Source organism: Bradysia coprophila, unplaced genomic scaffold (assembly GCF_014529535.1).
Source record: "Bradysia coprophila strain Holo2 unplaced genomic scaffold, BU_Bcop_v1 contig_324, whole genome shotgun sequence".
Classification (NCBI taxonomy): Eukaryota; Metazoa; Arthropoda; class Insecta; order Diptera; family Sciaridae; genus Bradysia; species Bradysia coprophila.
This window is the reverse complement of record NW_023503584.1, coordinates 3,455,983-3,718,938: the sequence shown is the minus strand read 5'-3', so window position 1 is coordinate 3,718,938 and position 262,956 is coordinate 3,455,983. Positions and strand designations below refer to the sequence as shown.

General features: G+C 35.1%; 11 protein-coding genes and 2 long non-coding RNA genes across 28 annotated transcripts; 8 read left to right on the top strand and 5 right to left on the bottom strand.

Moving 5' to 3' along the window:
• Positions 1–4,380: 4,380 nt before the first annotated feature.
• LOC119079480 (sialin) lies at positions 4,381–53,919 on the bottom strand. 6 transcript variants are annotated; one of them, XM_037187418.1, is made up of 10 exons: positions 53,780–53,919; positions 53,611–53,715; positions 6,906–6,985; positions 6,694–6,845; positions 6,535–6,630; positions 6,295–6,479; positions 6,174–6,228; positions 5,485–6,111; positions 5,299–5,418; positions 4,381–5,111 (listed from the first exon to the last, which is right to left on the bottom strand). In XM_037187418.1, the coding sequence occupies exons 2-10, from the start codon at positions 53,682–53,684 to the stop codon at positions 4,905–4,907; spliced, it is 1,596 nt and encodes a 531-aa protein (XP_037043313.1). In that variant the 5' UTR covers positions 53,685–53,715; positions 53,780–53,919; the 3' UTR covers positions 4,381–4,904. The 6 variants fall into 6 exon arrangements, with proteins under 6 accessions (XP_037043313.1, XP_037043319.1, XP_037043318.1 ...); XM_037187424.1 differs by lacking the exons at positions 53,611–53,715; positions 53,780–53,919 and adding an exon at positions 17,502–17,685; XM_037187423.1 differs by lacking the exons at positions 53,611–53,715; positions 53,780–53,919 and adding an exon at positions 17,390–17,412.
• LOC119079469 (type II inositol 1,4,5-trisphosphate 5-phosphatase-like) lies at positions 23,484–27,095 on the top strand. The gene is made up of 9 exons (XM_037187399.1): positions 23,484–23,719; positions 24,079–24,575; positions 24,657–24,830; positions 24,918–25,080; positions 25,144–25,322; positions 25,393–25,741; positions 25,802–26,332; positions 26,395–26,590; positions 26,654–27,095. The coding sequence occupies exons 1-9, from the start codon at positions 23,651–23,653 to the stop codon at positions 27,064–27,066; spliced, it is 2,571 nt and encodes an 856-aa protein (XP_037043294.1). The 5' UTR covers positions 23,484–23,650; the 3' UTR covers positions 27,067–27,095.
• LOC119079556 lies at positions 29,068–30,611 on the top strand. Its single transcript, XR_005088182.1, has 2 exons — positions 29,068–29,212; positions 30,041–30,611. It is a non-coding gene; the product is annotated as an uncharacterized LOC119079556 (long non-coding RNA).
• On the top strand, positions 36,024–39,145 carry LOC119079470 (type II inositol 1,4,5-trisphosphate 5-phosphatase-like). The gene is made up of 8 exons (XM_037187400.1): positions 36,024–36,625; positions 36,707–36,880; positions 36,968–37,130; positions 37,194–37,372; positions 37,443–37,791; positions 37,852–38,382; positions 38,445–38,640; positions 38,704–39,145. Exons 1-8 carry the CDS (start codon positions 36,063–36,065, stop codon positions 39,114–39,116), a joined length of 2,568 nt encoding a protein of 855 aa, XP_037043295.1. The 5' UTR covers positions 36,024–36,062; the 3' UTR covers positions 39,117–39,145.
• Positions 40,097–42,844, top strand: LOC119079544. Its single transcript, XM_037187532.1, has 2 exons — positions 40,097–40,214; positions 42,274–42,844. The coding sequence occupies exons 1-2, from the start codon at positions 40,174–40,176 to the stop codon at positions 42,734–42,736; spliced, it is 504 nt and encodes a 167-aa protein (XP_037043427.1). The 5' UTR covers positions 40,097–40,173; the 3' UTR covers positions 42,737–42,844.
• A 9,300-nt stretch (positions 53,920–63,219) lies between the features above and the next one.
• On the bottom strand, positions 63,220–85,490 carry LOC119079562. Its single transcript, XR_005088188.1, has 3 exons — positions 84,868–85,490; positions 63,831–63,837; positions 63,220–63,230 (listed from the first exon to the last, which is right to left on the bottom strand). It is a non-coding gene; the product is annotated as an uncharacterized LOC119079562 (long non-coding RNA).
• LOC119079461 (mediator of RNA polymerase II transcription subunit 26) lies at positions 69,812–82,875 on the top strand. Its single transcript, XM_037187388.1, has 4 exons — positions 69,812–70,264; positions 70,363–70,663; positions 77,844–79,764; positions 79,873–82,875. The coding sequence occupies exons 2-4, from the start codon at positions 70,604–70,606 to the stop codon at positions 82,074–82,076; spliced, it is 4,185 nt and encodes a 1,394-aa protein (XP_037043283.1). The 5' UTR covers positions 69,812–70,264; positions 70,363–70,603; the 3' UTR covers positions 82,077–82,875.
• A 4,183-nt stretch (positions 85,491–89,673) lies between the features above and the next one.
• On the bottom strand, positions 89,674–114,630 carry LOC119079467 (calsyntenin-1). The gene is made up of 13 exons (XM_037187397.1): positions 113,927–114,630; positions 97,413–97,552; positions 96,365–96,483; positions 96,229–96,304; positions 95,861–96,166; positions 95,697–95,804; positions 95,334–95,628; positions 94,028–95,266; positions 93,884–93,967; positions 93,687–93,820; positions 93,564–93,629; positions 92,708–92,768; positions 89,674–92,626 (listed from the first exon to the last, which is right to left on the bottom strand). The coding sequence occupies exons 1-13, from the start codon at positions 114,036–114,038 to the stop codon at positions 92,568–92,570; spliced, it is 2,799 nt and encodes a 932-aa protein (XP_037043292.1). The 5' UTR covers positions 114,039–114,630; the 3' UTR covers positions 89,674–92,567.
• Positions 114,631–117,639: 3,009 nt separating this feature from the next.
• LOC119079484 (UBX domain-containing protein 7) lies at positions 117,640–121,524 on the top strand. Its single transcript, XM_037187428.1, has 5 exons — positions 117,640–117,843; positions 117,918–118,648; positions 118,718–118,939; positions 120,780–121,098; positions 121,165–121,524. The coding sequence occupies exons 1-5, from the start codon at positions 117,780–117,782 to the stop codon at positions 121,410–121,412; spliced, it is 1,584 nt and encodes a 527-aa protein (XP_037043323.1). The 5' UTR covers positions 117,640–117,779; the 3' UTR covers positions 121,413–121,524.
• A 1,967-nt stretch (positions 121,525–123,491) lies between these two features.
• Positions 123,492–157,675, top strand: LOC119079457 (rap guanine nucleotide exchange factor 2). Of its 10 annotated transcripts, XM_037187380.1 has the most exons (14): positions 123,492–123,880; positions 125,730–126,010; positions 128,221–128,348; positions 128,410–128,493; positions 145,157–145,232; positions 146,951–147,259; positions 147,331–147,528; positions 147,600–150,033; positions 150,101–150,916; positions 151,368–151,535; positions 152,902–153,057; positions 153,771–154,109; positions 154,636–154,806; positions 155,215–157,675. In XM_037187380.1, the coding sequence occupies exons 2-14, from the start codon at positions 125,942–125,944 to the stop codon at positions 155,244–155,246; spliced, it is 4,980 nt and encodes a 1,659-aa protein (XP_037043275.1). In that variant the 5' UTR covers positions 123,492–123,880; positions 125,730–125,941; the 3' UTR covers positions 155,247–157,675. The 10 variants fall into 10 exon arrangements, with proteins under 10 accessions (XP_037043275.1, XP_037043280.1, XP_037043279.1 ...); XM_037187385.1 differs by lacking the exons at positions 123,492–123,880; positions 125,730–126,010; positions 128,221–128,348; positions 128,410–128,493 and adding exons at positions 132,872–133,367; positions 133,929–134,126; XM_037187384.1 differs by lacking the exons at positions 123,492–123,880; positions 125,730–126,010; positions 128,221–128,348; positions 128,410–128,493 and adding exons at positions 132,872–133,367; positions 133,611–134,126.
• Positions 157,676–164,464: 6,789 nt separating this feature from the next.
• Positions 164,465–166,139, bottom strand: LOC119079495. Its single transcript, XM_037187444.1, has 2 exons — positions 165,712–166,139; positions 164,465–165,647 (listed from the first exon to the last, which is right to left on the bottom strand). The coding sequence occupies exons 1-2, from the start codon at positions 165,954–165,956 to the stop codon at positions 164,489–164,491; spliced, it is 1,404 nt and encodes a 467-aa protein (XP_037043339.1). The 5' UTR covers positions 165,957–166,139; the 3' UTR covers positions 164,465–164,488.
• Positions 166,140–169,491: 3,352 nt separating this feature from the next.
• On the top strand, positions 169,492–170,480 carry LOC119079542. Its single transcript, XM_037187529.1, has 2 exons — positions 169,492–169,919; positions 169,995–170,480. Exons 1-2 carry the CDS (start codon positions 169,856–169,858, stop codon positions 170,471–170,473), a joined length of 543 nt encoding a protein of 180 aa, XP_037043424.1. The 5' UTR covers positions 169,492–169,855; the 3' UTR covers positions 170,474–170,480.
• A 5,878-nt stretch (positions 170,481–176,358) lies between these two features.
• On the bottom strand, positions 176,359–246,616 carry LOC119079488 (paired box protein Pax-6). Of its 2 annotated transcripts, none has more exons than XM_037187431.1 (10): positions 246,036–246,616; positions 222,914–223,128; positions 210,112–210,343; positions 209,720–209,900; positions 199,601–199,823; positions 182,622–182,798; positions 181,814–181,896; positions 178,193–178,503; positions 177,924–178,132; positions 176,359–177,854 (listed from the first exon to the last, which is right to left on the bottom strand). In XM_037187431.1, the coding sequence occupies exons 2-10, from the start codon at positions 222,924–222,926 to the stop codon at positions 177,766–177,768; spliced, it is 1,518 nt and encodes a 505-aa protein (XP_037043326.1). In that variant the 5' UTR covers positions 222,927–223,128; positions 246,036–246,616; the 3' UTR covers positions 176,359–177,765. The 2 variants fall into 2 exon arrangements, with proteins under 2 accessions (XP_037043326.1, XP_037043327.1); XM_037187432.1 differs by having other exon boundaries at positions 177,924–178,123.
• Positions 246,617–262,956: the final 16,340 nt, after the last annotated feature.

Genomic DNA, 262,956 nt, shown 5'->3' with positions numbered 1-262,956 from the left:
TCAGTGGTTTTAAACACCTAACGAAACTTTGAATGCTGTTGCAGCAACAGTGTTGCTGCATATTCCACCAATTTCAACGATTCTTACCAAATACACTCACCTCTCGATTAGCAAATTAATATCTACAACAACCTCATCATTATGGCTTTTGATCCCAGTTTTTCCTTTATTGGCATCATTCAATTTCTAGTCTGGACCTGAGCTAAGATTGACGTGCATTTAAGGGTTCTAGATTTCAGAGTAAACGTTTTCGTGCAATTTTTCAGTTTCAATTTTTCCGAAAACGTCCGATTGGCTCTGGGAAGCAATTTAGATCGAAAAAGACAGCAGACCTCCCTCTTCTCCTTATTTTCCTTATTCTCCTTATTTTTGATGAACCCTCCTTAATCCTCCATATTTTTAATAAATTATCCTATTTTCCTACTTTTTCGACAAAAAAACGAATGAACAATGAACATTACCTCATTATCGACACAAGCTTATGTACATTTATTGGCTGGACCTAGAACTTCAGTGAATACAACCGTTTTAAATGAAAAAATTTCGCTCGTTTCGCTCACATATTGCTTTAAATCCACTCACTTGTACCAATATATCCGATCTAACACTATATGTAAGTCTGTATTACCCGAGAGAATGGCATATCAATCTCATATTTTACAAAGATTCGCAGATTAAATCAGATTCTGTTTTTTTTTCACGTTTCGATTTGGCAACGGGCTGTGGATACATACATGAAGCTTGGACGAAGACAACTACGAATAAAGTGAACACAAGTCATTCGATTTTTTCACAATTGAGCCTTAAATATTTTGTGCATTTTTTTAGCATAAGTAGCTCTAATGATGGTTTCGGAAACGAGCATAAAAATTTTACGACTCAAGCTGAATATGAGTAAACTTTCTAAAAATGTCGTCTAATGAAACAGATTATAGGTCGCACGTCGCCAAGCTAGAACCTTTGACAAACGAATTAGATTGTTGTTTTAGTCCTTCTTCTTTACGACTCCACAAAAAAATTTACTTTAGCATATTAATGCGTAACTGCTGTATTGCTAGTCATTCGAAAAGTCTTTATTTGTAAAAGTTTTGTTTCATAAATTTTTAAATAATTGTGACGTTCATTTTTTTGATAACAGTCACGAATCTCCTTATTTTATGACTATGAAACCCTCCTGAATCCTCCTGATTTAAAAAAAAATGCCTCCTTATTTCTGAATTAAGGAGCTCATGTTTGGCGTGGGAGGTCTGAGACAATGATTTTCAAAAATAAGTTTGGCTCAACTAAACATATCATTTGACTTGAAAAGTTTTCGCGAACGAACTGGATAAAAGTCGGCATTCTGGCCACGTTAGGACTACAGACGCTAATTTTCGTTCTTCAAGAATTCATCAAGTATACTCAGAATTTTTGTTCGATCTATCACCGAATTTCTAACCGTCACATCCGCATAGATATCCGATTTCTACTTCTTAATCAAAATCTTAATTTTTTCTACGGCAACCAGAAGAAAAGACGAACCTTTTTTGTCCTTGTCATATATAATTTGTATTTTTGTTTTTAATTCGTAACAATTAGAATGGTTCCCATTAAAGTAAATTGTGTTGTTTAAAAAATATATAACTTTTTGTCTTCGTATAAACTATGCTTAAACGTCTAAGCTAAACTAATCTCATATTTACATCATTCATAGTAAAAGTAAGGTTTAAGTCTTACGGCATGCTTCACGCGTATATATCATAAATCACTGAGGAAAGACTTCAGTCGATCTTCGAGAGGATTTTAATGGAAATTCAAAGCCATCGTTGGTAAGATTTCGTTGGTAACACTGCAGTCACACTGCACTCAAAATCGTTTTCTCATACTCGGATTAAGAAGGAAGAAGAAATTAGAAATCAATAAGTACTTAGCCAGTTTTCTTTGGGAGGGATTGTTTTGAAAAACAGCCTGCCGATATCGGACGCATTTTCTAGAGGAATCTTTTAGATTTGCCTAGAAAGGACTGCGACCCTAGAATCCGAAACCACTTTCAAAAAAATTCTTCGAAACTTGTGTGGCTGGTAAAAGGTGATCTAAAACCGAAAACTTGCACTTTACTTACAAAAGTTTCTCCAGCTACACGGGTCACATGGGGTGTCATTATAAAGGTAATCACATGTACTATTGAGCCGAATAGGGACTTATTGGTTTTAAAATTCATCTACATTGAAATATGTGCAGTTAAAGTTTTCTTACAGAAATTTCTCGATGTACACTAAACATACATGGTCGTGTAGGGTTTCATTTGAAAGGTAATTTCATGTACTTTTGGGCCAATTAGGGACTTATGCGGCTTTGATGAATCTACGATGAAATATGGGAACTTAAACATTTCAACTTCTATTTCATCGTAGATGCATCCAAACCACATAAGTCCCTATTTGGCCCAAAAGTACATAAAATTACCTTTTTAATGACACGACCATGTACGTTTTGTGTACTTCAAGAAATTTCTGTAAGAACAGTGTAAGTCCTCGGTTGAAAACTTCAACTGCACATATTTCAGTGATGAGAAATTTTTCACCAGCCACACAAGCTTTCAATTTTTTTGAAAGTGGTTTTGGCCTCTAGGGTATAATACCTTTCTAAGCACATATAAAAAAAGTCCACTGGAAAATGCGTCCGATTTCGGTAGGCTGTCTTTCAAAAGAATCCCTCTGGGTCGTCGCTTTGCAAAGAAATAAAATTGAAAATAAACTGGACTTTTCAAATCTTCGTCCCAAATGGTGTAAACCATTTTCCAGAAAATATTTTTTTACATTTCCTAAGGTGTTCTGAAGCTTAGTTTCTTCGAATACAATTTCCAGAAATTCAAAAAAAAAAATTAAACGTAACATTTCTCGACTCTTCTGAGTGTATATTCCATAAAGCTTCCCGTCGTGGACTGTTTATAATCGCAAGGTTGGAACTTTTCAAACAATGGGTTGATTATAACAATGGCTTTCACTTCTCACGGCGTTGTGCTTCTGCCAAATCATTACCTATCTAAAGCATGGGTCACCGTTGATATTACAAAGTTTTAAGACCGCGGTAAGTACACCAGTCCGTAAACAAATGGGTTCCGGAATTGATAATCTTAATTACAGATTGTTGATTATAGACGACGTTATAGATATTAGCTAGACAGAATAGTGGTATCAAGTACGTACGTACGTACGTACACACACCGCAAGACTTGTAGATTAGAAATATTTTTACAATTTAATTTTAAAATATCAAAAAAATTAACATTTTCTATTCGTATAAATGAGAGATCACTTTTATTGCTATTATCAATCTATTTTTGATTAACATTCGATAATACTATACATATATGGTTGGTTTTGTCACGTTCCTACAGTATTGTATAAGTACACCTAAATTATAGTCAACCTTCCGACAGGCATACAATAATTTTCTTTTAAAGAAATTTGTAACAAAACTCAAATTCAAACCGAATAGATCACATAAAATTAGTGCAGTAGGCAACATGTCATTATTCCAATAAGCTTATCCGGTCATGGTATTTGGCTCAGAAGCGGCTAGCGTTAATCAGTAACTCTGTTACTTCATCTGTTGTTAAAAGTGTCGTCTAGTGCTTGATACAAAATCTGTTACTTCATTAGCTTTAACATTACATTCTCTATATAGATTAACCGGAGGTCATCACATATTTTTGCCGTTGCCGTTGCTGTCGATAACATAAATGATCAGCCTATCTCCACACTTAAAAATAATTGCTCTGAATTGGTTTACATTATTGACATTCCATCAGATAAAATTAAGTGCAATGACTGATAATGTAAGAATGTAGATGAAGAGCTATCGTAAGCTGTTGTAAAGTTACGGATTGCAGATATGTACAGAATTAGCGTGACGAGAATCTATAGAAAATTGTTGACTTCATAAGTGACTTCATCAGAAATGATAAGGCTGTGCAAATATCTCGATTTTCACTGCGAATTTCGAGTGAATGAGACATAACTAATTTTCCAATGGATGGAACAGTAATCGGTAAAAATCAGAATTGGAATTTATACAACCTTGATAAAAGTAAGTGTCATTAAATCGACTGCTACTGATGCAGGGCCTGTTTTTAGGAATTGAATTCCTAAAAATTCAAAAAAAGTTAAGAAAATCCCTAAAATTTCTAAATTTACAGATTAAGGAATTTTTAGGAATTCTTTTCCTAAGAGTAGACCCTGATTGAAATGATATTTATTACACAAACGGTTTAACCTGTCACCGACTGATATCATCTGTTATCGATAACGACTTAACGAAGTAACGATAATCTCAAATAATTGAAGTAAAAGATTGGAAATCAATCTCTTTGAAATACTTAGATCAAATGAAGTAATAGATCTGTGATTGAAACTACTGGCATTTGTCAACAATTCTTCACATTTTTTAAGACTGAACTTTTCAATGTGAGAGATACACTTCCGAAATGGTTTTAATGGTTTAAGAAAATAGCGGTTACGTGTCCAAGAGTTAAACGCCATTCATGATTCGCTGCAAATAGCAATATTATGAGAATCAGGATAAAAGGGATGTTGAATGTCTTAAGATACTTAATTGCAATAGCTCTTCATTTTTATAGCCATTCATGATACGCTTTTAATACAGCGAAACAAAATCGCCGGAATACATTCGAAGCCTTTCATTTTCAATTTAAATCGAAAAAATAAGCACAATTTGATCGCAACATAAATTTCACTTACAAAACTAAAACTATTTTAAACGATATAAGAACTCGGATCGCGGACAACAACAATTAACGATAAATTAAATCTAGAAAATGGAATTTTGGTGCAGAAAAATAAATTAATTAATTTAGTATACCGTAGACTATATCTCCTCTTGTCTCAACTATAGTTGGTCGTCTAATCTTCAGTATCCGGGGTACCCGTTGTTCCAGTCGGTGTTGATACAGCTGGTAACATTTTGCTAGCCTCTTCATCGGTGGTTTTGGTCTTAGGATAATTCCAATGTTGAATTTCGGCTGTCCCGTATATTTGGAATATTATGTAAGTACTGATTGCAATCACAGCCGTCGACCCAAAAACGGTCTGCCACTGATCGAGAGCGGTCTACGAAGAAAAAAACAAAAACAAAAATTAGAAACCACTTCTAGGGTGCTTCGGCAACGAAAGTTGGCAAAATAATTTGAATTACAGCGGATGCCATGACGGATGTGATAACATCCACTACCTCTGATCCAATTTTCATTGATCCAAAAATTCGCAACCTTTCTCATTAAAAGCCGAATTTGTTTACCTTGTCCGTTAGGATGAAACCGGCTACAACAGGTGACAAAAATGATGCAGTCATGTGTATCGTTTGACAAAATGCTAATACCGGTCCGGCCAAATTGGGTGCAATATCGACAATACTTGCCTAATTCAATTCACAGCCACATTAGTAGGAGAAAACGAATTTTCTGTTTCGAATAGATCAACTCACCATAGCACCTGCATACGATGCTGTAATTAAAGTCACAGCCAAAAACCATATCACCAACACAGGAACTGTGTTGAAATCAAAGAAACCAATGAAAAGGCACAGCACACCAGGCACAACCTGTGACATTGCGGTGAACATTTTCCGAATGTTCGTCAATGTCATCAACTCCTTTGTCATCAGATAGTCGGCAATCCAACAGAAAAGTACCGACGAAATGTATGAGCACAGGAATGGAGTTCCAGACAATAGGCCATTTTCTTGGATACTGAACTTCAGAATGTCTTTCATGTACATCGGTCCGTACATAATAAATGTATAATGCACCCAAATACGCCCGAATGTGGTGATACCTATCGCCCAGGCCGGTAACGATTTGAAAATTTCTTTCCACGGCACTGTCATACCCCGACCGTCTTTGATTTCTTTGTCAATGTTCAGCTCGATGTACTCCAACTCGGATGCGGTTATTCGCGGATGCAACGACGGTGTATCGAATGCAAGGAAATACCACATTACGCACCATGTCATACCGATGGTTCCGGTTGTGTAAAATACCGCTCGCCAGCCCCAATGTGAAATGATAAAGCCGCAAAGAGGATAAGTGAGGCCGATGCCAATGCTGAATCCCTATTTGATAATTATTGTTGATCAGTTTGTGCATTGGTGGGTAGAAGATAGCAAAATTATACCTGAAAACTCGACATAAAGCGACTGCGCTCAATTGGTGGTATCCAGTACACAACGCTAAAATGAAAATTGAGGGAAAATTGAATGTGATATTCCAATCAAATGGGGCCTTAAGTGACTTACATCGCATACATGGCTGGCCAAGTCAGTCCAGATGCAAATCCCTGTACTAAGCGTAAGGCAATCAACGCACCATAGTGAAAAGAAGATGCAAACGGAATGCATAAACTACATAAGGCCGTGGCAAATTGAGACCAACCGAACACATTTTTTGTACCAAAGTATTGAGTGGCTACTCCGCCGACAACCTAAATCACCTCTCTTTGAATCACAGCGTAAAATTCGAATCACTTGAAATTTTACCTGAGATAAGACATAGCACCAATAAAATGATCCGAGAATAACAGATGTTACTGTCGACGACCAGTCAAATTCACCGAGTTCTTCTTGTTTAATGGTCTGAAAGCACAATGTAACTGTAACGGATGTCCAATGGTACACTATGAAGTCATATTAACATACCTCCGTTGTGTGATTTCCATTTAATATGGTTGATGTGGTTGGAGATCGTACCATTGCAACCAGAGCAAAATTAATGTCATTTCGCATCATAAACGATACAAGGAATCCTGACCATGACAGGAAGTACAGAACTAATCTGGCTGGAATACGATCTGCGGATAAAGGTTCGATGTTATTGGGCCGACGATCGGATACTATTCATGTTACCATACCTGTGACATTCGAAAAACATTGTGGTCTATTCGGGCGATAAGGTTTGGCGCCACCATTTTGGTTTATTTCCTTAGTCATTCTGGAAAAGAGGAATATTAAATTTAGAATGACGTTTACTCGTTCCACATTTTTGCTATGACTTCCTTGGTATACATACATTCCTGAATATACAAAATCACAGAAAAAAGGAGCTAACTAGTGCCTTGATAAATTGATTGTTGATGGGTCCACTTATTGGAGCAACGCACTCCAATAACAGGCACAAGAACACATTTTTTAACGGTGATTTGGCCACTTATTCTGTATGGAACGTCCGTAACACGGTGGGCTATACCAACATAAAAAACTGAATTTATAAGAGAATTTTGGACTACTTCATCGTGGAGGCCTCTTATTTAATTCTGTTCTCGTGCCTGTTCTTGGAGTGCGTTGATTGGAGGGACAGTCAAAACTAATTTATTTTAGATTCGAAAACATTTTTAAATTTTGCTTCAATCATCGTGCAGTTGTGCATTAATTGAGTTTTGATTGTCTCTCCAGCAATACCGACTACCGATACCTTTCTCAGAGGAGTCTTTCGGCAGTATTTTCAAAAGATTGGTTGATTACTTCCGCAAAGCTCACACTTGCCCAAACAACAAACTTACAAGCAAGGGCACAATATTACTTCATTTTAGTTGAACTATATAAGACCAAGTTAGTCAGAGCTTCTCCCTTATTTCTGAACTCGTTATCGCTAACAGATGGCAGTTGTCCGTAACACCAGCACACAGGGATTTTATAGTTTTTATGGCGAAGCTAAGTCGTACAGAATTTTGAATCAGTTTGATGCAACATTATGCAAAGTTTGTGATAAGAAAAAGTTTTTGTAAAATTAAAATCAATATAAAATATTAAATTTTTTTTTTTTACCTTTAGAAATCAAAATGAAAATAAGATATTTATTTTAAATGCGACAAAAAAGACTGCTCACAATTATGGCGCAGCCGGTAAAACATCGATCTTTTCTCCAAAATTAAAAACTACAGTAAATAAATATCATCGATCTTCTTCTTCCCTAATGTTCCCAAAATACAAGCAGCGTTACCACGTTGAATTGCGATGGAAATTCTTTGCAGAAGGTATTCTTTTGATTTTACCTCACCCGTTGCCTTTTTCATTAAAGAGCCCAATTTATCAATAAATTTCTTCGTTTCCGGACCCATGCAACCTAAAGTCTCGAAAGCAAGTGGGGTTAGCAAATAGTTTTGTTTCAAAGAAACGTAATGGTTATGCTTATGTCTCTCTGCTTTTTCAGCAATGGACCGTGCTTTCTTTGATGAATCATTAATATATGATGCAGCCATGGTATCCCGGACGGTAACATCCCACAAGAGTGATCTCCCATGACTCCATGGTATCAAAGTCATACCGTCAGGTCTTTCACCATCATCTCTTGAAATACCTGGAGGCTGGACTATATTTGGAACACCTGCACTAGAGAAAGCATAAGCGAATATGTTATTCATAATATCATGTCTAACGTATTTTCCTTCTTAAGAGGTCACCATTTAATTCAAAGCTCATTTTTCAAACTGTTTAAAATAGGAAGAAACTGAAGTGTCTCTACATTATTTATGAAACAATAAACATTCTTGCTTACATTCAGTCCATTTAGAATCACCATATTCCACACAACAGTTAAATAGATTTTAGTATTTCGCATTTAAATAAAAGTTGAATTTTATCTGTTGTGTCATCTCGAGAAAAACGCGATAAATGCAAACAAGGAAATGCAAATAATTTTAAAATTTAAATAGAAGATGTGGAAAGGAAACACTTTTCCACTTTAACCTGAAGGTTAGCAAGGTACAAAGAGACATTTATTTCAGTATTTTCACATTGACACGTTCCGGAATTATTCGAACTATATTATGATGAACGTATTGATTACTGTATGACAATGAGCCGAGCCATGCAACAGAAAAAAAGTAACAGCTCGTGGTGGTCTATAGATTTGAAATATTTCACTCGCAACGCCTCACAGAAATGAGTCATTATCTGATATGACATTACCGGTATATTTTCCACAAGAAACTTACTAGCAGGATTCTTGTCTTTTTTCCTTCGGCGCGGACTACAGAACCGTATCTACTAACGGGAAATCTGGGCATTGAGATGAAGAGTTGCAGATCACTAATTTCACCATATAAAAAATCCGTATTTATTCCCACCCTGAGAAAACCGGCTAGCTAACGGCACTGGCAAACTAAAAATTTCTCACTCTTCAAAATGAAAATGTCCAATCAAGGACATAATCTACTATTATTTACCAAACAATTGACCTGTCAGAGAATGGACGACTTCATACCATCAATAAAAAAGCAATTGCGATAATAGACACAATTTAAGTTCAATTGTCAATTGCAATTGTGCGCTCTTTGATATTTACTAGTTTATTGATGGAATTATTTATTAGAACATTTTCACCTACACTGACACAGATAATCCATTTCACGCTGTGTGTGTTAGTTATTGTTTATCGCTGATACTTATATCGTATTTAGTTGATCAAAACGCCGGTCTATTGTGTTCGCCAGCAATTGAAATACTAATATATACGTATACGAAAGTAGCACACAAACATTTCTTAAAGGAATCATTTGAATACAAAAAAAGTATTGAAATACGAACGCACGAGTTTCCAGTTAAAGCGCTCGATATTTAGTTATAATTCACTGAGCAATACGGGAATATCGACTATTTTGTGTTGTTTCAGCGTGTTATTAATTAAATATTTGCAAGACTAATATTATGATAAATGCCAACGGCAGCGAATAAATAATCAATCAATGAAATTCAATGTTACATTCGTATTACATTGTTGTTTATGACACAACAGAAAAATGTGTTTTGATTCTATCGCAGTAATATTTTAATAAACTGTACAGTGTACATACCCATTATGCCCATTATGGATTCGTTCCATCGTAAATAATTGAGTAACATTGACTACTATGGCCCTAATTAATATTGAAAATGCTTAACACTGAATTAATTGCACTTGTATGTTCACAATATTTATTGTTATAGAAGTGGAAGACATAGTCCTGCAGAAAAATAAAATAATGTCGTACCGGTCATTGATCCTTTCATGTTTACTGCATTGCAATCTATACCTAATACCATGAAACAAATCAAAGTAATTTTTATAATTGAATCTCATTGATTCCATAAATGAGTTTTCGTGGAACTGTGGAATGAAGTAATACCAGGCGTGACTTCTATATTGCGTGATTTCAGCTCGATGCAAGTGCCTATTTCGATACATACCTAGTTGAATCAGTTATCGACTTACAGTCGACGTAAGTGAAAGTTACACATGAAATTGCTTCAGCTGTTTTTCAGCTGATCTGCTCATACAAACAACAGTGATTGTACTTGTTTATACGCATGGGCGTGGTAGTAGTAAAACCGTATAAAGACGTATAAACAATTTTGTTTGTATGAGTAGACCAGCTGAAAAATAGCTGAAGCAAATTCATGTCTAAATTTCACTGACGTTAACTGTAGATAAAACATAGCTAACGCCGACCCGTACGAAACACCTATTCGTATCAAAAGCCTTTAATTTTCTTCTCTACTGAAAAGCTATTCGCCCGTTAAAATCACTTACATAATCCACTCTTTGCTTTGTTACCCCGTACGAAGTCAACTTTCATAAATTCCTATTTAAACAGGTATATTGCTACATTTACCTATATTTACCTATAAATAAACATTTCACAGATGAATTTGTTATAATATACCTCTATATGCCTGTATATAGCTCAATATAGCTATATATAGTTGAATATAGATGTCCATATATGAAATGCCTGAAACACCCCACACACATAACCAATTACTTCTACGTTAACAGAAACTATCTACAATTTTTCCAAAGATCACTTTTACTAAAATCCAATATGGCCGCCGACAGCCATTTTGTTAGGAGACAGGAAGTAGTACTGACGCTTTACATTCATCAATACCTTTCAAACAAAAAAAAATTCATGAAATTTGGTCAAAATTTACTCGAGATATTGACAAAATACTCCACGTTCACGGTACGGCCGAGTAGCCGGATAAGAGCTCACTCCAAGATAAAGAGACCTAACTCACGCTACGGTGAACCTAATTTCATAAACTTTTTTTTCCCTGATTGGTACAATCAATACCTATCTAATAAAGTGAAAGTGGACGAAATCCGTTCAAATTTGGCCGACCTACAAGCAAAAACTGCTTCCCGCCCTGTGCCTGGTTCACACCAAGGGGTTTAACTCACGAGTCGGTCATCCGATTTCCATAAACTTTTTTTTTTATCGATCGGTATTGTAAATACCTTTCATTTAACGTAACACTTACTAATGTAGCGTTTTAATGTCTAATGTTTTTGCTTTATTAGATAGGTATTGATCGTACCAATCAGGGAAAAAAAAGTTTATGAAATTCGATTCACCAGAGCGTGAGCTAGGTCTCTTGGAGTGAGATCTTATCCGGCTACTCGGCCGTACAGTGAACGTGGAGTATTTTGTCAATATCTCGAGTAAATTTTGACCGAATTTCATGATTTTTTTTTTGTTTGAAAGGTATTAACGAATGTAAACTATTTCCTAACAAAATGGCTGCCGGCGGCCATATTGGATTTTAGTAAAAGTGATAAAAAGTGGAAAAAATTGTACTTAGAGAGTTTCTGTTAACATAGAAGTAATTGGTTATGTGTGTGGGGTGATTTAGGCATCCCATATATGGACATCTATATTCAACTGTATTCACCTATATTGAGCTATATACAGGAATAGGAATTTATGAAAGTTAACTTCGTATGGGGCTGTCTATATTGCCTCCGGCAATTTATTTGTATATGATAACAAGGCAAAGAGTGGATAATGTACGTGATTTTAAAGGACGAATAGCTTTTCAGTAGAATATGAAGAGTATGAAGTAAGAGAAATAAAGAGTTTCACACTGAAGGCTTTTGATACAAATGGGTGTTTCGTACGGGTCGGCGTTAGCTATGTTTTTTTTTGCTGATTTGGCATCTATGTACAACCACTTACTCAGGGAGTCCAATTCGACGTGTTACAAATGTATGCGTAAACCTTTAAGACCACAGTACTTCGTACTAAATAGCCTCAATACAAACAACACACACTCTACGGATAATAGCGGCCGAGTCAAAATGACCCAAAATTATATCGGCTAAATTCGAAGTTTTTGGACAAAATGATGTATGGACGACTTGTTCATTATCAAAAATAAGGGGCACCTTCTATACATCACTTTTCGATTGGACCACGGGAACCACCCGGAACCACCTGGAACCACTTGCAAAAATCAAGCAAAATTTCGACTCTGCCGCTATTATCCGTAGAGTGTGTGTTGTTTGTATTGAGGCTATTTACTTCGTACGGGTCTAAGGACTCATTTGAAATCTATTGAAAACGTCGTACAAAAAATGTTGGTCCTGGCTACTTGGATAACAACTCAGCTCTGATTTTCTGATTCAATAAGAACCTTTCCACAATGTGTGTTTCCGCTCAAGCACAGAAAAGACAGAGATGTGTCTTTTAAAGTGGAAAACCTTAAAACAAACCATTTTAGTACTTTATAATTGTCTTATCGTTGCTGAATATATTGTGTACAATCACATTGTCTCCGTCACAACATAATTGCATTTCCATTGCATGCCATTAATCCCTTTAATCAGCAATTTAGGACACGCCCAGCTTGGAACAGTAATTGTAATTTAAAATTGACTCACGATAAATATAAAAATAAATAAATATAATTTTCAATTAAACTCATTTGCAAAACCCATTAGTCATTTAGCCACACGATTACATTTCCGTGAGTTTTCCCCAGTATATGGCAGAGATACCATCTTGATTTGATTGAATAATTCCGATGGTGTCAAGCAATTTTATTCCAACTCAGATAGCTATCGAACTACTAAACATACATTCAATATAATGGGCTTGTTGTCCGTTTATATCCAACGCATCGTTGACTCAATGAACTATTTACTTTTTCAAGGTATTGTGGCTTTCAGCGGTCGGGCAATAAAATTGAGTTGTATAAAATTAATAGTCCGATGGGAAACAGAACATTTTTTTTCTATTTTATGTATAATAAGGTTGTTCTGTCTGTTTGTGTCTATTATGAATTTCATAAACACTGTATGCAATTGTCGAATGTACTACGTATATAATCTAATTCGAAATATCATTATTCCTACGCGCGACATGAATCGACGCCAATGTGTCGATGTAAAACCTAGTGAAAAGAATTTCATCCTTCCCTCATACATGTTCTTCATCTATGGAATGTCCTCTTATTCCATTTAATCGGAGTGTTGGGTGAATTTTTTTTTTCATTAATTGAAATTCCAAGGCGTTCGACTGTACGTGTAGAAATTTTATGTGACGCTGTGTACATTCGTTCAACGACGTCATAGAAACATTTATCGAACAGTTCTTGTACAGAAATCAAAGTTCTATAGTTTTACCGAGAAAAACTTTGTTATCGTGGTATCGGGGTTACACCAAAATTAGATTATATGTGGAGTTCCAACTAGAGCACTACGGAATTAAGATTACATTGAAAATATTAATCATCCGCTTGTTATCGAACACAGCTTTTGTGGGTTGTGGCAGACGGAAATGCAGTCATACTGCAATAGTTTCATGATAATTTTATTTGCAATGAGTACTCATGCAATGTACTTTTGAAGGAGGTACATCTAAAGTAATACATAATGGGTATATTGACAGAGATTTCGTTTTCGTATGACTTATTTTTTGAGTATAATTTCAATCTGACATTTTAATCTTTCAGAGAGGTCGTACAAAATATTCCATTGAAACGGGTTTACGAATAAATATTGTCAGTTATTACACATGATTGCTTTTGTAATTAATATTTTGAAGGAACGGTCTCAAATCGGGCTGTAGATATTTACGAAGAATATTCGGAGATAAGCTTTGCAAGCAATATTCATCTCGTACACTCCTAGTTCCTAGTTTTCGCAGAAATACTACACGGACTGCGACAAATCGTTTACACTGCTACAACCTTTATACTCACGTAGTGCCCTTGTGATCCAAAAATATTGTTTGGTTTAGTCAACATCTTCGATTAACCATACCGACGACGTAGAAACCATACATGGTAGCCATACGGTTCTGACCACCAGGCATAGAAATTCAAGTTTGTTTCATTTTTGCATTTGTACATTTGTACACACACACGCAATTAGTCGCAGACAAGACGAAGGGTCGTACAAAATCCTTTTTTTGCATATTCTCCTATGGCAATTGAAATCCAACGCAACCCATCACTAGATAATTCTTTTTGAAACAATAAGAGAAATCGGAATGATTACCCTTCGATGTCTCTATGCTATTGCTATACGACCAAACCAGTCGCCTCGCATTCGGTACATCAAGAATCAGTAACTATCTAGACATTGGTGAAGTATTTACAGCTGTTGCTATGGCCTGATGCCTGATAAGGTTGCCCAAAATTTTGTCCCTACCCCTAAATGACAACTTCTGTTCTACGAAAAGCTTAGAATTTATGATAACGAATCGAAATCAGTCGATGCCCTTAGATAGATAGATAGAATAAGTGGGTGGAATATAACCTGCACCTAAGCCTCAGATGGGCCTGTTGTGCTTCCCCACAGTTACTTAAATTCTTTTGGTTTTATTTATGAATTTAAGGATGTCTGCTGGAGCAATACTCCATATTGAGTTGTAATTGATTGTATAGGAGCCTAGATGTGTTGCTCTTGACTTGATATACGCTGGACAATGGCAAAGGAAGTGTTCTGTAGTTTCAATATCGCCGCACATGTCGCAATATGGGTCAGTTGATAGGTATTATCGTGTGAAGATGTTTTTTCAAGGTGTTATGACCTGTTAGAACGCTTGTGAGCCTTTTAATATTGGATCTACTGAGCGACAAGAGATACTTAGTATTTTTGTTGTTTATTTTAATTGAGTTTCTGGCTTGTCGCGCGGTGTTCAATGAATTCCAGTGATTTTTGAACTTTTGGGCTTTCCAGTCCGATATTATTCGTTGGAGGGTAGAAAATGATACTGCGGTTGCTGGTTCGGGGCCAGTGAAACGAGTACTAGAAGCTAGTCTTGCTAGTTCGTCCGCTTTTTCATTACCGGCTATTTTTGAGTGACCTGGGACCCAGATAAGTGAAATTTGATGCCCTCATATTGCAATTATTTTTTTTATGGGAAAATATGTTCTAGCGACGGAATCATTGACGAAAATATTGGTAAATCGAGCTATTTATAACAAACCTACATTATTTGACATTTTCTTTTACGAACATGTTAATTATATTCAAAGCTTGAGATAGAATTAACTTTGGAGTATGACGTTAGATGGCAGTGACCGTCATTTCAGTTAGAATTCACTAGCCCCAGTTTTACCGAAGATTGTTCATATAGAACTTACAACTTTCGGTTCAGTGCCCATATCAACATATCAAGTTGAATGACTTGACTGACGATTGGCACGATATGCCGAAATGTTGATGCTTCAATAATATGTTCAAGAACACAACTGTTCTAGTTGAGTTCATACTGAGCGTCATTCAATGACAAAATTAATTCCATTAAAATTTCTCTCAAGCTATGTTTGCCTGTTACTCCTCATTGATCGCTAAATCTAGTAAAATCCAATTTCTTCAGTTAATTATGTTGGAAATTATGAGATCGCCGTATCGAATTTATCTAATTTAGTGGCATTTTCCAAAATTTCCCGGTAAATTCGATAAATTTTCGGTTACTTTTAGTAAATCTCGGTAAATTTCAGTAAATTCGGTAAACAGCCTTACCAATAAGGGGCCCTGATTTGAGGGACATCGCTTGATTTCAATTTGTTATTATAAGTAATTTTGAGCTTTTCGCAGAACAAAACTTGTCGCGTAAGTTAAAATGTTTGAAAGGTTGCATTTAAAAAAAATCGTTGCTTTTCTCTATCAGAACGAAACAGTGGCAGAAATCATTCGCTTATCAAGCTTTAATTAATTGATTGGTAGTGCGAGACTTAGACTTGGAAAATACAGTCTGCTATTTTTTAGGCAACTAAACTTTTCTATCCGCAAGATAACTCGCAATTTCTGTGATCACACTTTCGTCTCTAATCACTCAACCACTGAGTTGGTTTTCATTTATATCACAACACATTTCATATTCTCCCTTGTCCAGTTACAACTTTGAAATCATTTTCGCTTAGCTTATTTTTCACCTAACAATCGGGGAATCATCAGGGACTAATAAAATTGAGGAAAACAAACTTTCGTTGAAAATGACATCAACAAATCTTACCCTCTAATCCTCTTGGGAATCTCAATTCCGAATGTTTTAAATTTAAAATGGAAATCCACTAGCCCCGACACTTCGTGTAGGTCTAAATAAACTAATTATTTCCACGCTTAAGTTCTCAGAAGGTGTAAAAATGTTCTCTTATCGAATTCAGCTAAACGAGAATTTTTAGTGGCAACATGTGACAAATACATGTGGTTCGTCGTATTTTATTTATTTTTAAATATTATTCTGACAAACAATAAAAATTACTGCGTCTCCTATTTGAAAAGAATTTCTTTGTTTCACTTATAAGGTCTCACATAATGAAGTAGCAATAAATTGGATGCCGATAAAAAATATCTTACGAGTCGAAGAAATAATAAAAGAATTCTCAATCACCAAACTATTCATTAGCACAGAATCACTATTGGTAACGTCGAGTAATTGCCATGAACAAAAAAAATCCCTTGACTACACCAAATCAAAAAAAAACTTAATTACTTCGCATAACTAGATTCAAAGTATCAAAACACATTATAATCGATGGTCAATTTGGCATTTAAATCGTAATGACCCTGACTTCGTGGCTTGGTCTCAATAACATAGATCTGATATCTGATCTGAGTACTGAACAATCGAAACATTATTGAGAAACTGTTTCGTTCCAAAGTCCTATACTGAAAAACGACATCGTTGAGATTACAGCTAACCACAGCTGTACAGTTCACGTTTTCTTTCAAAAACAGTTTATCACTGACGTGCTGTTCATCACTTTTCGGCGATAACATTAACTTAATACACATGGCTTGAGCTATCAGCCACACAAAAATTACCTCGAAATGTTAACAAACAAACAAAAAAAATTGTTAGCGGCAGAGTATTAACGTGAACACCCGACCGAATAGTATAAAAATCAGTTGCGTTCACCAACGGACACTTTTATAGACTGATTTAACAAATATTACAATACTAATAACAATATTAATAAAACTGTGCCTTTCCTTCAGTGACTGTGTTTTATGTGTATAACTACATATGTAATCATAAATAAAAATGGTTTTCAACGAAATTTTATTGCCAAATCATTAAAACGCACATTCAAACAATTCCAATAAGTATCGAACTATACATACAACTAGAAGTGGCCGATAACATCACTAAATTATTTACTCTGTGTACTTCTATCCAATGGTACACAGTGGTGAGCCTGGACAATAAACGTAGCACTACTAACTGAATACTCACATCTGCTAATGTGATTCACATTCAACGATTCGTTGTTTTGATATATCATTAGCAAAATCGTGCTCAATTTGGTTATGTTCTTTCAGGCTATATAATTCTCTCAGTCAGTGTGAAGAATGTTATATTTCAACAAAATCGACAGAAAGAAAACCGTCGTCGTCGTGCCTTTTTTTAAAGTTTACATCACCGTATCGTTTGCTTACTCGACGTTATGAAATTCAAAATCGAACTGGATTTTAACGCTCGATAAAGTTGATAAGACCGCAATTTTCTTCATTTTCTTGCAGTGTCATCGGTAAAATTACGGCGCACGATTTGCAAATTCCGTCTGGCGAACACTATCGCTGTTCGATTGTTGAGTTTCCCGTATACATAGGGAATGAGTGGCAATGAAGGTCAAGGTTTTCGTATTTATTCATTTTTTTTAGCTTGGAATTGTGTAATATGCGAAACTTATCGCGGTAATTCAGGAAAATCGAATTTTTAGTAGGTCGAATTTTTAATAGGCAATCAAGTCGATCGAATGTTAGATTTGAATGACTAAGGGACGCTAATTTAGCGATGGTCAAATCAGAGACTGGAGAATTTTGTTTAGTAAAAGGTAAGAGCATTTTGATAACGAGGTTCGTATGATTCGTCTGTAATGTTCTTCATGAAAGACAAGCGTCTTGAATTGGATTAATATGGTGAAAACCTAAATTTTTGAAATGCTCACAGTTAAGAGCTTTAAAGTCCAAATTAAGTTCAAGTACTTACCCCTTGACATCCTACAATACAACATCACAGCAAATAGTAGACGGTAGACGCCAGAGATGTCGAGTATATACAACACCGATTATTACAGTTATATCATTCTATTATTCTGGGCTGTTTGAGTTAAACATTTTTTTTTTCATTAATCACATTTCTCTACTATACACCTCTGTAAGCTTCATAATCAAAAGTCTAAATTATTCCTACGCACAACCGAAGCAAAAAAAAACGCTTTATCGGCAAAATAATATTTTAAAACAATAAAAGTTTCTCTCCGCGATATAAATATCATGAATCAGCTAGACGATAACAAATTCACTTCTCATTCATTGAACGCGAAAATTTTATTATAGCTGCTCGCGGTAGAATGAAAATTGCACGATATGATCAATGACATGATGAAACACCAATGCAATTATCAACACTTTTCGCTATTGCAAACCATAATATTTGGCATTTTGAAGCACTTATTACAATTTAGCATTCTTGTGAAGGTTTTCATTAAAAAATCACTGCTGCATTCACATATGGATACGAACTTTAATATTACAACCGAGAGAGTCGTGGTTAAAAAACTAACTTTAGCTTTTTATTTATTCAGTTGACATTGGTTGTGTGAATGTAGTACTAGCGGTAATCATATGTTTGTATGAGTTTGTGTGTGTGTAACAACACCGTTGATACTTTTTGAAACAATCTAGGACAACTGCTGGATTTAAGAATTAATTTAGGAAAACCATCTCTGCACTGGGGAGATTGTCATAACAGAATCCACAGCACTGGTCTTAGCACTCTTAACATGAACACTGAATTGACAAGTGTCAAATTTGGAGTCTGTAGTTCAAGCATGAGAGCCGTGCAGTTTTTGAAAACGGCTTGAGTGTCGGCTCGGGGTGTAGAGCTTTAGTGTTTTCGGCAAACTATAAGATATTGATTAGAGTAAACATCTTTTAAAGGTTTCACTGATCGGCTTCATACAAAATCAAAGGGTATGAGCACGGCTTGTACCATTTTTCGCTTTTTTCGTTGAAGCCGAACGAGCCGAGCTGTTTTCGAGCCACAACGTTTTATTTTGTACTGAGCCGGTCAGTGAAACCTTTAAACTAGGGCCCACCTTTTGGGAGGGTCAGTTCCCTTGACTGACAGTTTTTTCAATATCTTTTTGATTAATTTCATTGCAGAACTTCCGAAGCATCACTGATACAAATGCCTACATTTGATCCCAATTTATTTTTACATATGTTGTATTCCTAAGAAATTGTCAAATTTAGAACATTAATACATCGATTACTCTATACATGACAACAAAATTTGACAGAAGAAGTTCTTCAAGTAAGACCTAATGATCTTTGAGTTCTCATTTTTCTTATAAATTTGAAGCAAGATTTTCAATCAACCATAAATCGTAAATAAAATGCAACTCGTGTGAATTACGGCCCACGCTCCGCTCTGGCCGCAAACTTCCCACTCGTATGAGGTATCTATTATTCTGTTTGATTGCCATTTTGTCAAATTTGAGAGTAGATGCGAAGTTTTGCGAATGTGGAACGATGAAAAAAGTGAAGAATAGACAAAACGTCTTTAAGTTACATTTCGTAGAAGGATGAATTCCCTAGGAAAGAACAAAACGCCATCTCGTTACATTTTGTAAAAGGATGAATTCCCTAGGAACGGACAAAACGCCTTCACCATACATTTTGTAAAAGGATGAATTCCATACGAACGGACAGAACGCCTTCTCATTACATTTCATAGAAGGATGAATTCTAGGAACGAACAAGACGCCTTCACTATACATTTCGTTAAAGGATTAATTGAATTCATTGAATTCACTAGGAACGAACCGCCTTTGCTTTATATTTCCAAAATCGACAAAGTGTGAAGGAAAGACAAATTTTTTTTTACTTTTTACTGATTTAGTGGAGAATATAATATCCCGTAAAAAAACACGACTCGTGAGAATTACGGCCCTCGCTTCGCTCTGGCCGCAAACTACACACTCGTATCGGAGTTGTAAAATATTTTGTTTGATTGTTGGAATAATGAATTTAAAGAAAATATTCAGAAATTAATTGAGAATGACTTATTATATATTGCCTACAAAGAATGATGGTTTAACGTTTTTCATAAAATTTCCTACACTTTTCAATCATAGTGTGCTCATTTGATAGCAGGCATTTTTCTGCCGTAAGACATTGAGTAAAAAACATCTTTCTATGTTAGTCAACTATCGAATTTGTTAGTCAATTATCAAGTTGTTAGTCCAACTATCAGATTTGTTAGCAGTTCACTAACAAGAGTTGTTTACCGGTTAGAGGCTGCGCGCGCATTTACTGACGAAATTTTTCTTCCTACATGTTTCATGCACATTATTGAAAACAAACTTAAGATGATTTGCTCATACTACGCAACAAAATCAAATTTCATCAAAGTAATCTTTTTCGATTGAGGCTATAATCAACAGTGTAAAATGCTGTTTTTCTGGGATAGCTTCCGGATCCTTCGTCCCACATAGCCCATCTTCGAACTTAGCCTCGGGATTTTAGTTCCACACATTTAAAAAAAAGATTCATCTAAATTGGTTCAAAATTACTCAAGTTATCGTGCCTTCAACGAAGAATTGTTACCCACATTTAACGTTTTTCATACCATTTCATACATTTTCAATCACAGTAAACTTTTTTGTCACCCACATATTTCGGTATTTTCTGGTGTAAGACCCTGACTTTCAGTCAAGGGAATAATCTTTCCTCTCATCAATATCTAAAAGAAGTTACTACAGCTCTACATCAACATCTACACCCTAAGCCGAGCCTCAAGCTGCTGTAGTGATAAGAGCTACCCGCGCTACCACTTAGGATTGTTTGTATTGTTATTTTAACTCATATAACGAAGCCGAAGTGAAGTAGCAGAGAAGTGTGAAACACAAGTAAATCATAGATATATAAATACTTCGGTCTCTATGTAGAACCAAACACCTCACCTGGACACTGGTTACGTGTGAGCATTTCAAGTTTTCATACTTCATTTGTTCTTGCACTGTGACTAGTTTCTTTGCTGGTTAAAATCGGAACGCCTGCAGACAATCACAGTTTTCATGGTTGATGTAATAAAAAAAATTAGGTCTGCAACCCAGGTCCTATTTTGGAAAATTGAAATTCTTGACAATTGTCTAAAATTCTCAAAAGTTCATAAATTCTCAAAAGTTCATAAATTCTCAAAAGTTCATAAATTCTCAAAAAGAAAATTAGAGAACTTTAGAGCATTTCAAAAATTTTAACTTCAGTTAACTGGTGATGACACAATCGAAAATGATAATCCAGTTCATCACTGTATATAAATATTGAACCTGTTGAATCCAAAAATACTGCCCCCAGTTAAGAGCTCGTTCAGCAACTCTTCGTTAAGTTGCACTGGTGAGGATTTTGACACTTCTTTCATATAAAATATGTCAAAATCTTCACTTTGGGTATCGAATTTTTAGTTCGTGAACGAGTTCTAACGTAACTCATACAAATATATAATTCTTCAGATAAAAAACTGGTTGAAAAATGTAGGAGAAAATCAAATGAGATGGCAGATTTATTGTTTCTCGCGCCGGCGTGACTCACAATGACTCAATAAGTGTGTCATTTTCCTTAGACAAAATGTGTCATTTTGTCTGTTAATCAGGCCTCTCACTCTAATTCCGGAGTCCTTATTAAGGAATTAATGAGGTTTCAGCTCAAAAATAAGGAGAAATAAGGAAATTGTTAATTGAAATTAAGGAAAAATAAGGAGAAAAATACAAATTTTTCAACTTAAAAGTTTCGCTATTTTACAAATTTAATGAATTTGTCATGAACTGTAACAATACTGTTTGAAAAGTACAAAATCGGTTTTTCATGTTTTTTGAAGTGTACCGAGTTTACTCGACTTCGGGCAACGAAAATTGATATTTATCGAACCAAATAGGGTGTGTATGGTATCGTTCGAAAGTTTAGTAGTCTATAGACTAAAGATTGCAATCAATATTTGCACATACCAATTTGATTAGCAGAGGCTTTAGGTTCGAACTGTTTCACGGTGGTGCACATTTTTTTTTTATATTTTGTCCGACACCTTCTGATGGGATCTTTACTGAATACGTTCAGCGGATTTTTATCTAAGAAATCCTGCTGAAAGCTTACTTGAGTCACTTATTGTAATGGAAAACTCAGTAGGCACTATGCTACTAAGCTTGCAATAGAACAAACAGTCATGGGGTTTTATTTCCATATGATGCAATTGTCCACTTTTTTTTTGTTATGGGTAAGTTTCGCAGAACTCTTTTATTGCAAGCCTCCAAATTCGATTGAAGATCGACCTTATTTTCGAATTTTAGTTCCTAAGGTTAATCGGTACTAACCGGTGATTATAACCAACATTTGTGTCTCTTGCTTCAATTATATCGAAAAAAAAAAAATTTTGCAACCCCTTTTTGAGGGAATGCCATTTACTTTGGCTTGGCCTCTAAAAGTCCGAAAATAAGAAATTTTAAAAAAATGTGAAACAGTGTCTTTTAGAATTGAAAGGCGCATAAATGAGTCATTCCATTCCATTTCAAAAACCTTTGTCTTATAAGTGATACTCGAGAAGGAAACCACAGAAAAACATGGTAAGTCCAGTAAATCAATCATATTGGAATGACAATGCGCCACCACTTCACTTTTCTATTAGAGTTCTTTGTGTTAAATAATGAAAGTAATTTTAAAATCAATATTTGCCGCGCAGCGAATTTTTTTAAATTAATCTTTGATTTTCTGTCAGTAAAATTTGCGAAAAATAAGGAATATAAGAATTTTTTTTATCAAAATAAGGAAGAATAAGGAGGTTTTCATAAAAATAAGGAAAATCAAGGAAATAAGGAGGTCTGCTGTTAATGTGAATCGCGCGATTCCTAAGCCCTTTATCACGTTATAGGTTGTGGATTTGAGCACTATTTCACAATGATTGACGCTGTAGGCAAGTCGGTCACTTCTGTCACTTCATCAAACAATATTTTCATGATAAAAAATTTAATTTCCTAACAAAAGGATTTTGGATTTTTATTTTTAAATTTCGCAAATGAGATTAAAACAGCGACAAAAAGCCAAACAAAAAATTACCCAGTCATTTTGGTTCAAAATCCCGCCACATCATTCGAACAAATGAAACACTCATAGATGTGTTGCATCTCTAGTACAACTTCATGACGTCAGAATTAATTTTGACATTTCTGCGGCTTCTCCACTGAAACTGGGAGTGATTCTGTGTTCTGTGATTGTTATTGTTTTTAAGAAAAAACTTCGACTTCGCTGTTCTCAGTGCATTTAATTGATCAAGTATTACCGAAAAGAATGTTCTGGTCAATCTACTAACAGAATTTTACGAACGACATGGATAAACACGTTCGCGTTCTCAGTATTACACAAGAAAAATTTCGCCAAGGAGAGAACGTTGTTTCGGTTGGTTAATTTTGATGTTGATATTCTGATTGTTTAAAATGATGTTTGTGTAGTTAGACACTGCGTGTCGTTTGAGATGGTATTCATAATGCTAATGACAATAATCCATTGTTATCATTATACGCACATGATGTCTTTCAAGTAATTAAGATAAGAAGATTAGACTGGAGCGTCACAGTCATTTTTTCTCTTGATATTCCCACGGTTATCAGTGTTTGGTCTGCTACAACACAAGTATCGGTACTTAGTGTTTTTGTACATTTTTCATTTATTTACATTGTGAAGTGGCAGCTATGAATGACACCCTGCCCTGTCCATCATCTCTACAAATAATTTTTTTTCGTCCCATTTTATCACAGATCTGCGAAAGTTACCAAATAATCGGCAGCGAATACAAAAATCATCTCTTGGCCCTAGTCACTTCCGGTGGCACACAAGCGATCTTTTCATTTGCCGCATCTAAATGGATACCGGAATCATTTTCCGATTTGACGATAGAGTCCATTTATCCGATAAATGACGATTTTCGATTGGAAACGTCGACCGTTGGCACCGTATCACAATGTCAATTTAAATTGAGCTCAACGTATGGACAGGCCGTGTATTACTATTATCCATGCAGCAGCTCGCCGTCGTTCAAAGAATTTGCTCATTTCGAAAGAGACATTTCGCTTGCCAAATCGGTTAAACTGTCGCAGCCGAATTTTCAGTGGCTGGAAGCTTATCAACGCGAAGATTTGTTGGCTATTGACCGGAGCATAGCTGATGGGAGTGTGACATTGAAGAAACGAGAGTCTAAGTTTCGCGAGGAATTGGAGAAGCGAGAGCATGAGTACATAATATTCAAGAAATTTCGGTGAGACTGTCGTTACTGTGAGATGTATTCTGTACCATCAGTCAATTAATGAAATTTCATTTTCTTTTGCATCGAATTTAGAATTTACACAGCAACGTGGAATGTCAACGGTCAGTTACCAAGTGATGTTTGCTTGAAGAGCTGGTTATCTGTGACCGATGAACCACCAGACATTTATGCCGTAGCTTTTCAGGAACTTGATCTGTCCCCGAAAGCAATCACATTCAGTGAGTCACGACCTGATCCAGTATGGATGTGAGTATTACGTCACCGACAAATCATGTCGTCGACTACGTCCCCGCTCATATCAAAGCTGATTATATTTTCTCTTCCAACGAAAAGCCAAAAAGTAAAGGATGGTCTTCATCCGGGTGCTGATTACGAGGAGCTCATTTCCGTTCGGTTGGTGGGCATGATGCTGGTGATTGCTGTACGTCAAGAGCTCAGAAAAAATATTATTCGATATTCAACCGAAACTGTGGGTACTGGCGCATTGAATTTTATGGTAAGGCGCTCTGTTTTGCTTCTACCACAGATGACCGTGATGTGATTGGAATCAAACTTTTAGGGTAACAAGGGCGGTGTTGGTGTTAGTTTGCAACTGAACGAAGCGTTTATCTGTTTCGTGAATTCACATTTAGCGGCTCATACACATGAAGTTGATAGACGGAAAGAAGACCACGATGAAATTATTCGCCGCATGCAGTTTAAATATGGAATTGTGCAGAGATCAATCGATGAGCATAAGTAAGACTGATTCTTATACAAGACCTGAGACTCAATGCTATTCATTCACGTTGTGCGTTACTTTTTGCAGTCACATTTTCTGGATTGGTGACCTCAACTATAGAATCATTGAAACGCAAGGCAGAAATCAATTTGACGAGGAAAACTATTTGGAATTGCTGAAAATGGATCAACTCTATCATGAAATGCATTGCAAGCGTGTCTTCAATCATTACAACGAGGGAATCATCCGTTTTCGTCCGACGTATAAATACGATCCGGGCACTGATAATTGGGACAGCAGCGAAAAGAATCGAGCGCCGGCCTGGTGTGATCGGGTACTGTGGAAAGGAGAACGAATCGAACAATTGACTTATGAAAGTGTGATGCGATTGCAATTGAGTGACCATAAGCCGGTGTATGCGATATTCTTGTGCGGGGTAAGTTAAAACGACCGATCAATTTCTGCCACTTTCTGACCGTTCAATTTTGTTCAACAGGTCAAAACGAAGGACGAGCAAAAGTACAAACGGGTTCATGAGGATGTGCTCAAAAGAGTGGATAAGTACGAGAACGATAACCAACCCCAGATAACTGTCGAACAAACGGACATCGACTTCGACATAATCCGCTTCAACGAGACTTATACTCGTGATTTTACGGTGGCCAATAACTGCCATTTGCCCGTGCACTTTACGTTCCGCGGCAAAGAGGGTAAAGGCAGTAAGATATGCGAGTCGTGGCTGCAAGTGGAACCGACACAAGGCGAGCTTATTACCGGGGACAGTCTCAGTGTACGGCTAAAATTATTCATCGATCAGCACACGGCATGGCGAATGCATCGCAAGCAAAAGGAATCGGGAAGCAAAGTACCGTTGGACATATTGGTGTTGCATGTCGACAATGGTCGAGACATTTTCATAACGATGATCGGTGAATACAAACCGAGTTGTTTCGGGTTTTCGGTGGAAACGCTGATCCGATTGAACAATCCCGTTCACGAGTTGGATTTGAAGGAATTGCTGAAAATTGTAAGTGTTGGGCTGGTGCAGTCCGGATAATTTTTTGTTACTAAAAAAATTATTCATTACAGGAAAACAGCACCGACACAGGTCCGTCCCAACCGAATCGTATTGAAATTCCACGAGAAGTTTTTTTACTGGTTGACTATCTGTTCAAAAATGGACTCAAAACTCCGAATTTGTTCACTGTCGATCGACGATATGCGAAAAATCCCAACATCAACGATATCCGAGACTGGCTGGATGTGTGGCAGACGACCAATTTTGGTAAGACAAGCAGACTAGCAATGAAAAATGTACACACTCTTAACTGATGAGTCTTAATTTTAGTGGGAACTCCTCAGACCGCTGGCGAGGCGTTATTAATGCTGCTGGAATCTTCGCCGGAACCACTTGTCAGTCCACTGGAGGACGAATGCTTGTATGCTGACACATTCGATAAATGCCGAGAGATAATCAAAATTCTGTCAATTCCAAAGAAAAACGTTTTCTTGTACATTTGCTTCTTCTTGCAAGAGGTGCTGAAACACAGTACTTACAATCGATCGGATGCGGGCAAATTGGCTATGATATTCGGTCGGGTATTTTTACGGGGACACAGTACTTCACGGAATCATCATCGATCGCTACCGGAAAAGGAACGTGAAGATCGTCGAACGGCATTCATGTATAAATTTTTGGTCGGCGATATAAGGGAATTTGTGCGGAACGAGATTCCGATTGCAATGGCTATTAGTCAATAAAAGAAATTATTTAACACAATTCAACCATAGAAATTGGATTTTTGTTTTAAATTTAGTCACAAAATACATTGTGTTTGAACGGCTTATCTAAACAACGAGTCACCGAAATGGAAACATGAAACGAGTCACCGAAATGACGTCCGATGATACTGGTCAAGCCGACAAACGAAAAAGTGAACGAAATACGATAAGCCGTTGATACGCACTTCAGTTATGAATACGAATCAAATGAAGCTGTTGATTTCCGGATAAATATTACTCGTCGAAGACTTTCGAGTCTTCTAGCTTCTAGAGTAACTCTTCGAAACTTATGACCCCTCGAGATTGACAAACTATTCTTAAAGTGGGAATAAGGAACACTTATGAATGCTTCCGATATATTATTCCTCGGTAATTATGTCCAGAGAGACATACCGGACACTCTGGATGGACATGGACAAATGATGGTTTATTCCAATATGATTAGTCTATTTAGAACGATTAGTCCAAGAAATACGTCAACCCTCGCTTGGCATTCTAATTATTTTGTTGAAAATTCCATCCCTCTGCTTTCTATCATTCTATGCCCTAAAGAACCGTCCATGCGTATACATCTGCTCGATCAGCGATCTGCATATAAAAACATAGCTAACGCCGACCCGTACGAAACACCTATTCGTATCAAAAGCCTTTAATGTGAAACTCTTCATTTCTCTTACTTCATTTTCTTCTCTGCTGAAAAACTATTCTTCCTTTTAAATCACTTACATTATCCACTCTTTGCCTTGTTATCATATACAATTAAATTGCCGGACGCAATATAGACAGCCCCGTACGAAGTCAAATTTCATAAATTCCTATTTAAACAGCTATATACCGCTATATTTACCTATATTTCACTGTAAATAAACATTTCACAAAGGAATATGCTATTATATAGCTCTATATGCCTGTATATAGCTCAATATAGCTGTATATAGGTATATATAGATGTCCATATATGGAATCCCTGAAACCCCTCACACTTAACACATTATTTCCATGTTAACAGAAACTCTCTAAGCATCATTTTTCCCACTTTATATCGTTTTACTAAAATCCAATATGGCCGCCGGCAGCCATTTTGTTAGGAGACCGGAAATAGTACCGACGCTTTACATTCGTTAATACCTTTCAAACAAAAAAAAAATTCATGAAATTCGGTCAAAATTTACTCGAGATATTGTCAAAATACACCACGTTCACTGTACTTCCGAGTAGCCAGATAAGAGCTCACTCCAAGAGACCTAGCTCACGCTCCGGAGAACATAATTTCATAAAAAAACTTTTCCCTGATTGGTACGGTCAATACCTATCTAATAAAGCTAAAACAGACGAAATATGTTCAAATGTGGCCGGCCTACAAGCAAAAACTGCTTGCCGCCCTGTGCCTGTTCCACACCAAGGGGTCTAACTCACAAGTCGGTCATCCGATTTCCATAAAAAAATTTTTTGTCGATCGGTATTGTAAATACCTTTTATTTGACGTATCACTTACAAGTTTAACGTTTAAATGTCCGGAGATATCTTCGAAAAACCGTAAAGCACTTATTGGGCCACAGCTCGGGAGGGGTCGATCCAAAATCACTCATCTTCGAACGTAGCCTGTCTTTTGACATTACCAAACGGGAAAAAAAAGAATTTTCAAAATCGGATGCGTTTTACTCAAGTTATCGTGCAGACAGACAGACGGACAGACGGACAGACAGACAGACATTTTTACTTCGTACGGGTCTAACTACCATTTTATTTAGTATCGAACCATTTTATTATAACTTGCCTTGGGGTACTTGTCAAAGTATTTGCTTCTCTTTCATCGTATGTAGAGTTTTCTCCTTCTGTCAAATTGACAGTTGCCCCCACTTCGCATTATTTGAATAATTTATAAGAGTGTAGTAGGGTGGTTTCCAAAGAAAATCTGTGCATTGCTAACAGACAGTGAGAGCGAGATAAAAAAATCATCATTCGACAGATAACACAAAAAGTGGAACTAAATATTGAACAAGAGTCAAATTCTATTGGCCGAAAATATCATCATCCCGTGCAATAGACAGTTGAGATTACACATATATATTGAGTGTCTGATGCAAGTCTTCCAGTTATAATTAATTTATCGCAAGCGTAACAAGTAAGTTAAGTGTTTGAATAAACCTAAATCCTTTAAAGTACATATAGCAAGTGTCTGAATGAATTCCAAAATGCAGGAAAAATTAAGTTTAGAAAAGTGTATCGGAAATAAATTGTCGATTTACCTGATTAGTGTGAAATTCATTCATTTCTTACAAAAATCTTTTTGCCTTTCCTTTATGTGTGCCTTACGCTGCTCTTATGTCTACGTTTTGTTGAGGAAAATTATCGGTGATTCATTCATCATTCTCTTGTTTGTTATCATCTCGTATGTTTTCGAGGAAAAAATATTTGGACTTGGAACAGGCGAACAAATGTTTCGAATGTTGGTGGAACGATGACAAATTAATTACAATATTGGAATAGTACACCTTCATCACTAGTGGTTTCCACCAGTGACGTCGTAACTCAGTTATGAATTTAGTTACATTAAAAACAAAATGTTTCAGTCATTACAGTCGAAGAAAGATAGATTTCGGGATTTTAAGAGACATCATTGTTTTTCTGTATTCTCTCATTTCGCATGTTATTTCAAATGGCAATTGAGAGAAATGATGACATCTCTAAAAAACCCGAAATCTATATTTCTCCGACTGTAACAGCGCCGTCACCAGGTTTTTGACGCCATTGTCAGATAGCTGTGGGTGTAATACAAACTGTATTTTAAAACAATACAGGAAATTTTTAGCACCTTAATTAGGTGTCGTGAGGATAGAGCGGCACTGGTCATTAATTTTGTTGAAAAAATCCTTATCTGAAAACAGCCTGCAACAAAGCAGCAATACCATTACTTCGTCATGAATAATTTAAATTATTTCTTCCGATTCAGCTACATCACAACCATGCCATCCGATAGATTTTATACAAAATTGGCTCAACGCGAATCCGGAAGTGACCCGACATGTGTGAATGAATACGGTTTCATGGGTCTATATCAAATGGGTCAGCCAGCGTTACAAGACGTTGGCTACATAAATATTCGTGGCGAATGGACTGGAAAGGATGGTATTTGGTCTCTTGACGATTTTCTCAATAAACCAAATATCCAAACTCGTGCTATTCGTGCGTATCACGATATTGTTTGGAATCGTTATCTACCAGAGTATGTGAGGCAGAGTGTAGGGAGAGTTATAAACGGCGTCAAATTGACTATGAGTGGATTAATTGCTGGCGCACATCTGGTTGGTCATAAACGATTAGCTGAGTATGTTAGAACTAATGGCCAAGAGGATGCCTGTGATGAGATCGGTACACGATGTAGTGAATATGTTCTTCAGTTCGGAGGATATTAGTTGCAATGCATCACTACAGTAACATTAAGAGGATTCATTTGTTTTCCATTAACCATACATTTACCAATATTGTTGTGTCGATGAATAAATAAACTCTCGAATACTATGCGTTGCACACTTATTAATGCAAGCAGTGTCTCTGACAGCTGGTTCATCTAGGACCTGATTAGACTCTAAATCAATTTTCAAATTATCGCCATTACCATTATAACATTACCATTATCTGAATGACGTGTTATCCGAAGTAAGCTGAATATGGAATCTCAATTCCGATTTCTTGGAATTTCTTGGAGGTTATCTTAATCTCTACGGCAATTCAGCAATTTATGACCCTTCATTACAAAAAGATGACATCTGCGGCTATTGTAAATATTGAAGCTCTTATCGAGTGGTCACTGCTTACAGTCAATCAGCACATGTTATTGGGAGTTTTATTTGCTAAAATTACTGACGATTGGAAGAAATTTACCAGAACTTTTCGAAAAAGTGAATTATACAGGAAAATTTTGAAAAGTTGCAACTCGTCTTTATAAAGTTCAGACCTCAAGAGGAAGCATCTATGACCTTGCAAAAAGAAGAATGCTCAAATATACCACTTTGCGCTGTACTTTTAGAACTACGAAAGGGCATAACTCAACTCAAACAATTCAAAAGAAACATTTACATCTAAAATAGATTTTTATTAAAAAGTAAATGAAAATAAATTACACAAAATAAAAGTTTTATGAATTTTGATAAAGAAAATTTATTAGTTTATCGTCAAGACGTATGTAATTGACCGTTTTGTCTATGTTGCTCAATTTGCAAGTATTCTGTAATTAAAAACAAAACAATAAATTCACAAAAAAACAATAAACAAGAATAATGAAATGATGACCGTTTAGAATAAAACTAAAACCATTGAACGTAACCCGTGACGCAGGTCCAATAGACCGAGTGCTATTTTGACAAAAAAGTTTCGAACGTCAATAAAAATCAGATTTAGCATGATTACCACAAGAACAAACGTTTATATTTATTTTTATTAAATTATTTAAGAAATACATTGCCATCCCGGTGCCATCCCGATGGTCAATTTGTTTCATAGCAGAAACTCTAAAAAATGTAAAATTGGATATTATTCCACAGCTGATAGGGATATTTTGTTTGTTATTATTTTTGGCAGCCATGTTCGTTTTGAAGCAAATTTTGGAGACTCACTTTGACGTCAATTTTCTATTATTTCGCAACATTTTAATCGGTGCAGATGTATATTAAATGATTAATTGAACTGTTGTGGTCACTTTAGACGCAAAATATAAACATATCACTCAATAATTAATTATAGAAACAAACATCAACTACACACATACACCGGCACAAATTTCGTTTTGATTTTTTATAATTTCACTGAACAAATGTTATACATCGTTCGTTAATAAACATTTCGAACTTCATTTTTGACCACTTTCTTCTGGATAAAAAGTTTTATCGTTTACGTCCGCTATCGCTCATATTAAACTGTTTTTTCCGAAAATTTTCATGTGTTCACCATTTTAAACGATCAACATCACCAAACTGTCAACGATCAAAATATCCCATTCGGCGCCATTTTGGCTTTTCGTTTTAACTCTGGTAATTCAGAATGTGGTCTTTCTTTTTAAGCGCTTAAATTTTCAAAATTTTTCTGAATCTTTCATACTCAAATTAAAAATACTAACTAATACTTTTTCAACTATTTATACACGTTCCGAGCGTTTTTTCTATGTGTTCATTTGGTAAAAAATAAATTACATCATATGAACACGGTCTATTACAAGAAAGAATCATGTCCGGAGCGTTAGCGGAGGACTTGACGCAGTCTAACTTCCAAAAAAAGAACGAAGAAAATTTTTTGAGACGCGGCAGCTATATATAGGCGAGAATTTAAGTTTCTTTCCTTTGGCCTGTATCACCACAAATCCTATTCTATCTTATTCGCGCTTCAAATACGAGCAAAACGAGCTATCACTCGACTATGTAACTTTAAAATTGCCGGAGATACATCGTTTTGAAGTTGGTCATTTTGATAGAAAATGCACCAAATTAACGTTTTCCAAACAATCAAAATCTTTCAACTTACTCTGTATGTTTCTATCTGTCTATCTGTCTATCTGTCTATCTGTCTATCTGTCTATCTGTCTATCTGTCTATCTGTCTATCTGCCTATCTGTCTATCTGTCTATCTATCGACGGTCGATCTCGGAAACTAGTCAGCCAATCTCCATGAAATTTTGCAGGAACCTCAGGGTGGGCATAAAAATGAAAATGTGATACGCCACTACCCCAGGAAAAACCAGAATTTTGTTTTATTGGCCTCGAAGTGGTTTCTGAGTGTGGTTTTCGAGGGTCGGGAACGCGTTTTCAGCTGTAGCTCAGCTGTATTGAAACCTGCAGGGGCGTGTGACCCATCAAATGAAAGGTATTCGCCACACGAATCGAACAAAAAAATAATTAGAAAAATTGGTGCAGATTTGGTTGAGCTAGAGTGGTCAGAGTGACCAAATTTTGAGCTACTCGAGCGTAGGATGAAAGGACTAATATTTTTTGGCTTATGAGAGATAGAGATCTACTTTCTTCGGCAAAGTCTCAGAGTTTTACGAGTAGAACACATTGGCATATGTGAAAAATGTCGAAAGTTGGAAATGGGTGGGTCAATTATGTTTTTAGAGGTATTTCTTGAATGGTGGCAGATAGAGAGTTACTTTCTTCGGCAAAGTCTCAGAGTTTTACGAGTAGAAAAGAAGGGCATTTGCGAAAAATGTCGAAAGTTGGAAATGGGTGGGTCAATTGGGGTTTTGGAGATATTTCTTGAATGGTGGCAGATAGAGAATTACTTTCTTCGTCATATTTTCGAATTTCGTCAAATTTTCGATTTTCGTTAATTTTCGAATTTCGTCAAATTTTCAAATTTCGTAAAATTTTTAAATTTCGTCAAATTTTCGATTTTCGTCAAATTTTCAATTTTCGTCAAATTTTCGAATTTAGTCAAATTTTCAAATTTCGTCAAATTTTCGATTTTCGTCAAATTTTCGATTTTCGTCAAATTTTCGATTTTCGTCAAATTTTCAATTTTCGTCAAATTTTCGAATTTCGTCAAATTTTCGAATTTCGTCAAATTTCGTCAAATTTTCGAATTTCGTCAAATTTCGTCAAATTTTCGAATTTCGTCAAATTTCGTCAAATTTTCGATTTTCGTCAAATTTTCGATTTTCTTCAAATTTTCGATTTTCGTTAAATTTTAAAATTTCGTCAAATTTTCAGGGAATAGTCAACATAGCGGTCACTACACAGCTTACATTACAATTCGGAATCAATGACACCTTCTCAATGATACAAACTTAACGACAAAACGTTGGCCACGTTTGGCTAAAAATGTATATGTTCTCTTCTATGAAAGCGTTTCTACACGTTAAGTTATATAGAATTTAGGTTTTCATATTATTTGCATTTGTAATGTGTGCAACATTTACAACGATTTTAATAAAAATTTGGAATACGACTTCAAATGTTACTCTTACAATGTTCATAAACATATTTCAAGGTTTCATATGAAGTAATGAATAAATTTATAGATGAAACGATATTTATTGATATCTTTTATTTTTGCATAATTAGTATAAACATTTTTATGCTCAAAATAGCGGCAGAATAAAATCATTTGCATACATAGTCCATAACTTAAAAAATTAACAGTGTCACATCTTCACAAGAAGACGTAATATTGCACCAACTTTTTTACTTCAAAGTAAAATATGGTTTCATTGAGCGGCGTCTTACAACTAATATTGGTATCCTACGGATATAGATCGTAAGTGCGCTAGGTTAGAATGGTCCGGAGCACTGAGTATGAGTATACTAGATGCGGCACTGCACATTACGCATTTTATGCAAAGATTACTGTGTAGAGGTAGACTTTACTATTGCGAATTTTGACAACATGCACGCACATACTTGAAACATTTCAAATCAAAGATGTGCAAAATTAGCGTAACAAAAAGACTTTTGAAATTTTTGCATATCCTAAAGTGTATAAAAAGAGACAAAATGTGGAGCCTTGATTATCAACACTATTTTTGTTCACAATTATGGACCATTTCATCATTGGTACGTATTAGCGTGTTACTAAAACAACTTTATGCAACTCAGCATCACAATGTTATCAACTGAGTTCTTTCGAAGTTTGACACTAAGTCAATGTGCCGTTCTGAAATAATTTAGCCGCCGCCGATCCCTTACCAGTCGGCGCACCGCCGCCGACTATTTTAAAACCGGCACACACCTCTAATTTTCGTCAACTTCCGACTTAACTTCTAAAACGACTGATATCCCGGCAAAAACTCGTTCAGAGCAAAGTTGGACGCAGTCTACAGTCTATATGTGTGATAACTTCTAAAACAAGTGATATCGCTAGAGGTGACGCTGTCAGCGTCGTTACGCAAAATTGATTTTCACAGCCAATTAATTGAAATTAGCTGATCTAGTTTTCCAAACCATTCGCCAATTTTTTTTTTCAGAAAAAATTTTAACAAACAGAATTTTGACTGAAAAATTTTCAACAAAAAATTCTGCGTCGCAAAGTGGCAGATGCTCACGGACAAACCTACGAGAACATTTAATCTGCCACATGCGACGCAGAATTTTTTGTTGAAAATTTTTCAGTCAAAATTCTGTTTGTTAAAATTTTTTCTGAAAAAAAAAATTGGCGAATGGTTTGGAAAACTAGATCAGCTAATTTCAATTAATTGGCTGTGAAATTCAATTTTGCGTAACGACGCTGACAGCGTCACCTCTAGCGATATCACTTGTTTTAGAAGTTATCACACATATAGACTGTAGACTGCGTCCAACTTTGCTCTGAAAGAGTTTTTGCCGGGATTAATAGTATATTACTTCCGAGGTTCCAAGTTATGTATTTGATAAGTGGGGTGTTACAGCCCGACCCGAAGGGGAGGGCTGTATTCCCCACTTGTCAAATAACAACTTGGAAACTCCTAAGAACAATACTTTACGTGATTAGGCAATGGAAATGAAAATGAAACATGCCGTAACACGTAAAATTGTTTGCCGTAGACTGCGAAATCATGCGCTCGTTAGCATAACGCAAGTCCAATTTATAAGATTTTTTTTTTGTAGACTGCGGAATCATGCGTAACACATAGCTTTTGAAGTTCGCCCATTTATCTCCACTAATTAGCATTAGAAAGAAAATTTTACCAAAAAAAAGTTTGTGTCACAAAAGGCAGATGTGGAGGGAAATACTGTTAAGAAAATTGTTTATGAATCTGCTGCATTTGTGAAGCAAACGTTTTTTTGGTAAAATATTCTTTCTAGAATTTTTGTGTCAAATTTTTGTTGTCACAATTTTTGCGTACAAGTGCAGAATGCGTCATATAATATTATGATATCAGTTGGTTTGGATCACTTTTTAGTCTTTAAGGGTTTTTATGTATATTAAATGTGAATATTTTAAAACTAAATTCCCACGGTTATCAGTGTTTTTGTACATTTTTCATTTATTTACATTGTGAAGTGGCAGCTATGAATGACACCCTGCCCTGTCCATCATCTCTACAAATAATTTTTTTTCGTCCCATTTTATCACAGATCTGCGAAAGTTACCAAATAATCGGCAGCGAATACAAAAATCATCTCTTGGCCCTAGTCACTTCCGGTGGCACACAAGCGATCTTTTCGTTTGCCGCATCTAAATGGATACCGGAATCATTTTCCGATTTGACGATAGAGTCCATTTATCCGATAAATGACGATTTTCGATTGGAAACGTCGACCGTTGGCACCGTATCACAATGCCAATTTAAATTGAGCTCAACGTATGGACAGGCCGTGTATTACTATTATCCATGCAGCAGCTCGCCGTCGTTCAAAGAATTTGCTCATTTCGAAAGAGACATTTCGCTTGCCAAATCGGTTAAACTGTCGCAGCCGAATTTTCAGTGGCTGGAAGCTTATCAACGCGAAGATTTGTTGGCTATTGACCGGAGCATAGCTGATGGGAGTGTGACATTGAAGAAACGAGAGTCTAAGTTTCGCGAGGAATTGGAGAAGCGAGAGCATGAGTACATAATATTCAAGAAATTTCGGTGAGACTGTCGTTACTGTGAGATGTATTCTGTACCATCAGTCAATTAATGAAATTTCATTTTCTTTTGCATCGAATTTAGAATTTACACAGCAACGTGGAATGTCAACGGTCAGTTACCAAGTGATGTTTGCTTGAAGAGCTGGTTATCTGTGACCGATGAACCACCAGACATTTATGCCGTAGCTTTTCAGGAACTTGATCTGTCCCCGAAAGCAATCACATTCAGTGAGTCACGACCTGATCCAGTATGGATGTGAGTATTACGTCACCGACAAATCATGTCGTCGACTACGTCCCCGCTCATATCAAAGCTGATTATACTTTCTCTTCCAACGAAAAGCCAAAAAGTAAAGGATGGTCTTCATCCGGGTGCTGATTACGAGGAGCTCATTTCCGTTCGTTTGGTGGGCATGATGCTGGTGATTGCTGTACGTCAAGAGCTCAGAAAAAATATTATTCGATATTCAACCGAAACTGTGGGTACTGGCGCATTGAATTTTATGGTAAGGCGCTCTGTTTTGCTTCTACCACAGATGACCGTGATGTGATTGGAATCAAACTTTTAGGGTAACAAGGGCGGTGTTGGTGTTAGTTTGCAACTGAACGAAGCGTTTATCTGTTTCGTGAATTCACATTTAGCGGCTCATACACATGAAGTTGATAGACGGAAAGAAGACCACGATGAAATTATTCGCCGCATGCAGTTTAAATATGGAATTGTGCAGAGATCAATCGATGAGCATAAGTAAGACTGATTCTTATACAAGACCTGAGACTCAATGCTATTCATTCACGTTGTGCGTTACTTTTTGCAGTCACATTTTCTGGATTGGTGACCTCAACTATAGAATCATTGAAACGCAAGGCAGAAATCAATTTGACGAGGAAAACTATTTGGAATTGCTGAAAATGGATCAACTCTATCATGAAATGCATTGCAAGCGTGTCTTCAATCATTACAACGAGGGAATCATCCGTTTTCGTCCGACGTATAAATACGATCCGGGCACTGATAATTGGGACAGCAGCGAAAAGAATCGAGCGCCGGCCTGGTGTGATCGGGTACTGTGGAAAGGAGAACGAATCGAACAATTGACTTATGAAAGTGTGATGCGATTGCAATTGAGTGACCATAAGCCGGTGTATGCGATATTCTTGTGCGGGGTAAGTTAAAACGACCGATCAATTTCTGCCACTTTCTGACCGTTCAATTTTGTTCAACAGGTCAAAACGAAGGACGAGCAAAAGTACAAACGGGTTCATGAGGATGTGCTCAAAAGAGTGGATAAGTACGAGAACGATAACCAACCCCAGATAACTGTCGAACAAACGGACATCGACTTCGACATAATCCGCTTCAACGAGACTTATACTCGTGATTTTACGGTGGCCAATAACTGCCATTTGCCCGTGCACTTTACGTTCCGCGGCAAAGAGGGTAAAGGCAGTAAGATATGCGAGTCGTGGCTGCAAGTGGAACCGACACAAGGCGAGCTTATTACCGGGGACAGTCTCAGTGTACGGCTAAAATTATTCATCGATCAGCACACGGCATGGCGAATGCATCGCAAGCAAAAGGAATCGGGAAGCAAAGTACCGTTGGACATATTGGTGTTGCATGTCGACAATGGTCGAGACATTTTCATAACGATGATCGGTGAATACAAACCGAGTTGTTTCGGGTTTTCGGTGGAAACGCTGATCCGATTGAACAATCCCGTTCACGAGTTGGATTTGAAGGAATTGCTGAAAATTGTAAGTGTTGGGCTGGTGCAGTCCGGATAATTTTTTGTTACTAAAAAAATTATTCATTACAGGAAAACAGCACCGACACAGGTCCGTCCCAACCGAATCGTATTGAAATTCCACGAGAAGTTTTTTTACTGGTTGACTATCTGTTCAAAAATGGACTCAAAACTCCGAATTTGTTCACTGTCGATCGACGATATGCGAAAAATCCCAACATCAACGATATCCGAGACTGGCTGGATGTGTGGCAGACGACCAATTTTGGTAAGACAAACAGACTAGCAATGAAAAATGTACACACTCTTAACTGATGAGTCTTAATTTTAGTGGGAACTCCTCAGACCGCTGGCGAGGCGTTATTAATGCTGCTGGAATCTTCGCCGGAACCACTTGTCAGTCCACTGGAGGACGAATGCTTGTATGCTGACACATTCGATAAATGCCGAGAGATAATCAAAATTCTGTCAATTCCAAAGAAAAACGTTTTCTTGTACATTTGCTTCTTCTTGCAAGAGGTGCTGAAACACAGTACTTACAATCGATCGGATGCGGGCAAATTGGCTATGATATTCGGTCGGGTATTTTTACGGGGACACAGTACTTCACGGAATCATCATCGATCGCTACCGGAAAAGGAACGTGAAGATCGTCGAACGGCATTCATGTATAAATTTTTGGTCGGCGATATAAGGGAATTTGTACGGAACGAGATTCCGATTGCAATGGCTATTAGTCAATAAAAGAAATTATTTAACACAATTCAACCATAGAAATTGGATTTTTGTTTTAAATTTAGTCACAAAATACATTGCGCGTGACCGGCTTATCTAAACAACGAGTCAACGAAATGGAAACATGAAACGAGTCACCGAAATGACGTCCGATGATACTGGTCAAGCCGACAAACGAAAAAGTGAACGAAATACGATAAGCCGTTGATACGCACTTCAGTTATGAATACGAATCAAATGAAGCTGTTGATTTCCGGATAAATATTACTCGTCGAAGACTTTCGAGTCTTCTAGCTTCTAGAGTAACTCTTCGAAACTTATGACCCCTCGAGATTGACAAACTATTCTTAAAGTGGGAATCAGGAACACTTATGAATGCTTGCGATATATTATTCCTCGGTAATTATGTCCAGAGAGACATACCGGACACTCTGGATGGACATGGACAAATGATGGTTTATTCCAATATGATTAGTCTATTTAGAACGATTAGTCCAAGAAATACGTCAACCCTCGCTTGGCATTCTAATTATTTTGTTGAAAATTCCATCCCTCTGCTTTCTATCATTCTATGCCCTAAAGAACCGTCCATGCGTATACATCTGCTCGATCAGCGATCTGCGTATAAAACTACCATTTCATTTAGTATCGATAGTATAGAGTGTTATGATTAGAGCGACAAGACCGAAGACCATTTTATTATAACTTGCCTTGGGGTACTTGTCAAAGTATTTGCTTCTCTTTCATCATAATATGTACTCTATTTGTAGAGTTTACTCCTTCTGTTAAATTGACAGTTGCCCCTACTTCGCATTATTTGAATAATTTATAAAAGTGTAGTAGGGTGGTTTCCAAAGAAAATCTGTGCATTGCTAACAGACAGTGAGAGCGAGATAAAAAAATAAAAAATCATCATTCGACAGATAACACAATGTCGTGAATTTCTTGATTTGAATGAAACAAAAAGTGGAACTAAATATTGAACAAGAGTCAAATTCTATTGGCCGAAAATATCATTATCCCGTGCAATAGACAGTTGATATTACACATATATATTGAGTGTCTGATGCAAGTGTTCCAGTATCCAATTATCTGCAAGCGTAACAAGTAAGTTAAGTGTTTGAATAAACCTAAATCCTTTAAAGTACATATAGAAAGTGTCTGAATGAATTCCAAAATGCAGGAAAAATTAAGTTTAGAAAAGTGTATCGGAAATAAATTGTCGATTTACCTGATTAGTGTGAAATTCATTCATTTCTTACAAAAATCTTTTCGCCTATCCTTCACGGAAAGTCCGGGTATTTCGATAAAGACTGTGTAACTTATAATATAGCTGCAATTTTCATAATATAGCTGCATGACTTTTAAAAATATAGTTACCAAACGCATATTCTGTTATAATGTTGGTTATTTACGTGCAATATAAGTTACACAACTATATTATGGATTACAGAGCTAGATTATGCACACATTTTATAGCTAGGATCTACATATTGTGGCTGTGTACTCTATATCATAGCTGTGTAACGCACATTTGACGTATGAAAAATATAGCTGTGTGCTGCATATCAGAAAATGTATGGGACCATGAATTCAAATTATGATTCGTACCGACGCTTGGTCGGACTCAATGCTAATATATAAACAAAAACTGTTCTAAAATATCTTGGCTGATTGTAATGAAGCTTGATCATCAGGTTATAGTAATACCTCTTCAATAGTCAGAATCCGTAGAAACACAGACGAATGAAAATATCAGAAATTTTACTGCGTTAGAAACTGATTAATTAGCCAAGTCGTAAAAATCAAACTCGTCATTTCAAAAAAAAAATTGAATTTGCGATTCTTCGCGTGGTTTCAATTCACTTTCTTTCAGAACCTAAAACAATCCATGTAGTGACTAAAGTAAAATATGAAAACTACAGACTTGAATAAGGCTGTGTGCCACATTATATAGCTGTAGAATTTATATTGCCGTACCAACGCTTCGAAATAAGAACGTGTTAAAGCACAAGCAAAGTTAGTACATCAGTAGCATAGGTGACGGTCGGATTCTCAGGTTAAACATCAATGGGCGCGGTTAGTACTTGGATGGGTGACCGCAAAATCCATGAAAGTTTATGAAAAAAAATTATTTCTCGTGATAGATTTGAAATGCGTCTCAAAGCTATAATATAAATTACACAGCTATTTTAACTACAGTCTTCGCAATATGCATTACACAGCCATATGCCAAAAAATGGGGGTGCTAAGTCCACTTATTGCTCTCACACGTATATTGTGATTTTCCGTGTTTATGTGTGCCTTACGCTGCTCTTAAGTCTACGTTTTGTTGAGGAAGATTATCGGTGATTCATTCATCATTCTCTTGTTTGTTATCATCTCGTATGTTTTCGAGGAAAAAATATTTGGACTTGGAACAGGCGAACAAATGTTTCGAATGTTGGTGGAACGATGACAAATTAATTACAGAATTGAAATAGTACACCTTCATCACTAGTGGTTTCCACCAGTGACGTCGTAGCTCAGTTACGAATTTAGTTGCATTAAAAACAAAATGTTTCAGCCATTACAATCGAAGAAAGATAAATTTGGGGATTTTAAGAGACATCATCTTTTTTCTGTATTCTTTCATTTCGCATGTTATTTCAAATGGCAATTGAGAAATCTTTATCTGAAAACAACCTGCAACCGAGGGATGACGCACTTCCATTTAATCCATTTAATACATTTAATCCAAAAAAAAAAATTACTTTTACCGAAATAATTAGGCTACCCACCTGAAAAATCTGTAAAGTAATTGCTAAAAATAGATTTGCACGATCCACAGCTCGTTTAAAAATTTTTTTTTGTTAAAAATGGTATTAAATTTATTTAATCCATTTAATCCACTTTACACCAAAAACTCCTAAAAGTGGATTTTTTCGCTTTTTAACATTGTAGTATGAGTTGTAGTACGTGGTTCGATCAAAATCAACAATTTTTAAGACTTTTACAGTATTTGGTAAAATGAACTTTTTTCCTATTTAATCCAATTTTTATTCCATTAAATCCATTTAATACCATTTAATCCATTTAATCTAGAAGTGAGTCACCCCTCGCCTGCAACAAAGCAGCAATACCATTACTTCATCATGAATAATTTAAATTATTTCTTTCGATTCAGATACATCACAACCATGCCATCCGATAGATTTTATACAAAATTGGCTCAACGCGAATCCGGAGGTGACCCGACATGTGTGAATGAATACGGTTTCATGGGTCTATATCAAATGGGTCAGCCAGCGTTACAAGACGTTGGCTACATAAATAATCGTGGCGGATGGACTGGAAAGGATGGTATTTGGTCTCGTGACGATTTTCTCAATAAACCAAATATCCAAACTCGTGCTATTCGTGCGTATCACAATATTGTTTGGAATCGTTATCTACCAGAGTATGTGAGGGAGAGTGTATGGAGGGTTATAAACGGCGTCACATTGACTATGAGTGGATTAATTGCTGGTGCACATCTGGTTGGTCATAAACGATTAGCTGAGTATGTTAGAACTAAAGGCAAAAAGGATGCCTGTGATGAGATCGGTACACGATGTAGTGAATACGTTCTTCAGTTCGGAGGATATTAGTTGCAATGCATCACTACAGTAACATTAAGAGGATTCATTTGTTTTCCATTAACCATACATTTACCAATATTGTTGTGTCGATGAATAAATAAACTCTCGAATACTATGCGTTGAACACTTATTAATGCAAGCAGTGTCTCTGACAGCTGGTTCATCTAGGACCTGATTAGACTCTAAATCAATTTTCAAATTATCGCCATTACCATTATAACATTACCATTATCTGAATGACGTGTTATCCGAAGTAAGCTGAATATGGTATCTCAATTCCGATTTCTTGGAATTTCTTGGAGGTTATCTTAATCTCTACGGCAATTCAGCAATTTATGACCCTTCATTACAAAAAGATGACATCTGCGGCTATTGTAAATATTGAAGCTCTTATCGAGTGGTCACTGCTTACAGTCAATCAGGACATGTTATTGGGAGTTAAAAGTACAGGAAAATTATACATGAAAATTTTGAAAAGTTGCAACTCGTCTTTATAATGTTCAGACCTCAAGAGGAAGCATCTATGACCTTACAAAAAGAAGAATGCTCAAATATACCACTTTGCACTGTACTTTTAGAACTACGAAAGGGCATAACTCAACTCAAACAATTCAAAAGAAACATTTACATCTAAAATAGATTTTTATTAAAAAGTAAATGAAAATAAATTACACAAAATAAAAGTTTTATGAATTTTGATAAAGAAAATTTATTAGTTTATCGTCAAGACGTATGTAATTGACCGTTTTGTCTATGTTGCTCAATTTGCAAGTATTCTGTAATTAAAAACAAAACAATAAATTCACAAAAAAACAATAAACAAGAATAATGAAATGATGACCGTTTAGAATAAAACTAAAACCATTGAACGTGACCCGTGACGCAGGTCCAATTACAAGAAAGTATTAATAGTATATTACTTCCGAGGTTCCAAGTTATGTATTTGATAAGTGGGGTGTTACAGCCCGACCCGAAGGGGAGGGCTGTATTCCCCACTTGTCAAATAACAACTTGGAACCTCGTAAGAACAATACTTTACGTGATTAGGCAATGTAAATGAAAATGAAACATGCCGTAACACGTAAAATTGTTTGCCGTAGACTGCGAAATCATGCGCTCGTTAGCATAACGCAAGTGACGCAAGTCCAATTTATAAGATTTTTTTTTTGGTAGACTGCGGAATCATGCGTAACACATAGCTTTTGAAGTTCGCCAATTCATCTCCACACATGACTCCAAACTAGCATTAGAAAGAAAATGTTACCAAAAAAAAGTTTGTGTCACAAATAGGGATGGGAGACGTTCAAAATTATCGATAATATCAATCGAAAGAAATTATCGAGAATCGATTAATCATATCGTTATCGATAATTATTAAATCTGAAAATTCATAATAATATACCGATATATCGGAATATATCGGATTTTCGGACCGAAATATCGATATCTTGATAATTATCAAAGTATCAATAATTATCGTTTATCGATTTTTTTTTGATAATTATCGATAATCATTATCATTATCACCCATGCCTAGTCATAGTCACAAAAGGCAGATGTGGAGGGAAGGCAGATGTGGAGGGAAGGCAGATGTGGAGGGAAATACTGTTAAGAAAATTGTTTATGAATCTGCTACATTTGTGAAGCAAACGTTTTTTTGGTAAAATATTCTTTCTAGAATTTTTGTGTCAAATTTTTGTGTCAAATTTTTGTTGTCACAATTTTTGCGTACAAGTGCTGCAGAATGCGTCATATAATATGATATCAGTTGGTTTGGATCACTTTTTAGTCTTTAAGGGTTTTTGACTGATAAGTAATGGATATTATGTATATTAAATGAGAATATTTTAAAACTAAATTTGTCGTGATATTTCTATTATAAAGAAACTAGAACATACGTAGTGGCTCGCCGCAAAGCACTACTCGTTTGATTTTTTTGTTTTTTGTGAAAAACAGAAATAGTTATTTTGCAAGTAATTAAAGGTTCTGTTGAAATAGATCAATCGAACATGACGGGACGGGGGATGTATTATCATAACTTTCATTCGCAGCGCGGGAAACAGTTCACGGGAAGTTTTTACAGTTCTGTACAATCTGATGTAAAATTTAGAAATCAAAAAAGTGTGCATTCAAGATGTGAAATTTTTCTTGTTCCTACTCCCGGGAAAAAATACTCTTTTTCCAGCAGCGCTTTCATTTGAATAAATACATAGTAATAAACGTTGGATCACTTCTGGTAACAATTATTTGAATTGCAAAATATTCAAAAGAGCTTAAGTAAAGCCACTATGAGTCAAATACGGAAATATTTTGCAAGCAATAAAAGGCTCAGAGTTTCGTGAAGAGCGTCTAGTTGGTGTAGATAGTCAGTATCGAGTGAAGATAACTCGAAGAATTCGTTTTGTAGATTGGCATTTGGTATAAATAAAGGAGTGAAATATTTTCGTCTATTGCTAAGTTCTAAAACTTAATTCAATTTAATATGGTCTTGAACTGTGTGCTCTCAGTCTGCATTTTAGCCATCATTGGTCTATCGCTGGTGTCCGTGGTTGAAGCTCAATGCAAATGGACAAATTGCGACTCACTTCTTAACTACTCAGGAGATTTGTGTGAAAAGCTAGGAAAGGGATGGAAAATGAAAAATTTCAGATACTGTGGTTTCTTGGGAAAACAAGAATATTGTTGCCAATGAAGCGACGACAAATGAATTGGAATTCTATATAAAATCAAGGTAAGATCAGAATTTGTATTTGTGTAATGTTTCAAATATGTTTTATTCAAATTGTAACAAAAATGTTTCATTAAAATAAAAAAACAAAACACAACACGTTTACAATCATTACAATCTTTGCGGAAGTGAAAAAAATTGATCAAAATTGATTTAAGAATTATTAAGTTTCATTTTAGAAAGATGATTTTTAATACAACTGAAAGAAGTTTTGATTTGACCAGTGTGAAGTAAGGTAAAAGTCTTCTCATGAAAATTATTGTTTTTCTCACACTGTTTATCACAATTCCGACATAATGTTTTGTCTGAATACCAAAATGTGTTAAAAGCTCGCAGAGATGTTAATGAGACCAGTTAATGGTTGTAAATAATGAATGCCAACTGAGAGAGTTTTCGTTGGCGGGTTGGGCGTACCCGATAAGTTGAAAATTCGAAAATTTGATTTGTCAGACACGACCGCAAACACAACTTTGGAATAGTTTTTAAACCTATGAGGGAGTCAAACTGACGTGCGGCACTGGTTTCGAATGTATACTTCCAAAAGCATAAAAAGAAAATAAGGGCAGTTATATGTCTGAGTAAGCGTTTTAGAAACCTTCGTTTTTCGTATTCTACCCACTAAGCTATTGACAATTTACCTCTTGAATTAAGCTCTAATCTGGATAATCTGGATTTGCTTCTACAAAAAGAGCAAACAATTGAAAAAAAACTAGAAACCTTCCCAATTTCTGACTTTTTTATTAGAACTGCTAGAAGTATGACGCTCAGTTTACGGAAACTGGAAACGCAAACGCATCGAAATTAAAGATATTTTTCAAATTGGTTTAAAGTAGAAGAAGTAAATTGAATCAAAATAATTCATTAACCAAACCAGGCCTCATATAAAAAGAAACGAAAAAAAAGACTAACCAAATTCGTCACCATTCCAAAAATGAACATTTTCATGCGGACTGTAGTTGTCATTCGAAGACGGTATACGTCGTTGTTTCTGGTCACGGTTGACGATTGCATACAGCGGTTCGCCTGGACGGTAATCATTGCCATATGAACTATCCACCTTTAAGGAAATTTAAATCGAATGAAATCAAATAAAAATGAAAAGAAAATTATTGTCAATCTGTGGTTGAATGCTCTTAATAAAGGATTTTGATTAAAAATTCTTTGGGAAACAAAACAAATAATTTTTAATGAAAAATATAATAAAATAAAATAAAATCTCATCTTCAAACAAAATTATAAAATAAATTCAAATTCAAAAGAAAGGAATGCGAAACAAAATAAAATTCGCAATTTTCATTACTCCACACAATTCACGTTTATTTTTTCTGTTCTTTCTAAATGCAATGTCTGCAATTTTAAAAAGTGAAGTCTTAGCAATGCCAAACTTAGTCAGTTTAACTGCTATTTCATTTCAGGTTATGAAGCAATTTTGTTACGATAATTCTATTGCATTTTGTATGACGTTCTAACTACAGGGATCCACTAAAACGAAATGTGTACGCCAATACATCAAAAATTAATTTTAAAAAAATCCAAGAGAACGTTAATCGTTATGGGAAGAAAATTGTTAATTTTGTTAGAAGGAACGTATAGATGCGATAGCAATGAACATACAATTTTTAATCAAATCCAATATTAAAGAGCTCTAATCAAAAGGTTAACGGTAACAATTTCGTAATGCTTACCTGGTCGGTTAATTGTACATAATCAAGTCTATTAAACATGCATTTTTATCTTCGATGTTTTATGTTTTGACAATTCACCGCGAGTCAGCAATTCAAACAATTTCGATACTTCTACATGTCGGCGAATACACCATAGCTAGCACATAATACAAACAATACAAAAGCGAATACGATACGAATGCAAAAAAAGGTACTCGTGGAAGCTCTGCTCGGATCGGATTAACCACATCCAATTTATTATTAGCTACACTTTTGAATATATTTAATATTGTTGTGGATATACTAATGACTAATGTACAATGGTATAATGGGTAAAGGGTAGTTGTCTCCCGCTCTCTGTTTCTGCCTCATAAGTCGACTTAAATAATAAAAATTTTGTTGCAGCGAAACCAAGCATTTTCGTGTCCAATCTTCAAAATTGTACCATTTGAGTTTGAGTTGAAAACTTTTAGAAAACTTTTCCACTTGCTTTCATACCCAAAACTGTTTCATTTTATGGATCTTTTCAGACAATGTAACGTAATTTGAAAACGGAGTGACATGGAACCATAATGTCTTTAAGGATTGTAACAATGATGTTTTGGAAACAAATGTTCTGTAGAAAAAGGGATTGAACATCAATTTTTGTAACAACAATTCTACGAAATTATGCCTGAGTCTCTAGGTAATTTAATAAAAAATTTGCGAAACGTTTGTCGTGTTGATTTTCTGAATTTTGTCGCAAATTTTTGAATGAAATTGACAGTGGAAGACAGTCAAACTAAGGCATGAATGCATCAACAGATTTTTAGCTGATAAAGGCATACAAACAAAACTAACAGTTAGGCTTGTATAAAGACGCATAAACAATTCAGTTTATATGAGTGGATCAGCTGAAGCAAATGAATGCATAAATTTCACTGCCTTCCACTGTATGAAAGTTTTCGTGATTTTTCGTCCATTTTTATCAAGGAAAATGTCTCGAAATTAGTCGACTACAACTTCTACCGCTTGTTAATAGTTTTAGAAAAAAACATGTGGAAACTTAGAGAGCAAACATCAAATACTTTGAAGACATAACACTTAATATATTGAAAGATATTGCCAGGGACTATTTTTGGGAAAACATTTATCAATATTTTCCTAAATTTTCCACAAATATTCTACATTTTTCCAAATTTTACCAGAATTTTTTTCCACCTAGGAAAATGTGGAAAAATTAGAGAAAATGTTTTACCAAAAAAGTCCTTGGATATAGGGAAATGTTCTAGCGTAGAGATGGGATTTCTTTTCTATCCCGATTATCACACAGCTATTTGTTATATTATTCTCGTGTTGGTATTTATTATAGAATGAAGACGATCATTCTGTTATGAGATTGACATGAGACATTCGTCTCTTTCTATGTTGTAAACTTTAAATAGCCTCAATACAAACAACACACACTCTACGGATAATAGCGGCAGAGTCGAAATTTTGCTTGATTTTTGCAGGTGGTTCCAGGTGGTTCCGTGTGGTTCCCGTGGTCCAATCGAAAAGTGATGTATGGAAGGTGCCCTTTATTTTTGATAATCAACAAGTCGTCAATACATCATTTTGTTCAGAAACTTCAAATTTAGCCGATATAATTTTGGGTTATTTTGACTCTGCCGCTATTATCCGTAGAGTGTGTGTTGTTCGTATTGAGACTATTTAGTAAACTTTGGAAAGTAAGATAGTTTTTTCACGATTTTTTTTTTAGATCGAACGTTCAACGACATTGTCGGATTTATTGCAAAATGTTTGGTTGTTTTGTATTAAATTGAGATTTATTTTATTTAATATATTATTTCATTATATAATTATGCTTGTAATAGAATTAATTAATATTTATAATAATATAAATTTAATTGTGTAAACTTTTACTTTTTTTTATCTTGTTGCAAGTTCTATTCATTTTTCCATTTTTACTTTTTAATTTTTCCATTTTCATTATTCCATTTTTTTTAAATTAATTTTTCTGCTTTTTAATTTTAATTCTTTTTTGTCTTCAATTTATCTTTTTTTAATTTAATTTTTTTACCTTCGTTATAATTATTTTAAATTGTAAATTATAATTAATTGTAATAACTATTTATAAATTTAAAATTATCTTTAAATGTCCCAATTTTTGTGTATATTTTAAAAATTTAAAAATTAAAAAATAAATTAAAAACTAACTGAGTCACTTCAATCATTTTTTCTCGTCAACCAATTCAGTTTCTTTTTTTTTTATTTCAATTATTTTATCCTTTTTTTGCTTTTTAATTTAAATTTACTTTTTGTCTGAGTAATTCTATATTTATATTCAAATATTTGTCTGTGTGTTTTAAGTAAAAAAATTCTTTGTGTACCAAGTTTTAAAACTTTCTTCTTCTTCAACTCCACTTCTTTAAACTTTTATTTTCCAATAGGCCAATATAAAAGATGGCTTATACAGTTCAATACACCTCTACATTTATATTTATATGTACCGAGTAAATGGTTTGTTTTCTTCTTCTTCTTCTTCTTTCTGATGTAATGTTTTATATGCAATGCAATTCATGTCTTTTATTTACACATAATTTATGTCTTTAATTGTTATAGTATATTTAAATGCTATGTTACCAAAAAGTAAAAAAAAAGACCGGGGAAATAAATTGATCCAAGAGTAGAAATAAGTAAAATATATTTTGTTATACGAAGGTTATTAGTTTAAGATTCAATTTATATTATTGTTTACATCCTCTTATCGATTCAATTTTTTGTTTGTTTATTTCATATAAAAACACAATTTTACTGTATATCCAACAAAAAGTCTGTTTGGTATAAGTAGTTTACGTATAAAACTTGGAAAAAAATCGTTTTTCATTGTGGTCATCGTTTTACAATCAACAAAACTAATTTGATGTCATTACAAAAACTGTCAAAATCAAATTCATAAGCTCGAATTCGTAGACGACTCTGTGTCAATGTGCATCACTTTACATGCATTAAAAAGTCGTACTCTCTAATCAATTAATTCAGTTAGAAAAAACAATTGTTTCGTGATGGAGTTTATTTGAGGTAAATTATGTTGGTAAATTTGTCCTAAATCAAAGTCAACTATCAGAATAGCTATGTAGTTTTGAAGCATAGTCACCGCCACAAGCCCGCCACTGACATTTAGAAGTGTACAGATTTTAGTCTAAATTTTTGTGACATTGTAACAGGCTCGTTCCGTCACTATGGTGATATAATGATGTGTGGACATAACTCTTTTTTACTGTTAGTGTTCGTATCTCTCATAGCTCTCCGTTACATTGCTAGTGTTGAAAATATCAATTTTTAAGTTTGATGTTCGGAAGGAATGACAGGATTGCTTATAAAAACTTTCAATTTCGTGAGCTTTGATTTCAGACTCATTTTCGTGTGTTGTTGTCTTTTTTTGGCTTTGTTTAAAAATTTAAACTTTTTGTTGTTGTTGTGTGTGTACAATGTTTAGAATACTAATCTTCTGATCCAACACATTTAAATAGTTCATCTTACATCGGTTTCTTTTTGTTAAATATTTCGTTAATTAAAATCTCAATAAGTTTTTCGTTTTTATTAAATTTTCTTTTTAAATTTAGTTTTTTGTTGCTATTTTTCTTTCTAAGGTTTATTTTTGCTTGGTATGTTTCAATTTGTTTCTCTTTTTTAAATTTCATCGAGATCGTTTTAAGATTTTCATTTAATTTTATACTGATTAGATCTACACACTTTAATTTGCCCATTTCTATTTTAAAAAATTGTGGTTTTTGTTGTTTTGTTGTTGTTTTGTTAGTTTGTTTGTTTATTTAGTGAAAACAATTTCTTCATTTTATTAAATTTTTCTCGTTAGTTGACTACATCATATCGTGTGAATGTGGGTGTGTGTATACATTGTTTAGTATATGCAAATATTATATAAAATAATTGATCAGACATTTTGATAATTTACCTTGTTCTTCTCATTAATGTTTTCGTTTAATTGCTTTAAAATGTTGCTAATTTACATTTTTTTTTCGATTTTTATTTCCATTTTCCTTTAATTATTAACCACATTTTTCTCCTGTTTTTAGTTTGTCTTTTAAAGCAATAGTTTTCATGTCGCCACTTGGATAAATCAATAATTACATCAACAAACAAAACGATCAATCTATTATACGCCTAACCGAACAAAATATAAAATTTATAAAATATTTTCTTTAAAATAAAATGGAAGAAACGTTTGATAAATTCCAAGCAAAACATTCAGCCAGACACCTGTATAGACAGAATTGATAAGGGAAATGCACAGACCAAAATACATTGTGAACTGATAAATTTTTTTCATAGAACTTCATGACTAACGTCATGCTTGACGTTCTCTTTAGTCAATAGAAACAATGGCCGATCATTCCCGAACTGTACCAAAGTTATTAAAAAATCGTCATAAAGAGCGTAAGTTCAAGCATAAACAGAGACACTGTGGTGGGCCATCTGGCCTGGGAAGATTTTCACTCGAACTTTTGCCAGTCCCGAATGGAATGTGCTAATGAAGGTAATAGGATTGCTTACTACTACCACTCTTTGTGTTAAGTCTTGACGATTGGGGATTTAATGATAAAGTCAGCTCTACGAATACGTAAAAAGTGTAATTGGATATTCGTTGATCTGTAGTTTCCTTATGATGTAGAAATCGAGGTTTTAATCAGCCTGTTCACCAGTTAAGGATCGTATCGGGAGAAGTTCCTTTTCTAAAAGACCTCATCTTTCGTTCATCTTTATTAGAAAATTAGAACGCTAACATGGACGATATAGAAGCCAAGTCAACAGTTTTTTGACTAAAATTTTGCTTGAAACATCGAATAAAATTTTTTTTTTTAAATATTTTCTCTTTGCTGTGTCACAAAATGGAATGACGCTTTTTACACACCAAATACAGGGATTCATTATTGACGAATAACATAAAAGACAAAATTAATATCACATTTCTCTAAGAACAAAAGGAAAAAAAAAATAAAATGTGTTGACACGACGTTCAACAGTTAAGTCCCAAAACATCGGATTTCTGAAGCTCCGACCGGTTACATCATCTTTCGTTTAATTTTTCATTTATCAAAAACACCACTAAAGTATTACTTAACATTTCCGATAGAGGAATTTCTGTTTAAATACATAGAGGTTTGTGAGTATTCTCGTTATAATAATATTTGAATCAAGGCAATGTCAACATTAATTTTACAATTAATATTTCTCTCTTTTGATGATAGTTTTGCTTTTGTTGCCTTAGATATTTCGCTAAACTCACATTCATAACATTTCTCCTTTTTTTGTTTGATTGCACACATTACTTTCCCACCTTGCAGTAATTTCTAATTTCATTCATTTGACCATAAAATTAGCTCTGAATAATTAACAGACTGATGCTGACGCTTTTTTCTCTTATTATTAAGTAGTAGTGCCAAAGGAAGGGACGGTTTTCTAGATTTAATCAACGAAATTACAGTCAAAAGTTTAATATCATTAAACTTTAGGACAAAAGACAAATAAGTAGTGTGAACATGGCAGCTTTGAACCATTACGATGGGCGTCCTACTTCACCTGTCACAGACGGTTATCGTTAACGACGACAAAAATTATGACAAACTCTGGGTAATACAAGATTGTAAATATTTTGATCGATTGAAGTAATAGAATATTGAAAAATAGAACGATAAACGTACCGACAGATTGAAATAAATTAAAATGTGAAATAGTTCTTTTTATGACTCAATTGGAACGAAAGCAAGTTCCTAAATATTTCTGCTCGGTTTTCTGCCAAAAAATCGCAGTTTATCCCGAACATGCAGATATTTAAGCATAGCCATTGCACTGAATCATTGAATGACAAAAGAAATTATTCCAGTGTGGATGCTGTAAGCACGAAAGAGGTTAAGGTTTTTCGGTTATTTTAAATTTCGATTGTTGTTGGAACCACTTGCGAATCGTTGGAAGTAAATATCTCCTCACTGACGGTCGTCAGTTCAAATATTTTGTGTGAATTTTTACGACGCCTCTTTCAATTTAGGCAACATCTGACTAATATTTTCGACGTTAAGGAAGTATTAACGGAAAAAATAGTGAGGGAAGGTGTTTGATATTGCCCAGCTGCTGTATGTCAACACCATTTCATAGTCTTTCGAATGTAGTTAACTATAACCCCTTCAGATAATATTATTTACAGTCACAGCTAATTTTAATGGAAAATTCAATTTTAAATAACGAAACAAGATAGAAAATTCGAATAAAATTCTTCCATAAAGTTCACAATTTACATTTTTATCGTTTCGTAAATCGATTTCCCAACTTTTGTGATTGGAAATCGTTTTTTTTTTCTTCAAATTTCTTCGTTTAAACTGTCACTCAAAATGCACCGCCTGATAGCGCAACATTGTTTGTAAAATTCAGCTCATTTAAGCGAAAATGGCGACTGAAATAATAAACCGACAAATGAAATATTAATGACTTACTGTGGATGGTGGCTGAATTGGTCCGTTTCCGGTGGATATTGGTTGATAAATACGCTGTTGACCGGCATCTGCATAATTCATATCAGCCATTGGTATCTCGTCGTTCTGATGAAAACGAATTATGGTTTCAAAATGAATTTTCACCACGAAAATCGTAGTCTCGACTTACCCTCTGATATATGGGCCCTGATCCACTGGCGGGAATCATATTCACTTGACCGCTAACCGCATTATTTGCGCCTCGATTCGTCGAGTTGGAATTGCCAGCAGCTGCATTGCCTGTCGGTCGTTTCATTGTTCGATCTTCATATCGAGTTCCACCCTGTGACGCCATCGGACGGTTTAATGTGCTATTTGCATTGTTGGGTGAATTCGGTGCTGCATTTCTAGCTGCCACTGTTTTCGTTACAAAATCTTGCTCCTTCCAGCCGTGCTTTTTGTAGACGTCACGCAGTTCCTGATGCTGCCATGCCGTGAAGAGTACTTGCCCAGCAAATTTCAATACTCTTGGAGTGTACTTTTGCCGCTGTCGTGTAATATTCATTAATCGTTCGACACCACCGGCGTCGAGCAGCGATCGCGAGAATTCGGCATTCTTTTTGATCACTTCATTCAGAGTGGCAAGAACGGCGGCTATTGTATCGTCCGATGTACCCTGATCGTGTTGAGGATTTCCCGAAGGCAATTTTTGGACTAAATCACGCATCGCATATTTACCAATCAGTTCCTTGTTACGCTGATCGATGGCCAAGTTCCGCAGAGCTGTGGCAACAGCACAAACCACTCGATCCACTTCCATGCGCAACAATTCCACTAGAATGGGTAAGCCTTTCTCTTTCCTCACAGCTGCTCTAATTTCGATACTTGGTTGCCAGTAGCAAGCGGCTAAATTCTGTAGTGCTCCTGCGGCCGCTTCAAGTGTTTCGGGATTCGAACAACTTTGTAGCAATGCCAAATACGATTGAACCACTTCCGGTTGCCACAATAATTCATAACCCTTAGCCGGTTCTTGTCGTTGTATGGAACTACGTGACGTCGTACCACTTCCGCCGCTCGCACCAGATGCATCGTTTCCACTTCTACCTGCTCCCGATAAACCGTCCTTTTGTTCGGACGATTGTGATGAGTCCTTCTTCTTTTTACTTGCACCGAAACAACCCAAATTTTCACCTAAAATACAAAATTTTGTCGCATGAAATTTACGATTCTGTTGACGGTACACAAACCAAAATATTTACCTTTCGATGACGATGACGATGATGAGGGTCGACTCTGTGTTGGTAGTGGATGTTTGTCATAGTTGGGATCTTCCACTTCCTGGCATCGATAGGAAAGATTTCTCAGAATGCACACACAATTCTCCACGATCTTATTTCCAATGTTCGATTTTTCAATCGCTGATCGTACAACGTATAGCAGTGCATCGACTAAACCATCACAATCACGTAATTTGGTTCGAGCATACTCTCCAGCTGAACTAACGTTCCGTAACACACCAGACGCATTTCGGAACACTGTCGACCAGCACGTCTCACCCGGACTGTTCACATCCCATCCGGAATGTGGGATTATAATATAGGTCACAATGCAATGTACACCATCGTCAATTATCGATCGCTTTAAGTCCTCGCAAGAAGACATGTTCCAGATGACGCCGGTCACCAATTCTTTTACCTCGGATTCGGTAGTTCGTCGGAGCAAATTGATTAAAGCTATGATTCCTCCGGCATTTTTTATTGCTCGTTTGTTTTCGTCATTTTGTCGTCCATATGACAGATTACGTAGTGCACCGCATGCATTTCGATACACTTCGGGTGACTCGTGCGCTAATAATTTGACTAATGGTGGCAATCCACCCAATGTACGTGTTCGCTGTTTATTGGGATCGTCCATGTAGCACAAATGCTGTAGATAAGCAGCAGCATTCGCTTTGATTACATTGTTTGGATTATTGAGAAAAGAGATAACTTCAGTTAGATTTGGATCACGCCATCGCATGGCTCGTTGATCATCATCTGTCATTCCAACACCAACACTTCCCGGCGATGTTGTCATTCCAGTATGGCCCAAAATTCCATGTCCATGCATCGACAGATTCGACATGTGTTTCTGCAATTCTTCCTCGTTTTCGAACAATAATCGGCCTGGAATGTGAGATCCAACCGTTGGACCTGCTCCGTTCATACTGTCTTCATAAACAATAGGTCGGGTTCCGTATGTGGAATTTGCTCCAGCCACAACTGGACCATGCATACTTGTATTACCGTACGGCGATGTGGACACATATCCATATACCATTTGTGTGGGATCATCTTGATGGAATCCATCCACTCCGCCTGGTGACGGCGTTATTCGATAGTCAGGCATTTCGTCATATGGAGCTTGTAGGTATGCACCTGGCGGTATCACTGAATGGGCTTGATTCGCATTCACGGCAGCACCAACTGGTAATGGTGATGAATCGCTGTGATCATCACTCGGACTCGGCGATGTACCCGATCGATCGTTTACAGCATATTCAGCTAGATACGATCCGCCAGTGTTCGGTCCACCATACGGTCCAGAATTCGCGTATTGTCCAGCAGATGGATAATGTTCGTAGTCTTGATAATGTGGATGTGGATGACCGTGATATTGAGGATCTATCATGCCGCCATGAACATACATGTGTTGTTGGGGATGATGCTGGCCAAGATGTGGCTGCTCCATGTGATTATAATTTATGTACTGTGATCTGAAACGGAAAAAGTGGTTCCATGAGCGAGACATTCGAAGGCATAGCACGAAAAGAAAATTTGTCGGGAAATCATACGTAAAAACGGTTAACATAAAGCAACAAAAGAAACTAACCGAGGATACATCCCCAATGGCATAGCTACATAATCGACGGGTTGGCCGTCGGCACCTAAATGTGGCACATCTAAAGGCATTGCAACATAGTCGACCTGTTGGCCATCCGGACCCAAATGTTTTACTTCGCGTACTACTTTCGTTACGGTTGTCACTTGTTGTGTGGTTTGCTGTTTGTGCGTGCGTGAAACGAGTGCTGCATCTTCGCTGTGCACCGATAAATGTGAGGAATTTGGTGAATGTTCCGAGTGACCGTTACTGTGATTGTTATGGTAATTATTTGGTGTATTTTCGGTGGAATTGATAGTTCTGAAAGGACAGACATTGATTGCGTGTAAGTTTCGGAAGTGACTGACAAATATGGCTTGAATGTAATTGAGTTTATTGCACATTTTGTGTTGTACGTTTTAACAAATGAATGACTGAACATGGTGAACTGCAGTACGTTGGTTCAAGATGATTATGTTTAAGGTCTAAATTCTGGTTGATATATATTTTGAGGATATTATAAAGCTCATCAGGAATCAAAAGAACGGTCAGCAATCGTCGATGAAACCTGAATCAACCATATGATGAAGTTATCTACGACAGTAGCGATTATGAGTGTTAATGTAACATCTCTTACATGGAGAAACAAAGGATCATTTGTTCTGTGTTTCATGGAATAGAATCATCCCAACCATCCCTTTACGGGGAAATTTTCCGGTTCAAGCAAGGGTATGCACCCTTAAATGGTGCCGTTCTAAAGCTACGTAAGCGAAATTAAATTGACACCTTGATCCAGGCAGAGCAGTTGCTGGGGGTGTGATGCTTTCAACCAGTACAGCAAAACATTCTGAATGTGATACATGAAAACTTAAAATAAATCTGAGATGAACAGCTTTCGTTGCCTGTGCTGCGAAAAATGTAGGGTTGTCTCTTGACATTATTTCTTGACATTATTTCTTGAAAAACTTTCGAAGCTGCAGAAAAATCGTTGGCATTGAACAGAACATTGTTAAAAAAGAGACTCGGAAAAAACATTTCCATAATTTTCTGAAGAGTCCAAGACGTGTGTTCATTTCAAAGTCATTTATCGTGCTCTTGTCGCTATGATCTCTTATTCCTATTGAATAAGTTAGCGTTGTACAGTGTATATATGTATAGTGTGTGTCGTGAATTACTTTCAGAAAGCTTTTCTAAATACGACGATTGGTAAACTACTCACTTGTAATGTTGCATTTCTGTCCCTTTCTCTTGGAGTATTCTTCTGTAATTAGAAAAAAAAAACATTTTTCTGACGACATCTTAGATAGTTTGAGTATCTGATACTATGATCCCAAATCTATTGTGCTAAACCGATAAACTATGTGTTCTAAAATTTTGGTCGGCAAAAGGAAACAAAACGAAAACTAACGTCTAATCGGTGGTTTAATTGTCGGTATTTACCAGCAAATCCTACTATATATAGTCGCAATAATAGATTGATTGTGCCTAAACTACTAACTTTACATTTCAAAGGCAACGTTTTTGTCACGCCTAATTTTATGGAAATGAAAAACATTTAAAATAAAATGAACGAAACCAAAAAAAAACGAAACGGTAAGGTTATAATGGCTCTGACCTACCTTTGTGTGATTTCTGTATGCGTTATGCTGTGTTCCTGTCGTTGCTCCACTCGGCGATTAACGAGTCTGTCATGAAAAGTGGTCAGAAATTTACAGAATTAATAAGATTCATTGACCAATGAAATACGTTTCTTCTTCATTTTACTAAATTTATCAGAAGACTCATCTAAGAAAGACGAAATTGAATCGAAACTGTTTCCGATGGAAATTAAAATAATAATTTTTTTTTTATCGAAACGAAACACAAACAACACTCAGAAAGAACTTGCCCATTTGAATATGGCAATAAAAATTGATTTGAAATAAAAATTCAGTTGATAACATTCAAAAGTGACATGCTTAACGGAGTACGAAAAAAAAAGAACGAACGAACGATAACAATCTCACAGAGCAAACTAGATACCACTAATATGTAAGGGAAAAATTTTATCAATCACCAGGCAAGCACATCAAATAAACCAGAACCTATATTTGTATTGCATGCAATGTATTCAGCTGACAAATTTCGGTATAGTGCAAATATCGAAGCAAATAAATATATATTACGCTTCACAGATAAGAGCAATGAGTAAAATGTAAACGTTAGCGCAATAAATAGAAAAACGTTTTTTGCTTTTCCATTCCGAGTCTATATTTCACAAACACAAAAAAAAACACCACCACCACCACCAACAGATCTAAATTCTTTGCGGTGAAAGAGGTGAAATTTTAACTCTAATTGGTTTTCTGAATGTAAAATACACTAAGACGTGGCTGGCGCATTCAATATGAACAATAAATTCAAACAAGTTGTTGAAGACGAGATAACTTCACACTCCCGGTATAACTTACACAGCGAGCACAATGAAGTCATTCATATAACAAAATTCATTAAAGATTTTATGGGAAGACAGACTCGATTCGAAAGCACATAAAGCCTTACATAAAATTCAAATTGCATGGATCGAGTATTTTGTGTAAATTGATATGGACTCGTCGTGTTGTTGTAAACTTTAAGTCAATCGAAAAATTATGTGTCGTCAGATTTCTAATTAAAAGTTATTTAATTGAGAGTGTTCTCTCTGCACACAAAAGCGCACCTGATATTCACACAGATCTGACATGCACATTTATATGATTTGTTTCGTCGGGAGGTTGGTTTTTTTTTGCTAATTTTATTTTCATTAAAATCTAAAAATTAGCAACACCAGCCCTGAACCGCATTTTCTGTCATTGTGTTCCGACATTTGAAATTGTTTCAAATTTCGGTTTTGAATGCAAAGTATTGTGGTTTTCACATAACATTCTGTTTTATTGTCAAATAGCTGCGATATGGAACAACTTTTGCTAAATTATTTTCATACAATTCAACGAAACCTATAGAAATGTCATGTTTATTTGAACAGAGGTGTCCCTACAATGGAAAGATTATACTAGGTTTTCGTATTATTCATAATTAAATTATTCTGAAAGTTTACCAAGATTAAGATATGAGCATTTGTGCAGCAAAAACTCTTCGAATACATCACATATATGACTAGGTCTACACACACAGCATTTATAGTCGAGGTGATGACAAGAATTAATTGGCTGAACTGTAAATATCTGTTAAAGACAGTTGAAATGGGACAGTTGGGAGTGACGATATTAATAATCGTCATTAGGAAAATCCACTTTTTCAAATCTAAAATTTTTGAAGATTTTCTGATTTATCGTCACTATCTTAAGGATTAATTATACTTTGACTGGTAGTTCGTATGTAAAAATGAGTCCGCAGCATTTGCAATGTGTAATGTCGCTGAATCGTTACCAACAACATTTTAATCATAATTGTTTTCGACAACTTAATGATCGTCAGTGACATTTCTATCAATACCCATAAAATAGTTTCGAACGTGACCAATGATCAATTAGAAAATAATAATGAGAAACTGCGTGCACAGTGCCTATTTTTAGGAATTCAATACTTAAAAATTCATTTGAAATTTAGGAATTTTTAGAGTTTTTTTTTAAAGAATTTTATGGATTTTTGAAGAATGAAATTCCTAAAAATAGGCTCTGGTACTGCTACGATACACGTTTTTCAATCTGCACTTGACTTTCTACCACGTCGACATTGAAGTCTTTTTACAAAAACTGTCTGTTTGAGATGGAGAAATTCTCGAAATTCTAAAATAAAATCCAGAAAACCGTAAACGAAACGCAAACCATCAAATAATTCACACAGACAGAGCCTCTGACCTAAGTGGTTTTTTTTTAAACACAAAAAGCCCACTTAGGTCCAGAGATGTCACACCTTTCTCTATGTTTTATGTCATAGGCACACTCGACGACTCAGGCTTGGATTCAGGTGAATGGACCTGAACCGTACCTGCCGATACGCCAATCGCTGTGCAAAAGTGCACTGACTGGGGTTAAGCATAAATACACACAACGCTGAGCAGTATATGATGGAGGTATTCACATGAAATGCTTCTTCCCATACAGCCTGCGACGAAAAATGGTGGTAGGAGCGATTACAGGACATTGTGGGCTGTGAAATGTTCCTGCGATCTAGAAGAAGAAACGGGCACACATTTAATATGCGATTGTCCCAAATTTCTTCAATTAAGTCGCAGGATTCTGGGAGACTATAAAGTGGTTCGTTCAGAAATTGTTGCAATAGAACCTGACGTTCTAGCGGCATGTTTCGTGATCTTTACTGATCGTCCCAGCCTGATGTACCTATCATATCATATGATCAGCGATCGCTGTGCTGAGATCTCTAAGATTAAAACGCTTTTATTAATAAATCCTTGTCATACCAAGGTTTCCTAATTGGCAGAAGAACATTTTTGTTGTTTGCTATGTTTCAATCCCAATAACAGAGACACAAATTCATTTTACTGTTATTCTGTCGTTCCTATTCGGTCTTCGTTTCCCCTCTAAAAAAATTATTGAAATACGCGAGGCCTTAGCACTGAGCCGATTTTAAGAATATTGCACTCTGATTACATTTTCACTCTTATTGAATTAATACTAGGTCTGGGTTCTTTCGTTAAAAAAAACTCACTACCAAACACACCATACTTCATGCTGCGGACACATTTTCATTAAAATGTGACTTAGACATTTCCAGTTCCAGTCCACCTATAATATTTAATCTCACACTTTCTATCAGCTATTCTAAATATGTGACAAAAAAAGGAACAAGCGTTGACAACTCTAATGAAATGAAATCATAATCGAAAGACAAGCCCATTTTTCTACGTTCTACTAACTTGATAAGTTTCAAAAATTAAATAAAAAAATTTTATGATTAAATGGTGATTGTGTGTTTCATCATTACTTACAGGCATGAATCTACAAGTTGACTGTTTGACATCTCAACTTTGGATGACCTGAGGATTAATATTTTTTGTTCGGAAATTGGAGTCGTTCTTATTTTCAATTTTATTATTACAAACGAAAGGAATTGAAATCATAAATTTAAAAAAGTGATCGGAATACGCAACTTTAAATACATGTGACAGTCGGGGACAAATACAGTCAGAGGCAGTGAATTTTCCTCATGAATTTGCTTCAGCTGTTTTTCAGCTGATCCACACATACAGTCTGCTACACACTCGCGCGCGGTAGTGGTGAAACCGTATAAAGATGTATAAAGAGTTTGGATTGTTTGTGTGGGTCAGCTGAAGCAAATTCATGATGAAAATTCAATGACTCTGACTGTATTTACAACGGTCAACTTCTTTCAGCGGTGTTCATTCATACAAATTCGTATTTAGTCAGGAATCATCAGTCTCTTTCGATCAATGTAGAATAAATACAGCTGTGACATACAGTAGCTTACCCGGAGACAAAGCTACCCGGTACAGGTGAGATTTTCAACCCGTTTTTGTCAGTGACTAACAAAGCATTTGCACATGTTTGACATGTATATACGATTGTACTGATCAAATTAGCGTTTATTAGCACTTTAAAGTGAATTCACACAGACACGATTTTCTATAGCCTGAATGAAACAAGTCAATCGTTTTCATTAGTTGTCCCCAACTGTAATTTTAAAAGAATTAAGGAAAAAAAACTTTTAACAGTTCAGCGTGATCTAAATGGAATGTTTTACAAATAAAACGGTGGTGAGTAATTATACTTTGGAGTCAATTGTTTACTGTTTATCATAATAATGGAATGAATGAATGGTATCATAAAATGACGTAACATTGAGGCAATGAATACACTAAATAAAGAACTCAATAAAAATGCAACTTCAAATTATACAAAACAAATAAATAGAAAGCTGAGTAATTGAGGTCTGAGCATCATCAATAGAGACAGGACGTCAAAACTGCTTGTTTTATTCGATGACAACCTGCGTCACTGTATATCTACTTCGAGTATGGAGAAAAAAATTCATTTCTTAGACACCACATTCTGTAGAATCAGACACACAGTCCCATTAGGAAGAAATCTAGCCGATCCGTTGTCTCACACAGCACGGGTGAGGTCGGTGAAACATTCTCCGATTCTCTATCAATTGTACGGATTAACATGGTGAACACGGTGAGTAGAAAAAAGTGAATTGTAAGCTGGGACCCGTAGATCACGGAATCACAATAATCTGTTGAAAGAACATACAAGATGCGAACAAACCACACCCTCTTGTATTGTAGTTAAGGGACGGCTGAATGTTAACAATGACCTGACGTTGTGGATGTAGAGATTATATAATATATATGCAAGTATGCAGGACATGGACAACAGACAACATGGAGATCAAATTTGTAACATAATTTATCCTGAAGGAGGACCCTCAAAACTCAAATATTTAAACGTAAATATAAATGAAAAGAAATTGTCATAAAACTCTTACCTTGAAGCACACTGTCACACCTGTTTATGTTTAATGTTCTCGCACCGATTGAATTAATTCGACTTTCCGTCTTACTGGTTTGCCAAATGTTTTCTTTTTGTTACTGCATTAGTTTAATTAATCCGTAACGGTTCATTAATTTACCGCCATAATTATTACGGTGCATAAAAGTTCTGTAAATAAACGGAAGGTAAGTTGGAGTTAGTGACAGGATTAGCACTTTAAACATGGCAAAAAATAGTCATTAGACGGTGTCAATTCCCTATTTTCCACTAATTTCTCTCACTATTTATTCTCATGTATCAATTAGAGAACACGCTGCTTCTTCAACTCTTCTAGAAATAGCTATCCATCTGTTATTGACAACGATGGTAAATGCAGACCCCTACGTAATGTTCTACTATATATAGCGGAATCTGTGTCACAACAATCGAAACAAAAGATTTTAAACCGAACATTAGGCGATACTTTTAACAAAGGAAGTAACAGATTTCATGATTACATGTCTCGAAAACCGAAATTCTCATGTTTAAGAGTCACTTTGAGAAAACATCGACCAATTGAAATCCAATGAGTCTCCGAATAAAGCTTTTTTGGTATGGATGGATTCGTTGGACTATGCTGAGTCATTTGTAAAAGTTTTTTTTTCAAAGCCTTTCACCTTAGGTGTAGATCTTAGTGAAAAATTCACTACACCGGATGGGGAAAAAGTATATTTAGGCAATATTTTCCTTACAACTTTTCGGATAAATGAGAAATTATGATCAAATACTAGCCTAAACGAGGTACAAAAGCAGTATCGATATGTTCGACAAAGTTCTGTTGCGTGCCTCCAGCACCACTTTTACCTCGAAAAATTGATGATTTTCGAAGAGGTCCAAAGGACGTCGCGATCCGGATACCTGCAACCTATTGATATAGGATGTCATCACTGGGCACCTAGATTATTAGAACCGAATATAAATCGCTCAGGTTAAGTGGTCGTGCGGGCAACAGTATCACTTTTTTTAAAAAGAAAACACAAAAATGACACCCCCGTGAAACTTGAGTCACTATAGCTCATCCGTATGAGCTATAAAGGTGTAAAGCTACGAGGTAAAAGTGGTGCTGCAGCCACGCAGCAGAATTTTTTCGAACATATCGATGCTGAATTTGTACCTTGTTGAGGCTAGTATTTGACCATAATTTCACATTTATCCGATTAGTTGTAAGGAGAATATTATAAAATTCTTTTACAAATTTCTAAGTCTGGAGAAAGCTTTCGGACCAGATATAACTCATAAAGTTCGGTGACCCCTTCGTTTCAAATTTCATTATAAACTGGTCGAAGTTTTCGCACTTCTTTGACGTCCTCAGCATGTGAAATTTATGACATAACTCGGAGTAAAAATGAAAAGTCTAGTTTTTGTGTGTGTATGTGTATTTGACCTCGACCACGCCTCGGATAAACAATATTCACACGAAAACCCTAATTTTGATCTTTATTCGCTAGTCATATAAAATAAATAATGGCAAGGTTTCCGACTCTGCCGATTTCTTATTAATTGTGACTAGCGTATACAAAAACGAATATATCGAGCCGAGTCAATATGTGTTGCGATTTATATAAATCTAAGAATTTGCACGAAATGATCGAAAATATGAATGGTTGCTGTCTGGACTGTTCGGTTTTACTGCTGAGTTTCTATTATCGGTTGCCTAATATAACATTTCCATGTACGCAAGTTTTCATTTGTTGAAATGCTGCAAGCCGGCTAAGAATCAAGGGTAGTTACTACGTTAATTGAAAAGTAAACGATCCATTAAGGTGAATTAGCCAAGCCATAAATATGTTTTAGTGGCAAGTATACAAAACCGGAACCATTAGACGAGCTACATTTCTGAAGAATAGTATCGAGTCTAACTTAAAACAATTTTCACTTCATGATGCTAAAAAATAATTAACAAACAGAGACGTATACTTAGTACCAGCCGATCTTATATAGTGCAATCCGACACCATTTCATTGCATCGCTAAAAAAATCATTACCTAGCGCAACCTTGGTAAATAATTTTATTCCAAGCTTAGAGCAATAGAAACATCATTTCAATTTAATTGAGTTTGACAATGCACTGCACACCCAAAGTTTTCCTATGCCTTTAGCATATAAATCCATAAATCTACAAGAAAATATTCCGTGCCGATACAGTAAGCTTTCTGTACATTATATAAGACAACGTTTATATGCATTGGGATGCACTATTTCAAACAATTGACGAACTATATAAACGTGACTTTGCCTGCGGCAAGAACTCTTCACTGATGTAATTCAACGTTCCGTCCCGGAGAACTTAATTGTCTAATGCCAGCCATCGATTAGTTTTGTTGGTAGTCAATTAAAACAGAATTGACGTTTAGATTCATCCGATGAAAATTATAATTAATGAATCATCAGCGATTGATGAATTGATTATGAGTGTACTACACTTTACGAGACGTACTTATCAATATGTCAATACAAAACTCGTCTGAATAGTCTTCCATGAATGAATGTAATGGTACCGTCAAAATATAGTTATTTATCCAACCCGAAATATTTTTGACACTAATAGATGTGTGTATAATTTTCACACGAGGATGAGTGCAACAATCGTGTGCCTATAAAAACCATTTATCAATCGGATTGCATACAACGTTTTTCACACTAACGCAACGAAAGATTTTCTTTCCGTCACTGAATTGTCAAAATGATTATAATAAAATACTGTGAGGGGTGATTGAAGCGAACGAGTAATAGTCGAACTAAAATATTGATAAAATGTAGACAAATGTAATACGGTCGTACGTACACTACTATTCCGAAAACTATGAGAACCGAGAACTATAACATACATTGCCAAAGATTCAACTTATATATAATCGGAATTAAAAGAATGTCACACAAATGATTGCGCACATTCTGGTTAAATTGGATAGGAATTTGTGTTTTGTTTACTTTGAACGGAAAATATGTTTTTTTTTTCTTTTTTAGAAATCGCATCGTACGAATTGTTTTCCCATATACTGGGTACCATAGTTGTGGATACGCAGAATGGTAATTGAAAATAGAAATAGAAAACGCACACCGGATGTGTTTGTATGTTAGAATTAGATTCCTCGGTATATAACTGGCCATAAAATTGTATGCACTTTTATGTACATACATAACGTTGGAACCGATTTTTTTTTTTTCTTCTGTCAACTCGATTCGCACGCCCAAAAATTGTTTATTTTGTCAAATTTGATTTTAACACTGGCCCCGATTAGTCTTTGTTTATTTTGTCAGTCAGTTGATTTGTTACGGGAGAATTGGAATAAACACGAAACGATTTTATTCGTAAATCTTTTTGAACAGGGAAAAAAACACCGCCCTAATCTATGAATATCGACTGTACTAATCACTGAATGAATTTGCAGCAAACAAAATGCACTAGAGAACGAATTTTCGTTTTATTATCATTCGTTTACTTGTACCAAACAAAGTCACAACTTTACGTTGCTATTTATCTATTTACTTAAACATTCCTCGACGTTATCGCATCGACTACACAAAATTATACTGGTTTTATCGAGACCGACCCACCCCCATTATATTTCGCTAACACCGAAAACACGCATTTTATCTAGATTCCAATTACATTTTTATGTTTAATGAAATGAACAAAATATTCACCTTTTTTAGCCAAGACCACATATTTAGAACACTTCTGTGAAATCGTAGTTTCACTTTGTTTGCTGTGAAATTGCTTTTCACAAAGATTTGTATTTTTTTCTTCTTCTTTCCCAATGGTGTGTCACTTCACTTTTACGATTATTTATTCCACTTGAAATCAATTGTTTCTCGACCACCGACTATCAATTAAAATGGGCCGATGTCTGTCACACAAATTGCAATCACTTTAAAATGTTAATTTTGATGAAATTGTCGTAAAATTTTCAAAAACACGGTAAAATTTATTATCGGCAGTAGCCATACCAATCAAACCAAGCAAAATTTCGAATCCATTTTGAAATTTTTTTACAAGAGCGAAAGGTTAATTCGTCACCAATTTTTCGGATTCATTTCTGGAGAGAATGAAGAGGGCTCTTGAAAGAGAGAAATTGAATTAAAATAATGAGAGTTCATTGATACTGGACTTTCTCTCAAATGTTTACAATTGTACTTTGCTCAACTGGAGCTGTTTTGTTAAGTGTCGAGGGGGTGAAAATTGAATATTACAGATAAGAACATTTTAAAATTCGATAAAAATTCTTGTATTTGCGAAGACACGAATTTTCGAAGCCCAAAAGTCTGATGTTAGGAATACAAATTGATTAGAATGTTTTATTACTTACGTCCAGTAACAAGGTGTATTAAATATAGGTGTTGCGGAATTTCGAGCCGCGTCATTCACAATAACCCACAAAGTGACATCTTCCTTATACGAAATGTGTCATTTTGTCAATTATTGTGAATGCGTAGTGGACAAAAAATGCATACTAAGAGGTAACAGTCACGTAGAAAAAAGCGACATCTTTTGAGCGTTTCATACATTGAACACACAATTTTGTTGTTTACGTTACAATGTCAAAGTGAATTCTCCTGTAAAAACACTGATTTTCCAGTGTACAATTAAAGTAGAGAAATTGTACATGTTTGAGGGCAGTCTTTATCAATGAAAGTACAAACCAGGTATGGTCTGTCCATACACACCGGAGGAAATAGCGATTTCATGTAAAAAAAACTCATTTTTCAATGATTTTCAGTGAAAGGTGAGTTGGTTTGGTGTTGAGGAATTTCGCGCCGTGTCATTCACAATAAGCCATAAAGTGACAACTTCCTTATAGAAAATGTGTCATTTTGTCAATTATTGTGAATGACCCGGCGCGAAAGTCCTAGCAGCCGTTTGTTTGTATAAAATCGCTATTTCCTCCACTCCATACAAATTTTGACATTAGACTATACCTATAGAGCAGAGTAATACTTTAATTGGTCTTGATGTTCTACTTTATTTAGTTTTATTTTTAAAAAAATTCAAATTCACAACCACGAAAGAGGTTTATCCAATATCTACCCTGGGTCATTTTTGAATTTTTTGAATTGACAATTCATCGGCAAGTGGCAACACTTATTCTTAGTTCATCCGTTCATTGATTCATTGGATCCTTTCATTTACGATATTGAAATACGCATAGACTTGCGTTTCAATATATTTCCATATAAAGTGGCGGTTCACAGCTGAAGGTGCATGAATACATTTTAAGATACCAAATTATCCTGAAACCATAAGAACACAAACCTTCCATACATTTTGTAAGACTATCACGACCTTATTAACGAAATTCCGATATTATACATTATTATGGAGAGAAAATGTACACTGTCTTCAATGAGAGATCATCAATATGTTGTCGCTAACTGAGGAGAAATTTTTTCAAAATAAATCTCTCTTGAGTTTTGCATAGCCAACGTATGGAAGCCAGTGGACTGAAAAATTTTCGCTCACTTTTAATGGTTCATCCGTTTGCTTAACATTATTAAATGCGTATCTAAATCATCAAGTGAAGGCACAGACAAAATAATAAAATTTATGCTTTGATGGCGAAATACTCTAAAGAATTTTTGAAGTACTAAGTTTGATGTTTTCAAAATCCCTGTAAATATACAAAAAAAAAAATCATATTTCAAATTCGATGTATGGTTTCCCACCATCACCATTCAAAACATCCATACTAAAATAGAACACTCATTTGGCGTCAAACATCATGAAACTCAACTCTATTCATTTTGACAGAAGCCGCCGACGCTCTAATGTTGTGCATTAGATTAAATTGCGAAAATTTTCAAACGCCGAAACAAATTAAAATATATTTTGGGATTTGTTCAATACTGGGCCGCAATTCAGCAAGGTTGTAAACTTTGGGGAGGTCACGCAGATACAGATACGCGGGTGACACACCACACTTGATGATAACATGACGGATTTCATACAAAAATTCACCTACTGTGATGATTGTCAGAAAATTCAAAATAGAAAGTGAGTACCAGGTATGGTCTAATGTCACGGCAGAGGACATAACAATTTTGAAAACGGACTCATACTATTGTGACATATTAAATGAATGCGTTCAAAAGAAATCGACCGATTTTGGAGAATCGGTCATACCTGATTATTTACATTCATTGCCATCAAATCAATCACCCCAATTCCAAGGTTCTGAAAGAACAGGTTAAGACACTTACGAAGGCGGGTGAAACAGAAATCTTGATAATTTAGACATGTATATTAATTGAAAAGTCAAGTTGAAAACAATTTTATTTTTTGTTAAGTTGAAATCGTCATATAAAATTTTCTAAAATAGCTACAGGAAAATTTTGATTCTACCGCCTTTGTGATCAACTCGAAAGAGTCTTAACCTGTTCTTTCAGAACCACCAACCTTCGAACCACCAAGCTTGTATACATATAATATTAAACAGACTAAAATTATTACTCCGATGGCCGATGAATCAACAACATTTATTGTGATGGCTAGAAATAAGGAAAGGCTCTGTAAATAAACACTGAGCGCTGTTCTCTCTCCCCTTCCATCAAAAATATGTTGAAATCATCTGATATTAAAATGTCAGACTCAAAACAAAATATAAATGCTCTCTCGGAATTCATTTGCTGCTGTCAACACACTTTACTATACATTCATCCGATTCATCCACACGAAATTAGAATTTGAAACTCAATGTGTCTGCGTCACATGACCACACACTTAATACGCGATTGGCTCGTTGTCGAAACAAAATGTCATTTTTCGTAGTGTTGCCTGATTGAAATCCACTTGGTGTGGCAGTTGACTGTGAAAACGGAATGAATAAAAGAATTTGCATCGGGTCATCCGAAATTTATCCTATATGAGATTTAGTTGTATTTTAGTCATGGCATAGTTCGAGAGAATGAAACATATACGACTCAAAAAGCTGGTTGGCAATGTTCATGTTCCGCCATTACGATCTGCACGCGTTATCCGTCGTGACATTTTCTCGCAAAAATTGGAAGAAAAACCTGAAATATTCCACTAATTTCCACTAATTAATTACTGTCTAGTTTGCTTTTGATTTTTCTTCGTTGAATTTAATGTAAAATTAACGATTTTCCGTTCGTTGTGTGCCAATTTCGTCAGTGAAAAAAATTTAGATTTTTTTTTGTTCGACTGAACGATTTTGACGGGACTGTTCGGACGAAATTTTGAAGAATAATTTTTTTTTTGATTGCTAAAAAAATCATTTCGAATTTGATGCAGCGACTCAAGTCCGAACAAAATCATTTATTTCATCACGTTTGCACAGTCTTCACGGATCCCAGTTAGAGCTCAGGTGACTTGAAAATTCCCTAACACTGAATATAAGAACAACTCAATGGAACAAACTAATTTTTCATAATTTTTTTTTTCCTTCAACCAAAATACAATTAGATTTGCGGAGCACTCGAGTGAAGGAAGTGTTATCGGCAGAATAGTTCTACATTGCAATTGGATCCAGTCGTCCGTCAACAATTAAACAGTGGAAGAAGAAAAATATTAATTTTTTTTTCATTTTCTTGAAGCTAAAATAGTGAAATTTGTGTGAATGTGTGAGGCGTGTACATGCAACATTTTTTTATGTGACACGCTAATCAGTGAATTCGGACATTCAACATTTTGGGTGTTTTGTTAAATGAATTGTTTAGCAGACGTATCACAACGACTTCAGAACGCATTGGACAGCAATTACAATGTAAGTGATGTTATACTATATTGCCCAGCAATTTTATTTTGATTATACGTAATTGTCATATTTAGCTGAACGGTTCAGGTATTTCAAAACCCTTTCATCTCCGATTGTCCGACATATCAATCAGTTCAATCGTCAAAATTTGATAAAAACATTGGCACTGACTTTCCAATTATTTATTTTTTTCTGCTTAATTTATAAGCACAAGGTTGTTCGTACCAGATCAACTCAGTAGCAAAATTACTAGCATGATACAAAAAATGGCAGCTCGTCCATAGTCAATGGAAAATTTGAAATTTAATTGTTCGGTAGATTGACATGATGTGACATTATGAATTATTGAATTACGATCTCGGTACAGGGATATTAGATCATGTTCATCCTCATTCGAGTTCATCGAAAAAATGTTTTTAATGACAATCATCCATTCAATGATGATCGGATTGTTGACCTCGGTTTTAGACTTTACAATTATTCACAAAAGCAAGTTCTCAAGCGATTGACTTTAGTCTCAGGTATATTTTCCGTGCGGTTCCGTCACATTTCAACAGGTCGAGGACCGAAGTGTTAACATGATTCTGTCACATGACCATATGTTATTGCACCGAAAAATCATTAAAATAAAGGACGCCCATGAACGCCATCACATTGTCGAATTGAAATACGCTTTCAACAAGTGGTTGAGGATTTGAATCAATGTTCGGAGATCAATTCCCTAAAAATTCTATAAATTCCATTCGGGTAAACTATTGAGCGAATTTAAGGAAACGGGGAAATCATTCCCCAAGAATGGGACCCTGATTGACGTGTTTGCTACTGTTGCTTATTCCCTTGACTGAAAGTCAGGGTCTTACACCAGAAAATACCGAAATATGTGGGTGACAAAAAAGTTCACTATGATTGAAAATGTATGAAATGGTATGAAAAACGTTAAATGTGGGTGACAAAAAATCGTTGAAGGCACGATAACTTGAGTAATTCTCAAGCAATTTGGATGAATCTTTTTTTTAAATATGTGGAATTAAAATCTCGAGGCTAAGTTCGAAGATGGGCAATGTGGGACGAAGGATCTGGAAGCTATCCAGGAAAAACAGTATTTTACACTGTTGATTATAGCCTCAATCGAAAAAGATTACTTTGATGAAATTTGATTTGGTTGCGTAGTGTGTGTAAATCGTATAAGTATGTTCTCGATAGAGTTTATTTAATAAGTGGAAAGAACAATTCCATCAGTCGATGTCCAGCTTTGAACCGGTAAACATCTCCTGCTAGCCAATTATCAAATTTGATAGTCAACTATCAAGTTGATAGTCAACTATCAAGTTGATAGTCAACTATCAAGTTGATAGTCAACTATCAAGTTGATAGTCAACTATCAAGTTGATAGTCAACTATCAAATTTGATAGTTGACTATCAACTTGATAGTTGACTATCAAATTTGATAGTTGACTATCAAATTTGATAGTTGACTAGCAACTTGATAGTTGACTATCAAATTTGATAGTTGACTATCAAATTTGATAGTTGACTAACAACTTGATAGTTGACTATCAAATTTGATAGTTGACTAACAACTTGATAGTTGACTAACAAATTTAATGCGTCTACTACCAAAGAAAGATGTTTTTTTTACTCAAGGTCTTACGGCAGAAAAATGTCATGAGCACACTATGATTGAAAAGTGTAGGAAATTTTATGAAAAACGTTAAATGTAACCATCATTCTTTGTAGGCAATATAAGATATAAGTCATTCTCAACAAATTTCTGAATATTTTTTTAAAATTCATTATTCCAACAATCAAACAAAATATGTTACAACTCCCATACGAGTGTGAAGTTTGCGGCCAGAGCGAAGCGAGGGCCGTAATTTTCACGAGTCGTAATAATTTTATGGGATATTATATTCGACCAATAGAAAAATTCAATTTTACCGATAAAAATAATAAAATACCGATAGAAATGTGGTACATGTCGCTGGCACCTCTTCAGTAAATCAGTAAAAAGTAAAAAAAATTGTCTTTCGTTCACTCTTTGTCGATTTTGGAAATATAAAGCAAAGGCGGGCCGTTCCTAGCGAATTCATCCTTTTACAAAATGTAACGAGAAGGCGTTTTGTTCGTTCCAAGGGAATTCATCCTTCTACAAAATGTAATGAGAAGGCGTTCTGTTCGTTCCTAGGGAATTCATCCTTTTACAAAACGTAACTTAAAGACGTTTTGTCGTTTTCTGAATCGACAAAAGTGAAGAAACGAAAAAAAATAAAAAATTTATCGGTCGTTTATTACCATCCACATTTTATTCACGAGTGACGGTTTTGTAAAATACCGGGGACTTCCTTTTTGTACAAAACTGTAAGAGAAGAACATCTATCGGTTTTTTTTTTTTAATTTTTACCAAAGTGAAAGAGTCCTCTCATCGTTCCACATTTGTAAAACTTCGCATCTACTCTGATTAAATATGACAAAATGGCAATCAAACAGAATAATAGATAGCTCATACGAGTGGGAAGTTTGCGGCCAGAGCGAAGCGAGGGCCGTAATTCACACGAGTCGCATTTTATTTACGATTTGTGGTTGATTGAAAATCTTGCTGCAAATTTACAAGAAAAATGAGAACTCTAAGATCATTCGATCTTCGAAGGTTTATTTGAAAAACTTTTTCTGCCAAATTTCGTTGTAATGTTTACAGTAATCGATATATTAAATGTAGGCATTTGTATCAGTGATGCTTCGGAAGTTCAACAATGAAATTGGTCAAAAATATATTGAAAAAAATTGTCAGTCAAGGGACTTGACCCGCCCAAAAGGTGGGACCTAGTTTTACGTCGGTTATTTTCACTGTATCGATGCACGTTTTCTCATCCTTGAGGTATATATTCAACAATGACGTATACACAGATGGAGGGGATTCAATATGTATAGTGAGATAGGTTTTGTTCTGGGAATATGGAACGGCGAGGGAGAGGATGTTTTAAAATCCAGAAATATATGTGGACGTCAATGTCAAAACACCTTACTACGTAGTTGCGTAGTTTCACGTAATTTCATCAAAACAATTTTTTCTGAGAGATTTCTGCGATGAATAATTAAGGCAATCATTTTGACCCTATGTGCTTCAATTTTGTGTTCATAGTTCATCGCATTCAATAAGAATAACGAATAAAAAAATTCCCGTCCGTCTATCCGAACCAAAACAAACAAAAAAGAAATTCATTTTTATCTGCAGATTTTTAATCAGAGAATCTCATTACCGATTAGATTATTTATCACGAAAAGAACACGATTTACATTTTTCGATTTCTTGATTTGACAGAAAAGAAAGAAACACAACACAACAAGCGAGATTGTTTTTCCGTTGTCCATTTGTTGTTAAATGAATTAATTTTGATTTTCGATTAAAATCGGATGTTGTCGGTTCATAGCAATTATTTTTGTGTATACGCTGCATTCTTGTACAATTCATTTTTTTGCATGGATCAGTACAATTTTGCGGCTAGGAATATTGAATCGGATTCTCGTATTCAGAAATAATTTTGATTTAAAAAGAAAATTAACATTTTATCGCACCGAACGACAATTAAATCTCTGATGCACCACAACTAATGGAAATTGTATCTTGACCTACAAAAGTGTAGATGTGCAATTCAACTTAACGTTTTGACGCGACATAACGATTTCCTCTGGGAAGGGAAAAGATTAAAGGCATTAGCACAGCGTCTAATGTTCGATCATTTTAAATTATGTAATGGAACGAATGGAACTTTTGAGTTTGCATTCTGACAATACATTAGAGCGAGTTTGAATAAGTGCCGGTACATACAACAGTGAATAGGGCAATAGGACATACAACATATTTTGTTGCAATTTTTTTTTCTTTTCTTTTTCACTGGAAACTCCAAGGGAAACTTCCAAACCTTAATGAGTTTATTGGGTTGCAAGTTTTTTTTTTGTAGTCATTAAAAAGTCATTATAAATGTTTTGAGAATCAATGCGGCGTTATACCTTTCTGGATGTCAGGTCAAGGAATTTGTAGTCCGCTTTTTTCACTTTTATTTTGTAAATGTTGCCAATTTTATCAAGTTTATTACAGATTGAGAATCGTAGGAACCGACAATTTTAATTTAATTTTTGTTATCTATCCACATGTCGCTATTTATGTTACTTATGTATTAGACATGCATAATAATGTAGATATTGCATGTAGAATAGGTTGGATTAATAATGTTGAGAGTGTTACTTCGCGATTCTCTCACACTGTAAAATTTGAAAAGATTTTTCGAATGACAATAATTCACGCCATTAGTCGTATAAATTTATACGTCAGAGAGAGCTTTTTTCTCCTTTGTTACGATCTGTCAGTTTTTCTATTTTGCGATTTAGTATGGAAATGAAAACTAAAATTGAGATATCTTTGCTGTTTTAAGTGGTTTTTCATATTTTTTTGGACCAAAATGTTTTAAAATGTGTTTAATAAACAAATTATAAAATAGAAAAAAATATTTTCACACAATCTGGTAATGCCAATCGATTACAAACACATTTTCAAACATTTTGGTCCAAAAAAAATATGAAAAACCACTTAAAACAGCAAAGATATCTCAATTTTAGTTTTCATTTCCATACTAAATCGCAAAATAGAAAAACTGACAGATCGTAACAAAGGAGAAAAAAGCTCTCTCTGACGTATAAATTTATACGACTAATGGCGTGAATTAGCGAAGTTCACATTATCCCCAACAATGACGCAGCCCGTAAAGAAACGATCTTTTCAAAAATCAAAGGTCACAACCTATAAAAATCATCTACTCTATCCAGTCCCAAAGTCCACAGAATACACGCAGCATTGCCTCTTTGTATCGGAATTGAAATTTTCTGCAATAAATAATCCATTGAACGCGGTTCCCCTGAAGCGGCCTTCATAATTTTTCCTAATTTCTCAATGAATTTCTTTGTTAACAGCCTACAGCCCGAAGTCTCGAAAGCTAGAGGAGTAAACAAATAATTTTCTTTTAAACGCTTATAATGATTGTTCCGCGTTATCCGCAATCGACCGCTGTTTCTTGCTAGATTTATTAATGTATGAGGGCGCCAATGTATCTCTTACTGTTACATCCCAAATAAGAAATTTCCCATTACTCCATGGAATCAGCGTCATTCCATCAGGTCTTTTACTATCATCTTTAGACATACCTGGCGGTTGTAACATGGTTGGAAATCCTGCTGAAGAGAATGCATGAGAAAAAACGTTGTTAACTTCATCATGCGCAGCAATTTTTTTAATTTTCATTTTGCATGATAAACCGTGTAAGCCATCTTTTTGAACCATTCCACCACAAACACACTTATGTTCCTCGCATAAATCAGAACCTAAACGAAGACCAACCGTAATTCTAGCAGAATCTCCAACTTGCTAGTTTGAACGTCTTATATATGAATTTAGGGATTTGTTAATTTGTCAACTATTTTATCCCAACGCGACATTTTGTGACGTCATCGTTATATCCCTAATGGTCTAAATCATACTTTGGAATTTCATTATCCCATTTTGTTGTCTCGTTTTCGCTCATGCGATAAAGCAGTATATTATCAATGATGATCAATGATGGCTCGGCAAGCCTCCACTATTCCCCTTATATGATCATAATCTACAATTACTGCCTTCCCCACGCAAAAGTTGAACATTACCTAGCAATTGTCGTCTGGAAAACTTTAGCAATTTTCGCCTTGCGAAAATCATTCATTTGGAATATTTTCGTAAACTTTAGTGTGGAATTCAACTTTCGCATGTGGTAGGCAGTAAAACAGAATACATTAGATGCTGCTACGTTATTCATTGAGCAACAAGCTTCTGTAACTGTCTCTTCGATGAGTGAAAAATTTGTATATCCGAGCCAAAGGCGAGCACACTTCGGAATTTTCGTTTATCACAAAATTGTTACCTCATTTAATGAATTACTTTCACAGATTGGATGCTGTGAACCTAGTAGTATGCCCAGTTTACGCATCATTTATGAATGACCAGTAAAAAGATTTTTTTCTGATTCTGGAGTTATAGGATGATTCTGTGACCGTCGTTCATTCTAAATGTTAAGATAACGCCAATGCGATTGCTTTTTGTTCTCGATAACTCACTCGTTCAATTAAGTTGTGAAACAGAAACGTTGGAACATTATCACAATGTTCTCAAAGTCAATGATAAATAAATTAATTGAAAATACAAATTTTGCGGTTCCGGTTTGAGTCTGAGATAGAATGGAAAACACAAAATTTCCTGGTAGTTAATTTGCTTTTTAAATTTTGCAAAGATTAATAACTTTCGAAGAAGAAACTAAAAGACAATGATAGCAGAACAAATTCGAGGACTATTTGACCTACATATTGACTTTGAATACTTAATAAATAATCAAATTTTTGTCCGTTCTTTCAACTTTACATACTGTAGCTCGAGTATATTTTGCATTTAAACCCAAAACTCATATTTCTCCAAATTATCAACGTAAAACGGTTATTGATTTATCTGTATTTCGATATCCCTAAAGATTTAAAACCACTTCGCAAATATGATACGAGAAAATTGCTAGCGTGTAATTTCTCTGCAGTTTTTGTCTTCGCAATACTTACATGAAATTGCATCCAATGCGCAGATGTATTTCGCCATATAACGAAAATATGCTCATCATTAAAAAATGTTCAAAAAAGGGCTACCTGACATCGTAAAAGGTATATATGAGTCACAAAATACAATAGATTCTCAGAGATTTTATCGATTGTACGTGAACGATAAATATGGTCTTTTGGATGACTAAGAAATATAAACCGACTCGAGTATCACAGGAGATAGTTTTTCTGCTACTGCAATGTATCCCCACACAAGTGACAATCGAAAAGCATGTAATATTAAGTTCTCAACAGACTTACGCACATTTGTTACTCGTTTGTTATCAATGGCGAAGTCATGGTAAAGATCGAACTACCTACCCTAACATTCAAAAGGAAGATTTGTGGCTCTCCAACTCTTCTTGACTTTACTTTTCCGTGCTGAGAAATCCTCATCTTATTGACGAGCCTATCTTTAAATCCACTTTGTCTAAGTCAGAGCCCACGAAAACGTTCCTTCAGTTTTTTTCATTTTCCAGTTAAAAAAAAAATTCGTTTTATTCTAACGTTACACAAATCTTTCAGGTCATCGACATGCCAACGGTATTGGAGGTTATCACAGTGTTGGAGGGAACGACGATCACAAAAGAGCAACTGGAAACCACCCGACTAGCCAAATACATCAATCAACTACGTCGCAAGACATCAAATGATCAACTAGCCCGTCGCTCAAAAAATTTATTAAAAAAATGGCGTGAAATGGTAATACCAAATCAAAATACTGTGCAACCACAATCGACTGCAAATGCACCGCTATCCCATCCATCTTCTGCAATATCACCGAGATCAGTTTCCAATCAAGCTTCAAATCGTTTGGCTGGCAACACATCATTGTCGAATGGCGGCACTCCGACCGCTCAACATCTGTCCACATGGTCACCGCTCTCACAAAATGTGAAAGGTGCCGTCTTATCAAAAGAGAATATGATTCGTCGACCGATGCCAACAACGCCACAATCATCGGTTCAACATAAATCGTCGTCTATGCCCATGACTAGCACTACAACTCCCAAATTTCCGCCACCCATTCTCAACACAAACAATGGCAGCAATAGCAGTCTAGTAACATCTCACGCATCTCCAGCCAACCCAGCGGCAATCAACTCCACTAAAGTCACTAGTCGTTTGTCATCAGCCCAACCGATTAGCTTTGCGAATCTAATTAGTCAGGCTGAAGTAAACCAACATATCGATGGACCCAAAAAAGTCAACCCCAACACAAATTCGTCCAATCGCAACATCAACACAATTGACATTAGCAATCTATCGCAAAGTCCGAAAATGCCAAAAATTCCTCGTAAAAATAATGTTTCTGGTGCTACGGCTGAGAACCATCGGTCGGCGAGTCCACAGTTTCTAATGGGAAACCGAACTTCGAACTTTCGTTTACCACCGCATAATGATGTCGATGATGCCAACAGTCGTCCATCATTCACCAACATAGAACATCAAACCAAACTTGAACAACCGAACAACAATTCACGCAAGACGTTCAACGGTTTCGGCAATATGTTCCTGTCCAATGCAAAGCCATCAGTTCCAATCACTTCGTCCGACATACACGATTCTCATTCCGGTTCGTCATCGATGATTTTGGCACCGGTGTCGCAAGCGTCGCTTTCGATAGCTGCAACAACAGTACCAGCTTCATCGATTGAAATTACAGACAGTCAAAAGCACAAAAAGCGTAAACGAGAAGAGAAAAGTAAAGAACGGAACAGCAACCGAAGGAAAGATGCAACTAGTTTGGGTACAGCATCATTCGACAATAGCATATCGAATAGCAGTTCATTGGGCATGTTCAATAGTGCTACCAATACGACCAATACCACTAACTTGGGCAGCATCGTACCGTCAACACATAAACTATCTGAGCTGACCTTTACCGGCAAATTTTCAAAATCCGATGACGCAATCATCAACATTGATACTACAAGTGGTAGTAGCAGTCCCAAGCAAATGATTGGAGGCCGCACCGATAGTCTAATGCAAGAAAGTCCGTGTGACAGTCCCATGTTATCGGTTGAAAATTCCAATGAAAGTGAGATCGGCGACTCGATACTAAAATCCTCGAATCTGTTAGCGACTACCGCAGCGCCGACTACAGCAGTGCCATTAGATACGTTAGATTCATCCCGATTGGAGTCTTCAAATATGCCAACGCCGAAAAAACGAGGACGAAAAAAGGGTTCGACTGGCGTGGATAGAAATATGTCGCTAGCGGGCCCGTCATCCAGTCAGCCAATATTTGGATCGGTTTCGGTGCTTAAGTCGAAAATGGATTCGATGAGAAGTGTCAAGAAGGTGAAAACAACGAAAGAGTTGCTAGCTGAACTACAAAATCGGAAACCGCCATTGACTGGCAATGGCAGTGGTTCAACGAATTCTTCACCAATGTTGGAATTGCCTATACAATCTCTGGTATCACCTTCATCGCTGTGTTCAGGTTAGTATTCAGAATAGAACTATATTTCCTGTACAAGAGAAACTGTCTAACGACAATACTAATGTGATGCGCCTTCTAACGTGGATACTAAAACCATTTTTTTTACAGACAATTCTCAAACGAATTCAACCGACATGCGTTCCACAACGGCTACCCCCGTCTCTCTGCAAACAGCACCAACGCCTGAACCGCACACCGATTCACTTCCGAACAATGATCAACCAAAGAAACAGACAGCCGATTCGAAAACGATCGATCAACAAAAAGGCATCGATGACGAGATTATGGAGCTAAGACGTCAATTGCCGCCAGTAGACTTCGATGCTGTGAACAATTGGTCCGATCATGACGCGGATGTAGCTTGTACGTGTAAATTAATCGAATTGGATCAACCTCTACCGAACGCCGACATGAACTCGTTTGACGAAACAACTGCGATGGAGGGAGGCGAAAAAGTATTACAAATCGAAGTCAAGCTAACCAAAATAGATGAACAATTACCAAAGGTACCACCCGATTTAGCCGATGCCACACAAATTGGTAAATCGATAAAACCGCCAATTCAAGTCCAGCTGCAACAGAAACCCCCTCGAATTAAATCGATATTCGATTTGGATTTCGACGATGACGACGATCCAATCCATCGATTCACAACCAATACGGACGACATTAAGGTTGAGCCCGTTGAAAGTGCTGCTAAGCTCAGCGATCCTAATAATTCCAATTCGATGCCATCATCATTGAAAGAAACAGAAGAGTGCAATGCTGAGAAATCAACGACCAATGCATTATCTGTACCATGTCTTCCTCCACCACCGATACCTGTGAATGAGCCAACAATATGCCAACGCTTCGAAGTTGTAGAAGATGCACTGTGTCCGGCAAAGGCGCATTTTATAACCAGTAAAAATTGTGTCACACGATACCATGTGGATACATTGCACAATTGCTTCATACCGAATGTGAATGGCAACTGGAGTGTGATCGAATCTGACGGAATCAAATCCGAATCGACCGACAGCAAAGAGTTTGAAGAGTTGAAATTTGTCCCGAAGTACGATCACATGCGGCTGGATAAGATTCCAAAAAATATGAGAGACTTTGACATGGGTTGGTACAGACAGAGAAAGCTGCGGAAAAAAGTCGTGAAAACAGAAGCTGTAGATATCCAGCCACCGGATTGTGGTAATGTGGACCAAGATGAAACGGAAGTTATTAGTAGTCGTTTAAGCAATAGTAGCCAAACAAATGTTATAGATGTAACGCATAGTGATGGACGGGATGAGCTAAATTGTGATTTGAAGACTAGTTGTATGGATGATGGAAACGTCGAAGATGTTTCACGGGTAAATGAACTGGAAGCAATGGATGGACAATCAGAAGAATGTGTCGCCTCAACGGACAGTCGAAAGCGGAAGGCAAGCAAACGGAAAAGTGTCAAATACAAAATTCGGAAAAGTTCCAGCGATTTCAGTCGTGATTTGGATGGTGCTGGTGGACCATATGATGGAATCGGCGATGGCAGCGATCCAAAGATTGAAGCGCCCACTCGCATTATTCTGAAATTCAGTCGGCAAGTGACAACCGATGCGGATGTGGAAGACGGCGAAGATGATGATGATGACGATGATTATGATGAATCAGATGAAGACGAAGACGACGGTGAGGAAACGTTTGATGAGTGCGAAGAAGAAGATGAAATCATGGATGACGTCGAAGACGGCAGTTTCGTTCATGATAAAGATGATCTGCTAGAGTATAATGATCAGAGCAATTGCCATTCCAATGACAATATCAGAGAAATCAATATCGTTGAGAACAACAACGATGATAACGAGAAATTTGTTCGAAATGTTGATTTAAGCGCAGATGTAATGGATGTTGATCATTTCAAATTACGTAGATTCGATGCCGACGACCACGAATGCCGACCGCCATCAATCAAATTCGATGATCATTTATCATCATCATCTCACCGAACTTCACCACCACTACCGCTTCCAGTCAGTCAACTTCCAGCACATTCGGAACTGGAACTGAATCATACCGATTCGAATCGAATGGATGTTGTCACGACTCCACAATCAATGGACTGCGATGACAATGAGGATGATGATGATGATAAGACTGGTGAACAGCTGCCGTTGGACAACAATGAACAGCTGGCGAGTTTTAATAATGTTTCCAATGAAAATGAAAGCGGTATACGACCAACTCTGAGCCAAGAATTCAAAGAATGGCACGAAGTTGTTCGAGTTAGATCATACAATGATGAACTATTAACCATTTTGCCTTACGTAGTTATCGATTAAAGAAATAAAAATTTAAAAAGAAAAATGGGAAATGAAATGAATTTAAAAGGAAAGAAGAAAAAGTTTAATTTAATTTGAAAGGAAGAAAGATTTTTTTTTGTACTCTCATAGTTGATGAGCAAGCCCAATCTGGCATCTGAAATTAAGAATAAAATTGAAATTTCTTGGATGCGTAGCACTCCATTGTTTTTGTTGTAAAAATTTTCTTTTCTATTTTTTTTTTCTTTGTTACATTGCCCTAATTCAAGATTAAATCCAAAAAAAAAAATAAACAATGAACTAGAAAAAGACAAAACTCTTGACTTCATCACTGGAAACGAATACATTTTGCAAAGTATTTATTACTAAATGGAGAAATTGATCGTACACGAGACAAACGGTACGCGTCTCTTTGAGTTTTATGTCAAGTTAATATATATTTTTGATCATTTTGTTAATTTTGTTGGACGAAATTCGAAAAAGAAAAAAATTTGTTTTTGTTTAATTTAGTAAAAAAAAGAAGAAAAATTCATTTTTCCAAAAAAAAAAAAAGAACTGAAATGTGTAGATCGCGTGTGTTATGCACGTTGGACAGATTTAACAAACAAAAAGTGATGTAATTTGATAAAAAAAGGAAAATTTAAGAATTGCAACTGCAAGACACACACACACACTTAATGAAGAAACAAAATCACACATTATGTAATTCTCGCCTAGTAAAACGACTAGAATAGAATTTGTGTATATAAAGTCTAGGTTAAGTCATAAATTATTGAACTCCGAAATACGGAAATACAACCTTACATACAAGCATTAACAATTTTGTTGTTTTTTCATTTGAAATGTGTACTGATAGCCCGAATGTAACCATCTTTTCGGAAAGCTTCAAATTTCCATAATTTCTCGTAAATTTCATTCAAACAATTTTCACCAATTCACTTTGAATTTAATTTGATGTTAAGAAAATTTGTGATAATTGGAGAAACTTTAGGAAATTTGAAGAAAAAATTTACTCAAAAATACATCACCATCTGCAGAGGCGCTGGATTTGGTTTTAAATGTACAATCAACAGAATAACAGACTTCCACGCACGGCGACGAAAGCACCACAGATTCTGCGACTCCAACCAATTAATAGAAGCCATATTTCCAAAGGTAGGTACCGACCGATCATCAGCTAAAGCAAGCAAAACACTATTTTACTAAAGGAAAATAGTTTTCTGAAGGAAAATTTCGAAATATTCCTTAAAATTAGTAAAAATAAATCCTCAAAATTCCTGAATTCGTAAAATTCCTAAATTTGCACAGCCAGTAAAAAATCGATCTTTTCAAAAAACAGAAATTACAATAAATAAAAATCGTCCACTCTATTCCTTCCCAACGTTCCAAGAATACATGCTGCGTTTCCTATTTGAATAGCAATTGAAATTCTTTGCAATAAGTAATCTGTTGAACGCTTTTCCCCTGATGCTTTTTTCATCAAAGATCCTAATTTCGTGACAAATTTCTTTGTTTCTGGGCCCATGCAACCTAAAGATTCAAAAGCAAGCGGGGTGAATATATAATTTTCTTTAAGTTTTCTATAATGATTATGCTTTAATCTCTCCGCTTTCTCTGCAACTGAGCGTGCTTTTTTAGACGTTTCACCAATGTATGAAGGAGCCAACGTATCACGCACTGTCACATCCCATAAAAGAGATTTACCATGACTCCACGGAATTAGAGTCATACCATCAGGTCTTTTACCGTCATCTCTAGAAATTCCTGGTGGCTGTAACAAAGTTGGAAAATCTGCAGCAGAAAAAGCATGAGAAAACTCTCTGTTTACAGAATCATGTCGCGGCGTTATCCCTGTCTTAAGCTTGCATGATAAGCCATGCAAACTAGAGATGTGCGGGCCGACCTATTTTCAAAACCCGACCCAGCCCGGCCCAGACTAATTTTTGGTGCCCGAGCCCGGCCCGACCCGAGAATTTTGTAGTAAGGCCCGGTCCGGCCCGACTCGGCCCGTATTTTTTTTTTCCTGAGGGAAAAAACCTAAAATTGGCGCGCCTAACAAATGGAAATCGTTCGGTTACCTATACGTTATAATAATGTAGTCTCACAAATCTGTCAAACGCTTGAAAGTAAGCTTACGCTCGGACTGTATTGCAATTTTTCTTTAAATTTTAGTTTAATTTTTCACATTTTTTAAAAAGACGAACAAAGTCGGGCCAGCCCGAATCTTTGTTTTCGAAACCCGAGCCCGCCCGAACCCGACTAATTTTTGAAACCCGGACCCAAGCCCGGTCGGGCCGGGCTGGGCCGGGTCGGGTAGGTGAATTTCGGGCGGCCCGCACATCTCTAATGCAAACCGTCCTTTTTAACTAACTCACCACAGACACACTATACTCCTCGCATAATTGGGATCCTAAATGCAGACCAACAGCAATTCTCGCAGCATTGTTATCTAATAACAACCCTAGCTGACTCGACGGGACAACTTGCAGCCACTTTGAAGATTCTTTAGTAGATGACGCAAGCAGTCTCGCACGATCAACAGATTCACCAGATTCAAACATCCCACTAAACTTGCTAAATTTAAGATTTTCAATTTCAATTTCAATTTATTCGGTAATTTGGAACAAAAAGGAAGATCTTTATATACTAATGTTCTGCGCGAAAATCAAAATAAAGCAAATTTACAAATTAAGTAAACAGACGATATATCGAAAAACTCGAACTATAGAGATGGAAAATAAGACGTTAACGTTAGAGTTTGGTTACAGTAGGAAAAAAAAAACAAAATTAAATAAAAACTAAATTGACTCACCACGGTGTGCTTGAACGATGGCTAATTAAAATTGTAATGTAACTCAAATTTTATTGTAGATTAATGTTAGTCGATGTCCACTGATCATAAATCAGGGCAAGTAGTCGGAAAGTGGACGGCAACTTTTTGAAATAATTTTGAAAAACCATATTTTAATGGGTAAAGCGTTTTTCCTGCACAACAGTTTCAACATGTAGGTCGTATTATACAGTTTAAATTAAATGCTGTTCAATTACCTTTCGAACGATACCACACTTTCTATATTTGTGTTTATGGGGGTGATGTTAGAAGAATATTTTCATATGAGTAGGTACTTTAGTTCATTTATTCAATGTTGAAAGCTAAGATAGATATAAGTCGTGACTCTTTGATGTTAATTTCGTATTCTAGGACCTATTCTTCACTAAAAATGGCAACAAGGAAACGTAAAAGATACGAAAGACTCTGATCACATGGGTGGCAGCACGCCCAAGCAACACCCAATCGAAATCTACAACGAGTTGACATTTCAAACAATCTGTGATGAGTCTGTTCAATAAAAGCATCTATTTGTCAAAATTTGTGTGTGATCAACTCATAAGTGTCTTGACCTGTTCTTTCAGAACCTTGCACTGAGCGACGTTCTCTCTCCTCTTCCAACAAAAATATGTTGAAATCATCTGATATATTAAAATATCAGACTCAAAGTGTTGACGCTCATTGAATTTTAATTTTAAATGAACGATTCGATAAAAAAGTGAACCGAAAAATACATTTTCATGTGTTGGGGCCGAAAATGAGGGAGTTTCGAGATTTTTCTCTGGTTTTCGACCGCTTACATGAAATTTTTTTGAGTATCTGTTTTGGACGATTGATTTTAGGCACTTGTGCACTCGCGAAATTGCCTAAAAACAATAGTACAAAACAGATACACAAATAACTAATTCAACGCTTCCTTATATGAAAATGGCGCTACGTAAAAAGACCTTCGCACTTTCCATTTTGAATTTCGACCGCACTTACGGCCCTTACGGCGTGAATAGTGTAGTTGCACCAATGCTCGGACAATTAACTTTTTTTTCGACTTTGATCAGGGATTATACAAATATTAGCAGCTATTTCGGATTGATTGTATTTTTCTTTACTCAAAAATATCATTGAGTGTGGTATCGTTGTAAAGCTTAGACTGCAGGCTGATCAGGCATTATTGTTTTGTTGCAGACAGGGTCAACCTGTGTATTGCAGATGAGTCCTAGTTTCGCCGAGGATGGTGAAAATAAAATTTTTCAAATATTGTACAATTCAGACAAATTTTGTAAAATCCATTCTTGGCGTTTAATAGAGCATGGAATCCTCTACCAATATCGCCATGCAAAGAGTTTCAAACTTTCTTCGTCTTGCATATATCACCATTCAAAAATGTCGAATTTTCGACTTTAGCTGGCTGTAGCTACGTGGTCAAGTTGTCGAGGGGAGCCATTTCAATACGAATTAGCTTAGAATTAGTCCCTCTATCCATTGCGATAACAATCTGTATTCAAATTGACTCGTCGGTCCCGCACGGCCATGAGTGCCGGTTCTCCGAAACAACTGGAAAATTTTGTAAACTGAATGTGGTTCCTTATAGTACTCGAGTCCCTCAATAAGAATATAAAAAAAATCAGAGGTGGTGTCGCGACTCTATTTAAGTTTTGTTCAACCCCACCGTGGGACGTGTAACCAAGAATTGGTCAAGGTTCGGTATTAGCAGCATCGAATTTTTTGGTATACTTCAATGACACTTCGGAAATTACAAGAGATGCAAACTTCGCTGACGATAAGAAGATAGTCCGCAACAGCATCTCTTCCGCCAACGATACACATTTTCTAAACGAATCAGTAAATGGTTTTACATTGAATGCCGACAGGTCATTATAATATCTCATAGGAAGTCACCAATTTTATCCGAGTATTATATGGATGGTAAGCTAGTCGAACGAGTATTCAGTACCAAAGATGTTGGTGTAACGTACGATAATAAGTTTTCTCCCGACGATCATGCCGAGATTGCCTCGAACAAATGCTTTCATTTGTTAAAAGACAAACGTTTAACGTTGATACTGCCAAGATGCTTTACTCAGCTGTTGTTCGATCACATCTAGAATTTGCTAGTATCATCTGGGCTCCCCATCACATTCAATCTCCGGAAAGTATCCAACGGCAATTCGTCCTATACGCAAATCTGGTGCGTTATATTGATGACAACATAGACCTGAAACACGTACCGTCTGCGCCCATTCCGACTCAATTACTCAAAGTTACTACGTATACAAATTTATTATGGGCCATGCATCGTGCCTCCCTTACTGTGTGGATGTTATTGACCAGGAATCCTCAGTCAGGATAATACCAATTTATGAGAGTAGTTTTAGTTGGAATCTCTACAGAGCCGACCGATAATAGCGCCGATAATAAAACATTTTTATTTTAGTTTAAATTGTGAACCATCTCTTTATATCATTCTCATTGCAAGTACATAATATATATATATATTAAACAAGCCAATTTTTAGTGTTTGAAGTATAGTTTTTTGTTTTGTTTGTTTTAAATCAAATTTTAATTTTTAAATGTTTTTGAAATGTAGAGTTAGTTTTCTTAAAGATTTTTGTTTGTTTTTCTAAATGACAATCCGAATCTTTACAATTTGCTCCAATTTGCTACTATCAATTCTTTACGGCAAAAATTTCTTCATCATCAGATCGATTGGTTGGTTAATTCATCTCATTTTGTTTTCAGTTTTTTTTTTTATCTTGCTTAATCAAAGAGAAGATGCGCTTTAATATGTTTGGAACAATTTACTTGTAGAGAAACGTTTACTTAAGTACATAGTAAAATCCGTGATGTCAATCAACGTTAACGTTCATTGAAAGTAAAAAATGATTTGGTGTCTGATATTTTTAGGGATCGCAATTGCATTTCATATTAAAAACAACGTAGAGTTAAACGGAAACATCCAAGCAAAAAATTGATTCCAATGTTTTGTGCCCAACATCAATTCTGAAATTTTTTGTTTTCAAGATTTAAATTACTCGGTTTTAGTTTAGGGCAGGAGATCACAGCCTACTTTCGGGAAAACATTTTCTTCAATTTTCATGAACTTTCTCGATTTTTTTGAAACTTTTCTCGAAATTTTCAAAAAATGTTTTTAAGACATTTCGATAAAATCGATAAAATCACGAAATATTAAGAAAATATTTAATCGAAAATTGACGCTGCAAGAGATAACGTTTGTGATATTTCTTTCAATTTTCATGACAATTTTGATCCTTTCAAATGATAAAATTTGTGTTCTCACTTCTCTTCTTGATTTTAAAAGTTGATTACATACTTCCACTGCTTGACTTATCGTTTAATGAGTTAACTAATGATAATAATATTCTTACGTGTACTTGTTATTCTCATAATTAAATCTAAATTTTCTTTTAAACACTAAATTTGATACTTTTTTATGTTTTTCTTTCTTTCATTTTTTTTAATTAAGTTATACACACATATAAAGCATTTTCAACTGTTGTTGTTTAATGGTTTCTGTTTTCTTATTTCTTTTTTTTTGTGTTTAATAAATTTTACATGTACACAAATATCTATTAGAGTGTGTGTCTTTTCTTTCATTTTGTATATATAGTTTCTCATCACCTCTAAAAAACAAAAATGTTAAATTAATAACAAAAAAAAAACTTAAAAAGAAAACTATTTTTATGGCAAGAAGAAAACATTTAAAAGTTAAAAAATTGTAATGCAGACCATACGGTTAGAGCATTGTTTGGGTGACCAAACAAAAAAAAACCGGTCAACCGTATCATATAATTCTGCATTTTGATCTAATAACCTATGGCAAGTCGAAGGTAAAATAGAACAAACTAACATCAAAACATCAATAAAAATGGTTCAATCGACACTTCAAATGCTATTTTGTTTCTATAATATAAATGTTGGACATGTAACACCTCTTTTTCATATAAATGTGAACAGCTTCAGGGACGGGAAAGTAATACATGATAACAGTTCACAGACGGCCAGCATATTTCCAGCGTTAATGTTGAATGTAAAGCCGTTGATACGAAATCTTTTACTTCAGTTGTTTTAACATAACACTTGTCAGAGATAGAAGTTTGTCGCTCATATTTATCATTACTGTGTATAGAGCGGATATCTAGACGGTCCGCTTGTTTCAATCAATGTCGTGAAATCTAACAAATTCAATGTCCATTCCCAGTGCACCAGCAAGGGAAAGTGGAAAAGTGACTCTCAAGTTGATAATTATACGAATTCTGCGACTTGTGTCTCTAGAAAATTCAATAATCCAAACGTTTGATTGGATTGGATTAAGTACAAGGTGAATCCTAAGTCCAAGGACTGAATTCACATGTTAGAACTATCTAAATAAACAGTTAGTTTTTCTGTACCAAGTCATACCAATCCTAGCTATCGTTCACGGAAATAACAGAATGTATAACTAAACCTGTGTCAAGTTCTAGGTTTAATTTCTTTAAAAAACCGAACCCTCTTTGCAAAAGGTTGGAACATAGTTTTGCAAAAAATGTAAAGGATGAGCTTTATACATTGAGTTTTGAAACGTATACCTTTCTGAGCTTTAAGACTGGTTGGTATTCCACATCAAGTTTATGCATCAATTTCTCCAAAACATTTACGTCAAAAGAAGTAAAGAAATCGCCTATTACGCTGAGCATATCACAAGTATAATGTCGTCTGCGAAACGTTGAAAGCATAGAAAGGAAACTTGAAATTAGTGACCAATACATTCTCTCATTGATAAATTTGCAAGAAATCACCAGAGTTTTATATGAAATCTGTAAAGTTTATTTTATATGTTTTAATGGGTCTGCTTGCATTTATGGACTTAAATGATTTTTTTTACTTTTTCTTTTTTATTTAGATTTTTTTTTAACATATATGGACGCAAATTTACACATTTAATATTTTTTGTTTTTTTAATTATTTTTTTCTTATTTTTTTTTTCATTTTTTATTTATTTTCTTCTTTAAATTGCCGTTACTATTTTTTGTTTCTCTGTTTTATTTTTACATATAACAAATTTGTGCAGAATTTTGATGTTTAAGTAGTTAATCCAAAAGAGTTGTATTTTTTTCATACGTAAAGAAAAACGGTTAAATTATCAGAACAAAATCAAAATCGAAACGATAAAAAATTCTCCAGCCTAATCAGTGTGTCTGTGTCTCTGTATATATGTTGTGTGATCTGTGTGTGGCACAGTAATTTTAAACACAAATTCGGTTCTATTTAACCAGCATGAAACAACTAAAATAGTCATTTGTGTCAAAGAAGAAAATTTTAACTTTTCCATTTCTGGCGTTCAATTCTTGATAAAAATCTTTTTTGTTTTTGTTTTCTATACAAAAAGAAAATTTGAAATTTCGCACGCCTTTTAGTGTCTTCGATTTTATCTCCGTTATTTACGTTTATTATTCTATTGATATCTTACTTGACTATATAATGATTACTGGTTTTTTTCAATAGCAATTTTTTGTTGTTGTTGATTTTTCTTGTTTTATTCCATTTAATTTTAGTGTCGAATTAGTGTTCCAGGGTTCACACACATTCAGATATATAAACTTTTTGTTGTTGGATTGTTTGTTTTTTGTTTTTAATAAATTTTTTTCTTTTCTCACACAGAAGAATTTCTAATGTATTGATTGATTGATTGAAACTAATTTCTCTCACATTTCTAAAGTGTTAATACAATTTGTTTTTTGTTTTTATTTTTATAACGAAACAAAGACATTGTTTTGCCTATACTCTATCGTTACATTATAATTACAACTTCAATAATATTCATCTTTCTAAAAGTTTTTTTTTATTTTTAAATTTTGTTTTCCCAATTGAAGTAACAATTTTCTTTTGTAATAATTTCCAGAAAAAAAAAAGAAAATTCAAAATAAAAACGAATGTGCCGTCATTTCCTATGCCTAAATATATTTTCTCATCACTTTCAACGGATTTAAATCAATCTTTTCGTCATTTTGCGTTCGTTTTTTATAATCATGCACAAATTTTCCTATCATTTTTATTGCACAAGCTGAACATTTTCCATCTGTTTTTTTTTTTTAATTTTAAAATATTTTAATATATTCCTGTGTGTTGGTTGGTTAGTGTTATGTTTTTAAAAAAATAATTCTCCATTCCTTGCCTATGCCTTTGCTTTTTAATTATTGTTGCTAAATTATCGTTTGTCCTGTTTTTTCTCATTTATTTGCTCATTAGAATTATTTATGGTCTACATGGTTTCGGTTTGTATGTGCTGAAAGCCCAGAAAATGTTGTAAAAATATTTATTGCAATCGAAAGTTTTGAAGAAAGAAAATCATTCGAAAACAAAGTTTTGTTGAAAATTGTTTCGTTTCCAATTTTCTCAGTTTTGAATATCACCCACTTTTTGATATTGTCTCTCGTGCTCGAACTTCAACCAGATATAAGACTCAAGAGTCTTGAAACACAGTTTTGCTTTAACACAGTAAAAAAGCAAAGAAAAACGTTTCTAAAAATTAATAACCACCAAAGAAGTCGTGAAAAGACGAATGGATGACGAAAGAATCCGACTTGGTGGTAAAACCGCAGAGGTCCAGTTTTCCGATTTTTGTCATCTTTTTTTCATAATTTTTATAGAGAGGAAGTTCTCGCAATTTGGATATGACGGTTGCATTGCCTATTTATTTTTTAGAAATTAATTCCACAGAATTCTTAAGAATTCCGGAAAATTTTTGAAATTACTCTTTATTAAATTAAGGAATTTTTGAGATTTTAAAGAATTTTCAAAAATTATTTCTCAAAAATCCTTAAAATTCATAAAAGTTCTCATTTACCTTGATCATTCACTAAAATATCGGTGTTTGGTGTTGAAATTATAGATTTATAGAATTATAGAATGTGATTGAAGAAGCCAGTTTCAAATGGTTAGATTAATACGTATGTTCGGGGTGAAGTCTTCACAAAATAAATTGTTGCTTAGCTGCCTGTTTGTGAATTGAACTTTTGTTTCCTAACGTAAACTCTCAGTTAAATCGGAGAAATTTTCAACTGAAAAAATGGAATCGAAATGAGCAATTTTCGAATTCGATCAACAGATCAACTTTATTCAAAGAAAATTAACTTCTTCACGCAAAACAGAATGCACATAAAGGTGGAATGACTGAAATTTGCAGTTGAGTTTTGTTTATGTTTCTGCCACAATCTTTCAAATCCGTTTTTCCTTTCGTTAACATAATCAAACATAAAACAAAAAATCAAAATAAAAAATTTTCTTTTTGGAAACAGAACACATCGTGCAAGTAAAAAGTGTTATAAACATTCACATCACAAATCAATGGATTTTCTTTTTTAAAAAAATATTTTCTCTTCTCCAAGTTATTTTCCGGGGGAAAAAAACAATCTTTTAAATATAAATGCGCGCTGAAGCGAATATAATAATTTTCTTGTTTGTTTTATTGATTTTCTTATCTGACTGATGACTCTCTCTATATCAAAAAATGCATTTTTTTGTTCTTCCATTTATACGCTATTATTGAGTATGTGTACGGGGGATGTAAATTATTTATTTCACTTAAATTTTTGTGTGTGCTTTTTCCGTTTTAATTGTATCGTCACTGTATGTGTGGATGTGTGTGTATTTTTGTGTGGTCTTTGTGTAAAATTTTACCCTCGAATTTACATCGTCGAATTATCCCATTCCAGTTGGCTGACATTTCGATATCTTCCGTTTGTAGCTACAATCGAAGGAAAGAAAATGTTAGACGATTTGCGACTATTGAAACGATACAACAGCTCGCTTAGAATTTTTTTCTTACCTTCTTCATCTTCCGAATCTGAATTTTCTGAATCGGAGCTTTCGTCTGATACGACGCCATTCTGAAATTGAAAATTTTTGATATTAATTAGGGTCATAGGCAGGGAAAATGAAAGAAAACGTTCTGCCAAAAATAGTATCTGGTCATAGATCACAGGTTGAAGACTGAAGTCACCCAACATTACTATCTAAAAGCAGCTACTTAAAGATCAATGACAAGAGATCCACCGAAATATTTTGAAAAACTGTTCTGTTCGACTTATTGTCCCGTATTCTTATTAGATGGCCATGGCTATGGCTGGCCATGTCGGATAGTCCTGACTCATCATCATGTAGTTATAAGGCACTTTGCTACTTCTTGAATAGCACAGTACCTTCCGTCATTTACAAAATTGTCCAAAAATCTGGCGTGGGGTAATCTGGCACACCATACAAATTGATGGTGTTTTTGATTCACCTCCAAGGGGCGAATCTGGTACTGTCATGACTTTTCGTTACATGTAGTAAAAGGACGCATACTATGATCGCGTGTGCCAGATTCCCCGATGTCAAAAATCTACATAACAGAGCCGGACACACTTCCTACTAATCGTGCATGAATTGCATACACATACCCAATGAAAGCAAATATAAAGTGTTTCTTACAAGGCTTTTATCGGCAACTCTTTGTCACGACGTACTTTCGTAGCTACTAACAGACGTCGAAAGTCCGTTGTGTGTCCTTCAACTTTCATAAACGACAATCATTCAATCTACTACTTCTTTCGCTTAAACATTCACTTCCTCCAACTAATATTTTGCAACACTAATCACAACTCCCTCCCTGTCAATAACAGATTATCAAAACGTTAATTTACCTCTAACGGATTAATTGTAATTGTTAAGGCTGAATCGTCCCAGTCCAGCTGTTGTTCCGGTGCAACCTGAAAATTTCCATTTTCAATTACATTCCCATTGTGAATAGAGGCAATAAATCTTACCTTAGGACACGGTTGATGTTTCTCCGCGTTTCGGTTCGAATTATTTCTTAATCTCGCAATACCAACGCCGCTGATCAAGAGCACAAACGCTGCGCATATGATAACAATCAGCATTGTGGAGTGAGATGTTTGGGCTGAAAGAAATGGAAAAAATCGGTGAGATTGGGACTCTAAGCGAACAATTGGCTTTGCCATACTCTTTTGCAGAATGTTGTGCACCTTGGAGGACGGCTCCTGAATATCATGGGAATGTATCATAGCGTGAGCGAACATGTTTGGTTCTGAAATGAATCAAACGGTTAACCGATTTCACATAACAAATTACACCACAGAAGTGTTACCATGTTGCTGTTGGGCGGCATTTGGTGCGTATGTTGGTGTTTGTTTCGGATGCAATACAGTCAATGTCAAAGCGTACTCATCGCTGGTGAAATGAGCGTTTACTTGGGTGCAGGACAGTTTGAAAACTCTGTTCAAGTAGTATGCCGGTTTCTTGTTGGTGTAAACCAAACTCTTCAGCACCGACAAGTAGTTGTCTGTAGTATCATAGCCCATCATTTCAGCTCCGTCCTTGTTAATATTGGTTTTAATGTCTAATGTTGACGACAATTCCTTGTCACTGTCTACAGTAATGGCTTCATGATCTGGATTCAAACTTGGCCAAACAGTGACACTGCAAGCGTCTAACTTCTGCAGATTGTCTCGAATACGACCGCCGCTGTACACATTGAGTGAAATATTTGCCAAAATGCGAACTCCTTTCTTGATGTCCGGATAAGTAACCAAATGATTTTTATTGCCAGTAATGACTATCTGCGGTTTCTGTTCTTCTGTGATTGGTTTGTCATGGACTTGGTTGGTTGGTTCCTTGGTGGACTGTAATTGAGATGTTGATGGATTCACCATGATGTAGGTTTCCATTGTTGGCAAACGGATCGCAATTTTATTCGGGCAGCTGACGGTAGCCTTTACTTCGATGTTTCGGCGTCCAATAGTCGGCATCTGCTTAATGTTGATGTATTGGATCTTTTGCAGGAGAGTTTCCACATTGCTCTTGTTGCTACCTTCGATTGATACCTCATTCAACTGGCTATTCGATTGAACTTGTTGTGCTGGCTCTAAGAAGTGTTCAGATGGAGGAACCAAATGTTCGGCGCAGTCAGTTCCACACTTGATTTGTTCAGGGGTCAACACTTTTTGCATCGACACTTTAATTTCCGATATGTCTCCGCTGAATCCATGTTTCATACGGTTTTCGGCACCTTGGTAGCATGCACCGACGGTTAGTGTTGTGTTGACACCGTGAGCGGCATGTAGAGGCCAGTCATCGATAACTTCCGGATTACTGTGGCGATCTTCCATGTTCGGTTCGAATTTGACGCCGTCAATGTATAGTTCAACTTTCGGTACGTCAACGTTCAAGGTATAGTGATGCCATTCATTGTCGCACACTTGTGGAATCTTCCAGCGCCATTCAGCTGGACTGAAGATATTCAAATCACCTTCATTGAAATTCTTGCGAAGCAACAGAATCAATCTGCAGTTACGGACGAACAGCGCCATGTGATGACGATTCATTTCTGTTACACGCAAAAAGGAAAGGATTTTAGAGAGGGGGAACCTATTTTGCTAAATTGATTGACTCACTGTGATCGTCAGCGCTACAAACGATATGCTCCTTGGTATGTTTATCGTTGGATAGCATGGAATGATGACGGAACATTGTCATGATGCTAAATGGATGCAGAGCGAAATCGTGGTGTGAAATCAATGTCGATGGAACGCTGGCTCCACTTGTTCCGTCGAAATGGAAAACCGATTCGACACCCTCGTCATAGACCAAATCTTTCGTCCAATCAGCATTCTTCGGAAGCAAATCAACCAAATCACTTCGCATGCAACGGGATGAGTCACGATCACAACCGAAACTGATGTGCTTAGTCTGAACATGCGAAAGAATAATTTGATGAATTTTCGACCATCGGAATGCAATGCAACAAGCAAATTTACCTTCAAAGTAACAGATGATTCAATCACTAAGTCATCGTCCTTGCATTGCATGTCACACAATTCTAAATGAATTTTCGGGAACAGTGAAACACTTTCCATGGAATTAGCCTGAGAGAAAATTTATTTTAAAATCGGAAATCTTTCAATCAATTCATCGATCTTACGGTGTAATCAATCCTCTCGGGTATTCCCATCAATCGAGCCTCGCAAACTCGACGAACTCGAATGTTGACCATAACCGGTGCCGATTGTTTCATCGCACAGTCGTAAGCAACGACTGATAGGATATGGTTGTGCGAAACTTTGTGCGACAGTGGTTCAGTGTTACGAATCGAACCCTCATTGTCAATAGTGAATGGTTGGTCGTTGGTTAAAATTTCGTATTTGCAAACATCACCGTTGATTGGTGTACAGTCACGATCAGTTGCTTCGACACGAATTATCTCCTGATACAAGCGTCCCTCGTCCACCTGCAGCGCAAAAAAAATGTTTTCATCTTCTGTTCAGAATTGTAAATGTCTATGAACCATACCTCAGTCACGTATGATGGCTGCAAGAAGGTCGGTGAATACTCATTGATGTCAATCACTGATATGTGCACATTGGCGCTGAATTACGAATGGAAAACTGTTACATGAAGTACTAGATTTTCAACAAATTTGGCTTACCTCTTTGATTCCGAACCGTCGCAGAATCTAGCAGCAATGTCGAATTTGTAGGTTTTGTGTTTCTCACAGTTGAGAGTCTTTTTCGCTTTTAAAATGCCCAAATTGTCGACTAGTTCAATCTATAGTTCGGATAGGTGGAGAAGATACTGTGAGTAGAGTATATCGTTTACAAATGCGATTGCGGGAAATGTTTAAGTATCCCAGTTTCTCTCAGTCAAAATTAGGATGAGCGATGTTTTTTATCTATTAGTAATTCTGAGGTAGGATAGTTACATCTTTGAATGAGTTAACCTCATTCCTAGATATTAACATACCCAACATCATCTACATTCAACAATGTAATATGCTTTGGGTTAAAAGTAAAGAAATGCATTTTGTTGTTTAACTAATGCTTGGACAAATTACAGATACATCGAGCTAAATTCTCATCACATAGTTTACCATATAAACTACGAGATCGTAGTCTTAAGTGTCGTTGAGATGCCACTAAAAGATGTATGTATGCGTTCCAACTTTGCATTGCAACGACGAAATAAAAACCATCATTGACTTTTATTTGAGAAAACTCTCCGTAGAGTTTATCGAATGAAGTTTACTCAACAATGCACTTTAAAATCTGCAGTGCATGTAAGTCATATCAACATTGCAAATGTAAAATATGATTTTTTTTGCGATGGATGATATAGCAACATAAGCTGCTGCAATACAGCTTCATGAAATTATGTAACTTGGATCGAACGACGCAATGAAAAATCATGGAAAACATTTCGTGCGAATGAAGACAAAGTTTATCTAAAAAAAACAAGAAGTGGAAAATGAAACTGCTATTGAAAGCACACTTGACCTAAAACCATTGTCAGATTTGTGTCAACAGTGAACATGAATATTCATCTGGCAAAGATACAAGGATTCTTTTGCTTCGTGTACTTAAAGAAAAATATCATCGCAACGTAAAAGATTCTTTTTCTCCACACATTTTTCTGTTTCGAAAACTTTTAAGTCTTTAGTTGTTGAACAAAAAATTATTTAGAGAAAAGAAAATTCTTACCTGAAATGGCACTTCATGATTGCCCTTTTTTATTATGTGAAAACCGCATATTTTCTCGTCCACCTTTATCACAGGCTTGATCTCAACGAAAGTTTCGTTTTCTTTTATTAATCCATGGTATGACTTCTCGAGAATGACTTCTGTAATTTAAAAAATCAACAACAAATTAGAACTATTTAAAACTTAGTCACTTAGAAACAGGGCAAACAAACTTTAGTTGACAATAATGTCAGTAAGTGATATTTATACGATACACGACAAACTTTCTTGCAAGAGGGACCAAAAGATACTCGTCACTTCGTCATCATTATTCATTGTGAGAATTTCGTCGCACAGAGGCAACGCTTTAATGTATAACTAAGTAAATGTTGAGTGGTCGTCACATACAATCATTTAATTGAAGCAATTTGCCTAATTTGTCTTTGTACAGAAACTTTCGGGTTTTTTACTGTGAACATTTGCAGAAGAATGTTTTACGGAATTTTACTGAAAAAGGAAATGAAAATGGTTCAGTAGAATGAAGAAATTTCATTATCTACTATGTCACTCAATATTACCATAAAATTCGCTTTCATACATCATGAATAATCGCATTTGTTGCATCTTGTACTTCTTTTGCGAATGACTTTCCATGATGATTCCCAATTAATGTCGCATATTTGTGTACAGTGTACAATACCCACAATAATAGAAAAAATTTATTATTTATGAGCCTGACTTTATATCGACGTTCAAAACTTTGTTTGTCAAGAGAAGTGAGTGCATTGACTTCCATCAGGAAAATTAATTGGTGTTTTTTAGACTAACTAATATTAACCAATGGTCATTTTGTACCGCAATTCTATGGGATTCTATAAATACCCCAAACTATATTATACAGGGGACGTCAGTGAAATTTAGACTTAAATTTGCTATTTTCCATCATCCCACGAGCGTATGTGTAACTTTTTCACCCATATAAACAAGATAACTTTGTTTGAATAAGTGTCTAAATTTCACTGACGTTCCCTGTCGTTTCCATTTAATAATTATCATAAAAGAATAATACACCAAATACTTGAGAAAGCTTTGTCAATTCTTATTTCAAACATTCCTCAACGCCCTAGAATCCTAGAAGTTTGTAGAATGTAGAAAGAAGTTTTGTCAAGTTATTTTTAATCGACGCAAAACATTATGCTATCCAAACAATTGTTCTTCTTATATAAACGTAGAAAAGCTCCTAATTTTACGGAAGAAAAAGGTATTACCAACAAACATCAAGGCTGTTTGGTTTAAGACAACAAACGAAATAACGACAGGTATATTGCAAGATAATAACTTGACAGAGCAATTTATTACATCGGTCATAAACTGCAGTTTTCTGACCGCCACTGTTTTAATATTTCGTTTTTAGCGGCATTACAGACAGCGTACGTTTTGGGTAAATTCAATTTTTTCAATATGTCTGGCTAAAAAATCGGTGCATTTTAGATGCGTACCGAAGAACAGTTTCATGTTTAGAATAATGTTTAACGTCGATTAAAAAACCTTGTGAAAATGTCCATTCATATTTTTACCCCAAGTACTGTATTGTTATTCATACAATACGAGTAGGTGTAGTAATCGATGGGCTAACGACTTTTTATGTTTTAAGTTTTGATGGGATTTTCTTGTTTGACCTATCTAATTACTTAATCCACTTATCCCAAAAGTAATTTATCGCTCGTTAGAAATCCTAAGCGTTCGTCTAACCATATATATATATATACACTTCCTTTGGACATGTTAAAAGGATTCACTCACCATCTTAAGGTGTGCAAACCTTTCAAGAAAGCGTTAAAAAATTTCTTAATTAAATTGCTTCATGTGCTTATTTTAAGTCATTTTAACCATCTGTTAATCTGCGTTGTACATAACCGAGACGGAACCCTTTTTGTATGTTTTAAATGCAAATAATCTAAAGTTTTGATGGCATAACCATTCCATAATTTATAATTTTAATCGGAAACAAACAAAATTGCAAAACCCTCAAAATTAAATGGGAAAGAAAATAGAAAATTGGGTTATCTAATGGTATAGACGACGAATTCATCAAGGAATGCAAATGAGAGGGGCGTTGTAACTTATCTATTTATAATATCTAAAACGAAGACGAGTCTACCTTTTTTTCATAAATCTAAATATTCAATCATAACATCTAGTCTGAGTTAGCTTTTAGAATCGGTCGTTCACTCATAATACCAATGCAAATTCATAAAATCCTACTAAGCTATACATAACGTCGAAAAAAGCAGATGATTCAAGCCAGTATAATGAATATGCAATATTGAGAAGAGTTGACGATAAAACGTATCACAGCAGGCAAATCACAATTTTTTTTTGCTGTAAGGAACTAATAGAAATGGAATAGAGGGAAAGAGGACGGAAAGGTTTTTTTTTTAATATGAAAACATGAAAATCAATCGAGCGCAGTATAGATAAATTTTCATTTTTAATAAATGTTTGCCGAAGAGTACCAGCAAAACAATGTTGGTAATTTTGAAAGAAAAAAAATATGGAAAAAGCAAATGATGTTACATGTTATAGGTAGGTGCAACATCGCCGGGTTGAACGAATTTGTTTTTTTTCTCGATATTTCGATATTTGATGGAAAAAAGATAATCATTTGTGATGATTTTGTTGTTTGTTACAATTACATAGCTCGTCGCCTGTAGCCATTTTTGTAAATGGGAAAAAATGTTGGAAGTTCGATTGAAAAATGTTTTTTTTTCTGCGAAAAACATGCGGCCTATATGATACACAGTAACATACATATTTAACGAGAAAATTATTGAATCAAACCATTATAATTAGCGTAAATATTTTAAGGTTAAATAAATGAATTTCATGCGATGCGTTTTATACATCGCCAGCGGATCGAAAATCGTTTGGGTGTAGCTCTTTGATAACATTTACATCATATATATATCTGAATTAAACACGGAGTGGTAAAATTTTAACGAATTTGTAATTAAAAATAACATTCCAATCCGTGGAATATGAAGTGTGAATATAAAATTTCATTTTATACTTTCATGTAAACACACAAAATTATTCGAGTTACAATCTCACTTTCGTCTCAAAACGAGTCGGCTACGTGAAGCCCACTACGAAGGTCGCTCTAACGAACATAAGGGGACCGAAAACATTTTCGTCTTACTGTTACAGTTTCCATGGAAAACGTAGAGTAATTTATTAATGTACGGAGGTCCAACCTAATTTATGGTCATTTCTTAAAAGTCGCTTTTAGCTTTTGGGCGCCATCGGGCAATTGGAAAAATAGGCGCCAATTTAGTAAAGCTAAATTTTTTAAGGACCTCGGGCGCCATTTTCTTCTGCTCCACTTCGGGCGCCACGGGCATTTGCCCATTTGGCCCATATGGAAAAGGCGGTACTGAGTTTTCTTAATATCGTTTTGATCCATTTCTACTCAGGGCTTACTTTAGAGAATTTTAATTCTGAAAATTCCCAAAATTCTGAAAAAATTACGAAAAAGTTCCTAAAAATTCTAAAAAAAAATCGGAATTTTTCAGAACTTTTTCGGAATTTTTTCAAAATTTTCGGAATTTTCAGAATTAAAATTCTCTAAAGTCAGCCCTGTTTCTACTACAGATCAACAGCAAAAGTTGTTTTATATTCGAGTGGGTATACCACGATTTCGACTGTCGATGTAAATTTAGCAAAATCGGCTATGAACCAATTAATTTTGGAATTAAATCCTCTGAAATCTAAAGAAGCTCGCTAAACAATTAACTGGATGAGTTGGCACACTATTAAGAAACGGTCAGACATTTATTTGTTACCGACAACAACGAAAAAAGTTAACGATGAGCTCTCCCCAGTGTGTTCTTCTATGGAAAAGGGTTTGTTGAATCTAGTGAAGTAAAAGATTTTTTATCAAAATCTTTGTGACACCTCAAACAAAAGAAGTAGAAGAATGTAGACAATTTGAGAAATGAATTCGCAATTATTTTATCTTGTCAGTTATTCTGTAGATAGAAAAAACATTTTTAACAGATTCAGTAGATCCCTTACTACTTCAGTAAAAAGTTCGTCTCAAACCACATTACGAAGCTAACAGACTGATGTACTTTGTACGGGCATAACAAAAAACATATCTCGACAACAAGCTTGACAATATTATATCGACACAGTGTGTGTGGTATGATACAATCTTTATTCTTAAATTGAAGATTTACATTTTTCTTTATGGTGCGTAGCTCTTAATATTGGGCCATTACTCATAGAATTTTGAAGAGATTATGAAAAAGGACAGTCAGATATAAAATGTAGTAATTCGGTGTCGACCGGCTACAAAAGAAAAGAAAAATTTCCTCACACAAAGAAACTACCGTCATTTATCTAGATGAGTGTTAAATAAATAAATTAGGAAAGCATCATCTGCGGTATACACAATTGTATCATTGCGAATAAGGAAAGGAAAAAAAAAGTAAAATACAAATCCGTAAGTTCAATTCGATTTAATACTTGATTGTGAAAATAACTCAATCGCACATTAATCAATCCCTAAATCCAATGCAGTGTTTGCAAATAATTCAATCAAACTTTTCCAACATTCATTACACATCTACGATGAGTTCATTTTTCTTATATCTATTTCATCTGTACACAGCACAGTCTTCTTACACTATTACGTCATATGAAAGATATTTTTGTTGTCTCTGATTAAATATTTGATTTTGTGCTAAGTGTGAAGGATGGTATTATCGTTTATACGTAATGCACACCAATAATGTCTATGTATCTTCGGAGAAGCTATTGAACGAGTACTATACCCTAATAAATGTTTATCCGAGAAATATCTTTCGTATAACGACTGTATACTTTACAAGTTAAAGTTTCGTATCTCTGTAAAATTGTAAGACGAGTAAAATGAAATTTTAAAAACTCGAATCAGATTTTTTTGGTACATAAAGTTTAAAATGTGCGAAAACTTTATGCAAACACCAACAATTTTTAATTCAGATAGAGACGATACGAAGCATAATAAAAAAGGGAATATTACTTAGAGCTTATAGCAGTTTTGAGTTTGTTAATAATTGATAAAAGGTCGTTGTAGTGCAAAGAATCTGGAGTAAAAATGATAATAATGATTCGGTCCGACTGAATTCGCACTTAAGTTCGTAAGACTTACAAAATGTTGAAAACTAAGATAAACCGAGATTTTTGGCTGTCGAGAGGCCCCAATCCTCGAAAGCTCGTGTGGGCACGTATTCCCTACATGCAACAATCAAAGGTATAGAGTAATTAATTAGGTAAGAACTATGAATCCTCGAAAGTGTAACACCAATAAAAGTCGTCATCATTTAAAGCGTACCGTGTGGGACCGTACCAACTGTTCAATAAACTTTAAACTTCTACACTGCGACGTACAACTGTTTAGGTAAGGCCGTAGGCAATATACATATCACTGTACATAAAGCATCACATGGTCTCCCACGCTACAGTGTATGTATGCTGTACACTATGTAAATTGAATAGTTCTGGTGTAGTTAATTGACGATTCTGATGGAGACAAGTTCTGTCCCCATGTACTGCTAAACAATCTTTTTTTTGTGCACATTTCATCTTTGTTAGGTTAAAGGGAAGGGCAGCAGCGCATGAATTGCTTATTAAGTAGAGTTGAACGAAATAGAGAACCCATTTTTTGATGTTCCATATTCATGGATAATGAAAGTGAAATGAGCAACGAGTTCCTCGAGAACCATTTGAGGTTTTTTGGGATAGTAGAATACCAAATGTTTACCAAAAAGTTTGAAGGGTTCGAGGTCACTAGTAGAAATAAATGAATTCACAGCTAATGCTATAGCTAACGCCGAGACGAAACAAGACATTTTTTGGGAAAACGTTTTCCAATATTTTCTTAGATTTCCTCATGTTTCCTTAATATTTTCAAAAGATTTTTTTGGGAAAATTAGTGGAAATATTAAGAAAATATGGACAAATGTTATCTCACAAATAGCCCCTGCGTTTGGTAAACTCAATTTCTTTCTTCACCCATTCAATACATACTCGGGTAATGTCTTCAGGGGACGTAAAACATAAAAGGTCGTCAAAAAATGTAATGTTACCAAAACTTATTTCGTCAATTAAAACAGGTCACCTAAAAATACCGGACCGCATTTCATTCGGTAGAACAAAATCGATCAGAAAAAAACTTCCATTGGAACTTCATTCGAAACCGCCGAGCCATTACCCAACATCGACGATACAAAATTCCATGGTAAATCTTTTAGTGTTTGTTAAAAATAAATCCTTCCAGTAAAACTGACGATGATAAGTTCGTTCACCACAAACCACATTCCATATATGTTTCTACAAAATGGACTAGCACGAAAATCCATTTCGATGCATTAATGTGTCTAACATGATATAGATGTCCAGACATACGAAAAAAAAGAGAAACGAAAATCAAACAATTTTTTTTGTGATTTTAACGATGTCCCACTACCCATTCAATATTTCCACAAAAACAGAACCTTTATCGAAAATGTTGAAAAGGAAAATCTCACATAATTGCGGCCGATAAAGTTAAATATAAAGGCAAATAATGACTTTCGCATTTTATCGTTCGAATAACCCCCCCGTAATCAGTTAGAAAATTGACTTGACTTGCCCCGTGTAAATCATCCCAAGCGTACATTTTATTTCGAAAAACAAATGTTAACAGCATAATGCTGCTCTAGCAGCGCTACACTCAATTTTACCATAAAATCGACACGCTTTTTAATGCCGCAGATCTGCAGTGCACGGAATTAAAATAATTTAAAATACTCATTGATGCCTGTTACAATAATTAAATTTAATATCAAACGGGTTTTACCGGGGAATTATAATTCCCCGAATAAATTTGTAATTATACCTCGTTTGGGGATTGAAATTATTCAGTAACATGAACATTCATCAACCTTTTAAAATTTGCTTTATAACCCAGAGTTAATAACACTCGGATTATAAAATTGCTTAAACCAACACGCATGAGGGTATACTCTCATCATTGATTTTTACCACCAAAATAGAAAGGAAATGCTGAGAGTAAAGGCGATTAAATCTTTGAGTGGAGAAAAGAAATTCGTATATAAATCTCATTACACACGTGACAATGCCTGTTATCCGAATTCCTCTTTAAAATAATTTTACATCAAAAATTCCAACTCCCTAAATAATCCATTCGAATATACGCCAATTCACCACCTTCCCGTAACATTTAAATTCCTCTGTTACCGCTATAAAAACGCCCGCTCCATACTTCATTTTCATCTTATACCGCACACCCCCATCACACAATTACCCAGCCATTCACCATCTTTCAGAAAATGTTTTTAATAATTTCCCTCAGCCCGTAGCTTCACTAAAATTTGTTTGTTTAGCAATGTTGAACAAGAAAATTTTCAATTCTGTGATGTATTTATATGAGAATTTGTACGTTTATCGCGGAGAACCTGTATAATAATTCATGTGTTTAAAAATGGTAGCGAGGTGTGTGAGTGGTTGTGTTTATTTTATTTCATTTAAAAACATCTTCGTTTTTTTTATCTCATCTGCTTCTAAACTATGCTGTGGTACTATGACAACCATAAAGTCTATGACACGATAAATTTGTTTATTTTTAACAAAAAAAGAAAGAAAGAAAGAAAGAAAATAAATCTCAGATTCATTGAATATATGGGAACATTTACAGGAAACACTGCCACTGGTGTTATATAGATTTCAAAATATCTTCTGAATGACAAATATAATTAAATAAAGAAGGAGGAAAAAAATGTTGAAAAGTTTAAGAAACTTTATCAACTTTTTACTACACCAATTCAAGTGTTTACTGGTACATATTGATAGTACGAACTTAGTAAGTAAGTTTTTTAAAGCTGCGTTAAGTGACGCAAAAGTTTATAATTAATAACAAAAGAAAAGTTTGTCAATATATTTAGAAAAACTTAGTGCTGATTGACGGTTCAGTTCATTAATAAGTAATAATCGAACGAATTTATTGACCCGGCTTAATTTAAAAGTATAAAATAGTAAATAGAGTCAGGTGGAGGTCCGCATAATTATATTCTTCTTCTTCTTAGAAAAATCCGACCAGCGATACGTACATGCATCATAAGATAAAAATAGTTTTGATTCAGACAACATTTTCTTTTAATATTTTTTTTTCTTTCTATTTTATGCATTGGACATTAAAATCAACATAAAAACTCAAATATATTGCATACATTATTGTGATTCATATTCAAAAGGTATCAGGTCTCTCATAGTTTTATAATTAGCCTTTAATCCGAGTATGTCAAACAACATAAACAACGAATAAATCTAAAAGTGAGCTAATTGGGTCAAATTCATTTAAAATTCATATCTGCGACTATCAATGAAACAGGGTAGGTTAACACCCAAAGCTTTGTATTTCTGGTAAGATAGGGTTACCAACGCTAATTCAGTGATCAGAGATTAGGTGACAGCTTCATGAGACAAGCAAGGGATGGAGGATAAACTAGAAAATCCTCTGTCAACCAAAATACAAATCCTTTCAACAGAAAATTTAAAAAAAAATCTTTAGAAATCCAAGAATATCTTTACGACTTAAAAATACCTTAAAAATCCTTAAAAATCCGTACATTGACTACAAGTAAAATCCTACCGATTAACCCCCTAAAATCGGCTAGCAACGACAAAAATAAGATTAGTTTGGTAACTAAATCGCGATACATCTGAGTTCCTCAAAGGTTATAATAAAACTCAAACGTCATGTCGACATTATGCGTAAGGTTAGTAAGAGCGTACGCTCACTTCGCTCTTAATTAAAATTGTTTAGACGTTTCATTGTCTGTAGTTTTTGTCAACGTTGGAACAATTAAACAAAGACTTGACATTTTCTTCACGGTGTTCACAGTAAGAGCGTGGTGAGACATAACTGAAATTTGATTAGGTATCAGTGAACTATCCGTTAAAAATAACGTCAGGGGACACTCTTCTTTTTCGGATAAATTCAAGATGAAAAAAGATACTCGACATCTTCTATTGGAGAGTTTCCATTCATTTGATCGGCTACATTATAGTGTTGACATAGTAAGTGTCTTTCAAAGTTCTAAGTTGACTTTAAGTTGTGATGAATCGACACTCTCTGATTTCATCCGGCTGGTAAACAACAAATTCAATTTCCTTTTGCGACTTTAAAAAAAGACAAAGTCACGAGTATCAAATTACAACTTTTCCAACGAAAAACAGTTTCGTTCTTTAAGAAGAATGAATCCCAGTTTCTCTTTTAATTTATCCCCATTCAGCAGTTCAACAATAAAATATTGCTAATGTATTTTCCGTCACGTACTTCTCTAAATAAAAAATCAATCATTTGTTACGTATACCTTACTTCCATAGAGATCGCGTTTGAACAATAGCGAAGTCGTGCGCTTTTGAAACCAAAATTTCGAATTGTTCTCTTTACATATCAAGTCGTTTTATTGTTGTGACCTTGCAGTACTCATTTTATTAAGATTTCCAACAAGAAACAAAGTTTAAAATTTCAGAAACGTTGTGATCAAATTCATAAACAATTTTGGATTTAGTATAAACATAATCTAACATTTGATTCCTTACAAAAATTGTGGCAAACGCCATTCATCTTGCTTACTAACAACAGAACAGAATGTGTCATATCACGCGATATACATCTCTTGAAACCGAATAAGAAAGCATATTACGTGACGTACTTTTTATAGTTTGATATTGGAGGAATGAGGCGTTAGAAGTGGACTACATATATGATGTCCTTGTAGCAGAGCAACGGTTTCAGTGTGTCGGAGTATGTTGTGGGTATGTTTATCTTGGCATTGTAAAAAGAAACTATTGAAAAGTAGAAGTCTTATTGGAGGCACGAAACTTTCTTTGAGCAACATTTTAAGGTCGACAAAATTCAATTTTCTTCAATTGAATTTTTTCTTCTTCTTTTTTTCCTTTGTTAACAAGTGCAAAGTGTTTCATTAAACATTCAGGCAACCATCTCCTCCGCTCTGTGCTTTTGTAAATTTATGGAAATTAGGATCACAACATGAGTATTCAAATTTCAGATACACAGAGCGAGTGATTCTACATTCAAATTAATATGATGATGATGATTCAACTTCTCTATATATAAATTTCCATTCAGGTTGGGTTGTCGCAAGTGACCCTGAATTCCATCATCATAATGGAAACGCGTCAGATAGAACATTAAATATTCGTCTCCCTTTATTTGTTTAACCCAACCGAAGTCTAATTTCAAATGAAAACATTTTTTTTCTGCTCATTGTTATGTAAAGTGTTATTAATGTTTGTTACCTCGCTCACCGGCAAATTAAACCGTTCTACGACTAAATTTAATTGATTGTATCCTTTGAATGTTATTTGTACCATTTGGTTGAACCGACAGTAATGGCTGTACGTTATACAATCGTAAAATGGTTGGCTTGATTCGCTCCGAAAGGTCAACCATCCTTTTTATCTTTTACTTTTTCTGCTTGTATAGTTTTCGTTGTAGTGTGACCGCATTCACTTTTCTAATTTAGCTTAATCAAGAGGTGTATTTACTCAGAATAATTGATATTCGGACATGCTAGCCGACCGAAAAAGGGTCGATGATGGCGTCTAGCTCGTTTCAAAAATCAAGTGGCAGCGGCGCGGCGTTGAAGACTTGTCGTGTCAGACATAAATATTTGAGTTGTGTGACACGACAGCCCTATCAAAAAACATTGTTTATCAATTTCGTTCTTCATTTGACAACAATACCTTACACTGACAGAAAAGAGTTGAAAATCTCACCTGTTTTGGGTAACTTTGTGTTCAGGTATACTACAATGGACTTGAAGACGAAGATATCCAAAACAGGTGATATTTTCAACTGTTTTTTGTAGCCTACAAATTGCAGGTGTAATCTGGACAACAATTTGGATTTTCTACCATGTGTGATGACTATACACACTAGTCCTCGTTGGTGCCCTTGAAGGGATCAAAAATAAGAGTCGTAATAGGTAAAGCTTTCATTCAGGGACGCAGGTAGAGGTTTTATAATCCATTCTCCACCCATCTCATAATTTATTACGAATTTCGTAATTTTCTGTATAAAATTTCCGTAATCGTAATTAGGACTCCGATTCCAAAAAAGAAAACTACGAAACCCTTAATATATTATAGATGGGTAGAGATTCGATTAAAAAACCTCTCTTTGGGTGCGAAAGATTGATATGCATGTGGGATCTCGGTTTTTAAATCTTTAAAGCAAATTATGCAATTCATTTACCACATGCACCGACAAGCTCCGCGATAAACTAATTTCTATACATTTTGCATGTGAGATCGGACCACTGCCAGTAAAATGTTTCTTTATCGAATTTATATAGAATTAGGATTTGTAATTGGCTTTCTCCATATACACGAAATGGAATTTTCAATTGCAAATTATGAGTTGTCGTGAAACTTCGAAATTGCAGTCAGTTACCCATACAGTCGAAGTTAGTGAAGTTTAGATCTGAATTCGCGTCAACCTGTCCACTCATAAAAACAAAAGTTCTACTATCACGCGCGTGTGTGTGGCTTTTTTGGCCGCATAAAATGTACAACTTCTTTTATTTGTAGGAGTTGACCAGCTCAAAAACAGCTGAGGCAATGCATGTCTAAATTTCACTGACGTCGACTGTAACGTTTTCATGCGTAGGTTGAGTCGACTAATCATGAGTTTAACGTCGACTTATAATTATAAGTGGAAATACCTATCTCCATAATACACAAAAGCAACAGTACTTACGAACCAAACATTGGTTTTGAAAATATGGGAACCAGACCAACGTCTAACGTATCTGTTTCCATTCTCACCAATCTTTTCTCCTTCTTGAGTGTCAAATTTAAATTTTCTATTAAGTTTAAAGAGCAACGGATTTTGTTACATTAAATTCGCAGTTTGTTTTCCATTATCTCAAAGCCGTTCCAATTTTTTTCATAATTCTTTTCACTCGCAAAATATAGCTATACCAATATTTCACTATTATACGTTTGAAATTGGTTTTTATCTGCGCTACAAAGAAATATAAAAAAAGGATATGCCATTATCATGTGAATAGCATACGTGAAAGGAAATTCCCAATAAAATACTTTTTAGACACAATCGTCCATCTCGCCCAGGTATAAAATATAATGAAAAAAAATAACTCTCACAACATATGTGTGGAAATACACGAAACTATGGCCATAAATAACATCTTCCACGTTTTCGAATGCAAACCCATAAATTACTTAAAATATCAAAGATTTTTAGACACACGAACAAACACCAAGTATGTTTGACTTGTCCAATTATGGAATACCACAATCGAAATGACCAATTGGAAAAAAAAAATTACTTCAAAGTCTATAAACGGATGGTAAATATTTAATGAAACAAGGCCGACCAGAATACAATACAAATTATGCAAATTTACCTTTACCAAATTTAGATGGATGGAAATGTAAAGTGGCAGAAAATCGGACAAAAACGAAGTCGCAGTTTTGATATCCTCTACTGGGATTTGACAAGTACATACACAAGCAGTAAGCACACTCTTGTACGAAAAAAGAGAAATTCTTTTTTGTACGGCTCGTTTTTGGGGAACTGATATGCGTTTAAACGCCGCCGCTCATTATTATACACGTAAACTTATACATTATTGCTCACTTGAGTGTGCTTGAAAAGTTTTTAAGGTTTTTTTTAAGGAACGCATTGATTTAACAACGCCAGTTGAAGAAGGGACAGTAACGTCTTGTTGTTTGGTGAAAATACACATTTCATCGTTGCATTATGTATATTACTGAGAACGTAAATTTTATTTCGGGCTTTATACAGTATGTTGTATAGGTAGATAGCGAAACATATGGCTGAATGTCCGTTTAATGCGAATCGATATAGTAATAAAATTCGTGATGAAGACATTTAGACTACAAGAGGCGTATAGTTCAGTTTTAAACGTTGCTCGCAACCTTTAATAAAACTCGATTGATCTACTTCAGTCTTTCCTCTTTTTGCACTCAAAGACTGGCATAATCACAACAAACAAATGAAAAGTAAATCTCATTTGAATTTCATTTAAAACAAATTCATTTCACCTAGTCCCCATTGCTGTTCAGAGAGTGACGTTACGGGTGTGGTCGACTTACTTATTTTAGGGGCAGTAAACACGAAACTTTCCTCGAAATGTATTACATTTATTACATTAGAATAAGAGTATTGGTAGTTGTCGTTCCAGTTAAATACTTTAGCATAGGTCAAGCGCACGTTTATGTTTATGTTTATGTGCACAATGAATTCTAATTAAAATGAAACTTTGAAGTGAAGTGGATCTTGTTCGTAACACACTCGTTTTGTGGAGAGTTTTTTGAAACAATACATATAGTCATGAGGGCTATTGGATAGCGAGTACAACGTCACACTTTCTTTAATTTTAACTACAAAACCACAAAAATTATTAAGTCGCTTTTTCTGACCCTAGCCGCAATGTCTCACTTTCGAAAATGAAAATGGACTAATAGTGAGACTCACCTTGTCTGTTCTTAAACATTATTTTCAATATTTTTTGGATGAATTCCACAGTAATCTGTGATCACAAATAACCGTTCAGAAAGGCCAATCATCTGTTACTGTTATCGACAGCAATGACACTACTGATTCATGTGCTTTTAATAGTGGATATCATTAAAACAAATGAAGTAAAAGATTTCGTGTCAAACACTTACCGATACACATATCTGTCGTTTCTAAGATGGTAACATTTGAAAAGATAACGAAAACGGGTTGGGTGCTTGAGTTAATGTGTGAGTGTGAGTGCACCAAAGACCTTAAAAAGTCTGTTTTTTTTTATTTTTTATTTATGTGTATCATCATCATGTATGTACACTCATTTTAGGAGAAAAGACCTAAAGTGATATGAAGTTAAAATATTTGAAGCAAAACATTTTACCTGTTAAGTTCACTAGAATGTAAAATGAAAAGGTAGACCACAGAATTTCAATTTCAGTGATGAGAATAAACTTCTGCTTTGATTATTGTAATAAAATTTGCAGAACATGGAAATGAGACTCAACAAGACATTCTTTTCTTCTACATCTTGAATTAATATTTCCAGCAAAGTGGACAAAATCAACATAAAAAGGGAAAATGTATTCAAAGTTTATAAATATACACCGAGAAACTAGTCGATTCTGTAAAGAAAACACAAAGTTATCGTATTGCCGTTTTCCCCACTTTGTCTTTGTGAGTTCAAGACTTTCCATGTTGGTGTATCCAGCAAGAACTTTTCCTTTAGATGTCATGTCTTGTGTCGCATTAATTGTGTGATGCTATTCACTTTATTATGGAAGCGAGGGTTCAAGTAACGTAAATTTTATCATTGAAACGAATAAGCGAGCAAGCATTGTATTACTTGAACAAACTGGTGATTTCAATGAAATGTTCACCCCAGGTTGTCAATTACTTTTTTTTCCTGGAGGATATGCCTAAAAAAAGTTTGCTTTTGATAATGCTGTGTTTATATGCTGTGGTGACATTCATGAAGAAAAATATTCGATGCGTAGTTAGATGAAATGGTGAGAGGGAACGGCATAAATTGGAACATCTACATCTGATGCCTTAAAGTAGACATTAAAGTAGATTGTCGAAAATAACCCATAAATTCAAAGCACTTCCAATATTTATCGGAAGGTCAACAACGATCTCATGGCACGGTAAAAATTAACCAGTTTTTATACTCGGGTTGATTAAGAAAAACTCCTCTTTCGGAAAAATATTTAGATCCGCTAATCCTTAACACATCTGACCCGTATAATTCGCTGCACGAAGTCACGGAAACATTTTCGCAACTTTATGCATTGCAAACAATAAACTGTCGCTTACATCAAAGACAACTGAACGAAACAAACTGTAAGATGATGATTCAACGATAAATTGAATCATTGCAATGGTACGTATCATCACAAATCCAGTTTTCTGTGAATGTTGTTGTTGCATGTGGAGAATATTAATATTTACCGCGTATGTATATAAACATATATTGAGTTAATATAGTTTAGTGAAGGACTGACTGTCGATCGCTATAATAAAGCATATAGGCTGGATTTGTATAATGATTAGCTTTGTCACTACAATTGCTTCATCAATATCTTGTATTCCAATGTGTATTGAAAAGCAAATATCAACGGAAAAAAAATCGATTGACTATTGCTGGCACACCTCCTTCACATGATAATGTTAAAAAAAAGATTATTTCTTCTCTCTATTACAAATTTCGTTTTATGTGACCCGTAGTCAATTTCCTGAATTGCTAAAGTTTGCTGAACAGTTTAAAGGAAAAACTTTACGGCAAAGACGTTTCAAAACTTCACTCCTTCCATCGTCTTTTACCGACACAACAACAACAACAACCACCACCATATATATCCAATTTCCCACGACACATTGTCTGTGCTCCAACAACCTTTTGTAAAACCCCATTTTCTGTCTGAAAAATTGAAGTCATAAAGTAAACGCAATTTGAGAGAGAGACGAGGTAAATGAACAATAAAGTTAAATTTTGTACTGATTGTAAGTATACCCAGAACAAAAATTTATCCATCATTCGGAAAACCCATCGGAATTCTTGGTACGCTCGCACACATAGTGTATGGTGCTATATCTAGAGACTGCCTGGCGAACGATATGAATATGCACTTGGGAATATTGTTTTTCCAAAGCAAAGTTCTAACATCGGGAGAATGTTCACCGATAAAATTACGTTAACTTGCTCATCAAAATACCATTAGAAAACCGAACATAAACACGTTATTATAATAAATATACTGGCAATAAAAGCTTCGAAATATCGCGCTACATAATTGTTTTTGCTATAATAAATGGATGCTATACCGAATATAGTATAATACAATTGTGTACTATGTTTGTGTGCATTATATGTATACACAATAGAACTCTATTGAAATAATTTCCTAAAGAAATTGATTTTTCAAAACTCCTTTCCGTGGTACGGCGTTCTAATTTATTGAACAATGTGGCATTCAACTAGTACAAGATGGAAATGGAGAAGACAATAGGAAAATACCTAATAGAAAATCGCAGGAATGTACAGAAATAGATTTCTGATTTGTTCATAAAAATTCGGCAAATTGTATGGGTTACGCGGGTCTTATCATTCAATTGTTCCATTATAACTACACAATCAATTCTTATCATTTGGTCGCCAAAGAATTCAGGTGTGACGACGTAGATAAAACTGGTTAGCTATTTCAAGTATCCTCTCAAAAAACTAAATCGGATGTGAACTTCCTGCTTTTCCTTTTCTGAACAGGTTACATTACCATTTTAACCTTGGAATTAAAAATCGAAGGGAAAACTAACCCCTTTGCGTTTGTGTGAAGTGTATAGTGTGTACCTGTGCCATATACATAAAAAAAGACGAATTTGAATTACGATACAACTAAGAACTCACCCCTTGATTCATAGTAGTCATCATTGAATTTTTCGCATTTATATTCCACCACACAAAGCAGCAAAATCGAAGCGAACACTGCACTTGCTTTCACAATTGAAACAGACATCATTTTGAACCGAAAAGATTTATTTATTTTTTTATCCGACGAATTGTTTTTTCAAACTTTTTTTTTCCGCTCTCTGTGTATTTTCCTTTCGTTATTCACTGCAACAAAAATTGTATAGTTCCGAAATGCGATTGGACAGGTCTTTCGGAATCACTTTTAGCTGCACGAAATTAATTTAGTTGCTAAGTGTTTTGGTAATTCTTTCACGTGCTTGCAATGTTGGGTAATAATACGTGTTTTCATTTACCACAAAGACGATTGTGGAAAATCGCTCTTGCACATAACATACGTCGTCCACAAAGGAGGTTCGTCTCCCTTTCACAATAAAAAAAAATATTCAATTTTATTCCAAACGCATACTTCAGTGTTTCGCTTGTTTTACATTGATTAAATCCCAATCACGACCTTTATTACTCAATTAACGTAAACGGAACAATAGCAATTGTTCATTGGAACACTTTACAGATCAAAATTTTTCCAATTCAATTTACAAATTTTGAAATGGTTCGTCTCCGTGCGACATTAAATCAAACAACAAATCTCTGCTAGTGTATGACAGCGACTTGAAAAACGAGACTGGGAACGAATGAGGATTGCGCAGGTGCGATTTTTAAAATCAAAATGGATGGCTTTTCCGATAGTGTTTGTGTGTGTGTAAAAGGTGTAAAAGTAAAAATGAACAACGTTGTGAGTCGCCGTCGTCGCCGTATTATTATGCAATGAACAACTATGGCGCCAAATTATTTCAAATTAAAATTGTTGACACTGACAAGAATGAATATGGGTATTTTATTGCGCGTTCATAGAAAATCTGTCCGCCAAAAAATCATTAGAAAATCCTCCCAAATTTTACGAAAGAAAATCCTCAAATGCGTAGAAAATCTATAGAAAATCCCAAGACGTGGAGAGTGGAGGCAATGTCATTCAGACGAGCGGCATAACACATAAGTTAGATGCTAATGGTGCTAATGACATTTTTTTTTAAATGGTTGACTATGATTTTTACTTGCGTTTCGCAAAATATTTTCTCAGAACAGGTGGCCGGAGTTTCTATTCCATTTTTTGCTTTCAACGAAGGGAGGAGATGACGTTTGTATCGGACTTTCGTGCCACCGCACATCTGATTCGCTTATATATGACGTTACCACAATATATCTATTTTGGAAAATCCTTTTAAAGTCTGAAAATTCCAAGGTTCTGAAAGAACAGGTTAAGACAGGTTGATCACGAAGGCGGTGACACACAAATTTTGACAAATAGATGCTTTTTATTGAACTTGATAAAAACTTTTTTTTTTCTTCAAGTTGACATTTCAAACAATCTGTAATGAGTCTGTTCAACAAAATGTGTCTATTTGTCAAAATGTGTCTTAACCTGTTCTTTCAGAACCTTGGAAAATCAAACAAAAGAAAACGATAGGAGAGCCTCTTTTTGAAAATCCTTTGTCAACGAAGTTTAAAAATATCAGCCACTCGATTTCAACATAGACACGCCGTTCTGATCTGTTTTGGAAGTTATTTAACTGAAGAAAGAGAGTGTTTTTCTAAACTATTGAGGTGTCTTCTGTTCCTATCCTATCTGTTCTTGTGTTATCTTAAGTAAGACTGGTGAAAACACCGTTTTGTGGTCTTTCCTAAGACTGGTGTACACATCCTTAGAGATTTTCCTCTATACCCCGGCCTCAGGTTCACTACTTCGAACTTAACGATGGATGTTGCATGGAAGAGACCTCCCTACACTTCGAATCTAATCTTATCCATTCATCGGTTGCCTTATTATGTCGAAAATAACTGTTTCTAAAACCGGTAATTCGGAACTTCACCCAAACTTCGATTTTCCTAATTCCCTTGACTGGAAGTCAGGGTCTTACACCAGAAAATACCGAAAAATGTGGGTAACAAAAGGGTTCACTGTGATTGAAAATGTATGAAATGCTATGAAAAACGTTAAATGTGGGTAACAAAAAATCGTTGAGGGCACGATAACTTGAGTAATTCTCAACCAATTTGGATGATTCTTTTTTTAAATGTGTGGAATTAAAATCCCGAGGCTAAGTTCGAAGATGGGCTATGTAGGACTAAGGATCTGGAAGCTATCCGAGAAAAACGGGATTTTATACTGTTGATCATAGTCTCAATTAAAAAAGATTACTTTGATGAGATTTGATTTGCTTTGGTAGTGTGGGTAAATCATATAAGTTTGTTTTCCACGTGCATGAAACTAGTAGGAAGAATAATTTCATCATTCTATGCCCATCTTTCAACGTGTAAACATCTCTTGCTAGTGAACTACTAACATCTTGATAGTTGACTTCAAATTGGATAGTGGACTAACAACTTGATAGTTGACTATCAAATTTGATAGTTGACTAACAACTTGATAGTTGACTAACAACTTGATAGTTGACTAACAACTTGATAGTTAACTAACAACTTGATAGCAGACTAAATTTGAAAGTTGACTAACAACTTGATAGTTAACTAACAACTTGATACAGACTAACAAATTTGCTAGTTGACTATCAAGTTGTTTGTCATTTATCAAGTAGGTAGTTTTTTACTCCCTTTACAACCACATCTTACGCCAGCAAAATACCTGTTATCAAATTAGCACACTTTGATTAAGAAGTGTAAGAAATGTTAATAAAAAAGTTAAATTTTTGCAGGCAATATAAGATGAATTATCTCAACTAATTTCTGAAGATCTTTTTTTAATATGGAATTAAATGAATCAAAGAGAATATTGTAAAAATTTTACGAGTGTGAAGTTTGCGGCCAGAGCGAAGCGAGGGCCGTAATTCACACGAGTCGTGACATTTTATTGAAGGTTTTGTGAATAGGAAATTGAGGGATTATTTTTCCACGGCCTACCAATAAATCTCTCCTTTTACAAATATTTTTAATTCCTTTACCATTATAAAGTCGAAATTGATACCAATTTACCGAAAATATTGGTAAACTGAGTTATTTTTAACGATGAACCAAAAACTAATAAACTTCATTTATTACCATGTCACCATGTGAAGGTACATTAAGTACTGGGGCACTTCCTTTTTTTACGCAAAAGTATAAGAGAAGAACATCTATCGCACTTTTTTATTTTGTGAAAAAGTCCTCGTTCCACATTCACAAAACAAACTTCGCATCTACTCTGATGTAACAAAAAGGCAATCAAACAGAATAATTGAATTGAAAATCTTGAAAATTGAAAATTTATAAGAAAATTGAGAGCTCAAAAAGTGGTCAAAAATCATTCCACCTTACGCTCGATGGTTTCCAAGAAATTTTTTTTTGTCAAATTTTACTGTCATTTGCGTGGAGTCATTAATATAGTAAATAGTATTAAATGTGACAAGTTTTTATGAATACGTCAAAAATACATTTAGAAAAGCATCAGTCAAGGGACCTGACCCGCCCAAAAGGTGGGAAAAGGTGAACACTCTTAATGTAACAGAAGTGTAGGACTCAACTTATTCCTTAACTCTAAATATAAGTCCAAAATATATCGTTAAAATCATTGAACTGATCAAAACGGCATGCTGGCTCACATTTCATTAATTCATTTGAAAATGGTCATTCTGGTTCATTCTGTCTGACGGCACCGTACCGGGGGCCATGTTTACTGAGACATTTAAATAGATGTTCATTTACATTATGTGTGTTGTGTGGATAACAGAAATTTGTTAGATTTTATTGAATATTTCTTGTTAAAATATTTTGTGTTTGCTCAACGTTTCCACATAAAATGGCTGAACCCATCGACGTAGATAGGCTAGACGATAACTTAAAATTATTAATGGAAATATCAGGTACGGAACATTTGCTAGTTTGTGTTAGATGCCGATGAGGATACTCATTTGTTATTGACATATTTGATTGCTAGGTCTGGACCGATTGGAAGCCGAACAAATACTCACAATAAACGATAATAACTTGGAGCGTGCTATCAATTATCATTTAGAAGGATCCAATGATCCCACTCCAACTCTACCAGGTCCATCGAACCATTTCTATCCATCACTTCCAAACATGCCATCGCTAGGGGGCTATGATGAAACAAACGAACGTTTGCCGTTGGCTGGCACATCAACGGCAACAGCAACGCTACCGGATGAAGATGGTGTTCGTGCTCCCATACCGCCAAAACGAGAACAGATGATTCTGCCGGAAGAGGACAATTTTCGTTACAGAAAGCGGCGTAACATCACCCATAATGTTTGTCCGTTGAGAAATTTTCAAGAGGAAACCGAACAACAGGAAGCTCGTATAGCGGCATTAGCCGATGGAAATCCATATCCCTATGATGCGAATACCGGTTGGCGTCGAAATGGCGGTGATCATGCGAGCAGTAGCAGTGAACGAAGTAGTAGTGTGCCAATTTCTTCCAATAATCCAGCCAAGCGTTCACGTTTGGGTGATTTATTTCGGCCACCGACTGATCTCAGTGTATCAGGGAGTCTTCAAACAGCTCGTGAATTTGCCAAATCTCAAAACAGATGGCTGATCGTCAATCTACAGGACTATGGACAGTTTCAATCACAGACACTGAATAGAGATGTTTGGTCTGATCAGGAGCTGCGTTCAATTATTAAACAATACTTTGTGTTATGGCAGGTAGAGATAACGTTGCCATTTTCTTCATAATCATTCGATTCATTTGATTCGTTGCAATTTGAATTTTAGGTTGCCGTCGATAATCCGGAGGGAATGCGTTTTCAGGTGTTTTATAGTGCTCAGGTGTTGCCATATGTTTGCATTCTTGATCCACGAACGGGTGAACAAAAAGTCGGTTACAATGGATTTAATAAGACGAGCAAGGAGTTTCAACGAGATCTGCTAAAGTTTATAAGTAAAACACCGTTTCCAAATGCAGAAGAAGGAGACGTGCAGTCAGTTGATTTGAACGTAAGTCCATTCACTTGTTTGTAGCGTAAAAACGTAAACGTTTTGGGCTATAATGGTTAGTTATAGTCTGCTTAATAAGCAGGAGCCATTACAGAGATCGCTTCAATTGATTATCAAAAGGTTGCATCAAATCATCATCAAATTCGCTCTGTTTTAAGATAAACAAAATTAAAAATCTGAATTAAATTACCGATGATTCCATTCTCCTTGCCCTGTCTGTCGTTTGAGATTGCAAATGACGTCGAAAGAAAGAATATTCAAAATCAATGAAGAACTTACTTACTTACTTAGGCGGCCACCACAACCTACTATTGGTTTTGGCTTCTTCCAGCAATCTTCTCCAAGGTAAATAATGCTGTCGTCAGTCTCGAAGTGTTTTCCATTCACCTCCAGCGTATGGTCCGTTGGTCTGCCATCAGACAATGAAGTTGTCATGTACTTAGTTTTTCTCTTACTGACCTTGAGACCGAACTCAGCACCCCTATCCCTATCTTCAATTTTCGTGAAATTCTCTTTAACGATGTCAATGTTCCGTCCAATTAAGTGTAGGTCCTCAGCATATCCTAACAACTGACTCAACTTTCTGAAGATTGTACCGCTGGTTTCCACGTCGCTCTCTCTTATCACCTTCTCAAGAACAATGTTGAAGAATAGAGCTGCCAGTCCATCGCCTTGTCTAAGTCCTTCTAAGGCTTCAAATGTATCAGATAGATTGTTCCGAATTGTGACCTTGGCTTTCACATGTGACAGAGTCATTCTAGCCAAATGAATAAGTTTTTTGGGTCACCAAGTTCCACCATCGCATTCCATAGTTTCCTCCGAAAAACCCTGTCATATGCCGTTTCAAAATCAACAAACAAATGGTGTAGAGCAACATTGAACTCTCTGCATTTCTCCATGATCTGCCTGATGCTGAACAACTGCTCTGTTGTTGAGCGATCGTTGCGGAATCCACCCTGGTATTCACAGTTGTTGGTTCCGAATACGCCATGAGACGCTGCCGTAAAAGATCCGCAAATATTTTGTACGCTGTGTTCAATAGATTAATTCCTCTGTAGTTGCTACAATCCAATTTGTCACAATTTTCATCCCATTCTTCTGGCATTTCTTCACGTTCCCAAATCTTCACAATCAGCTCATGTAACCGTGCACACAGCGCATCACCTCCATATTGAAAAAGTTCTCCGGGTAGATTGTCTGATCAAGGAAGAACGCTCAAAGCCTATTATTAACATTTTCCGGTAAATTTTCCATCAATTTAGTAAATTTCAGTCAATAAAATTCCTGATAATCTACCCTTTAACTACCAGTCTATAAGTGACGTCAAAACTCTTAATTTTTCACCAACATTCACATCTGTGGTAATTATATAAGCCAAACCCAAAGGTAATTTGAAATCAAAATTAGGTTACCTTACCATTAAATCTGTTTCTTCTTTCGTTTTCCGTACAGCGTAATGTTTGACAACTAATAATCTTTTACTTCTTTACGTTTACCATACGTTCTGCTATATAGGATAACCTAGAGGTCAATCATTGCTGACTTCGTTGTCAATAACAGATGATAAATTCAGCGACATGGGATTTTTCGTCGTATTTTGAAGAAGGGTTTTATGTAAATTTTTGGGTAGAATTTTCCAATTTTAATGATTTTATCAGTAACAATGGATTTCATCCTCTCGTCAACCCAATCTGACCTTTGCATGGATAAATTAAGTTAAAACATTCCCAGCTTCTTTTCCTTCACTTAGTAACGATAACAAAGCTTAAAAATTTAAATAATTTGAACGAATGAAATCATTCAAATAATCACGGTTCCATCTCTAAAATTTTTTTCGCAGGATCTAATGATATCCGACACGTCTCCAGCGGCAAGTAGTTCAGGTAATGCGAAACCAGTGAAATCAAGCAGCAAAAAATTTGAGGCGTCCGTTTTGAGTGAAGAGGACCAGTTACTGCTGGCAATTCAAAATTCGTTGCGAGAAATCAGTAGCGATTCCACGGAGAACAGCCCGACTAACGACATGAACGGAGATAGTAATGGAACGGATGACGGTGATGACGGAGTCATCGAAATCGGCTTTGAATCTGATTCTGATGTTGTTGAAGTGAAAACTAGTACGCCGGAGTCGTGGAGTGATTTCTTAGGCGACGAAAATGGTAAGTCCGGTGGCAGCTTCCTGTTTGCAGCCTTTTTTTTCTTCTTCAATATTTTCGATCTTGCAGATCCTAAAGCGAAATTAATACTACGCTTACCCGATGGTAATAAGGAAATGTTGGAATGGCCTTGTTCGACGAAACTGAAAGCGCTGAAACTCTATGTCACCAGCAAGTATCCCGATATCACCAAAGATTCCTTCAAAATAATCTGTCCATTTCCTCGACAAGACGTGTTGGAACTAAATCCGGAATTAACGTTAAAAACTGCTCAGCTATATCCAACTGTCACTCTTCATTTGCATCAAGACGAGTAAGATGGTGGTCCAGCTATGTTTGTTATATTGTAAAGTGACGTGCTGTAAATACAATTTTAAATTTGTCAAAATGCCAATGAATTCCCAATTAGAGTTACTGCAAAAACAGAAATTGTGTTTTTGAACAACCTTTTCATAGTGTAATGCACATGCGAAGTTAAATTTCTCAGACTTAGACAAAGAAACCGTTACCACCGTTGGTTACCTATGATTTTTGAATAGAAAAATGGGATAGTCAGAATAACTGATTCTGAGAGTTACGCACCTTCAAGAGTGAAAAGGCAGATACGACCTTGGACCGTTTGTTAATTGTTACAATAAATTTATAAGCAAGGACAATCTGCCATTCTATCAATCTGTTGACCGTACTTAGATTAGAAAATAAACAGAATCGACAATTGTACTGCTGACACATGCTTGTCGTGTACAGAAGGTCAAATGTAAGACCAGATATTAATTTGTCATGGGTTCCATCTTTTCACACTCATAAGTGAAAATTCCAAATTTGATGTGAATCGAAAACAGATTAAGCTATGTAAATCAGTTAATTTTCAGGTTTGTCGCACTAAACAATTCCTGAATCCTTGTCGTCATCTGTAAGTGTATTTTGGTAAAGTAGTTATCTAACGTGAAGTCCTTGTCAAAGACCAATCCAAGTTTCTCGAAGTTTTAGCGCTCTCACTCTTCTGCAGTATTTCCAGTATTTCTTAGGTAAGTTACCTAGCAACGGTCTTGTACAACCGAATGTCCAAAATATTCTGAATCCTTGGTGCTTACTCTCACTAGCTCTCCTTTATTCTACGTACCATTACGATCGTGACAACCCTCAAGTACAACTCTTTACATTGCAATTGAATTAAGTCGTACAGGTACCGTACTGCACCACGACCTATTTTTAGGAAAATATTTTTTTTTAAGTTCTAAAAACCATTTTTAGAAACATTCAAGAAAATATTTTAGGACCCGGAACAGGTCAGGTATCGCTTGATCTGAACCTAAATTTCAGGTCGGCCTTTGAATTTTTGAGTCTGATTTGACCTGACAACGTTTTACGTTCAAAATATTTGTTTGGTCCACATATTTAACACTTATAAATGCATATGGAACGTGTGGAACGAAAGAATAAAGCGAAACGAATGAGAACGTAAAAACTTAAAATGCGGTACGTTTAGGTAAGGCTCAGACAAATCAGGACAGCTTTCAGGTTACGTGATTAGAACTGGATCTGAACTGAAAACTTATCAGGCTACCAGGTATACCTGAAAAATCCCAGATATACTGGAAGGATGTCCTGGTTTGCCTGAATTTTCAGATATGGGACTCAGGTCAGTAAAAAGTTTTCAATTCTGGCTCAGTTCTAATCTGATTCAAATAATCTGAGCTTCAGGTTTCGGGATCCCTGACCTGTTCCGAGCGTTACTGATTCCACAAGCAGCATTAGTGAGTGTAATTGTAAAAGGTCTTATTAAGAATTAAGTTAATCGAACATTGGTGTGTCTTTCGGTAGTGCAGTTGGAGTAGAAAATTGCGATCATCGAATTGCAAAAGAGTAAAAAATTCTTTAAAAAAAAAGTACAGAAACAGGTCGTTAAAATTTGAAAACAAAATTTCATTGCAAACTATATTTCTGACCGTTCATTCAAAATAACCGCAAATTGAATAGTCCGATCTTCAATCGCTTACTTTGTAACGGACAAGCTTCAACAATCATGCTCATCATGTTATAGTCTGTTGGTATACCTTCGGTTGTTCCATTCACCTGGTATATTTTTCCATTACACTTCTTTGTCTCACACACAACAACTGGTTTGAATTGCATCGCACACATATACCTATTACCTCTAACTCATTCATTTCGCTGTTAAATGAAAAAAGAAGAAGCAACACAGAAGAAAAAAAACATATTTTCATACAATTTTACAGTCAGTTGCTTATAGCAACAAATATTCGTGTATTTTACCAATGCTATTAACATAATAAACCTGCCTTTTGCTTAGGTGTGTGGTGTTTTCAATTTTTTTTTTCCACGACGGACGGTTGTTTGTGTACTTTTTTGTTGATTTCGTTAGCAAAATTTATACCACTCACTCGCACTATACCGTGGGGTGTGCTGTATCTGTTGGATTATCAAATTAATAATTCTCTGTGATTGTGGATTTGTACGAAATTTGTTTGATTATTTTCATTTTGAATTTGTGCGAATTAATCGGTTTGTGGAGATTACTCAATCGGTGTTCGAAGATTTTTAATCAATGACGTGATATTGCGGAAATTGTTTAAGCGTTTTTTTTTACTGTCTGTGAAAGAGATGGGACTAAAATTCGAAAAAAGCGGAAAACTTGTTCGATAAATCTTTTGCTTTGTATTAAGTTAAATTCGGTATGCGCGAACTGTTTAAAGTGAGAGCTGCTTTGCAGGAATTGTTTTAAAAATTAAATTGAACTGGAAAAAGACAAGAAAAATCGAAGGTAAAATCGGTCTTTCGAAACCAAAACAAAGTGGCAAATTGCGAGGAATATGAAAAGTGTTTCATCAAAATACAATTCTTCTAGAACTTCCGGTCCAAGTGTAGTCATCTAAAAATAGCCTTCAAGAAATAACCTCCCACATTGTTGTTTTTTCTCTACGTTTTCTTACGATGACCATAATAATAACAAACTAATTAAACAAAATGTAACCTCCTTTTAACACACATTTCATCACACATTTAACATAAAAAAAGAAGAATTTACTATCATCCATACCATCTTCAACAATAATTGCTGAAAAAACATCATTTCTTTTACACAATTGTGTTACACATTTTTCACATCGTCAACACTATATAGAGGAGACGTTATAATTCTTCTTCGCTTTAAATTTTATCAGCAAGCAATATCTCGTTCATCTCGACGATATGGTGTAATCGCACAATTATTTATATGAAATAGAGTTGAAGAATGGCTCTACGGGAATAAATGACAATAACGCTATATTTCGAATGGTTATAATCGTCTCGAAAAGATCTTTTCAGCCTAAAGTTACGAGGGCATAAATATAATTCGTTTTGTGTCTGCTCACAGTTCACCTGAATCATTCAAAGTTCAGCATAATGTAAATTCATAATTGACTTACGGTCTCGTGGTATTCATTAACATAGTGATGAAAGCTTCTTATATTGACAGTCGCAATTGTATTAGATTCTTTACAGTTGGACCACTAAAGTTTGTTACGTCATGACTCTAAATTAAAAATGAATAAAAAAAGCATTTGAGTTGAATTGACAAGAATTAACATGGACAAAAACGTCCAAACAACCTGACCAAAAACTAAATGAATTAATATTCATAGTGATTTACATGAATGGCAAGACAACCATGCTTCTTTTATGATGAATGGTAGTTGTTACGCTATTTATAAATTGTTGTCGCTTATATGTTCGATTCAGCTTAATTGAAACTCAACGATTTTTTGCCTCGATTAAATTTCATGTGCTAAAGAGTTAACCTTTTACGGAAGGAGACAACAAAAATAAGAGACGAGCTTTCTGACAATTGTCAAATATATGGTATGAGTATCCAGTATGTTAAAAGAAAATGAAGTAAAAGATTCGCAAAAAATTTCGGTCTTTAGAAGTAAAAGATTCGCCAATACCACGAGTGATATGTCTACCGTCCGTGAAAGGTTAACATTTTTGCTATATTTTCTTCTGAAGAAAATCGCTTGGAATGATTTTATGCGCGGGTAACCAAATAAAATACCATCCGCAACGGCATACAAAACAATGGATTTTATATATACATTAAAGCGATGATGGTTTTGTATGACACACTTTTCTTGTGGCTGGTTTTTCTTCATTTTGTTTGGAATTAAATGTGCAATTTAAACATAAAAATAAAAAACGAAGAAAAAAACAAAACGTTCAAACTATGGTACTACATACAAAAGCGTGTGTAAAAGAAGAAGAAATACAACATATTACCGCTCGATTATTAAAGAAAACAAAGTTCCAGTTTTTTCCTCTTCGTTTGTCGATTTGCTTTTATAATTAGTTACCATTAATGAAAAACATACATGATACACATACAGTGTTTTGACGAGAGCTGTAAGAATTATAACAATAATGGTAATGGGAGGTATATTCGATACGATTGGAAAATTATAACGTTAAAGAAGAAATGTTTTTTTTTTTTTGATCTCGTATTCCCTGGAACGTTTGTTTTAACACAACATTTAGAACGTATGATGGCTATATCATAGCCATATTATGCAAAGCAGCTAAACTAGAACAGCCAGCTAATAATATTAAATTATTATATTTGAAATAACCCACTTTAGATGCAATAAAAATTCTTTGTTTACCACAACATTGTGATGAAACACATTGGTATCGTTTATTGAAGAGAAAAAATTTATGAAGATCAGTTCAAACGTGATGAGTGCGAAGCGTTAACTCTATCAATTGGTGTAAACTACAAATTATAATCAAAATGTTACCAAGAAGAACAGATTCGAGTGATAAGATTTATTTGTGGCAATGTGAATAAAGTATGACGGATTTTATAGATCAACAATTCATCCGTGCCCTTTGCTGTCATCCGGATAAAAGAACGTTACAGGTAAGGAATTCGATTATAATCTATATTATGAATTTCTGCAATTGAAATTCATTATAATTTGGGTAAATATTCGGAACATTTTGAAGAATGGAATTTCTTATGACCCCCAAGCCGGGCTCATGAATCGATGCCCTGCATCCATTTTCCTTGCTATTTTTTTTTTCTTACGGTTTTACATTCCCGTCAAATACGACATTAGTAGAGCAAAAACAAGCTGGAGCGTCAATTTGACAAGCGAACTAAATTGATAGGCTTTCGATTTTGGTGCAAAACACATACATAATGCATAAAATGAATACGTAAACGGGATAGCTAGATGAAGCTCGGTTTAAAGCTATTACCTTTATCTTGATACTAGCAAGGCAGAGCTGCCTTGTAGATATAATAAAATTTGTGATTCGTCGGGAAAAAATTGACTGAAGCCGAGGTGTGAAGGTTTTCAGACAATTTTTGTAAGAGTCCGATAGTCCTATCTATTCCTAATACAACAAAAACAAAAACAAAAATAGGTTGACTTGGCTCCCCAAGTTTCCGTTTTTTCGAATAAATGTGTATTTAGGTAACTCCTTTGTACGTACTTTCCTCAACTACTCCTGCCTGGCTTACTTTACTTTGTTTTAATTTTAAATAGAAGGCATAAGGACCAGTTAAGTTTGTTGTAGCTATTTCCAATCGACTTAAAACCTTCGAACCACTAAGATCGCTTTCATAGTATGATGAAATCTGTATATTCTTTTCTTCTGACAAAATCTTTTACTTCATTTGTTTCAATGTAAATTTTCCTATATAATAGAGTGCTAGCATGAATTTACTGCTTATTTCTGTCACTGTTGTCGATAACAGATGTCCAAGGGTTTATGAAAGATTCAGCTTGATCCCCTGTAGAAAGGCATGGAAAAAAACGTGCTTTTGTTCTTAGTAACGGAAACCATTTAAAATTACATGAAGGTCCTGTGTTTCTAGCATAGAGTTACACTCGAGAGATGGTATGGTGGCGCTGTCATTTTTAAACATGTCTGGGTGCCCGTGTACTTTTTAGGTGCCGATTAGCATCAGCGCCACCATGCAATGCATCAGCAGATGGCAATGTCTCAATGCAAACTATCTTACACTTGTTCATGGAAAGTTTTGCTGCTGTCTTGTGTAAGAGGCTAGCGGAAGCAACTGAAGGTGGTCAGTCCATTCTGACCTGTGACCGCCGCTAGTTCGCGAGGTCGAAACAGCTTTTCTTTTTTGCCACTTTACGCGATGTGCGGGAAAGGGAAGAGCTATAGCTCTGTTTGTCGTTCTAAATGATGTTTCCCCGCAGGATGTTTCCTTGAAGTTCAATAAATGTGAAAAGGAGTCTGGTTTTGGTTTTCTTTGTACGGAAATTCTGTTTTTGCAATTTGCGCCCCTGACCTTTTCGTCTCAGGTTAAGCAAAATTGGTATGTACGAAGCGCTACCATGCTACCTCTCGAGTGTAACTCTATGGTTTCTAGGTTTTGAAAGAAAAATATTCTCGATCGACGCAGAAGAGAATGTTTTGTATACTAAAAATTTCTTATAGAAAAAATCTACAAATTTTGGTGCTAGACGCACTTAGAACCATCTCCTTATGTTCTTTTAGAAGTATTCCGTTTATAATTTACACTTTTCTAACATTTTTTTTTGTTAATGTACAGTGTAAGCTGTCATAGAACATGTTACTCTTTTAAAATAAAGGAAATTTTGTTACGGTGAGAAGATATAAGGCCCACCACTGTGTGATGGTTGCAACTATACCACAACGACATATTTTAGAGGTTGGCACAAGGGTTCCATTTTTGGCACACGAATTATATTTTTTCCAATTCCCAGACCCTCCAAATACTCTGAAAAATACTTTCTACAACTTGACACACACGTTTTAGTGGTTGGCACACGCATTCCATTTTTGGCACACGAATTATACTTTTGGCACACAAACACCAAATGTAGCAAACCCTCTAAAAGTTGGCACACAAATTCCGTTTTCACTGAAAAGAGCGAATTTTGCCCGTGTGCCAAATTTACCCGTAGGAGAATTGTTTAACACATGTTGGCCCGTGTGCGAGATTATGCGATGCCATGTATGTACGATGCATACAATGAACGTTCCATATCAGTTTTGCCAAACTACTTATCTCTAATAAATATAAGCCTGGGAAGAATCTAACATGTTTGTCTAATACCACTTAACTATTTTTAGGAGTTGCAGATTATCTACTATGGACTGCATAGTTTGGAACCGCTGTCAACTTACCGGGACTCAATATTACGTGCATTGTGTAAAATTGTGCGATACGAAAAATACTCAGCAAATGCCGTCCTATTCTGGTAATTATCCATTTACCTAACGAAATTATTTCGAAATTTTAGCAATCAATTTTTATTACAGCACCGGTGAACTATCATCATGTTGGTACATTCTGTTATCAGGAGCAGTATTCATCAACGGATCAATGTTCCTACCGGGATCAAGGTAATTTATTTTTAGATTTTTGTTTAATTTTCTCGTAAAACGTAAAAATCTGACTCGCAATTGATTTTGTATCAATTTATTAACAATCGACCTGGTTGGCACAACACATTCCTATATATAACTGCTGCTGTACACATAACTCTCCCATATATTCTTTTCATGAATTTTTCTGATTATATTTGGACCTATCCCAGATTGTATTGATTACATGTATATCTGTTGTGCCTGTATATTATGGAAATTAACAGTTGACACGCATATGCCTTTTCTCTGGTTTTATGCGACTGAATTTGAAGAATATAATTCGTAATGTGACTAAAGGGATTGGCTAGATTTAGCAAGAACATTTTCTATTTTCACGTTACTTTGTAACCATATTATCGTTTCGAGCGACTTTACCATTGTAGTACGTTTATGTTTTGCTTCCGACCGCATTTTCCAGTTTTGACTTGATTTTATCGGTTCAAGTAAATGTTTCGTCAAGATAATAACGCTAAATTTCGTATAATTTGATAACATGTCGCTAATTAAGGAACGTAAAGTTAATTAATTTATGGTTTATTCGTTGCGTTTACGACGCTGTAAAGCTTGGTGGAAAGCGTCGATATTTTTTTTAAGGAAGGTCCATAAAATATGTATTTGGTGTAAGGGGACATTCAAAAACAACGTCAACGGTTTTCGATACCATTGAGATAATTCTTCCTTACTCTGTATTTTTCAATATATTAAGTGTAAGTTTTCCCTAAGAAGACATTTGTAAATATTTCCAGTCAAAGAAAGCCAACGTAACTACGAGGTGACCTCTGCGGAGTTATTTCTTTTAAATTTGTTGAAACAAAAAAAAATTGTACTAAGGGCAGATCGTTCATTTTTTGTGTTATTTTATACAATAAATATAAACTAACAGGTATGGTATAATGTCACCGCAGAGGACATAACGATTTTAAAAAGGGATTCAAACGCACTCATTTTCATATTATTTTGACATAGACAAATCGATCAGATAAATCAGATAAAAAAGTGTTCGCATCTCTTGTCAAAATTGTAATCTTGATTACGGTTCTCGTCGTCGGCTCGACCAGCAATGCTCAAACGTCTCGATAACAATTTTGGCAAGAGATGCATAATCTTATATTATTGATTGTACACTATTTTGCTTGAGACTTACTTACAGTTGTTTGTTCAACAGATAATCCACAAACTGTTTGTTTTGATTGTTAACTACGCAAGGAGTATGTGTTTCATGAGTCATCAGCAGAAAGCTCCCAAATTATTCTTAGATTTTCAATTTTATACATTTTTGGAACATTTTTGTACTTGCGTTTAAGCTTAAAGCAATGGAACTGAGTAAATCAGCTGAAAACCACACTTCAATAAAATAAAGTTTGTCGACGCAATCCTTCTACTATTAGCCCAATTTAATTTTCTCATACTCCATAATATGTATTTGTTGGATTGACATCATTCGTATAAATAAATAGTATCTTCGAGGGGTATGTGGAGCCGAAATTGAAGGTCTCTTCATCCTAAAACTTTATGGAACAATATTTTTTCAAACACACTTTCTTCAGTGGCCCATGGGCCAGTATGACTTGATCAATTACTGGCAAACTCTAAACCAGTTCCATAAAAGATGAAAATATACAACGTCACATCAAGGTTCTGAAAGAACAGGTTAAGAAACTTTCGAGTTGATCACGAAGTCGACTAGTCAGTGGAATCAAAATTTTCCTGAAGCGCCAACTAGGCTTGGAAAATTTTATATGACGATTTCAACTCATCAAGAAAATTTGGTTTTCAAGTTGACTTTTCAAACAATATACATGTCTAAATTGTCAAGATTTGTGTTCGAAAGTGTCTAAACCTGTTCTTTCAGAACCTTGCGTCTTGCGTTACATAACCTGATCCGTATTTTATAAATCTAAAATTGTTTTAACCAGTTACAGAGGACAATCATATAACAGGATCTATTACTTCCATAGATCAAAGCATTTTTAATTAATTGATTTCAAATCTTGTACTTCAATTTTTTTTACATGTATTTTACTGCATAAAAGACTATTACCAAGAGCATGTCATTATTTTTGTAGTCGTTATCGATAACAGATGAATAGCCGTATGTGACAGTTTAACTCAGTTGTTTTGAGAGCTGTGCGCCGAACGGTAGCTCATTATTATGGCGAATGCCATTCTAAGTTTTGTGAGATTGTCATATTTTCATTCCCTTGACTGAAAGTCCATCGTTTTACAGCAGAAATTCACTCTATAAATGGTTACGGATGAATTTTTCTTTTTTTTTTTCACTCGGACATAAACCAAAAAACAAGTGTAAATGGTCGCACGAGGCTATCTTTTTGCAAGATATAATCACATTACAATCATGTTTCACATCGTTTCTTGAGTGAAAAATAACTCAATCTTAAATTTCATCAGTCAAGGGACCTGACCCATCCAAATAGTAGGGAATAGTATTATTATTTGCAAATGTGCTGAATTATTGAAGGTGAACAATTGTAAGGTCTGAAATTCACTTTTTGTAGTGAAAAACATCTGTGAGTTTTGGAAGTCTTACTCAAAAGAGATGCCAGTTTTGACAGGAATTGTTTTGTGTATTCCAATGACCATCACACCAAGCGAACGAAACTTTTTAATAGTTGGACTAATAGTCAACATTAGGCGCTCAGCTTGTTGCCCTGTAATGTTAGAAACAAGTTAGATTTCTGCAAGAAAATTGCGTTGAATAGTCTAAACTTTAATTAATTTGAGCTTTAGAAAAAGTCATTTACTTGACAATTTCTTATACTAAAATGTCAAATTTCATTAAATTTTGTTATCTTTTCGGAGAAAAAGCCCGAAGCCGAGTAGATTTTAGCATGAGCGAGCCGTCGATAACCATCACCTTGTGCCTAGCCGCTGAAGTCATCGACTCAGACGGGCGCACAGTTCTAGTTGTTTTCATGAATTTCGGGTTTAAAAGGCATACAGGTCAGGTGTCAGGTGATTTTTTTCTAAAATAGGGTCCACGTATTTACTGGTCTAACTCGATCTGATTGTAGCATAGTAGTAATGTATTTAACTAATAACTATTGTATCAATGCAAAAATTCCGAACAAAACATAGTGGGCAAAACAAACGGTACACCCAACTTGAACGCACACAAATTCATCTATGTATCATTAAATGTACCATTCATTCCTCGCGTTTTCTTTTCCAGCGTTTCCATTTCCAACACAGAAAAATATTTTCAAAACTTTGTTTGTGTTGGAAAAAATATAGAGAAATTTTTTTATTCCGTTGGTTACACTGTTCAGCTACCTAATTAGAATGTATAACAACACGCATACTGACACGCTCTAAAGTGTGATTGTGTGACAATGGTTCAGATCCATTCACACTAACACTTCCAGCGAAATCTAAATTATGTTTTAATGCTTAGTGCTGTATCATGTTGCATACGTATGGATTACGATAGCTAGGTGATGTAGTGAAATATCGCTGTGCGCGGTCATGTCTTTATAGTATGTTGGAAAATGATAGTCAGAATGACATGTAACATTTTTTGTTGTGGGGTTAAAATTTTCACAACGAAACGATATGCTCTTGTATTATGAATGACGTACATTGTATTGTTTAGACTTCCAAGAACTTACTGGGTTTGTGGGTGTACTACGGAAAATGTCAAACTGAATCTGAAGAAACGCAGATAAATTGATGACCCTACCGAAACTCCAACTTTAACGCATTCCCGATTAGTCTCTCTCTTCTATTCGTTGGATTTGGATGTAGTAATTTTATAGGCGTGTTAAGATAAAGTTTAGGGTAAAACTCAAACAAACTAATTTACAACGTATGTAAGTCCTCTAATTCAAAGGATATCTTACATCAGTCTATCTATTTTAACGCAACTATGTTACAGCTGTCAAATGATGACGGCATTAATTGACGCAATCAGATAAAAAAAATTTGTATTTTTGGCCACTCACAACGATAATCCAAACCGTGGAAATTCGTAGATTGCCTTGTGTTGTAGACAAGCTTCTGAATTTCAAAACCAAAAAGGTCTGGTTAATTGCGAAAACCAATTTGTATTTGACTAAGTATCTTAATTTTTTTACTACATGCATCTGAATGCATAGCTCTTGACGATTTACTTTTTTGCTGACATTGTATAAAATTGCATCTGATGCACTACATCACATAATGTCTCGCTCTGAATGTCTCGACTCTTGACTTATTATTATAAATTTCTGACGGTATTACCGAAAGAGTGCGTACTATGAAATGCGAATGTATTGGTTTGTAAATGGCACGACGATTGTACTATCCATGAAAAAATGCTTCCGTCAATGTATGCTCATGTGTATGTGTGTGTGCTGTGGTTTCTGTAAAAGTTTCAATGGAATTACTCGTTCAGAACATTATTATTAATTTCTGCATTTTATTTTTTAATTAAATTAACAACAACTTGTAGTGTATAAGACGTGTACCGTTCGCAATCGAATGGAAGTGGTGTCGAGTAAACGAAACGAAACTAATTTACCAAATGGAAATTATGATCGAAACCGAAATTATTAACATGAACAAAAGATTGTTCTAAACGAAAACATAACAGAGTGAAACGGATTCCATGGTGTATAATATCTACTCGAAAAATTCGAAAAAATGGCTGATTCCAAAATAAATATTAAAAATATATAAAATGTGTGACAATGTAAACAATGTGTTGAGAGTTTGTTCAGTCGAAATGTTGTTTTTTGTGTGCTAAGAAAATTATAATGGCGAAACAGTGCAATATACGGTTTTGTGTCAAAAAGACAATTTTCTGGAAGTTAATTCTGTATTGAATCGAAGTGAAATTGATGCAATTAAACAAGGTCTCTTACGTCAATATAAAATAATATTGGAATGAGTGTTAACATTTTTACATAGATTGTCAGTGTACCGTTCTAAAAGTCGATGGAATTTCAGTTTCAGTTTGAACGCCCCGCTTTCGGTTCTACAATATTGTTAAACAAAAAGAATCCAAAGGTTTTTTTTGTTGTTGTAATAATTGCCAATTGACAGAAATTGTATGCGATGCGATGATTAATTGAAAAATTATTATTATGTCTAACCAGCGGACCACTGCAGAGCAAATTATTCAATGAAAGTTTTCGCTCGTTAAAGGGTTCATTGGTAAAGTAAAAAATAAAAACGGTATAATACTCATATATCTCTTCGTATAATGAGATTCGTTCAGAAAACATACGGCTCATAAGTTGTGAAGAAGTAAAAAAACACATCAGAGAATGAAATTTTATTCGCAAGATAGCAATGAACTAAAAAAACGCGAATAAATCGCACGGTACCGCACCATATTATAAAGGCAAAGATTTTTTCTCTCTGTTTTTTTGTTTATTTAAAAGTTTTAATTTTCATTTAAAATACCAAAAAAGTATTACAGACACTCAAGTTAGTCGTAGAAATATTTTTTTTACAATAAAAGACATCTTAATATAAGAACAAACAAACATAAAAGACAGAACAACATAAATTCCAAGCGTTTAAAAGTTTTAATTTTTTTTATAATTTATTTGTCATCACCTACCACACCACTTCAACATCGTACAATCAAACAATAATAACAGATCCTGGTATGTACTCACTTATTATGTTTTATTAAGTTCATTTTTCCCGTTTTCAATTTTATATTAAGTTTACGTTTATTAAGTTTGACTTGATTTCGATATTTGTTTATTTAACTGTCTCCCTTATCTAATTCAATGGAAAAAAAGACTGATGCGTGTACATCGAAATGCATATCCGGCAACAATTTTTCTTTGAATGTCGCCGTTAATTTGTGTATCCGAATAAGACAGCAAATTTCCACGAAAGAACGAATTTCTGATATTAAAACCTTCTTTCTGTGTGCTTTGCTTTTCTGAGGGGCCTAATTATTTTAAGAGAATTGATTAATTCGCTGCGTCTTCTGCATTGCTTATGTTTAATTAAACAATTTTGTGTCGTCGCAATCTTTTCTAGCACCTAAAAACATATTGGTATGTAATGTATGCTCGCCGATTCTGCTTTATATAACCTGCTAATATCCCAATGCAACTCGGCTATTACTCACAAATTTTGTCAGTAATGGACCTCCGAATCATTTCTCTAACTGCACAATTTTCCACAGTTATTCGTTTTACTACAAGTCTGAAAGTATGAATGGGAACTATTAGGTTCTGTGTTAATAATCTCAATGCGTTAAGTGTCCATTCCACTCTACAAAAAGTATTCCGTGAGAGAGCCGTGAGAGAGCAAACTGTCAAATAAACAAAGAAAAAATTGACAAAATTCAACTTTGTCTCTCACACGGAGTACTTTTTTGGTAAGAGGAAACTAAGCATTACAGATTGCACAATTATTTAACTCTTAAGTGTGAGTTAAGGGTTTATAATGGCATTTCTGATTCTATAAATTTTTCTATTATTGGGAAACGAATTGATTTTGAAATGGTTAGAGAAGCCAGAAATGATAGAAAACTGCGCTTGTGGCAGCAGAAGTGAAAGACTGGATGCTGATTTCTTTGGAAGAGTATGGAACCAATCTGCATGCATTTTTAATAGAATCTTCTTACAAAGAATCCCGTTGACGTCATCAGATGTTATGACACATCTGTCTTTTTTAACATTTATCTACTAAGTTTAACATTACTTAGTTACGCTTCAACTACAATTTTCAATTTCTTATCACTTGTTGTACAATTTGATTGAATGTGCATTCCAAGGCTGTTCATCTAGTGCCGAATAATAGTTGTAGATGACGGTCTGGTTTGGAAATCTTTAGTTTGTCGAGTGTGGCCAATATAGAAATCTCCAAACCATTAAGTAATATATTTTGTGACATCAAGTGCAAAGTCTGTTATTAGACTCTAAATGTGTAATTATGACGCGAGGGATCAGGCAAATTTTGCACATTATAATGGTGAGTTGCATTAATGCTTTTTTAGGCACTCGATATGTATTGTTACAATCGGTCTACGGCCTCATGTACCTAAAAAAGCATTTATCACTCGGTGACATATACAACAATTCCTCAATGAAGCCAACAAGCGTTTTACTTTTTGTCGCTGAGGTGTGAAATAGTTAGTTTCCTGACTAAAAATGTTTTTTAGCCGGAGGCGAGTGCTGGAATCTAATTCGCTATAAAAAAACCTTTTAGCATAACTTAGGAACAACGTTTTTCTTAAACGACGTGGGAAATAGGCGACGAAAACGCGATATTTCAACACTAGTTATGAAATTATAACTCGCTTTTCTTCACAAACACTAGCGGTGAAACTCGTTTAAGGCTCGGAACGGGTTCGGGTTGACCTGTTTCAGTTCAGGTTGACCTGAACCGGATTCATGACCCGAACCTGAAAAATTATTTCGGGTTCAACCCGAACTTGACTCGAACTTGAATTTTCGATTTTGGGTTTAACCTGAACCTGACCTGAATCCGAAATTGTTCAACCCGAATTTGACCTGAACCTGAATTTTCAATTTCGAGTTCGACCTGAACCTGAACTGAACCCGAAATTTTAAATTTAATCAGGTCGGGTTCGGGTAACCCGAAATCTTTGACTTTTTTTTAGTGTAATAAACGCTCAAAATTTCGGACCTGATTTCGGGTCGAACCTGAAATTGAAAATTCAGGTTCAGGTCAAATTCGGGTTGAACCCGAAATAATTTTTTAGGTTCGGATTAAATCAAGTTCGGGTTCCGGTCTGACCGAACCGACCCGTTCCGAGCCTTGTTTTTGTGTTTCTTTGTGAGATAATGCAACGATGCACTTGTCACAATAAAAATATCCAAACTAGTACGTAATGTACTATAAACCACATTTTGTTTTTTTTTTTATCTTGTTCTGACTGCTTCAGTTATAACGAGTTCTATAATTTCATTAAAAACTTCCAAGGCAAGAAGCACTTCTAGATATTTCTAGAGTCTAGAATCTAGATGATGTTCACATTGTTTTCCTGAATACTTCTATCAACGCTTTATAGTGGTAGTTTAAATAGGGTACTGTAACTTGACAGTGTGTCACACAATTGTAAGACACTGTAAAGACACTGCTTTTATAGGTTTCATGAGAGATGATGACTTTTTTTTTTAATTACTTGGGGCCTAAAATCTTCAAAACTTTTGACTTCAGAACAATTTTCCCACTTTCTATCGTACAATTTATAATCTTGTCTAACCTTGTCGCTGCTCCAAAGTTTGGAGTCCAAACATTAAATTTAACATTAAATGAAGACTAATTGTAATAAAACTGTAAGAATTTTCTATTATGAAATTTCATTACAATTCGTTATTTAACTCACTTCTGACAAGTGTTTACTCGATCTGAAGTGGCTATGTATACCGGACGCACAACGCTACTCAAAAAGCACATTTTTGTATCGCTTTTTAGATCTTACACCGTTTTTTGAACCCATTTGATATCGTAAAATAAATAAAAGAAAAAAATTTAGTTTATACTAATTCTGTAGAATAATTTCATTTCGGTCACATGTCCGCAACAATCACAACCATCACCACCAGATCATCTAAGAAGTCATCTAATTACATTTTAATGTTTGATAAATGCTAACAAGTTCTAAGATTTTTGCAATAAATTACTGTTGCCAAGTTGATGCTGTAATGTATGACGTCCTCTAATGTGAAGTCACAATCGAAACGTGTACTAGGTTCGTGTACATTACCGCCAGTCTGATAAGCATAGCACTTGCGCACTTTTATGTACGTGGGATTTTTACCTACATAATATAACACCAATGACTTCATCTTATACGATTTAAATGGTACACTCGTTATTCTCGGGGACTTTATCAATGAACTTATGACCTAATCGAAATCGGAAAATTTAGTTTCGTAAAATCACCACCGTGTAGTTTAACGGTCTACGCTACATCGTAAACTGATTGAATAAATTAACTCGAACGGGGCAGAATCGAGAAGAACGTCGATTCGATTCTCTCATCTAACACGAATAAAGTATACCATCGAAAGGCAATCGGCGATTATAATATTCTTCTCACATCCAAATATTTTCGATATAGAAAAAGGACATTCGAAAAGAAAAACTTTTTTTTTCTTATTCATAACGATGCACTTGTACCCAGCTCTAACGAAAATATACAAATACAAAGTAAATGTACACACAACAACCAGGAATGGAGAGCAACTTTGTGCAACCAAACAAACGGAGGATGGAAGAAAAAAATAATTTTTATTCTTTTCAGTATACATTCGGTTCGGGTTGTGTTTAGATTTCTTTTTTTCTAAGATTCGATAAAGAAACTGGAATTCGAATGAACGAAAAAAATTTATGTTTTTTTGTGTGGTATAGTGTGTGTCTTACGTGCACATTACAGTGCAGGCCGGGATGTTATTGTTATACGTATATTTTCCTGTTCAAGTGATTCTTTCTGTTCGTGTAAAATGAATGGTTTTTGTAAAAATTTTATTGAAAAAAAAACCAACAACTTAGGGGTTGATGGTTGGATGTGATGGTTATTTTGCGTTTGTTACCTGAGTTTTGACATTGAAATTTAATGATTGAGCTGTGGATGTCGTTTTTAGTTTTGAATTTGGAATATGTTTTGCTTAACAACATCGCTTGATATAAACCTCGATTTATACCTATTTTTACAGGCAATATAAAAACCATGCCAATAAATGTACCTGAATCTGTGATATAACATTTAATATCACGTTTTCATTAATCGATACCAGCAGTGATAATGCGGCTTCATTCAATAGAGTCATTTATCATGCTCAATATAAATTCTAACTATAAAATATCAGAGACATTAAAAAGGCAGTGATATAATCAACGGTTAATAACTAAAACGCTAATTACCGCAACAATTCACTTTTAAGAGAAGAAAAAAAAAAGTTTGAATAATTCAAATCCGTCAGACTTAAAAACCATGCAAGCCTTGAACTGAACGCCAAACGATTTATATTAACTAAACTCTGGAATGGTTAGTGCGCTTTGAAAATGAAAGCATATCGTGTGCAAGAAGTTTACCATATGACCGATTAAATAAATAACATTGCACTGGGCTCTCAATATATATATCTACTCTGTTTACACATATATTATAAATACAAAATGGAAAATTGTTCAGTATAAAAGTCAGAATCCATCGATAAAATACACTTGAGTGCATGAAAACAACATTCTTCTAGGTTGCACGAAAACATAATTTTTCTGTTCTTTCTTCTCTCTCAATATTATTTGCTTAGAAGTGCTTCGATCCATCTGGTTCTTTACGGTATATTGCACTGGATTTCGTGATGTTATTTACGAATTCCATGTGGTTTAACTCGAATTACACTTGTTGAGATAAACATAATATACGGGTATGACGGTTTTAAATTGGAGAAAATGTTCGACTCTTTAAGACTATTTGTTTGTGTGAACACTGGGAAACCATTTCTCCAGGACTTCCGAAATGGAATTCAAATTAATGTCGATGACAAGTTGCATTAAGCTAACACTTACACGGCTTATAATGTCGGTTGTAAAATGGATTTAGTTTTATGTTTTTGGGTTGATGTTGTTGTTGTTGGGTCACATGTACAGGTAATCAGAATAGTATACAGCAAAACGTGTTCTTTTGTATCCCACACAAACCTTAAATTCGCTTTTAAAAGCGACACATTTAGTCGTACAATCTTGAGTACTTCATTTACCTTTTGTCTGGCTTAGATTCTAAAATGAAAATAATAGTCCCGGTGGGAGTGTGTACTAAACACTCAAAAGGAGTAAAACAATCTCAAATGTGTCCTACGCAAGGAACCATCTGAATCACGATTTCTTTTTAGCAATTCCAGCATCTCATTTTATGACTATAACACCAGAAACATACATATTTTTCGTGTTGTACGCAACACATTGTCCCCACACTCACAATTATTAAATGCAGCCACCCACAAGATGGTATAACCGGCCATTATTTTATCTGATTAATCGGCGTGTCTATAAAGAGAAATACAAACGATCCTCATGTGGATTAGAGATATTTAGATGGAAGAAACCATTTAAAGAGCACGCAGTGCCCATCTTTATGAAACAAGAAAAAAAAAATATCAAAAACGAAATACATCGGTCAACAAAACTCATTGTACGGACCGGAGACCTACATTTTTAATTTAACAATAAATTCTTCATCAAAATAAAAGGTTGAGGTTTACCCTTTTCTAATGTTCATCTATCATAATTTACGGTTCTCATTGTAAATGACTACAACGTGTGGGGTCTTCGATAAACTTATTAAGGTAACAACACAGCATGTATTTACGTAATAGCTGCTTGATTATGTTCTTAGCGTTCTTCGTTTTGCGTAAGCCTAAGAAAGTGAGTTTAAATGATCCCTTGGTGACGATGTTCTCCAGTCAATGTGTGGTTTTTATGATTGAATTGAAATGATATTTTCAATTACGAGTTGAACAAAGCTGCAGGTTCAATTTGATTTCACTTTTAAATTGAAGTTGTTGGTTTTTTATGAAGTGTCAACGACCGTTTCGTACTTTTTTTTTATTTAATTTTCATCACAACATTAATCACCATCGCATCGCATTGAATTACAAAATGACTAGCGATATTACTGTGATTCATTATTCCGACAATAAATTATTAGTCGGACCGTAAAATGTTATCTAAAAAATAATTTATCTAGTTGTTGGCCACTAGTGAACCCGGAAAATGAATTTAGGAATGAAAAGAAGATCAGAACACCTTCATTTAACTTCCACCTTACCGCATGCAAAATACTTTTGTTATAAAATTTTCCATTGTTTCTGGAACAACAATAAGTAAAATAAGCAGATCCAACATCGAATATTTAAAACTGACTCGATTGCACTTCCTTACCTCTTTGGATACTTTTCAAACGCCTTTCATTCGGTTTTGTTAGGTTTTTTCATTTACAGTCAAATATATCAAGCTCATTTCGAGGACATTACTTAATCAATAGCCGAAATAATCAGATCGGTTCGTTTGATTGACATTCAATTTTTCAAAAGAAAGTAGAGGAAATGTCGACGATTCAATTTAAAATTTTACGGGCGGGCCTATTTTTAAATAATGTTATCATAGACAGTGTACAGCATAATGCATAACACAGTTTAGTAGCTTCTTTACACAGTTACATCAATTCGAAATGTACATTTCAAATTTGCTGCGTCTCAATCTATTCTTCGCAATCTATTTTGATGAAGAGCTATGGCCACTGTTTTTTGTCTCAATCACATATCCTAATGCTTATCTAATTTGTCGCGAATTTGACTTTATACACCTCGTTTGACGGTATCCTCCTTGGCGTTTCATATTTTAAACGACCGAACAGGTCATAATCAGGTCATTTCATAAAGACAAAACCGGCCTGACTTAGCAGATAAAGTTTGCGTTATACTCGAAATTGACATACAAACTTTCAGGCACTATCTGAACTATCTGACAAATTTTCGGTTCTGGTCAGGTCAAAATTATTCATATCAGATTTATGTAAGCCTGACTTGTTCCGAGCTTAAATTGTTATTGGCTCTTCCAACTATCCTGTGAGTTCGCAGGTGGATTTAAATTTTGGAAGGAACTCTCATAACAAACTGTCACTATTGGTTTCTATTCCTATTCTTCTTACTCATGTTTTTTTTACCTTTACGGGAGCCGAGCCGTGTACACTGCTCAAAGTGCAAATTTTTCTAGACTGTTTCATTCCACTTCATCCGAAATGAAATTCGTTCCAAAATTAACAATTGAATCGTTTCAAATTACTAGCAGCATTGAATGAACGACGGTTTGGTTAAGAAAATAAACAAAAATTTGTTGAAATAAATTAAAAATTATCTACTCAAATCCCGAACGAAGGGATCCCTTACTCCAAACAAACAACGACCGTACCTCAAAACAATTCGAATATCAGTCTCTCGATCTGAAGGCATAAACGTCCAGTTCGTTCTTATAAACAACAATTTTTGTCGTTTGTTTACACAAAACCATATTTTATTGAAATTGTTTTGCTTAAGACTACATGGAATGCGAATACAAACTTCAGTGGTATACTATTGTGGTTGAATGTTATCAAACACACAATAAGTGCGCATTAAGGTGTATCCCATATGGTACAAAAGTGCATACGAAACTAGATTGTGGTTCGTTCAATGCTGTAAACAACAATATTTTGTTTCAATTCGATGGCAACATAACTTTTAGCGTACATAATTGTGTGAACTGTTCAGTGTTTTGTTAAACTCACGCAAAAATAGGAAAAATCGTTGGCTGTGTTTTGTAAGACATTTTCAACTGACCTATTTCTTTGCTACCTTTGAGAATAAAAACATTGCTGCGCCAAGGTATTCGACATTCGAAATTTGTGTTTATCTTTGTAAAAATTCAACTCATTTAATGGGGATATCTGCTGGTAACAGGTTGGTTCTGTTGTAATATCCATTTCAATTTTGATATATTTAGAGCGCGGAGCGTGTGAAGGGATAGAAATTATTCAACAACAAAAAGGCATTTGTCAAGATTGTGCCTTTAAGATGAGTACACAGTTCATGGAAAATGTTTGAAAAATAATCTCATCGAAAATGATTGAAAAATGTTGACAGAAAATGAGCCTGCGCCATCTGTCAACTATTTTTCATGTTTGATGTAAACCTGACGTAAACACTCATTTTCCAGGCATTTTCCATCCATTTTACTTGGTTTCACGAAGTGTGTACTAGCCTTTAGAGTGAAGTGTTATAACGAGGCTGAGATGTGATACGACAACTGGCATTCTTTCAATAGAACGTTCTTCATAACGTACTGATTATTCAAATCATATTTCCTGTTTTGCATTCAACGCGATTCGTGATTTCTATTTTCGATTGTAAACAAAGATCTCAAGTACTGCATCTCTTAGAATTTCGATGTGTACTTCACAGTTGTTTAATATGTTTAAGTGTCAAATTACTCTTCACAAGTTTACATTAAAGGCGCAATTTTATTTATTTCATGTTTTTAACTGCTGCTATTCGGAATTATGGTTAGAAATATCATTTACAATATACAAAGCTGATATTTTTTTCGTCTTCCATTGCAACAATATCAATTTCGTTGAACATTTTACTGCATCGCAATTAAATAATGATCCATCAATCTGTGTCCCAGTTACTAAGTGCTAAGATTAGAATTACCCAAGTGCGGTTTGGTTTATCATGAAAAATGTGTGAGAAACTGATTAACTGGTGAGACCAGTGCGATGTATCGGGGCAATCTAGTTGAACTGATCCTTCAATTCAGTGCAGGGACGCCGAATTGTGTTTGGGAGTAGTGGTGCTCATACATCAAGCGAAATCTGGGAGTAGTGGTGCTCTTTCAAGTAAAACTGGAAAGATATAGTGGTGATGCTCATCTTTCGAGTAGTGGTGCCCGAGCCTCGCTTGTCCTTAGATGTCGGCGCCCCTGATTCAGTGCCTATAATCGCTAAAATGGTTTTGTGAATTTTAAGAAACTTTGTAGATTTTCACGAGACAAGAAAATCGTTAAAATTTCTTGAAAATTCGCGAAAGCAGACTCACAATCAATTTGTACAATTTGGATTTAGATTTGCCAAAAAGTTCAGAGTCTGCAAAAAAAATGTACGAACGTCCGTCGGTCTGACGCCACTCTTTCTATAGTGCAATTCCTAATCGATGTAAAAGTTCCCAGCTTCCGACTTTACGATTGAAAAAGAAAATGTATTCTCAAGGGCCATAGAAAGTTATTTCCGCGCAAATGCCTATCTTACCGTAGGTTTTCATGCCAAAAAAAAGAACATGAGAAGGGTAACTCGTACAATGTTGTCTGGCTGAGTGTAAAATGAAATATTTAACCAATTTCCATGAACTTGTCAACTTCTTTGTCGTATTAATTAGAAATGTAGGTCGGAAATTTCTGGATACGTGTTATATAGCTGTACGTTGTTACAGTAGAGCATATAGAGAATTGGCTTCAAGGAGAACGATTTTTCAACATTGAAAGCAAATTCTGGAACCGACTTTTTGTTTTGCTATTCGACATTGAAAAATGTGGTTGAGATGGGATGGGAATAATAAACCTTTTTATAGGAATTTTCACGAGTCATGCAATAGACCTGTTATTATACTGAAGGTAGATCCTTACCACATGCAAATACTACAGCAATTATGTTGCTAATGCAATCTTAAATGATCCGATGGTCCTGCCTTTTATCCCGATTACTCTGCTATTACATTTCTCATTGTATGTCAACAAATATCAACCCACACGATATGCCAGGTGCTTTAAAGCAATTATTTTCAACAAGCACTGTGTTTCTCAACAATATTGATTTTTATTTGATCCAATTGAATTGAATAACCAAACGTTATGCAAATATAATCATCACATCAACCGAATTGAATTTATGAAATTCTCTTCAAAGTAAAACAAAAGATTTTTGATTTCGTTAAATAAAATAAACAAATTGCCGCAATCCGTGCGGTTAATTGAATTTAATTGCAGAATGTAATGAAAATGAAATGTGATCCAAATACCTGAAAATTAGTCATATCAACATTAACGTGTGTAAACAATGTATAAAATATGGAAAGTTAAAATGATAAAATGAATTAATATATTTACCGAGCATATAATAAGCAGCAGCAGCAATTTAAACAATAAACAGAAATCCGGCGAAACTAAACATTAATAAAAGCAACAATTTACAGACAATCTGTAGCATTAGCCAAGTTAATAATGTAAAAAGAGACTGATCAACCAGTTATAATTAAGATAAAAATTATTTCAAAATGCTCAAGCATTCATACCTTTCACCATCCAAACAACGTACAAAATCGCAAAGTTCTGAAAATTCAGAAATCGATGACGATCCGGGCATTTGTTGTAGCAGCAGCACAACCATTGCCACATCCAATAGTACCCTAAAATCATGCCAAAGTGACGACGACGATATCAAAACTACCGCTCGCCCATTGCGTACCAAAGTGTCGAGGCGTCGACCGCCTAGCGGTGCCGAAAATGCTGTTCGACGATGGAATTCATTTCACTCAACACGTGGTGAATGTCATCCGAATAAATTTCGTCGCGATCGTAAATCCATTTCGCCGTCAATCGATCTGGGTCGTCGGTCGATTCTCAGCGGTGGATCGTCAACGAGATCGTGGGAATTGAGACGAGGCAAATCGTTGGCAGAAAAGTCATCGCTTGGAGCGTCTACATTAATTGCAGCTAAAGAGCATAGGGCGGCATCAATTTGGTAACATTTTTACACGCTATGTCTCGTTGTTGTCGTTATATCACTGTTTTAAATTACTTAGTTTAGTCTGTTGAACGCTATCTATTGACGCTATATAGTCAACATCTTCTTATCATTAAGTAAAACTGTGTTTGCATTATAGTTAATCTTTTAGATAAGAATTTCATTCGATGTGCCTTACCTCTAAGATAATTCGACACACCTCTTATAGTGCATGTAACATTTATATCCATCGATGGTTCTCCTGTGATGGAAAAGATTGACCAACAATTTTTTTTACCATCAAACTCTTCTTACTTTTCGATGTTAGTTTCAGCGTAGTTCAGTTTAATTGCTAGAATTTAACGAAAAATTCGTTTTTCTTTCTTTCAGTTTTGGCAAACGCAATGGAGGAAGTGTACGCCGACCCAGTGAATGTTTCGTGCTTGAAACATCGGAGATGATAGTGGTAAGTTAGTGTGGAGAGATCAAATTAAACTATTTAATTAGGAGGAATCTGGCAATCTATCTATTTCCATCAAACTATCGAAACTAGTATTAAACATAGAAGATAGATGACTAAAGTAGATAGACTAGAGTTGTTGGAAGGCTTCTACAAATTGAGAAGCAGGAACCAGGAACCAAGATCAAGACCTTACTACTTCTATCAGAGAAATTTCCCGGTTTTCGATAAGGAGTCGTCAAAGCAGTTGCCATCTAATGATGGTAGATCCTCGTGTTCATAATACCCGAATGTGCGAAACCTGAGATCCACCAGTCGACCAATCTCAGGTATTAGACCGCAAGAACAGATTCTGTGGAGATGATCGTTAAGCTCAAACTGACGTAAGAACCGAGCTTCTTTCTTTTCGAACAAATCGTAATTAATTAATCGGCCGTATATCGTCGGTCATTGTGATCTTATTATGGCGGGATAACAAGAGCGATGCAATCAAAACAAACGATAAAATCCAACCAAACCATTTTAATGAATGGTGTTTTCACTTATAAAAATTAATGAGATAGAAGGAGTTGAAGAGCATACAAAGGCGTACATTTTGTAGGTGTTAAAATAAATGCGACCAACAAAACGTATTTAAAGCGTTGTGCAATGTTGAACCAATATTTCCATGAATTTCCAACGAATCTCGAGAAACAACACGACTCATTTGAAATGTAATAATATGCACGCGTATGCGTTTACGTTTTATTTGCTTTTATGCTTTATTAAAGCTGCGACAGAGACTATACATTTATGTATGTGGTATACTACTTTCTAATGTCGACTTCATTCAATTTGAATATATTTATTTAACGAAAAAAATAACACAAACGCTTGAATGAAGGAATGAAATACGTTGGACAATGAACTGAGTTGTGTGTAAGGTGTCTTTGAATTAAGAAAAAAAATTGTTTCATACAAGGCTGCATGTAGAAGTTAGGTTGTTTAGAAACGTACAGTGCTGATTTAAGAGGTATATCATATTTCATTTTTCTTCGTTTTTGTACACCGAAGTCGTATATTGATGATTATATACTATACGATCAGTACAGTTATGCTCACAGATACGAGCTGTCTATAACGAACAGCGTAAACACATACAGCGCATTTTCACTGCTTATTTATAATCATACTGAATTAGGAAGGTACATTACTTTAGCAAGGGGAACAACGATAAGATGTCATCATTCTTTTGCGAATTGTTTAGCATTTTAACGAGGGGGAAATTACGCGAGGAAATACTGGGGCAGGTGGTATTTGCTATTGGTGACCAATAGAAGGAAATAACACGTCAATAGACGAGATAAGGGCGCCAATATACGCCAATGGAAGTAGGTGGTACAGAGTTTGCTCGCATAGTTTTCCCCTCACATGTTAAAGAATGTCGTTCATTCTAATACGTCTGTATGATGTTAGCAATGACATTAATTTAGCATCAGGAATTAATGATGGAATGACAATACAGAATGGTATTCACTATGGGGCTATTCACAAATTACGTACGCTCTTCATGGGTTATTTGACAGACTTCATACATTTCCAAATTTTTCTCCATTCCATTGCGACGTACAAAATAAGTCTAAAATTCTCCTTTTCCCCTACTTTCTGAATGAACCCCTAATCCATTGAAACCTCGAACATCAAAATGCTTGCAATCCAAAAGCTGACAGAATATTCATTTCCAGATCGACTATCCTGAAATAAACTCATTAAACCCGTCAACAACACAGCTAACCTCCACCGCGTATCATCAGCGATCGTCATCGCTTGCCAATCCTGTCCATTCATCGTTAAGCCAACAATCGCAATTAACTGCTGCAATAAAGACGCCCAATCGTGGTGGTAGCTATCGTGGCTCGTTGCCGTACCGTCACAGTGTCGGCAACGCCATAGCGCAGAGCCCAAATACCATCGGGCTGATAAACAACATGGATCATCACAACATACGACACGCAATACAAAGTGGAGTCAATATTGTATGTGACGATAGCAATGTAAGTGGCACGAATGTCTGCAGTCGATGGACTCAATCGTTTTAACCGAGATTTTTATGTTAATGCTACAGTTTAGCGGAAATCGACCAGACTTATACCAAAAGTGCAATCGTGGTTCGCATTCCAGTGATACTAGTTCGGCATATAGTGGATCCGATACCATGACATCTGTACATAGTTCTTCGATAGACGCTGACGAGGTCGATCTTTCCGGATTGGTCGAATCAGTGGTCGATTCAGATGAAGAGGATTTAGCCGAAAGCATGGACGTAAGTAGATCGAACAAGTTGATGAAAAATTGTTCCATCAAGTCTCATCTCATTGGCATTTTTCTTTTCAGAGTTTGGCTGTCCGAGATACCGTGCGCGAATGTTTAGAAAAAGATCCATCCGATCGCACAGAGGACGACATTGAAACATTGCTAGACTTTACCAAAAATTTGAAAGCATTCACAAATGTCACATTGGCCGTGAGGAGGGCTTTGTGTTCGGTGATGGTGTTTGCTGTTGTAGAAAAAGCCGGTACAATGGTCATGAACGATGGCGAAGAATTGGATTCTTGGAGTGTATTAATTAATGGACATGTTGAGATTGAGCAGAGTAACGGTGATAAAGAGGAACTTCAAGTAGGCGATAGTTTCGGTATATTGCCCACAATGGACAAATTGTACCATCGCGGAGTGATGCGAACAAAATGCCATGACTGTCAATTCGTTTGCATAACACAAACCGACTATTATCGGATACAGCATCAGGGCGAAGAAAATACTGTAAAGCATGAAGAGGACGGCCGTGTTGTGATGGTGACAGAGCTCCGACATGGTGCCATGGAAGGTGGAACGATGAGACGTGGCCATGTTGTGATACGAGGCACATCTGATAGACTTGTACAGCAATTAATTGAAGAAAACTCAATGACGGATCCGACGTATGTGGAGGATTTCTTGCTGACTCATCGGACTTTTATTGACAGCGCACAGACGGTTTTAAATCAGCTAATGACATGGTTCGAGAATGAAGATACTTCATCGTTGCAAACTACAGTTACACTGTCAGAAATACGAGAACGAGTTACAAGGGTTGTGCTACTGTGGGTGAACAATCATTTTACCGACTTTGAAACGGATCCGCAAATGATGGAATTTTTGGAGACATTTGAGTCGGTGCTCGAAAAGAAGTCGATGCAAGGTTATCTACGCTTGTTACACATCGCTTGCGCTACTAAGGCGCGAACACGAAATGTTACATTGGCGAGGTCGTCTAGAGACGAAGATCTTCATTTCGACATTGTGGGTGGCTATGAAAAGGGATATGTAAACGGCATTTTTATATCGAAAGTGAATAAGAAGTCGAAACCCGAAGATGTTGGCCTGAAACGTGGCGATCAAATACTGGAAGTGAATGGTCAAAGTTTCGATCATGTCTCGTTTGCTAGAGCCATGGAACTTCTCACCAGTACAACACATCTTAGCATAACTGTGAAAAGCAATCTACTGCAATTAAAGGAAACCCTTCAGAATCCTGACAGTAGCTCGCCGCGACCGCGGCCCTGTCGACGTAAGATGAACGCTGACATTTCCAAACTACAGACTCATGATCCACGCGTCAGATTGTCCAGCGTCGATATTCTTTCTACCTCGACATCATCATCGCAAGACCAGACAGATTGTGCCATTCTAGTTTCGACACAGACACCACACAACAATGCAAAATCGCAAACATCCAAGAAAGACGGAAGCATGTCATCACTATCATCATCATCTTCAACAAATAGCCACAAAGGTGGTTTCATGACACTCGGCCCTAAGCGTCGTCTGCAGCGTGCTCTCATAAAAATGAATCTACTGCCCAAAAATGCGGCCGCTTTGCTAGATGGCTTTGGACAAGACGACGACAATTCAACAACCAGTTCGGCAGATCTGAGCACAACAAACCAATCAAAAACGTCCGGCTCCAACAATAATAACAACTCCGTTAACCTGTCAACGCTGTACCAATCTCACAGCAATCCAGATTTGACAACGGTATTCTATGAAGACCTTCGGGCATCGGACTATCCAGAGCACGTGCTGAAAGTATACAAATCGGATCAAACGTGCAAGTATCTGTTAGTACATAAAGAAACAACGGCACACGAGGTGGTAATGTTGGCTCTGCAAGAGTTTGGCATCCATGATCCCAGTTCAAATTTCTCGTTATGTGAAGTGTCGGTGGGTGAAGGAGGCATGATTAAGCAACGGCGTCTGCCAGAACAATTACAAAACCTTGCCGAACGAATCGGTCTGTCGTCACGTTATTATCTGAAAACGAACGGCATCACTGAAACCCTAGTACCTGATGATATGGCACCCGAATTGATTCGCGAAAGTGCTGTACACTTCCTTCAACTGAATGCCAATGAATTGGCCATTCAATTAACTTTCCAAGACTTTGCTATTTTCCGCCAAATTGAGTCAACCGAATACGTCGACGATTTGTTTGAATTGAAGAGCAAGTATGGCATTCCAATGCTGAAACAGTTCGCAGAGTTAGTCAATCGAGAAATGTTCTGGGTGGTGACCGAAGTATGCAGCGAACATAATATGGTGCGACGGATGAAAATCATCAAGCAATTCGTTAAAATCGCTCGACACTGCAAAGAATGCAAAAACTTTAACTCAATGTTTGCAATTATATCGGGCTTAGGTCACGTCGCTGTGTCTCGATTGCGACTGACTTGGGAAAAACTTCCATCGAAATACCAAAAACTCTTCTGTGATCTGCAAGACTTAATGGGTAAGCGTACTGGCTTGGTCGTCTACGATTTTCAGTTGTCCTGTAACGATTTTCTAATTATTTCCAGATCCATCGCGCAATATGTCTAAATATCGTCAACTCGTTTTGACCGAACTGGGCGAACAGCATCCAATCATTCCATTTTATCCGGTGGTGAAAAAAGATCTGACCTTTATTCATTTGGGTAACGATACGTTTGTCGACAATCTCATAAATTTCGAGAAGCTGCGAATGATCGCCAAAGAAGTCCGAAGTTTAACGCACATGTGCAGCTCACCATACGATCTACTGACACTGCTCGAACTGAAAGGGCAACCGCCAAGCTCAGCTATGGTAGCACTCAATCAAATGTCTGTGTCATCTACTTCCCATGCACAACACAACAATCAAGCGACAGTGAAACGTCGCAAGAAGTCTACAGCTGCTCCAAATCCAAAGAAAATGTTTGAAGAAGCACAAATGGTGCGACGGGTCAAAGCATATCTGAACAATATGAAAGTCATCACGGATGAGGACGTTTTGCACGTCTTGTCACTGGAATGTGAACCGAGTGGTGGATCCGCGCCAAACACTGTCATCATACGCAAACGTCATCCATCGCCCACTCTATCGACCACAAGTTCGACAAGTTCTACTAGTGAAGGAAAGAAAGGAGCTCTAGCCGGTCCAAAATTTGGAACCGCATCACCGCAAGCAGTCAAAAAGATCCTGTCACTGTCGGAACCCAGCAAAACACGGCCGCATCAAGCACGACATCCAGGTGGTATAACCGGACCTGTACTTCCTCTTCATCATGGTTTGCATCATCCACTACATCATTCATCCGTAAGCCCATCGCCTTCACCCGGTGCACATCGAAGAATGGGATCAAGCAGTAGTGCAGGTCTGCCTTTACTTGAATTAGTCTAATTAGTTGGGGTTCGGGAGGATTAGGGGAGTAGTTTATAGACAACTTGATGGGAAGAAATTCAACACAATTTCCATTCATAATTTCCAATTCTCATTGCAAATTCGTATTGAAGCTTGATTTCCCCGCCGTAGACTACTGACTAGATTTCTCACTAATTTGTTCATGTTCATTAATGGCAAAATTTATGCTAAACTATTGGAGGTAAAGACTTGCTATCAATCACTAAAAATTGCTTCTTGATCAAAATATTCGATAATTATGCTAGTGAATGCTTGCAGACACACTGTCAAAGGTTAAAAGAAGGCTGTGGCGTCCACTAAATGTTTTCCTCATTTCATTTCCATTCATAACCCATCTACCGATCATCCAACATAATTTCCGTTCATAGAAAATAATCGAAAAACTGACCAAAACATTGATTCAGGTTCGATGACATATTCAACACACACATATTCGCAAGGCGGCGGACGAGCTGTTCACGAAAGATCACATTCCGACACACCCACACCATTACCGTCTGTTGACTTATCAGTGGAAAGTAGCAGCGTAACGTCACTCAGTAATCTGCCCCTTCGAAAGAATATTGCGTCAGGTAAGTTCCTCAGACTTTTTGCTATGTTAATGGACTACATGACCAAATCGACGATTATTTTTCTAAAAGAATGCTGGACGTGGATGCATGCCTTTGTTTGAACTTTTAAAGATAGAGACACCATCCGCGTACAATTCATGTTCTTTATGAAAATTTTAATTTCGATCAAGTTGTGTAGTTGGTTGAATTAATTCGCACAACACAGTAAATTGAATCACGGGTGTAAAGTAAATTGTGCATGAACAACTCTAATAGTTTCCAAAAGCGTATAAAATGCGATTTGTATGAAAGATTTGTCTTTTATTCTACTAATTACTAAGCACTTTAAAGGGGCCAATTGGTTTTAAAAAAAATATGAAGAACAAGAGGCAATTACACTGGTGTTCGTCACTATACATTTATTTGAAAGTTCACTAGATTTAACAGGTCATCGTAGCTGGAATTTCTTTTTCGACGAACTCCACGTCATTCTAAAAATATATTTTTTGCAATTGAAGACACATGTTCCATGTCTTCCATGTCCCGTTGACATTCCCTTCCGGATCGTCGCTGAAATCGATTTGAAAACTTTCAACAAAAGTCTAAAATCTGCGTAAGCATAAATCTGGACAAGCGAGTTAAAAGGCTTGATTGGCTAAAGTGGAAACACCCGCCGTATAAATGAGGAAAGTTTGCTGTTCAATCGATTCACATCATCCGGATTTTATTTTCTCTGGTTTTACGTATTTCGTAGTGTTTTTGGAAGTAAGCCTAACATGGCTTGTTTTATGTGTGTGACACTTCTTTTGTAGGAATTTGGTTAGTTTATGTTCTGCATTCAATATCAACCAACTATTTTTAAGATAACATTTTCACAGTTTTCCTGAATTTGTCCATATTTTCCCTACAGTCGGAGGCAGTGAAATTTCAGCAAAAATTTGCTTCATCTGTTTTTCAGCTGATCCACACATTCAAACAGAACTGTTTATACTGTTGAAGCTGCTACATGCACGAGCGTGGTAGTAGTAAAACCGTATAAAGATTGTGTGGATCAGCTTAAAAACAGCAGAAGCAAATTCATGCTGAAATTTCACTGCCTCTGACTGTAATTTTCCCAAAAATGATTTTCGGAAAAATGTGGGAAAATCTCATAAAATTTTGTTGCAAACATGGGAAAACGCTTTGAGTTAAAAATAGTCCCTTGCAAATAGTCCTATGAACCTTGTCTTCCTCCTCATGTCGAACATTTTCTTCTAAATATTTTTAACACCGGTTGTCCCCTTGTCTCGTGTACAATGTCGATTTCAAACAAACTTTTTTTTTTGTTCTTCCTCCAAAAATATTATTTTCTTTTCTAAACCATTCCCAAACAAACCTGTGTGTTCAGGCTCAGTCACATCCAGCGATAGCGGTCATGGTTCATGCATTCAGGCCGATACTCATTCCAATTGCTCAGAAAGTGGCATATACCATGTCGCATCGTCAATTGTGCATAATTTACCATCGCCGATACTGCAGCAACGACGGCACTCAACTATGCACGGTAAGTTTTGTAAAATACATTTTGTTTTTTTTTTTGTTGGTTTAGCTGTAGTTTGAGTTGTGAAAGAGTGAGCATACATATGGTGCGGTAAATACTGGATTCTCGATTTGTTGACTTGTCGAGTAATCTATCAAGATTCAACTCTGGGAAATTTATAACAGAGTCAATTAGCACACCTTGCACTGGGACTTCTTTTTGAGCACTTGTAACGTAACATTTAAACTAATAATGCGACTGTTTCGAGTATTGAATGCTACGGATAAGCTAAATAACTATGATATGACCAACATCCATTCGAACAGAACAGCAAGCTTCGGTTGTTTAAAACTATCATAAACATGCCTGTTGTTAAAGAAACTCGGTATTTTTGTGCTACCTGCATCCCATTTAGAATTTGAGTGTTAACTTGTACCCGTGTCCTAACTCATACAAAGAAAATGTTAAAATTTTGTCCCTCCGATGAAAATATAGCTCTGCATGTAAGAGAGTTACAATTTCGTCAAACACCAATAAATAGAACCTTCTTATGAACCAATTAATTTCTCTGTTCTGGAATGAATGTTATTTTCCTTATATGTCGCATTTTAATCCTTTTACGTCGTTCTTTTCTCTCTACATTTTCTGAAATCAAATTTCTATTCTCTTTCTCTTTCGTAAACGGGAAACATCAAACCAAAAAAATAAACAAACAAACCAAACAAAAAAAACATCAGGCCCCACATTTCTTGGTATCTTTCCCAATACATTATCCCAAATGGTAATGCTCACATCGCCAACATCATCTACCATACAAGACACACTAATCATACCCACAACACATCATCCATCATCAGCATCGACATCATCATCGTCGTCTTCGTCGTTTGCCGGTTCGTCCATTTCGTTGACTGCCCAACAGTCGCCAAATAATTTACATGGCCGCCAACAATTCCCGTCCTCAACAACACAAATATTGCCGGCCACATCACCGCTCGGTGGTGGATCTATTGGTGCTGGTCATACAGCTTTTGTGGTACCAACTTCTATCTATCTTCCTTCCAGTCGTCCAAATGGTAAGTGCTATTCGTTGCATTTGTATTAGCTTTGACTACTGCTGCGATACTATGGCGGAACTGATGATTGGAGCATGTTTGTGACGAATATTTTTTTTTTGTATTTGGTGGATTCTCTTTGTAATGAAGCGAAGGGAGTCAAAATTTCGTTAAAATGGGATATTTTAAAAGGAATTTTTTGGCTGTCTTCAAGTTTCGTTAGAGAGCTAATCCACTGTGACTGTAGAAACTAAAGAAACTTTTAGCTCAAAATTATTGCCGTCATTTGTAACTTCTCTTTTTAAATTAATTAATCGGACAGCCAGAGATCTAAAATCTGCTTTTTGATTGAGAAATGAACCTTTCTCGCAAATATGTTTCGACGACTCATTAACTGGCTTAGCTCACCATAATTTAAACTGGACATTCATGAATTCATATGACACTACGCCGAATACACAACACAAATATCGCCTACGCAATCGTGCAATCTCACCTTTGACACACATTCTCCAATTTTTACATTTTTCAATCCCTTCAATATTAGGACATGGACTGATGGCACCGCCGCAAAATTCAAAAGTTCCACGTCATCCTCCAGCGTACAGTGTGGCTGCACAAATGGCTAGACTGCACCGAATCGGACGTGCACATAGTCATGAAGGTGTCACATTACCAAATACCGAATACTTTTTCACCGAACCGAGGGAGGAGGATGGTAAGTCAACTTCTATAGACGGATGATTATGTGAAGTGAGTTTAGCGTTTGTCTTGCGCTTTGTCTAAACGTCTTCGTTGAGTCGATCGCGTATAATTGATTACCATAGGAGAATGGTATATGAGTTTTTGTAAAAATACGAATCGGTACTTCTGATTCTAGCAATGTAAAAAGACATGGGACACCTTTTAGAGAAACTACTAGAATTTTCGTTTTTTATTTGGGTGTCAGATTAGCTATTTATTGATCACTATCACCATTCATCCACCCTATGGGAGTGAATGTTTAGCACTAGACAATGTACCAAATTCACTGATTCACATAACCACTGCTCACTCGAACCATTTTACATGTGTAATGTGTGCATACCGGATTGATTTTATAATATCGTTACACATTATCTTACAGATGATGAGGACGCCCAAGTGTCTGCCGTCTAAGACAACAGAATGAAACAATTATTTTTTTTTCTTCATCAGTGTAACGTCGCCAAAAAACCAAACAACAGTCTTTCATTTTTGTGATGACAAGGAAAACAAGCATAAAATTAACTTTTTAGATTAATTACAAAGAAAAATTGAACAAGCCCTTCCTTCTAGTGTGCATAAGAAAGTAAATTTAAGTAAATTGAAACAAAAAGACAGGAAACATAAAACCATAAATGGAAATCTCTTACGTGTGTGACAAACAAAATTTAATAAAATTGATCTTGAGCGTTAAAAATTATGCAACAAAAAGTATAAATCAAAGCAAAATGATGATGATGATGCAAATAGAGAGAGATAGAGAGATATTATTACACTTAAACAAAGATGAACGTTTGAAAGTATAATTAAATTATAATTATTTAATAATTATATTAAAAGAAACAAAAACAAAAATGCAAAAGATATTAAAAGTAATTTTTAATTCAATTAAAACAAACAAACAAAATGTATAAAAGATCTTTAATTAGGTACACGGCAACATTTACATACATATATATATGCCAACCAATCAAACCTTAACGCAAACATGACCACTATACTGTTCCGTTTTTTTAGCTATAATTTTCCTAAGTATTAAGATTTGGACTCGGTTATCGGTTAAGGTAAATCAATGATGATCGCTTCAGAAGTAAAGTAGAATTTTGTTTTTAAATTTGGCACATGAAATGCATTCAAGTCTTTCCGTACATTGAGTTCTTCCTCTAATATCCTTCGACCATGGAGCTAATTTGATATGAATGTTGTGTCGCGATAATCGGTCGTCATTAGGAATTGTGCTTAAGCAAGTCCATCGATCACAAATTGTAAATATTTCATTCTAATGCAGCTACATCCGGAATTTATTTCCGGTTTTCATTTTATTTTTTGATCGGATTTGATTCACTTTTCCATTTTAGGCTAGTGAGCAGAACCTATTGAATTGAGTAGACGAAATTGTTTCCTATTCCTATTATTTACACTGACTAACATTGCTAACATTCTAAAACCAGTCAATCGATGAAATTTTAGTTTTTAGATAATTTCCCAGTGTTTAAAACGTCGTATGACATTCATTTGATACGGATGTCCTTGTCACGTTCGCTGCTTATGAGTAGATAACAGAATAAACAAACCATTGACATATTCGACACTGGAAACTTCAATTAAAAATTAAAACTTCATGCAGTGGCTGCTTTTAGAATGTTAGTCACTGTACAGTGTACATTTAAACCATATGTCGTGAACAAAACATTCCAACCACTAAGAAAAAATACATTTTTGTGCCGTTGTGATGTTAATTGTCCTAATTTTTAAAGAAAAAAAATCAACCAGGGTCAGAAGTGTCGAAAGCTGACGTTCAACACCTCCGTGATGCTGGGTGACGCTAACTCAGGCGAATTTGTCAGATCGTAAAGCGTTTGAGCATTAGCAACATAGAATTTCGATCGAAATATAGTTACGGTATGAAGAGGCAATGAGTGAAGACATGCTATTCAGTAGCAGCAGCAAGAGAATATTTTATTGCTTGCACATAAGTATTTAGTCAAACCATTTCGTAAGAAATTTCGACCAAATCCAACGGCCTGTAAAATGTACATTTGATTGTCAGGACAGCGTCCTTGCTCTTAATTACTTTCATTTGATTTGTGCATGATTCCTCGTCGTATAACAGACGACATTTTATGCACTTTTTATCCGATTGATGATCTTTTACTTCATTTGATAACATATAAATTGCAATAAAAGGACGCCAGAGCTACCCATTTGTTTTCTTTGTCGTGGTGATAGAAAAATCAATCGGAAGATTTTCGTTTCTCACTGGTGCGATAAATTGGTTGTGTCAATGTTTGTGACGATTTCGACATTAAAGTGCAAAGAATCTTGTTCGATACTTGTATCGGAATCATGATTGACTCAAATATAACTAGCTAAATTTGCCTGTGGGTGATAAAAAATGAAATCGTACATCTAGTGCGTGAAAACCACATCGATTGTTGAATGTAGGATTACAAAAAAAGTTATTTCCATCCTTACTCTACGTATTTATGCTGATTTCTCCGATGATTGACTGACTGAAATTATTTGATTCAGATCGGTTCCAGCTCAGACCTTATTTTGCGAACACAAACTCCATTTGAATCATATCAAATGATGTCCTAGATTTATGCGATCTAATAAAAGACTCAATCAATACACTTCCTTAATCTGATGTGAATTTCTTTTAAATTGAAATGCAAACAAAAATGAGAAAACTTATTAAAAATGGAAAATAAAATGTAAATGTGAAATTAACTATTTTTAAAATTGAAAAACAAATAAATAAAATGAAAAAAAAGACAAAAAATAAATTATATTTAAATGGAGACTATAATGTTTAGTGTATAATTTGTAAAATCTATATTAAAAATGAGAGTAAATGTAATAAAATCAAAAAAACATATCCTTGAGATTATAAACTGAGTATAACGCAACATTTAATTTGATGACTCAAAAACAACAAAATTAATATTTTGGACAACATAAATTGCGTAAATCAGAAATATATTCAAAATCAAAATTGACCCAAGTTTTGCATTTATTTCATTTAATTGTGGACGAGATGGCAACCTACTCGGTATGACTTTGTTGGAGCATTAAGAGCGTACAAGGGTTTAGCTTCGGACAAGAACCAAAATTGCGCGAAAAGTAGGGCATGTTTAGGAACATAATTCTCAGGATGCAAGAGATGTAATACAATAAAAAATAGACGAATTGAACCTTACTTAACAAAAATGTGTTTTCACATTTATAATATTGTTTCATTTTCACGAATATTTTTCACAATTAAAACACGTCTGCAAGGCAAAATTTTTTTCCACTCTAGGTACATTTTTTCGGCAGTACATCGAGAATAATCACATAAGTTCCTATATGGCATGTTCTTTTGTAACATTTTCGTGCATGGTATTTTTTCAATGCAAAATAAAGATATTTTAAACATTGGAAATGATTTAAAAACTGTTTCTAAATGATAAATAAAGATGAATCTTCATATTCAGACCAAAAAATAATAAAGTGTTATGAAAAATCTGCCAAGTACACCCAAATCAAGCGTCGTTCCGAACGTTTCTAAAGTGAGAAAAGTTGTATGCAGTCATCGACGGCAGAGGTGTTTTCTTATAGTTTCACAATAAAATTTTAACCATTACTTCATTTAAAAATAACAAGAAGGGCAAAACTTCATTTTAATCACGTTTTAAGTTAAATATGATTGTGAAATAATTATAAAATAATTAAAAATGTCACCGTTCCGAACGTTTCATTAGTAAAAAAAATCTAAAATGTCATACCGATAGGCAGAAAGTTTTCGAACCAAACGCTACTAAAGTTAAATTGGTTACATCAAATTGGTATCCAAATAGCACTTTGTGCGCTATTTTACATTGAAAACAAAAGATTAATGACGCCAAATACCGGTAGAAACCAAAAATCCGCTACAAATTTCTGTAAAATACCGGCAACAAAAAAAATGTGCTACGAATGTATATTTTGAACACTAGTACTACTGTCCCTATGTGTGTTAGTACAAATTGTGAATTCTCACTGAGCGTGGAAACTGCCATATCAAAACCGTTTCTTATGTCACGAACCACGAAATTTTGTTTTCAATTTTTTGAAATAAGTTTTTATTTTTAAGAAATTAACCAAAAACAATTTTGTTTTTATCACGGCGGCCATTTTGTTCTCACTATATTTCTATGATAGGTGTCTTTGATGTTTGATTTTCTATTGTTATTGAAGACACAATACGAGTTTCATTTCAATTAAATGAGATGACGCTATAGTATTGTCCGAAGCTAAACGCTTGTACGCTCTTAAGAACATAGTGAGTGAAATTCTGTAGTAGTAAATGGAGACACTTTGGCTCAGTCAAAAATTGTTAGTTTTTTGTGAGTTTTTTTTTTATTTTCTTGGTTTTTCCTTGTTATGCTAGTTTTTTTTAGGTTTCGGTCTCTTCGAACTTGGTCTTATCTGTTTATAAAATGTCACCTTTGTTTTTTCTTGAAAAATGGTTTAACAAATTAAAGTTTTTGTTGCGTGTAGATAGGAAAAGAGGAAATTTCCAAATCGAGCGATGGGCCTTCGCTCTCCGCTTTGCTCTGGCGAAACAAATAACTATTGAACGAAACCTTTCTATCAACGTTACTGCGCGTGTAAAGCGAAGTTAAATCCTCTATTCGAAGTCTTTCTTCATTGAATTTGCAAATTTTTCGATTGACACACCGTTTTCCAAAAAATGCCCAATTTTGTGCTGTTTTAAAATTTTCAATCGCTAACAGACGCATAAAAGTTAGTCTAAAACTACATATACAACATACATGTTGTAAAAACAATTTTTTTTGTATGACGAAAAGTGTACAAGTAAATAATAATACAAGTAAACTTTCGTATCTAGCTGACCCTACACCAAATTCCAAATTTTCTGTGATGTCGACTCTTAGTCAACTTAGTCTACTCATAAACTTAGATTGAAATTTCAATAGAATCTGAATTGTACGCTGAAAATACCAGGGCCCAGTGCGCTGAAAAGTAAGAAATTTAGGCGCTCAGAAGTGAGAAATTAAGAGTGATCGCGAAATCTTTGAACAATTTGTATGGAGGACAAATTCAACGTATCTGGATTTTTGTCGAGTATGGTATCCAATCGAATCCTTGCTTCATTACGAGTTCAACGAGGTATATCTCGCCTCTCTCGAAATTGTCGTTTTCGTGGTAGAGCTGTGGCTGTGGCTTCATTGGTGGATTTTATTAGGTTTGGGAATGTTCATAAGGACGTGGCTAATTTTGACCGCTCTTATGAAGGGTGAAGATGAAGTGAGGCCAATAGCTGTGCGGGTGTTGTTTGGAGACGTTTGGCAGGTAAGGTCGAGTGCTATAATGCAATGATGCATTTTTTAACTGAATCACGTCTCGTAATGTCGCAAAGTGAGATTCAAATGGAATTTTTACAAATTATATTTGCTCATATATTACCGGATCATGATGGGTCATCGTCATGGTATGAAGAAGAAAGAAGTTAGAGTATTCTTGTAAATATTCGATTAAAATTAGCGAAAGCAATTTCTCATGAAATTGAAATGGACATTGTAAAACTAAATATTCCAACAGGTCAATTTTATCCTATTTGTGATCGCACGAATATATCATTTTTGTTCTTAGTAAATTTGAATTTGAATTTAAATTTATTGACCAGCAGAGAAAACTCCTAAGGTAGTACATAATATCAATAGTCACATACACTAAGCAAATACAATAAATAAAAAATTTAAACATCAGGGTCATGTAGACAAAAAAAAACAAATTCGAAACAACCAAAAGAAGGCACTGTTATACTTTAAGACTCAGCAAGTGTTTTTTTATCACATCGTTAGAATGACCAAACTGAATAAACTCGCAAAACGAATTAAAAACAATGCACATATAGTTAACAGGCTCATATTTTCCATAATTCGTTCTGTGATGTGGTTTTTGAAAAAACTGAGACCGACGGTCACTCGTTCGACTCGAAACGTCCACTCCAGCCTGCCTCAGTAAGTATGCAGCATCGATGTCACCCTTTAGCACTTTCAACATAAATATGACCATTCCAACTTCTCTTCGATGTTCCAGTGTGTTCATGTTAAGGAGCTGAAGCCTTGTAGGGAGGTAAATCCAACCTGTCACGCCAACCCAAATTTCTTAGTGCGAATCTCAAAAATTTATTTTGAATAGATTCAATCCTGGTTTTGTGGACTGTGGGAACTGATGTTCTACAAATGAAACACAGAAGATGTGTTGCCAGCCGAAGCTGGTGATTGAATGATTTTATTTACAAAGAATGTTTGGTATTTATAGGCTGTTTCAAGGGTTGCTGCGACTCTATACAATTCAATAGATTACTGTGATCTGTGTCACCACAGATACTTCCCCACTACGGAAAAATTGTTTTCAATTGATGATCGATGTCTATTCTTAAGGTCATAGCGGTATGTTGTCTTCGCCGGAAATCGTGGCTGGATCAAGGCAGGAACATTTCATTGTTTGGTTTGCAAGTTTCGAGTGGCAAGGAAAGCACTAATTGACATTTATAGGAAACTGCTGGAATGATTGCGTTATCGGCTTAAATTAGTCCATGTTGAATGTCCAGTCCAATAATGTATACCATGTTGAGGTTATTTTGAGTCAGCTCAATATGCCAAGAGAAGTTTTTAATTTTGAAGGTTTTCCAAAGAAATTTTCTTTTTTGTGGTCTGTGTGACTACATACAGTAAGACGGTTTGTCGAGAATAGTGAGACTGATAATGAAGTGAAATTGGTATTTTTTGTGTGTGATTAAGCACTGAAATTAGTTGCTTAGATTTGAGAATTGTGACTGTGAATGCTCGTTTAGCATTTGCTGCAGGTTGAATGAATTTGTGATTTTTTTTATTTTTATTTTTGCATGTAGGTAGTCTATGCACTGTGTCTGTTTTTACGTCTCTGACTTAAGGTCGGTACGTATACGAATTGTATTTGGACAGCAATTTTGTGTGTGGGATGGAAACAATTCGACTGATCTGCAATTTGTTTGAAGGACTGAGCATTTTGTTGGTCGAAGGCGAAGGAATTGTGTCACGTTGCTGCTGTGACAGAATGCTTTAAGTATTGTGGCAGATCAGGTTTGGCTGAATGTAAACACGATTTTGACTGATGAGGGTGTTGAGTATCAGTATTGACGGTTGTGTTTGTTACCGTTGGTTGTATGATTGTCAGTCGCAAAGTGACAACAGATAAGTTTATTTCTGTTGAGTACAAGAAAGTGGTGATTTTCCAATTCGGAAGTTCAGAGTCAAATTCTTGTAATTTGTTGAAATAACATTTCGTCGAACAAGTTCAAGACGAAGAGGTTAGCTTCCATGTGGTCCTCTATGAACGATAAATTCTTTACCAAGGGATTAGGTTATAGAACATGACAGTATGTCGTCAAAATCATCCGAATGATCCTTGGGTGAAAGCAAAATTTAACGCCGAGATGCATGTTTACCGGAGGATGGCAGATGGTAGACAGAGGCAAAGTAATCTTGCGATTAATTACCGCGAAGTAACATTCGAAATGTCGATGAAAGACTTGTGTCATTTCTTGTGATTTTAAGCGACGTTTTTTAATTTTGAAGACATGTTGAATTGTAGAATGAGAATTTTGAATATGAACTACTATTTAGAATCAACCCAAGAAAATATTTTGAACGTCGACTAACGAAAACTGTAGTAATGTGGCGTTCCTACACAGTGTTACCTGGACGGGCGGAACGTACATTAAGGGTACAATTCTATTAGGAGACATTCTTGTAATTTCGAGGTGAAGGTGCTGTTGTAGTAGTTGTAGAAAATTTACGTTTGGACGATAATTTTTACAATTTGATTGTGGAATCAATTCTAGTGTTCGAGAGGCTGGTCTGTTTGTAGTAACTGGTGAATGTTACTAGATTTTGTGCGTTCCGACAACATTTTGATCGAAAATGTTCGTAAAACTAACTTAGCTAAACCTTAAATTTAAGAATTTTAAATATTTTTGGCTTAAAAGTAAATTTGTTTTTTACGTGAATTTGAATTGTGTGAATGCAGACGTGTAGGACACAATTGAAATGTTGTCGGGTTGGTTGTTGTGCGACTAGTAGAAATTGTATTCTTAGTCGTTATGTGTCGGAGCTGTTGATGGAACGGCTGTCCGAGAAAGAATGAATAATTTTGTGAAGAGTCGCTCGTATTTATGGGGAAAAAACGAGTAACTAGATTGAAATAACATTTTCTGGCAATTAACCAGTGAAAATGTATTTTGTTTTGAGAAAAGTAGCATGTCGCTAGTCAGGGTCACCAATTTGTGGGAACTGATGTTCTACAAATGAAACACAGAAGATGTGTTGCCAGCCGAAGCTGGTGATTGAATGATTTTATTTACAAAGAATGCTTGGTATTTATAGGCTGTTTCAAGGGTTGCTGCGACTCTATACAATTCAATAGATTACTGTGATCTGTGTCACCACAGGACCTTATAGTACGGACACCAAACAACGGACGAAAACTCCAAGATTGATCGGACATAGCAGCAATATAGCGTTTTCACAACATAAGGATCTTTGAATTCCTTTGAGCAGCGGATTACGAAACCAAGCATTGCGTAGGCCTTGCCAATCATGCGGTCGATATTTTCGATGAACGACATTTTCTCGTCAAACCAAACTCCCAGGTCTTTTATCAGTTGAACTCGTTCGAGGCTGTGTGTTCCAATCTTATAACCGAAGCGAATTTTCATAACTTAGCAACATTTAAGTATAGTTTATTCAGCTCGCACCATTCAGCAACCAAATTAATCACATTTTGCAAGTGAGTACAGTCTTCAATAGTGGAAGTTTTAACGTTTCCCGCAACTCCCTGTCTGTAGATTATAAAAGGCAATTTTCATTTTCATCCATTTTATTTGGTTTTGATTTTTGATAATAAAATTGAGCCACTCCCAAAAATCGGCCGGCGTGGCTGATCGATGCACGATCTGGTGAATCGTCTTATACATTTTGTATCTTATAAATATAACAGAAATTATTGTTGGTCTTGTTGTCGTATTTACTACAATATATTACTACTTAACAGTCTAACTGGTCTTACTAGTCTAACTAACTGTGTGAACAAACGTGAACCAAATGATAAACGATAATAATACATCGTAGTTTGCGCGTCGAAATCCGTCGAATTTCAGTCTTCTTTTATCCCGAATTATGTAATGGATTTTATCTGTCTAGAACGATAATCTCGAGCTAATCCCTCTAGGGAGTTTTTGTTTATCTCGATATATCTGTTCTCGACAGATAAAATATGATATACTCCTATTGCCAGACTGTTATTTTGACGTATAGGCATTATGGCCCACGCCTTCGGCTATGGCAATAATGTCCTACACGTCAAAATACCAATCTTGGCAACAGGTGCATAATATATATTATCTACCTAGGTGAAATAATGACAGTGAAAAAGTGCTATTATTTCGCCGTCGGTAGATAAAATAACGTACTCACCTCTGTCCAAATGTTTATTTAGACAATTGGGGTTATAACATTCGCCTTCGGCTCATGCAATAACTCCCCAAGTGAACATGTGGCTAGAGGTGAATAATCTACCATTACATGCTAAGGGTGACGAAAGAAGTGCTTGAAAAAATATTTTTATTTTACCACCTTACCACAGTACCACATTATTGATACATTATGTGTTGAACTATCCTCTAAAATGTCCAAAACAGATCTCAGTATCGAATCCTGAGAGTTCTTTATAAAGAATTCCAGAACGTTGATAGGAATAAATCCAGTCACATCTCTGGTTTTTTCATTGAATTTAACGCCACTTAAAGTGATTGCATTGCGTATGGTTTGATATGACGATGCTTCATTCCTTCCTCTGATGAAAATTTTTTTTAATCGAGGACTTTGCTTGAAACTGTTAAGAAGTGGTACTATTGGTATATCAATGACATTGTAGAGTCTAAACTCTTCGAGGTTTCGCAGAACATTTGTCAGCTCAAGGCATTCCATTGAAATGGGTCCGTAATGAATATCGAACGATGATAAGCTCTTGTTTTTACCAAAAAAAGAATTGATACAGTCAGCATCAAAGGTCCAGTTGATGGCATTGAAAGACTTAAGCTTCTTAAAAATGAATGGATTTCTTGAAAGTAATGTGTTTATATAAGTCGACAAACGAAAATCTTCAACATTGTCAAATCGAAGCGATTCCTGAGTATCCCCTAATACTACAGATTGGTCGTAGACAATTAGATTCAATTCCCGAAGCGAGGGAAGATGTTTACTAATGCATTGTAGTATTCTATGTCCATGATTTTCATGCAACTGTAATTGCAATACCTCCACCTGTGGAATATTTTTTATCAGCACAATGATGTCATTCTCGTCAACCAATCTATTAGGGCCGGAAGACTGGCCTTCTGAATGTGGTGTAAAAGACAATTGCAATAGCTTTGGCATCTGATGTACGATCAACGGTTCAAAGTAAAAATTCCCTTTCAATTTCAGAGATCGTAAATTAGGAAAGAGTTCGTCGGAAAACATTGCTAGTTGATCGTATAATCGACACCCAATCATTTCAATCGTCTTGACATTTTTAAATGGTTTTTTTATATCTGACATTCGCAGATCGCAAAAATGGAACGACAATTCTTCCATGGATTCGGAACAATATTCATTCATGTAACGAGCGACGCCAACATCCAAATAAAGGTGCAACCCTGATAGTGTATGGCCAAAATTACGTAGCACTTTGAAACTCATCAGCCGAGACATAATAAACAGTTTAGATTCTTCAAATTTCCTGTGTAAAGAATTGTAAAAATTTAGTTTTTTGTTGGGATAATGCAATGCAATGAAATATTTACATTCGTTCGCGTCCCAATACCATTCCCCTGTATCCACTTAACTTCCGTTTAAAAACTGCACATGCAGCATCATTAAATGATTTGCACGTCTCGACAACATTCACTAAGTCCTGCCATTTAAGATGCTCAAATATTAGCTGCATGCAGTCACTGTTTAAAGATGCGAAGTTCAAAACTTCCCGATCTTGCAGCTTCAGTAATTCAACGTCTTGTTTATTTGCTCTTAAACATACATTAGGCTCCATATCTCAAACAGATTATTATCAGACAGATTTTTTATGGATAAAGTTCAGTTAGGGTGAAAATTGCTTTTTTTTCTTCTGATACACAGTACACACAGCAATATGGCGTGGCCTCGTAAGGGATTTTAAAATACTTCACAGCGAACTTCTGTCAAATGTTTGGTGCATCGCCATTTGCTTTTAGTATTAATGCATGTTGCCTGCTTGTATCAACAATTGACAGCGGAAAGTGCGATCTATTACTTACTTTTAGTACTTGTCAGCCATTTTGTTTGTTTACGTCTGAATGTTCGCCAACAAAACAATTCAAGCATGCGTGTTAGTATAAATAGGGTACTAAAACAGAATTCACACATGATTTAAAGCGTTTGTCATTTTGTCAAGAGCCTCGTACTCGTGCGACGTGTAATGCATTCATAAGCATATTTACAACTGCAGCAGCAATAAAGTTCAAGATGAACAAAATTGCTTTACATGCCAGCACATGGTAAAGTGCACTTTACATCACTGACTGTCAAAAAGTGCCTACTGGACGCTAGGATATAATTAGTACATTACTTACTCGGTCACGCCTCAATCGGTAAATTTCACACAAGCAGTACCATTTCCATCATTTGCCCCATTGCCAAGTAAGGTATTTTATTCAAAAACTTGAGGTAAAGTTTTGGCTCCGTGAAGTAAAGTTAACTCCACGTTTTTGAATAAAATATATTAACTATAGATCTCTTCGTTTGGTGAAACTGATGACGGAAACGTGAGGAATGGTGGGGAAAAGTGTGCAAACTAATCGAAACCAACTTCACAATTTCACATAGTAATGAATAAGTGAGTGCGTCCAATTCTTTGAAATGAATGCAAATGAACTAAATACGGGGAATTCCCTTAGAAGCAAAGTTGGTTGTCATTAGTTTGCACACAAAACCGAACCGTCGATCGTCACGCCAGCGGTCATTTTAGTGATCTATTTACAAACCAAAACAACTCCCAAAACAGAAAACATGTCGAGTTTCTTTTCCCTGTAATACTACGTTAAATGGCGGTCATAGCTTATTTTTGTCGTTTTTGTTGATGACTAAGACAAATGACTTTATATGCTTTTACCAGTTAAAATAATCGAAACGAACAACGATATGCATCGCATAAATTCAAAATAACTCGAATAATAACTGATTGAGCTGCCACCTGGTGAGAGATTTGAACTTCATAATGAACAATGAACTCGGTCGGTATTTTTACAATGATGACATTTAGTTACAAACTCTACGTAGGTGGATAATGCATTGTTAAGTAGTGTTGTATTACCTTACACCTTGCACTTTATGTAAAGATTATGATATGTACGAAAATTGCCCTATTTTACGTAATTAATTCGAAATTTATCGAAAGTATCGAGCAACGTAAAGTCCAAAGTGTGATTTAAATTTTTTCATCATGTTCAGTTATCTACTACAGGGGAAGGTTCAATGTTATAAAGATCTTCGAGTTTTTCAATTTTTCATAATTAGAATATTAGATTTAGATTTAGATTTATTATTAGAAACAAATAATTTACTGTGTAGTCTGCTCATAACTCAAACATTTGCTAATTGACACAAATATCAACCATTTACCACGCTCACGCATATATCTCCTTTAATTTGCTGGACTTTATCATATATGTTATGTTAGCGAAACGCAGACGACCAGGTCAATCATTTCCGCTAAAATGAAGTAATGGCTACATTATTGAATCAATATAAAAGCAATCGGTAACACACCATTCGATCAGTCGTGTCGCAGCTCTTAACCGATACTCACTTCCGATAATTTACGGTCGTATTGCTAAAGAATCAATTATCATATAACTAATAGTCTGAGGCGGATAAAGCATAGTGCCAGGACAATATGGTTTTTGGAACATATAGAGATGAGGGTTGGTTAAACGAACAAAATGTTGACATGGTTTTTACATGCTACATGCGTCGAAAACCGTACTTTTCATGTTTGAAGCACGTCTTTCGACGCCCTCAGCATGTAAAATCCATTACATAACTCGGGATAAAAGTGAAAAGTCTAGTTTTCGTGTGTTTATTGACCTCGGCTTCGCCTCGGATCAACAAAATTCACACGAAAACTCTACTTTTCATCTTTTTATCCCTAGGCATGTAAAATACTATTCAATAGATACTATGTGGGTGTACTGACTGACACCTGCATGCCGGTCCTGAATTTTCTGAAATCAGAATCTGCAACAAAGTAACAGCCAAGTGTAAAACACAAGGTGTACAATATTAGCAAATGTGAATTACAATAGAAAAAAAAATAGTACGCCAATAGACGCCAAAGGAAGTAGGTGGGGCTCGCATAGTTTCCTCCTCGGAATTAGTACTCCAGTGTCCAGTCCGAAATTTGATTTTTTTAAGCATAATTAAAGAAAAGTAAGAAAAAATGCGAAACTGAGGAAGTGAACAAAACAATATTTTACCTTGTGAATGGCTGTTGAATCTTGACCTCAATGTTTGAACATTTGACGATTCTTTTTGATGATTTAGTTTATTACAACCTGTGATATGTTGATTGTAAACGCCATACGATAAATAAATAAACCTTGTGAACAACACACGAATAACTTAAATGCTTCAAACAGAGAAAGTTAAGGACAGTTCCATGCAACAAATAAAAGTCTTCAGCAACATTGTAAGCCTCAATGGTTTACTTTTTAACGAATATTCATTTTGGTAACATAAATAGTTCAAGATTTAAACAGAAATGAGAGTTTGTAAAGTTCTTGCTGACCAATTGAAATCGACGAATTATTTTTATCTGTTGGTGGGAGGAAAAGGTGTTCTTAAGCTTCCGGTACTTGTATTGAAGCATGTACTTGCATCCAATTGGATGATTTGACTAACAGAATTGCACACTTACCTACCATGACCATGACCTATCACATTCCCATATCTTTCAGCAAAAATTTTGATTGCACGTACCATCTAAAAGCAAAGGCAATTCAATCTCTTTTTCGTATGATACAAAAAAAAATTCTGTGAACTCGACTTTCTTTATGGACATTATTTATGCATGTATCGGGGTCAGAAGTCTTGCTGCTGCATCAACAAATTATTATTATTGAAATTCGCTGTTCGACACAAATTTACAAGTTAATTTAACAAACAAATTCCGAAAATTTCTGTCATCATTCCTTTAAAGTTCTACGCTTGTTGGGTCGATGAATGAAAACAATGAGAATGCTCTGATTATGTTATGCTCATTAACAGCACGTTCGAAACACACACGTGCAGTCCTTCAATCTCAGGCAGTCGAAGGTAAGTGATCAAACCACCTTTTAATCAACTCATTTATTATTTGCATCATGAGAACTGTACATTTAGCAGTTACTCCTACATTTTTAGATTTTAGTAATTTTTCAAACAACAAAATGAACGGTGAAAGCCACATATGTATGTGATCAGGCAATATATAGCTCGATTGGAACGCGACGCATATATAAATTAAGAAACTTTAATCTGTTTGTGATTACTCGTAGAAGTCATAGAAGCGTAGTGCACACACTGGTTCTTCGAAAGAAGCAAACACTAATTATACCCCGTAATCGCGGTTACGTTAATTTGGCCATTTTTTAATACAATAAGAAATTTCAAGTCGAAGTCCAAGTGGTTATTTCATTAATTTTATTTAATGTTCGGTCGATGTGCAGTTGATGGTTGTTTTAACGATGTATTAATTGGTGCGAGACATTTGGCATAGCTAAATGCGTGGATTTGTTTTTCTTTTACTGCTTTTGTGGACTGATCGGTGTTTGCCGATTAAGATTGATTTTTGTTGAACGAGTCGGCAATTTAACAAGATAAATCTAACTTTAAGGAGTTTTCTTTGTACACAACTAAATTAAAATTTAGTTTACAATGAACCGGTTCTGGAATTGGTTTACTATTCTACTAGTCGTTCATTATACGACATCTATTCAATGTGAGTTACTTTATGCACCACAGACTAATTAAGCTACTAAAATCGATTTTCAAACAATTAATTTATTCCACCTAGTTTACAATGAATATCCATGTGAGATCGATGCCATCCAATCCAAAACAGTGTACAATTTAAAATACAATTGCAACCGAAAGCAACTGAGAAAGATTTTTTCCCATTTATCAGCTGGTGCGTTCCCGCCGAATGGCAAACTGGAAGGAACTATTCTGATGAATGGCCTGCGGAATCAGAGTATGTGGAACGGTAAAAAGATAAAATATGTTGGTGGTGTTGCGCCGCATGATCACGGTACATTGGTCAATGTGCTGTTCAATAACCGATACGAAATGTTTAGAGCAAATATTCATCGAACGATTGCACCTATCGATGGAAAGGAATCGTTCGTACTGAATTACAAGCACACTCCAATGGTGTTCTACATCGTAGACTATTTACGAGAGGTTCAGCAAAATGTTTACTTAGGAATTATGACGATTCGTCCGTTTAAGAAAATTCCAGTTCTGTATTTTCTGTTAGAAAAGGTGGAAGAGTAAAAGAAATTTAATTGTCAGAAATTTCTTCTGTGATAAAATTTTTAATTAAGTCGCGTTTTATATTTACATCGAACTGTTTTCATTTATTTATTTATTACGACATATCGCACAGCAATGCTCCTGCTAAAAGCAGTGCTATGCATATCGGCATAAATCTGATAGAAACGATCAGTCGTGTGCTATGCGGATAGTGGATGGCTTATATAGCAGAATATATGATACAAAATTAAAGTACTAGATTTTTTATCAAATAGTAGAAAGATTTTATTTTTATATTCTAAACCAACGGCAATATATGCTAACTGGCTGGCGACAATGAATACATACAATAACGTCGCGTCATATCAACTCAAAATACATAAGGCGGCAAAATGTTAAACTAAACTCAATGTTGCCGCTGAAGCAGAAACCGGAGGCAGTATGTTGGCCCAGTCGACCCGTCGGAGCTTCCATACGCCTTCTGCTATGTTACGATGTCGTACATATGGATGGAACGGTGAAACACGTGGAGTCCACAGCGCAGATGGCGAAACATGTGAATGAAAAAAAAAAGAATTCACATATCACTGACGCAAAATCAAATTGTAATAATGTACGTTGTTGGGTTGATTAAATAGACAAGATTTAGACCGTCAAGTCACACGCAACAAGAACCCGTTTCTCTTCAAAACCTCGTCAGTCAAACCAAAAGCTCTCACTAATGTCTTGAAGGACAAACGACTCAACAACGGTGAGTACAGATGCGCGAACACGTTAAAACTCCTCGAGGCATAATTCATGGGTTCGAACAAACCATAATTTGACCGATGATGCTCGAGCACCAGATAACGGACATTCCTCAGAGATCTACCCGACGAACTCCTTGACACATTCGCGAGCAAGTTAGGAGCATCAACACGGCCACTCAGAAGATCAAAGACGAACATAGCTGACAAGTTGATACGTCTCCGCGACAAACTCTCAATACCGACAGACTGGCACCTGGTGACATACGGCGAAAGGCGATATTGTGGATCTCTTCTGACAGTTCTCCTCAGAGCATAGATCAAGAACTTCTTTTGTACCGATTCAACCTTGTCAGAATGACTCTGATAGAACGGCGACCAAACGACCGACGCGTACTCCAAGTGTGACCTGACGTGTGCAAAGTAAACGCTCTTGAGAGCTTCGACATTACGGAAGTCGCGACATATCCTCTTAACGAAACCGAGCATGGAATACGCCTTCGCTACAGCAACTTCAATATGCCGACAGAACGACAAATTCTCAGTGAACGTAACACCTAGATCACGAATCTCAGTCACACGCTGAACGACAATCCCATCGATTGAATATCGGAATCGAGCCGGATTACGGACTCTGAAGAAAGACATCGACTTACACTTGCCTACATTCAGGGACAAGCAATTATCAACACACCATGCACGAAGCGCCGTCAGATCCTGTTGCAAGGCCAAACTGTCGCTGAGCGATCTAACAGCACGATAAATTTTCAAATCGTCAGCATACAAGCCGCATTTCGACTTAATGACCTTCGTCACGTCATCGAAAAATATCAGGAACAACAAAGGGCCGAGATGGCTGCCTTGTGGCACACCGGAGGTAGCAAAAAACGAACGCGACTTCCATCCCATGAGATTCACGTACTGACTACGACCACTGAGGTACGTCCGTAACCATTGCAACATCGATGAGTGCATCCCAAGTTCACTCAGCTTGCAAATCAGAAGATCGTGTCTCACCCTATCAAATGCCTTCTGCACGTCAGTATACAACACATCGACCTGATGACCACGCTCTACCACACGAACAGCTTCGCTGACAAACTCCAAAAGGTTGGTAGAAGCGGAGCGACCTTTCATGAAGCCATGTTGCGACAACGAAATCACTTTCTTGAACTTAACGGCCAAAACCTTACACACAATGGACTCAAAGAGCTTACCAAATGTCGGCAGTATTGCTACACCACGATAGCACTCAACGTCAGACTTCGAACCACTTTTAAAAACCGGGACAACATACGACTCTTTCCAGCGATTTGGAAAGTGGCTAACCAACGACAAGTTAAAAATGCGGAGCAACGGTGAACACAACACATCAGCGCAATTCTTTAACAGGAGAGGCGAAATATTGTCAGGGCCGTCACCTTTCGTCGTATCAATACCTTTCAGCGCGTCACTGACTTGTCGTTCGTCTAACGTCATCGATCCAATATCGACACTTTTTGCCAAGCCAAAAGTCCGGTTAGTCGTAGCTGCATCACTAACGAACACGTCACTAAAGAAATCCGCGAAGAGATCGCATTTTCTCTGCATATCCGTTGTACGGTCGTTCCCTCTATGCATTAGGCCAGGGTAAGAAGACGTTCTGCGCAAATCATTCACGTATTTCCAAAACTTTGACGGATCAACAGCCAAATCCTGTTGCGTCTTATCCAGATACGACTGAAAGGCACGAGACTGTGCAGCGTCAAATCGGTTCCTCAGAGAGCAAAACTCGATAAAACTGTTCCGATCACCCGACTCTCTGTAACGCTTGTGGGCACGGCTACGCTTATTTTTCAAACTCAAGAGCGTCGCACTATACCAAGGAGGGTGCGAACCAGACGACTTCCTCTTAAGCGGAACACAACGCGCAAATCCGACAGCCAGCAACTCATAAAAGCGATCAACTAAAACGTCGACGTCATCGCCAGTCAATTCTTCTTCCCAGTTAATCGACGACAAATAGCCGTCGAGACCGACAAAGTCGGCTCTTCTAAAGTTATATTCATTCACATCAGCATCAAAAGTAACGATAGGCTTGTGATAGTCGTCTTCTTTAACGAGAGGAGAAGCGGACGCGGTAACGGTAACTTCACACGGGTCGCTACAAAAAACGAGGTCTAGCAGTCTCTGCTGGAAATTGCGAACACTATTGACCTGGCTCAATCCGGATCCCAACAGGCAATATATAACATCAGCGTGGGCGCTCGTGTCAATATCACAAGGCAACAGAACATTCGCCGCATGCGTCATACCATCTGACACGGAGATACTTTACACAATTGAAGCAACATATTTAATGGCTTCATTCCGATATAAAGGTTAATATAATAATCAGTGTGGAAACCTATGTGATAAAATCGTCAGTATCAGTAAGGTAAAATATCGGGAAGAAAACATTTTGTGTAACCCCTTAGTGAACAGGTGAAAACCCTTCACTTCGCTCGTAAAATAGCATACTATAATAGCTGAAGACCTAAGATACTTTTACTCATGTGGATACGAGATATTAGGCATGTTCGATAATTCATTTGATTGATAAAATATCAATTATTTTCTAGTATCGATTATCGATATTTTCACAAAGTCAATATAAGTCGAATGTTTGTTAATCGATAATTATCGACTAAATGTAATCGGTAAATGTCGACTGATAGTTCGATAAATATCGACTCATAATTCGTTTATCACAACCAAAAAAATGAGATTTTGGATGTACATTAAAATCGACCAATTTTAACGAGTAACTCGTAGAAAGTACGTTTTAAATGTACAATTTACGGATGAGTAAACCATTGGTCTTATCGTGTCTTTGGGATTTTTATCCGTGCATCGATGTACTCTTGATCCGTGCACTGCTGTACGATCAATGCGTACTTATCAGGTGACAGTTGTGATTTATAAATTTGACACGTCAGACCCCTATGACACTGTATATCCTCACACAAGTTAATTTTGATGTGGTTAGCCAATGCTCAGATTTGTTAAGTAAAAACTATTTGCTGGCGGAAGACTGCCAAAACTATTCATAGTGTCGTGTCAGTTATCAATATAGACGTTCCTTTTTATAGATTTGGCCGACCTCGATCGGTAATTAAATGTTTGATTAGTTGGGAAAAATTCAATTGCAGAATCGATTTAAAAAAATCGACAAACATTTTGATAATTAGAAACTGAAACTTAAGGAACACAACCATGCAACTGGCCCAATCAATGGTTCACTTTGCTTTTCAATCGTACTTTATAAGCTGTTCGAAATTACATTAACCCTTCTCAGCAGCCTGTTGGTTCAGCTAGTACGTCTGAGCCTGGCAAGTAAGAGGTGCTGGGTTCAAATCCGGTGCAAACTTTTTAATTTTTGCTTGTTTTTTCGTCAAAAACCATAAAAACAGATGATGTGATATGATTGTATCATTACGAATCACCAATTAAGTTGCATTTATTTTTAAATAAACATTGAAACGTTGTTGCCTGTCTGACATTTACTTTTACTGTACGTTTTGAATGTACGGATAAGTAAACCATTGGTCTTATCAACGCACTGGTCTTATCGTGTTTTTGGGCGACTGAAACGCAGAACTTTTTTTTTTTGTGCAGTCGATATTTATCGACTATCGATAAAACATTTGATTGATATTGTATTGATTATTGGGAAATTTTATCATCGATTGATGGTTTTTTTTATAGTGAATATGCCTACGAGATATCTCATTACTTCATTGATGTGATTGAACTTGAAATAAGTTCTCGTCACGTTTTGGACCTTCAACAATTGATCTCTAAGACTAAGACTAATCTAAATTATCGGCGCGGTGTTTTTAACTTAAAACCCAAAAATGGAAAGAATATTTTGTAATTAACAAAAAGAACAACGAACAACTTTGTCAGATTTAATTCTTTTTTTTATTAATTTCTCTTGTTGACATGCTACACATACAATCTTAAATATAATTTTTGTTTTTTCATTTTTTTAATTTTAATTTTTAAGTTAATAATATAATTGTAATACTTATAAGTATCGACTCGTCTCATTTTAATTTTCAGTTTTTTTTTATTCTTTCGTCTAAAAAATCCAAAATCTATTGCTTGGTACTTTTTATTATTTTTGTTTGTTTTCACATCCAACCTTTCATCGCACTGTCGTATTTTTACGTTAAGAACGAAAATCCACCGAATCCAAATTTATCGTTAAAATACTTTCCTGTACAAACTAATTCCAAGTCTCTCAAATTGGACACAAAGCTTCAGTTAATGACATGGTAGGTAAGAGATTTTTTTTAAAGAAGTAGGTTGCCCCACGACAGAGTAACGTTAACCAGGCAGGAGCGCGGTTTATTTTACTCTCCCGTGATTGCCGATAACTCGAAAACACTTTCTTCGCAACAACAAACGGATAAACTGATTTCATTGATTTTTTTTGTAGAAAGCTGTCTAAATTCTGCAAGTAAGTAAAATGCACCCAAAATTGTATTTATTCAAAAGAAAATGACGAGCGAAGCGAGTGTAACTAAGGAATAAATCAAATCCCTATAGAAATAGTAAGGATCGAATTAGCTAATTGTAGATTATCAGCTGAAAACGAATTTTATCGCTTTGCCTTGTGGAAAAAAGGCAGCGCAAAAGAACAATTTGGGAGTAGGTACGGAGCCTTGTATTAGATTAGATTTATCCACTCCATCACAATGTGCTAATGCAGGAAGTTCACGCACACAGTGCAACCATTTAATAATTATTTATTGTTAGTTAGTCACTCAATGTTGTGTTGCCTATATCTTTCAAGGTTCAGACAACACAACATTGAGTAACTGATTGATACTTAACCAGCAAAAGAACGTTAAATCATCTGTTGCTCGCAAGAAAAGTAAGCAATTAACAATAAATATGGCTGTCCTTTACTTGGTAAAGTTGATGAAGTACAGGATTTCCAATCACAAATTATAAACTGAAGTAGCAGATTATAACATCCATATGGTGACCATTCTTTAGATGGTTGAACACCAAAAAGCATCGAAGCATCTGACATAAAAGTGGTCCAATCCGCTAATCTAAGCAGACTTTAGATTGATTTCCTTTCTTGTCATTTTCATCAATAAAATCAGGCGATTCATTTATATTTTTTTGAATTTTCATTGGATTGATTCGGGACTCGAATTGTTGCACTAGCAAAGTGTATACGTTTTCGTTTGTGCTATCCAGAACCAACATCACGATTTTTAGGTAAAAGGTTAAAAATTAATTTTTGCGTTCACAACAATATTACGGTAAAAAAAGGTCATGAACTGCTTCTATGATGTTACAGAAAATAGCCACTAATTGGAATATTAGAACTGTTGAAGTCTTTATCGGTTTGGTGATACACATACTGTCGAATTTATTCTGAATGAGCAAATGTTTCGGTATGGAAATGGTTTTAATTTTTGTAATTTCAGGTTTAGCTCTGATCAAATATTTGTTAAACCCAGATAACTTAACTGGTGTATTCTAACACTTGAACGTAAATTCGGATCACAAATTTACTTCAAAAATGCATTTATGGAATGTAGGTTATTAAGTACTTATTGGCACGATTGTTTGTGTTTTTCTTTTGTTTCGGTTGTGTTACATAGCTTAAGACTGTCGTCTGCTTACAAATATGTTAATCACTTAAATTGCTTTACATTAAAAACAGGAGGCTCAATTTGACTGAAGAAGGCTTTTCGTTGTACATTTGAGTGTAAGAATCTGTCGACTAGAAGTGTTGTTTCCATCAAGTCTTATGTCCATTAGGGTGTCGTCTTCGATTTCATTGAAGGTTTAAGTAGAAAATCTTGGCCGAATCAGTAAGTTGTTCCCTAGACCAGGTCCCTTAGAGCTGTTTTTTTACATACGGCCGGCAAAAATATTTTGGCTGTCACTTTAGAGTTCACCCGATCTACCCTCTTACTGTGTTGCCCGACTAAATTCATCAATGGATATTACGGACATTAGTGATCTTGACGGAAACTTCTCAATGAATAATCTAAAGTCGAAGTTGTGCATTATTAAAGGGTCATTCGTCTATTTCTATTTCGATATCGAATCTTATCTTCGATGCCCTTCCCTAATGTCTATTAAGTGACATCGGCTCAGCATATTTTTCCTCATTTTTTTGGTGGATGGTTATCGTACACCTCAAATGACAACAAATTCAATTTAGTTCATAACTGAGCTTCCAGTTCCTTGCACTCCCTCCTTAGATACATTACATTATACATCATACTAATTATATTTAAGGAAAATAAAACAACCAAAAAAAACAACTTACAATTCTAGTCTCGATTTCGAATTTGTTTCTTTGCTTGGTGCGTTTTACACATGAAAAGTAACCGAAAAAAATCACAAATAAACCGGAAAAGTTAAAAGAAAATTTTATGTTCGTCTGTCTCGTTCAATATTGGCCAATCGTTTATCCATCTATGGTCTCGATTTTAAACTCTAATCGGCTTCATCATCGTCGATGGTATGTTGACTGTTGTAGATCAACTGCGATGGAAGACCGAAAAACGTTGATCACTGAATTCGAGGCCAGTAATTTGTTCCCAGTTCTGCACCTTGAGCCGGTATTTGTACAGGTACTGAAACACCAGCTGATATTACTCCTTAAAAGTGGAATCCGATGATTTTTGAGTGTGAAAAACAACAACGAAATCTCTGAAAATTATACTAACCGGTACTCGTCGTACTCGGGCCGGACGCATACGATGCATGTTGTGATGGCTGTTGATGAGCGGCTGATGGATTGCATGGTGGTCGGGGATGTGCTGCATATTGTGCACTTAACGCTAGCGGATCGTGAAACATGTACGGATAGCTGTCACGTTGTTGTAGGCATGACGATGTCATCGATCCCAGCGATGTGGTCATTGGACTGTAACAACTTTGGATTTTAAATGTTTCACCGGTTTGCTAAAACATCTAAATTGCCATATATGCATACCTGTAGCTATCAGCCATTGTGGCTATTGGTTGGGGTATCGTCGGATACATTGAATTGAAACCAGAATTTAGTGGCAGTCGAGGTGTGATTGGCGCTGGCGGCGAGGAAGAATTATTATTGCCGGCTAGATTATTGTTACTGTTCAATCCACTTGTTGTGCCAGATGCAGCATTTCCATTCACATTGTTTGCGCTGTTACCATTTGAACCATTTGGCGTGCTAGCATTTCCGCCAGAATGATCGACAGATCGACGCTGACTGCGTAATTTTTCTTCGCGTCGCCACTTAGCACGTCGATTTGAAAACCAGACCTAAAATTTACAGAAATATTTGACTGAGTAACAATCTCTTTATTTGCCTGAGAAAAGTTACTCTAAACAAGCAGCACACGCCGAGACTAGAAACCTATATATTCAGTGCCTCCCCCATATTAATAAATCGCATGTCAACCCATTAAAGCAATGTAATGTAGGTAACATGTTTACATTAAAGAGGACGACACCAACAAGATAATCTCACGAACGATACCAAAACTATAATCACGCAGACAATATGGTAACAGGGGTCGATGCGATCGGTTAACGATTTTATGAGCCATGACCCCTATGCATTTATGATTACAGATTTCTAGTGCATGTTACTACACTGGCTTGCTGTGAATAGCAAGATGATACAGTCGATAAATTTTGCATATTTTGGTTATTATGGATATAATGTTCTGCTGCATTTACGAGCTATTTTAATCAATACGTTGTGGCTGCGAGAGGAAGTAAGAAGTGTGTGTGTAACTCATAAATGAGATTGATGCTGAGGGGTTAGTTGCTGGTTAAGTGAGAAAAATTAAGTAAACGAGTGAAATAGAAAAGAATTTTCCCAAAGAAAAAATTTATTCGGAATCCCAATGGAAGTCAGTTGAAAATACTCAGATCAAAAGAAGTCGATTTTATACTATAGTATCTGTTTCCTGTCCACAAAAGACATACCTTCAAGAGAACATCATTACACCTGTTACCGACATCGGCGACTAAAAAAGCAATGAACTCTTACTAACTTGAATTTTATAGCAAAATGCGTATTAATGAAGTAAAAGATTTTGTAAAAACTTCGATCGAAGGGAGCAAAAGATTCGATGATTAATATTGGAGAGATATGCTTGCCAACAGTGAAAAATCCTAGTCCTAGTCCCATAAGAATTGATTGTCCATGGTCCACCATCTTCCCAGTTTTATAATTCAAGTGAGTTGAAGGATTTCGGAAGTTTTTCTTTTGTTCCCTTTTGGAATTAACGCTTTGGTTTCCAAAATTCCAGCACATGGGGTCCACCATTTTCCCAGTTATTCTGAGAAAATTAAAAGAGCTCGAAGTGTTTTTTGGGATAACTTCTGTACTTTGGGAATTGTTAAATTGGTAATGGGTTGGTCCCTAACTTTCGGATACAGGTATATTGACGCGCTATGGTCGAGTACTCAATAGGTATACTGGTATACGGGAACGTACGGGGGCTAAACTTGTTTTCAATTCCTAACGAAGTGAGAACTCTAAACCAAGTCATAGTAAAAACGAAACGAATTCTGAATTATTATGATTTTTTTGTAAAATTCTTTTCTACTAACAATTCAACCAGTAAAACACTGTAAATGAAGACGGATGGAGTCACAGGGGTGAATAACATGGAATTTTTTCTACTAATTTAGTTTCAAAAAAACAATGAATGTAAATAAACACAAATCAACGCATGCATAGAGGGAAGGATTAGAACGAGGGGGACACAGATCATATAATAACAAATATGATGGCGAAATGGAATGTAATGCAAAGTAAATAAATGTTTATTTTATGAACAATGCAACTGTGTAGTAGAGTACTAGCGTATTTGCTTGTTGATTAATGTTTTGTTTGCTAAAGTCGAGAAGAAGGATGTCTGTAGTGGCAATAAAGGAGTTTTAATTTCGTTGAATATAACACAGAGTGGACAAGCTAATCAAATAATATTCGAATGTAAGTACAAATAGAGCTGAAGTTTTTTGTAAATATTTTGATTTGATCCTGCGAATGGATAATTTAAAACATACTGCATGTGAGTGTCCTTCCTACTCACGATTAATCATTACAATTTGATGGTATTTGGCACAAACAGTTCGGAATAACTGAAAATTTTGCTATTTTGATTCATAATTGAAGCTCAACTGAAATGTGAAAGGTAATTCTGAGCCATGGCCTAATACATTGATTTTTCGAGTCAAATAGAAACAATCAAAAAAAAAAAACCAAACGTGAGTGATGTTTTTATTTGATTTTAGAGTCACCCAGCATCTACTACTTCTTTTGATTTAAGTATTTTCAATAGGTTGAGACAAAATCGTTTACTTCATTAATTTTAAGGCTCGTAAAAAAGTTTAATTTCAAGGACTTGAATCTTTTAAAATGTTGGGATCAGTATCTTCGTCATCGTCTCACCTGTCAGTCAGTACACAGTAAGTAAATGATTTTAGTGTACATAACTAGCAACAGCTGGTTTTGCTTCAGCTGGTCTCTATTGGGTTTTTAGTACGATCTACATTTAACCGTTGGTACTCGTGCTAGTAATGCACACCAAAATAATTTAAGGACTGTATACCTGTCCTTCAGAACACCAGTCTAGGATTTCTTGCTACTTAAGACACGAAAAATGTGATGAAAGTCGATAGTGCGAGAAATTTATTTACGAATTGCTAAAATTGAAAGTAGAAATTTTCATCTTCTGATGGAGGAGTTTCATTTGCACTAGACTTGAAATGATAAGAGTCTTTAAATGAATTCCAATTCCACCGTTCCCTGCTTTCGTGAATTACAATTTTCGGTTATATTACGAATTCCAAGAAATTTACCCAACGGGACAGTCATAGCATCATAAGATATTGTATTTTGCGAACGAATCAGCGACAGAATTTATTACTTAAATGGTTCTTTGTCTCAACTAACGTTATTTTCCAAAATTTGTCCATCCCTCAAAATGAATCGAACTCTTTTTGCCGTCTGATAAATGAAAACGATTTTTTCTCCTCTTCGTTCTTTGCAATCACTTGACATATGTCCCCTTTAGTATTTAATGTACTATCCATTATAGACGAGAGAACATATAAACCGAACGAAAACCTACTACCCAAATGATGAAACCCAAATCATTCGGAACGACTTACATATCTTTCGTATAGGCTGCACATTACATTTATATGAGAAGGGCGAAATAGAATTATATTTACGATGTATATTGTGGGTTTAAGTTTCATTAGTGATAACTGAAATTGTTTTGGTTTAAATGTGAGTATGTCCGCCGTTACTTTCCAGTTCAATTTTCTATTCGCCAACGATGATAAACGGTTTTATTTGTGATAAATTGGATGTAAGTCTATATGTTTCAGGGTATTGTTACGACATAACTAGTATTAACGAATCTCTTACTTCTCTTGGTCTACCATATTTCAACAGATTTAAACCAAATCTTTTACTTCATTAATTTTAACGTAAATTTATCTATAAAAGATCAATGAGTCATTCGTCAGTGATCATTTTTGTTGTCTCTGTCCGCTCTATCGTTAACAGATGATACATCTAATGTATGGTATAAGACGCTACACTTACTTGTATCCTTGCTTCAGGTAGACCTATTTTTTCTGCTAGTTTTTCCCGTGCAAACACATCTGGGTAGTGGGTACGTTCGAATTCTGAAATAGAAATGAGAATGTTTTATAACTGGTTAAGACCGGTTTTCCTATAAACAGAAGAGAATTCAACAAAAGCATCTATGTAAACGTAGTAAGTCTTTCGAAGTGGAATATTATGGAATCTTTCTAGCAATTATTAAGATTTGATAGTGGTAATCTCCGAAAGTTCACTCAAGCTTGAAAACTTGGGTAATTGTAGTGTAATTGGTGGATGCAACGATGTACCCACTGAATGACTCGTATGACGTAACTCAAATACGATTAATTTTTGTGCATATGCCTAGCTGCCTAGCCCATGTTTAGACTAGATATCAATTAAACAAATAACTTTCCTTAGAATAGAGACAGTCTTAACACAACTCAAATCAAATGAAATAGCCAGTAGCCACTTCACACTGTTAAACATCTTGTGCCGTGCAATTTGTCATGTGTGTGGTTCAATTTAATAGTTTGATAGGTGAATGACTTTACAAATTTGAAACAGATGTTTATTTCACCTTGCCCTTAAACGTAAGGAAATCAACTGAAGTTGATAACTCGAAGAAAATTCGAGAAAATTGAGAAAATTCGCGGAAATATTTTCGAGAATATCAGGGCAGGCTATAAAGTATAACCTAACTGGCATTGACTCCAAAGATTTATGAACAAAATTTATTTGCTTAATTATTACACACAGCCCAAAAATACTATAGGGTCAAGTAGGATTAAAATATCAAAATACAAACCCTTTTCTAAACTATCAATTTGTTCATTTGTAAATGATGTACGGTTTCGTTGTAATTTTCGTTTCAGCCGCAACCTCATCTGAGAATCCTCATCACCAGACGAATTATGCTCCGAGTTACCATCCGACGTGCTTTCATGTGAATTCGGATGCGAGCTTACTTCACTGGCGAACAGATCTGTAAATGGAATGAGAAAATAAAAATAATTATTTAACTTTTTCTCGAGCAATTTCATTACAATTGAATTCAATAACCACTGTTGGTTGTAGTACTACCCAACAACCATGTACCTAATGAACTTTTATATGCTAACGTGAAATCAAAAGATTGTTTGAATGTAAATGATTAAAATAAGTGTAATTACACCATACCAGACCATGATAGAGATTCGTTTGATGTAAAATTACAATTCAGATTTTGTTGAAAGACTCCCTCTTTCTCAGAACAGAATTCTAGCTCTATTCAGATGTAATGTCATTGATATTAATTAAAAGCAAAGAGCAAAAACGACAAAAAAAAATGAAAATAAAAAAATTATGAGAGAGACGTACTTGATTCATAAATGAATTCAAACGAATTTTTATTGCTCTTAAATTACGGTCTTCTTATTAAGTTGCTATATTTGATGTTTAATGAATGCGATTTGTGATAGCGTACTGTGCAACGACACGGCGTTATAATTAAGAGGAATTGAATGGACCTATTATATTTGTTGAGTTCAGCATGTGAAACACCCCCATCAAACGACATATAATCCGTTCAAAATATTATACATTTTGTATCTTTCAATGGTAGTTTTTCCCCGTAGCACTCAGAGATTTACTTTGAGAAAAATGTTCATTGTCCCTGCTTATGTCGGGATAGTCGGGATACTGTAATTAAGTCGGGATTTGCGTCCCTTTTAACGTCTAATTTTAGCAATTTTAATTGTTAGCCCTATTTTAACTCAGAATTGAAATCTCATTTTTTAATAAGCTATCTGGAACCTCCACAAACAATATTCGTCTGTTATTGATAATAACGACAAAAATTAAACGATAAACGAGGGACAGAAAAACGATAAAATCCTTTGTCAACAAAACTAAAATCCTTAGAAAATCATTTGAAGATTTGTGCAAACTAAACAAATCTTAAAATCGAAGAAAATAGAGATCCTCAAAACGAAAAAAAATCAGTAAGTGAAACTTCATCAAAGACTGGTAAAAAAAACCTCGGAAAATTTTCGTGAATTTTCACAAATTCTAGAAAATTTGCGCAAACTTTTGTATTAATATAGGACAGGACCTGCAACAAAATGTTCAAATCTTCTACTATATTTGTGTCTCCTAGCAGAATCTTAGCTGTTTGATGCAGAATCTATCAATTGCATATTTTACCATCTGTCTCTATCTTTTCTAATCTACTCTACTACATTCTCTTTAATCTCAATTTTTGAAGAAAATAAATTTCTAGTAACTTTGGGCCACATTCCCTTTAACTGTTGTTTAATATGTTAATCTTTCAGAAATCATTTGCTATCGACAGCATCAACATAAAATAAGAGACGACAATATCGTCACGACATACGACCAATCTCGTCTTGTTTGGTAAAATAATTGTTAATTCAAATGAAGTAAAAGATTGTGTCGCTTACAGGTTCCAACCTTTCTGACCTATAGAACTGATACAATTAATCCACAGATTACCGTTGAGAGTACAACAGAAACATCAAAACAGTGCATAGAAAACCCCTAATAATGCAATTACAGAACACATTGACTAACAAGATTCATTCATCCACAAAAAATTCATCTGGTAAAACGTAGAAACTCAATTCCACATGGCTAAACCAACAAATATTTATTGCACAAATATTAAGTCATACAACCTTTATGATTATATTTGAAACATGCCTCATTCATATAATACACGACAATTTGTGCAGTAAATTCGTAGTAAACACCTAATTACAATTCATGTTTTTCATTGTTCTCTCGCAGAACATTCACATTAGAGGTATAGTACTCGTTGTTCATTGCCTACGTTTATGATTCTGTACACAACAATGTCTAATATTGAAATCAATTTGCCATGCCTTCTTCAATTTGAATAATTAATTATAAATCGTTGATTTAGGATTGAAACGAGTCGACGATGACAACAAACAATTTGTTGAATTATTCATATTGCAAAATTATCATTATTTTCCCCGTAGCCAATTCGAATCGTAAGCAGAAAACAATTCCTAGAAACTTTGGGAAAACTGATTACTGATTACGCATGTTAGCCTCACTGATTTGGTTAGGAAGGCCAGTGGTTGGATATAAATCATGTTCGATAAGAAATAGTAAAGTCACGATGTTTCCGAAATTCTTGTTCCTTGAACAGGAACAGTGTAAATTACTGCTGATTACCCAAAAAGCATCCATTTTTGATTGCAACGATATAAGCAATGAGCTTTACCTAATGCACCTAATTCTATAGCAAAATATATGTTAGAGTTTATGAAGTAATAGATTTTATTAAAAAACGTGATGTAAAGTTAAATGGTACGTTTACTAACCTCGGCTACGGTTCGATCGGTAAATTTCACACACTATCATTTCCATCATTTGCCTCATTAGTAATTGATGTATATTACGTGCCTATGGTCGGGTAATGCAATTTTTTAAGTACATTTTTCGCAATTACCGACCAGAAGCACGTAAGCACCGTACGTACGAGGTTCCAAATTTTTATTTTGACGAGTGGGACGACTCGAACGTAATGTACTATTTTAGCAATCTGTTACAGTAACAATCGAACGAAGTAATAGATTCGTCACTAGTATAACTGCTTATGTTGATACTTCGTTTTTCGTCTCAAATTAATCGAATTCAATATCAGCAAAAACAATTCAAAATAAAGAAGTCAACAGAGGATTTGTCTTCTTTTAGCTCTTTCGAAAATAAATTGCCGAACAAAAATTAAGATCCGTTTCATAATCAAATTAGTTGTATGTAACAAACAGCTATATATGCAATTCACCCATTCAAAGACCCTCATTAATAGCTTGATTCGTTTATACTGCTGATGAAACGATGAAATTATGACTGCATAGTATACCATACACACATATCGAATTGTGAAATTAATTTGTTTTTGGGATTAAGCTGCGTGCGGCACACATAACCGTTATGTTCAAATAAAATTCAGGATGTAATAATTGGATTGCAATTTGTTGCAATTTCGTTATTAATATGTAACCAAATAAACCGTTTGTTTCGGTTGACATCGAGTCGAGACCTACGCTAATAATTTCCAAGAGGGTGGTATAACGTAATAGGAACAACTAGAAGTGAGCAAAGAACAGGTCGAATAAGTGTAATGTTTTGAATTAATTCGCGATAACGCCCATTAACAAATAACCGAATTAAATTTCCAATTTTTTCCCCGAATTAAATTTTTTCACGTTTATACAATTTCAAGCTTGTTCAGCCAACATTCGAAATATATTTAATGGTAACAACAGCAAAGTAAAAAAAAGACTCGTCATCACCTGAAAAAGGACATGATGGGGTGTTGCTACGCAATGCCAGTTTTATGGCGCTTTAATAAAATATTATAGCACGTACACGGTGGCAAGGCATTGTTACGAATCGATTTCAATATGCTCCGATTTAATCTTCCCAATATCATCCCTCCAATCGAATCGTTGCTGTGCTTTTGCCAAGCGAAGATTAGGAGTATGGTGTGGTGTTATCTGATTCTTATAACTTAAACAAGTATAAAGCATTGAATTGGTGAAATTGTTTGAAGTTATGGGGAAACGTTATAGCCCTTATTCAAAAAAGCAACGGAATGAATCAATGAGGAATGCAGCTTAATTGACTTTATATAATTTTTGATTTCGGACAGTCTTTTGTGATAAAAAGTATTGTCTTGATGTGCTAGCGAAATAATATTTTTTAGAAATTCGACCTATCCTCTTGTCTCACCCTATTGAAGCTATTTGGAATTGGCTAAAATTTGCTTCATTTTCAATTTAACAAATTTAAGCTCGCAACAGGCCGAGTAGGGTATAGTGAGGCCTCATCTGCAGCAGAAATGAAGCTACCTAAATCATGCCTTAATAAACTTGAACTTGAAATTTCAGATCTGGTGTAGGATAACCTTAGTTCGATCTGTATTTACCAAACCATTTGATAGACTTCATTCAGTTTGAAACGTGAAAACTTTGTATATCATCAAGATCAGTATAATTATCGGATCTGCTACTTCTTGTGAGATATTAACATGACATAGTCCCTCAATTGTTGAAACAAGTAAGAAGTGCTAGGTTGAGTTTGGCTACCATCACAAAGCTATATAAATATCAAATTCTGATACTGAGGCTCGACTAGGAATAAAAACAGTAATTTTTGGGCCATTCACAAATTACGCGTATTACCTGTTTAGCGTGCATCATTTATGAATGGCCCATTTAATTAAAGATTCAGAGTTTTAACCTTTCATGAACGGATATCGCCATATGACACTCAAATCTAAATCTTATTTTGTTTTTAAATTATTAGTTTAGTTTAGTGTTTGATCGAAAATCTTTTACTTCTTGAGTGTCACTGTACGGTCAGTTACACTAGCCAGGGTGCTAAACTTATTTTCGTTGTTGATAACAAATGACACATAGAATTTTTCTAGAGTATTTCTACCGATTATATCGTATTGGTAACGTCCCAAAGTTCAATCAAGATTCATAATTTTGGTAGTTACAGTGAGTTTGGTAGGTGTAACGATGTACACTGAATGAATCGTATGACTTAAGCCAAATACGATTAATTTGTATGCATACTTCTAACCTACACTAAGGCGGGATATAAATTTTCTTCAAAGAATATTTGCATACTTCGAGGCGTGGTTCAGAAGTCTCGTTAAGCCGGTGGTCCGGAATGCACTTGTCATTGGCTGTAAATGGCTGTTAGGTTGTCTCTAAACAAACAAATCAAATTATGACGAACCGCTTCATAAAGGTTACTTTAGACAATTGACAATGCTATGCTATCCTCCACTGTCCCATTTCCTCGCATTTTTTTCGTATTAATCTCTAGGGCAAAATGTGGTCGCCGGACGACTGGTATATGAGTTGTTGGATATTATTTCGATAGTTTGTAACGAACAAATGATTTCAACATAACTTAAATGTATTTCTAAACTCAATGAGCAAAATGGAAATATTATTTTTAGTTTGAAAATTAACTGTCTACAATTCCAGTACACAAATCCAAATCAGAAAAAAATATTGAAAGCTTTAAAATAATTTTTTATTCACATTTTCATTTCTGATTTTTTTTTCAGTTTGCAATGCTCTATCCGAGAATTTTTCATTTAAACACAAAAAAGCGTATTGAGCTCACAATGTTGTAACTGAAATCATTGCAGTGAAAACTTCATTTTTATGAAATTACGGTCGAAGTATAAAACATAAAGCTAATTCGTAAAAACGAAGCTTCATACACAAAATAGCATAACTTTTATGTTTATTTATAATGGTGGCCATATAACTGAACATTCATTTTACCATTGAACTTAGCGCAGCTAAAATAAATGTTCATATTTTCCACATACATCTATACACAATCACATATGCACCACCGTACAATATTATACTTGTACTTTTCCAATGGAAATTGAGTTTTTAACGAAATAATACAGAGCAAAAAAAAATTGATGTACACAATTTTTATATGCCATGGAGTATGGAGTGTAGCTAATAAAACAACATGATGTTTTTTGTGTGAAAATATGATATTGAAATGAAAAGCCATGCTCTTTTTAATGGTTAAATGTGCAGTGCATTCATTTTTATATTATGTTTTTTGCGTTATACGACACAAAAAGTAATAGTAATGCTGCACATAGTTCAATTTTATGACGACGATGACGAACATACATTCAAAATGTTTGTGGCCTAAAATTGCTGAGGCATAAAAACAATTAAAACAGAAACATTCTAATTGATTACATGTATGCAAATGACGTTGAAGTAACTGTAACGTGAGTATGGTCGTTCACAAATGACATAATGTGAAAAGTACCTTACTTTGGCAGAAAATAAAACCTTTCGTCTGCCGGGCTGATCGGGTTTCTATTAGACTTTCACCATATAGAACACTACTTCCTTCTCGAGAAGCGTATCACCATGCAATCATTATATATATTGCACACTTGTCACGAAGAAGTCGAGGCTTGCCGAGACTGATAGTGACAAGTGTGTACTCTATTGTATCACATAAGCGAAAACGAGACAACAACATAGACCTGAAGTATAATTTTTGAATTATTCTTCTACTTAAGTAATTTTGACATCCGAACATCGCACGTATGTGATAATAGTACATTACTGCTATAAGGCTGTACTTTTACTTCTTTCGTTTAAAGTGTGTTTGATACGACAATCTTTTACTTCATTCATTTATTTTAAATTCGACAAAAACGACTGCTCACAATTATGACACAGCCGGCGAAAATCGATCTTTATCAGTTTTAGCGCGCATTGAGTTAGATAAGAGGACAACCGTAAGAGTTCATCGTTTCTTTTTAGCGTCGTTGTCGATAACAGATGGTAAGTCACTTCAAATTGTAATGCACACAGCACACTCAGGTATCCGCTCATTCAATCGTGTAATTCTGTAAATCTACCACATTACAACATTGTATCTGAATAATTGCAGAACCAAATTATGTAAATTTGAATTACGGAATTTACATGACATGACTTTAAAGTCAATTATGCAAATAATACCTACTGCCACACTAATCAATAACATTAATTGTGTCAATTAATAAGTTGTAATCAATCAACCAGGCGCTTCTTTACTCATACAAATAGGGTTGATGGATGTAATACCCAATGTTAAACTTCGATTGTACTAAATATCCAATAAAATCTGAAGATCGAACCGATGTAACGCTGATTTTGTATGATGCTAGCGTATGAATTACGCATAACCTATCACCCATCGCTAAATCTCCTATATGTGTTTCAGTATGTTAAACCTATTGTTGTGTGAATCGCTGTGTGAATTAATTATGTCTATTTTCGTCACAGACACAATCCAATACATCGCATCATCAGAAACAAATCGAATTATAATTGTGAATTCGGAGCGTACGAATGTATGTTTTGTATGTTAATTTCTCATAATTCTCTCGTTAATTTCATGTCAACATCATTAGAGTTGGGCATAATGCAAATTCGTGTCTCTGACAATGGTTATTTACATCCTCCGGGTAGGATAATGGTATCAGAAATATTCTCAGTTAGAAGACGAGAAAAACCTTTCTGGGGAAAGGGGAAGTATTGTACTTAATGGCAACGGGAGTAGCTAACTCGGAACTCGAAAACTAGCTCGTTTCTAAGTTTCTTGAACCTTTGAAAGCTTTCCTGAGCAAGCACTTCATCTAGGTGTCCGATTTTGCCCATCAGTTTTTTAGTGACTTTGTTTGAAGAATTTTTGTTTTTGTTGTTCGTTAAATTTTAATCTGTTACTTCTTTTGTTGAAAGTATCACCTAGCCGTCTATCACCCGTCTAACACATCATCTTTTACTTCATTAGTTATTAGCAAATATTTTACTATATGAAGGTGACATCTACCAGGGCGTTTGTTTTTGTCGAATATGCCGATAACAGATGACTAGTCACTAAACAAATATAAGTGAATTCACTGGAAATTTGTCGATTCCTTAAATCTCACTCAAAAAGAATTCTTGTTGTGTGTATCTAAAATCAATCTGTTGCTTGGATTAACGATACTAACTCTTATCACAGTATATTACATTAACACGAAGTCTTATCGTATCTTAAGAAGCAAATAAGCAGCACAGTCGCGGAGGATTATTATGAAAGATCACGTATTCGAGCTCACTAGATGGACAGCCCCAAATCATCACTTTGGATGTTGAATACTATGAAGACAGATTTAAGTTGCATAGCATAGCCCGCATAACCAGAATAAATCGATGGTGACGCAAAATCGTCTGATTGCCTTCAAAAGTCTGATATTTGAATGTCTTAAAAAAAAGACCCCAGCCTGATCGTGCAATACATTTATATAAAAGAGGAGTTTTATGTTTCTCGCATTAAATTTCCAATAAAAAAAATTTACGTCACATTCAGTCGAAGACAATATTTTTTAACTTATAAATCCTTTGAGAATTTTTCCATATGGATGAAATAAGGAAAAATGTTGGCGACGAAATATTTTTTTTATTGAAATTGATATCCGCCATCAACATACAATGATTATGCATGCAGCAATGAGTAAACATTATAGGCATACTTATGAAGGGTTACGCTCAACAATAATATTTGTCACATAATACTTCATTTGTATCAAAGTGATATTTTATAAACGTTCATTAAAATACGTAAAATGTAAGGGTGAAAACATTACTTTGCGCTCAAAAGCCATTCTATGCTATATCCATTGTGCATACAGAAAATTCATGTGGTGCTTTGGGTTTTTGTGTTCGGGGTTCGTGCTTAAATAGGCAATGTAAAGTCTAGAGACAGAAAAGATTTTGCTGATCCTCTCCTGATACTCGGTACAATTTTGTGAATTTAGTTTGGAATCAAACATTTTCTGCTGCATGGATATAGACAATTCTAGTTCCCCCTGCTGATTTATTTTTTAATTCACACTCAACCCACCCAACATTTATCACTACATCCAAGTACATACTTAAGTCTACTTGAAATTATTAGTTATATTTCTAGTTGAATATATATGTACGAAGTCGTTTGTTTCCATTCAATCGAGCGGTATCAAACCATATCAAACGGATTAAGAGTGATATTTGTATCGCTTGATGCATGGCTTTTTATAGTAAAGCGAATGACACTGTTTTTATTTCGTGTATCAATTGTGACAATTGTGAGAAAATTAGCACACATTTGCTTTGTGCAAACGGTTCGTTTTTTTTTCTCTTGTTCGTCGAAGGTTAGATTTGATTTGATTGGCATGGCAAGTATGACGAAAGGAAAAATTGTAAAAATGCAATCAAGTGTTTCTGAGGGATGTTCGAAAGGATGGGTGTAAGAATGAACAGTTCAGAGGTTTAGTGAAATTATGTCTTTAGGCTTGATGAAAGAAAATTGCATCTCAAAGAAGGTACTAGCACAGCTCTTGCAGACGGCTATTTTACCAACTAACGTCAGCGGCGAAAATATGGTCTTAAATAAAATCAAACTGATTCTCGAATCGAAAATAGTTTGTACATTCAACCGAAACTACAGTCTTCACAAAACGTATGTTGGTGCAATCTGAAAGGAATTTGAATTTCCAAGTTATCTCACACTAATCGATATGGGAAGTACAATGATAGTAGTAGATTAAATCGAAAGAAGTTAGTGATTTGATAATATTATTAGAATATTTGCGACTAAGACTTATAATTGTATAAATCGACATAGGAACTTTTGATTTATAGCCGTTTAGAAACAACAAGTCGGTCACTAGTTATTTATAACCAGAAACGACTAGTCATCTGTTATTAAAAGCAACGACAAAGAATACGCCAGCATCCTGTTAATGTTAATGATATGGTCATCATAATCCTGGACTCAATAACAACACAAAATTTAAACACTATTTCGAACTGCCCGACATTTCCAAAACCCCTTAGTATGTACTTTGTGCAATTTTCTCAAGCGGTAAGTTTGTTTCGAATGACAAATTCGTCAAAAGAAAAAAGTACATCAGGAAAGTCACGTCACATCCTAATCCTAACCCTTTTTCACCACTTTTAAATTGAGGTGTGAACATGACGTGAAGTGCATTTCTAGACTTATTATGACTTGCCTTGCCTGAAATGCGAAATTTATCTGGATGTATTTTTTGGTAGAAAACAAACTTTTTCTCGATGGAAATTCGAAACCGATTGCAGTTACTTTTTTACGAAATTACGATGACTCGGATTGTACAGGGAGAGAAAAGTGAAATTCGACATGTTTTCTGATTTGGGAGTTGCTGGGGTTTGTAAATGATTCCGAATGAATTTTCTTTTTGTTCAACAAAGTTCTTTTGGAAACATGTTGAATTTCACTTTTATAGTAGATTCAGAGCATGGAATTTACATCTTAGCTTAAAAAAAAATTCAAAAAAGACTTTTCAAGACAAAACGTAGAAAATTTTCAGTTTACTAAAAAAAACTTGCAACTATCAGTTTAAAGCTGGGCCTGAGTGCGATAGTGTCGTTCACAACCTTTGCACTTCAACTTCGAAAAAGGTGAAAAGGGTGAAGTAGGGCTGAGCTTGTCAACTTACCATCACAAACCGTATTTTCATCATAAATGTTGAAATGTTACACACTTAACTACTATTTACTTTGCCGTATTTCGTAGTTCAGAGCTTTAAATCGATATTTCGGTTTTGTTCGCCCCTTTATGTATTCAAATACCCTAAAATATTTTAAAATTCGAAAATAATGTTGGCTTTGTAGCGTTGATTTACGTGTATTATTTGCGGTGAACGTGTCACATTGCATTCGGTAAAAAGATTGAGAAGAAAATCTTGCAAGGAATATCTACAGTTGAACAAAAGCCATGGAAAAGAAACAGTATCTATTGCGGGTTTCATTTAATTATGCTGCAACAATGTTGCAGTGCAACATACATTCTATTCCATTCAGTATTGACGTTAATGTTAACTGCATTACAAGAAAATTCGGGGAAAAAATCTATTAAAGCTCAATGAAATATTCCCACAAAATTAAAGAGGCAAAATCAAACGAAGAAATAAAGAAACGAATTAGACATCTGTGACGTCGTGCCCTTTGTTATATTCTGTTTATTTACTGACATTTAGAACACACAAATTTCTGTCGTTCACAAAGTAGCAAAAGTTATTATGTTTCCTTTTGTTATGGCTACGGGAAATCAATCAGATCGTTACTCTTCAGGGTAATTTCATACCGTTTATTGTTCCATTGTTAGCGGAGGGAAAACATCAATGAAATGCGTTTTTTATTGATTTATATGTATTTGCGTGTACACCGAGCCAATCTGGGCTATATAGAGCAAAATTTAAATGATAATCTGAAATGTCTGGAATATTTAAGCTTTAGATCTAATCTTAGCATGCAATCTGAACATTAACCCATGAACGAGCAAAATTTCTCAATCGCAAAATACGACGAATTGTTATATTGTTTGGGTCGTTACGAATTATTAAGCATTAAATTCCATTTCGCCTCATGGATAAAGAGAAAATTTTCAATGATGATGAACGACGCGCAACTTTGCCTTCCACAAACAAAGGTCAATTTGCAAGTCATTCGTGCGGGATATAAAACAACGTCATCCCTTCGGGGCAAAATTTCGAAATGGTGTTTTATTGTTATCATCATAACTCTCTTGATTCATCTGAACTTGGTTTCAGATTATTCTGTGTAAGTGTTATGTAAACGGGCCATCCATTTGCGACAGCGGTAAATAATGTGCCGAGTACATAATGAAAGTTTTGTTGGAAGATGTAGCATTTACAAATAGAATCAATTTTCATTTACATTTTACAAGAAATCGTGTGGGGTATTGTCTATGGAACAAGAGGTTTTAAAATAACCAAAAGAATATCAGGCATATTTCTAGAATGGCCAGATTAGCTATATTTTCAATCTGAGGCGAAGCCGAAAGTAAAATTTACATTATGAACATCAACGAGATAATGATGGACCACGCCGACCCGGGTCCTCTTGAAGGAACTAGTTGTGTTTCCAATCGTCGAAGCAGCTCTTCGATTCTGTAGATAACTTAGTATAAGTTGAGAAGCACTCTGCGAGAGACCAACCCGAAAAACTCGACACTGTCGACGCGAAACGACTGGAACATAAAGGTCGTTTCGCGTCAACAGTGTCGAGTGCGTCGAATGAATTAAGATCAACAAAAATACGGGTGACCGAACTTTTTCCGAAAATTTTCTTTAATGAAATTAGTATGTTAGTAGCTCGGTGTTCCCCAGCCGTGCAGAAATGACCGTTCACAGCGTTGCGTGATTCTATTGAATCGGTGGTTGGAAAACCATTTATCGTGATTGTCTGATACTGTTGCTGATGTTGTTTAAATACAATCTACTTATACATCTTTTACGTTTTACGGACATTGCCCGAAACATCTTCGATTTTTTTAGCGTAGAATTCCGAGCAGATTCATCTACAACATTCAAAAGACCAAATCCATGAGTCTCGGGAAAGTTTTCAACTTTAAATTTATTACTTTGTTGAGTTGAGTTGAGTTCGGAATATCTAGACAAATAACAGTGAAGTGTAAAACTATTAAAGATAAGCTTCGAATTCACTTTAATGAGACTTTTTCCGATGAAATGACATTGTGACATCATTTGTTATCGACAGCAACAAGAAAAATAAACAATGATCACCAGCACCGGCTAATGTGGTCTTTTATAGTAAATTGTGTTTTAATACAATTGAGGTAAGAGATTTTTTATCAACCTGTCCAACATAATTGCTAGAAAAGAAGTAACAGATTTAGTAACTAAACTGGTCGTATAATATCTATCTGTGAAAGAAAGGCTAGTGGAAAATCGAATTCTACATCATTTTCGCTCATACAATCTGCAGGAATATAATGTTCTTGTATAAATGGTACACATTTTACCTCAATCGGTAGACCTTATATCGTAAATGATTAGTCTCTGTCAGTTAACATATTATAACAATTATAACAATTGTAAAATCTCTCTACAGTGTGGGTATGCACCACAGGTCCATTAGCGGCTTAGGTGCTTGGAAACCATCAACTTTGACTTTCCTGACCATCCTACCTACCTGTTATCCTACCTGAAATTTGTTGTCTTAGAAATGTTGCTGCAATATTTCCTAAAGTCACCGTCTTAAAACTGTAATGCCTGGAAGCCGTTCCATCACCTCTCATCTTTGATGTTCTAAGAATGTCTATGACTCGTAAAGATGAAGCTTAGTTGAAAGCATTCTACAACTCAGAAGATGAAGGGAATACGAGAACAGAGAAATATTTTCTGTTGGAGAAGACACTTTGAATTCTCCTATAAGTCATGTTCGCTGAAAGCCTGTACATGGATAACGGAACTACCGATCGTTACATGTTTTTCTTAAATGTTCCATGTCTCGGTTTTTTTTAGATTCCTAAAATATGGTAATGAACCCACACTAACGTTGTGATGTTTCCACATTTCACCCGAAAAAACACTCTCCCTTGGTAGAAGATACATAATTTCGTATTTTTTTCTTCTTCTCTTTTTATAATCCAAAATTCTAGTAATGTATTTCGAAAACAGCTCCAATTCCCCACACCGAACGCAAATTCACCCCAGGATTATTGTTGAATTTGTGTATTTTTCCGCACATCTCTCCCTGAATACAGTTTTGGCATAGCACATACCATATATACGAAACATTCTATTCTCGTTTTGTTGTATATAAAAGGAAACATCTCCGACTGTTGTGCATATTCACATAACCATATCATTCCCTCACAATTCAGCATAATATAAAATACACGTCGGATGGGACATACGCATATTGCATATTATTCGGTGTTGTACATAAAATATTGTTATATATTCCAGCTGTATGTGTACATATATACATAGGGAATTGTGGTGTGGCGCCACTGTTGTGCTCCGTTCAGAAAAGGGATGTGCCCATTGGTGCGGAAGTTATGTTCATTTCGCAGTCACCCTTATCTCTTACTACCTTGATGTTATATCATATTGATACATATACACACCCCCACAAAATACACTATGGTTGTGTTTTGTAAGTGATAGATGTGTATAAAAGTTGGGTTGTGTACGCATTTCTGTGTTATGAATTGACGACGAGAATTATACGTTTTATGAGAATGTGCTCGGCGAAAATGTTGGAAGAAAATGTCTATCTTCTGGCATTTATTATTGAATTTCCAGTATTGTTAAGTTTTTCAAGCGTTGCGCAATCGCATACTGTTGGGTACAAAACAACAAAACACACAGGGTATTAATTCATCTGAACAATCAATAGAATGGACTCAAAATTCTCATCGATGAATACAATTTTATTTGTATTTGAAACAAGAACAACAGAATATTGATCTGATACATTTGGATGATGAATTTCCAACTTCACTTACAAAAGCGTTGAATTGTTAAAAGCTTTTAAATTCTTTAAATCTGAACCCAAGCAATGTGTCTGTGCTGCCGCTATTGCAAATATTTCTAATCATTTACAGGAAGTATTAGATATAACATAGATCAGTGTAGATGAGATTCTTTTTTAGGGCATGGCATGACATACCAGTCTACCCTGAAAACTACAATAGCACGATCCTTACTCTCATAGCTGAATACTGTTGTTTCGTGAAGTTTTACACTGAAAACTATCAAGGCTGTATACTTTGGGGAGGTCACGCAGATCGCCATTTTATGAGATACGCGGGAACACACCTTTTCCATACAAACAAATTCACCCAAATTAAATTTGTATGGCGTGGTGAATTTTTTGTATGAAACGTGGTGTGTAACCTGCGTATCTGCATCTGCGTAACCTCCCAAAAGTATAAAACCTTGGAAAACTATTACAGCGCCATATTCAGCTAAACAAAATTTGCTGACAATCGGTGAATATGTCAACAAGATCCATGCCCTATAGGTTTGTTCCAAGGCCATATGAATTGTCAATTTTCATCCATAGAACCATAACCTCAATAATATCTCCGTGTAAATCGCGTAGGCGACGTTGCTCGATTTGTATGAAATATCACGTAAGCGGCGTTGCTGTGGATGAAATTTTCGTTGTTCGGGTTGTCAAAGTTCGTGTTAACAGTTACTTGGAACAAACCTATTCTCTTCAAAACAGTATAGCAATAAAGTACTGGTCGGCCAGATCACGGCAAAGTAAAAAAAAGACAGGAGCGCTTGATTTCACTAGTGACCTGAATTATCTATAGCCTTATATTTTACGAATAAAATTAATTGACTCTGGTTTTACTCTGCCGTGGCCAGATCCATTAGTAAATTTTAAAAACAACTAGCAAATGACGTCATATTTGTGAGCAAGCGTATCGCCATTGTAAGTAACAAATCTGTTGTAGTCTTTGATTCAAAATCTCATGCACGGTAAAGTACACTTTACATCACTGTTTGTGACAGGGAAAATGCACTTACCGTCCACAAACATGTAAAATGTGTTACGTCACTGCTTGTAAATGCTTGTTTAGGCACGAGTGATTACTCCACTCGCCTTCGCCTCGTTCCACAAACCTCACACCTGCCTAAACAAATATTTACAAAGAGTGACGTAACATACTAATTCTTCATAAGTTTAAACTCAGTTTCGTAAAAGGTCGTGCCTTTCATAATGTCTTAAACATACTTAGGCAATTGATCGAAAGTACCCATAGCCAAAGTCATGTATTTTGGTCATGTAATTGGTGTGTGAAAAATTACGAAAAATTAGAAACTTTAGAAACTTAGCATTGTATTAATTTCTTCTTGAGCCACACTTAACATAAGAGTTTTGGACGCAATGGAAACTTGAACAGTAGCACGCCCCATGTCAACTTTTCATCTGTTTGCGACGACGACACAAAAAGAAAGACGTAATTTATTTAATGTCGTCCATATATAGGAAAAAGCCTGTTCAGAACTAATGAAGTAAAAGTTAATTTGTTGAAAATGTTTAAGATTAATAGAAGTAGTAGACTCCATAATTATTATATCGGTGGTGTGCTTGCTGTTTGTGTATTGAATGGTTCAAATCTACGAAACATATTAATCTAAAACTAATTGAAAAAATAGGCAATGGGGAGAAGGACAGGTTCTGGAGAACGTCGCCAATATACACCCCTCCTTCACCTCTATACGTCGACAAAACGAAGCGATAAGCTAATTTGATTTCTATTAAAAGTATTCTGCTGAAAAGCCAGAAACTTTTCGGAGCTCAGAATATTCCATGCATTGAACAGATATTTATAAAATTGCATATTATCTTAGAGCCAAGACAACACTGTTAAGTAACTCGATACATAGCCATCGACTTTCGTCACAGCGTTCCCATGAATAGCAAATATAGAAATTGTGAAGCAAATAACGCTTTCCATGTACAATTAGATTATTCGCCACGTACAACACACAACACGTTTACTGCGTGTTGTAGTTATTATCAAAATTCAAAGGAAAAAATTGAGCTTGCAGTGAAAAGAAAATCGAAAACTTCTCGTCGCCGACATAAATGTTCAATTTTACCCAGTCTTATGTACAACCGAACCCAATTTGTCTTAAAGCTGCAAATACGCATGTACGAACAACATATATCACGAGCCTTATGTATACACGGTTTATATCAAAGCCAACGAGAAACAGGGAATCGTAATGTGATGTGATTTAATTTTGACAATTTCGTCATTTGTACAGAAAAAAAAACATTGTCATCACGTTCTTTACTATGGATATATCTATTGCTGCTGGTTGATGAGTTTTTTTTTCTGCTGTTTAAGAACATGTTGACAGGATGAGGGAAGTCGGATTTAACGACAAAATGCAAATGTAGGGGTTTTCAACGATATGAATTGAAGTTAGAACTCGATTATATGGAGCATTGGTTGGCAGGCATAAGATTGGATGTTTTACGACAACAGATGATCGTAAATCAATTTGTTCAAACTTGCGAACATCAAGGTCGCAGAAGGAAATCTAAATCGAAAAAAATCACCAAATTTCGCATGAACAGAAAAGCATGGAAACGGGGGAAAATGCTGACCGGAAATTTGTCGTTTTCATAAATGTTATGGTCGCTTTCTTTATCGACAATGCTGCTTTCCGTATGTCCTAAAATTCTTTCACAAGCGAAAGCATTTCGAAGAGGACTTCTTCTTCGATTTCCGATTCTACTTGAAACTTTAATTTAGCTTAAAATTGATCGTTGGGATGCGTTGTTTTGATGGTACAAGTTTGCGTTTGCGGAAAAATGAATAATTTAACTGGTAACTCACCACGTTTTTGTAAGTCGTCTCGGGTTATTTGACCGGTTAAATTCGTTGCGGGCGTTGGTGGCAATGATAAATGGGCTGGCGTTGCACCACCTGGATACCATGCCCAGCCACCTGATTGTCCATTAAACATTCGTAATTTATCATAAACGGATTCACTTTGGTGTTGGGCCTGCTGCTCTTTTTGCGATGCTAAATTACGTAAAACTCTATTTATTGACGAAACCTGAAAAATAAGGGAACAAATTGGTTACGATTAAGGATTGGAAGGACGTATTTAATAGACATTTGATTTGCGAGTATGATTCACAGAATCTGGGGAATGTAGATAACATGCTACCAGCTTTAACCTTTAAATACTGAAAATCTACTACTTCTTATGCTTAAAATATTTAGAGCGGCATTGTAAAATAGACGTGAAAAAAGAAAAAATTAATAAATAAATCACTTATTTTTGTCGTTTGTATCGATAACCAATCGACTAGCCAGCCGTTTCAGAAAGGTCGCTGAAAATCGTTGCACTTTTCTTAGCTGAGTAAAATCAAAGTTTCCAGTAATCCCTATTGGCCTATCTATTATGAAGAGATTATCAAACCTTCGTAATTGTTAAAACTGTACTCTATTAAAACGAAACCGTGTTTTCAGCCAAATTAAAACCGCACGATAGTAACAAAAACTAACAATTTTTGTAACAATACATTTGTGCCCCGAATATCCCTAATATAATAATTGTACATGTGCATGCAAAGCTTAATTTCAAACGCACACACAATATTTTATTAGACATTCCGATCTTCCAGTTGAGTGCGACAGAATAATAGACCCATTGGATAATATAAATTGCAAATCGACGGCGACGACAACGCGTTTGAATTTTTTTTTTATTTTCCTCTGCGTTTTTTGTGCTGTTCAATGTAATTTAGTATGGCACAGGATTTTGTCTTTAGCATTTTTTTTTTAAATTTAATACAAAGTTATATGTGCTGTGCGTAGAACATGTTTGAAATCACACACAGCCTTTGGGCTACAGATGTGATGTGCCAGATATATGGGGTTTTCGTATGGATTAATAAAATTGCGTCGACGAGAATGAACAATTACAATTAGAATTGAATTCAAAATAATGCACTGACGAAAAGAATTGTCGGGCAACAGCAACAACAAAAAAGGAAACGGATCGGAATTGAAATCGAAATGATTTCTTTATTAGGTTAGGATTGAATTTAATTTGTTGAACCTTGTGTGCAATAATTGTGACTTGAATGGTTTTTGTGGGTATCGGTTTGAATGTGGTATAATAGGATTTGTACACTGCGGCAGGTCGCATTTTATTGTTCACGACAAATCACTGGATATAAACGCAAAACTATTGCTAAAAAAAATGAAAGAAGAATGCGATTTAAATCAGGTTTATCCGACACCTACAGAACAGGCTTGGTAATCTGTAAAAAACGAGTTGTAAAGATTCAATTCTTTGTTGCAATTGCGTCACAGATTCATGACGGGCGCAAAAAGTGCTTTGAATCGAGCGTGAATATGTCACCAATCCCATTTTATGTAGATCGGATGAAGGAAAGGCTGGCAAGATTTCCAATTCTGTACGACTCGCGTACATTTCTTTTGTATGCGCACACCACAATGTATTGTTATAGTTATTAACAAGGCTTTGTAGAAAGTATTCCTGAAGGGATAGACCGAAAATGATAAATTAGCTAAATTTTCAATGTAAATTAAACATGAGAGAAGGCGTATAAAACATTGTCGTAATGACCTCCAACACAGTATTTACCCGAATTTTTTTCTGTGTCAACCTACCTCCAACATTTTGAATTAACTCTCCGGGTGCCACCTTAAACTCAAACAACAAATTCCCACAAAATATTAACTCTTCTGAATTAATTGGCAACGCATTGTCACTGGAAAAATAGCCACTCTCAAAGTCGTACCAAATTAATTCCGTTCCCAGTTCGACTGAAAGCCATTTATCATCCACCTTTACTCTTAAAAAGGATGTTAACACGATGACAACGAAAACTACAACCAAATTTGCCCTCAAGGAATTGAGGGTTGCGTACACTATATGTAGTTTGTTCTATTATCATAATCGGGTTGTTTACAAATTTCTGTGTCATTTTATGGTGATATAACCGATCTGTGTGTATTGTATAGGAGAAACCACACAACAGCACCATGTTACGAAACGACATAAATTGTGGGTTGTCTAAGGCGTGGTATATGATTTACGTTTTGTTGTTCAAAGGAGAATAGGGAAAAAAAATCGTAGAAAAATGAAAAGGCCCAAACTCATTAACCTTAACTATGTAAACATGTTCAGTATACAGTGGTGGTTTGTTGTGCTTTTTATTACATGTGGGAATGGTGGATTCTATCAAGCTTTGTTATACCATAGATTTCGGAAGTTTTTAAGATTATAATCTCAGATATGCAAGGAATGTCGTTTCCAGAAGTGGTTGGTTGGTTGTTTATGTTTGACCGAGTCATTTACAAAAGAAAATTGTACAAACAATTAGGCAATATAGAAACAATTAAGCTTCAAAAATTGAAAAAAATAAAATTGTAACAAAACGCCTCCAACACTTAGACCATCTTCGTTGGGCCCATTGTGCTTTATAAACTTTCAGTCTCCTCCTTCGGGTTCGGTTAGTCATTTGTCCTCTGTCCCGAGAAACACCATTTTGGCACAGGATAATGTTAAGCACGGTGGGTTTGAACGAATTTTAAATAAAAGTGTAAGTTTCCAACCCGGTTTTTTTCATAAGCAAGTTGGGGGAGGGAAGTGCTGTTCAAGTAAACAAGTTTTAGAAAAATCCCCAGAGCTGTTTCTGAGAACCAGCAACAACGCCAGCCAGGGCTTGTGAATCAGTGAGGTCTGAAGATTTACATTGGAATTGGTAGAGGCACAAATTCCAAGATTTACAGTGGAAAAATTATTGCTCTCGATAATTTCTTCATGGAGCAATAACAGCTGAAAGTCAAAATGTCACCATGTTGAAAGACAGATATCTTATTTACGAAACAACCGAGGAAGCCTGTAAATAGTGATACCAAAAACAATTTGTTTGCTATTCGAAAGGGTTTGCAAAACTAGCCTGGGATCAGTATTTACAGGCTTCCTCGGTTGTTTCGTAAATGAGATATCTGTCTTTCAACATGGTGACATTTTGACTTTCAGCTGTTGTTGCTCCATGAAGAAATTATCGAGAGCAATAATTTTTCCACTGTAAATCCTAGAATTTGTCCCTCTACCAATTTCAATGTAATTTTTCAGCCCTCACTGTTTCACAAGCCCTGGCTGACGCTGTTGCTGGTTCTCAGAACAGCTCTGGGGATTTTTTTAAAACTTCTTTACTTGAACAGCACATCCCTCCCCCAACTCGCTTATGAAAAACCGGGTTGGAAACTTACACGTTTATTTAAAATTCGTTCAAACCCACCGTGCAGCCTCATTTGAAAAGCTTTTAGAAACGGCTTGTCATTTGTTATCGACAGTAACGACAAAAATAAGCGATAGGCTCTGGTTAACGTTGTCTTATAAATCAAAGTATTTACTCAAACTAATGAAGTAATAGATTTTGTATCGAACAAAAGAATATGAGTTTCATCTCGCTTGTCGTTTGTAATAAATGGAAAGCCAGCGATAAATTAAAATAAACATTTCATTGTTATCGTCCAACGAAGTCTTTACTGTATGGAAAATAACAACCAACCCTTAGCGAACTGCTGCCAAAAATAACCAAGAAAAATATAACAAAAACTAATCTCTAAATTTCATGTTATAATCTTAATCTAAATTTGAGTGGTTATTGTTATAAAAATTAGTTATGAAAACTAACGGGTGTGTTCGAGAGTAGTTTCACTTTACCGAACCACACATACCTAACAATACGTACAATGAATTCTTGTACAAAAAAAAACCACTAGAGAAAAGGGTGTAATGTGTGCGGTATGAATCGATATGTACTCTCACAATAATCAGTTTTAATGGCTTTTTCCTCAATAATAATAATCAATACCATACTGGAACAGATAATATGACCTACGGCTACAGTTATCTGAGAGATTATACCTTAATGCTTTTACTGTAGAAGAGATGCCGAATAAGGTATCATAAGTGGAAAAGGATTAGTCTGTTTTTTGTCGGCACCTTTTTTTCTTGAAGTAATTTGGACTCAAAATTGAAATTTTGGTTTTTTTAGTATTCAAAAATATAATTGAAGTCTATGAAGTGACCATGTCCATTAATTGTTTATAATAACACAGAGGACTACATCAGGGCGCCGTGGATATCAATGTTGAATTGAAAGTGACCAGCAAAATCTACAGTTCTTCGTCGGCTAGTACGACAGTGTAAACAAACATAGAATCATATAAACGTCATCAAATGTTTAAACAAATTGATACAAAATCTTCTACTTCTCTTGTTTTAACATAAGTTGTAGACTTTAAAACTACATATGGAAACGCGTTTTTTGGCCTTTCCAAGCTACACAAGCAACCCAGACTCAGACTCACAATGTATTGTGGCTAACGCTAGGTTAGTTGATTCCAAACGATTTTATTATAAATAAATTAAGATATCGAGGATAAATCAAGAATTAAATGGACCACATTCCATGTAGCATTCTCGTGTCCATTGGATAATTAACGTTTCAGTGTTATCTTATGTGACAAACTTATGGGTTAACATTAGAAGTAAAAGATTTTCTATCACATACGAAACGATATTTTAAACAAAAGAAGTAACAGATTCAATCACTTGCAGTTTATAAAAGGGTTAAATTCAACCTGCATTTTGGTGGATTAAATTCTGCTAACGTAAATTTGTGTCGGTTTGGCAATAATGGGACAAAGATATTTCAAACTGCTCTTTCCCATTTCTGTACTCAACTGATTTCTATAAATTCCAGTGTTATTTGCAGTAATGATCAGCGTAATTATCGATATGTTCGGTATAAATAAGGACAAATTGAATGGAGAATTAGAGCAGAGTTTACTTGTCGGTATCCGACAAACCAAAAATAAGTTACAATCAAATAAAAAGTATGTTATTAACCAAAAAAAAAACATACAAAAAAGTGAGATTACTCAACATATCGAATATTGTAAGTGTAACAATGGAAAATTGTTTCGTCTTCGTCTAGAGACTAATCCGTACTTTTTTTCTTCTCTCTTATTATTTTATTTTCCATCATATACCCTCTACCTCACAAAAAACCCATTGTCTTCTACACATAATAAATACCATATCAATACACTCTGGTTGGTACTTCAAAAAAAATATTTATTTTGTTTCGTCTAAATACGTTATACGTCTACTATAGATGTTGAACCGACAATATGGCTTAAAAAAGTTGAAAAAGTCTTAAGTCTTACGAATTTGGATATAGATCTCTTTACTATTTATAAAGCCGTCGTCTACCTCAACCTTGTTTGTTAATAAAAAAACATTTTTTTTCTTCTTTAAGAATCTCGTTCATATTTTGATTACGTGTATAGACGTCCTTACAGTATACAACCATCCACCAATACATTTTGCAACTTCAAAGTTATTTTCAAACTCATTTTCTTCGATTTTTTTTTCTCCTGCTATTCTTGTCTGTTCGCCTTTGTGCTGTGTGGTAAGACGTATAGTAGCAAAAAAAAGTGATATACAGGAGCACAATATCATTTACTGTATTTGTGTAGTAGCCATCACTTAATTCAAAAGTTGTGAAAATTAAGTTTAAATAATCTGAAGGGACACACAACACAAAAACAAATATTTTTATTTTAATGTTTATTCGTATTGTAGCACTTGAAGCCATAAATTAGTCAATAAAATTTAATCAGCTTATCGCTATTATGGAGTTAATACCGTGAAAAAAAGACATTGCAATTGAGTTGAACGGTTTAGCTTTGCCCGAAAACTACTGTGAGCACAGGAGATGCCAGTAACAGTTTCCCATCTAACTTTCATTTACTTTCCAGAATTTAAAATGCGCTCTGACCCGTTAAATATATGACTTCAAGTGAAATATCGAATAACTTCTTAACTTGTGCGAGTAAAGTTTTACTTTCATGAGGAATGTAGTGGGGAAACAAGCGACGTTCCATTATTGGAGATTACAATAGCTCGAAACTTTTGTATTGTCTTGCAAGCTAAGCCAGTAGCCGTTTCTTTCCATAAGTGATAAAGAAATAAGGCTTCAACTTTCGTCTGCACGTGAATGGATTAAATCGTTTCAAGATATTGACGTTGTTACTATTTGACGTCACTTTCAAAACTCTGTAAAAATGAATATCTTTTTGGTCAGTCTCATCCTCTGACACGAAAAATCAGCGTGGTTTGGCAAGCAGAAGTTCTCTTCAAAAATACTAAAACTTCAAACAGAATGTAAGGCATCTTAACTAGTCTGGGTTGACTAAGATTCGATTTTCGTTTTAAAAAGCAATTCGAATAGACCTGCACGAAATTGCAAAGAATTTCTCCGTCACCAATCCAACATATCGCGGCCGATTCATTTTAAACCAGCACACACCTCTACTACTCTACACATTTAACATTTGAAATACTGATAATAAAGCTGTACGCGAGAGAATTTTACGACTGCCCCGGTATTCGTATATATCGTGGAAATCGCTGATGCATTAACGTATCGTCAACATTAATTTTCTCCAAAATAATTAATTGCACCAAACAACATTCATAATGAACGATATTCGACGAGTCATACCACATCGTATTATGCTTTACACAGAGCTAACATATCCATCCATAAAAAAGTACATTGTTTGCCCTTCATTATGTCATATACATTCTACAATATTCCTACATAATAAACCGAACAGTATAAACAACTATGCACGCAACGTAAACCAAATATAATATCTTGGTTGCGTACAAACGGAGCTATATACATAAGCTATGCAAACGGCAATGGTGACCCCATCATGTTTTACAATTTCTCAGAAAGTGACTGGTGTTTTGTATTTAACCAATGAAGTGTAAAGGGATGTACCATTAGAACGTAAATGAAGAGCATTTCTGCATAAGAATGATATGTTTCTGTCACGCTGGTATGATTATATGAAAGGATTTTGATAGGAATATGATTTAGCGTTACAACCGTTTGAACATTTCGGTAAAACTGTATCGAATATCAAGCAGATTTATTGTGGTGAAACGTAAGTTTTGTGCTTTACTTCGGGAAATTAATACATTTTATGAATATAGATCACAATTAAATCGCTCGTAAAGAGATTCTAAACGATCAGATCGCTCGCAATCAAATTCTGAGCTAGACCATCTGTTATCGACCAGGAAGATGGTAAGAAATGTTGACTATTGTGATCTCATGTAGAGCAAAATTTACGTTAAAACTAACGAAATAAAAGATTTTGTGTACCGGTCTGTTGAAAATACTTAGATCGGAAGAGTGGCTAGATTCGATAATTATTCTGATAAAATGGATTCCGTTTGTGAACGTTTAGCGCGACAATACTATTCTCTAAATTTCACAATCTTTTCTGGAAAACAGTAGAGATTGTAGCAAATTACTGCGATCGGTTAAATACGCCACCGTATTTCTAGTGTATACGTAAACTTAGTGCGATACAGTTTGAAGAACGTTAATGTTTTTCAAGTACAAAACCCACAACAGTTAGCAAAAAGGTTATTTTGATGATATGTATCTACTTACATAACTCTATTCTATAACCTTTATACTGTGCCCTCTAGAACAATATCCTTCTCGTGAAGCTTTTCTGTTTATTAGAAGTAATAGTTATTTGTTTGCCTAGGGGAGAAAAGAGCAGCAATTTCGCTCGATTTGGAATTTCCTATTTTCTCCCCGACGTGAACACAACGTTTTTCATGCTTGCATGTTATGTTTTGCTATTTTTATGACGAAACGAAAACGTCGACTCGCCATGCTATTTGCGAAGACATGAACAAAGTGACAGATCGAATGAGAAATAGTTGTTTGTTAACCAAGTGGTGAAAATAGGAAAGTTTACGATGAGCGAAATTTGCTCAAGGTGTAATTTCCTATTTCTCCCCGAGGTGAACACAACGTTTTTCATGCTTACGTTTTGCAAAAATCCGTTTTTTGTCCACTTTGATAAAAATAAAATAAATAGTTTGTTTTGATATTTAGCCATTTTAGGTGAGAAAATATTCGTTTTCTAACCCAATGTGGCTAAACCCGCCATTTAAGGATTTAAGTGAAGAAAATAATCATGAAAAACGTTGTGTTCACCTCGGGGAAAAATAGGAAGTTCCACCTTGAGCGAATTTGTGAAATTCCTCATCTACTCCACTTGGTTAACAAATAACTATTTCCGAAATATTTTCCAAAAAATTGCGAAGACATACAATTGGAATTTTAAGTGACGATTCGATGACAAAGTGAACCGAAAAATACATTTCAACGCTTCCTTGCAAGAAAATGACGCTACGTTAGAACGATCTCCTCACTTTCCATTTTGAATTTCGTTCGACCGCACTGGCGGCGTGAATTGGTATGCCATCTGTTATAGTAAGCGACGGCAAAAATAAGCGCTAATCTCTTAGTTGTCTTATGTAAAATGTGTATGTTGAAACAATTAAAGTAATAGTACTTGACATGACTAGGGATAAAAAGACGAAAACGAGACCCGAGTTACATAATGGATTTTACATACTAAAGGCGTCTGAAGAAGTGCGTGAAACATGAAAAGTACTTTTTATCTCTTGTTATGTAAATAACTATTACATGACTAGGGATAAAAAGATGAATAGTAGAATTTTCGTGTGAAACACACGAAAACGAGACTTTTCATTTTTATCCAGAGTTATGCAATGGATTTTACATGCTGATAGCGTCGAAAGTAGTGATTGAAACATGAAAAGTACTTCGCGAACTTTATCAGTCTATTTAATACAATTTAAATTGAAAACGAAAATTCTTGCAAATTGGCGCTAAAAATAATTTCAAATTTCAGAACTTTAAAATCATTAATGTAAAAAAAAAAACGTTACGTAAAACGCATGCGACCCGCCCTATTAACATTCGAACAGCCAAAGCCAACGTTTGATTACATGCAAATGTGGTTGGCTCAAATTGATTCACATTCTGGTGCTACGATAACCCAATTCGAAATTCGATAACTAAAATGTACACATTTTCCGAAATGTGAAACAATAGGAACCAAGTAAAATTTATGACCATATGTTTATGTAATGTACGTTACGGATTGTTATTCCCTTTCGCCTTTTAGAGACAGATATTGTTTTTTTTTCTTCACCACAAACTAGGCAGCCGCAGTTACTCCGATATTGTTTTGACCCCTCAATATAGGTATGCTATATTATCGTTATGTGCTTTCCCTTTTCAGAGATGTTATATTATTACGGATGGTATTCCGTGTATACTCGGTATACAACCGAGGCAAGTATCTATGAAACGCTTAGTATACATGGGTTAAATACTGAAAAACCTCTTCGTATATACGTACGTATGTAGCTAGGTAGGTATACAATTCACCATGTAATGGGTTTTAACTTTTCGTTTTGCATTATCTTTTCTATTGTGCAATATCGTTGGGATCGTCTGTTATATACTCTGTGTATTTCAGAATCCTTGCATATATACATATGTACACAATCATGACGAGGGTTTGAAATGTTCGGTGTGCCTCGCTGTACACTGTATACATGTATCTGACTGTTTTTGTTATACAAAATGATGCGCGAAGGGCGCGTTTATTTATGTGAAACATTTTCTTCGACTAAAGGTACATAGCCAACTTTCGGGATACATTTACGACTAGTAGAAACCCCGGGTAGAGAAAACAAATAAAATTCTTGTGGAGTTTTCAGCGTGATGTATATGGTTACGGGGTCTATTTAACAATAACACAATTTTTTTTCATACGAATTGTACCGTGTGTCTCAAGGGAGCATTTTTTCCCAATTGCTTTGTATTATGTGGCTTGAATTAAATGATTTTGGAATTTTATGCGGAAATTTGTTTTGTTGTAAATATTTTGAATGAATCAATATTGTGGTCGATTCATTCAGTAATTTTATTGAAATTATTAATTAATTAAAGGCAGACCAGCAAAATGAATTTGTTTACTTACACTTGGTATATTATCACTATTGCAAACCGCTTCTGATAGCAATCTGTCGCGAATTTCCCATGCAAAAATACTAGGACATTCACGTTTGTAGTCGGCTATTTTTTGCACTACGGGAGTTGTGGCCACACGAGGTTTTGATCCACCAATTGCACGCGGTTTTATTGAACCGGTTTCATAATACCTAAGTGAATAAATGAACAGAAATAATTGAGTTACCTGAATGATGTTATAACTTAAAAATGTTGCTGAATGTGCAGGCTGAGCAAATTTCATTTTTCGCATATTTACATAAAGCAGACAGAGTCAGTTGAGAATCTCATTGAGTTACTTAAGGATAAATTCCAATCAAATTTATAACTAAAATGACCATACGACCAAAGCATAAAAATTACCTTCCAAGAATTTTGCTAACGCATCCATTTGACACTTGAAGAATGCGTGAAATATCACAGGGTCTAGCACCTGAATGAGCTAGTTCGACAATTTTTTGTCTCGTCGAATCGGGTAACGGTCGACCGTTTACATATACGCCACCCAGTTGATTGATGCCACTATGGCCAGCTGTCGAACATCCGAAAAGGGCACTTTGACTCACTGAAGTCGCGTGCCCATGCATTATTCGTTCTGGAAAATAATCAGTAAAACGAAAGAGAAAAAATTATTAGATTTTTTAGTTAATATTGGGACGGTTGTTGTTGGTATTATAACGAAGTGTAGATGTGATTTGGGAAACCGAAAAGATAAAAAAAAGGTAATTTGAGTGACTGCCCTACTCACGGTTGGTTTGAAACGAGATTAAATAGGGACCGCCGACCACCAATAATTTTTTTTCATATTTATAATGAGTGATGGACAAGAACATCACACAGGAAAAAATTAGCCCGAACCCCTGAGCCGTTTCTGAGAACCAGTGGACGCGCTACCACAAGCAGGCAGACACAGCCTGATCACAAATTTTAATGGGGATCGGTAGAGGGAAAAATTCTAAGATACACTGTGTAAAAAATATTTCCTTCGATCATCTGCTCTCGGAGCAATAACTGTTGAAAGTCAAAATTTCACCATTTTCGAAGAGTGATATATCTTTGACAAAGTTTCCGCGCCAGCCAGTGCAAATTGATTCTAGACGCGGTTAATAAGCTCTTTCAAATGGCGAAAAAAAATTTTGAAAATGTTCTTTTAAGTTACATTTTCAGAGAAGTTAATTTTTCCGCTACCCTCGGTGAAATTTGGCCACTTCTGTACCTTTCTGGTAGCCTTATTTCAAACTTATTTGCCCTTAATATTGGAGCCTGAGGAATAAGCTTTTCAACGATACCAAACATGCCATACTTGAACCACAACAAGTACTGATGATGATTCAGTTTTCAATCGAAGTCAGTCTACTCGAAAATCCGGAGCCCTCGAAAACGAAATTATTAAATTTCAAGATAATATTACAATTGAATGTCTTTTACTCAATTATATGTATGGTACAGACTCAGAGAGTCATTAAAGTCCACTACTTTTCAAAAAAATCTCGATTGAAAACTGAATCATCAACAGTACTTGTTGTGGATCAAGTATGGTATGTTTGGTATCGTTGAAAAGCTTATTCCTCAGGCTATAATATCAGGGGCAAATAAGTTTGAAATAAGGCTACCAGAAAGGTACAGAAGTGGCCAAATTTCACCGAGGGTAGCGGAAAAATTAACTTCTCTGAAAATGTAACTTAAAAGAACATTTTCAATTTTTTTATCGCCATTTGAAAGAGCTTATTAACCGCGTCTAGAATCAATTTGCACTGGCTGGCGCGGAAACTTTGTCAAAGATATATCACTCTTCGAAAATGGTGAAATTTTGACTTTCAACAGTTATTGCTCCGAGAGCAGATGATCGAAGGAAATATTTTTTACACAGTGTATCTTAGAATTTTTCCCTCTACCGATCCCCATTAAAATTTGTGATCAGGCTGTGTCTGTCTGCTTGTGGCAGCGCATCCACTGGTTCTCAGAAACGGCTCAGGGGTTCGGGCTAATTTTTTCCTGTGTGATGTTCTTGTCCATCACTCATTATAAATATGAAAAAAAAAATATTGGTGGTCGGTGGTCCCTATTTAATCTCGTTTCAAACCAACCGTGTACTAATTCTGACTGAATCTTTTCCTTCTACAAAACAATGTCACAAAATATTTCAAAACAAGACACCGATCCTTGAAACTTTAAGTATATGAAACTTATAGGTATGCTTGCTGAACGTGAAGTTCTGGTAATGGAAAGGGTACCGTAAGGGTTTGATTTCTCATCACTAGTTCTAGAACCAAAGCTTAGTTGGAAAGTATAGTCAATGAAGGTATTATCTCTTTTATTCCTTTAATCTACTACTTCTTCTGTACAAGGTATCGTCTTGCACTATTACTTTAATTTTTTGTCATCCATCGCTTATCTACGTCGGTAACCTGTTACAGACGGCAAGAATATGACCAGTATTATTATCTGGTTATTCCTTCCATCGATCAAAGTATTTTTAATCTGTTGATTTCAAATCTTGTACTTCATTTTTTTAACATGCATTTTACCATATAAAGGACCATATTACCCAGAACTTGTCATTATTTTTGTGGTCGTTATCGATAACAGATGTATGTGTCAGGTTAGAAACAATTCGGTATTATCACAGCTCTGCTATGGTATTAGATAATTTGTCGTTTCACAAAGGTTACAGTTTACCCCAAGCTTTATGAATTAATTTTCTTCGGCTGTTAAGAGAGGTTTTATGAATGAACTAGCTGAAAATCAGCCTGTAGAGTTTACTCCGAGGCAAAAGGCGATATATACAATTGCCCTTATCGAAAAACAGATATTGAAGCAATCTGCTCACACTAGAAAGTTTGCTGGTATCACAACATTGTTTCTCTGAAAATATTTGCTTTGAAATGTTCATTGAACATTTTTCAATTTTTGCGCGGGACAGGTGGTAAATTTTGTTTCCTAACTGAAAGTTTTAGTTCGGAGATGAAATTTCTACAGTTCTATCGAGTCTTCTTTCCGAAACATTTAAATTTGTGAATCTTTCTTATGACGATGATTTTATACAATTTCATTCAACTAGTCTAGAACAAGCGAAATTACCTACACTCAATCGGCTAGGACAAGAAAGTAATTGATTTAACTAAACTAAAGTAAAGTTATGTAGAGTGGTCTCTGTGAACGTTTTCGTTCATTCACCGAACCAAAACTTCCTGTTAATCAAAAGTAATTCCACTACAACAACAATAAGCCGAAAGTTCCGTAGGTTTAGTTTTTATGCAACGATAAAAATGGTTTAATTAAGTGGTTGTATTTTCATTTAAATCATGCTGTGAAGACAATTTTCCTTTAACATATATAATGCTCCCCCGATGCACTCGTATACCTTCAACTCTGGTCTGAAAATAGTCAAAAGGTATACTACGATGCTGCCTCTATTCCATTGCGAAAAGAAAATATAATTTGAAAATTTATATACGTTTGTTCAAGTACTAAACTCCCATAATATAATACACACATTCTGCACAACGAGAAGAACATATAAGTATACAAACCACTTGTGCTGTAATTTAACGGAGGGGCTTTTCCTGATAATAAATTCGTTTTCCATAGTATCACACATGCGTAAAAATGGATTCACGATAGAAATGAGCACAAAATCTCCGTCTACCCAATGGCAAAATATTATTATATTTTTAACGATGAGTGGAAAAATCATATTATAACGGAAAAACGATTTATATATATATATGAGAAAATAGATGAGATTATAAGTGATTCAAGTGTCATCATGTTAAAATTAAACATGTGAACATCTAATTATAATAATAAATAGAAAATGTTATTAAATGAGGGAAAAATGTATTCATTTTAGCTTACCAGAACGAGTGGGTTGATAGTGAAAGCTAAGTGTTTACGACAGTATTGTTTTTGTTTGCCATTGTTAGAGTGTGTAAGTCTCATTTGCTTGTCTAAATTTTTATGGTTGTGAAGGTTAAAATAGTATAATCCACGAACTGTTAAAGTCGATGTTGAATTCGAGGTATCTACAAACTTAAAAGTTTTGTATACGAAATCCATACGACTTAAACTTTACGATTAAAAGAGCTTAAGGCATCTTGTACCTTCTCGTTTTTGGAAATAAAGTTACAGAATGTAAAGCATTTAAATTTCGGTTTGTTACAGTCTGGAAAAGTGAATAAACCGCTGGCGCTGGCATTCTAATTCTAAATCAGAAAACCTGACGTAACAGCATTACTTCACGATTGAATAATTAAATGAGGAAAGGGGACATGCCCCATTAGCGAATTATAACACAAATGAAATATCATGAAATATCATTTATTTAGCTTTGTTTTGAATAGGCTGACACTGTTTTCTGTGTACGCAGTTAAGAGGTTCCAAGCCTACGCTGAAATTGTAGCCTACATTTCTGCGTTTCGAAATTTTTGATCACTGATATCTTTTTACGAGAGCCCTTTTTGAAAAATGTACGACCACATTTTCGAGTAAAAATATGTCAGCTTTGAATAAAAAATAAAATTGTCTGTAAAAGTTCCATGTGCTTTGAGAAAACTGTACCGATGCCCCAAATTTGCATCAAAGGTACACTTTTCTCAAAGCACATGGAACTTTCACAGACAATTTTATTTTTTATTCAAAGCTGACATATTTTTACTCGAAAATGTGGTCGTACATTTTTCAAAAAGGGCTCTCGTAAAAAGATATCAGTGATCAAAAATTTCGAAATGCAGAAATGTAGACTACAATTTCAGCGTAGGCTCGGAACCTCTTAAATTAATGAAATCCTAGATGAAATTTCATTTTTTTTATAATTCGCTAATGTGACATGTCCTCTTTCTGCATATAACTATACAATATTTCTTGACGGCAGTGAGCGATGAGTGTAATTTGGTTTTATACATTATCATAACAGTCATAATTTCTAACACACTCTGCTATCATGTACATCATAAATATTCGATAAGCATCAATACTTAAAAACTAAATTGGATCACTGATTTTATCGATGATATCAAATTTCAGACGTCCCATTTTTAACATAAGAACGTGATTAACAGAAGCATAAATACTTTCATCGTACCTAAAGTTATGAAGAAAATTAAAATAAAGTCAAAACATTCGTATGGAAATCATGTGCAAGATAAGTGCAATCACCCCCATCAAAAATTTAATTCAAAAACTTCATACCCACATGAATAGTAATAATACCTTCCATTCATTGCACACCACATCCAATTAATAACTGAATGAAGAAAAAAAAAAGTGAATCAAGAGCTGTAACCCCGTAACGACGCCCTTCAATTAATGCAAAATTCATTTCGTCTTTGAAATGAAAAATCTAGATTTTCCTTTCATAATTTTATATTTGAAAAAAAGCTGAAAAACTGAAAATGGCATACGGTACAAAAAAAAATGAAAATCGCGAAACTGGAAGGGGTAGTTCAAAGTACATGTGGCTCATAGCAGTCATCATAAACAAAAGAATCGTTCAACCCAATTAAGTAAAGCCACACAATAGATCATAATTCGATGTTCACATTCTTCAATTTTCGACGAGTACCCTCAAGCACTGATCATGTTATCTGCTTTCCTCTCACACAGCACACAGATATACAGCCACAAGGAAATACAGAACTTGGTGAAGCAGATGAAACACTTTTTCTGACATATTGCTTATGAAAGCTATCTAGCCTGCTTCAGCGTTTTATGTTTTAGTAAAAATGCAGCATTCGACAATCCTGATTCTAATTGTTGAAAACAGCTAACTTACACAACTGATGATCCGAGAATATCAAGTCTTGATACTAAGTGGAAATCAAGACACTTAGCAAACAAACAGAGTAGAGACACAAGAAGACGACCTTCTATCACCATGACAGAATCGACAGAAATTCAACGCTTATTTCTGTCGATTCTGCTCGATGTAACGTGGTTTTATAAAGCAAAATATTATGTTAAGCCTCATGAAGTAGCAGATTTTGTATCACTACATTGAGAATGCTTCTTTTAAAACACGTGACCGCGATTCGGCTATTGTACTTAGTGATATGCTTGTAGTCCGTGGAACATTCACTTACCGAAACTGTATTTTGCCACATTGTTTGGCAAAAATTTAACTTAAAAAACTGGTAAAAAATCTAACGGTGATACCTCACCTTATTGTTGCGTATTGGTTCCATCAACGAAACAAAGCACTACACAATCGAATCGCAAGTGTAACATGATCAAAAATAAATCATTTCATGTTGCCACCACCACCACCACCAGTGCTAATAATAGAATTGGAACGATTCAATTCTTCAATTGTATATTATACCAACCCTTCAGTAACACCACCCACATTACCGTCGTATTCGATTGCTAAGTAAAAGAAAAATGTTATGTACACATTGCCATTGTTCCGGATGCCGTCTGGAGTTGGTAAATTCTTGTTGACAACGACACGAATCATTTTAAATTTGTTATTTTCGAGATTGCTTTTACATTGTTAGGTGTTGATACTCTCGCACAGACAACATATTGCAAAACATTAACAATGGAAATAAGATTGTTGCGAAAAAGGATGTGTGGGAGAAATGGTTATTTTCCATACAAAAAATTAAAAGAAAAGTCGAATCCCACTTTGGAAGAAAACTTTATGATACCCCACCGAAACATCGCAAGGGTACGAAAAAAAAAGTGAAATGAAAAGCCAAAACGATTGCGTGACGCGTTATGTGTTGAAAATCCCTCTGTTTGTTTGAGTTTATTCACGGGTTTTTTCTTGTTGTATTCATAGTACGTTTTTGTCAATATTAATGTTGTCGACGTATCGTCACGTGACTTAATAATAAGCAATGTAATCTGTAAAAGAATGATCTATTGATGTACAATTCAAACATCTTAGTTACATCTATATGTTTCAAGCATAAATTTATTTGACATTATTCCTGTACGTGCGTTGGGTCGAGAGATTTTATGACATATTATCTATTGGGGTGGGTGGATGGCTGTATATAGTAAATAAAATATCATACTTAGGCCCTAATATTTCTGGCCTCGGATAATATTTTATCTCACATTTCAATCGAATTGTAATTGAGAAATGGATTGTAATGTTTTAATTAAAGTTTGTTTATACAGACAGAAGCTGCACAGTATTATGATGTCGTTTTTTTTTGTATTTTGAGTACTTGCGAGCTTAAATTAAGTGATGTGTTATTGATGATGAAGATAATTTTTTATCGTCGAATCAGAGGTTACTTTTGATGTGCGTTTGGATCAATTGTACCGTCTAACCACGGAAAACTGACCTATTTGAAGACTGCTACTTGTAAACGAATTAATATTTTGAAACAAATTGAACGGCGTCCGTTATTTATTGAGAACAACGAAGGAACTAGGCAATGAAGATGAAGTACGATGAAAGTGGTTTTCCTATAGTAAAATGAATGTTAAAACAAATGAAGTACAAGATTTTTTGTCAAAGAGAATGTTTTGAACAACATACGTAAGAGACATAATAAGTATATATATTCTAGCCGTTTCTGAAAGATTAAAATTTGCATTACGTAACACATATGTATCTAAGGAGGTGTTGTCTAAATTTCAATATACTCTGATGTGAGTATATCGTAAATGTGAGAATATTGCAACACTGCGTTTGTCTACCACTTCTCTCGTTATTTTTCAGTTGTCTCAAGCAGTTTGTAAATAATGCAGTCTTACAGCAAAAGACAAAACTGAAGACACTGAAGCTGCTTCAATGCAATAATTTCATCAATAAGAGACTTTCGTAGCACGGCAGAGTAAAAGCAGGCAGGAGCATCAGTTGACAAAGGACCTGAACTATCTTGTAGCCCTAAATTTCGGGATATAATTTCAAAAGAATTTATATGACAATCGGAAAATTAACAGCTCCTGGCCTGGCCTGGCTTTGCTCTGCCATGATCTCTATGACAATTCTCTCAGATAGTGAGTTTGTAGTAAAAAATCTGGGTAATCTAAAACGTTATTTCTTTAGGTGCTAATGCTTAGAAACTACTGAACGAAACAGCCAGGCCCGGACCGCCTTTCGCTTTTTTAAACTCCTCAGACCAAAAAAGTTTATTTAGACGCCTCTGAACCTTTGTCAGCCAATTCGCCCGATGCGCCTTTTGGTAGCCATTGCGGCCCTGGAAACAGCTGGCATTAGGCCGAAAACACTAGGCCGATTTGCATCATTTTTTAATGGAATACGCAGTATAATTGCCGTCTCATCAATAGAATTATTACTCTAGGTTTTTCGGCTCTAAGGACGCAGAATCATTGATGCTCGTTGTAACTGTTAGTAACAACGAAAACGCCAAACTTTACTAATATGATATCATGCATGAGACGAAGTTATTATTGCCAACTGATGATGGAATTATTACAATTTTTACTGAAAATAAATTACATCAAAAAGGTAAACGACACAAAATTAATGCATCGAAAAGACATCAACAACAATAAATGCCATTCGGAACACTACCGATGACATTAACAATGAAATTTATAACAAACAAACAAAAAATCATTTTTCATTCTGCTAATATTGTCATTTAAAAATTGATAAAAACTGATATAATAAATGAATTATTATTGTTATGCAACGCGTGTTCTGTATATGACACGGGAAATTACATATATCCTTTTTTGTTAAAGGCAAACACAGAGAGAGAGAGAGAGAGAGAGAGAGAGAGCAGCGTAAATCATTGGATTGATTCATTTTCAACATTTATGATGAAGTGAATAAACATAAAAATTATGAATTGTGAGAGGGGGTGTGATATTTCTGGGCTTTTTTTTACCACTATCAATTTCATTTAATCCTTTGTCGTGTTGGCACATGTTTGTTCGAATTATGACGAAATTTAATTCCGAAATATTAAAAAGAATTTGACATGACATAAAGTAGATACTAATGCAGTGATATCTTTGGACTTGTTCTCTGAAATTTCCTCGGAGTAAGGCATCTGACTAAGCTCGCTCAATCAGTGGGGATCCTATTATTTGTGACAACTCAACGCGACTCAGCGCACATTTTTTTTTTTTTTTTGCTCAATAAAGGAAAGTTTCATACCAGGGACTACTTTTGAGAAATTTCAGAAATCTTAGAGAAATTTGAGAAATTTTTGAGAAATTGATTTTTTGAAGTTGTGGTAGTCCTTAACTTATCTGTTATTGACGATGACGACTAAAATAAGCAATTTACTCTAGCCTATGTGATCTAATATAGCAAAATATGTGGTTAGAAACTAGTGAAGTAAAAGATTTACAAGTTATTATGTTGATAATAATTTAGATCAATCGAAGTAATAGATTCTGAAATTATAAAGGTGATACTAGCCATCTGTTAATGATTAAGCTATATTATCTCAAATTTATTTAATTAACAATATTTAGGCTATAGAAACCAACAATGAAACAGCAACAAATCTACGTTCAAGAAGTTGTTCACAATTCGCACAACTGATATCGTTTATTTTCTTACTTTTAAGGAGTATATGATTTCTATGCATCAAGAGAGTGCTAAAATCGTTCGTCCAAAATATAATTGGGCATCCACTCATCAGAGTGACACAATTGATAGTTCCAATTATATTTTTTTTATCGGACAGGAAAATTAGCAGACTTTCCTGATTTAACTATTGCATAGTTAATTTGAGTAATACTTGGGGGATTATGCATCTAAAAATAATTTCAAAAACATCCATTCCTAGTGTACATCGTCATCGTCAACTATTCAATACAACATTGAAACCAGTTCCCTCACAACAACAACAAAAAAACATATCAGACATACAAGCTGTAGAAAATACAAAATTGCCCAGCCAAGTAAAAAATCCCTTCAACCCCATTCCAATTATACACACTCGCAGTTCAAAATAATGCGTTATTCTGGCAGGAATCCAGTCGTCGCAAATACCCAATCATATTCCGTACACTGTGCCATTTCACCAATATAAATATATTCGACACATAAAACGGGAAAAATGTGTAGAGTGTGCACACGCTACACTTTTTTATGTTTTTACACTGGGTATACACGTTTTTGAGATAAAACGAAATTTTTGTTTTAATTTGATTTCGATTAAACGAGCATTTAAGTTGGTGAATTCTCCGGCACATACATTTCTTCTGATCGGTTATTGGACGAACGGTGTGCATTCATAATGAAGCAATTCGGTTTTCATTTCACTGGTGAGTAAAATATTACGACATTAGGGACACGTGTGCGAGAAAATGCTATTGTCGTGAAGTATTGTAATAACGTGTTCACAATTACCGCAATATTGCAATCATTTATCGTGTTAACGAAATTGAGCTTTATGAGCGGGGAAAAGAAAAGGGTAGTCGGAAATGCAAGGAGACTGAAGTTCGTCAAACACATTACATGTGAAATTGAAAGGGTTTTCATTACTTTATCTTCGATATTGATTACAATGATCGAAAGACATCACTGTTTGCAGGTAGCAAAGTGTACGAGTACTATCTATTCATTTAATTCTCATGACCAGACCACAACTAGTCCTCTTCAGCAATTGTAAAACGTCATATTTAAAACTCATCTTCCATAGCATTACTCATAGCCAATTATTTTGTACATTATTGCTGCGAGCAGTGCTCGCCTCTTCTCTAAAAAATTACTTATTGTTCAAAAATAAAAAGAACAAAAAATTATAAAAATCGAAATCCACATACTAGTTGTCCACAAAACATCAACTACGACAGTTGATACGGTTCCAACAGTTCTCCCCACCAACTCCGAGACCTCAATTCTAAATGCTACGAATTTATAAGCAATATCCCCGATTCAGACAAAATTGCTTTGAGAAAAGAGTATACTTTAATAGAGGTCTTAATCGACCCAAATTCATTGATCGCCGAGGATACAATAGCGCAGAAGTATGTCTAATCCACCAGCATAACGATTCTCATAATACCATTGACCATAATATAAACCATCTGAAAAGCTCTTTTAGTATTTCGTAGAAACCGGAATCGTTTTCAATATCAATCCATGAATAAATCTCATCCAGCTCAGTATATTATTATGTTTTTTGTAAATCAACCACAAGCTCTTCGGTTCTTACAAGCATATTGTTAGTTTCAGAGGCGTAAGAGATACAGATGAAAATAAGAAAAAAAAAATTAAATCAAATCTTCTCGGCACCACCACCAACAAAATGAAAAACAGACTTTATACAATAAGAAAAGAAGAAATTAATATTTTTTTATGCATCTTCCCTACAGCTCTACACACCAACAACCAAACCGATATATCCACGTCTTATATAGAAATAAAACTTTTATGAAAAATAACTAATCTTTTTCAAGAGATAAGTAGCATTATGATATAAGACGATCGCAAAAAAAATATTTTTTATATGAAATATTAAAGGAGATGAAGAGAAGAAGAAGAAGCATAACAATGTCGATATGATATGTACGTTGGGATATTATCCATTGGACAATAGAATATGAAAAATAAATAAATAGAAGAAAAAAACAGAATCACGAAGAAAATCTGTTGAGTGTTAGAAAGGTAAGAATATCTGTGTAGTTATCTGCACTCTATAAAAGGTATTATCGAAGTTAGTGATTTAATTCACTTCACGTACTTGTATGGATGATGGTTTACTATGTATAGCTATTTCTGTGGAATGAATTAAATTCCGAGACTGGAGTTTAAAGAAAAAAATGTGAATCACGTGAGACAGCTGCTATCGGTAAGGAAGAAGCTTAAGCATTTTTTATAAAGATCATTTGTTTGTGAAAACCATTGATATTTCACTCAACGAGGTATGTTCCTCAGAAACGCAAATCATTTACAATCTACAATAGATCTATTGACACCTAACTCAGAGTTTTGTCGAAAAAATCTTCGCTGAAAATTGACAAATAACGGATAAAGAGACGATACAGATTTGAGATTTGATAGTAAAGTGGTCTGATATAATTTCTTTGAAAAATGTTTATCCTCAAGGAAAACAAAGTAATCACAAAATCTGGTACTTCTTGTGTTTACGTATCGTCTATCGAATCCAATGTCTAGAAGTCTTGCAGAAAAGATCTCAGACCGAGAGTTATCAAAGACGTCACAGACCGAATAAAAACATTTACTCCATCCTTCATCAGTTGTCGTTGTCGACAGCAACAACAAACATAATGAATGAGTTCTATCTAACGTCGTCTTACAGCAAAATAAATGTTAAAAACAAATGAAGTAGAAGATTTTCTTTCGATCTGTAGAAAGTACTTAGATCAAATCAAGTAATAGATTCGATCAAAAAAGATTCGAAAAAATACATTTTTGACGAAAAAGGTATTGGACTCTAGGGATGGGAGGCGTTCAAAATTATCGATAATATCAATCGAAAGAAATTATCGATAATCGATTAATCATATCGTTATCGATAATTTAATAATTATCGACAATTATCAAAATATCGAAATTCGATAATTATCGAAATATCGATATTTTGATATTTATCTGAAAATTCATGATAATATACCGATATATCGGAATATATCGATAAATATCGGATTTTCGGACCGAAATATCGATATATCGAATTATCGATATCTTGATAATTATCAAAATATCAATAATTATCAATTATCGATATTTTTTTGATAATTTTCGATAAAAAAAGTCGATAATTATCGATTATCGATAATTGATAATTATCGATAATCATTTTCATTATCGCCCATGCCTGTTGGATTCAGGCGTTCAGGGAACGTAAGTGAAATTTTAACATGAATTTGCATTACTTTAATGAACCAATTACAAATCCGTATGAAGAAGTATAAAACAATTTTTCGTATGGGGGGACCAGCTGAAAAAGAGCTGAAGCAAATTCATGTCTAAAGTTCACTGACGTATATTTCATTTAGTTAAAAATTGAATTTTATCAATTGACAAGGAAATAGCTTTGCTATAGGTATACGAGCGGCACTAAACCGTTTCTCGCAAATGTCGCTAATTCATGAACTCGAATCTCGGTCGATTAGTCAATGAATCAATAATGTTGATGTGATTTGATTTGTTCATTAATCATAATTTTGATACTCATCTTTCTACACCGTCTATCTACACAGTTTTTGTTGCGGTCTGTTTTTAACTTACATAAACAAAATCAATATATCTTATTACCTGCATGCGGCATTTTCCAAAAGGAATCAGCACCATCCCGTGTTAACGGGTGCTGCAAACCGGCTCCAATCAGTTTGATGTGAATTTTCAGCTCTGTTGCAAACAATCGTGCTACACCGAAATATCCAAATTGAAAATGATAAAAAAAGAATTGAACAAAAACCACTTCAGTGTTCTAGCCGAAAATATTTGTAGAATTCTGATGTGTATATAATCTGAAAAGATGAATTGAAAAAAGAAATGTGTTAGTTGTCGAGCTGAATGTTTAGGCGATATGGTGGTTGAGATGAATTTTATGTTTTGCTTTGCTTCAACATTTAGATGGGATACAATGTTTCTTGGCTGAGTTGTTAACTAATACCGTTAGCGGTCAGCCAGTCAAGGTAGGCCTTATTACTTGGAACTTCAGTTTTTAAAATTCCAAAAATTCTTAAAAACTAAATTCTTACAATTATAAAAATCGAATAAAATTCTTGAAAATTCATAATAAATCTAAAAATATTTTAAAATATTTAAGAATTTCCTGTTTAAGCTTGAAAATTAATTAAATAAAGGTTGGTAAGTGTTTTTCAATCTCGTGCACCCAGCTTACAGTTTTTGATTTAAAGCAAAAAAAAGGGTTTTTCAATAATCAAAACTAAGGGGTAAATCACTCCTAAGATTAGTTTGAAGTGATTGCTCTCTCGATCAGAACGGCTTTAACATATTGTCAACACAAATGTATTATTCGTCAGTCTTCGTACCCACTTAACATTTCGTCCCATGCAATCGTGCTGGTCCACACATAATTGACCAAGTAAATTCGGTAAATCGTTTTAATTCCGTACTCATTTCTCTCTCCCAATAAAATTAATATTAAAGTCGTGACTCCTTGATTTCAATTTTGAAAAAGGTTATGACACTTTTCGATGTGTTTTTCTTAATGTATTTATTTCGATTCAGTGTATCTCTCTAATGAAATTGATACAACCAAATTATTAAAAACAAATAAAATGAAAATGTCTTATAAAAACGCGCGTATATAAATAAAATTAAATTTTTGAAGAGATACCGCCCGTTGATTCCACGGAAGTTCCCATCACGCAAGTTATGAAGAATTTCTTTCAATTTTTTTTTCTTCTGTGGTGTGTGATACGGATTTTTAGACAGAAGTTTTTTCAGTTGGTTTTTTTGTTGTTGCTGTTAGCAGTGAAATAATCCATCCCGCATAATTTTTCTGAATATTTCGAGTACTCAAATTGTTTTAACGGATTAAGATCGACATTGAAGAAAGTATTAATAATTTTCGGGTAATTGAACACTATGCAAAATTAATTCAACCATTCGTATTTAAAAAGTCCAATGGACCATTAGTCTGGTTAACACATCAAGTTTCTCATCTATAATCTTCAGAAGTATTTTCGTAAATTCTCTAATTCATTTAGAAAGTGACTTTACAACAATCTAAAGAGAATAAAATCACAAAACATAATCCAAAATTATGATAGGGAGCAGTTAATTAAATTGTCACCACCATTCTGATGGATGACTCAACTCTTTTCCAGAAAATAGCTAAAATGATAAAATAAACAACGTCGAATGGTATAAACACGACAATAAAATGAATTGCAATCCGAAGAATTTATCATAACAAAAAAAAAGTTGCACAATGCTTGGCGTCAGCAGCTCACGTTCTATTGAATATGAGTTTTAATTTAAATATAAAAAAAAATCTGAGAAGATTATATACGATACTGATAGTTAATTTCCGCCATGACACGCGCCACACTACAGACATGCTAGTTAGATATTCTTCGTTTTGTGTATTGGCAGGCGTGCAATATTTTAAAATCTAAATTTCCGGCAAGTGATTTAGTCATATGTTGCAATATTTAGCCGGAAGATTAAAGAGATCAAGGAGCGTTAAAAATTTAATTTGTCATTGAAAATCGTAACAGATTATAATCATTAATGTGACATCAGACATTTGTGATGAGTTTATCAAAAATTATTATTATTATGAAGCAAATGCACTGCTCACACATGGCTATTATTTACAATTTTAGAAGGCAGTCCTATGAAATTAATTTCAGTTGAAAAATGACTGATAAATAATTCGAGTTTAGTTTACAATGGTTAACCTCTACAAATGAAAAGCATCGAAAGTTACGTTTTTCTAAAGGTTTTTTTGGTACAGACAGTATAATGCAAATCAGTCAGAGTTCACAACTCATTTGCTATCAACGACGACGACAAGCATGCACAATGATCTCTTAAGTAGCACTCTCTAAAACGTATGATTAAACTAATGAAGTAAAAGATTTTTTTTCAAATACTGGGACTAAGACATAGCTAAGCTAAAGCTTTATACAAATGAAGTAATAGAACTCGTAAAAAGCGAAACAAAAATATGTTTTATTTCACTAAATTCCAAGACACACTATAACATCTAGGGTCAGTTGGGAATACGATATTTATATTGTTACAGTCGGAGAAATATAGATTTCGGGTTTTTTTTAGAGATATCATCATTTCTCTAATTCTCTCAATTGCCATTTGAAATAACATGCGAAATGAGAGAATACAGAAAAACGATAAAAACGACAATGCCTCTTAAAATCCCGAAATCTATTTTTCTCCGACTGTAAAACCGGTTTTAATCGATTTTAGCTGATATATTAAGCAATAGAAATATCGTATTCCCGATGACACGAGATGCTAATGATGGCCTTAACTGTGGTTACATCCACAGAGTAGATCTGTCACATAACCGAATTGCTCTTGTAGTATGTCACCTGAGATGATGTGTACATCCTTAGAGATCGACCTCTGCAAGCGCATTAACTACCATCAATTAAAAAATTTCAGAATTCTCTTGGAAGTGAAAATATGACCTGACCAGGGATTATGGAACAAATGTTCATAGATTTGCTTTTTTTCTATACAGAAACCTCAACCTATCCTAAATCATTGGCTAGCAATTAATTTAAATAATTTAAAAATCTGATTGGAATCGAAACACCTAGGCGTGTTGTGCTAATTGTTAGCGCACAGCAACTTTAACTATCCGTTATGGCACAGTGGGTGGGTTGGAGATGTCGAAACTGTATTAATTACTAATTATATGTTTCATTCAAACAACTGTATACCGAATTAGTTACCATACGCATTATTACATTCCATTTTAATGATGCTAATGTATCATATAATATTGTGTCTACTTCAATACAAAATGTAATGTGATGATGGAAAGCATTGTTTTGATTGACCACCACTTTGGAATGTGGAATGACATCCAAAAGAAAAAGTTATCAAAATAATCGTGAACGGTAACAGAGTCTACGAATTGTCTCCGTAAATAAACTCTTCAAATTGATTTTCAAATGTAAAATTCTACCTGCACGTTTCCAAACATTGGGTGTATGTGTCGTTGTATTTGTATACAACAAACCTGCATTCAACATTTTATTTTGATTAAAATTATTTTTTTTTTGTTTTCAATCATTTTTAGGCGGTCATGTCATCTTCCATCACAGACAGAGAATTAATACACAACCGTAGTTGACAGTTTATTATCTCATTTAATGATTTTGAAAACGGTTCACGACAACTTACTTAAGTTAAGTTTGATACCTTTCTGTACGGATATGATTGAATGGATGAATTGTTTTCAGTTACACCTGAGAACTGACCTATTCATATGGAGTGCAGGGAATTGGGTATACATTTAATAGAAATTCTGGTACAGATTAATCTCTTTTTTTTGGTTCATAAAGATTAAATGAAATGGATATAATGGACTCAATTTAAAGTTAAACGTAGTGTACGATCTATTGCCTGCAGCTACAATTACAAGAACGCTAGAAATAAATTGGGCGAGTAAACGTTTTCTATTTTGAAGGTTGTGTAAATAATAAATTTACCACTTGTCATTAAAGGTTCGCCTGATAGGATTTCTAACAATAAAGGTACCTGCTTATAATCAGTTATCACCAACAACGACATAAATGAACGCTATACAAGACACTGCATAGTAGGGTCGGTCGATTTTTGAATATTTTCCATCCGAGCTTCTGGACCTAGCTGATCCGACTCAGCGAAGTCTAAAGAAAATTTTAAGACCAAAAAAAATATTTTCAAAAATGTTCTATGCTTTGCCCAAGACGATTTTTTGAAAATCTTCTAGTTTTTCGAGGTATCGACAATCTAAAGGCTTTCTTGTCTATGCCAAAAAGTGAATTGTTGGTAAAACGGTCTTAGTATAAAGAACAGTGTCTACTCAAATAAACAAACCCAAAGAAACATCCTTTTTGTGAGGAAAATACTTTTCCCGGGTAAAAAAGTTTCGCAGGTTTCCGATATTTTTATTTGAGAGAGGTTTTTCTTGCAGATTTTTCCACAAAATGAGTTTAAATTTTGTCGCACAATAGCTTATTTTAAAGCTACGTTGATAGGGAATCAAGAAGTAAAAAGATTTTGAGAAAAGTTTTAAATGCGGTCGAGTGATCGCCATTAGAGTGACTAAAAATTAGCACTACGAAAAATTATATTTGTGAAAAAGCTCAGTTCTCAACTGTTGGAAATGTGTTATAAACGACCAAAAACTATATTCATAATGAAAAACATGATTTATTTATTGTTTAGGGAAGATCACTTTTCCATGTATGTCGAAAATGGCTAATTTTTATTAACTCTAATGGCGATCACTCGACCGCATTTAAAACTTTTCTCAAAATCTTTTTACTTCTTGGTTCCCTATCAACGTAGCTTTAAAATAAGCTATTGTGCGACAACATTTAAACTCATTTTGTGGAAAAATCTGCAAAAAAAACCTCTCTCAAATAAAAATATCGGAACCCTGCGAAACTTTTTTACCCGGGAAAAGCATTTTCCTCACAAAAATGATGTTTCTTTGGGTTTGTTTATTAGAGTAGACACTGTACTTTATACTAAGACCGTTTTACCAACAATTCACTTTTTGGCATAGACAAGAAAGCCTTTAGATTGTCGATACCTCGAAAAACTAGAAGATTTTCAAAAAATCGTCTTGGGCAAAGCATAGAACATTTTTGAAAATATTTTTTTTGGTCTTAAAATTTTCTTTAGACTTCGCTGAGTCGGATCAGCTCGGTCCAGACGCTCGGATGGAAAATATTCAAAAATCGACCGACCCTACTGCATAGTGTTCTTTTATATAATAAAACCGTCATCGAAACAAATGAAGTAGCAGATGTTTCCAAAAACATTCTGGTGATGTACTTTAAACATCAGATGTACAAGATTCAATTGTTGTGTGAAAGGTTAATAAATGTTTCGTTTACTTAAACCGATCAACAACCTATATGCTAGGTGTCATTGACCTTTCGCAGAACAGCAACCATAACACCATTATCGAGTATGTTACTCATATTGATTCTTGGAATGCGAACATTATCAGCGTCTAGTCATTTATGAACATTATATTAGAAATCGGTTCATTGATTCGTTTATAGCATTGCAAGTAATTCTTCTAATTTGTCATTAAAATCATGATCGATCATAAAAATCGGGTGAATGAAATATTCGCGGTAGTATGCGACAAATTGGCTCATGCATGTGTTGAATCAAGGATCTGATTTTTTCTTGTTGAATAAAACACACTTTTCCATCAGTATCCACATCAAATTAATTACGTCATCCTGAACGATTTGCTACACATTTTATCCGAAACATCCTATAATCAACACATTACTCGCCTAAATATGAACTTTCATTCATATGCAAACATAAAATAAATCTAAAACAAATTGTGGCACGCGGACACTGAACCATTCTTCGGAACACGATGTATAAATAACATTATAAACGCTGGTAGTTTATATCGATTCGGGATTTTTTGTATAATATATTTCTGCTGTGTATGCTTTATAATCGCCATATAAGCATATCATTCAATGCGTCTTCTAAAAACCAGCCGAAAAACGGCTTCAAATCTATATTTTTCTTCTTGTATTTTTCAGTACTCTCCGTGTGGCTATAACGGATTCGTTCAACTGGAAAAGTGTGCAGGAGTCAGTTTTGATTTATTATCATATTGAATGGATTTTCATTTAATTTTTTTTTATGTGAAATTAAGGGGCCTAGACGTGTATGTTTCAGACGTTGGTAACATAAAACTTAAAGTTGTGTGTAGTTTATTGTTGCATACGTAACTGAGGGTGAAGATTAGATGTCCGATTTTTTTAATATTTCATTTACTGGCTAATTACGGTATCAAAATATCTGATGATTGAGCAATTTGTCGCACAATGCACTTTGATTTAACCTTGTAGATGCCCTTGATAGAACAAAATTTCTGTGAAAATAAAGGGTCTTTGATAGAGACAGATTATTGTCAAACGTTGGGCTTCATTGTTTTGCTTTAGTGACTACCCTAGTCGAGGAAACAAAGAGGTCAATGACTGATTTTTAGTTTCTCTAAAACGATTAAATTTAGAGTAAATGACTTACTAAGTCAATCTATCAATCCAACGTATTGGGTAACTAAATATCAACCGTTGAACTACTTGGTTCCTGGGCTCTTGTCTAATGTTTCAATAATGAGATTGGATAATTGGTTTCGATCTGCTGAAAACTTGGATTCAAAGAAGTTACAGATTCGATGATATATAGAGGGGGAGGATACAGTTAGAGGCAGTGAAATTTCAGCATGAATTTGCTCCAGCTGTTTTTCAGATGATCCACACAAACAATAATAGTACATTACTATACCAGTGAATTAATTTGATATCTCGTATCCCGATGAGTAAAAGTATCCGAGGGCTTCAGCCCGAGGTACTTTTACTCATCGTGATACGAGATATCAAATTATTTCACGTGTAAAGTATGGCGTTTTACTTTACGAACTTTAGTGGCCACATTACCTCACTAGTAAAGTAAAACTGTTTATACGGTTTTACCATTACGGCGCGTAGCAGTTTTAGCCGAATAAACAAGTGTAAAGAGTTTCGATTGTATGCGTGGATCAGCTGAAGCAAATTTATTGCGTAAATTTCACTGCCTTTGACTGTATGCCTGAATTGATGAATTGATCTTGCCGGTAAGATGCGCCAATTTGTTTTACAAACCTAAATGGATAATTTTTCCCAAAACTGACAGCCGCCAAATAATTGACCGTGGCTCTTAAAAATGGTTTTTCAGCTTGAAATCTAAATTTATTGCCACATATTCACAAACACAATAGCAAACAAAAATAACTGTATTTTTCTGATCGCCCATCTTTTGATAATTCGGCTGTACTGCCCATATTTTGGATAAATTCAATTTTTACAAAAAAAAAATTGTTTTAAAATAGAATATTGTTTTACGCCGATTGTAGCTATCTTTGGCTTGTGAAAACTTGTACTTAGGAAAACAATTCAAAAATTCAAGGTTCTTTGAATTGAAAGGAGAATCGGTGACAATCTTTCTTCAGTTCCTCTGTTTTCCTTGAATTTCCTTTAATTCAGAAAGACAGAATGATTAGTTTCGTAGACTATGCTAATTTCAGATCAACTTAGTACTATTTTTTTTAAATAGCACAAAGTCCATTGTATGAACCGAAACCCATTGATACATCTGACTCTCAATTTCTTCTATTCTTGCTTCAACACATCGTCACAAATAAATTATTTTCGTTGGCATTTTTCATTGAATCATTTAGGGGATTCATCATTAACTCGGAGAGGGTGTAAAATATTTGAAATTTGTTTCAGCACCCAAATCATCATTACATTCAATGTTGTGTAAAAGTTCACATTGTGATAATTTTTTCCCATTAAACATTCAAGTGCGGAACTGACTTTACTATTTTCAAGTTCGTATTGTTGTTTATTTGCAAAAACGAAGGGTAAAAAACAAAATACTCTACAGTCATGTATGTTTTGTTCCGCCTGCAACTCTTAACTGTTTTATGTAATAAATGTTTTTCTCCGCACTGGATACAGTAAATTTAAATCGTTGAGGACATAATCGTAAAGCACAAAGCGCTTAGAATAATTACGTTTTTTTCCTATGGGCAATGTTGTTACAGGTTGTGAACGAATTTCGTTTTTGTGAAAATGTATTTTCATATGTAAAAATATGTTTTTTATGAGACATGGAGTTTTCTGTAGCTCGTCGAAAATTTAATTGATGTTGAATACGATCAATTACTAACCAACTAACGAAACGAAAATGTTAGATGTACACAAAACGAATAAAATATATTTTTTTTCTCGTAATATAATGTGTACTTCAAAGCACTCACTTTGATAGAAATATAAACTACACGACAGCGACATTTCCATTTTCAAAGTAAATCCTTATTTAGCATTTAATATGCGCACATAAATATAAAAAAATGGTAACTTTGTGTTGAATTAAAAATAATATTTTTTCTATCCTTTGTACGGACGAAAAAAAAAATTCATTAAAATGTTGTTCATTATAGAGAAATGTTTTTCCATTATGAAAATGGGAAATAAAGCAAGTGCAAAATATATGTTTTTCCATCCATTTTCATTGGGAAATGTTTTTCTTTTCACAAAATTCTTTTTTCCTGCCCTGTATGTTATGTACGTATTTCGTTGAATGTGTAAATAAAATATTTTTCTTGCTTTGCATATTCTTTCCGCTTTTCTCTTTTCCTTTTTTTTTTGTTTTATTCTCTATTTTTAATTTTAATAAATATTTTATTCAACATCTTTTAATGACAGGCAGCATTTTAGTACAAGAAGAGAGAGAAAAAAAATGTAATGCAAACATTTTCAATTTGTGTAGATGGAAATGAAGGAAAATTCTGAACAAAAAACACATTTTATTTCTTTTTATATTATGATTATTAATCCTGAGTGTTTGTTGCTATTACACGCTATATATATGGCAGACAATATGAAGCGAGTTGATGTACTGTTACACAAATAGACGTAGATACCTTTTATAATTTTCTCTAATTAGAAAATTCCAATTCATGTAGTAGACCGTTTATAAACCACTCGTCAGACTAATTTCATTTGTTTTGTACAAATCGTTCAAAATATTTACAAAAATTTCAGCAATGAGCTCTGACTAGTATGAGTTAACTAATGAAGTAGAAGATTCGGACGAAACTTCCAAAAAACAAAGGATTTTGTGAGTATACGCAACGGTATACTTAGCGTTTGTATAATGGTATTAATTCCAAGACAAGCAAAAGATACATATGGTTGAATAATGACAGAGGTCAGTTTATAGTATATAAGTATTTAAGCATTGAAGGTAACGTCAGATTTTTCGTCCATAAATGCCGAACCATAACACTAACCCTAAATCCTGACAATAAAGGCAAATGTCAAACGATAAAGGCAAATGCAAAAATAATTAAATTTCGACTAGACGGATTCTGATCAAACAAAATGCCAGTGTGTAGCGCGTGATCTCAGGACTCCGGAAAACTAATTAGTTTTTGAATCGGACTTCTATATGCCGAGCGATAAGACTTTAAAATCATGACGTGATCAATGTGTAAAATTTTAACTTTTTCAAAGTCTTATCTCTCAGGAGATGTTGGTCCGATTGGAAAACTAATGGCTTTGTCGGAATCCTGAGATCATGCACTACACAGTGGCATTTTGTTTGATCAGAATCCATCGAGTCGAAATTTAATTATTTTTGTGCCTTTATTGTTTGACATTTGCCTTTATGGTCAGGATTTAGGGTTAGCGTTATGGTTCGGCATTTATGGACGAAAAATCTGACGTTACCTGAAAATGCGAAGTTACGTACGGATCCCCACTTTAAGGTGAATTTAATTTCGCTATGTTGCTCACATATTGAATTCGTTACGTCAAATTGCAGCGAGTGGTGAGGTGAACTCGATTCCATACAAACATAGCAGGTTTTAGATAGAAGAAAATATCATGATGACAACATTACAAAAATGAATTCACCAGAAAGTCGGGATCCGTAATTTCTCAGACAGAACGTTTGCAATCCATTTTCCCTTTTATTTAGGTTTGTGTTTTCATAGAAGCCCGGTATAATTTGATGGAACTCAACTGGTTATTGGTATGATCTATCTACGGTGAATAACATTACAATTAGGTGGAGATAAAATTGTATTGTTTGTAGCATCTCTATTTTGTTCATTTTAAAACATCATAATCTACTATACGTACTTCCGCCAAGAAAAGTTTTTGTGGAAATTTAAAACGGCAACACAACAACACAAAATATAATGAACTGATGTGCTTTTGGTGGTAATGTGCCCATATGGTATACAAAGAACAAAATGAAAACTCAAGTTTGTTTTACTTGATAGGTAAATGAATACGAAAATGTCCAAAAACGACAACTGCAATTTTATCATTAAATCTTTTACTTCATTTGTTTAAAGATCATGTTTGGTGTTTGAAGCAAAAATCTTTTACTTCACTTGTTTTAACATACATTTTGCTGAATAAAAGAAAACTTACCAGACTTAACTCATATAGTTTTGTAGTCTTTGTCGATAACAGATGACTATCAAACTCAACGTCAATATTCTCTACTACATTTTGTGCAATACTTTTGACCCTTTCCTCCAAAGAACAAAACGCAGATTCCCCTTCGTTGCAATAAATCCACATCCTACACCCAAATCAATCATTGAGAATAATTGAATTGAAAAGAAAATAATAAAATTTTTGCTTTCATATCTACACTCGATAATAATTGTGAACCCTCAAAATACAACAATGAAAACACTGTAACAAATGTACTGCTTTGCAGTATCGCCATAATGTGTACGCATAGTGTGGCAGACGAAACCTATGCCCACAAAGATTGTGTAATGAAATTAACTCAAATCTCGCTATTGAAAAGATTGGACATATAATATTGCTCGCATATTACAATATTGTCTAACTATTGGAAAATGGTAAATGCAAAGTACTGAACAACAGAACATAGAAAACATTCAATCCCCAAAACAATGGGCAGGAGGTGGAAATAAAAATACACAAAAATAATAATGGAAAAATCAACCCTCAACTACAATAAATACAATTTGTATTAAACAGCAACAACATTACAAACAATAATGGTAACAAAGTGTATAACATTTTTGAATGTGTATATCGTTTTTCGTTCGCTTCCTTCCATTGTATACTGTTAGTGCTGCAAGCTTTTGCATTTCTTCGGGGTATTGGTTTTTCGGAAATTATTAACTCAATTGATAGACGAGAAGATAAATGGATAAAAATAAAATAAAAACCAGAGACATTATGTTTGAGACACATTTTATTGTGTAATGGTAATTGATGGCAGACAGGATGAGAAACAAAATGCATGTAAGAACACCCCTATCGTATAAGAACTTTTTGGCGCGCTTCTCATCCGATATATCGCCTGGTTCTCAAACAAGCCTCAAAACCTCAGATTGTAGAAGGTATTGTGGTTTCAGGCTTTAGATTGATCTTTGTTCTATAGTTAACTGGACTTGGAATGTTTCACAGTTTTCATGAAATGCCGGTTGTCTGAGAAAGATTTTGTGCTTCTGTGGTAACTTTAAAGATTTTTTCCGTTTATGCCATTTTCTGCTGTCTACGCTAGAAGTGACAAAAACAGTCCGTAACATAGGTTTTTCTTCTAACCTCTAAAAGTGAACTGTCTCAAAAACATCACACAACAATCCTGACTATCGAACAGTTGAATCTTATCCCCGCATTACATACAACAACAAAAAATATTCACCCAACAACAACACCACACTGAATTTGTATCGCTACGAAAAAAGGGGTTTGTTTATATCCGATAATCTTGTAATGTGATACTCTACTCTTCAAAAATGATCGTAAATAATATTTATGAAAATAATCATAATAATAAAAATAGTTAAATCGTACATTTTCATTTACAATAAAATGATTAATCGTTCGGCGATTGTAACGAAAAAATCGTTGGCACATTGAATGAGTAGTGTGTGCTCTTTGTGTGTATGGAGTGTGAAGTGTTTAACTACATCATTTAGCGTAGCATTAATTGAAACAAATTTTTAGTTTATTGTGACGTTGGTAATGGAAAATGAAATTTTTGGGGGAAGAGAATGGGTTGCGCAACTGTATCTTTGTTTTTGGGAAGTCGTTTGTGTTTGAACTTTAATTTGCACGATTAGGTGCCATGCACACTTGCGCTAAAATAGAGAAAATATTTACGAATCTGAACAATGATATTTTGAAGACAATTGTTTTGAACGGTGCTAGTCCAACCGTACTCATATTTTGAAGGATATTTCTAAGGTCAATCGAGGAAAGACTTTTCGTGATCACTGCTTACTAAACGTTAAGTCAGAAATATTGAATTAACTCGTGTTTAATACAAAAATCTTCTACTTCGTTTGTTTTAACCATTTTGCTATAATAGGGAGACACTGGCTCTAGAGCAACTGTTTCTAAAACTCTGAAGAAGACACCATTGACATATTGTTTGGATATTATTATTTTGCCTCGAGGGATTATAGCTCTCGCCTTCGGCTCAGGCTACAAACCTCCTTCTTGGTAAAAGGAAAATCTCCAAGGACGTAAAATCTATTGACTCAAGAACGTGAGGTAAAGTTAACTTTACCTTACGGTGGTGAAACTTTACCTTAAGTTTTTGAGCAAAATACCTACAATCGACAATAAAACAAATAGTGGAAATGACACTTCTTGTGTGAAATCTAGCCGAGCATTTCCAGCATTTTTTCCATTGGTAAGTAATATACTATTTTCACCTGCGCTACTTCATTATTAACATTGCGATATGTGCATATGTATGTGCATAGCAACGTTGTTTTCGCGGATGTGGATGTGGGATGAATTGGATTTAAATTCTTGGATCCTGACAGTACTGTTGACAGTACCAGGGCCTATTTTTAATTCATTAAATTCATCAAATTCTTGAAAATTCATGAAATTCATTAGAATTCATCAAAATTCATTAAATTTCATCAATTTCATTAAAATTCATCAAATTTCATCAGATTTCATTAAAATTCATGAAAATTCATTAATCTTTATTTTCAACTTGAATACAACAAAAATGTCATCTTGATGGTCAAGAAACGGAAAAAAACAGGAGGAAAACGGAATTATTTTTTCAGTTTTCGTGCTCGTCTCGATTTTTTTAGAGGAACGACCTCATTTACAGAACTTGTTGTTCCTCTTCACCGTTTTCCTCGAATCGAAGTCACTTCGACTTGATTTTCATCAAATCCCAGTGACTAATCTGCCACATTCACCGATTCATCGTCCACATCTACCGATTCATCTTCCACATTTACCGATTCATCTTCCACATTTACCGATTCATCTTCCACATTCACTGATTCATCTGCTACGTTCACTGATTCATCTGCCACGTTCACTGATTCATCTGCCACGTTCGTTGAGTTTCGGCAGATGGCCGGTTAGCATGTCTTTGTAGCAAGTGGTCTTTTACCGTTTGGAAATGCCATCTGCTTTTCCCAACCTTGATAGGCTTCGTATGTTCTTTTTTATGTCTGTAATATTGCTTGTACCACTTGAACACAATGCTGAACTTAGAAACACAAGTCAAGACTGGGCAGTCCATATAGTATGTGCACAAAACAGCTTGTCTCAGCCCACGACATTTTACGAGCTTTGATTGAATGCAATCCGAACGATTTCAACATATTCAAGATTGTTTTGGCGAGAATTGTTGCTACAAAGCCGCATTCAGCCGATGTTGAACGGTTGATCAGTAAGTAGTTGCAGTAATCATTCTCCCCATGAGTTCATAGCAATAATATTTACAGATGTGTATAACAAGTTCAAAGCCCCTGATCGTTCGACAATTTCACAAGACACTTGATCTGACTACTTGTACGTAAATACAAACATGAGGCCTTTGGAAAAATTTGACCCTACGCCTTCTGTACAGTATTGGTTAAGCAAGAAGAAACGACGTGAAAAATCAAATTGTAAAAGTCATGAACAGGAGTTGTTCAAAGGCGTGTTTGAGCAACCATCCGACAATCAAAGAAAAAATAAAGTACAAAATCGAATAGTTCGATTTTAAACATAAATTCTGTTATATTTCAGACTAATAAATCATAAGTTATTCTTTGAAATTCATCAGATTTCATGAAATTCATTAAATTTCATCAGATTTCATGAAATTCATTAAAATTCATCAGATTTCATGAAATTCATTAAATTTCATCAGATTTCATGAATTTCATTAAAATTCACGAAAATTCATTAGGAAAATTGAAAAATAGGCCCTGGACAGTACTGTGCCTAGCTTTCATGTGTTCGATAATGATAATAAAATGGTAATATTTCCCATAATGACTTCACCTTCGTAGACACGAAAACCTAACCGAAAGCTATAAAAATGCACCGAATATTCGTCTAAGAACTGTAACAATATTTTTATACAATTCTACATCTATTCGTTTGATCGACCCAAACAGGACAATCTGTCACAAAAGGACTAACTTCAAAACCAAAAATTAAAAAAAAAAAAATTGACGGAAAAAGGTCTGATCCATGTGTTCATGTGCGTTGCATATTCAATCGTATACATTATTAAGGGTATATCATCCATTCCACATAGGAATATGTTGGCATTTTTCGTATACGAATAAAATGTGTACAAATAAATGTGATCGACGATCTTGATAAGAATCATCAACAAAATTGCCTTATTCAGAAACTTTACCCATCAAAATAGTGGAACACAGTAGGAAGGGTCTAATTTCTATAAATAAACCAGAGAGAAAAAAAACCGTCCCTCTTTCTCGTTCTGATGGTTTGTTTGTACTTTTAACAGAATGAATCGAGATCATATTAAGCTAATTAAATTTTGTTAGGAAAATACTTTACAGAATTTGTACTTTGTTTGTTGTTGCTGCTGTTGTTGTTACTGCGTTTGCCATACAAAATGTGAAATAAAATATATATATTTTTGTGGTATGGGTTTTTCTATTAAAATTGTATCCATTTTTACGGATGGTTAACCCCTATTTATATAAAAATCAAACAAAATGATAGAAAATTAGATTCAATGAAAATTGAATAAAATGTTTCTTTAATGGATTCGTTTATACGTATGTTATGTTACGATTTCATAGATTAACTTGAAGTTGAACTCTAAAGTATATTAGATCGGATAGGTAACTTTCCATTTGATTCAAAAGCATTTATTCAACCAGTATAGGATATGGAACCTTAATCAGTTCGAATTGAAAGTGGTTAAACTTTTCGGAGTTTTGTTCAGTTAGATTAAAATTCATTTCATTTTCTTGTTCTGTACATTTTACTGCGATATGATGGTATTTGTATAGAATTGTTTGCTCATCTTCGTGGTGGGTGGTGGTTACTTCTTCTTCTCTCACTTAAATTTACTTTAATTAATTCGTAATGTCGGTACAAGCCGACAAGTGATTCAAGCTTATCAGTATGGTAGCGTAAATATAAAATTTAGATATTAAGGTCGTTGCTATAGAATTTGTTATTTTGTACGGTATAAAGTAGAGGTTTTAATGAATTAACATAATTTATGCATAGATTAGACCAGTTGGTGGTCCGGCGGTATAAATTTGCTTATCTTTAAGATAGACGCAATTTGCCTACATAAATCGTTGTCGATTGTTTTTTTTTTTATCTAACGGCCGCCACTATTATATAGAAAAAATGAAAATTTAAATTGAATCACTCACAAGCTTTCCTTCCACCGAATACGTCGCTAGTCATTTTGTGTAAATTACTATGCGAGCATCAAGATGTGAAATGTTACAAGGCGTATGATATACGAACGCTAAAAGAATATTTTTCAGTTAATTTGATTCCGTACATAATTGAAAGAACTACTGTTGAGACGAGCTCTTTATCTTCTTTTACCATTTTGACTGATGTCAGTGAGCAGAGACGTCCCACTGTGCCGTGTAGAATATCTTCCTCATTTTTTTTTTGTAAATAAATTCTGTGTAACATTTTTGCTTCTTCGTCTTAATAATATTTTTGTATAAATATGTTGTGCCCTCATCATCATTATCAGCAAACCGAATATGAAACAAGAAAATAAACAAAAACAAATAGGGACGACTCTGTCGCTGAGAGAGTATGGATGGGCATTAACGTTTTTAGTGTTTTTGGTTTAAATGAAAAATTCCTTACGTCATCTCAAAGTATTCATATGTATTCTTACATGACATGTCTGACGAGTGTCTAAATTTTATATTATCATATCATGCATTTGGACATTGTTTGCTTTTATTTCATTTTTTTTTCATTTTCTTTTTGCTTTGATCGATACCAGATTATGTTACTTCTTCTACTTCTTCTTTTTTGCTACGCAAAGTATATGTATAGGTCACGCCGAACGATATATTGATATCGTCTTCTACTCCATTTGATAGAGAAGTTTGGGCTATCAACTTTACCTGGTAATTGAAAGAGGTTAAATTATGACATGACAGATTCCAGTGGTAGAATGACAGAATCAAAACACAGGGGCTTGACCTGTCATGAACATCTATTCATCTGTTATCGATAAACAAACGGTAAAAACAGGCGAAGAGCTTTGAATTGTTAGTTCTTATATAGCAAAAGTCATTTGTTGAAAGAAATGAAGTAAAAGATTCCGCATCTACATTTTCAAAATTGTTAGATCAAAAGAAGTAAATTACTTCAAGTAATACTACTGCTGATTACTTGGCGTTGGTAATATCGCTAATAATAATCTCCTCTGTGCTATTCTCAGTTTTATTAGACAAAACGTCCACCATTAAAAGAATTCAAAATTGGTCCAACACAACAACCTCACAGAAATCTATGCACCCTATGAAAAGCTACAGCCAAAAAAATTCTTGCAACTGGTGCTTAAAAACCTTTTTTTCTATATGACAAGTTTCTCATACTTTGAAGTACTAGATTTGATACTTACTTAGAGTAACGCGAATATATGTAGAGCACAGCACACATTAACATGAACCTACTAAAAGTGTACTTTGAGTGTATACTATTTGTTGGTCAAAGAAACACCAAGACGTTAAGAAAATTTCCTAAAATATTTTCATTGGCTGTAATCCAAAATTATTTCGAAAAGGGAGAATAAACTGCAAAATCATCAAGACCGTATTTTATAAGCATAAAAAGGAATCCAAATAGTCTTCATGTCTATCCCCTGCACGATTACAGTTTCGACATACTTCGAATTCAACATTTGCACGCAGCACAAATTAACTTTAAATTTAATGGCAAATAAAAATTCTAAATCCAGCACCAAATCCCCTCGCATCAATTGCAACAGACAAAAATGTTTTCAATTGCATTCCTTTTGCTCACTCATATAAGTGATATGTTATATTTTTAGCACTGGGCTGTGTGTGTGTGCATGTATAAAACTATTGTGCCCATTCGAATTGCAACAAAAATTACCTAATTTACAGACAAACACTACATTCGATTAAACTTGACATCGAATGTTAAATGCAGTGGCAATAATCGTATAATACATGGGTCACATGGTATTATGTGTAATTAAAAACAGTCGATGAGAGACGATAAATTATTGTTATTTTACTGCTGTACGGATTCAATAAACGAATGGAATTGATTTGTATACGAAATGGAGGCGACCATAAATTTTTTTTGTCTTCCTTTTCGAATTGTTATTTGGAGTGGTCTAAGTGTAAATTTAATAAAAATAATGGAAATCGCAAGACCATAATTACACCTGCAGTCAAAAACACCGACAAATGTGTGTGATTGTAATCAAACCGGCTTACAGCTGGTCACAACTTTCGCTGTATTTTGAAATTTTCACGAACAGCAAGCATAGCACATGCATATTATTTGTCGAATCTATTACTTCTTTTGATTAAATTATTTTCGAAAAATTGGTGCGAAAAATCTGCTACTTCGTTTGTTTTACCATGTATTTTCCCATCAAAAACCCACAAAGCCAGAGCTCGCCGTTTACTTTTGTTGCTGCTGTCGATAACAGATAACAAGAGGTAAAAAAACTCTTTCATTAACTGATTTTGACAGCAATTCTGGTCATTAAAACGACAAGTAATATGGATTCACTTCAAATTCTACAAAAAACCATACAAAATTTCATTCAAGGAAACGAAGTTAGATAACAAACTTCCTCGCTTTTAGTATCGTTGTCGTTCGCGTTACAACTTTGTAAACGAACTATTTGTACTTCTTCTTCTCAATATCGATTCAAAGAAAATTCTAATAATCAAAAGAAAAATCCTGATTAAATCAACAGACCGAGTTGTGAAATCTTTTATATTTTGAACTTACGACAGCGATAATCGCAAAAAATGATGAAATCACTCGCTCAGAACAAATTTTAATAGAATTATCGAATTGTGTTCTAATTTTTTCTAATTTAAATTTCGTCTGTTCGATTTGATCGCGTCTATGAAAATATTGCAATAAAAAATTACTTCCGTCAAATGTCAAGTTCACTAAGCTAAGTGCTAAGCTATTCATCCAATCGGATGTCGGACAGACACTGTAGTCTCATAGAGAGGATCCAGAGAATTTTGAATTTATTGTCAATGAGCTCCAATTTTGAATAATTATAACTACAATAACTGTTGCTGCTGACACACTTGGTTCAAACAAAAATGTCAGCCTAGAATTTTCTAATAATTATTTCAAATTAGAATAGGGTGGCGGGAAAGACAATTTTTGTAACCTGCCTCACCTGCGTTCAATTTTAAAGTCTTCACTAAAATATCACAAAAAAGTTAATACGAAATCAGCACTGGTTTCGACGGGACAGATAAAAAAATATTTTAAAGAAAATACTTTCTTGGGAAAGGTCTCACTGAAACACAAAGACTTGTGTGATTCATCAGGATACTTCAACTAATGAATCAGCCTAAATTTTTAAATAGCAAAAATGTACCCAAACCTGACTCGATTGATTCATAAATTCATACTCAAAGAGAAACACAGAGTTGCGAATGAATCGAATCCATTATGTCGGCAAAACATTTACCTAAATGCTATGCGGGTAAATTCTCATTTTTTTATTTGAAATCCAATATGATCAAAGAAATTAAGATTTTCCATAAGTGCATTTTGTGTATATCTTCAGATCTATAGTATCCCAACAACAAGACATTGTATGCGTACACAACACAGTTATTTCTCTGCTATATATTATATGAACTTGTTCAATAGTTAAGTCGGCATGGCTTCAAAAACGAAAAGGCAAAATACGACCGTACAAAGTTAACAACCAAACAACTCTTTTAAGGTTAAAACGTTTTTATATCAAAAGATTTCCCATTCATTCGAATGCGTGTCGTACAGTGTTGTTGTGTTATCAACAAAGTCTGTCAAACGATTTTTTTTTTTGTATTTTTTATTTAAATCGCATCGCTAAAAGCATATTTATGCTCATACTATAGATATATGCAATGCATACAGACACAAAAGTTTCGCTCTCCTCTCCTGTAAAGGGAAAATATTGTATTTATTTTCCCGAATAGAAAAGCTTTAAATATAAAAAAACACACTCGAGGAACGCAAAGTACCAGTGGAAAATACACTTTGTGCTAAAACTTGTTAACTATTATAGCAGATCAAAGTGAATGCTTTTGCAATGACGACGATGATGGCAACGCTACGATTATATATATTATTGATGGTAAGGTTTATTTTTTAACGATATACCCCGGTTATACATGAATGGAAATGATTTTTATGCTACTTTGTGCTTGAAGTTCGCGTTTGCATATTAATTATATATTCTAACGACTTCAAATAGAAATTGAATCGCAAGTAAATTTTGGTTTAGCTTTTCGATTAATGTTAGCTGGGTGTATAATATAGTGTTACGTTACACTGTGCCTTTATGTACACTTTGTACTATCGATTTGTCACTTGAAAAACTGATTAAGTGGTTTGCGACTGCATTGAATTGAACGGGACTACGATAATGAGTTCTCGATAAATAATGATGGTGCAGGGACTATAGACTCAGGACATGACTTTAAGGTTTGTCCAACGAAGTCAGGCGGCAAAAGAGTTTTGAGTTCACGGAATCCATAAATGGATTTTACATTTTCCAAATCTAAATAACTACCTGATATTTCTACCAGTTCCTAAAGTTCAAACGACTTCACAAGCGAACCAACATTGTTTTTGAATGAATTGTTTCAGCTTACATAAAGCCCACATATACATCACCGAAACTGAACGCTAAAGTTTAAGAGAAAAGTTATCATTTCAATGTATACGAAGTCATTTTTGAATGTCTTATTGCGGCAGAGCTAACTCACATTTGCTTGGCGTAATTTAATGTCGAAAAACTACTCATTGTGAAGTAGATTCGTAAAATTACTATTTAGCATCCTGTAGCTACGCTCCATTAATTTGAATCTTTATGTAAAATTGCAATGAAATATATGAAGTAAATAAATAATCTTCTACTTCTATTGTTTGACATTATCGCCTAATAAACTCTTTTTTATTTCATTGCTGTTGATAACAAATGATAAGACGTTACTGAAAGGGTGAGCACCAGTAATTTTGTTGTAGCCAGATATTCTATTTATTGAATTCAGCTATGGCTGAATATTCTACATATGAAAAGAAATCTAGTTCTTCTGTTGAAGATCAAATAACACAAAAAAAACTCCACCGAAAAACTGACTACGTTGTACGAGTCAAACAAATTAAATTAACCAGAATCAGTCAACCGCAGTTAAATAAGTTCAAAAACTTATTTGTAATTATAATATTTTAACTTTAGCCTACATAACTTTGGGTTGGAAAAGTTTAACTATTCAAAGTTTGTGTAAAATTTTGATAGTTTTAAAAACCTTGTACGTACAGCATAGAGCATCCTTCTTGGAAAATTTATTAATTTCTATGCATAAGTTGAAGGTATTCGAAGCTAGCCGTCGTTTCCATATTGAAAAGTTTTAAATTATTTCATTTTTGATATTATTTCAGTTTCAGTTCACCATTTCGTTCATTCAAAGTCTCTTTTGTTCAAAGAAGATTGAATTTCGGTGCAGAATTTGAAATTAATAAAAGAGAATTTAGGGAGAAAGAAAACGTATGAGAAATACAGCCAACGTCAATGAAATAATTTCTTTATAAATTTAGAAGAATTTTATAAAGATTCGTTAAAAAATATTATCAAATACAACTTGAACAACGGCTCATTTTTGACCGAGAGATACAAATTTTTAAATATAGAGAGTTATATCGTCGGGTGACAGTGCAGTGCCAAAAATGTCGAAAAATTTGGACAAAATAGTTTTTTTGTGAAGATAGAATATTCCTTTCAAGCGTCGGAATTGAAAACTTTCTTATCTTCACTGTATTTCTCAAAAAGAAAAAGCTTAAAGCGTTACCGGCGGAAAGTGTTGTCGAAACAGATGAACCACTGCTTGTTCACATTTTGCATGCATTTTCTATTCAGTGCATTGTTGGTCTTTGTTTTAAATTAAATCTAATTGAATTTTTATAAACGACAAGCGTATCACATTATCACGATAAAATCTGTTACTTTTTTTGAATCATCATTTAGTATTTCAAAACAAATCTGCTACTTCGTCAGTATAACTTTATTTTCTACTTTATAAGAGGACAGTGACAAGAGCTACTCGCTTATCTTTCTCGTCGATATCGATAACAGATGACTAGCCATTTCTAGAATCGTTTCATTATTAGATAAAGAATCTGTGCTTTTGTTAATGAAAGACTCGGAAAACCAACAAAAATGAACATACAATGAATCTACAGTTGTAACGTATTAGTCAGAAAAGTGTTGTTCATGTTATCCGTCGCTATTAAAATTCTAAACTTTAATTTTCCCTAGAAATATTTTGTCATTAGTTTTTTACGAAATTTGTTCTTCTTTATAAATAAAAAATTAAGAATGACTATCAACGACTGAGTGACCGACGCGACGCTTTATAGCACTAATAAATTAGTGAATTTTCAATGACATTGGTTTTCGTCATTCATTTCCTCTACGAATAATTTCGGATTGTATACCAATAGTTACAATAAAACCGAATACGCAAAGCGATTCATTAAATACGGATGCAATTTCAGGGTTAGGATTATTCACATGAATTTGTGATTCTTGAAGAGATTTGCACATTCACTGACTCTGTTGGAAGATGTCAGATTTACGTAAAGATAGATTCAGTTCAGCCGCATTAATTTAGAGTTTTTTGAATTAAATATTAGATTCCTAAGTTCAACTAGCGTGACAGACATCGTTTTCTATCCGACGGCCAAATTTAACACATTTTTTTCCCAAATAGTTTCAAAAGCCTTGAGGAGTTTAGTAACTACAAAACTTGCGAATTATTGTGTAGTTTCACTTAATCCAAATTCCAAACTATGATCGTATACATATTAGAACGAAAAGTGGTTACCTCAAGTATGTAATTTAATATCCTTTGCTGAGGTCACAAAACGAACACTTTTAAGGTCGATCGTGTCCGATAAAAGAAAATGTTAAAGTGGCTCAATTTTGTCACACTATGCCACACTACTATGAATATTTTTGATTAAATTTTCAATGAACGGTAAAACAATTATCCTGTAGCTAGAGGAGAAAATACTCTCCCCAGCCGATACTTTCAGTTTACTTAACGCGTACACCAAAATAATAAATATTTATGGCAATAATGGAGCTTTGACCGGAAAATGTTGTTAATTTCAATTATTTTAACGATGCGTATTTGTTTAATGAACGGTTATGCTAACAAATCCGATTTAATCCGCGATGGTAAAGAGTATCGAACTCTTAAGTCGTATATGTACAACAAACAGCATGTACACATATTTTTGGCTGTACCAGTGAGCGGTAAAAGTCGAAGATATGAGAGAATAGTACGAGATAAATAAATGATAAATTGTGTAACTCAGAATCGACCAACCATAAAGAGACTTTCGATTTTAGAATCACGTGCGCGTAAGTTGCAGAAAATTGTGCACACAACTATATGAAAATGGTATTATGTGCGTGCGCAACATTGAACCCAACTCACTGCATGTATATGTGTGTGTGAGTGCGAAATTTTCAATTCAATTTTCCGAAAGTTTTCGTCCGACACAGGTTGGATTCAAATTAAATTAGACTAAAAGATGTGCTACAAATAAACAGTCTGATCACACACAGTATTTACCCGATATTGTTCAATGGAGATCGCTGATTTGATGAAATTTCAATTTACTTTTGACTGATTTTCTCCGTGCACGTGATTTTCTTCAATTTTTCACACTCTTCGATTGTTCAACGAACAATATTTTCTCTCCTATGCGTCACTGAATCAGATCAAAAACAATCCATTCTTCGAATTGATTTACTGCATCTTTGTCACCGTATTTCTTTATGCTATACAAAAGCCACACAAATAGTATCACCACACGTGAATGTTCAAATATTGCCGAAGTTATTTATTTCACACTAACGAAAAGACAGATATAATCCTTTGAGATGCGAAGCACTGATGCGGCACACAATTGATTGATTACGAAAGATGGCACATCTATATCGCGATTTCTGATGAACGTTTTAATCGATACACACAAGCACCTTTTGACTTTTCTATTCCGAATTTCTGTTTTGTACAATTTTCCAACCAAACTATTCAGCTTCTTTACATACGTTTCCGTTTCATACCGATTTTTCCTGTTATCCAGCAAACAAACAACATATTTACCATTGAAACGCAACGGCACGACAGTTTTTCGTTTAAGAACTGAATCAACAGTCTCAATGAAGTTTTCATACTTCTACATTGCACATAAAATTCGGTAACTTCTGTATACGATATACACACAGAGGAATAGAAAAAAAAAACTGAAAAGAGAAGGTAGTTCATGAAGGCGTGTCGAGCGGCTAAATGGGGCGTTTAAGCAAATGTCTCGCACATTGACATAGTCTTGTTTATACGTGCTTTTTACACGCAATGATCATGGGGTACGACTGTATTGTGTGTTATATGTGTCTTGTATAGACGTTGAAATTTTGATTTTATTTTTTTTTATTTTTTTGATATTTCAAATCAATGGGGTTGTTTAACCGGCGTGCTATATGATGAAATATTATATTTTTGAACAAAAACAAAAAAGAAAACAGAGGCTGTGTTGCGACGCGTTTATATAATATAAGTTAAGCAGCCTGAAATTTCTTGTCTTTTATTTAAATTATCATGGCAACAAAAGGACGAGAAGAAAAAATTGTTTTCATTTTTCGTCATTGATTTTTCTGTTAAAGACTGAACCACCGGCTCTCATCAAAATTTCCCATTCAACGTACGTAACACAATTTACGGTGTGTGTGTGTGTGCACTTTTAACTCGATATTTACTTAAAATTAAGTTAATGAAATTCATGCTGGGAGCAAGTTGTCTGAATACGATGAAATTATGCGTTGCCTCAATTATGCAATTTGAAAATTTTCTTTTCCAAATCGGTTACCATCTTGAAATGAGTGGCAGGTAATTCGAAAAGCTATAAACGACTCTGCATCGGGTGAACTATCTTTAAGCCGTTCATTGGTAACAACAAAAATAAGATGTGACCTCCACAGATCTGTCTGTCAATTTTTAGAGACTTGTTAAACCTTGAAAACCAACAGCTCAATAATCGGATACTTGAGAAAACGTTATATGTTTCATCTGTCCCACACTAAAATCGAAGAAAATTGAACCGTAGGTGGGTGGCTGGCTTTTGCATCTGTTGGCGAAAGTAACGAAAGGAACACTTTGCCTCTGGATAAACCTCTCTTTTATAAAGATGTTGAAATTAACGAACTAAAAGATTCTTCTATGGCAATCTGCTAAAAATATTTACACAAAATATGTGTTGGACTCGATGTTCGACTGTCATAACACAAGTTCATTGAGAAAAGACAGAGAAGGCCCCAATACAAATGGCCTTTTGCATTTTTATATGAAAAATTTATTTATTGAGTGTTACTGTGTTACAACTGATATGGTTGGCGTCTCTGACAGGTTAATAGAAATCAAAAAAGGAAAGAACTACGCTTTTTTACATAGATGGGAGTCGCTGACCACACAACTTTTTGAAGGGCCTTTTGGTAGCCAGTCCGGCATTGGAGACCTTAGAGACCCTTAGAAGCGTGATGCGAACTATCTCTTGTTAGTCAGATACTGACTCTATTCAGGATACGAATTTTTCTGCAAATTCCATAGACATATTGAACGATAATAATTATAAGGACGAGAGATTCTCTCTAGAATAGTTTCCTTCATCTTAAACTATTTTCGGTTTATTTCAAAACAATTTTTAATTAAATGGTTCAGTACCTACCTAAGACAACGTTTTCCTCTGTGATAGAAATGCGACTCTGGTGTACTCATGGCAACGTTTTAATGAAACTAAAGAAGAATACTCCATCAGAAGTATTTCGTTGGAAATTGAAAATGTTCCTGAAAATTTAGTTCAGTAACGATATTTATATTTTTTATATTTTATTTGGATGTCGAATATTATTTTAATCGTTTTTATATTCCCTCATACATCAAAATTTTGCTTATTTGTTTTTTAATTGTAAAAAGTATTGGTAAAGTTAGCAGAATTACCAACGTTCGTCAACATGCGACTAGTGCGCCATCTTAATTATTCACAAGAAGCTGTTACAATTTACATATAAAAGTATCGGGAATTTTAGCAACGGCTCAAACCAGATATCCTTTAAATTTTAGAATTTGACCCTTTAAATTTTGTTATTTAAATTTGTCACTTTTAATCAATTTTATAAAAAAAAGCAACACATTTTTTGGCATAGTGTAGAATAATTTTTAGTTGATCCTTGGATATGGAATTGAAATAAATTCATATGCGAGAGCCTAATTCTAAAAATGTATTTGAATCACATTGTTGAACATTTGATGGTCTATCATATTTACATTTTACGTTGTTTTTAAAATTTAAATGACCTAACATATTGGAATAGAAATTGCACATTACTCTACTGCTACAGGACTTGTTCCACGAATACAATAGTTAATCAAAGTAATGTACTACGGTCTTTACGAGCCACCAATAAAACCGATTCAATTTATAAATCATGTTCTTGGTCCTCTTCCATAAAATACCACCACAGCGCGCAAACGGTGGTTAAAGTGTTAGCTTCAAAAATTACCAGTTTACACTGATCAAGGTAATATTGACATGAGAGAAAAATTCTCGCGACATTTGTAAACAAAGTGCACTACCCACTATTGGTTGGATCTCAGGAACTCGAATCTAGTCAACAAGATACGTTGAAGCCAATCCAAAGACAATTTTATTTCAAGTGATATGACGGACAAATTAGATTTCGATGAGCGAAATTTATGTTATTTCCTTGATAGAAGAGTTCCTATTTTCAATTTTATGAGAATAATCTATCTGGAAATAGACGTAATTTTTCGTACAAAGGTGACCTCATTTTCTAGGGAGATTCATTTCCCATGATTGAAAATATGGACTTTGTACATCTGATTTTTTTTGTGGAAATTTATACTACATTACAGGGACCGTCAGTGAATTTCAGACATGAATTTGCGTCAACTGGTCCGCGCATACAAACAAAACAGCTTTAACCTGTTTACATAGAGGTGAGGAAGTTACACACACGTGCGTAGTTCGGGGAGTTCTTTTATAAGTTTTTTTTTAAACACGGCACTGTCATTTTTAAACATATCTGGGTGTAAACATGTAATTTTTGGGTGTCGATTTGCTTCACCTTTCGAGCATACTCTATGAGTAGACCGGCTGAATAATTGCTTCAAGACTAAATTTAAATGACGTCGTCTGTACGATATGACAGACATTGACAATACCTGATGGTAATTCAACCGAGTCTGCTAATTGAAAATAGTTTGTTATTGAAAAATCAGACTTTTTCGGACAGAGTCACCGTCACCATTTACACATTGTAAATCTCAGCCAATCTAGAAAACTTGTCCAATAAATCTTCCTTAGCCTATACAATCACGGAATTTTGTAAACCGATACATTTTCTATTTCTGTGTTTTACTTGAGTTTTTGATTTCTTCAACCACAAAACAGAAAATGTGTCGGTTTTCAATATTCCGTGAGTGTACAGACGTGTTACACAATTCCATTGATTTCTCCAGAAATCTTCTTTATTTCCCACAATATCGTTCCAATATAAATGGATTGAATTTCACCACTTTAATGATGGGACATTTAAAACTTTAATTTACCATCCGCGGCCAAAGTCAGTCAAACAGTCATGACCTCCATATAAAGTCAATGAGTCATGCAACCGAAGTGATTGAATTTACAAAATGTTTTCCAATGAACATGAACAAGGGACCCAATAACATCGAAACCAAAAATAATCTTTCCGAAACAAAAAATCCACAAAATGTTCACTGACTTCTGACTTCTGTTCAACATTTTTTTTTTGTTCGCTTGTTGGTTCTTTTTTTTATTCACCTAAAACATTCAAGAGGCAACGTTCATATTTTTCTTTACATTGTTCCACATTTCATTCGTTTTTCGAAAATAGAAAAAAAAATCCATCCTTTGTTTTCCCAGTTCTGTTGCCAATAGAAGAAAAAATAATCGAATTTCCACCAGTCGCACGGGAGGCGTGTCCACACAAAATAGGGAATAATTGGGGCGCACCAACATCGTTCATTGGTAGAATACAAGCGGACATTTATTCACGCCACCATTACTGTGCATATTCAGGAATGTGTTGTGTATAATGGTAAAACGCAAAAATAATATAACTCTACCCCACCATTTTCCCATTCATAATATGCACTCGTAAACGAGAAAAGAAAATAAACGCACAACGTTGTTGGTGAATACAGCTGAATGTCGGCGCAAATATTCAGTAAAAAGTAAACGTATTTCTGCTTGCATACATGAAATTTTGTTACGCGAACCAGAAGCAAATATCATTTCGACAACTTCATGGGTACACGTTTCCGTTCTTGCCACTAGTTCAGTAGAATTAGTAAACAGCCAAACTTAACTGAATAAATTGGTTTCTCATATCACCGACCCTACACTACATATTACAGTGAATCAGGCAAAAACTACGTACATCGTACATAATTTAATAAGGAACAAATGATGCATTTTAAGTGAAGTCTGCCGATTCGAGTCGAAGGCGAGCGCAAGAATCATCATTTGATTGATGTATAGTATCACAAGCTGCAGAAGTTAAGTGCATTTTCACTAATACGACAATTTGACTATGTTTTCCGAAACGTTGTTGAATGTTGGTCAGAGTGTCATGCAGGCGCGCCGACTTCTAGGTGGTATTGGGTGCCGAAGCACCCAACAGCAGAACAAAATGGTAGACTTTAGCCAGAACTGATATTCTAATTAGAAAAAAAAAAGATTATTTCTTAAGCAATTCTATGTATTTCTCACTATCAGAGCTATTTACTTTTTCTTCTTCGAAATGACTTCCTCTACTCTATCAAAACCAACAAATCAAACCAAGAGTACAGACTACAATTAGATTGTAGAAATCAATGACAAGAATTTGTCGACACAGCCTTAACAATTTTGACTCCAAGAATATACAGATATATATAGGAAATGGTCAAGTTAGTTTAGTTACAAATTTCGTCCCTATTGGGATTCAGTATAAGCATTCAGTGAATTATGTTATCTACGTTTTCCGGTAACAAATCAGTCGATTATTTTTCTTCATGTTTTCATGCCAGCGTGAATTTGAAGGTGTAGACTATAGGCCTAGTCGAAAGCTTCCGCTGAGTGCTACAAAATACGATATTTCTAACTAATTTGAGAATGTCCCATATATTTATGTTTCCATTTCTATGCTGAGATTTTCTGTGCATACTTTGTTCCATAACTTTTCTAAAAAGTATCTAAAGATGTCAGTGGAGAAAAATAGAGATTATGGTCTCGATTCATGAAAAAAATCCAAACTAAAAAAGTGTTTGAGTCACCATTCCTGATATAATTTCAGTGAAAACTTTATTCACGTCAGAAATGGTGACTCAAATGCCTGTTTCATAAATAAAATAAATAATTCAATAATCGGGAACATGATTCTTCACTCTCCTTTTCCATTAAGGTACCGTTTAAGAAAGTTATGAAACAAAGCATAAATGAATGTATCCGAAAATCTCAGCATCGAAATGGCAAAGTATAAGAGTAGTTGGTTTTTGTTATCACAAATAGACCCCCACACCCAGAAAAGTTTCTAGTGGCCTAAAACTACGAAACAGACTTAAACATTTCTCATTATCAGGGCTTTCAGCAATACATTGGGTTCTTTTTAGTTCGATGTTCCCAGTCAGTCAACAAAGTGTTTCCAGTCTATGATATATTCGCACAAAATTTGAAAAAATATCGTAGACTGAGAAGAACTTCATTGAATGGGAACATCGCACTCCAATAACATGCAAAAGATCAGGGTTTTTTAACAGTCATTTCGTCTCTTATTCTGTATGGAACGGCTGTAACGCAGTGGTCTATACCAATCATTTTCAACGATCTACAAAGCTCCGCAAAAATTATTTTAATTTGAACGAAAGAGACCTGTTAGTCATTTTTGAGCTCACCATCATCCTGATCAACCAGAAATCCAGCTAACTTAATTGTACACTCGCGGAATTTTGAAAACCGACACATTTTCTGTTTCTGTGTTTTACTTGAGTTTCTGATTTCTCCGTATAAAAATACATGCAAAATTCACGAAACAGAAAATGTGTCGGTTTTCAAAATTCCGCGAGTGTATGTTACCAAGGTAAAAAATACATCCAAAAAACAATTTTGATGAAGGAATGGTTTATCGAAGGAATATTGTTTCGGGAATCTACTATTGATTACTTCACTAGAAGCCCTACCCGTGTCCGACATCGAAAAATCTGGTGTTTCTTTTGGTTAATTCGTTAAAAATATGGTCACCAGTGTATCAACAATAAAAATCATGGTTCAAGGAGGAAATTGATATGCAAGGCTTTCAATTTCATCTTGTATTAGTTCACAAAATTTGGATTTTCTGGAATGACCTTGAACATCGAATAAAGCTGTCGTGAATGAATCGACTAGTACAGGAAATAGACCGTTACAGGAATGGTGGTACAATAGAAATTCTCATGAATCCGTCCATCTTTTCTCAAAGATTTGAGTACGAAGGTGTCGAATATTAAAAACGTTTTCGCATGTTAGACATTCGAAGAAGACATACCATAAGAAGATATCGAATCTATTACTTAATTTGATCTGAGTACTTTTTACAGATTGAGAAATAAAATCCTTCATTTACTTTGTTTTAATATCTATTTTGCCATATTTGACGACATTAGTTGCTGCTCGTTATTATTTTTGTCGTTGTTGACGATAAGCGTTCATTTACATGCAATACTGTTTAGCTCTATTTCTATAAATATTGCAGATCCAAGCGACTACTACACCCTTTTATACGTATACAGTGAAGCTTCAATAATACTGCATTTCGTGGAATAAATCGAAAGTATACATTGCATTAACCAAGTAAAAAACTTTTGTTGCTCAAAAGCTCAAAGCACTCCGAATATTCCTCCGAATTAATGCGGTATTGAATCTGTGAACATAACGTAGATGGCACTGTTGATTGACGGTTTCAACAAAAAACGCGGGGAAGTGAAATTAAGGAAATTAAGGTCATGTACTGGTGAAATCAAAACAAAAATTAGTTTGATGATCAAAAATGTGTGCTCAACCTCCATCCATTGTTTCTAAAGAAACTAAAGATTTAAGAGAAAAGGTTGATGTTTATTTGGATTCCCAAAATTGTAACAGACGTCGAGATGAGAATCTCGTACAAAAAGAATTCCGTGTGCGACTTAATAGAAATGGGTTGCGAGTCTGTGGAAAAAGTGTGCGAGTATATAGCAGTGTTTATGTTTATGTTTATTTATTTAACGATCAGGAACGTACAGGCTATCGCCCAATTATACAATGATCGAGAGAGCATAATTAAAAAAAATTAAATTAACATCAGAAAAAAGTTCAAATAAATGCAAAGCAGAAAATACAAAGAAAAATTTCAACAAGAATAGACCGGCTAAAGCCTGGTGAGGTCTTTTTTATAATTTCTGTTTGGAACTACCAACTACCAACTATTTGACCTACCAAAACTACCACATTTTCGAATTGCAATGTTAACTATGAACTATCGGTTATCAGATAACAGATAATTATTATTTGCCTGGTGTTGATATGCTCATGGTGGCTTTGCAATTTTGAATGTCAATCCAGTTCACAACTACCAAAACTACCGACTACCAAATTTTCGATTTATAAATAGGCGAGCAGTTAGAATAACTTCGTCAGTCGGTGCGTAGTTCTCGAATAGTAAACATCTCTTCTCCAAAAATTACGTTTGGTAGACAATTATAGCCTTGGTAGTCCAACTACCAACTACCACATTTTCGAATTGCAATGTTAACTGTGAACTATCGGTTATCAGATAACAGATAATTATTATTTGCCTGGTGTTGATATGCTCATGGTGGCTTTGCAATTTTGAATGTCAATCTAACGTAAATATCATCTTAGATGATCGTTTGAATGTTTATTTGTTTGCGATTTTTCGGTCATAGTTCTGCTATGAAAATAACCAAAAACTCACAATTAGGTTCTCGAAGCATCGAGCGAATCGTATTTACAGTAACCCATTGTTCTATCAGTACGGTCAGCGTGTGATGTGTTTCGTACACTTGATTTGATTTAGTCTAAAAGTGTACGAGCTGATATGCACATGGTCATGACAAAGGTGCACTGATGAGTCGTAAACGACGAAATCAGCTTGTTTTTTGTTTATGTGATGGAAATACGTTCTGATAAAGAGTGGAGTGAAATAGTTAAATTCAATTTTCATTTGTTTTAGAGAATGTTGTGTTTTATTCAAGGGCCCTCTCAATAGAACAAACTGACAAATTAAAATGAAAAATCATATGTTTAAATGTGTGTGTGACAGCTTCGTGTACAGACAGTATAGGGACTCTTAATGTCAAAAGTAAGGGACTCATAATGTCAAAAGAATAATGTCAAATTATGGTCCCAAAAATGTCCGCGAAATTTTGAAATTATTACTTCAAACGAAATGCTAATTTAAAAAAAAATATATTTTTTCGTTATAAGTGTTTGTGAATGAAAATTAGTTGAATTAGTTAATAAAACCGATTTGTCGTAGTCAAGTCATTCCCTAGAGTACCTAGAGACACCGTTTCGTCCAGCTGATCTCAAAACTAACTAGTTCACTTCCATAAAATTCCCGTGAATTTTATGTGGAAACAGCACATTGGGGGACTCGTCAGGAACGACAATGTCGAGAGTTTTGTTATCGTATGCGCTCTACGGTAAGGAGGGAAGCTTTCGTTTAAATCACCCAAAATTCAACGTTAAAGAAAATAAATGAAAAGAAACGGCAGGAAAATGGCTTTATTGAAATAAAAAATAAAATTCAAAGCCTGAAACAAGTTCCATTCGTCCATCGGCTACTAATGCAACTCGCTCGCTGAACATAACACAACAGACAAGGAAATAAACTTTCACAAAACTTCCACACGACTTTACGCACTTTTTACACAAATCAGTCTAAGAGGATAACAAGAATAATAAGAATGAATATATGTATGAATGGAACAAGACAATTATTGTAATAAAAAAAGGAAGAAGCAAAGTTGACGTTTTCGGATTTAGTAGTGTGTGTGATATGATTTTTCAATGAATTTCGGGTCATAATTCCTCTAGGTAGTCTACCTCTATGGTTTTATTTTACGATGAAGGCCTGTTTCGGGCAGTAATCCGTTGATGATGCAGCGGTTGAAGAAATTTATTTTTCTTCGAGCGCGAATGTATCGAACCAAAATTGATTTTGAAAAGAAGTTTCTTTTCACATTTAATTTTTCATTTAAATGTCAATCCAGCTCACAACTACCGACTACCAAATTTTCGATTTATAAATAGGCGAGCAGTTAGAATAACTTCGTCAGTCGGTGCGTAGTTCTCGAATAGTAAACATCTCTTCCCCAAAAATTACGTTTGGTAGTCAATTATAGCCTTGGTAGTCCAACTACCAACTACCAAATTTTCGAATTGCAATGTTAACTGTGAGCTATCGGTGATCAGATAACAAATAATTATTATTTGCCTGGTGTCGATATGCTCATGGTGGCTTAGCAATTTTGAATGTTAATCCAGCTCGAAACTACCAACCACCAAAAATACCAACTACCGACTGAGAGCTACCAAAACTACCACATTTGTGGAACAGACAGACGGACAGACAGACAGACGGACAGACAGACAGACAAACCGGCCATAATAGGGTATTTTTTCTAGAAGAAAAAAGACCTAAAAATACAGGGTAAAAATCCCATCACTAGAGGCATCAGTCACTCTCTAGAACTGATACGCACTCTTTACAGCGTGTTGTGCGTGTTATCTCTTAAAAAACATGGTAACCAAACACAGTGATTCGATGAACAATTTGGCAATATATTATAATCGTAATGCACTGCTGCTAATTATACAGGAAGGACAAGGAAGTGTTGAGTAGTCCACGGTACACGAAGGGTCGCATTTAGGAGGCGAACACAATATTTGATTAATCGGTTCTACACCTACAGGAAGGGCAAGGACGTGTTGTGTAGTCCATAAAACAGCCTTCGGAGTCGCATTTAGGAGGAGCACATTGATTGAGTTGGGCCGATATTACACCGACACTCTGAAAGCGCAAAATTTACGTTCCAAAAATTTTAATTTCTTTTGCAAATCAGACAAATATTACCCAAGCTACAGTGATTAGCAACACAACAGCTACGAACGAATGAATTTCATTTCGAAAATTCACCAACGACTGAATGAGTCGTTTTAGCGGATTTAGTATTTATAGAGCAATTTTAGTTAGTTGATTTGTAATTTGCAGTTTTTCACCAAGTTTCTGATGCGAATTCATAGTATCTAATTTTTGATGCATTCTCTTTTGGTTTCCATGTTTTTTAAGATATAACATGCACAACACTCAATTGCAAATAGTCGCGCTAGAATCTAGATTTTGGAAGTTTTGACTTTTGATGATAGGAAAGAGACTCAGAGCGAGAGTAGTTTCTGTATGAAAATATTTATTGACTTCAGGCTCCCAATGAATTCATTGAATTTGGCGCTGACTGAGTGTCTGTCGACCGAGCAACACAAATTTCTCCGTCTGCTGCCGATTATAATTTCTAAGCTTGTTTTCCCGATTTAATTTACGGCTAATTTAGCATGGTTAAATAAATCGTACAACTTGAAACATTTTTGGTAGCTGTGATGAGAATTGTTTTCAATAAAGTTTTTCGTAAATATCACTCCAGTCAATCTGTAAAAAATCCAGATGAATCGCTTCGAGTGTAAATTCATTTCAGTGTACAGTTATGCTCGCTTTTGTTTGGTACCTATTTTGCTCGGTTTTTGTGTGAATTATTTTTGTCCGATATTCATACGGAGCCTTGGCATTTATAGGAAGACCAAGAATCGAAGCTTTGAGGAAGTAAAAACGGCTATAATTAAAGATTTTCCAGATCATTAGTAAACATCCAACATTTTCGCGCCATCAAATAACAATGTCGCGATTGCTGCATGTGAATGTCACATAGGTGAGAGCACATCCACTTCATATTTGTTTGTTGCTGTGTTAACTAATTTCTATCTAGGCTTAAAATCGTTGGAAACGCTTAAACAAGGCAAAGAAGTAACAGTACCGTTATGTTCTATTGGCCTTTTTGTTCTTTTCTTAATTAAACTGGTTTTGAGAACGGTCATCTCATTTTTTGGCGTTGTCACGGGACAATATCTAGATTGTTTTGTGTGAAGGTTTAATGTATTGTGTGAGTTCGTGTTTCCACTAGTCTCGTTTTATCAAAGACGCCATGTGGCTATACAAGCAACCTTTTATTACCTTCTCTTTTGTGAATTCTCGAAATTATCAGTATTCACAAATGGATGGAACGGATGGAACACAGGAAATCGGTACAACGTCCAAAGAAACATCGAGCAGTACGTCTCTGACCACATAGAAAATTGTTGTGGTAAAAATGTTGCATCGCGCCAACCGAACGCAAATATTGATAAAGAAACCAGGTTGCTACAGCGCAATATTAATCATGGCTTGGCGGTTCGGTTAAGAACAAATCGAACGGATCCCCATCCACATAAATGGTCCTACTAATAGACAACTGAACGAGTTGGCCAAACTACACTGTGGGGCACATCGTAAAACGCCGGAAGGAAAATCCAGTCATAGCTTATTGTAGCGAAGAACCAGGTTCGTAGACCGCCACCTCGAACCACCTTTTGCAGAAGGTGTGGAAGGCACACCTAGAAGTACTGGGCTCACCAGAAATGGAGGGTCCGAACTGATAGGGTTTGGAAAAGCCAATTTGAGTGATGGACGTCCGAAACCCCAACCGAATAGAAAGGACGGCTGGAGACGAGATACAAAAGCGCGGTTTTCGGAAAAGAGTAAGGCCAGCAATTCGGGTGGTTCTAGTTTCTTCTTCTTCCTGTTCTCAACACCGTAAGACACATCACGAAGACAAAGAAGTTGGCTGGACACAATGAGTTTTGACATTTTGGGATTGTTGTATTTTTCTCCACATGACATTTGTATTTTTCTTTTTATTTTGTTTATAAACAAAGGAATAATGAGGACTTTGGTACAAAGGATCTATATCCAGGTGCCAGTCAGGCTTCCCGAGCCTGACCCCACTCATTTCTTCTTATCCTCCCAGTTTCCTACAAGTGCCGATTGCATGCGTCCGGGTCCTCCTCCCAAAAACGGTCGAATTGAGTGTATGACACGTGAAAAATTCATCACAATGTGAATGCGACAATTATTCTCTTTTTTATTAAACCAAAACATTTACTTTGGACGATCAGTCATATACGACCTATCGCTTTGGTTATGGACACAGGTGGCATATTTCTGTTATTTGGGAGACAAATAATCGAATATTCGATCAAATGGTCTTTTTTATTTTTATTTCGAATATGTTTTTGAAACGTGTTTTTTTGTCATTGTTATCATCAGATCCTTACCTAATCTTGAACAACAGACTTATCAAGCAACAGACGTCAATAAATATTTTCATACAGTGATTCGATGAAGATTATTTTATTTTCTTTAATTTATCAATAGTCAATTTGGCAATATATTATAATCGTAATGCACTGCTACTAATTACACTTACAGGAAGGACAAGGAAGTGTTGAGTAGTCCACGGTACACGAAGGGTCGCATCTAGGAGGCGAACACAATATTTGATTGATCGGTTCTACAATCGGTTCTAAAATCGGTTCTACAATCGGTTTTAAAATACCGCCGATCGGCAAAACCGGTGTACACCTGCAGGAAGGGCAAGGACGTGTTGTGTAGTCCATAAAACAGCCTTCGGAGTCGCATTTAGGAGGAGCACATTGAATGAGTTGGGCCGATATTACACCGACACTCTGAAAACGCAAAATTTACGTTCCAAAAATTTTAATTTCTTTTGCAAATAAGACAAATATTACCCAAGCTACAGTGATAAGCAACACAACAGCTACGAACGAAATATTGAATTTCATTTCGAAAATTCACCAACGACTGAATGAGTCGTCTTAGCGGATTTAGTATTTATAGAGCAATTTTAGTTAGTCAGTCAGTTAGATGTAGTTGAAAAAAAAACTAATTCCCTCATGATTAACTGATCGGTTTGTTTTTCGTTTCTTTATGTCTTAGTTTGTGTTTACTACACCACTGTAATTTCCAGTTTTTCACCAAGTTTCTGATGCGAATTCATAGTATCTAATTTTTGATTCATTCTCTTGCTCACAGTTTCCTAACAGTGTCGATTGCATGCGTCCGGGTCCTACTCCCAAAAGCGGTCGAATTGAGTGTATGACACGTAAAAAGCTCATCACAATGTGATTTAGGGATTGCAAAAACCGCCCTTTTTTTCAAGACCGGTAAACGGTAATACCGTCCTTAAAAAAATACCGGTAAAAAACCGGTAAATTTATATTGAAAAGGCCTTACGCCGTAAGCCGTAGGCTGTCGCAAGAGGTTTTTTTTTGCAAGCGAAGAGGACCACTTGCGGAAAAATCGGTATTGAAAATACAAAAAAACGGCAAACGGTATTTGATTCTTCCGTTATTTTACCGGTTTTAATTACCGGTTACAATCCCTGTGAATGTGACAGTTCTTCTCTTTTTTATTAAACGAAAACATTTATTTGGACGATCAGTCATATACGACCTATCGCTTTGGTTATGGACAAATATGGCATATTTCTGTTATTTTGAAAACAAATAATCAAATATTCGATCAAATGGTCTTTTTTATTTTTATTTCGAAGATGTTTTTGAAACTTAGAGTAATTATACCTAGAGAGGTATTTCGTACGATAAAATGTGGTCCCGACATCAGTTTGTATAAGATTCACATTTCGTACAATTTTACGTAGAGCTTTTCACTAACACATGTAGGCGTTGAAAATTTTGATAGTTGTCAGTTTTGTATTTTCCAAATCGCGTACCACTATTTTGGAATTTTGTTTAAAATCATTCGCAATAATAATAATTATTAATTGAATATGGTGCAAATGTGATTCATTACGGGATGCCAAAGTAAAGACGTCAAGGGCAATGCCTGTTCATTTTTTCGGTAATTTTAAGTGCATAATAAAAAATTGCTCGAGTTGCATCTGTTTGTTGATTCGTAATTTTCCTTCAAATGAGACTTAAATCCGATATTGGCTGGAGAAAATTTTCCAATTAACTGAACAAACAATTGCACAATTAATTTGCTGCATAAAACAACACGGGTCAATTTGTATTTTTTTCGTTGTGTTTGTTGATATCAGTTCATAAATATAGTGGTATGAAAAAGGTTCTCATTTTTTTTAAAAGAACTCTTCTAGTAGGCACATTCAAATTTTTTGCGCTAATTTGCCCACCAATTTAGTAGAGAAAAACTCATACTATCAAACATTACGTATTTCATGTCGGGACCACAAATTTTACGTAATTCTGTTCATTTCCTCTCTAGGTATAATTACTCTAAGTTTTGAAACGTGTCTAATTTTTTCATTGTTATCATCAGATCCTTACCTAACCTTGAACAACAGACTCTGATTACTTTTTTGGGTCATAACAAACCACTTTTGTTCGAAGTCCATATAGTGGCGCAGCGGGCGCTTTTCGAAATAATGTAAAAAATTATGTGTGTTTCATCAATTTCCATACATTTTTACGAGGTATGTACTGAAAGTGGCGAAAATAAATCTCCTCATATATGGAATCTGTTGATTGATCTATTGTTTGTGGACACAAATTAAACATTTTTAGCCCCGTACGAAGTACTGGGGGCTTATAAGATTAATATGCCGTTTGTAACACGTCGAATTGGAAGCAGACAGTAAGGGCAAAGCATTTGGTTATGTACATAGATAACGAATCCGCAATAAAAAAAATGTCCGTCCGTCCGTCCGTCCGTCCGTCCGTCCGTGACCCCTCTAGCTTGAGCAAATCTCAACCTTTTTTCAAAATTCTTTTTTTCCCCGATTGGTATCGACAAAAGTAAGGTCAAGTTCGAAAATGGGCATGTTAGGGTCGGCCCTTCCAGAGCTAGGGCCCTATAGGTGTTTTTCAGTCTTTCGACGATATCTACCGAAATACGCACGCAATAGCTGCTTGTGATATATCAAATGAAAGGTATTGACGAGTAGAACAAAGTTGCTGAACATTGTTTTTGGGTAAGATGCAACGCGGGCTTGTTGGGAGGGCTCAAAGGTCGTTACTCGGCCCTAAGTGTTTTTTGCACATAAATCGAGTAAATCTCATCCGATTTTGCTAGTTTTTGTTTCATTTGAGAGATAATTGAATGCCGAATAGAATGATGGCAAAAAAAGTTTCAAATTTGGGCCCTTGCACTAAGGCCGCTACTCGGCCCTAAGTGTTTTTTGCACATAAATCGAGTAAATCTCATCCGATTTTGCTAGTTTTAGTTTTTTATGGAAGGTAATTGAATACCGAAAAGAACGTGGCAAAAAAAGTTTCAAATTAGGGCCCTTGGACTAAGGCCGCTACTCGGCCCTAAGTGTTTTTTGCACATAAATCGAGTAAATCTCATCCGATTTTGCTAGATTTAGTTTTTTATGGAAGGTAATTGAATACTGAAAAGAACGTGGCGAAAAAAGTTTCAAATTTGGGCCCTTGGACTAAGGCCGCTACTCGGCCCTAAGTGTTTTTTGCACATAAATCGAGTAAATCTCATCCGATTTTGCTAGATTTAGTTTTTTATGGAAGGTAATTGAATACCGCAAAGAACGTGGCGAAAAAAGTTTCAAATTTGGGCCCTTGGACTAAGGCCGCTACTCGGCCCTAAGTGTTTTTTGCACATAAATCGAGTAAATCTCATCCGATTTTGCTAGTTTTAGTTTTTTATGGAAGGTAATTGAATACCGAAAAGAACGTGGCGAAAAAAGTTTCAAATTTGGGCCCTTGGACTAAGGCCGCTACTCGGCCTTAAGTGTTTTTTGCACATAAATCGAGTAAATCTCAACCGATTTTGCTAGTTGTTGTTTCATTTGAGAGGTAATTGAATACCCAATGGAAAGTTGGCAAAAAATTTTGGGTTTCTAAAATAATGTCGTAAATTGTTGGTTTTATTTGAAAGGTACTTCGTACGGGCTTTCGTAATTGCGCTGTGCGCAATTTTAAAAATGAACAGTTTCAGTAAATTTGACAATGCCTAACTTGACTTGCATTTTGGTAACAGACGCATTAGAAGGTTGTAGACGTATTAGGGTTCCGGGCTTATTAGGGCTACGGACGTATTATGGTTGCGGACGAAATAGGATTACGGGTTGTACGGGGCTAAGTCGCAGCAAACGCTCCGACTGTTCTGATGCCTTGTTTTATGGTGACACCAATGGCAGGGATTCCGCGCACTCACTTTGCTCACTTTTTTCCAACTATTTTCAACATCTGAAAAAGTGAGGAACTAGTCGATGGAAATCTTAGAGTAATTATACCTAGAGAGGTATTTCGTACGATAAAATGTGGTCC

What these genes read in the sequence shown, in the direction of transcription:
- LOC119079469 (XM_037187399.1), top strand. Translation starts at nt 23,651, where the DNA reads ATGGATAAACACGTTCGCGTTCTCAGTATTACACAAGAAAAATTTCGC. An exon ending in TGAAGGAATTGCTGAAAATT is followed by an intron (nt 26,333 to 26,394) that starts GTAAGTGTTGGG and finishes TATTCATTACAG; the next exon opens with GAAAACAGCACCGACACAGG. An exon ending in GTGGCAGACGACCAATTTTG is followed by an intron (nt 26,591 to 26,653) that starts GTAAGACAAGCA and finishes TCTTAATTTTAG; the next exon opens with TGGGAACTCCTCAGACCGCT.
- LOC119079470 (XM_037187400.1), top strand. Translation starts at nt 36,063, where the DNA reads ATGAATGACACCCTGCCCTGTCCATCATCTCTACAAATAATTTTTTTT. An exon ending in ATGCGATATTCTTGTGCGGG is followed by an intron (nt 37,792 to 37,851) that starts GTAAGTTAAAAC and finishes TTTGTTCAACAG; the next exon opens with GTCAAAACGAAGGACGAGCA. An exon ending in TGAAGGAATTGCTGAAAATT is followed by an intron (nt 38,383 to 38,444) that starts GTAAGTGTTGGG and finishes TATTCATTACAG; the next exon opens with GAAAACAGCACCGACACAGG.
- LOC119079544 (XM_037187532.1), top strand. Translation starts at nt 40,174, where the DNA reads ATGCAAGTGTTCCAGTATCCAATTATCTGCAAGCGTAACAA. An exon ending in ATTATCTGCAAGCGTAACAA is followed by an intron (nt 40,215 to 42,273) that starts GTAAGTTAAGTG and finishes CTTTCGATTCAG; the next exon opens with ATACATCACAACCATGCCAT.
- LOC119079480 (XM_037187418.1), bottom strand. Translation starts at nt 53,684, where the DNA reads ATGCAGATGCCGGTCAACAGCGTATTTATCAACCAATATCCACCGGAA. An exon ending in ATGTTTTTCGAATGTCACAG is followed by an intron (nt 6,846 to 6,905) that starts GTATGGTAACAT and finishes CTTTATCCGCAG; the next exon opens with ATCGTATTCCAGCCAGATTA. An exon ending in ATGGAAATCACACAACGGAG is followed by an intron (nt 6,631 to 6,693) that starts GTATGTTAATAT and finishes TTGTGCTTTCAG; the next exon opens with ACCATTAAACAAGAAGAACT.
- LOC119079461 (XM_037187388.1), top strand. Translation starts at nt 70,604, where the DNA reads ATGAATTGTTTAGCAGACGTATCACAACGACTTCAGAACGCATTGGAC. An exon ending in CATTGGACAGCAATTACAAT is followed by an intron (nt 70,664 to 77,843) that starts GTAAGTGATGTT and finishes CAAATCTTTCAG; the next exon opens with GTCATCGACATGCCAACGGT. An exon ending in ACCTTCATCGCTGTGTTCAG is followed by an intron (nt 79,765 to 79,872) that starts GTTAGTATTCAG and finishes TTTTTTTTACAG; the next exon opens with ACAATTCTCAAACGAATTCA.
- LOC119079467 (XM_037187397.1), bottom strand. Translation starts at nt 114,038, where the DNA reads ATGATGTCTGTTTCAATTGTGAAAGCAAGTGCAGTGTTCGCTTCGATT. An exon ending in TGCCGCCCAACAGCAACATG is followed by an intron (nt 93,968 to 94,027) that starts GTAACACTTCTG and finishes GATTCATTTCAG; the next exon opens with AACCAAACATGTTCGCTCAC. An exon ending in TTACAATTAATCCGTTAGAG is followed by an intron (nt 92,769 to 93,563) that starts GTAAATTAACGT and finishes TTTCAATTTCAG; the next exon opens with AATGGCGTCGTATCAGACGA.
- LOC119079484 (XM_037187428.1), top strand. Translation starts at nt 117,780, where the DNA reads ATGGCTGAACCCATCGACGTAGATAGGCTAGACGATAACTTAAAATTA. An exon ending in TGCAGTCAGTTGATTTGAAC is followed by an intron (nt 118,940 to 120,779) that starts GTAAGTCCATTC and finishes TTTTTTTCGCAG; the next exon opens with GATCTAATGATATCCGACAC. An exon ending in TTTCTTAGGCGACGAAAATG is followed by an intron (nt 121,099 to 121,164) that starts GTAAGTCCGGTG and finishes TCGATCTTGCAG; the next exon opens with ATCCTAAAGCGAAATTAATA.
- LOC119079457 (XM_037187375.1), top strand. Translation starts at nt 144,318, where the DNA reads ATGCTCAAGCATTCATACCTTTCACCATCCAAACAACGTACAAAATCG. An exon ending in GGGATCAAGCAGTAGTGCAG is followed by an intron (nt 150,917 to 151,367) that starts GTCTGCCTTTAC and finishes ACATTGATTCAG; the next exon opens with GTTCGATGACATATTCAACA. An exon ending in CGAACCGAGGGAGGAGGATG is followed by an intron (nt 154,807 to 155,214) that starts GTAAGTCAACTT and finishes ATTATCTTACAG; the next exon opens with ATGATGAGGACGCCCAAGTG.
- LOC119079495 (XM_037187444.1), bottom strand. Translation starts at nt 165,956, where the DNA reads ATGGAGCCTAATGTATGTTTAAGAGCAAATAAACAAGACGTTGAATTA. An exon ending in GTATTGGGACGCGAACGAAT is followed by an intron (nt 165,648 to 165,711) that starts GTAAATATTTCA and finishes TTCTTTACACAG; the next exon opens with GAAATTTGAAGAATCTAAAC.
- LOC119079542 (XM_037187529.1), top strand. Translation starts at nt 169,856, where the DNA reads ATGAACCGGTTCTGGAATTGGTTTACTATTCTACTAGTCGTTCATTAT. An exon ending in TTATACGACATCTATTCAAT is followed by an intron (nt 169,920 to 169,994) that starts GTGAGTTACTTT and finishes TATTCCACCTAG; the next exon opens with TTTACAATGAATATCCATGT.
- LOC119079488 (XM_037187431.1), bottom strand. An exon ending in AGACGACTTACAAAAACGTG is followed by an intron (nt 182,799 to 199,600) that starts GTGAGTTACCAG and finishes TTCCATTTACAG; the next exon opens with ATCTGTTCGCCAGTGAAGTA. An exon ending in CCCGAGTACGACGAGTACCG is followed by an intron (nt 177,855 to 177,923) that starts GTTAGTATAATT and finishes TCCACTTTTAAG; the next exon opens with GAGTAATATCAGCTGGTGTT.